At 40.9% G+C, this 288358-nt stretch overlaps 1 protein-coding gene across 1 annotated transcript; it reads left to right on the top strand.

The window, feature by feature from the left end:
* Positions 1-114929: 114929 nt before the first annotated feature.
* On the top strand, positions 114930-280464 carry TACR1 (tachykinin receptor 1). Its single transcript, XM_069583727.1, has 5 exons — positions 114930-115357; positions 212236-212430; positions 267397-267547; positions 277956-278152; positions 279909-280464. Exons 1-5 carry the CDS (start codon positions 114969-114971, stop codon positions 280198-280200), a joined length of 1224 nt encoding a protein of 407 aa, XP_069439828.1. The 5' UTR covers positions 114930-114968; the 3' UTR covers positions 280201-280464.
* Positions 280465-288358: the final 7894 nt, after the last annotated feature.

The following is a 288358-nucleotide window of genomic DNA, read 5'->3' as shown; positions in this document are numbered from 1 at the left end:
CAAATAAGAAAGCAAGTTGCTTTCCATGAACTTTTCCAAGCTCAGAAAGGCCACAGGCCAGAGAGGGATGAGGCAGAAAGCAACCTCATTTGGGAGAGCTGTAATAGACGTGAAGATGCCCTGTCATGACAAGCAGGCTTCACTGCAGAGCCAGGTAGCAAGTAAGCACCTACCATGCCGCCGCCGCTGCTGCTGCTGCTGCTGCTAAGTCGCTTCAGTCGTGTCCAACTCTGTGCGACCCCATAGACGGCAGCCCACCAGGCTCCCCCGTCCCTGGGATTCTCCAGTCAAGAACACTGGAGTGGGTTGCCATTTCCTTCTCCAATGCATGAAAGTGAAAAGTGAAAGTGAAAAGTGAAAGTGAAGTCGCTCAGTTGTGTCCAACTCAGCAATCCCATTTACTGCAGCCTACCAGGCTCCTCCGCCCATGGGATTTTCCAGGCAAGAGTACTGGAGTGGGGTGCCATCACCTTATCTGAGTCGTGTCCATAGGTTATGCCATTTTCCTACAGTAACCCTATGAGGTTTGTTCTTTCACCACCCTACATATCAAAGAACAAAGTGAAACTCAGAGAGATGTAATGAGACTCCAAGGACACAGGTTTACCATGAGGCTATGAATGAGGCAGACTCTCATCTAATTAACTATTGGTGCAGGACCTGTTGGGCAGTGGTGAAGCCCTCACAGGAGTACAGGAAGGTGGTGAGATAGGTGGTGTTTCTACTCTAGAAGGCTGGTATCAGGGACTCTATTAGCTTCTTCACCTTGCCTTCATTGAGGATCATCACCGTGTAAGTCTCATCCAGAGACCAAGCTGTCTCCTCTTCGTACCAGGTAGACGGTGAGGGACAGTAGTTAGTAGCTTCACCGTGAGCCGCCAGGAGAATCAAGATCTGGAGCTGAGGCCAGAAACTCCTAGCACCTCAAGAACTTGTACAAGGGAAAGACATGAGTATGTACTTTGAAAAAGGTTCTAGTTTTAAAGGCACAATTTGATTTGGAGGGAGTGATAAGCACTTGGTACCTTCACTGCATTCTGTTATCTGAGAAACAATAACACCCCCCGTTTTAAGAGCATTATGCAGCGAATCATCAAGAAATGTCCCACTATCGATATGAGAAAACAAAAGAAGGGAACTTCAAATGACTGTTCAAATCACATAGGTCAGAAATGAAAACTGTCCAAAGCATGGGTGGCGTGACATTCTCTCCAAGATACACAGAGCTTGGTTTGCTCCTGATGTGAGGCAGGAGGCTCTGGGGAATCCATATTCCTTAGAGTGACCCAGGGAGTTGTCAGGTTTGAATCTAAGTTTCAGGCCCACCCTGATTGTCTCTGGCTCCTGCGAGTTAAGACCCCTTTGCATCCATTCTTACCTAAGACCAGCACTGGATGCTGATGATGGCCTGATTCACCTGTCAATTGTCAGGAGACGGAGTGGTTGAACCTGTCAACCAGCTCATTTAAGATGTCATGGATGGAGTTCCACAAAGACAGAGCCTGATATCCTGACTAGTAAGCATCAGGGCCCTTTCCAGCCTGTGATTCTATGTTACGTCAGGTCTAGCAAACTAATGCAGACTATTAAGATGAGTCTAAGATAGTCCTCGCAGCACCAATAAAATGGCAACAAAATTGAATCATTGAGTTCTGCATGTCTGGCCTTGTATTTAGATCCTTAATAAGGAAAGCATAGGCAGACACTCTCTAACTTAAATCCCAGCAAGATCTTTTTTGATCCATCTCCTAGAGTAACAAAAATAAAAACAAAAATAAACAAACAGGGGCTAATTAAATCTGAAAGCTTTTGGAAAGCAAAGGAAACCATAAACAAGAGTAAAAGACAACCTCAGAATGGGAGAAAATATTTGCAAGCAAAGCAACTGGCAAGGGGTCAATCTCCAAAATATACAAACAGCTCATGCAGCTCAATATCAAAAACCTAACAACCAAATTAAAAAATGGGTGGAAAACCTAAATTGATATTTCTCCAAAGGAGATACACAAATGGCCAAAAAGCACATGAAAAGCTCTTCGATATCATTAATTATTGTTCTTATTCAGTGGCTGAGTCATGTCTGACTCTCTGGGACCCCATGGACAGCAGCATGCCAGGCTTCCCAGTCCTTCACTTCCACATTGCCCAGAGTTTGCTCAAACTCAAGTCCATTGTGTTGATGATGTCATCCAACCATCTCATCCTCTATTCAGTTCAGCCGCCCAGTCATGTCTGACTCTTTGCAACCCCATGAACTGCAGCATGCCAGGCTTCCCTGTCAATCACCAACTCCGGGAGCTTGCTCAAACTTACGTCCATTAAGTCGGTGATGCCATCCAACCATCTGATCCTCTGTCGTCTTCTCCTCCTGCCTTCAATCTTTCCCAGCATCAGGGTCTTTCCCAATGAGTCCATTCTTCACATCAGGTGGCCAAAGTATTGGAGTTTCAGCTTCAGCATCAGTCCTTCCAATGAATATTCAGGGGTGACTTCCTTTAGGATTGACTGGATGTATCTCCTTGCAGTCCAAGGGACTCTCAAGAGTCTTCTCCAACACCACAGTTCAAAAGCATCAGTTCTTCAGTGCTCAGCTTTCTTTATGGTCCAACTCTCACATCCATACATGACTACTGGAAAAACCATAGCTTTGACTAGACTGACCTTTGTCAGCTATTAGAGAAATGTAAAACAAAACTCAAAAACTTGAAAAAAAATCGAAACAGTACATCCTCTATTAGAGAAATGTAAATCAAAACTACAATGAGGTATTAACTCACCCCAGCCAGAATGACCATCATCAAAAAATCTACAAATGTTAAATGAGGGGGCTGGTATGAAGAAAAGGGAACCCCCTTACACTGTGGTCGGAATGTAAATTGATACAGCCACTATGGAGAACAGTATGAAGTTTCCTTAAAAAACTAAAAATAGAACTACCATATGACCCATTAATTCCACTTATGGGCATATACTCAGAGAAAAACCATAATTCCACAAGATATATGTACCCCAATATTTACTGCAGCACTAGTTACAAGAGCTAGGATAGAAGTAAGCTAAATGTCCCCTTGACAGGGGAATGAATAAAGAAGATGAGACATATTTAGCCTTTTAACATTATTGGATGTTTCAGCAGCATTAAATTCAGTGATTTAATTTTCAAAAATTTTTTGGTGTATAGTTAACTGCTTTACAAGGTTGTACTATTTTCTGCTGTATAGCAAAAGTGAATCACCTGTATGTATACATATATATCCTCTGTTTTAAATGGCTGAATTGCTATAGCAATTGACTGACTTCCTTTATGGGGTAATTTGAAGACAAGTCAAAACACAGCTCTTGAACGCTTGGGCCTGCAATGACTTGATGTGTCTGTAACATAACAAGTTTCCGAGAAAGTTATAAAATAGCTTAACCCCATGCCCTTGTATGTCCCTACTAAGAGATGATTTGCAAGGCTTGGAACACGTCTGCCAGGCAGTGGAGCAGATGGCTGCTAGAATACGTAGGGTGTATACCTAAAAAAATCAAAGCAGTAGCAATATGCAAGGGTATATATGGCCTCATGGAAAGTAAAAACAATAGTAAATAATTCCTTACTATCTCAACAAATATGTGAAAAGTGTCTTTCTACACTACCATATAGCTGGTGCAAAGGAGATCCAGATTCTTTGAGAGTGGTCCTGGGGGACACTCATATGGAAAAGTCTTAAAAAGGCCTCAAGGAACTCCCCAGATTTGAATCTGGTTTTTAGGCTTAATACCCCAGTTATCTTTGGGTCCTGAGTATGGAGAGACCTCTATCCCTTTCTTACCTTAGACCAGCACTGGATGTTGTTGGTGTCTTTGCTCCCTGTCGGTACCTGCCCCTTGCATGAGAATTTGGAGTAGTTGAAACCATTTGACCAGCTTCTCAAAGATCTCTGGGGTGGAGCTCTGCAGAGACAGGGCCTGGGACATTGTCACAGGGCATTGTCACAGGGAGACACCCTCGTGAGAAATTCTGTTCCCCCATTAGAGGACAGTAGGGGCATTTTCAAAGTCATCTTGCCTGTGGCCAGCGAGGGGAACCAGGTGAATCCTCTGAGGCTCAGGATTAAGATATGCGTTAACTGAGCTTGGTCCCCAGCACTCATCGTCTCACCCTGCCAGCTATGGCCTGGGGTATCAACGTGATAGATCGACTAGGCTTCCAACAACTAACAACCTGCTTTGGCCAGGAAGGACAGTCCCTTCATCCTCTGCTACTACTACCCCAACACATGCACACAATGAAGAAAAAGGGGATTGGTGTCGTCAGGGTGATTACATGTGTGGCCTGGCCTTCACTGGGCTTCCTTGGCTTGTTTGGGTGCCTCCTGCCAAATGGCCAGAGTTGTAGGTGATGAGGGCTGAGCCAAAGTCTATAGCAACAGAAAAGTCTCTCATTCTGGACTTTTCAGCCCAGTCTCTGAATGTTTGGATACAACAGAACATCTTGTTCTTTTCAGTGCTTCCAGTGAAGTGAGTTGATTAGGCAGGGAATGTGGGTGCCTGGACCCTATGACTGAGGAAGTAAGGTTTCTTTTTCAAGATTCCACTTCTTACGGTCCCTCTTTCAATCCAATCTAGTTATTTCTGAAGCAGGGGGACACACACACTCTTTCTGCACCAGTTCCTCCTGTGAAGCTTAGTGGGCACCAGTGGCATAGCATGCTGCCTGCCTCTTGGCGGCCAGTGCTAGAAATACAAGCCCAGACAGGAACACCACCAGGCAAGCTGGCACCTTTGCTTGAGTGTCCTTAAGTCGGTGGCTCTCCTTATAAGGGCAAAGGAGTAGAATCTACAGGCTCCAAGTACAATCGACTTTAGGAGCTTCCTTTTCCCACTTTTCTGTCCATCTGTGAGGTGTCCTCTTTCTTCATAAAGCACCACCTTACCCAAAACAATTATATCCTCATATATTCAAATGAAGACCCTGGGGGTCCAACAAGGAGGAGTCTTTTCCCTGGATCCCAGACTTTGATCTACAGAGTTGTAGTATACTCTTCTCTATCCCTAAACTGGAACTGTCAGCTCTAAAAACCTCCTGGTAGTAGGAAGCATTTTTCCAAAGACTTCAGAGAACAGTGGGTCACAGATTGGTGATTGGTATTGCCAGGGGGATCACATTTGTGCCCTGGCCTGCACTGGGCTGCCCTGGGTTATGTTTGGGTGCCTCCTGCCAAATGGTCAAATGTGTAGGTGATGAGGGTTGAGCACAGCAAGAGAAATTCCGTTAAGAGCCAAGGTCAAGAGACAATCCATGAGCATGTGAAACCCCTGGGTTCACCCACTTTAAGCACCCCTATTTACACAGAAAGATACCAAGGCCTTCTCTCCCGTAACCACTGTCTACTAGGGGAGTATGGGCTTATAGCTTCAGGTGCTAATACGGGTGAACTGCAGAACACAAGTCCTATCCTATTGAGCCTGGACCAAGAATGTCCTGGACAACACAGATCCCCAGGAACCTTAAGAATTCCTCTTCCTATCTCTGGGACTGTGAGCATGTAGCTAGAAAAACAGATGCCACTGCCCCATTCCAAAGCTACCCCCAACCTTTCTTCTTTCCCTGTTGTGACTATTCCCCAGCGTCTGCCTTTATTTAACCACACACCCAGTTTGCATGCTTCTGTGCACCTGTGGGTACACAGAGGTGTACACGGGATGGATGGATGTGTGGATGCACAGAGGACACTGAGCACAAATGGAGATGACATGGGTCGCATTCTCTCTAGGACTTTTGAGCTTTCATTTGTTCATGTTGTGGGCTGAGCGCTGGCCTACACAAAACTGTAATACTTGCTAATCTGAACACTTACCACCTCCTAGAGTCTGGGTCAGTTCAGTTCAGTTCAGTTCAGTCGCTCAGTCCTGTCCACCTCTTTGCGACCCCATTAACCGCAGCACGCCAGGCCTCTCTGTCCATCACCAACTCCTGGAGTTTACCCAAACTCAAGTCCATTGAGTTGGTGATGCCATCCAACCATCTGATCCTCTGTCATCCCCTTCTTCTCCTGCCTTCAACCTTTCCTAGCGTCAGGGTCTTTTCCAGTGAGTCAGTTTTTCACATCACGTGGCCAAAGTATTGGAGTTTCAGCTTCAACATCAGTCCTTCCAATGAACATTCAGGACTGATCTCCTTTAGGATGGACTGGTTGGATCTCCTTGCAGTCCAAGGGACTCTCAAGAGTCTTCTCCAACACCACAGTTCAAAAGCATCAATTCTTTGGCGGTCAGCTTTCTCTATAGTCCAACTCTCACATCTATACATGACCACTGGAAAAACCATAGCCTGGACTAGATGGATCTTTGTTGGCAAAGTAATGTCTCTGCTTTTCAATATGCTATCTAGGTTGGTCATAACTGTTTTGCCAAGGAGCAAGCGTCTTTTAATTTCATGGCTACAGTCACCACCTGCAGTGATTTTGGAGCCCAAGAAAATAAAGTCAGCCACTGTTTCCACTGTTTCTCCATCTATTTGCCATGAAGTGATGGGACTGGATGGCGTGATCTTCGTTTTCTGAATGTTGAGCTTTAAGATAACTTTTTCACTCTCCTCTTTCACTTTCATCAAGAGGCTTTTTATTTCTTCACTTTCTGCCATAAGGGTGGTGTCATCTGCATATCTGAGGTTATTGATATTTCTCCCGCCAATCTTGATTTCAGCTTATGCTTCATCTAGCCCAGCATTTCTCATGATGTACTCTGCACAGAAGTTAAATAAGCAGGGTGACAATATACAGCCTTGACGTACTCCTTTTCCTATTTAGAAACTGTCTGTTGTTCCATGTCCAGTTCTAACTGTTGCTTCTTGACCTGCATACAAATTTTTCAAGAGGCAGGTCAGGAGGTCTGGAATTCCCATCTCTTTCAGAATTTTCCACAGTTTGTTATGATCCACACAGTCAAAGGCTTTGGCATAGTCAATAAAGCAGAAATAGATGTTTTTTCTGGAACTCTCTTGCTTTTTCGATTATCCAGAAGATGTTGGCAATTTGATCTCTGGTTCCTCTGCCTTTTCTAAAACCAGCTTGAACATCTGGAAGTTCATGGTTCACATACTGATGAAGCCTGGCTTAGAGAATTTTGAGCATTACTTTACTAGCATGTGAGATGAGTGCAACTGTGTGGTAGTTTGAGCATTCTTTGGTATTGTCTTTCTTTGGGATTGGAATGAAAACTGACCTGTTCCAGTCCTGTGGCCACTGCTGAGTTTTCCAAATTTGTTGGCATATTGAGTGCAGCACTTTCACAGCATCATCTTTCAGGATTTGAAATAGCTCAACTGAAATTCCATCACCTCCACTGGCTTTGTTCATCGTGATGCTTCCTAAGGCCCACTTGACTTCACATTCCAGGATGTCTGGCTCTAGATGAGTGATCACACCATTTTGATTATCTGGGTTGTGAAGATCTTTTTTGTACAGTTCTGTGTATTCTTGCCACCTCTTCTTAATATCTTCTGCTTCTGTTAGGTCCATACCATTTCTGTCCTTTATTGTGCCCATCTTTGCATGAAATGTTCCCTTGGTATCTCTGATTTTCTTGAAGAGATCTCTAGTCTTTCCCATTCTATTATTTTCCTCCATTTCTTTGCACTGATCACTAAGGAAGGCTTTCTTATCTCTCCTTGCTATTCTTTGGAACTCTGCATTCAGATGGGTTTATCTTTCCTTTTCTCCTTTGCTGTTCACTCCTCTTCTTTTCACAGCTATTTGTAAGGCCTCCTCAGACAGCCATTTTGCTTTTTGCATTTCTTTTTCTTGAGGATGATCTTGCTCCCTGTCTCCTGTACAATGTCACGAACCTCCGTCCATAGTTAATCAGGCACTCTGTCTATCAGATCTTGTCCCTTAAATCTATTTCTCACTTCCATTTGATTTAGGTCATACCTGAATGGTCTAGTGGTTTTTCCCACTTTCTTCAGTTTAAGTAGGAAGTTGTCAATAAGGAGTTCATGATCTGAGCCACAGTCAGCTCCTGGTCTTGTTTTTGCTGACTGTATAGAGCTTCTCCATCTTTGTCTCCAGACAATATAATCAATCTGATTTCGGTGTTGACTATATGGTGATGTCCATGTGTAGAGTCTTCTCTTGTGTTGTTGGAAGAGGGCGTTTGGTATGACCAGTGCGTTCTCTTGGCAAAACTCTATTAGCCTTTGCCCTGCTTCAGTCTGTACTCCAAGGCCAAATTTGCCTGTTACTCAGGTGTTTCTTGACTTCCCACTTTGCATTCCAGTCCCCTATAGTGAAAAAGACATCTTTTTTGGATGTTAGTTCTAGAAGGCCTTGTAGGACCTCACTCACTGGAGCAGCGAGCGGCAGCTCTGCCGCTGGGTCAGTACTTGCCTCTTTTTGGACCTCGGTTTTCAAATTGTACAGTGAAAGGTTAGATATACAGTTGCATAAACATGTTCTCAGGGACTTCCCTGATAGCCCAGCTGGTAAAGAATCCACCTGCTTTTCAGGGGACCCTGGTTCAATTCCTGGATTGGGAAGATCTGCTAGAGAAGGGATAGGCTACCCACTCTAATATTCTTGGGCTTTCCTTGTGGCTCAACTGGTAAAGAATCCACTTGCAATGTGGGAGACCTGGGTTTGATCCTTGGGTTGGGAAGATCCCCTGGAGAAGAGAAAGGCTACCCATGCCAGTATGGCCTAGAGAAGTCCTTGGACTGTATGGTCCATGGGGTTGCAAAGAGCTGGACAAGACGGAGCAACTTTCACTCACAAGCAAGTGACAGCCGGGAGACATTGTTAGGCTTCATATATGCTGGATGGAATGTCACACTGGAGTGCCACTCAAGTGCTCATAAGCACTAAATGCTCCTTAACACTGGGGCACATGGGGCAAAAATCCTCCAATCAACCAGTCCCTATGCCCATGTAAAGGCCAGAAGAAAGCCCTGTCATGTGAGAGCCATTTTCCAAGCATGCATGGGCAACATGCAAAGGTTCTGCTCATGAGGCAATTTCAGAGGTCCTGCCCCCCACCCCCACATTACCCTTTGCACTCCTTCCATACTCAATCTAACAAAACAAGAATGTCAGGCAAAAGCATCAGGTGTCAGAATTGCACAACCTGCATCCACATTTGCCTCTGTGATGTTGGGTAGGGGGATATGTCCCAAAGAAGGGACCTCTCTTCTCCAAGGTCAAACAGTTATCCTATGGAAAACTTGTATTAATACTTTTCTTAGAATTAGAGTTGGCTACATAGTCTAGAAATATATATATTAATGCCACAATTAGGAAAGAGATGTTTCTTTTCGTATAAAAACAAACAAACAAAAAACCCTAGAGGCAGGCAGTCCAAATTAATCCTGGAATTTCCATCAGGTCAGTTCACAGATCATCTGTCTTTCTGCTCCAGAATCTTAATATGTACTTTCCATCATTAAGGCCGTTCATGGTCCAGGATGGCCGCTGGATTTCCTGCCTGGACAAGGCACTGCATCTGAATCTCAGACTCAGCTCCCTTCAGTTCAGTCGCTCAGTCGTGTCCGACTCTTTGCGACCCCGTGGACTGCAGCACGCCAGGCCTCTCTGTCCATCACCAACTCCCGGAGTTTACCCAAACTCATGTCCATTGAGTCGGTGATGCCATGCAGCCATCTCATCCTCTGTCATCCCCTTCTCCTCCTGCCCTTAATCCCTCCCAGCATCAGGGTCTTTTCCAATGAGTCAGCTCTTCGCCTCAGGTGGCCAAAGTACTGGAGTTTCAGCTTTAGCATCAGTCCTTCCAATGAACACTCAGGACAGATCTCTTTTAGGATGGACTGGTTGGATCTCCTCACAGTCCAAGGGACTCTCAAGAGTCTTCTCCAACACCACATCAATTCTTTGGTGCTCAGCTTTCTTCACAGTCCAACTCTCACATCCATACATGACCACAGGAAAAACCATAGCCTTGACTAGACTGACCTTTGTTGGCAAAGTAATGTCTCTGCTTTTTAATATGCTGTTTAGGTTGGTCATAACTTTCCCTTCCAAAGAGTAAGCGTCTTTTAATTTCATGGCTGCAATCACCATTTGCAGTGATTTTGGAGCCCCCAGAAATAAAGTCAGCCACTGTTTCCCCATCTATTTGCCATGAAGTGATGATCTCAGACTAGAGATAAGACTGCAAAGAGGGCAAAGCAGGCCCAGCTGTATTAGTTCCTATTGAGCAGCCTCCCCAAAGGCTGATATTTTCATCTGGGCACACATCATGGCCTGAAATTTGTCTGGTAATCCTGAATTGTAAGGGAGGCCAAGAATTTTATCTTTATTGAATTGATGTCTGAAAGAAAACTAAGTCTATTCTCTCAAGGATATGCTATGCTATGCTTAGTCACTCAGTTGTGTCCCACTCTATGTGACCCCATGGACTGTAGCCCACCAGGCTCCTCTGTCCAGGGGGATTCTCCAGGCAAGAATACTGGAGTGGGTTGCCATGCCCTCCTCCAGGGGATCTTCCCCACCCAGGGATCGAACCCAAGTACCCTTCATTGCAGGCAAATTCTTTACCATCTGAGCCACCAGGGACACGCAAGAATACTGGAGTGGGTAGCCTATCCCTTCTCCAGCAGATCTTCCCAACCCAGGAATTGAACCAGGGTCTCCTGCATTGCAGGCAGATTCCTTACCAGCTGAGCAACCAGGGAAGTCCCCTCTCAAGGATAAAGGAGAATAAAAACAGTGGAAACTGCGAGTATTCTCTTACCTACAGGCTGAAGAGGAGGTGATGATAAAATTGTCAGACAAACTGGATACTTTTTTCTCCTATCACAACCTCTCTTTTCTAGTTTTTAAATCCATTCACAGAAAACAAAGTTATCACCATAGGGAGTGGTATAGTCTGATGGCCACTGGTTGGGGTATTCTTTTTCTTCCTGAGTTCTCTCAGGGCTCACCAGCTCACTTTCCTTGGCGGCTGCAGTTACTGATGACTGTGACATCCTTGCATACTAATATGGCAATAAATATTCCATTTCTCAGATATATAGGAGTTTTGAAGTAAAGAACAGGTAGTTGGGAATATAACAAGATTCTAGTAATTAAAGAAAACCAGATTGAAATATCAAAGGCAAGAGAAGGGTACAACAGAGGCTGAGATAGTTGGATGGCATCACCAACTCAATGGACATGGGTTTGAGCAAGCTCTGGGAGATGGTGATGGACAGGGAAGCCTGGCGTGCTGCACTCCATGGGGTCGCAAAGGGTCAGACAGACTGAGTGACTGAACTGAAAGAAAACCAGATCTAGCAAGCTGTTACCAAGTCCAAGCTCACTCTCCTTGCTGCATGACAGGACAATTAACCATGAGATGAGGTGTTGAGGTGTTGCAAAGCTGGCTGACAAAGAATATGGTAGACAAATGTCTCAAAATAACCATTTTATTGGGGTCTGGTTGCCAGGTTCTTTTATAAAACCGAGAGTGAGGGAAATGAGGAAGTAAAGCGAAAGTTGTTCAGACATGTCTGACTTTTTGTGACCCCATGGACTGCACAGTCCATGGAATTCTTCAAGCCAGAATACTAGAGTGGGTAGCCTTTCCCTTATACAGCGGATCTTCCAAACCCAGGTCTCCCCCATTGCAGGTGGATTCTTAACCAGCGGAGACACCAGGGAAGCCCAAGAATACTGGAGTGAATAGCTTATCCCTTCTCCAGCAGATCTTCCCAACCCAGAATGGAACCGATAGCTCCTGCATTGCAGGAGGATTCTTTACCAGCTGCGCTACCAGGAATCCCAAGTAAAGCAACAAGGTCATTAATCCTGAAAATTTCTCCTGGAGTGGCCAGCCTTGGGGAGGGATGTGTTAATTTCTTCCTTCCTGTAGCCATCTATGGGTAGACAGGGTCTTTAACAAGGCATTTCGGTTTAACATTGAAGCAGAGGGAGAAGGTTCCCTGAGGCAGGCCATTATGTATGGACAGTATCTCTTTAGTGAACAAAAGCAACAGGAAGTAAAGTCAAGGAGAAAGATCCAACAGGGCCTCGTAACTGGCTCTTCCCTATAACAAAGTTAAGGAACTTGGCACTTTTCTGTGTATGGGAAGATGCCAGAGATTGGGAACACTGGAATCATCCTTTTGATATGTACCTCACCTATCTGGGGCCAGTATCCCATGCTTTCACATCCTGAGTTTCCTCAGGGCTCACCACAGGAGCGGCTCCGGTCTGGTGGCTGCGAGATGGCAGGCATTATTTTCCTTCGCGCGTTCCCTCCAGGCTCCCCAGCTCCCTGTTGGCAGTGGCTGCGACCACACCAGTGACTCTAGCATCCTTTGTTTACTGATACGAGGAGCGATGTTCGGTTTATCACTATGGGCCTCTCAACATGTTGCCAGTGGGATGGAGGTCTCTGACCCATGACAGAGCCCAGCTCCAACCTCTTTCTCCTTTCTCCCTTGTCACTTACAGGGTCTCTTCTTCCTTAATCACCCTCTCATGGTGCCCAGTGGCACAGTCTATTTCCAGCACACCTAAGTGCTGTATCTTAGGGTCTTTCATTTCCAAACTAAACTTAATAGAAGGGATTGAGGACTGGCCGAGGATGCTGGAATTCCTACTTTTCTTCTGGGTTCTGCCCACATATTGTCCCCTAAACCAGTACCTCTTTCTGGGTCTCAGCTTTCCAATTATACAAACAGAGCTTATTTGGATGCAAAATTGCTTAAACGTGTGAATGAGTGTGAATGTGTTAGGCTCCATCAACACTGGGTGGGCTGCTGGTGTGAGAGAGCTCGGGCAGTTTCCTGGCGTGGCCCCGTGTCTGGGCATGAGCAGGAGCGGCTGGGATCCCTGTCACCAGTGCCATTAGCATCACGGCATCTGGCCCATCACTTAACTGCAGATAGATGGGGGAACGGTGGAAACAGTGACAGACGTTATTTTTCTGGGCTCCAAAATCACTGCAGATGGTGATTGCAGCCACGAAATAAAAAGACGCTTACTCCTTGGCAGGAAAGTTATGGCCAACCTAGACAGCATATTAAAAAGCAGAGACATTACTTTGCCAACAAAGGTCCATCTAGTCAAGGCTATGGTTTTTCCAGTGGTCATGTGTGGATGTGAGAGTTGGACTATAAAGAAAGCTGAGCGGCGAAGAATTGATGTGGTGTTGGAGAAGACTCTTGAGAGTCCTTTGGACTGTAAAGAGATCCAACCAGTCCATCCTAAAGGAGATCAGTCCTGGGTGTTCATTGGAAGGACTGATGTTGAAGCTGAAACTCCAATACTTTGGCCACGTGATGCGAAGAACTGACTCATTTGAAAAGACCTTGATGCTGGGAAAGATTGAAGGCATCACCGACGCAATGGACATGAGCTTGAATAGGCTCCGGGAGTTGGTGATGGACAGGGAGGCCTTGCGTGCTGCGATTCATGGGGTCGCAAAGAGTCTGACACGACTGAGCGACCGAACTGAACTGAACTGAACTGAACTGAACTGAACTGGGGACATTGACACTGAGTGATTTATAATCTGAGTACCCCGCTCTGCCTTTAGTGGCCAGCAGGTGGCGCATGAACCCATCCTTTCGTCTGTGTGCAGCTCAGGCGCAACCTGCCCACATACTTAGTAGCCATTCTACTCTAAGGCCAAGAGACATTTTTTCCCCCTCAGGACCCGCTGAGGGGACAAGTGGCTTTGGGACAAGTGCCAGCATATGACAACATCTTCAGGAAAAGAGTGCTCCCCATCTGTGCCCTGACATCTGAGGAGGGGCCCTGACAACTTCTCTCCAGGCTGGTTTTTTGTTTTTTGTTTTTCCCTTAAATAACACAGAATCATCCTTTTATGGAAGTTCCTACATGGGTTACTTTATTTTCTTGGGTAATATTTTAATGGAGCTTACTTTTCAGCAGGCCTGGGTCTTTAAAGGGCTTAGTGGGAGATAATGCATGTTGTGGGATTTGTCACAGACTCAGAGTTGTTTTGTGGGAGAAAACTTTGCACAGATTTAGAGAGACAGAAAGACGTGTATAAGGAAAATACAAGTTATAGGGACCTTCTAGTCCAGTGAATTGAATGATCTGGGGACACAGGGATGTGCCTGGCAAGATCTCAGTATCCCTGGGTGAAAGGAAAGAAGTTTACAATTATGAACATGCTTTCCTTATTTTTTCCTCATATGACTTCTGGAAGGTTATAAAAATGTCTATTTCTTTAGTGGCATAGAAGAGTATTTGCCTCCCTTTATCGTCACGGGGTATAAGTGAAAGAGGAGAGTGAAAAGTTGGCTTAAAGCTCAACATTCAGAAAATGAAGATCATGGCATCTGGTCCCATCACTTCATGGGAGATAGATGGGGAAACAGTGGAAACAGTGTCAGACTTTATCTTTTTGGGCTCCAAAATCACTGCAGATGGTGATTGCAGCCAGGAAATTAAAAGATGCTTACTCCTTGGAAGGAAAGTTATGACCAACATAGATAGCATATTAAAAAACGAGATATTACTTGGCCAAAAAAAGGTCTGTCTAGTCAAGGCTATGGGTTTTCCAGTGGTCGTGTATGGATGTGAGAGTTGGACTGTGAAGAAAGCTGAGCTCCGAAGAACTGATGCTTCTGAACTGTGGTGTTGGAGAAGACTCTTGAGAGTCCCTTGAGCTACAAGGAGATCCAACCAGTCCATCCTAAAGGAGATCAGTCCTGGATGTTCATTGGAAGGACTGATGCTAAAGCTGAAACTCCAATACTTCAGCCACCTCATGCAAACAGTTGACTCATTGGAAAAGACCCTGATGTTGGGAGGGACTGAGGGCAGGAGGAGAAGAGGACGACAGAGGTTGAGATGGCTGGATGGCATCACTGACTCGATGGACATGAGTTTGAGTGAACTCCGGGAGCTGGTGATGGACAGGGAGGCCTGGCGTGCTGTGATTCATGGGGTCGAAAAGAGCTGGACACGACTGAGCGACTGAACTGACTGATCGTCATGGGGCACTGAACACATGTTCATTGGTGCATAGATCACAAGTAAAATACTTTTTATGAGCAAACAATATAGAAAGACTGTAAAAGTAGTTGAAAAAATAATGAAAAAGTAAAGAGGCAGTGTATTAAGACACATTATTTTTTATTTTTAAGACACATTATTTAAGTTTCATATCTTAAGTATGTGAAAACCAGAATTTACTATAATTTTACTTTCCCGGCTTTAAAAGAATACCAGTTATCTATAATACATTTAAAATATACTTCTTATCTTGGTTTCAAATTAAAATATTGCCATGCTTGATATTTCTTCATAACACAGTGGCAATCTTAAATATTTATAATTATTAGCCCATCGAAACATCTTCTGTATGATTTCAGAGTGACTAGTATTATTAAAAATAATAATATTCAGGTCACTACCAACTTTTTTATGGGAATGTTATAAATATATTGTGAATCACCTTTAGAAGATCGAAACCCTATTGTTATTTTTAAAATACTAGCCATTGCATACTACTTAAGGTCATTTAAGCTGAATGTATTAAAATCTAAAACTACATATTTAAGAACCAAAACAATTGCTGCATTTTGTAAATTAGGTACATTCATTGCAAATAAACTTTCTCCTAACAAATTCAAAATATGAAGGCATTTATCTTAATTTTGTATGAAAGTGTGTTAATCACTCTGTTGTGTCCGACTTTTTGTGACCACATGGACTATAGCCTGACAGGCTCCTCTGTCCATGGAATTTTCCAGGCAAGAATACTGGAGTGAGTAGCCATGTCCTTCTTTAGGGGATCATCCTGACCAAGGGATTGAACCCAGGTCTCCTGCATTGCTGGCAGATTCTTTGTATGTCTCTATTCAAAAGGTAAAACAGATACCTATGATTTCCTTTCTCTTGCCTGGAAAATCCCATGGACGGAGGAGCCTGGTGGGCTACAGTCCATGGGGTTGCTAAGAGTCGGACACGACTGAGTGACTTCACTTTCCCTTTTCACTTTCATGCATTGGAGAAGGCAATGGCAACCTACTCCAGTGTCCTTGCGTGGAGAATCCCAGAGCCGGGGGAGCCTGGTGGGCTGCTGTCTCTGGGGTTGCACGGAGTCGGACATGACTGAAGTGACTTAGCAGCAGCAGCATGATTTCCTTTTTTAAAAATCAAAGTCCTTTCCCCATACAAATTGATATTTTTCTTTGTTGATTTTTAATTGCCCATTTCTTTACGTTTCCTTTTAGCTCATTTTCTATTAATGTACCAGAAAGTATATTCCTATATCTTGTTAAAGATTTTTGTTCCTATAAATGTATTTCAAAGGTACTTCTTCCCATTGTAAGCCAGAGGAGAGAGCTTCTAATAAACATGCATTTCATATATAGTTGGGGCTTCCCCAATGGCTGACTGATGTGACTTAGCAGCAGCAGCAGCAATGGCTCAAATGATAAATAATCTGCCTGCAATGCAGAAGACACAGGAGACATGGGTTTGAAACCTGTCCCGATGTCATAAAGTCACAGAGTGTAGGCTGTACCTAAGCTCATGGCTCTTGTGAGGGGAGGAATTCCCTCACTGAACCAGGAAGATCTGGGCAGCTAACAGAAACCACTCAAGACTTGTGTTGAGGAAAGAGAGCTTATTGAAAAGAAACAAAGAAGACTTCTGACATAGACATCAGAAGGGGATGAAAGAGAATACTCCACTCATTGGTTGCTAGCAATAGGCCAAAAAAAATATCTCAAGGTTGTAAAAGTGTTACCAGATCCCTTTCCCACGGCATACATCCTGAGTATGCATCAGTGCAAGATAAGCCAAAAGGAACAGATCTCTGTTAAGAAGGAAAAACATGCCCTCAAGCAAGACATATTGTTGTCATATAATAATTAGCACAGGACTTAAGGAAAACTAGAGATCAAATTGGCAACATCCGTTGGATCATGGAAAAAGCAAGAGAGTTCCAGAAAAACATCTACTTCTGCTTTATTGACTATGCGAAAGCCTTTGACTGTGTGGATCACAAGAAACTGTGGAAAATTCTGAAAGAGATGGGAATTCCAGACCACCTGACCTGCCTCTTGAGAAATCTGTATGCAGGTCAGGAAGGAGCAGTTAGAACTGGACATGGAACAACAGACTGGTTCCAAATAGGAAAAGGAGTATGTCAAGGCTGTATATTGTCACCCTGCTTATTTAACATATGCCGAGTACATCATGAGAAATGCTGGACTGGAAGAAACACAAGCTGGAATCAAGATTGCCGGGAGAAATATCAATAACCTCAAATATGCAGATGACACCACCCTTATGGCAGAAAGTGAAGAGGAGCTAAAAAGCCTCTTGATGAAAGTGAAAGAGGAGAGTGAAAAAGTTGGCTTAAAGCTCAACATTCAGAAAACGAATATCATGGCATCCGGTCCCATCACTTCATGGGAAATAGATGGGGAAATAGTGGAAACAGTGTCAGACTTTATTTGGGCTCCAAAATCACTGCAGATGGTGACTGCAGCCATGAAATTAAAAGACGCTTACTCCTTGGAAGAAAAGTTATGACCAACCTAGATAGCATATTAAAAAGCAGAGACATTACTTTGCCAACAAAGGTCCATTTAGTCAAGGCTATGGTATTTCCAGTAGTCATGAATGGATGTGAGAGTTGGACTGTGAAGAAGGCTGAGCTTTGAAGAATTGATGCTTTTGAACTATGGTGTTGGAGAAGACTCTTGAGAGTCCCTTGGATTGCAAGGAGATCCAGCCAGTCCATTCTGAAGGAGATCAGCCCTGGGATTTCTTTGGAAGGAATGATGCTAAAGCTGAAACTCCAGTACTTTGGGCACCTCATGCGAAGAGTTGACTCATTGGAAAAAACTCTGATGCTGGGAGGGACTGGGGGCAGGAGGAGAAGGGGACGACCCAGGATGAGATGGCTAGATGGCATCACTGACTCGATGGACGTGAGTCTGAGTGAACTCCGGGAGTTGGTGATGGACAGGGAGGCCTGGCGTGCTGCGATTCATGGGATCGCAAAGAGTCGGACACGACTGGGCGACTGAACTGAACTGAACTAAGGAAAAACATGTTCTCAGGCAAGATATATTGTTCCTATATAATCATTAACACAGAGCCTAAGGAAAACATATCCTTGAGTAAGATGTATTGATTGGTGCTTACGGGGCCTACTCCACTCAGGCAAAGACTGTATACCTCTTCCTTAAGGGGGTCTTGGACTACTTATCAACATGCCTAAAGTTAATTATATCAGGTTCAATCCCTGGGTCACAAAGATTTACCCTGGAGGAGAAAATGGCAACCCAGTCCAGTATTCTTGCCTGGAAAATCCCATGGACAGAGGAGCCTGGTGGTCTATAGTCCGTAGGGTTGCAAAGCTTGGAATGGGACTGAGCATGCATGCACTCCTCACATATAGTCAGGAATTTTTCATGGAGAGTTTCCTTAACAATTTCCACTTGGTTCACAACACCATCCCATCATGAAGCCTGCATGAATATTTGTAATCTATTTCTAACATGATGCTTTTGATTTTACCATGGTACAATACTAACAGGATTTTATTTTAAATATTAATATAATAATATAGTATTTGATTTTATGTATTATATACTTGCATATGGTTTTAATGTATGGATACACATATTAATATTTGCTGAATGTCATTGATTTGCATGGGACAGCAGCTGATTGCATTTCATCTTGATGATCATTGGGTATTCTTATAAGCATTTTAAATACTTTTTAGAATGGACATGAAAATATTTAATTTACTTGTTGAATTCACAAAACATGTTTATAATATGTACAATATTTTAAACGCTATTGTATATTAACTTATTGGGGCAGAAATTTTGTCTCTTCGGAATATGACCTGAATAAGTCACACATTTGTTATTTTCATATATAGTTGAGGAATAATGGCTTCTACTTCTTTGTACAACTGCCACTGTTACTTATGTACAGTAGTTGTGATGATAATTATTTTTATGTCAACATTATCTTTTTCCAATTTACAACATTTTGTTTTTTTTTCTTTCATTTTAATACAATCAATAAATCTTTCTTCTGTGTTAACTGAGGTGTTCTTAAAATTAATATATCTTGCCAGGTGACATATTTCTTTAACATGGGCTATTTCTCTTGTACAATCAAAGCAAGAAAAAATATTTGCTTTTTATACTTTCAGCAGTATTTGGGATCTAACTTGATTTCTTAGGAGCACTATATACTTTTTGAATTATATAAATCATATAGGAAGATATCATTTTTTTCTTAACTTACATTGCTAACTATATGGAAGTTGCCATAACATGCAATTTTGACTAAGTTAAGGGGGGGTTCATGTTTGGGAACGCATGTAAGAATTAAAGATTTTAAAATTTAAAAAATAAAAAACTAAAAAAAAAAAAAAAGAAAAAAGAAACATACCAGGGTTTGAAAGTTGAGTAATTCCATGTGATCATCTACAAGGCCACTTATTTCTGACAAAAATACAGCAGCATCTGAAATCACTTGCAGGATGAAATCTGAATCCTACCCTATATCTATGGTAACAAAGTTTTTAGAGAGAGAATCTAAGACACAGCTATAACAGTAAACCAACAACAACCAGGAAAACTCCTAAAAAACACAATTTATGACAAATAATTATACACTGTGCATTAATAATTTAAAATGAAATATGTAATACAGATGCTGCTGGAAGTTATGTGTTAGCCTGCATTATTTACTTCACTGTATTATAAATACAATTTTTAAAAAATAAAGCATTAGAGCTAGGTGAAAGGGGATATTATAGTGATAATAATAAATAGTAAGGGATAGAAATAGTACTTGTTAGGGGGCAGAGCCAAGATGTGGGAGCATGAGGATATGGGATCTGCATATTCCCAGAACTAGGGCACCTACCAGACGCTGGTGGGGGACCTCGACATGCACATGGATGGGCGGAATCCCTGAGCAAACTTGTAGGACACGCAGGGGAGCAAAGAAGGGGGAGAAGTGGACGTAGGATGAGACAGGCACCTCTGAGAGATGGCTGGGGGATGCGAGGGGTTCCTACACCTGGAGAGGCCCATGTACCTCAAGAGTATCAACAGGAATGGGGAGAGACACTCTGGGACTTGGGGGATTGGAGGGGGACATGGCTAGCTTTTCCCTCTGCCCACTCAGGCACCATGGAGCCTGCTAGGGTCCTGAGGCTGGTCTTCTGCCCTCCGAGGCCCTTTCTGGCTCCCTGGGTCCTTGGGGCGTGAGGAGGGGCAGGCGGGAGAGCAAAGGCAGATGGAGAGGGAACTTAAGGGGTCAGAGGATCATGAAAAATGCAGCTAGCACACCCCCGCCTCCGCCCTTGTGCGCCCTGGTGAGCCTCCTGAGGTCCTGGGCCTCATTCTCCATGTTCTGTGGCCGAGGGCCCCCTCCAGCTGTGTTGAGCCCAGGGCCTGGCCCCCGGCCCCCTCAGGGCCTTTTCTGGCCATGTGCTCAGTTGTGCTCAGTCACTCAGTTACGGCTGCCTTTTTGTGAGCCCATAGGCTGTAGCTCACCAGGCTGCTCTGTCCACGGAAGTTTCCAGGTAAGAACACTGGATTGGATTGCCGTTACCTACTCCAGGGGCTCTTCCCCACCCAGGGATCACACCTGCATCTCTTGCATCTCCTGCATTGACAGGCCATTTCTTTACCACTGTGCCACCTAGGAAGCCCCTTTGGGTCAGAACAAAGGCCCACCCCACTCAAACCCTGCCCTGACTGAATCCCACACCCCCACCCGAGCTCCACTCCCACCCCCCACAGACAGGGACTTTTCAGGCTGTGGATTTGCTCATTTGCTGTTGTGGTTCTGTTTTACCTTCCAGTGGTTGTTCCATTTATATTTTCAATTTTCTAATGTCTATGTTAGTTTTCCGAATTTATGTTTTTTAATTCTTTGTTATTGTTCCGCTCCTTTTTTTTTTTTTAACAGCACCACGTGATTTGTGGGATCTTGGTTCATGGCCTGGATGTTGGGCATGAACTTCCATGGTGGGAGTGCTCAGTCCAAACCACTGCACAGAGAACCTCAGACCACAGGGAATATTAATCAGAGTGAGGTCTCCCACAGGTCCGCATTTCAGCACCAAGACTTGGCTCCACCCAACAGCCTGTAAACTCCAGTGCTGGAAGCCCAGGAAAACAACCAGTAAGACAGGAACACAGTCCCACTTATCAAAAAAAAAAAAACAAAAAACAACAACAACAAAAAAGAGAGAGAGAGAGAGAGAAGGAAAAATTATGCTATAGACAAAAGAGAAAGGTAAAAATCCACAAGACCAGATAAATGAAGAGGAAATAGGCAACCTGTTTCCTGAAAAAGAATTTAGAGTAATGATAGTAAAGATGATTCAAAATCTCAGGGTTGGGAGGGGAGCAGCAATAGTTGAAGACATGTAAGAGGTACAAACTGCTAGGGTAAAATAAATAAGTTACTAAGTTATAATGTACAGAACAGGAAATATAGTCAATATTTTGTAATAACTGTATGAAGAATATTATTGATTCACTATGTTTATATGTGAAACTTGTACAATATTATAAGCCAATTACATTTTAATTTAAAGAAAAAAGAAAAGAAAGAAAGATCAGGGAATAGAACCTAAATCTTATGATTCTGCTTAAAGAGAAACATTTTCTGAGTGACAAAGACAGTATCAATCCAAGTTTACTAGAAGGCTTTCTTAAGAGGCCTATGATGTTAAATCATACATAACTTGCCCTTTGAAACTCTAAGAAGAAAAGCAAAATTATGGCCATTTAAGTATTTCAAGTTTTTCTAACTCATAAATTGATTTTAGATGAAATTCATTCCACCTGTAGCTATTTGCTTATGCAGTAGAAACTCAGTACACAGTACACACATCCTCATGGCTGCATGAGAATTTGAATGGGGATGTGGGCTCATTTAACCCTCTGTAATAATTAAAGAAGTGTTTGGTTGTTTTGGGTACTTTGTATGTTTTGTCAACTATTGGTCATATTACAGTTTCATTTGATTTTTGGTCTTGAACTTCTTAATTACAATATTATCACAAAAAATGATGATTTACAGCTTTGCATAAGACCTTGATTTTGTTTTGTTTAAGTAAATATTTTCAGAATACTTCTCTATCATGCATTAGAAAAGTAGGTCTGTTCCTTTTAAGATAAAGAGTGTTGTGCCAGACTGATAGGGAAGGAAAGAAGAGACAGCTGGAAGCCATCTAAATTGTTAGAAAAGAGGTTAATTTTATGTAAATGTAAGTAATTAATCAGCAATCACCTCAAAAATAAATACCCTGATGTGAAGAGCTTTCTTCTGAGAGGGGAAAATTGCTCTCCTCTATTTAAAGTAGACTGTTGGACAGCATTCCATCCCCCTCCTACCCTGTTCTGATACAAAAAGAAAAGAGAAGCTGCAGGATTGGAGTTGAAGTTTGGCTAAAGCTACAGCTAAAGAGAAAGTGAAGAGCTGTTCAGAGAGCTTAGAGCTGCGGACCAACATCAGGGAAACATGTCACAACGAATTATAGAACATCCAAAACTATTAAAAGAAGGATTTAGTATATCTGTCTTTCCCTTTGCCTGTTCAGTTCAGTCGCTCAGTCGTGTCCGACTCTTTGCGATCCTGTGAATCGCAGCACGCCAGGCCTCCCTGTCCATCACCAACCCCCGGAGTTCACTCAGACTCACGTCCATCGAGTCAGTGATGCCATCCAGCCATCTCATCCTCCGTCGTCCCCTTCTCCTCCTGCCCCCAGTCCCTCCCAGCATCAGAGTCTTTTCCAGTGAGTCAACTCTTCTAATGAGGTGGCCAAAGTACTGGAGCTTCAGCTTTAGCGTCATTCCTTCCAAAGAAATCCCAGGGTTGAACTCCTTCAGAATGGACTGGTTGGATCTCCTTGCAGTCCAAGGGACTCTCAAGAGTCTTCTCCAACACCACAGTTCAAAAGCATCAATTCTTCGGCGCTCAGCCTTCTTCACAGTCCAACTCTCACATCCATTCATGACTACTGGAAAAACCATAGCCTTGACTAGACGGACCTTTGTTGGCAAAGTAATGTCTCTGCTTTTTAATATGCTGTCTAGGTTGGTCATAACTTTTCTTCCAAGGAGTAAGCGTCTTTTAATTTCATGGCTGCAGTCACCATCTGCAGTGATTTGGGAGCCCCCAAAAATAAAGTCTGACAATGTTTCTATTGTTTCCCCATCTATTTCCCATGAAGTGATGGGACCGGATGCCATGATATTCGTTTTCTGAATGTTGAGCTTTAAGCCAACTTTTTCACTCTCCTCTTTCACTTTCATCAAGAGGCTTTGTAGCTCCTCTTCACTTTCTGCCATAAAGGTGGTGTCATCTGCATATTTGAGGTTATTGATATTTCTTCCAGCAATCTTGATTCCAGCTTGTGTTTCTTCCAGTCCAGCGTTTCTCATGAGGTACTCGGCATATAAGTTAAATAAGCAGGGTGACAATATACAGCCTTGACATACTCCTTCTCCTATTTGGAACCAGTCTGTTGTTCCATGTCCAGTTCTAACTGCTGCATACAGATTTCTCAAGAGACAGGTCAGGTGGTCTGGTATTCCCATCTCTTTCAGAATTTTCCACAGCTTATTGTGATCCACACAGTCAAAGGCTTTGACATAGTCAATAAGGCAGAAATAGATGTTTTTCTGGAACTCTCTTGCTTTTTCCATGATCCATCGGATATTGGCAATTTGATCTCTAGTTCCTCTGCCTTCTCTAAAACCAGCTTGAACATCAGGAAGTTCACGATTCACGTATTGCTGAAGCCTAGCTTGGAGAATTTTGAGCATTACTTTACTAGCATGTGAGATGAGTGCAATTGTGTAGTAGTTTTAGCATTCTTTGGCATTGCCTTTCTTTGGGACTGGAATGAAAACTGACCTTTTCCAGTCCTGTGGCCACTGCTGAGTTTTCCAAATTTGTTGGCATATTTTGTGCAGCATTTTCACAGCATCATCTTTCAGGATTTGAAACAGCTCAACTGGAATTCCATCACCTCCACTAGCTTTATTCATAGTGATGCTTTCTAAGGCCCACTTGACTTCACATTCCAGGATGTCTGGCTCTAGATTAGTGATCACATCATCATGATTATGCCTGATCCAGTATTTATTTCCTTTTCATCCAAGACAGACTCTCCAACCTGTTGAGCATGAACTCTGCTGATGGTGGAGGGCAGCTGCTCCATATTTATGCTGCTAATGGGATGTGACTATGTCCTGGGAGTGGAATCTGCATACATCTCATCTTCCCATCCTCAGGAATTGAGTCACAAATGGGTTGATTTGAGCCGTCTCTGGTGGCTTTACTCTGAGAGATAAGCCTTTATTTACTGGGATTGCTGGCTGGTAGGCCACCTACACTTAGAGCTGCCATAGGTGTATTTCCTAGCATGGGAAGAGGTCCTTACAAAGAATAAAGCCAGTGTATAAGAAAGAAGATTTAAAAGATGAAATGAACATGATAGAATCCTGATAACAATTTTTGTGACCCTGACATATTGCAGATGAGCTGTCCAATGCCCAGACCCTACCCCTAACCTCCTTCTATTTTCTCAAACCAATCTGAGTTTCTATTACTTGTAACAACAACTGTTACAGACAGAGTTTTCCAAAGATTACATGGGCATCTGAAGTTGACTTGTCTATTGGTTGCTTTTTTTGTGCTTAATTAAAATTTTATGTAAATGTATGTGCCCATCAGAGAAGGCAATGGCAACCCACTCCAGTACTCTTGCCTGGAAAATCCCAAGGACAGAGGAGCCTGGTGGGCTGCAGTCTATGAGGTCGCTAAGAGTCAGACACGACTGAGCGACTTCACTTTCACTTTTCACTTTCATGCATTGGAGAAGGAAATGGCAACCCACTCCAGTGTTCTTGCCTGGAGAATCCCAGGGATGGGGGAGCCTGGTAGGCTGCCGTCTATGCGGTCGTACAGAGTCGGACACGACTGAAGCGACTTAGCAGCAGCAGCAGGATGTGCCCATACCTATGAGAGTCTTAGAGGATAATAAAGATATAAAGGTTAATTTTTTGTATTCACAGTTTTTCTCAACTCTCTTATGGTCTCTGGCTGGGTCTGAAAATTAAACTGTCAGAAACAGAGTAACAGGAAAAAAGAATGCAGATTTGTTTAATATGTTTTGCATGACATAGGAGCCTTCATAAGGAAATGAAAACCTGAAGAAACAGTTAAACCTGAGAATTAATACCAGTTTGGTGAAGCTGAAACTCCAGTACCTTGGCCACCTGATGCGAAGAGCTGACTCATTTGAAAAGACCCTGATGCTGGGAAAGATTGAGGGCTAGAGAAGGGGATGACAGAGGATGAGATGGTTGGATGACATCACTGCCTCAATGGACATGAGTTTGGGTGGACTCTGGGAGTTGGTGATGGACAGGGAAGCCTGGCATGCTGCGGTTCATGAGGTCACAAAGAGTCAGACATGACTGAGCGACTGAACTGAACTGAACAGAACAGTCTATGAAGGCCAAAGAATAAGTAATTGTAGTAAACAGAAAGAAACTTAGCAAAGCCTATTTGTTCAGATTCCTGTAGGTATCTATTTGTCTTCAGATATGAGGATGCTCCTTTCTTCCCCATATAGGGAGAACACCTCTCACATGAGAATTTTATGACCCATTTCAGGAATGTGTGTGTAGGGAAGGGCAGAGTAATCTTCTTGCTTCTCTTGTTTTCTCAGACTCATTTAGCTTAAAATATTCAGTATGCCAAAGTACCACATTTTGGAGTAGCATGTCTTAACATGTTACACAATTGGACAAAATAAATCAGCGTAATCAGAACATCAAAAAGAAAAAGCATTTTAAAAAGAGTTTAAGAGACCTCTGGGACAATACCAAGCAGGCAAAAATTTTCAACATAGGGGGTCCCAGAAAAAGAAGAGGGAAAAAGCAACAGAGAATCTATTAGAAGAAAAAGTAGCTAAAAACTTCAATAACCTGGGGAATGAAGCAAACATACTGGTCCAGGAAGCATCAGTTCAGTTCAGTCACTCAGTCGTGTCTGATTCTTTGCGGCCCCATGAATCATAGCACGCAAGGCTTCCTTGTCCATCACCAGGTCCTGGAGTTCACTCAAACTCACTAGCTTTATTCATAGTGATGCTTTCTAAGGCCCACTTGACTTCACATTCCAGGATGTCTGGCTCTAGATTAGTGATCACTAACTCACGTCCATTGAGTTGGTGATGCCATCCAGCCATCTCATCCTCTGTCATCCCCTTTACCTCCTGAGTCTTTTCCAATGAGTCAATTCTTCACATGAGGTGGCCAAAGTACTGGAGTTTCAGCTTTAGCATCATTCCTTCCAAAGAACACCCAGGACTGATCTCCTTTAGAATGGACTGGTTGGATCTCCTTGCAGTCCAAGGGACTCTCAAGAGTCTTCTCCAACACCACAGTTCAAAAGCATCAATACTTAGGCACTCAGCTTTCTTTATAGTCCAACTCTCACATCCATACATGACCACAGGAAAAACCATAGCCTTGACTAGATGGACCTTTGTTGGCAAAGTAATGCCTGCTTTTCAATATGCTATCTAGGTTGGTCATAACTTCCCTTCTAAGGAGTAAGCGTCTTTTAATTTCATGGCTGCAATCACCATCTGCAGTGATTTGGGAGCCCCCCAAAATAAAGTCTGACACTGTTTCCACTGTTTCCTCATCTATTTCCCATGAAGAGATGGGACCAGATGCCATGATCTTCGTTTTCTGAATGTTGAGCTTTAAGCCAACTTTTTCACTCTCCTCTTTCACTTTCATCAAGAGGCTCTTTAGCTCCTCTTCACTTTCTGCCATAAGGGTGGTGTCATCTGCATATCTGAGGTTGTTGATATTTCTCCTGGCAATCTTGATTCCAGCTTGTGCTTCTTCCAGCCCAGCGTTTCTCATGATGTACTCTGCATAGAAGTTAAATAAGCAGGGTGACAATATACAGCCTTGATGTACTCCTTTTCCTATTTGGAACCAGTCTGTTGTTCCATGTTCAGTTCTAACTGTTACTTCCTGACCTGCATATAGGTTTCTCAAGAGGCAGGTCAGGTGGTCTGGCATTCCCATCTCTTTCAGAATCTTCCACCGTTTATTGTGACCCACACAGTCAAAGGCTTTGGCGTAGTCAATAAAGCAGAAATAGATGTTTTTCTGGAACTCTGTTGCTTTTTTGATGATCCAGTGGCTGTTGGCAATTTGATCTCTGGTTCCTCTGCCTTTTCTAAAACCAGCTTGAACATCAGGAAGTTCATGGTTCACATATTGCTGAAGCCTGGCTTGGAGAATTTTGAGCATTACTTTACTAGCATGTGAGATGAGTGCAATAGTGTGATAGTTTGAACATTCTTTGGCATTGCCTTTCTTTGGGATTGGAATGAAAACTGACCTTTTCCAGTCCTGTGGCCACTGCTGAGTTTTCCAAATTTGTTGGCATATTGAGTGCAGCACTTTCACAGCATCATCTTTCAGGATTTGAAATAGCTCCACTGGAATTCCATCACCTCCACTAGCTTTGTTCATAGTGATGCTTTCTAAGGCCCACTTGACTTCACCTTCCAGGATATCTGGCTCCAGGTGAGTGATCACACCATAGTGATTGTCTTGATCATGAAGATCTTTTTTAATACAGTTCTTCTGTGTATTCTTGCCACCTCTTCTTAATATCTTCTGCCTCTATTAGGTCCATCCCATTCCCGTCCTTTATTGAGCCCATCTTTGCATGAAATGTTCCCTTGGTATCTCTAATTTTCTTGAAGAGATCTCTAGTCTTTCCCATTCTGTTCTTTTCCTCCATTTCTTTGCATTGATTGCTGAGGAATGCTTTCTTATTTCTCCTTGCAGTTCTTTGGAACTCTGCATTCAGATGCTTATATCTTTCCCTTGCTCCTTTTCTCTTCGCTTCTCTTCTTTTCACAGCTATTTGTAAGGCCTTCCCAGACAGCCATCTTGCTTTTTTGCATTTCATTTCCATGGGTATGGTCTTGATCCCTGTCTCCTTTACAGTGTCACGAACCTCCATCCATAGTTCATCAGGCACTCTATCTATCAGATCTAGGCCCTTAAATCTATTTCTCATTTCCACTGTATAATCATAAGGGATTTGATTTAGGTCATACCTGAATGGTCTAGTGGTTTTCCCTACTTTCTTCAATTTAAGTCTGAATTTGGCAATAAGAAGTTCATGATCTGAGCCACAATCAGCTCCCGGTCTTGTTTTTGCTACACAGTTAAGCTTCTCCATCTTTAGCTGCAAAGAATATAATCAATCTGATTTTGGTGTTGACCATCTGGTGATGTCCATGTGTAGAGTCTTCTCTTGTGTTGTTGGAAGAGGGTGTTTGCTATGACCAGTGCATTCTCTTGGCAAAACTCTTTTAGCCTTTGCCCTGCTTCATTCCGCATTCCAAGGCCAAATTTCCCTGTTATTCCAGGTGTCTCTTGACTTCTTACTTTTGCATTCCAGTCCCCTATAATGAAAAAGACATCTTTTTTGGGTGTTAGTTCTAAAAGGTCTTGTAGGTCTTCACAGAACCATTCAACTTCAGCTTCTTCAACGTTACTGGTTGGGGCATAGGCTTGGATTGCCATGATATTGAATGGTTTGCCTTGGAAATGAACAGAGACCATTCTGTCATTTTTGAGATTACATCCAAGTAGTGCATAATATTAATAGGAGACTTTAAAATCCCATTTACATCAATGGACAGACAGTACCTCCAGAGAAAATCAATAAGAAAACACTGACCTTAAATGACATCTTAGAACAGATGATATAAATAGAAAATGGGTTGGCCAAAAAGTTTGTTCAGATTTTCCCATAATATTTTATAGAAAAACCCAGAGGAATTTTTTGGCCACCCAATATAAGCAGGACATTTTATCCAAAAGCAGAAGAGTGCACTATGCTTTTCAAGTGCAAATAGGACATTCTCTAGTATGAACCACATGCTCAACTACAAAATGACTCTATTAAATTAATATTTATAAATATACATTTATTTCTAAAAAATAAATAAAGCATCTGCCTGGAATGTGGGAGACCCAGTTCGATCCCTGGGTTGGGAAGATCCCCTGGAGAAGGAAATGACAACCCACTCCAGTACTCTTGCCTGGAGAATCCCATGGAGGGAGGAGCCTGGTAGGCTACTAGTCCATGGGGTTGCAAAGAGTCGGACACGACTGAGTGATTTCACTCACTATATTTATTTCTAAAATATATAGTTGTGTTTCAGAAGATTTAAATCATATCAGGTATGTTTTCTGACCACAGAAATATAGGACTAGAGATAAGAAATAAACTGCAAAAAGCACAAACACACAGAGGCTAACCTATGTATAAGCCAGCAATGAGTCACTGATGAAACTGAGGAGGAAATCAAAAACTGCCCAGAAAGATAATACACCAAACAGGGAATATAACAATATTTTGTAATAACTTTAAATTTAGTATAATCTGTAATAATATTAAACCTCTATTTGTACATCTGAAACTAATATAACATTGTAAATCAACTATACTTCAGTGAAAAAAAAACCTGAGACAAATGAAGATGAAAACACAATAATCAAAAATTTATGTCTATGCATATGCATGCTCAGTTGTGTCTGACTGTTTGTGACCCCACGGACTGTAGCCCACCAGGCTCTTCTGTCCATGAAATTTTCCAGGCAACAATGCTTGAGTGGGTTACCATTTTCTTCTCCAGTGACTCTTCCTGACCCAGGGATTGACCCTGCATCTCTAGCCTACATTGGCAGGTGAATTCGTTACCACTGTGCCACCTTGAGAAGCCCAGGGTTGTAACAAAAGCAATTCCAAGAGGGAAAATTATACTGATAATAGCCTACCTCAGGAAACAAGGAAAATATAAAGTAAGCTACCTAAACTTATATCTAAAGGAAGTAGAAAAAGAACAAACAAGACGTAGAATTAGTACAAGGGAAAAAATAATAAAGGTTGGAGGCAGAAATAAATAAAGACTAAAAAAAATTAGAAAAGTTCAATGAAATTAAGAGCTGATTCTTTAGAAAGATAAACAAAATGGAAAACCCTTTAGCCAAACTCATCACAAAAAAAAAGAATGGGTAAATTAAATAAAATCATAAATGAAGAGAAAATTGGAACTGATAGAAGAGAAATAAAAGGATCATAAGCAATTATGGACAATATACACCAATAAAATGAACATCATAGAAAAAATAGATCAACTCATAAAAACGTACAAACTCCCAAAAGGAAATCAAAAAGTAATACAAAATATGAACCAAACAATTACCAATAATGAAATTGAATCAATAATAAGAATCCCAACAAACAAAAGTGTAGGAACAGAAAGCTTCGCAGGTGAATTCTACCAAATATTTAAAGAAGAGTTAATATTTAGCTTAATCAAACTACTCAGAAAACTGAAGAGTAAGGAACATTTCTGAGCTCATTTTGCGAGATTAACATCACCCTGATACCAAAAACAAAATCATCACACTAAAAAGTAAATAGGCTAATGTCACTGATGAAACATAGATACAAAAATTATCAATAAAATATTAGTAACTGAATTTAACAATACATTTAGAGGATTATAAATCATAACCAAGTAGGATCTATCCCAGGGATACAAGAATGGTTCAATATCCACAAATTCATGTTCATGTGCTATACCACATAAACAAATAAAGAATAAAAATCATATAATAATCTCAATGGGCTTCCCGGGTAGCTCAGTGGTAAAGAATCTGCCTGCCAGTACAGGAGACATGGCTTTGGTCCCTGGGTCAGGACGATCCCCTGGAGAAGGAAATGGTAACCCATTCCAGTATTCCTGCGTGGGAAATCCCATGGACAGAGGAGCCTGGTGGGCTGAAGACTATGGGGACACAAATGAGTCTGACATGATTTTGCAACTAAACAACAACAAAATCATTTCAACAGATGCAGAAAAAGCTTTTGACAAAATTCAACATCCATTTATGATAAAAACTCTCAAGAAAGTGGGTCTAGAGAGAACATACTTCAACATAATAAAGACTGTGTAAGACAATCCCATAGCTAATTTCTCACTCAATGGTGAAAAGCTGAAGTGTTTCCCCTGAGATTAGGAATAAGACAGAGAATAACACTCTCACTTCTATTTAACATAGTATTGGAAGTCTTTGGGGGCTTCCCTGGAGGCTCAGACAGCAAAGAATCTGTCTGCAATGCAGGAGACAAGGCTTTGATTCCTAGGTTGGGAAGATCCCCTGGAGAAGGAAATGGCAACTCACTCTAGTATTCTTCTCTGGGAAATCCCATGGACGGAGGAGCTTGGTGGGCTTCAGTCCATGGAGTCACAAACAGTTGGACATGCCTGGTGACTAACACTTTCAGTTTTAATTTTTTTGGAAGTCTTTGCCACAACAATCAGACAAGAAAAAGAAATAAAAGTATCCAAATTGGAAGGGGAAAAATAAAACTGTTACTGTCTACAAACAACATAATAGTATATACAGAAACCTCACAAATTTCACAAAAATACTATTCAAACTCATAACTGATGTTAGTGAAGTTGAAGGATGAAAGATTAATATGTAGAAATCTGTTGCATTTCTATATGCTTTCTATACACTAATAATGAGCTATTAGAAAGAGAATTTAATAAAACAATCCCATTTACAATCAAATCAAAAATAGTAAAATACCCAATAATAAAACTAATTAACTAAGAATAAAACTAAGGAAATAGCTGTACTCAGAATTCTGTAAGATGCTGATAAAAGAAGCTGAAGAAGACAGAACAAATGGAAAGATACATATGCTCATGGATTGAAATAAATAATATTAAAATGACTACACCACCCAAGGCAATCTATTGCTTTAAGACAATCCCTATCAAAATACCAGTGGACTTTGTCAAAGAACAAAAATAAATAGTTATAAAATTTGCATGAAAAACAAGACCCTGAAGAGCAAAACAATCTTGGAAAAGAAGAAAAAGCTGAAGATATCATGATCTCTGACTTCAAACTACTCTACAAAATAGTAATCAAAAGAGTGTGGTATTGGCACAAAAATAAGTGTACAGATCAATAGAACAGAATAGAAAGCTCAAATATAACTCACAGTTACATGATGAGGCAAGTATACGGCAAGGGGAAAATCTTCAGTAAATGATTGTAGGGAAATCATTTGCTGAAACTGGACAGGAACATGCAAAAGAATCAAACTGGGCTGCTTTCTTACACCATATACCAAAGTGAAATCAAAATGCTTTAAAGAACCAACGTAAAATCCGAAATCATAAAACTCTTAGAAGGATGCCTAGGCGGTATGCTGTTTGAAACAAGTGTTAGCAATAATTTGTTGGCTATGTCTCGGCAGGCAAGGGAAGCAAAAGTAATAATAAACAATAGTCACTACATCAAACTAAAATGCTCTTGCACAGCACAGGAAACTGCCAATAAAATGAAAAGGAAGCCTACTGAATGAGAGAAAATATTTTCAAATGATACATCTGATAAGGGATTAAGCTCCAAAATATATAGAGAAATCATACAACACAACATCATAAAACACTGAACAACCGAATTAAAAAATGGGCAGAGGATCAAAATAGACATTTTTCTAAAGAAGACATACAGATGGCCACCAGTCACGTGATAAGATGCTCACCCTCACTGATTATCAGGCAGATACAAACCAGAACCACAGTAAGATATCACCTTACACATGTCTGAACGGCTATTATCAAAAACACAACAAATAACAAATGTTGGAGAAGATGTGGAGAAAAGGCAACCCTTGTGCATTGTTGGTGGGATTGTAAACTGGTGTAGCCACTCCGGAAAAGAGTATGAAGTTTTCCAAAAAATTAAAAATAGAACTTATATATGATTCAAATACTCCTTGTTATTGTTTAGTTGCTAAGTCATGTCCAACTCTTTTGTGACCCCGTAGACTGTAGCCCACCAGACTCCTATGTCCATGGGATTTCCCAGGCAAGAATACCAGATTGGGTTGCCATTTCCTTCTCCAGGGGATCTTCCCAACCCAGGGATCAAACCTGTGTCTCCTGCATGAGCAGGCAGATTCTTGACCATTGAATCACCAGGGAAGCCAAACAATTCCACTTCAGGGCATTTTTCCAAAGAAACAAAAACACTAATACCAAAGGATGTATGCACCTCTATGTCATTGCATTCGCAATAACCAAGATATGGCAGGAACCTAACTGCCTGTTAACAGATGAATGGACAAAGAACATGTGAGATTATACATGGATAGATATATAAACAAGAATACTACTCATCCATAAAAAATGAATGAAATCTTGTCATTTGGAACATGGATGGACCTATAGGGTATTAGGCTAAGTGAAGTAAGTCAGACAGAGAAAGACAAACACCATATACTTTCACTTATATGTGGGATGCAGAAAATAATTCAAATGAGCAAACACGGAAAAAAAAGAGTTACAGACACAGGGAACAAACGGTTGTTGTTAGAGTGATGGGCAGTAGGGGGATGAATGAATTAGGTGAGCTGGATTAAGAGGTGTAGACTCCCACTTCCAAAACAAGTGAGTCGTGAAGATAAAATACACAGCATTTGGAATATAGCCAACAAGATTTTTGTATGGTGACATCATTTTAACTTAACCGGTTAAACTTTACAGGTTTAGACTTAACATGGTGATCATTTAGTAATGTATAGGAATATCAAATCAGTATGCTGTATACCAGAAACTAACATAGTGTCATAGGTCAATTACACTTCAAGAAACAAAGTCACAGAAATGGAGATCAGACTACAGGTGGGTTGTACCGGGGTGAAGGTCGTCAAAAGGTACAAACTACCAGTTACAAGGAAAATAAGTACTGGGAATGTAATAGATAATAAGAGTAATATAGTTAACATAGTCTTATGTTACATTAAAAGCTAAGAGAGTAAATTATGAGTTATCACATGAACAAAATATTAAAAATTTTTTCTTTCATTTTGTGCTGATAAAGATGATAGTTCACTAAACTGATTGTGATAATCATTTCATGATAAGTCAAATCATATGCTATACATCTTAAATTTACACAGTGCTTTATGTCATTTGTATCTCTAAAATTGGTAGAATATTAAAAAAAAGACAAAAAGACTTGGAGTTAAAAATATAGCAAAAACATGTAATTTTGTAAAGTTAACAATTTCCCCCCAAATTTACTTATTCCTATATTTTTCTGTTGAAATTCTGAAGGGAGACTTTAGAAATTTCACATGCTTAGATTTTTCTGAAGGAAGAAAAAGCCAACACTATCTAATGACATTTTGAAAAGAAAACTAATAAAATAATTTGTCTTACAAAATAATAAAAGTTCTTTTGAAAATAATTATTATTATGGATTTACAAATATTTTTAATCTACAAGTAATCTATTCATACTATAGGAAAGATCATTTTTATACAAAGAAAAGGAAATTTTATAGTTTTATATTTATACTAATATAATTGCTTTAAGAGACAAGTGTTTTAGCAATTTTTAAAAAGGCCTTTACATTTTTCACATCTTATATTTGATAACAACAACATGGGCATTGTTATAAGATTTTCACATTCAGAAGTGCTTTGAAGGGCTTAGATTAAAACATGCTTATTTTTACATATATGTTTACATATATATTTTTCAAGAATCAAAGTACAAACAGAAACCACAGCAATGATTTTGTTCTTTTTTTCCTGCTGACTAAAGTACTCAGTTTCCTCCAGCAATTTAAAGAAATATTGGCAATTCTTTCATGGCTAGTAAGAACTTGAAGGAGGAGATAGATTTATGAGATGGATGCAAATTGTCACTCTTTCAATATGTCCTTAAAGTTCATTTTGCCTGCTGATAACAGTTGCACTTTCCAGAGAGTCCACTTAGAAAACTTTAAAAACTGTTTCTGCAAAAGGATGCTATCCTATTGATGCCCCTTTGGAGATAATGCAACAAATCACTTCTTTTTACAGGGAATGATTTACCAAACAAGACAATAAAGTATATTCAGAAGGAACTGAACTCAGCATGCCCAGTCATTACTGCTTGGCTCTGCAATTTCAAGTCTATAATTAGATATACTGTTAGGTTTTTCCAGGCTTTAATAACTTCCATTCTGTTTATGACAAAGGCGAGAGAGCCACCTCCTAGGGGAATTGCTGGCAGGGCAGGGCAGGGCTGGGGGGTGGTGAGGAGAAAGGCGAGCTGATGAGGGATTGTTTTACTGGAGATGCAGTTTCCTCATTTTCAGGTTGTTCAGTATTCCAGTAGGTCAGAAAAAGCGTAGCTGCATTGTCTGTGGATGTGTGTGGTGGATAGCATAGGTGGAGAATGTGGGACAGCTTAGGGAATCATTAAGCTGAAGCACTAGACAAAGAATGGGGTGGAAGTTTTATCTAGATGCTTCTCCTTGGGGCTATGCACTTCACTGTTGTACTTTGATTCTCATGAGGTGGTTAATGAATAGCTGGGCACAAATATGTTTAGTTATGGCTATTAATAACTTGACGAACATTTATTGAGTACCTAGTACATGTGACGGAGAAGGCGATGGCACCCCACTCCAGTACTCTTGCCTGGAAAATCCCATGGACGGAGGAGCCTGGTGGGCTGCAGTCCATGGGGTCGCAGAGTCGGACACAACTGAGTGACTTCACTTTCACTTTTCACTTTCACGCATTGGAGAAGGAAATGGCAACCCACTCCAGTGTTCTTGCCTGGAGAATCCCAGGGGAAGCCGGGTGGGCTGCCGTCTATGGGGTCGCACAGAGTTGGACACAACTAAGCAACTTAGCAGCAGCAGCAGTACATGTGAAGTTTTGTGCCAGAAGTTTGAGGGACAAAACAACTCTTCATAATCTACTTGGAAAAAAAAAAATGCTGTTGAAAACAAAATCAATAGTGGTGAAGCAGGCAATGAAATCTCCTCAGGGGAGCTGACCTCTCTAGCCTCAACCAAATCTTTGTCCAAGTGTTATTTTGATGCTTTGTACACTGAAATGACTTTTTTTTTTTTGTACAGTTGCTTTATTACCTAGACAGTGAGCTTCTTGAGAATGGATTGTTTTTGATGGATATTCCATTTCTTAGTGTCTTACATGATCCTGACATGAAGTGTGTACTCAGAAAATGCGAGTGATTGTGTCAGGTAATGAACATTGAGTAGAGCCTCCTCTATATTGGAGAAATGGTACCAATGGCTGTTGGTAGAGAAGGTCAGAGAAGGGAGTCTGTGAGGGTGGCTAAGGATGCACAAGGGAGTCTTTGTATCCACTCTAGATGAAAGGGCACTGACTAAAGGAGTGATATACGTGTAACACGCTTTCAATTGTGTGGGGTTGTTATGTTAAGTCACTTCAGTCATGTCTGACTCTTTGTGACCCTATGGACCTTAACCTGCCAGGCTCCTCTGTCCGTGGGGTTCTCCAGGCAAGAGTACTGGAGTGGGTTGCCATGCCCTCCTTCAGGAGATCTTCCCAACCCAGGGAATGAACCCATGTCTCTTAACTCTCCTGCTTTGGCAGACGGATTCTTTCAGTGCCACATGGGAAGATCCCCAAAAAAGTGAAGGTGTTGGGCTCACTGAAATCTTTCCTTTCACACGTATCTCAGCTATCTGGGGGCCAATATCCTGTGTTTTTTACATCATGAGTTCCTCAGTCCTCTCCTTAGGGAGTGGTTGCAGTTTGCAGGTATTGTTCTCCTTCCTGGGAGCCCTTAGGGCTCAGAAATTCACATTTGGAAGTCCAGAATCACTGATTACTGTGACATCTTTGTTTACTGATATGGCAGGAAAAACTCCATTTCTCAATACACGAGAGCCCTGTCATTTGGGAGGTTTGTACTTAACTCTTGCCTAAACCTAGAGATATGGGAAGCTATATCAGATAAAGCTTTCTGGCATTTCTTTTACATCTCCATTCCATCTTTACAACAACTAATATAAGTTAGAAAGGAAAAAAGAGCTTAATTAAATAAGGAAAACATCAGTTTGAGTAAGAAACCAGTAATAAATACTTAAATCCTAGTCTCACCACTGCCCATATCTCTCGTATCCTACATCTCCTCTGAGACAAAAAAGAGATTTGGGTTCAAGGCTTTTTCTTTCTCCTCTTGCTTCTCCCTTGATTCACCCGCAGCAGAACATGCTTCAGGAAGCAGGAAATAGACCATTACATTAACGAGTACAAGTACTTACTTAGAGATGGGAGGAACTCAGGTAAAACCTTGACATACAAATGAGAAGGCATATAGAGAATGGGGTCTAAGCTTTGGAATCTGGAATAGGGATAAAAGAAGATGAATAAAAGAATTGAGGGACTGAGAGAGAACTCCAGACTACAGTGAGAAAATTCATGGAGTTCCTGAGGTGGGCTAATAATTTGACACCCTTTCAAATGAATGTACCAACTTTAGCTCACCCTGATGTAACCCAGTCTATCTGAACTTAACAGCTCTTGTAACATATCAGCAAATTACACTTGTTTATATTTTCAATTTCATTATATACTCAAATAACTTCCTTTTTCTCCTCAGTTACAATTTCAAGAAAGCCAGTGACAGCTCTTGAAAACCCCACAGAATGGTTTCAGCAAATTCCTTCAAAATTCTGCCTTTGCACCTTGATGATCATTGAAAAAACTAAGCAGATAAGGTGTTTTTTGAATAAGGGGAACATTTTTGAATCACATCTTGAAATGCAAAGTCCATGTGATAGGAGGACACTCTCCAATCTCCTCAGTACTTGTTCTTCCAGCCCTTTCTGTTTGCTCTTCTTTGCTGACTACAGCCAGTTGATTACTTATATCTGTTTCTCTTTTTGAAAGGGAAAGGGAAAGTCTCTCAGTTGGTATCTGACTCTTTGAGACCCCAGGGACTATACAGTCCATGGAACTCTCCAGGCCAGAATACTGGAGTGGGTAGCCTTTCCCTTCTCCAGGGGATCTTCCCAACCCAAGGATCTAACCCAGGTCTCCCACATTGCAAGCAGATTCTTTACCAGCTGAGCCACCAGGGAAGCCCAAGAATACTGGAGTGGGTAGGCTATCCCTTCTCCAGAGGATCTTCCTGACCCAGGAATTGAACTGGGGTCTCCTGCATTGCAGGCGGATTCCCTACCAGCTGAGCCATCAGGGAAGCCTCTCTTTTTAATCAACCCATCACGTTTGGTGATTCTTTTCAGTTTTGGTTGTTCTTTAGTTTCCAGTTCATCCTGTTTTACAGAGTCTTACTTTATCGCCATATTCTGTTTTTCACTGGCTCACCATTTCCAGTGCTTGGTAGTGAACAGGCACAAGTGTCTGAGTAATCATGAGTTTTTCATGAGTAATCATGAAAAACTTTAGGCATGAGAAATCATGCCTAAACTTTCAGGAAGCATACCAAACCACTTGGTATGTACAGATAGTTATTCAGTTTTTAAAACTGAAGGTGAGATAAATTTACCACTAATATTTTGTGCCCCATTTTTAATTTAAAAATAAGAAATATATTGCAAGTCATTTGCATATTAGGCCTATTATGATTTTAGTTACTACAACTTATCACTTTAACATTGGTATGAATCACTTGGTTTCAGACTTGCAGTTCACCTGAATGCTGGCTTTGCTGGTCTCTAAGTTAGTGGTGCAGCCTTAGGTTGCCCCATGCAACTCAAATGTCTGTTCTGTAGAAATAGATAAGGACAACACAAAAAAGTGCTGGAAAGAAACACTTCTCCAAAACTTTCCCTGAAGGCTTGTGGAAAGAGATTCCAATCTAGGTTTCCCTACTTGGGAATTTGAATTAATTGACATCATTATTCAGATTTGCATCAGCAATTTTTAAAAAAGATATTACTTGCCAAAGTACTCCTTAAGTTGACCAACTGTTTTATAAAAAATGTCAGTTTTAATTTAATACTCCACCAGAAAATTAGTTTCATTAAACCACCTTTGGTTGACTATATTATAGAAATATTATAGAAATATTCACCCCTTTCAACATTTCTTATAGAAAGACTTCATGAAAATATTTGAAAAATTTTCCTCCCTTTCAAAATCAACATCTTCTAATCTTGACCCAAATGTGACTACATTGATTCCAAATAAAGCTTAAATGTCTTGAAAGACAATAAATGTAAACATTTATTCTTTAACACAGTGAGGAATTAGCAGCTGCTGATTCTGCATCTTTAAACTAAATTTAAGACATAAACTTTAAATTTATAGCTACCTTACAGCTACATCAGTGAGTGCTGAAAAGGGACCATTCACCTTTTACGCCCATACTGTCCCTATTTAGGCTGCCTAACCAATGGATTTTATAAAGAAAGAGGAGAAAGGAAAAAGAAAAGAGATTCAGCTCATCATTGAAAAGGTTTATGAGTAATGCTGGTCGACATCCTTACTTTCTGATCATGTGCTGAGCACGACAGAGCTGCACCATTGAAAATGGTAAACTGTCAATGGAGATGGGGTAGGGTGGGGCTGATGTGATTACGCTCTTGGTGTGTGCTTGTTTGGGGAACCTTTTGGTTCTTTCAGCAAAAATCCTGTTGCTGAGAAGGTGTTTACCAATGACACTGTAATGTGAATGAAGTTTGCAAAACTGGTGTTTTGGGGTCTTTGTCCAGCCCACCAGACTTGCTTGTTTGACCTTCACAGTCTTAAAAACCTGACCCCAGACTTACAGATCAGCTGATTTTATACAAAAAATCTCATTTCTTGAAAAATCAAAAGAAGATAAAATTTGATAAGATAGCAGTGGTCTGTATTTCCCTGAAATCTGAATTGCATAAAACTGAATAGCAGCTGTATACCCCAGTTTGTTCTAATCTCATCATTCATGGCTCTATCCTTGACACTGAGTTTCATTTTCTTTTTTTAAATATAAATTTATTTATTTTAATTGGAGGCTAATTACTTTATAATATTGTATTGATTTTGCCATACATCAACATGAATCCACCATGGGTGTACACGTGTTCCCCATCCTGAACCCCCTCCCACATCCCTCCCCGTACCATCCCTCTGGGTCATCCCAGTGCACCAGCCCCGAGGATCCTGTATCCTGCATCAAACCTGGACTGGTGATTCGTTTCATATATGATATTATACATGTTTCAATGGCATTCTCCCAAATCATCCCACAATCTCCCTCTCCCTCTCCCACAGAGTCCAAAAGACTGTTCTATACATCTGTGTCTCTTTTGCTGTCTCATTTTCTATTTAGCATCATGCTTACACTGCTGTTTTTCTTAGGATAGTGAAATAAAGCTTGAAGTGGGAAGATGAATAGCAGGCTAAGAATTTTTTTTCCACCAAGACAAACAACAAGCCATGTTTATTTGTGCAAGTGAAAAAAATATCCATATGTTTAGTAAGCTAACAAGAGTCTACATCATAAGAAGACAACTCAAGTTGCCAAGCCATCATATTACTTTATATTGCCTTCATGCCCTGTATAGGCATTGCAGTTGGAACCCTGAAGTTATTACATTCTTTACATCAGTGATTTTCAACAAAGGGTGTAGAGGAATATTAGAATCACAGAATGACTTTTTCAAGTACATATCCTTCCGCATGGGCATTTCTGGGGTGTCAGTCCCTTCTGGAGGACTTATCTCATTGCAAAAGCTGTCTAGGAAATTCTGATATGATTATCTGGTGGAGAACTCCACATCTGGTGTATTGAAAGGCATCATGATGCTTTTATCATAATTTCTCTTCCCTGTCCATCCAAAAATAAAATTCTCGACAGCCCTAGTGTTCAAGCCTCAGGTCCAATGTCCTTAACAGAGCTAAAATTATGTGTATACAAGTTGAGAAACTGCCAAGAAGATGCTTCTGACTGTGAAGTTCTTGCTTAAATGGTATTTGGGGGTTAAGATTGGTGTAAAAAGTACCTGACACCTTTGAAAATGCATTAGGACAGTTAGCTCAAAGTCAGGATATCTCTAGACGGGTGGTTCACAAATTTTCAAAACTGAGGAGCTAATTAAAATACCAATGTTCAGGCCTTATGTCATTGCTTCTGCTTGGTAATTTTGTGTGGTTGTTGAGAGACAACTGACAATATCAATATCAGCCCCAATATATATAAAGAGAGCTCTGACCCACAACCACTGTAGCAACCAGTCCAGCCAAGCCAAACCATGACTTTTTTTAATGTCTGCTTCCAACTTAACAGTAACCTGAGAATGCCAAATATGCTCTCCTAAATAACCTCAGAGGATGGCCCCAGTTCTAGTTAGTTGACCTCCAACTTCCCTGTGCCAACAACTTTCAAACAGCTTATAACAGAATCTTTCCCTTTTTTACTATAACCTTTTACATTGTCCAGCCTACATTTGTGTTTCTGCCAAATGCAAGTGATGCTGTCTAACTTCTTTACTACTGTAAACTCTGAACACATAACCTTTGTTTATTCTGAGAAATGGAATATGTCCTGCCGTGTTAATAAACAAATAATGCCAGAGTCATCAGCAATTGCAGCCACCATGGATGGTGAGCTGGTGAGCCCTGTGGAAACTTAGGAAGAAAAAAATATCTGCCATCTAGCAGCTATCAGACTGCAGTAATTCCCCATGGTGAGCCCTGAAGAAACTCAGGATGTAAAAACACAGAATACTGGCCCCAGGTAGGTGAGGTGCATATTAAGGAATTATTTCAGTGAGCCCAAACTCTTTCATCTTCCCATACATAGAAAAGCACTGTATTCCTTAACTTGAGATATCTGGTTTTCCTTTATTCACAATGATCTTTTGATGTCCAGATTACTGGTCTTTGTTGCAAAACTTCTATATAACCTTGTTCCCCAACTCATAACCTTGGAGCAATTCTCCCAGGGTTACTTGAGACGCTGTCCCCCAGGCTCCAAGTTCTAAAAATTCCCACTGAATAGAACATAACTGTGATGATTTTGAACTGTAGTGTTGGAGAAGACTCTTGAGAGTCCCTTGGACTGCAAGGAGATCCAACCAGTCCATCCTAAAGATCAGTCCTGAGTGTTCATTGGAAGGACTGATGTTGAAGCTGAAACTCCAATACTCTGGCCACCTGACACAAAGAGCTGACTCATTTGAATAGACCCTGATCCTGGGAAAGATTGAAGATTGAAGGCAGGAGGAGAAGGGAATGACAGAAGATGAGATGGTTGGATGCTATCACTGACTCAATGGAGATGAGTTTGAATAGACTCCGGGAGTTGGTGATGGACAGGGAGGCCTGGCATGCTCTGCTCCGTGGGGTCGCAAAGAGTTGGACATGACTGAGCGACTGAACTGAACTGGACTATCAACTACTAGACTGTGAATACTTTTTAAACCCACAGTTCTTTTTGTTGTCACAGGTTCCAGATAAGTAACATTTCAGAATCTCTTGTATGTATGTGTGTATGGAAAGGGGGCACTGATTCTCATGTACCCCAAACCCCACTCATAGTCTCAGTTGAAACAGAATCTCTAGGAAGAGGACGGGGAAGTAAAAAAATAAAAATAAAAATCTTTCTCCATCATAATAATCAAGGAAATTAGGGACACTGTAGACTATGCTGCTGTCCACAGGTCTGTGCCAAGTTGGTGGAATATAAAGCACCTAGAAAACTTATTCCAAACAGAAATTTCCAGGTTCCATTCTTGGAGATTCTAATGTTACAAGTCTAGGCTCCCTTAGTGATTCTGATGAATAGTGTGTTTTGGGAAGCAACACTCTACCTGTGTGATTCTCAAACAGCAACATGCACACAAATCTCCTCGAGATTTTGTAGAAAGACAGATTCTGATTCCATAGGTCGGAAGTAGGGCTGAGATTCTGCAGATCTAACAAGCTCCCATGTGGTGCTTCTGTTGCTGGCCTGCTAACTCTACACAGAGCAGTCAACGTTGGCTACACAACAGAGCCAAACAGCCTTGGGAGTGAGACTCAGGCACCAGGCAATCCCAATGTGCAGCTGACAGTAACACTGGTTCACCTGCACATTCCTCAGCCACATGACTGGAGCAGTGTTTTCACAGGAGTGTCAGCACAAGCAATCTGATTAGAGTTCTGTTGAAATCATCACTGACATATCACTCATGTTTCAGGATGGTTTTGCGGTCCTTGCAATTGCCTGTAGGCATGAAGGTGCCTGGAAGTCCACCAAATGCACTGAGGAAAGTTTATTTCATGGAATACCTGTTGAACTACCTTGTTTTGATTTTTGAGAGACTTCCTGCTAAGGGGGAGGTATAACAGTGATTTGAAATATCCCAGGTGGGATTTTGAGAGATTTCCATAAGTTAAATTTGTTTTCATCTCAGAGTTGGGTGTGATTGGGTGCTACCAACTTAGACACACACACACACAACACTGGTGATCAGATTTTTCATTTTCCTTTTCTACGGTTTCATGCTTATAAGGATGAGGAAGATGATAGTGTGACAGTGTTGTCGATGAGAAGGGGGAACATTTGCATGGGTTATAATTATAATTTATCGTTCACCAGATGGCTTCATCCTGTTGCCAGGCATTTGATGAGCTATTTCATGAACAGTGTTGCTGGGATGTATTAATGCCTGAGGGATTGCTCATTTAGTAGACAAATGTGAAGGTGCTTAACAGATCTTTGGATGCTTAGCTCGTTTTTGCTTAGAGAATAAATGAGCTCACGCATAATTAAATCTGAGAGCTACTCCAGAAGAAAAAGTACCTCATACCTAAGGATTGTGTGGGTTTCAAGCAAGCATGGATGACAAGAGAATTGAGCAAATTTGTGATAACAGTCTTGGAACCACTTTATCATGAGTTAAATGGACACAAGATTTTAAAAATCATCTATTCAAAATGCACCATAACAGGTCTCATGGCTGATAAATATTCTCACCTGTCTGTGCACTGTAATTATTCAGAGTTAAACAACCTCTGTATAATGAATGTCTGTTATTTTCAATCATATCTTGGTATATGGACAGAAGATATCTCTAAGAAATATTCAGGCATCTGAAAACTGGGTCTCATTAGAATCAACCAAGATGAGCAAAAGGCTGTGTTTAATTACTGTGATTTAGTACCCAATTCTCAGGCAGAGGCTGAGAATTTAGCAGGAACTTAGCAGGCAGAAAAATACCCAAGTGAAAAAAATCTTTATCATTGACAAACCAGTGCAGGTCTCCCTTCAAAGGATCAAGTTAGCTCTAAAATAATGATATCCAGGTATCCAGTGGTGTGCCTAGTGGCCGTGAGTTGTTGTCCAAGAGTCATGGATAGTTTTATATGTATATATATACACACACACACACGCATACGCATATATATAGCCAATATCTTAACAACATACCTTATTTTAACAAAATATCTTCATATATATATGATATACCATGTACCTTCATGTTAACAACAAATTTGATGTGAATTCAAAACTTTTCTGAGCAGAGAACTCTAAAAGATAAAATGGGTAACAAATAGGCTGACTTTCATATCGATGTTTAGCCAATTGTGATGTAGCAACTCCAAATCAAACAAAGGAAACAAATTTGACATTAGTATCTTACCTTATAATGTAGTAATAGGCTAATACTCTTTCTTTCATCATTGTATTTTAATCCCCAAGGAGAAAACTAGCAAAGGCACTAAATCTGAAGATAAATCTATACGACACAATCTGGAGAATTTCTAATGACTACCTTATCAATGGGGTTAGCTTGAGAAACACAATATTGAACTGCATATACCCAACTTTACTTTATCCCCACCATCCACCCCAATGACAAACACAGGGATCTCACCACTGACCACACACTAGGCATTTCTTCTAAGGGCCCAGGGTTCAGTCCCCTCCATTGCACCAACTACAGAGCAGAATGTCTATTTCCATTCAGACCCAACTTTGAGAAAAGGTCATGGGTAAAAGAACTGACTATTCCACTTGTTTCTGGAATATGTAGTCATCTCAGAAAAGCCTGGGAACTGTGAATATTGGCGTACTACATGTATAAAGATAAGAGCTACAGATTAGAGCTGACTCTCTTTCATCTTTAGAGAACTGTTATGAACCAAACTTGGGTCCACTTATCCATACGCAGTAAAGCCAATCTACCAATACTGGGTTGTGGTAAAGGAAAGTGCAGGGTTATTGTAAGGCGTGATACAAGTTCAGAACAGCTAGTACTCAAAACCTAGAACTCTCTGAGGGTTTCAGCAAAGCATTTTTTAATTAATTAATTTTAAAAAATTCAAGTATAGTTCTTTTACAATGATTTGTTAGTTTCTGGTGTATAGCAAAGTGTTGCAGTTAGAGGCACACACACACACACAGACTTTTTTCTTTTTCATAGTCATTACCATTATAGGATATTAGAAGATATTGAATAAAATTCCATATGCTATATAGTAACTCCTTGTTGTTTATTATACAGATAGTAGTATGTGTCTGTCAGAGAAGGCAATGGCACCCCACTCCAGTACTCTTGCCTGGAAAATCCATGGACAGAGGAGCCTGGTGGGCTGCAGTCCATGGGGTTGCTAAGAGTCGGGCACAACTGAGTGGCTTCACTTTCGCTTTTCACTTTCATGCATTGGAGAAGGAAATGGCAACCCACTCCCGTGTTCTTGCCTGGAGAATCCCAGGGATGGGGGAGCCTGGTGGGCTGCCATCTAAGGGGTCGCACAGAGTGGAACACGACTGAAGCGACTTAGCAGCAGCAGCAGCAGCAAGCTCCAGTAGGCCTCGGTCATGGTCAGCAAGGGCTCATGGTCAGCTCATGGTCAGCAAGTAAGCAGTCTTTCAATACTTGGGGGTTTTAGCGTCTGTAAAACCACTCAGGAAATGAGTTTCAGATACTGTTGTCTAGATACTTCAGAGAGGAGCTAAAACAGGATATGGGGAAGGGGTCTGTCCTAGGAAGGCTGCATAGGGTCCTTCTCAGTTACAACTTGAGAGAAGAAGGTTAATCTCAATCCAGTAGAACTCTTCAGGGACATTTCTGGCCAATCCCAAGAATTTGGGCCAGGAACTCCCTAAAACAATACCCTCTAAAATTCTGTGGGTTGCTGCTTCTTAAAGCATTAGCTAACTAATATATAATAGTAATATGATAAATTTACCAAATGGAGGCCCTAAGGAATATTCAGGTAAACAGAAGTATTTGAACCTGTGGAAAGAGTAAATATTTGCAATTAGTTGTTATAGGAAGCAGAATTAAAACTTAAAAGACATTTGTTTGAGTGTTAATTGACAAACCAGTAGCTTCCAGGGCTCAGAGGTTAAACACTGTGCTCAATCTCTTAACACTGATATCAAACAGGGCCATGTTATTTACCAAAGACATTTCAACCAATCAATGTAAGTCCTGACACACACACAAACAACAAACATGGTCTCACAAGCAAAATACCAGACAAGATGTAGTCCAGAGATTTAATTTCCACTCCCAGACTGAGGATTCAAAGTGGCTCCCAATAGCAGGCAGAATTTTCCCATCCTGCACAAACCTGAGAAGCTCACTCCAAAACAATACACAGAAAAACATACACCACAGATAAGATGTGGCTGCACAGATAGAACAATCTGAGAAAATATAGTTTAAAAATCCTATTTCCATTTCCAGACAAAGGTTTTCAAACAGACTGGCTCAGGGACAACTTGCAACTCTCATGCGGTACATTTTTTTAAATCAACAGGATGACCTCAGAGTTGGTTCCGAGGGAGCCTAGACTGGCTCAGTTCCTGCAAGAGAGTGAGCCCTGAGTGGCTAGCCCAGATGGAGTGGAGTCTTTCTATTCCTGTAACAAGATAGTTCTAACTCAAGATAGTAATTTAGGCTACCATACAAAGGATATCTTTCCTCACATTTAAGGATATATATTGGCCAAAGAGAATGACAATACAATTATGGGTTCATAATGAATAGGTTGGCCAGTCTGCCATAATTTTCCATAGGGTGCTGTCAGATGGAACTAAAGAAGCACTGCCCATATTCAATTGAAAAACACTCATGTGAAGGCTGAAAACAAACCAGAACCCTTGCCAGCAGATGCCTCCTTGCCAGATGGAAGGCTTACACCAGGAAAAACAATACCAACAAAGAGCAAAAGATAAGAACACAGGGGAGAGACAAGAGGTTGGAGTGTAAGTGGACATGAATGACATCTTTCTCCAAGGATGCAACAGGAATATATCTTCAAACACAGAAGATCTCACTGAGCACCAGCTGAGAGCTGGCAGGAGTTCTTGGCCACCAGAAAGGAATATACGGATACACACAAAACTTGGTAGAATGAAGGAAAGGAAAAAGAGGAGGAGAGTGGGTGAACTGAGCCTGCACCCATGGGAGCTGCAGCAAGGGAGAGATCCCCAGTGGGCAATCAGTTGGGACAGAGAGAAAGCATTTGAGGCTTTCAGAGGGTAAAGCAGCTGATCTGGGACAGTCTGAGTGGAGTGAGAACCACACAGCCAACCCATGCCATGGCCTTGCATCCCATGGACAGGGACACAAGTCCACCAGAATGTGTAGCTGGGAGCTGGAGTGTAGCGATTGGAGAGAAATCCCAGGGTGAGGACTGTTGTTGACTGCAGGGAGACAGCCCAAGGGACAAGAGGAAGGAGATAGCAGTGGGGAATGTCTTTGGAGGAAAGCCAGGCAGCCATGGAGGCAGGGTGCCACTGCTGAGTCACACACAGAGGGTGGAGCCAGCACGATAGCCTCTCTCTCCACATGCTTGCTGCTAGCAGCTGGCTTATAGGGAAAGACCCCAGAGAGGATGGCCCATTGATTGCCTGCTGTACCGAGCAACAGAGAAGGACCAGCCAGGGAGGCCCTTTGAATGTCAGCTGCCAGAAAGATTCTACCAGCACCATATCTTCTGTACGCATGGCCGCTGGCTTCCCTGTGTACTTGGCACCACCAGGGTCCCTGTGATCCAAGCAGCTGCACCACATCCACACTCAGTCCTCCCTGGGGCAGACACAAGTCCTCCAGGGCAGCCTCAAGAGCAAACTCCTATAGACGACCCACCGTGGAGGTGGGAATAAAACCACAATTGAGCTCCAGGGCTGGAGTGGCTATGGAAGAGAATCAAAAAGCTTTCCACCAGCTGTGCAAGCTAGAGATTAAATCCACATGATCAACTAGGTAGACTACCTACAAAAAGACAATGACTGTTCTCACAAAACAAAATGCCCTAGCTCTGGCAGCTGTGGACACTGGTGGCAAGAACGTGTGGAGGCCAGGCCAAATTAGAGTTTGAGCTGTCCCCACAGCAGGTCCAGAGACCAGTCTCCCCAGTATTGGAGGGCCTCCTATTGAGGTGGAGGTGGGTTATGAATCACAAAGGGGGAAAGATGCTGACATCTGAGACCTGAGAAAAATATTATTCTTCTTATATTTTGATTTGTTTTGTAGTTTATTCTGGACTTCCTTGCTCTTTCTTGCCCTCTGTTGCTGTGGTTGTTGGTTTTATTATTATATCTATTTAAGCTTTTGAGATTTTTTTCTTATTAATCACATTTCTTATTTCCTTTATATGCTTCTACCCCTGCATTGAGTTTTTGTAATTCTGTGGGGTTTTGGTGTTTTGGTTGTTTTCACTTGTTTTGTTTTCTTATTGTTCATTGCTGGTGTAGTTATTCTTTAATATGTAAAAATACTTTTTATATATCTCTATTTAAATCTGCTTTTCTTTTTTTTCTTTTTTTGCCATGTTTGTTTTGTTTTCTTGCTTTATTTCTGATTTGGCTTGCTGCTTTGGTCTTGTTTTCTGTCTTATATTTTAGTCAGTTTTATTTTTTATTGTTGATATTTTTGCTTTCCTTTGCTCACTGAATCGCTCTCCTGTACTTTGTTTTCCTTGGACTGTTTTGATTTTGTTTGTGTGTATGTATTCCTTTGTTTTTCTATTTGTCTGATTTTGCATTAACTGTTTGTCTAGGGTACATTTTTTTCTAACTTTTTTTTTACTGGTATATGTGTTCATTTTAATCCCCTTTATTGCCATAACATCACCAGATGGTCACTACTGAAATCAGACTGATTATATTTTTTGCAGCTGAAGATGGAGAAGCTCTATACAGTCAGCAAAAACATGACCAGCAGATGACTGTGGCTCACATCATGAGATCCTTAATGCAAAATTCAGACTTTAGTTGAAGAAAATAGGGAAAACCACTAGACCATTCAAGTATGACCTAAATCAAATTCCTTACAATTATACAGTAGAAGTGACAAATAAGTTCAAAGGGTTAGATCTGATATACAGAGTGTCTGAAGAACTATGGATGGAGATTCATAACATTGTACAGGAAAATTTATACAACAAACTGGAAAATTCTTAAAGAAATGAGAATATCAGACTACCTTACCTGCCTCCTGAGAAACCTGTATGCAGGTCAAAAAGCAACAGTAAGAACTGGACATAAACAATGGACTGGTTTTACGTTGGGAAAGGAGTACATCAAGGCTATGTATTGTCACCCTGCTTATTTAACTTATGTGCAGAGTACATCATGTGGAATGCCTGGCTGGATGAAGCACAAGCTGGAATCAAGATTGCTGGGAGAAATATCAATAACCTCAGATATGCAGATGACACCACCTTATGGCAGAAAGTGAAGAGGAACTAAAGAACCTCTTGATGAAGGTGAAAGAGGAGAGTGAAGAAGCTGGCTTAAAACTCAACATTCATAAAGTTAAGGTCATGGCATATGATCTCATCTTCTCAAGTGCACATAGAACATTCTCCAGGATAGATCACATCTTGCCTCAAAAACGAAGCCTTGATAAATTTAAGAAAATTGAAATCGTGTCAAGCATCTCTTTCCGACCACAACACTATGAGACTAAATATCAAGTACAGAAAAAGGCTGTAAGAACCACCAAAACCTGGAGATTATGGGGATGGAGGTGGGAGGGGGGTTCATGTTTGGGAACGCATGTAAGAATTAAAGATTTTAAAATTAAAAAAATAAATAAATTAAAAAAATACATTTCTAAATAGCCAACAGGTTAATGAAAAAATAAGAGGGGAAATTTTTAAAAAATCTAGAAACAAATGAAAACAAATACATGATGACTCAAAACCTATTGGATGTAGCAAAACAGTTCTAAGAAGGAAGATTATAGCAATCCAAGCCCACGTCAAGAAACAAGGAAATCATTGCATAGACAGCGTAACCTTACACCTAAAGCAACTGAAAAAAGAATAAAAAACCCCCAAAGTTAGCAGAAGGAAAGAAATCAAAGATGAGAGTAGAAATGAAAAAGAAATAAAGGAGATTATAGTGAAGTTCAATAAAAACTAAAAGCTGGTTCTTTGAGAAGATAAACAAAATCAACAAATCATTAGCCATACTCATCAAGGAAAAAAGGGAGAAGCCTCAAACCAACAAAATTAGAAAGAAAAAAGAGAGATTACAACAGACATCTCAGGAATATGAAGGATCATGAAGCTATTATGAGCAACTATATGTCAATAAAATGGACAACCTGGAGGGAAAGGACAGATTCTTAAAAAAATTCAACCTCCCAAGACTGAACCAGAGAGAAACAGAAATTATGAACAAGCCAATCACAGCACTGAAATTGAAACTGTGGTCAAAAATCTCTCAAAAAACAAAAACTCAGAGCAGATGGCTTCACAGGTGAATTCTATCAAACACATAGGGAAGCGCTAATGCCTATTCTTCTCATGCTCTTTCAAAAAATTACAGAGGAAAGAACACTTCAACACTCATTCTATGAGGCCACCATCACCCTGATACCAAAACCAGACAAAGACATCATGAAAAAGAAAATTACAGGTCAATGTCACTGATATTGGTATATTCATGCATATTTATGCAAACTAGAAAAATGGTACTGATGAACCTATTTTCAGGGCAGGAATAGAGACAGACATAGGGAAGAGATTTATGGTCATGGGGCATGGAGGGTGGGGGAGGAGAGGTTGGGACAAGCTGAGAGAGTAGTATTGAAATATATACATCATCATATGTAAAATAGATAGCTAGTGAGAAGTTGTTGCATAATGCAAGGTGCTCAACCTAGTATCCTGTGACCACCTAGACAGATGGGATGGGGTGGGAAAGGAGTTTCAAGAGGAAGGGGATATATGTATGCCTATGGCTGACCCATGTTGATGTAGGCAGAAACCAACACTTACTATCCTCCAATTGAAAAGAAATAAATTTAAAAAACAAAACAAAACAGGCAGCAAAAATTTCAGAGTAGCTGCTTCCAAGTTCCATTAAACCACTGAACTTCATCTAAGTGGTGCTTTACAGATCCAAGTTCCAAAATGAAGAAGCCCGAAGTGGGAAACAAACCTTCCTCGGATGGAACCAAAAGTTCTTCGATGGACAAGATTGAAGGAGCCTGGGAGTGTACTCCAGGGGACTTATCCAGAGTCTGGCAGAGGTGTCATGACTTCAGATACTATTTTTATTCTTCCCCCAAATAACTCCTTGGAGTAGAAAGTTCAGAATGGCTGGGGAAGGAGGAATAAGGAAGTGTCTTCAAGGCAAAAGTGGCCTTGGCAGCTGTCAGTATGGTCCTTTTTCGCTGCCCACTCCCACCTTGGAGTTCCGACTACCAGGACCAGGCATGCCCAGGGCTTGGCCTTTCCAGGCAAGGGTTCCAAGCAATCTGGCCTCTAACAAAATTCTTCTACACTCTACTCTCAAGAGATACTGGCTTGGAAGACACCTTGGAGTGTCTGATCTAGCCAGAGGAAACTCCTGGGGCCATCCCCAAGTCGGCCCCACATTGGGTGTCAATTTGAAGCCAACTCCAGCCTCTGTACTCTAACACTGAATTAAACCTTGGAGACAGAGTTTTGGCTGAAGTAGAAAAAAAAATAGCTTTATTTCTTTGCTAGGCAAAGAGGGCCACAGCAGGCTAATGCTCTCAAAACTGTGTGTCCCAACTTGGAGAGTGTAGTGAGAAGTTTTATAGTAATGGCTCAAAGAGGGTGTGACCAGCTTGTAGGCATTCTCCTGATAGGTTGGTGGTGAGGAAAGTAGAAATCAGCATCATCAGCATCCACCTGGTGTGGGGTCTGTATGCTTATGGACACCATGGCATCATCAATCATTAACTTCTCACACATGGAGGAGGTTTCTGTACCTGCAAAACAACTCTGAGATATTGTTGTGTGTATCCATTGATGAGGAACCAGGACCTTGCCCCAAGACTGCATTACTGTTTCTCTTGACTATTTGTTTCTCCCATGTCTGCATCCCCTCCCTTCCCTAATTAACAACTGCTTGAATCTGCCCTTTGGAACTCAGTGAAGGTCAAGCAGGCTGAATGAAAAGTATGGCTTATAATCAAGAAATGGATGACACAGGAAGGCTTTGTGCATAGGAACCCCACAGGACCTTGTTCATTATCAGCATCTGTGATTTAACACATTCTGCAAGGAGATCAAACCAGTTAATCCTAAAAGAAATTGACCCTGCACATTCACTGGAAGGACTGTTGCCAAAGCTCCAATTCTTTAGCCACCTGATGTGAAGAGATGACTTATTGGCAAAGACCCTGATACTGGGAGAGACTGAAGGCAAAAGGAGAAGGGGGGCGGGTAGAGGTTGAGATGGTTAGATAGTCATTGAGATGGTTAGGTAGTCACTGACTCAATAGACATGAATTTGAGCAAACTCTGGGAGATAGTGGAGGACAGAGGACCTGGTGTGCTACAGTCCATGGGGTCACAGAGTCAGATACAACTTCAGTTCAGTCGCTCAGTCATGTCCAACTGTTTGCGACCCCATGGACTGCAGCACGCCAAGCCTCCCTGTCCATTACCAACTCCCGGAGTTCACTCAGACTCACGTCCATTGAGTCAGTGATGCCATCCAGCCATCTCATCCTCGGTCGTTCCCTTCTCCTCCTGCCCCCAATCCCTCCCAGAATCAGAGTCTTTTCCAATGAGTCAACTCTGCATCAGGTGGCCAAAGTACTGGAGTTTGAGCTTTAGCATCATTCCTTCCAAAGAAATCCCAGGGCTGATCTCCTTCAGAATGGACTGGTTGGATCTCCTTGCAGTCCAAGGGACTCTCAAGAGTCTTCTCCAACACCACAGTTCAAAAGCATCAATTCTTCGGTGCTTAGCCTTCTTCACAGTCCAACTCTCACATCCATACATGACCACAGGAAAAACCATAGCCTTGATTAGATGGACCTTAGTCGGCAAAGTAATGTCTCTGCTTTTGAATATGCTATCTAGGTTGGTTATAACTTTTCTTCCAAGGAGTAAGTGTCTTTTAATTTCATGGCTGCAGTCACCATCTGCAGTGATTTTGGAGCCCAAAATAATAAAGTCTGACACTGTTTCCACTGTTTCTCCATCTATTTCCCATGGAGTGATGGGACCGGATGCCATCATCTTCGTTTTCTGAATGTTGAGCTTTAGATACAACGTAGTCAGATACAACTTAGAGACCAAACAACAACAAGGAACCAATAAAGCCTCTGCCTAGTGCCTGTGAGTCAACTGTCTAACCCAGGGGCTGACAGAGAGAAAACAACAGCCATCACAGAAATCAGATGCAGCTGTGGAAAACCAGGGAGAAATCAGGATTTGAATTCAGGCTTACTTTACTCACAAGCCATTTCTGCCACACACTCTCAAAACAACACAATAACACTTATCTGTCTTCTGGTTAAATTGATCTCCTAGGCAGAATTACAGTTCTTAGTTACTTCCCTTAATGGCTCCCTTTTCTAATTCTCGCGGGTCAGTTTGCTATGCCTATTTGAGCCTATACTCTGAAAGTCGCTTTTTCCTTGGCGCACATTCACTAATTAGGGCCAGTCACAATTGGCTGGTGATTGTCAGACAATTAGTAACCAATTATCATCAACTGCAGAAGCGCAGCTGGTGCAGAAGCCCGCCCAAGAGGAGCTACCCCATGTCCAACATCAGGGGCAGCGGTCGAGAGGAGCTACCCCACATCTAAGGTCAGGGGCAGTAGCTGAGAGGTGCTACCCTATGTCCAAGGTAAGGAGCAGTGGCTGTGCTTTGCTGGAGCAGCTGTGAAGAGATACGCCACGTCCAAAGTAAGAGAAACCCAAGTGAGATGCTAGGAGCTGAGAGAGGGCATCAGAGGACAGACAGACAGAAACCACAGCCACAGACAACTAGCCAATCTGATCACATGGACCACAGCCTTGCCTAACTCAATGAAACTAAGCCATGCTGTGTGGGGCCACCTAAGATGGATGGATCATGGTGGAGAGGTCTGACAGAATGTGGCCCACTGGAGAAGGGAATGGCAAACCACTTCAGTATTCTTGCCTTGAGAACCCCATGAACAGTATGAAAAGGCAAAAAGATAGGAAACTGAAAGACGAACTCCCCAGGTCGGTGTGTGCCCAATATGCTACTGGCGATCAGTGGAGAAATAACTCCAGAAAGAATGAAGGGATGGAGCCAAAGCAAAAACAACACCCAGCTGTGGATGGGACTGGTGACAGACGCAAGGTTTGATGTTGTAAAAAGCAATATTGCATAGGAACTGGAATGTTAGGTCCATGAATCAAGGCAAATTGGAAGTGGTCAAACAGGAGATGGCAAGAGTGAGCGTTGACATTCTAGGAATCAGCGAACTAAAATGGACTGGAATGGGTGAATTTAGCTCAGATGACCATTATATCTACTACTGCGGGCAGGAATCCCTCAGAAGAAATGGAGTAGCCATCATGGTCAACAAGAGTCTGAATGCAGTACTTGGATGCAATCTCAAAAACGACAGAATGATCTCTGTTCATCTCCAAGGCAAACCATTCAATATCACAGTTATCCAAGTCTATGCCCCGACCAGTAACACTGAAGAAGCTGAAGTCAAACAGTTCTATGAAGACCTACAAGACCTTCTAGAACTAACACCCAAAAAAGATGTCCTTTTCATTATAGGGGACTGGATTGCAAAGGTCAAGAAACACCTGGAGTAACAGGCAAATTTGGCTTTGGATTACAGAATGAAGCAGGGCAAAGGCTAATAGAGGTCTGACAAGAGAATGCGCTGGTCATAGCAAACACCCTCTTCCAACAACACAAGAGAAGACGCTACACATGGACATCACCAGATGGTCAACACTGAAATCAGATTGATTATATTCTTTGCAGCCAAAGATGGAGAAGTTCTATACAGTCAACAAAAACAAGACCAGGAGCTGACTGTGGCTCAGATCATGAACTCCTTATTGCCAAATTCAGATTTAAATGGAAGAAAGTGGGGGAAACCACTAGACCATTCAGGTATGACCTAAATCAAATCCCTATGACTACACAGTGGAAATGAGAAATAGATTTAAGGGACTAGATCTGACAGACAGCGTGCCTGATGAACTATGGATGGAGGTTTGTGACATTGTACAGGAGACAGGAATCAAGACCATCCTCAAGAAAAAGAAATGCAAAAAAGCAAAATGGCTGTCTGAGGAGGCCTTACAAATAGCTGTGAAAACAAGGGAAACAAAAAGCAAAGGAGAAAAGGCAAGATATACCCATTTGAATGCAGAGTTCCAAAGAATAGCAAGGAGAGAAAAGAAAGCCTTCCTCAGTGATCAATACAAAGAAATAGAGGAAAACAATAGAATGGGAAAGATGAGAGATCTCTTCAAGATAATTAGAGATACCAAGGGAACATTTCATGCAAAGATGGGCTCAATAAAGGACAGAAATGGTATGGACCTAACAGAAGCAGAAGATATTAAGAAGAGGTGGCAAGAATACACAGAAGAACTGTACAAAAAAGAACTTCATGACCCAGATAATCACGATGGTGTGATCACTCACCTAGAGCCAGACATCCTGGAATGTAAAGTCAAGTCAGCCTTAGAAAGCATCACTAAGAACAAAGCTAGTGGAGGTTATGGAATTCCAGTTGAGCTGTTTCAAATCCTGAATGACGATGCTGTGAAAGTGCTGCACTCAATATGCCAGCAAATTTGGAAAACTCAGCAGTGGCCACAGGACTGGAAAAGGTCAGTCTTCATTCCAATCCCAAAGAAAGGCAATGCCAAAGAATGCACAAACTACCGCACAATTGCACTCATCTCACACGCTAGTAAAGTAATGCTCAAAATTCTCCAAGCCAGGCTTCAGCAATACATGAACTGTGAACTTCCAGATGTTCAAGCTGTTTTTAGAAAAGACAGAGGAACCAGAGAGCAAATTGCCAACATCCTCTCGATAATCAAAAAAACAAGAGAGTTCCAGAAAAACATCTATTTCTGCTTTGTTTACTATGCCAAAGCCTTTGACTGTGTGGATCACAACAAACTGTGGAAAATTCTTCAAGAGATGGGAATACCAGACCACCTGGCCTGCCTATTGAGAAACCTGTATGCAGGTCAGGAAGCAACAGTTAGAACTGGACAAGGAACAACAGACTGGTTCCAAATAGGAAAAGGAGTACGTCAAGGCTGTATACTGTCATCCTGCTTATTTAACTTCTATGTAGAGTACATCATGAGAAATGCTGGGCTGCAGGAAGCACAAGCTGGAAACAAGATTGCTGGGAGAAATATCAATAACCTCAGATTTGCAGATGAGACCACCTTTATGGGAGAAAGTGAAGAAGAACTAAAGAGCCTCTTGATGAAAGTGAAAGAGGAGAGTGAAAAAGTTGGCTTAAAACTCAACATTCAGAAAATGAAGATCATGGCATCTGGTCCCATCACTTCATTGGAAATAGATGGGTGAACAGTGGAAACAGTAGCTGACTTTATTTTTCTGGGCTCCAAAATCATGCAGGTGGTGACTGCAGCCATGAAATTAAAAGACACTCCTTGAAAGGAAAGTTATGACCAACCTAGACAACATATTAAAAAGCAAAGACATTAGTTTGTTAACAAGGTTCCATCTAGTCAAGGCTATGGTTTTCCCAGTGGTCATGTATGGATGTGAGAGTTGGACTATAAAGAAAGCTGAGCACCAAAGAATTGATGCTTTTGAACTGTGGTATTGAAGAAGACTCTTGAGAGTCCCTTGGACCGCAAGGAGATCCAACTAGTCCATCCTAAAGGAGATCAGTCTTGGGTGTTCATTCAAAGGACTGATGCTGAAGCTTAAACTCCAATAGTTTGGCCACCTGATGTGAAGAGCTGACTCATTTGAAAAGACCCTGATGCTGGCAAAGATTGAAGGCAGGAGGAGAAGGGGGGAGGAAGATTGAAGGAGGAGAGGATGAGATGGTTGGATGGCATCACCGACTCATAGGACATGGGTTTGGTTGGACTCCGGGAGTTGGTGATGGAAAGGGAGGCCTGGCATGCTGCAGTTCATGGGGTCTCAAAGAGTCGGGCATGACTGAGCGACTGAACTGAACTGAACTGATCATCAACCTAATAGCAATTCATCAGATGAAGAATATTAAGGTAATATCAAGGAGAAAGAAATGTGCCTTTGCTTTCCAGTCTTTATCACAGAAGAAACTTCAAGGAAATTTCTTTTGTGACTTTGACAAGTCACCTCAAATAGATATGATTTCAAATGATTTTCTAAGAAAACCAAATCCACTTTCAAAGGGCAAAAGATTGGCATAACTCACATAGTCCAAGGAATGCAATGCAGATTCTGAAAGTAAATCAAAGTTAGCTTAAAAATAAACTCTGAGCAATGATGATATGGTTGGAATAAATACAAAGTCTTTCAAAGTAACCATGTTAAAATGCAATGTTCTTTGGAATACAAAGTTTCTGGCATGTTGTTAAAAATGTCCTTATTTTCTTATTCTTTCAGCACTTAAAAACTCTCCTTACCATTCCAATAAATATTCCTTTAAGCCTAAACTGAACAGAGTTGCCTTATGTTACTTAAAATTAAAAACCCTAATTGATACACAGTTTTGAAACTGAAAAGGTCAAGCGACAGACCTTAAAGTATGGCCTTAAGTGTAAAACTTGATTACTCAAAGCATGCCGTGTGACCCATGATGTTCTGTCTCAGATTCACCTAATGCGCTACAGAGAGAAAATGGTTAAACTCTTATATGTTGACTGGAATTCAGCAGTGCTTTTGTGATTCAGATCACATACCTCACATAGAGTTTCAGGGGACTTGGCAGAAAATGTTGCATTGTTAAGGGATATTGGCTACTTCTTGTGACTTCCAAAAAGGGTGCTATTCACAATTGGGTTAACAACAGGTATATCCCTGGGCTCGTCAATCAGAACAGATGCTGGGTGTGGGGCTGAGTCCCTGCAGAGCCGCACATCAGCCTTTAGCTGCTGATCATGATGTCTTCTAAGAGCTCCTGGGGAGGGGCCACGGAAGGATGGAGGGTAGTGAAAGTACTAGAAAGAGGATTAAAGCTATGACTCTTAGAATGCTTTACCAACAGTTTTGGTAAACCAACTGAATTTCACTTCTGGCCTTCAAGAAGATCCTGCAAGAAAAAACTCTTGTCTAAGTTGACATATTTGATAGGAGCAGAAAGAGACTAGAATGCAACTGAACTTTCTCTATGACCAGTAGTACAGGATCTCTGAAGACGAGAGTTAAACTGACAAAGAAAATCCAGCTTAGGCAAAAAGCCTATGATACTCAATTCCTAAAACATTTCCCAGGCTCCAAAATCATCAGGAAGGCGATTGTTAAAGAAGTTCCCTGAAGAGGAATCTTTCCTCTGTGTTTTTTAGTCACAGTCCTGAAAGTCAAACATATATGGGAAACTTCACCAGGATAAGAATCAGGGACCAGGCACAGGAAGAGGGGATATATTATGAACCAATATGGCACAGATCGTGCATTTTCAGTTTCCCCCTCCATAGATGGGGGCTCCTGTTGGGGTTATCCTGCTTTTCCTCCACTATTGGTTATTCAAGCTAGAGGTGATTAAATTTATCAGTTAGCCGTACAGTGGCAGACAGAAGCCATAACCAGACTATACCTATCCCCTAGAGGTCTTGGTTTTAGAGCAAAAGGAGGATCTGTATGTGATTTGGGGTGATCTCCCTTTCAGAGGAGAGCAGTGAATGTCTATGTGATTTCACGTGAGAAAGTTGTTACACTGTATTGTGAATTCTGTATTGTGAGTGTGGGAATAAAGTCCTGGGCAGCCATGAGATAGAATGTAACAGCCTACAGTAGCTGCCTTTATCTGCCTAACAAACTGTTCCTTCTGTTAAGAGCTTCTGCTTCCACGGTCACCAAAGCCTCCAGCGAGACAATGCCTGGCTAACCAAAGGCCTCATGGTCCAGTGAAATGATCCCTTCTGGTGAGGTCACTTGACCCAAGTAGACAAGGGGAGAAATTGGAAATAAAAACAACAATAAACAAATGGGACCTAATTAAACTTAAAAGTTTTTGCACAAAGAAGGAAACTATAAACAAGCTGAAAAGACAGCCCTCAGAATGGGAGAAAATAATAGCGAATGAAACAACTGACAAAGAATTAATCTCCAAAATATAGAAGCAGCTCATGCAACTCAATATCGGAAAAACAAACAACCCCAAAGTGGGCAAAAGACTTGAACAAATGTTTCTCCAAGGAAGACATCCAGATGGCTAATAAACACATGAAAAGATGCTCAACATCACTCATTATTAGAGAATACAAATCAAAACCACACTGAGGTATCATCTCATACTGGTCAGAATGGCCATCATCAAAAAGTCTATAAACAATAAATGCTGGAGAGGGTGTGGAGGAAAAGGAGCCCTCTTACACTGTTGGTGGGAGTGCAAACTGATACAACCACTATGGAGAACAGTGTGGAGATTCCTTACACAAACTAGGAAGAAAACTACCATACAACCAGCAATCCCACTGCTGGGCATACACCCCGAGGAAACCAGAACTGAAAGAGACGCATGTACCTCAATGTTCATTGCAGCGCTATCTACAATAGCTAGAACATGGAAGCAACCTAGATGTCCATTGGCAGATGAATGAATAAGGAAGTTGTGGTACATATACATGATGGAATACTACTCAGCTATAAAAAGGAACATGTTTGAGTCAGTTCTAGTGAGGTAGATGGACCTAGAGCTTATACAAGTTAAGTAAGTCAGAAAGTGAAAGACAAATCCTGTATATTAACCCATATATATGGAATCTAGAAAGATGGTACCAATGATCCTATGTACAGGGCAGAAAGGAGACCCAGACATAAAGAACAGACTTTTGGGCCCAGTGGGAGAAGGAGAGGGTAGAATGATTTGACAGAATAGTATTGAAACATGTTCATTACCATGTGTAAAATAGATAACCAGTGGGAGTTCGATGAACGGATGATAACCTAGAGGGATAGGGTGGGGAGGGAGGTGTGAGGGGGATTCAGGATGGAGGGGACACATGTATACCTATGGCCGATTCATATCGATGTATGGCAAAAACCATTACAATATTGTAATTATCCTCCAATTAAAATGATAAATTAAAAAAATAAAGCTTATTAGAACAGAATTAATATACAGTGTGTCTTACCTTGTTGGTCTTCTGATTAATGGTCTTTTGCCCTCAGAGCTGGGCACTCATCTCCAATAAATATCCATTTGGTCCAACTTGGTGTGTGTAATCTTCTGAATCAGGACATTGTCTTCAAGGATATCTGCTGTCTCGAAATCCACTTGCTGTAAACTTGGAGGCAAGTTACTTCCACTCAACAGCATCAAGAAAACACTTTGATTTTATTGAAACTTAATTCTCTATGATTTCGTATTTGCTCATAGCTTCTCATATTGGTTTCTTGACACTGCTTAACTTGAATGTTCGCATGTGAAGTGGACCCCAATAGATAGCGTATAAGTTCTGAGAACCATTGGGGAGAATATACCCACTGATGGATGCAAATTCTAACCTGGTTGCCTCTGCTCGTCCCCTCTTCCTGCTTTATAAAAGTGTCCTCTCCCTCATGGGAGATGAGAATTGCCAACTAAAAGTTGGCCTTTGCTATTTGCCTCTACAAAGATTAGGTCACTAGTCACAACAGTTGCTGATTTCAGCGTACCCTGAAAGTTTAGGGTGGAGAACAGGAATGAGGCACTCTGTGCTCTGGGAAAAACTGGCAGAACAGACCTTCAGACAGTTACATATTTTCAGGAGAATATCTTATAAACCCAAATTCTTGCATTTTCTCATGTATAGAAAAGTACTAAAATCATTAAAGGAGACTTCTGCTCCTCAAGACTAGCAGTAACCTTTACGAGAGGGCAGAGACTTTCTGTGAAACTCTGCTTGATTGCATGTATCACTCTTCACTAAAATCATATATCAGGTTCGCCAAAAAGTTCCTTTGGTCTGTTAAGCAAAAATAAAATACACGTTTTTCATCAAGAACTTTATAGGACAATGTATTTATTGCTTGGGCTTCCCTGGTAACTCAGCAGTAAAGAATCCGCCTGCAGTGCAGGAGCTACAGGAGACACGAGTTTGATCCTTGGGTCAGGAAGATCCCCTGAAGGAGGGGTTGGCAACCCACTCCAGTATTCTTGCCTGGAGAGTTCCATGGATAGAGGAGACTGGTGGGCTACAGTCCATGGGGTTGCAAAGAGTCAGACATGATTGAAGCGACTTGGCATGCATGCAGGCATTCATAGTTTTGTTCCACTACCTTTGCCATATTTCAGGCAAAAAACTTTTAATCTTTTTGAGCAAAGAACTATTTCAGGTACCTTTTACAGTCTTCCAGGGAATTGAAATTTCTTGCATTAAGAGAATTTTGTAAAGACCAAAATAAGTAGATATCTGAAGGTGCAGTGTCTGGTGATTTCAGTAGATAAATCAGAGCTTCCCACCCAAGCTGTAACAGCTTTTGCCTGGTCATCAAAGAAACATGCAGTCTTGTGTTGTCCTGATAGGAGATTATGCATTTTCTGTTGACTAATTCCAGATGCTTTTCATGGAGTGCTGCCTTCAGTTGGTTGAACTGGGAGCAGTACATGTTTGAGTTAATTGTTTAGTTTTGCAGAAGGAGCTATTCATAATAGAGGATTCCCTTCCAATCCCACCATATACACAACAACACCTTCTTTGGCTAAAGACACGACTTTGGTGTGATTAGTGGCAGTTTATTTTGCTTGCCCCATGCTCTCTTCCATTCTACATTATTGTACAATATCCCGGCAACCTTGATTCCAGCTTGTGCTTCTTCCAGCCCAGCGTTTCTCATGATGTACTCTGCATAGAAGTTAAATAAGCAGGGTGACAGTATACATCCTTGACATACTCCTTTTCCTATTTGGAACCAGTCTGTTGTTCCATGTCCAGTTCTAACTGTTGCTTCCTGACCTGATTTCTCAAGAGGCAGGTCAAGTGGTCTGGTATTCCCATCTCTTTAAGAATTTTCCAGAGTTTGTTGTGGTCCACACAGTCTAAGGCATTGGCATTGTCAATAAAGAAGAAGTAGATATTTTTCTGGAACTCTCTTGCTTTTTTGATGATCCAGAGGATGTTGGCAATTTGATCTCTGGTTCCTCTGCCTTTTCTAAAACCAGCTTGAACATCAGGAAGTTCATGGTTCATGTGCTGTTGAAGCCTGGCTTGGAGAATTTTGAGCATTACTTTACTAGCATGTGAGACGAGTGCAATTGTTCGGTAGTTTGAGCATTCTTCGGCATTGCCTTTCTTTGGGATTGGAATGAAAACTGACTTTTTCCAGTCCTGTGGCCACTGCTGAGTTTTCCAAATTTGCTGGCATATTGAGTGCAGCACTTTCACAGTATCAACTTTTAGGATGTGAAATAGCTCAGTTGGAAACAAAGCTACCTCCACTAGCTTTGTTCATAGTGATGCTTCCTAAGGCCCACTTGACTTCACATTCCAGCATGTCTGGCTCTAGGTGAGTGATCACACCATCTTGATTATCTGGGTCATGAAGTTCTTTTTCGTATAGTTCTTCTGTGTATTCTTGCCACCTCTTCTTAATATCTTCTGCTTCTGTTAAGTACATACCATTTCTGGGCTGGATGAAGCACAAACTGGAATCAAGATTGCTGGGAGAAATATCATAATCTCAGATATGAAGATGGCACCACCCTTACAAGTCTCTGTGTGGACGTAGTTTTAATTTCTCTTGGGTGATAACCCAGGCTGGGATCTCTCGGCCATATGGTCAGTGGTCGAGAAACAACAGTTAGAACAGAACATGGAACAACAGACTGGTTCCAAATTGGGAAAGGAGCACATCAAGGCTGTATATTGTCACCTGGCTTATTTAACTTATATGCAGAGTACATCATGAGAAACACTGGGCTGAATGAAGCACAAGCTGAAATCAAGATTGCTGGGGGAAACATCAATAACCTCAGATATGCAGATGACACCACCCTATAGTAAAAAACGAAAAAGAACTAAAGAGCCTCTTGATGAAAGTGAAAGAGGAGAGTGAAAAAGTCAGCTTAAATCTCAACATTCAGAAAACTAAGATCATGGCATCCAATCCCATCACTTCATGGCAAATAGATGGGGAAACGATGGAAACAGTGACAGACTTTATTTTGGGGACTCCAAAATCATTGCAGATAGTGAGTGCAGCGATGATATTAAAAGATGCTTGCTCCTTAGAGGAAAAGCTATGAGCAACCCAGACAGCATATTAAAAAGCAGAGACATTACTTTGCCAATAAAGGTCCATCTATTCAAAGTTATGGGTTTTATAGTAGTCATGTATGGATGTGAGAGTTGGACTATAAAGAAAGCTGAGTGCTGAAGAATTGATACTTTTGAGCCATGGTCTTGGAGAAGACTCTTGAGAGTCCCTTGGACTGCAAGGAGATACAACCAGTCCATCCTAAAGGAAATCAGTCCTAAACATTCATTGGAAGGACTGATGCTGAAGCTGAAGCTCCAATACTCTGGCCACCTGATTCGAAGAACTAACTCATTTGAAAAGACCCTGATGCTGGGAAAGATTGAAGGGAGGAGGAGAAGGAGATGACAGAGGGTGAGATGGTTGGATGGCATCACCGACTCAATGGACATGAGCTTGAGTGAACAATGGGAGTTGGTGATGGACAGGGAGGCCTGGCATACTGCAGTCCATGGGGTTGCAAAGAGTTGAACACAACTGAGTGACTGAACTGAACTGAACTGTACAGTATCCACTTTTCACTGCCCATCACAGTTTGTTTTAAAACAGGACATCCTTGTTACTCAGGATGTTTTTGTTACATTTAAGTAGAGAATTGCAAGCAGGAATACACTCAAGAGGTTTTTTTTTTTTGCTTATGTGGAACCCAAACATCAAAGTGATTAAGGAAATCAAGCTGGTACAAGTAATTTTCAACCTTTGATTTGAATATTTTGAGTATGTAGGCTATCTCCCTCACGTATAACATTGATTGTTCTCAATTAATGTCTTGACTTGATCACTATCAACTTCAAGTGGTCTACCTACCCATGGAGCATCATCCAGTGAGAAATCCCCAGCACAAAACTTTACAAACCACTTTTGACACATTCAGTCAGTCACAGCACCATCTCCATGCACTGACAAACCTTTTTTTCTTGTTGGTTTCAATTGTGATTTTAACTTTTTGCAAATAATAAAGTATAATATGCCTAAAATTTTGCTTTTTTCCTTCCAATTTCAAAATTAAAATGGCTATAAAAATTCATCAATTTTGATAAGTTTTTTATTGCATGTTGATAAGGCAGCTGTCACAATACAATCTAACAAAATTAATTCAAATGAAGCTAAACACAAATAAGTGCTTGTTCAGTCATTCAGTCTTATCTAACTCTTTGGGACCCCAGGGACTGTAGCACGCCTGGCTTCCCTGTCCTTCACAGTCTCCCACAGCTTGGTCAAACTCTTGTGCATTGAATTGGTGATACCATCCAACAATCTTGTCCTCTGTTGACCCCTTCTCCTCCTGCTTTCAATCTTTCCCAGCCTTAGGGTCTTTTCCAATGAGTCAGCTCTTCGCAGCAGGTGGGCAAAGTATTTGAGCTTCATCTTCAGCATCTATCCCTTCAATGAATATTCAGGATTGATTTCCTTTAGGATTGACTGGTTTGATTTTCTTGAAGTCCAAGAGACTCTCAAGAGTCTTCCAACACCACAGTTCAAAAGCATCAGTTCTTTGGTGCTCAGCCTTCTTTATGGTCCAACACTCACATCCATATATGACTACTAGAAAAAAATCATAGCTTTGACTATACAGAGCTTTGTAGGCAAGGTAATGTCTTTGCTTTTTAATTTGACAAATCTAGGTTTGTCATAGCTTTTCTTCCAAGGAGCAAGTGTCTTCAATTTCATGGTTGCAATCACTATCTGCAGTGATTGTGGAGCCCAAGAAAATAAAATCTGCAACTGTTTCCACTGAAGTGAAGTGAAACTCACTCAGTCATGTCCAACTCTTTATGACCCCATGGACTGTAGCCTGCCAGGCTCCTCTGTCTATGGAATTCTCTAGTCAAGAATACTGGAGTGGGTTGTCATTCCCTTCTCCAACTGTTTCCGTTGTTTCCCCCCTATTTTCTAGGAAGTGATGGGACTGGATGCCATGATCTTAGTTTTTTGAATGCTGAGTTTTAAGCCAGCATTTTTACTCTCCTCTTTCACCTTCATCAAGAGGTTCTTTAGCTTCTCTTTGCTTTCTGCCATAAGGGTGGTGTCACTTGCATATCTGAGGTTATTGATATTTTCCCCAGCAATCGTGATTCCAGCTAGTGTTTCATCCAGACTGGCATTTCACATGACACACTCTGTATATAAATTAAATAAGCAGGGTGACAATATACAGCCTTGACATACTACTTGCCCAATTTTGAACCAGTTGGCTGTTTCATGTCTGGTTCTAACTGTTGCTTCTTGTCCCGCATACAGGTTTCTAAGGAGGCAGGTAAGGTGGTCTGATATTCACATCTCTTTAAGAATTTTCCACAGCTTGTTGTGATCCACACAGTCAAAGGCTTTAACATAGTCAATGAAGCAGAAGTAGATGTTTTTCTGGAATTCTCTTGCTTTTTCTATGATCCAGTGGATGTTGGCAATTTGTTCCTCTGCCTTTTCTAAATTCAGCTTGTACATCTGGAAGTTCTCAGTTCATATACTGTTGAGGCCTAGCCACAAGGATTTTGAGCATGACTTGGCTAGCATGTGAAATGAGTGCAACTGTATGGTAGTTTGAACATTCTTTGCAATTGCCCTTCTCTGGGATTGGAATGAAAGCTGACTTTTTCCAGATCTGTGGTCACTGCTGAGTTTTCCAAATTTGCTGGCATACTGAGCACAGCACTTTAACAGCATTATCTTCTAGGTTTTGAAATAACTCAGCTGGAATTCCATCACCTCCACTAACTTTGTAGTGATGCTTCCTAAGGCCCACTTGACTTCACACTCCAAGATGTCTGGCTGTAGATGACTGATCACACCATTTTGACTATCCAGATCATTAAGGTCTTTTTTATCTATAGGAATGGGTGAATTTAATTCAGATGACCATTATATCTACTACTGTGGGAAAGAATCCCTTAGAAGAAATGGAGTAGCCCATTTCATCAAGAGAGTCCAACAAAAGAGTCAACAAAAGAGTCCAAAATGCAGTTCTTGGGTGCCATCTCAAAAATAGACTGAATGATTTTGGTCATTTCCAAGGCAAACCATTCCATATCAACATAATCCAATTCTATACCCCAATCACTAATGCTGAAGAAGCTAAAGTTGAATGGTTCTGTGGAGACCTACAAGGCCTTCTAGAACTAATACCAAAAAAAGATGTCCTGTTCCTCATAGGGGACTGAAATACAAAAGTCAGAAATCAAGAGATACCTGGAGTAACAGGCAAGTTTGGCTTTGGAGTACAAAATGAAGCAGGGAAAAAGCTAACAGTGTTTTGCCAAGAAGATGCACTGGTCATAGCAAACATCCCCTGCCAACAGCGCAAGAGACAACTCTACACACGGACTTCACCAGATGGTTAATACCGAAATCAGATTAGTTATATTCTTTGTTGCTGAAGATGGAGATCTCGCTCTATACAGTCGGCAAAAATAGGGCCAGGAGCTGACTGTGGCTCTCATCATGAACTCCTCATTGCAAAATTCAGCCTTCAGTTGAAGAAAGTAGAGGAAACCACTAGGACTTTCAGGTATGACTTAAATCAAATCCCTTATGATTACTCATTGGACGTGACATATAGATTCAAGGGATTAGTTCTGATAGACAGAGTGCCTGAGGGACTATGAATGGAGGTTTATAACAGTGTATAGGGGTCCCGCCACTGAGCCTCCGCGCCAGAGGCGAGCGCTGCGCTCCGGGCGCCGCAATCCCGAGGACCCGGCCTCTCCGACATTTCCAGCCCCGGGGAATCCGCGGCATCGGCAGCGGGAGCGGTCGCAGCCGCCTCGGCTTCTCTCTCGAGTCCTTCGCCTTGCTTCGCTAAGAGCCTGTCCTGGCCACGGGGACACCTCTTTCGTCCTGCCTCCGAAGCTCGCGGGAACCGACGGACGGCCGCGGCGACCGAGGGCCGGACTGCGGGCAGCAGCAAGGTGAATGGTGCTCCTGAGCACCTTCTGCGAGTACCACTCACACCTGTTCCGGGGACACTTTGTCCAAAGGATCAGCAAGCATCCAGTTCAATTTCAGATTCATGGGGTTGCTGCAGGCCAGATACTGCTTGTCTCACGAAGACAAGAACAGTTGAGCATCACACACCAAAAGGCACATCGGGTTAAAAAACCAGAGTTGTAAAGTTTGGATCTTTTCCTGCTTTAGAAGCAAGAAAAATGGAAAATTGATCATCAAAGACCCAAAGATGGCGGAGGAATAGGACGGGAAGACCACTTTCTCCCTCACAAATTCCTCAAAAGAACATTTCAACGCCGAGCAAACTCCACAAAACAACTTCTGTAGGCTGGCAGAGGACATCAGGCAACCAGAAAAGCAGACCATTGTCTTCAAAAACAGATTTTCAATCTTTGCTCTTATGTTTTTGTTGTCAATTTTGTACATTTAAAAACCCAAACTTCACTACCCAAGTTTACCTGAGAGCGAGATTACTGGCTTGACCACTCTCTCCTCCTCTGGACTCTCCTTTTTCTCCACCAGGTGGCCTCTGTCTCTTTTCTCCCCCATCTCTTCTCTATCTAACTCTGTGAATCTCTGTGTGTTCCAGACGGTGGAGAACACCTAAGGAACTGGTTACTAGCAGGATTTGTCTCTCTCCTTCTCATTCCTCTCTCTTATCCTCCTGGTCACCTCTGTCTACTTCCTCCCTCTCCTCTTCCCCGTATAACTCCGTACATACCTCTGAGCGGTCCAGACTATAGAGCGCACATAAGGAAGTGACTACTGGCTAGTTTGCCCTCTCCTCTTTTGATCTCACCGCATCTCATTCCAGTTACCTCTAACTACCCCCTCCATCTTCTCTTCTCCTTGTAACTCAGTGAACCTCTCTGAGTGTCCCTCAATGTGGAGAAACTTTTCATCTTTAACCTAGATGTTTTATCATCGGTGCTGTATAGATGGAGAAGTCTAGAGGCTACTGTAAAAATAAAACTGAAAACCAGAAGCAGGAGGCTTAAATCCAAAGCCTGAAAACACTAGAGAACTCTTGAATTCAGGGAACATTAAGCAATAGGAGCTGATCAAATGCCTTCATACCTACACCGAAACCAAGCTCCACCCAAGGGCCAACAAGTTCCAAAACAAGACATACCACTCAAATTCTCCAGCAACACAGGAACACTCCCTTGAGCGTCAATATACAGGCAGCTCAAAATTATTCCAAAACCTTTGATGTCTCATAACCCATTACTGGTCACTCCACTGCACTCCAGAGAGAAGAAACCCAGCTCCACCCACCAAAACTCCAACACAAGCCTCCCTAACCAGGAAACCTTGACAAGCCACTGATAGAACCCCACCCACAGTGAGGAAGCTCCATAATAAAGAGAACTCCACAAATTACCAGAATATAAAAAGGCCACCCCAAATGCAGCAATATAACCAAGATGAAGAGACAGAGGAATACTCAGCAGGTAAAGGAACAGGAGAGTTGCCCACCAAACCAAACAAAAGAGGAAGAAGTAGGGAATCTACCTGAGAAGGAATTCCGAATATTGATAGTGAAAATGATCCAAAATCTTGAAATCAAAATGGAATCACAGATAAATAGCCTAGAGACAAGGATTGAGAAGATGCAAGAAAGGTTTAACAAGGACCTAGAAGAAATAAAAAAGAGTCAAAATATAATGAATAATGCAATAAATGAGATCAGAAACACTCTGGAGGCAACAAATAGTAGAATAACGGAGGCAGAAGATAGGATTAGTGAAATAGAAGATAGAATGGTAGAAATAAATGAATCAGAGAGGAAACAAGAAAAACGAATTAAAAGAAATGAGGACAATCTCAGAGACCTCCAGGACGATATGAAACGCTCCAACGTTCGAATTATAGGAGTCCCAGAAGAAGAAGACAGAAAGAAAGATCATGAGAAAATCCTTGAGGAGATAATAGTTGAAAACTTCCCTAAAATGGGGAAGGAAATAATCACCCAAGTCCAAGAAACACAGAGAGTTCCAAATAGGATAAACCCAAGGTGAAACACCCCAAGACACATATTAATCAAATTAACAAAGATCAAACACAAAGAACAAATAGTAAAAGCAGCAAGGGAAAAACAACAAATAACACACAAGGGGATTCCCATAAGGATAACAGCTGATCTTTCAACAGAAACTCTTCAGGCCAGGAGGGAATGGCAAGACATACTTAAAGTGATGAAAGACAATAACCTACAGCCCAGATTACTGTACCCAGCAAGGATCTCATTCAAATACGAAGGAGAAATCAAAAGCTTTACAGACAAGCAAAAGCTGAGACAATTCAGCACCACCAAACCAGCTCTCCAACAAATTCTAAAGGATATTCTCTAGACAGGAAACACGAAAAGGGTGTATAAACCCGAACCCAAAACAATAAAGTAAATGGTAACGGGATCATACTTATCAATAATTACCTTAAATGTAAATGGGTTGAACGCCCCAACCAAAAGGCAAAGACTGGCTGAATGGATAGAAAAACAAGACCCCTCTATATGCTGCTTACAAGAGACCCACCTCAAAACAAGGGACACATACAGACTGAAAGTGAAGGGCTGGAAAAAGATATACCACGCAAATAGAGACCAAAAGAAAGCAAGAGTGGCAATACTCATATCCGATAAAATAGACTTTAAAACAAAGACTGTGAAAAGAGACAAAGAAGGCCACTACATAATGATCAAAGGATCAATCCAAGAAGAAGATATAACAATTATAAATATATATGCACCCAATATAGGAGCACCGCAATATGTAAGACAAATGCTAACAAGTATGAAAGGGGAAATCAACAATAACACAATAATAGTGGGAGACTTTAATACCCCACTCACACCTATGGACAGATCAACTAAACAGAAAATTAACAAAGAAACGCAAACTTTAAATGATACCTTAGATCAGTTAGACCTAATTGATATCTATAGGACATTTCACCCCAAAACAATGAATTTCACCTTTTTTTCAAGTGCTCATGGAACCTTCTCCAGGATAGATCACATCCTGGGCCATAAATCTAAACTTGATAAATTCAAAAAAATCGAAATCATTCCAAGCATCTTTTCTGACCATAATGCATTAAGATTAGATCTCAATTACAGGAGAAAAACTATTAAAAATTCTAACATATGGAGGTTGAACAACACACTTCTGAATAACCAACAAATCACAGAAGAAATCAAAAAAGAAATCACAATATGTATAGAAACTAATGAAAATGAAAACACAACAACCCAAAACCTGTGGGACACTATAAAAGCAGGGCTGAGAGGAAAGTTCATAGCAATACAGGCATACCTCAAGAAACAAGAAAAAAGTCAAATAAATAACCTAACTCTGCAACTAAAGCAACTAGAAAAGGAAGAATTGGAGAACCCCAGAGTTAGTAGAAGGAAAGAAATCTTAAAAATTAGGGCAGAAATAAATGCAAAAGAAACAAAAGAGACCATAGCAAAAATCAACAAAGCCAAAAGCTGGTTCTTTGAAAGGATAAATAAAATTGACAAACCATTAGCCAGACTCATCAAGAAGCAAAGAGAGAAAAATCAAATCAATAAAATTAGAAATGAAAATGGAGAGATCACAACAGACAACACAGAAATACAAAGGATCATAAGAGAATACTATCAGCAGTTGTATGCCAATAAAATGGACAATGTGGAAGAAATGGACAAATTCTTAGAAAAGTACAATTTTCCAAAACTGAACCAGGAAGAAATAGAAAATCTTAACAGACCCATCACAAGCACGGAAATGGAAACTGTAATCAGAAATCTTCCAGCAAACAAAAGCCCAGGTCCAGACGGCTTCACAGCTGAATTCTACCAAAAATTTCAAGAAGAGCTAACACCTATCCTACTCAAACTCTTCCAGAAAATTGCAGAGGAAGGTAAACTTCCAAACTCATTCTATGAGGCCACCATCACCCTAATACCAGAACATGACAAAGATGTCACAAAAAAAGAAAACTACAGGCCAATATCACTGATGAACATAGATGCAAAAATCCTCAACAAAATTCTAGCAATCAGAATCCAACAACACATTAAAAAGATCATACACCATGACCAAGTGGGCTTTATCCCAGGGATGCAAGGATTCTTCAATATCCGCAAATCAATCAATGTAATTCACCACATTAACAAATTGAAAAATAAAAACCATATGATTATCTCAATAGATGCAGAGAAGGCCTTTGACAAAATTCAACATCCATTTATGATAAAAACTCTCCAGAAAGCAGGAATAGAAGGAACATACCTCAACATAACAAAAGCTATATATGACAAACCCACAGCAAACATTATCCTCAATGGTGAAAAATTGAAAGCATTTCCCCTAAAGTCAGGAACAAGACAAGGGTGTCCACTTTCACCGCTACTATTTAACATAGTTCTGGAAGTTTTGGCCACAGCAATCAGAGCAGAAAAAGAAATAAAAGGAATCCAAATTGGAAAAGAAGAAGTAAAACGTTCACTGTTTGCAGATGACATGATCCTCTACATGGAAAACCCTAAAGACTCCACCAGAAAATTACTAAAGCTCATCAATGAATATAGTAAAGTAGCAGGATATAAAATCAGCACACAGAAATCCCTTGCATTCCTATACACTAATGATGAGAAAGTAGAAAAAGAAATTAAGGAAACAATTCCATTCACCATTGCAACGAAAAGAATAAAATACTTAGGAATATATCTACCTAAAGAAACTAAAGACCTATATATAGAAAACTATAAAACACTGATGAAAGAAATCAAAGAGGACACTAATAGATGGAGAAATATACCATGTTCATGGATCGGAAGAATCAATATAGTGAAAATGAGTATACTACCCAAAGCAATTTACAAATTCAATGCAATCCCTATCAAGCTACCAGCCATATTTTTCACAGAACTAGAACAAATAATTTCAAGATTTGTATGGAAATACAAAAAACCTCGAATTGCCAAAACAATCTTGAGAAAGAAGAATGGAACTGGAGGAATCAACTTGCCTGACTTCAGCCTCTACTACAAAGCCACAGTCATCAAAACAGTATGGTACTGGCACAAAGACAGACATATAGATCAATGGAACAAGATAGAAAGCCCAGAGATAAATCCACATACATATGGACACCTTATCTTTGACAAAGGAGGCAAGAATATACAACGGAGTAAAGACAATCTCTTTAACAAGTGGTGCTGGGAAAACTGGTCAACCGCTTATAAAAGAATGAAACTAGATCACTTTCTAACACCGCACACAAAAATAAACTCAAAATGGATTAAAGATCTAAATGTAAGACCAGAAACTATAAAACTCCTAGAGGAGAATGTAGGCAAAACACTCTCCGACATAAATCACTGCAGGATCCTCTATGATCCACCTCCCAGAACTCTGGAAATAAAAGCAAAAATAAACAAATGGGATCTAATTAAAATTAAAAGCTTCTGCACAACAAAGGAAAATATAAGCAAGGTGAAAAGACAGCCTTCTGAATGGGAGAAAATAATAGCAAATGAAGCAACTGACAAACAACTAATCTCAAAAATATACAAGCAACTTATGCAGCTCAATTCCAGAAAAATAAACGACCCAATCAAAAAATGGGCCAAAGAACTAAATAGACATTTCTCCAAAGAAGACATACAAATGGCTAACAAACACATGAAAAGATGCTCAACATCACTCATTATTAGAGAAACGCAAATCAAAACCACAATGAGGTACCACTTCACACCAGTCAGAATGGCTGCGATCCAAAAATCTGCAAGCAATAAATGCTGGAGAGGGTGTGGAGAAAAGGGAACCCTCCTACACTGTTGGTGGGAATGCAAACTAGTACAGCCACTATGGAGAACAGTGTGGAGATTCCTTAAAAAATTGCAAATAGAACTACCTTATGACCCAGCAATCCCACTTCTGGGCATACACACCGAGGAAACCAGAATTGAAAGAGACACATGTACCCCAATGTTCATCGCAGCACTGTTTATAATAGCCAGGACATGGAAACAACCTAGATGTCCATCAGCAGATGAATGGATAAGAAAGCTGTGATACATATACACAATGGAGTATTACTCAGCTGTTAAAAAGAATTCATTTGAATCAGTTCTGATGAGATGGATGAAACTGGAGCCGATTATACAGAGTGAAGTAAGCCAGAAAGAAAAACACCAATACAGTATACTAACACATATATATGGAATTTAGAAAGATGGCAATGATGACCCTGTATGCAAGACAGGAAAAAAGACACAGATGTGTATAACGACTTTTGGACTCAGAGGGAGAGGGTGGGATGATTTGGGAGAATGGCATTGTAACATGTATACTATCATGTAAGAATTGAATCGCCAGTCTATGTCTGACGCAGGATACAGCATGCTTGGGGCTGGTGCATGGGGATGACCCACAGAGATGATATGGGGAGGGAGGTGGGAGGGGGGTTCTTGTCTGGGAACGCATGTAAGAATTAAAGATTTTAAAATTAAAAAAATAAAAAACTAAAAAAAAAAAAACAGTGTATAGGATTTTAAGGATTGCTTAGGATTAAAAAAAATGAAGTTGTCATTAACTCTTTCTCCCACGCATATATCCAAGCTATTGGTAAATTCAGTTGGTGCTTTATTCAAAATATATGCAGCATAAGACCATTTCTCCTTACCTCTATGTGGTGGCTCAAGCCACTGTCATTTGTTAGATTATGCAGTAATAATCTGCATAATCTGCATAATAATCTGCATAATGGTCTCCTTGCTTTCACTCCTCTGCACTGGTCTCCTTGCTTTCACCCTTGCCTTCCTCTCAGCCTTTCACATAACTTCTTGAGGAATTAATCTAAAAACAAAGTCTATGTTGCTCCTCTGCTCCAAACCTTCCAGTGTCTTCTCATTTCACAGAGTAAAACCCAAGGTCCTTGACAGGCCCCCAAAGACCAGCTTCTGGTCATGTCTACAGATTCATTCCCATTCCTTCCCACTCTCACTAGTTTCCTTCCCATTCCTCAGACAGTTGCCCAGGCTCTTGTCTTAGGCTTTTGCACTTGCTTTTCCACCTGTTGCGAAGTTCTTCCAGCAGGTCTCGAATGGCTGACTTTTTCATTGCTTTATATAATGACATTTTTCATCTTCTCAGGAAGAACTTTCCTAACTCCCTGTGTGAAATAACATCCTCTCCCTGTCATCTTACTGTCTTTTTCATCTCTGCCTTATTTTTCTGCATTGCATGCTTCACTGCCTAAAATGTGAGGTTTTCGTTTACTTGGTTATTGTCTCTCCTATGCTGGAGTGAAAGCTTCACTAGAGCAGAAATTTGGTTGTGTCACTGCCATATTTTTAGCCCCTGGCTCATAGGAGGTGCCCAGCAAATGTCTGCTCAATGAATGAGTAATCCTGCATTAAAGAGGACAGGTTTCTGGCCTACTGAAATACCTGGTGCAGCTCTTGGTGATATCTCACTGAAAGGGACAATAGTGTGCAATCTTTATCCCTGTAACTTGCCTTGATGGTTGCGAAATGAAGCCAAAGTATTTGCAGAGTCTAACAAATTATTCAAGTCATTGAGTCCAGAATTCAAATGCATATTTTGTTTTCCTATAACTGAACTTAATTTAGCCATTAAGACTACATTTCCACTAATGGTTGAAAACTTAATCTTATCAATTCAAGGTAGCTCAGATAGTCTGGCTTTATGGCAATTCAAGATTTTATACCTCCTTTCATTTTTGTCCTTCTCTTTAGGACAAGATGGGGTTGGGAAGGCCAAGCTATCTTCCTGTCTTTACGAAGGGAACTTCTGCTCTGTTAGCCATCCTCTCTCCTTGTTGGCCCTGGTAAGCTTCTCTTGTCATATCCATACTCCTGCCTTGACCTCGGGCCAAAAACACCATATATGTTTCTCCTTCCTCATTCCAAGCACAGACCTCTTTGGGACACTGCCTCTCAGAACTTCCTGCAATACCTTTGCATGGCTCAGGAAGTCTAGGCTGAAAGTTATGGATGTATTCTGGTTTTGTGTCGCCTATAGGTAGCTCAGATGGTAAAGTGTCTGCCTACAATGAGGGAGACTCGGGTTCGATCCCTGAGTTGGGAAGATCCCCTGGAGAAGGAAATGGCAACCCACTCCAGGACTCTTGCTTGGAAAATCCCATGGACTGAGGAGCCTGGTAGGCTACAGTCCATGGGGTCGCAAAGAGTCAGACACGGCTGAGCGACTTCACTTCACTTCATACTTTATATAATTTGGGGATGGGGGCTTTTTTAAGAAAAAAAGCATATGAAATTAAGAAAAATGTGAATTTTTACTTAGAATGAGAAAAGAAATCACAACAACTTTCACATTTTGAAAAATTGAGATGCCACAAACATTGTAAAATCTAGAAAAATACTTTTACTTAATTTACTCTTTCAGCTTAGTAGTACTTTTGTCCCATTTTTTGGCATGTTCTTCCATTACCTAAGTGAAAACAATTTTAGATTATTTTTTAATAAGTAGAATAGAAAGATAATTCAGTGTTTCCTTTAGAATGGTTGATAAAACATGTGGCTTCACATGCAAACATGTTTTCTTGAAAGTATTAACACAAGCTGTGCCTTACTAAGAAATTCTGGTAAATTCTATTTTCTGTCTTTCTCACTTTAAAAAAGAAAGTTGAGTATGTTTCCAAGAGGAGGATATGTCTATGTTAATAAGACGGCAATGAGAATCAGACTCTTGGTTTACAGTCTTACACACTGCTGTTTAGAAGAATTTCCCACAGATTAGCTTCCGGTGCCATAGATTTCAGATATGGTTTCCTCTCCACTACTCGCATTTCCCAGTAGTTCTGGGCACTCTAAGGTATATTCATATTATAAAATGTTCTTTGACTCTTTGTCTTTCCTTCGTGATGGCAGAGTGGATGGCAGAGTTTAAGATAATGAGTCTTCCTGGAAGCTATTTATATACTAGGATGACTATGTCCAAACCCTTCCCTGGATACTGCCACTCCACCATTCAAGAGCAAGGCAGGATGAGGTTTGAGTCTCCCAGGCTATGCTCTAACAAACAAATCCCAAGGATATGTCTTCTGCTCTCATATTGGCCCTAAAATAAATCTTAAGTTCCCATCACATATACAGCACCTGAAATTTGAGGTGAAGGCCTGAGTCTATTCTTGGATATCCCAGCAGCGTCAAAATTCTCATTAACTTGCCTCTAATTTTCCCTTACTGATGACTGGAACTCTTACCTTATTCAAAGAAGAAAAAAACATAGTACTACATCTTTTCTTTTTCTGACTCTGTATGTTGTATAAATGCCACATCTTTTCCAAGTTCAGTTCTTGTTCCTTCTATACTAGACCACTTTTTTAAGAATTCAAAATAAAACCTGTTCTCTCTCAAAAACCTAGTTCTTATAATCAATAGTACTTTGACTTTCAAGACTATTCTCTTAACCAAAGATTTGAACGTCTGTTTGAGAACCTAAAAGTTAAGAAAATGACTTTTCATTGTCATGTGTTTGCTTCCTCAGAATGCTCTTCAGAGAAAAAAGAAAGAAAGAAAACGAAAAAGCTACTTCTGAAGCCTAAAGTTATGGGACAGGAAAAAGCAATCTATCAATATCTCAACATATGTTTCTGTTCTAGAGAGTACTGATTTAGAACTCTAGGTACTAGAAAGACTAACTAGAATAATTGTGATAAATTATTATCAATGGGGGAGCTATCAGTAAGTAAACTATCAGATATCATCAGTAAGGATCTCGTTAGACCCAAATAGAAAGGGATTTAAGTGCATACAAGTTTTTGGAATGGTTTAAAAAATTAGAGATACCAAGGGAACATTTCATGCAAAGATGGGCTTGATAAATGACAGAAATGGTATGGACCTAACTGAAGCAGAAGATATTAAGAAGAGGTGGCAAGAATACACAGAAGAACTGTACAAAACAGATCTTCACGACCCAGATAATCATGATGGTGTGATCACTCACCTAGAGCCAGACATCCTGGCATTTGAAGTCAAGTCAGCCTTAGAAAGCATCACTACAAACAAAGCTAGTGGAGGTGATGGAATTCCAGTTGAGCTATTTCAAATCCTGAAAGGTGATGCTGTGAAAGTGCTGCACTCAATATGCCAATAAATTTGGAAAACTCAGCAGTGGCCACAGGACTGGAAAAGGTTAGTTTTCATTCCAATCCCAAAGAAAGGCAATGCCGAAGAATGCTCAAACTACCACACAATTGCACTCATCTCACACAGTAGTAAAGTAATGCTCAAAATTCTCCAAGCCAGGCTTCAGCAATATGTGAACCGTGAACTTCCTGATGTTCAAGCTGATTTTAGAAAAGGCAGAGGAACCAGAGATCAAATTGCCAACATCTTCTGGATCATCGAAAAAGCAAGAGAGTTCCAGAGAAACATCTATTTCTGCTTTATTGACTATGCCAAAGCCTTTGACTGTGTGGATCACAAGAAACTGTGGAAAATTCTTCAAGAGATGGGAATACCAGACCACCTGATCTGCCTCTTGAGAAATCTGTATGCAGGTCAGGAAGCAACAGTTAGAACTGGACATGGAACAACAGACTGGTTCCAAATAGGAAAAGGAGTGCATCAAGGCTGTATATTGTCACCCTGCTTATTTAACTTATATGCAGAGTACATCATGAGAAATGCTGGGCTGAAAGAAGCACGAACTGGAATCAAGATTGCTGGGAGAAATATCAATAACCTCAGATATGCAGATGACACCACCCTTATGGCAGAAAGTGAAGAGGAACTCAAAAGCCTCTTGATGAAAGTGAAAGAGGAGAGTGAAAAAGTTGGCTTAAAGCTCAACATTCAGAAAACAAAGATCATGGCATCTGGTCCCATCACTTCATGGGAAATAGATGAGGAAACAGTGGAAACAGTGTCAGACTTTATTTTTTGGGGCTCCAAAGTCACTGCAGATGGTGATTGCAGCCATGAAATTAAAAGATGCTTACTCCTTGGAAGAAAAGTTATGACCAACCTAGATAGTATATTCAAAAGCAGAGACATTACTTTGCCAACAAAGGTCCATTTAGTCAAGGCTATGGTTTTCCCAGTGGTCATGTATGGATGTGAGAGTTGGACTGTGAAGAAAGCTGAGCACCGAAGAATTGATGCTTTTGAACTGTGGTGTTGGAGAAGACTCTTGAGAGTCCCTTGGACTGCAAGGAGATCCAACCAGTCCATTCTGAAGGAGATCAGCCCTGGGATTTCTTTGGAAGGAATGATGCTAAAGCTGAAACTCCAGTACTTTGGCTACCTCATGCAAAAAGTTGACTCATTGGAAAAGACTCTGATGCTAGGAGGGATTGGAGGCAGGAGGAGAAGGGGATGACCGAGGATGAGATGGCTGAATGGCATCACTGACTCGATGGACCTGAGTCTGAGTGAACTTCGGGAGATGATGATGGACAGGGAGGCCTGGTGTGCTGCGATTCATGGGGTCGCAAAGAGTTGGAGACATCTGAGCGACTGAACTGAACTGAACTGAGAAAAGCAAGTTCTAGGATAGGTCTATAGCAATGACTTTTGGAACAAGACTGACTAAAAGATCTATACTTGTGCCATAATTAGAAATTTGGTAAGTCAGGAAGCCATCGTACCCTTTGCTAGCTCCAGAATCACACACCATTCCATCTCTAACTGAGGATCAAACAACTGCCACCAGAGGAATTGGTTCCTGGGCACTTAACATGCCAATTAGACCAACATTAGTAACCTGGATATCTCATGTGCAGCTGTCCTATTTTTCCCTCAGAACTTGATTCTAAACTCAGGTCCCACATGAATGTATAATGTCATTTTAGTGCAGAGAAGTCTGGAACATGTGATTTTCAGCTTCTCAGCTTCTGTAGCAGAAAAGAGGAAAGCACATTAGTAGGAGGCTGGAAGAGATGTCAGTGTCCCAACCTGTCATCTATCTGTCAGAGCTGTGTATATTATCCTACCTGTGGGAGCTACATCTTTGCCTCATCCCTTCCATTTGGCATATAACCCTTTCCACCTTGGCCCTTCACTAAGGTAAGCCTATGTCTTTTTTCAGCTGATGGAATTTCTATAGAGAGCCCTATGATTGTTCATCCTCATGAGATAGCCTTGAATGCAGATGTGTTCTTCCACTTCCAGCCAATTTGTCTTAGTTTTGGGGGTGTAACTTAGTTACAATCACATTTTGATGCTGGAAATAATCTAGCTTTACTTTCCAAATAACAAGCTTCTAAAAAACTTCATTTTGCTACCAAAAATGCTGTCACAGAAGGGTCCTAACATCCATGATTGCAATTCTGATTTCTTGAGGACAAAATAGGAGAGGTTCATCCTATTGGTTACTTACACTGTGAGAATCTTTCCTCAATAAACATGTATCTTGGCTATAAAATATTGTGTGGGGTCATGATCATATTAAATTCTGTAAATTAAATTTCAATTGTTTATTGTAATAAATGATGTCAGATCAAGGTTAAATGAGTTTGTAGAAACAATCATCATTCAATCATAGAGGAACTGAAAGCATTTTATTTGTGACTGAGCATAAATAACATGTCTAGATTTCATTATTTAATAAAAATTGCTATAAATTAGCTTTTCTCCTAATTTAGTCTCGTTCAGGCATACTATTTAACTCCTGTTAGCTGGGAGGGATTGGGGGCAGGAGGAGAAGGGGATGACAAAGGATGAGACGGCTGGATGGCATCACGGACTTGATGGACATGAGTCTGAGTGAACTCCGGGAGTCGGTGATGGACAGGGAGGCCTGGCGTGCTGCGATTCATGGGGTTGCAAAGAGTCAGACACGACTGAGCGACTGAACTGAACTGAACTGAACTGAATTCATTCCTACAGTCAGTACAAAAAAGTAAGAAATATGTTCATCTTAATCTCATACTAATTTTAGCAAAAGTCCCTTATTCGCGTCTAGGCAGTATTTTACTTCCTTCCGCTATGACAGTAAATTAAACTCAGTATGTTGGTAGGATATGTGGGAGGAGAAATGGACACAGGTTACAGCAATGCATGTGATTACCTGGGATTTGCCAGCAACGTCCTTCGGCGCCCTCTGGGACATGACCGTGTTTCCATCACCCTCTACCAGCTGGCGCTCAATATGAGGGCCATACCCACATGAAGGACTTTCACGTCCTCCTCCTGACTACAGCACGCAGGGAACCTTCGTGACTGTGCCTGGAAGCTGCACACTGCTGCCTCCTGCACTTCTCCGTTGTCCAGATCAATCTGCCGTTCTGCCCGGGGCCTTCTGACTCTAGAGAATGTGCTAGAGCGGTGTGCTTCTCAAGAGCTTTATCAGTGTCCCTTGGAAGGAGGGAATCCCACATCCGTGTGGCTCAGGACTCTGGCCCACTTTTTTCCTTCTGGCTGGAGTGTGGCTGCTGCTGTATTTCCTATGGTGTTGCTCTCCCTGTCTGTGAACACGGACATGGAGCCGAGATGTTATTGGGTAAGGAAAGGCTGAAAGGATTTGTCTCTGTACCAGTGAGGTCGAAAATAGACAGACTCCAGGTTGGACCTTTACAATCAGGCAGCCTCCACTTTGCATGTTCTGAGGTAAGGCATAGGTGGGCTCCAGCGGAGGAATTTACAACCAGTCTGCTCTGAGAAATGGAAGTGACCACAGAAACAGGATAAATCGCCAGTCTTTGGCTCTTGTAAACACCTCAAGGGTACAATCGTGGCAAGGACACAGGGAGGCAAAAGCCCTGTCTGAGTTAAGGCAAGAGAGACTCAGACACATGCGCAGAGAGGCTCCTCGGAGTCAAAAGTCAAGGGATAACTCCAGGCCATATGGAGTCTTGCTCCTCTCAGAAGCCTTAACTTCAAGATCCATCTTGGCTGAGGGCTGCATGCCCACCCCCAGCAAGGGTGCCAGGGGGGTCAGGTGTGGAAAAAGAAACCAGACAGTTGGCCTGAAGGAAGACAGACATCTGGAAGAACTGACCTATGTAAATGACTCACCGGCCTCTTTTCTGCGCTCCTCCTCACTAGAGGGGGCGGCCACACCCTTTCTCTCTGGCTGTGCATCTCTGCCTTGCCGCTCCCTCAGCTAAACAAACTGTCTCTCTCTGTGTTGCTGCGCTATGTCTCTAATAATAAACTTAGTACCTGCACTTACAGTCTCGGGCTCTGGGATAAATGCATTTTTCACTGGGGGCGAAGGTCCAGGGAAAACAGCTTCTAGCCTCTAGCCTTTGCTGGTCTGGAGGCTAGGATTCTGGTTTTCATCCAGGCTACCCAGGTTCAATTCCTGGGCCGGGAATTAAGATCTTGCTTTATGCCACCACTCCCTGCTGCCTCACCAAGGTCAGAGCCAGGCCATATACAAATTTGCAGCAAGGGGCAGGTAATCTGAATATTAAAAGATTACTGTTAGTTAGGGAAACATCTCATCCTCTGTTATACCCTTTTCCTCTCACCCTCAGTCTTTCCCAGCATCAGGATCTTTTCCAGTGAGTCATTTCTTTGCATCAGGTGATCAAAGGATTGAAGCTTCAGCTTCAGCATTAGTTCTTCCAAAGAATATTCAGGGTTGATTTCCTTGAGGATTGACTGGTTTGATCTGCTCACAGGCCAGGGGATGCTCAAGAGTCTTCTCTAACAGCGCAGTTGGATTTCTTGCATTAAGAGACTTAGCGTTCTTCTATGTGTGGGAAGAGGCAAATGTCTGGGCTTACTGAAATCATTTCTTTCATAGGCATCTTGGCTATCTGAAGCCAAATCCTGCATTTTGATTCTTCACACCCTAATTCCTTTTTTACTGTAAGGGGTGGCAGGTATGGCAGATGACTTCCTCTTGTGCATCTCACACCTCCCCAGCTCCTCAGTGCTTACCACGGAGGAAATGGTTGCTGGCTGCCAAATAGCTGGTGTTTGTTTTTTTTTTTACCTGGGCTCATAAATTTACATTTGAAAGGCTAGACTCCCAGATGGCAGTGACATGGCTTGTTTACTAAGATAGGAGAAAGTATTTCATTTCACAGAAATATTTCATATCACACCACCTACTCCTGAATACACACATATACACACACTCACACAGCTCCATAAGCTATGAGAATAGATAATTTTGAAATCTCATATACCAGAGCAGAGTTACTGGGTGACAGTGGGGGCTGCTACCTCTGCACAGACAAACCTGCTATTTTTTTTTATTGAGGTATAATATTATATAAGTTACAAGTATACAATATAGTGATTCACAATTTTTAAAGGTTATACTCCATTTATAGTTATTATAAAATATTGGCTATATTTCCTGTGTTATAAAGATATATTTATTCTTATAGCTTGTTTTATACATAATAGTTTGTACCTCATAATCTCCTACTGCTACATTGCTCCTCCTCCATCACCTCTTCCCTTTGGTAACCCAGCTGCTTGTTCTCTATATCTGTATGACTGTGTGTGTGTGGGGGTTTTTTTCTTAATTTTTGGTGTGTTGAATATTTTAGATTCCACACGAGTGGTATCACATAATATTTGAAACGTTATTTTTCAAAAGTCCATCTGCTGCTTTTAGTCAACATATGCTAGTATTTGCGTATGACCTCACCATTACTCTCTTACTAACTTACTTTTGTGTGGCTTTAATTTAAAGCACTGTTTTCATTTTACATGGAAAATAAACAAAAAACACAAAAAAGAAATATCTCTAAATTCTGACATCTATCCCTTGAGCCCAAGATGTCACAGTTCTTTCACAGATTATTGCTTCTGCCTAGAAGAGTACTTTGCTGTTCACTCACTAAGACTTGTCCAACTCTTTGAGACGCCATGGACTGCAGCATTTCAGGTTTCCCTGTCCTTCACTATCTCTTGGAGTTTGCTTAAACTCATGTCTATTGAGTCAGTGATGCCATCTCATCATCTCATCCTCTGTTATACCCTTCTCCTCTTGCCTTCAATCTTTCCCAGGATCAGGGTCTTTTCCAGTGAGTCACCTCTTTGCATCAGGTGGCCAAAGGATTGAAGTTTCAGCTTCAGGATCAATTCTTCCAAGAATATTCAAAGTTGATTTCCATGAGGATTGACTGGTTTGATCTGCTCAGGCCAAGTTTCTCTCAAGAGTCTGCTCCAGCACCACAATTTGAAAACATCCATTTTTCAGCACTCAGCCTTCTTTATGGTTCAGTTCTTGCATCCCTACATGACTAATGAGAAAACCATAGATTTGACAGTCCAGACCTTTGTCAACAAAGTGATGTCTCTGCTTTTTAATATGCTGTCTAGGTTTGTCATAGCTTCCCTTACAAGGAGAAAGTGTCTTTTAATTTTGCAGCTGCAGTCACAATCCACAGTGATTCTGGAGCCCAAGAAAGTCAAATCTGCCCCTGGTTCCACATCTTCCCCATCTATTTGCCATGAAGTGATGGAACCAGATGTGACAATCTTTGCTTTTTGAATGTTGAGCTTTAAGTCAGCCTTTCACTCTCCTCTTTCACCTTCATTAAGAGGCTCTTTATTTCCTCTTCATTTTCTGCCATTAGAGTGGTATCATCTGTATATAGGAGATTATTGATATTTCTCCCACACAATTGCACTCATCTCACATGCTAGTAAAGTAATGCTCAAAATTCTCCAAGCCAGGCTTCAGCAATACGTGAACCGTGAACTTCCAGATGTTCAAGCTGATTTTAGAAGGCAGAGGAACCAGAGATCAAATTGCCAACATCCGCTGGATCATGGAAAGAGCAAGAGAGTTCCAGAAAAACATCTATTTCTGCTTTATTGACTATGCCAAAGCCTTTGACTGTGTGGGTCACAAGAAACTGTGGAAAATTCTTCAAGAGATGGGAATACCAGACCACCTGACCTACCTCTTGAGAAATTTGTATGCAGGTCAGGAAGCAACCGTTAGAACTGGACATGGAACAACAGACTGGTTCCAAATAGGAAAAGGAGTGCATCAAGGCTGTATATTGTCACCCTGCTTATTTAACTTCTATGCAGAGTACATCATGAGAAACGCTAGACTGGAAGAAATACAAGCTGGAATCAAGATTGCTGGGAGAAATATCAATAACCTCAGATATGCAGATGACACCACCCTTATGGCAGAAAGTGAAGAGGAACTCAAAAGCCTCTTGATGAAAGTGAAAGAGGAGAGTGAAAAAGTTGGCTTAAAGCTCAACATTCAGAAAACAAAGATCATGGCATCCGGTCCCATCACTCCATGGGAAATAGATGGGGAAACAGTGGAAACAGTGTCAGACTTTATTTATTTATTTATTTTTGGCTCCAAAATCACTGCAGTTGGCAACTGCAACCATGAAATTAAAAGATGCTTACTCCTTGGAAGAAAAGTTATGACCAACCTAGATAGCATGTTAAAAAGCAGAGACATTACTTTGCCGACTAAGGTCCATCTAGTCAAGGCTATGGTTTTTTCAGTGGTCATGTATAGACGTGAAAGTTGGACTGTGAATAAGGCTGAACGCTGAAGAATTGATGCTTTTGAACTGTGGTGTTGGAGAAGACTCTTGAGAGTCCCTGGGACTGCAAGGAGATCCAACCAGTCCATTCTGAAAGAGATCAGCCCTGGGATTTCTTTGGAAGGAATGATGCTAAAGCGGAAACTCCAGTACTTTGACCACCTCATGTGAAGAGTTGACTCACTGGAAAAGACTTTGATGCTGGGAGGGATTGGGGGCAGGAGGAGAAGGGGATGACCCAGGATGAGATGGCTGGATGGCATCACTGACTCGATGGAAGTGACTCTGAGTGAACTCCGGGAGTTGGTGATGAACAGGGAGGCCTGGTGTGCTGCAATTCATGGGGTCGCAAAGGGTCAGACATGACTGAGTGACTGAACTGAACTGAACTGATATTTCTCCCAGCAATCTTGATTCCAGGTTGTGATTCATCCAACCTGGCATTTCACATGATGTACTCTGCGTATATATTAAATAAACATGGTGACAATATACAGCCTCAATACTCCTTTCCCACTTTGGAACCAGTCCATTTCTCCATGTTTAGTTCTAACTGTCACTCCTTAACATGCATACATGTTTCTCAGGAGACAGGTGGGATAGTCTGGTATTCCCATCTCTCTAAGAATTTTCCACAGTTTGTTGTGATCCACAGAGTCAAAGGCTTTAACCTAGTCAATGAAGTAGAAATAGATGTTTTTCTGGAATTCTCTTGCTTTTTTTCTGTGATTCAGCGGACTTTGGCAGTTTGATTTCTGGTTCCTCTGCCTCTTCTAAGTCCAGCTTGTACATCTGGAAGTTCTTGGTTCACATACTGCTAAAGCCTAGCTAGAAGGATTTTGAGCATTACCTTGCTAGCATGTGAAATGAGTGCAACTGTGTGGTAGTTGAACATTCTTTGGAATTGCTTTTCTTTGCTTTGAAGTGAAAACTGACCTTTTTGAGTCCTGTGGCTATTGTTGAGTTCCAAATGTGCTGGCATATTGAGTGCAGTACTTTATCAGCATCATCTTTTAGGATTTGAAATACCTCAGCTGGAATTCCATCACCCCCACTAACTTTGTTTGTAGTAATGCTTCCTAAGGCCCACTTGACTTAACAATCCAGGATGTGTAGCTGTAGGTGAATGATCACACCATTGTGGATATCCGGGTCATTAGTACCTTTTTTGTACAAATCTTCTGTGTATTCTTGCCGCCACTTCTTAATATCTTCTGCTTCTGTTAGGTCCATACCATTTCTGTCCTTTATTGAGCCCATCTTTGCATGAAATGTTCCCTTGGTATCTCCACTTTTCTTGAAGGGATTTCTAGTCTTTCCTATTCGCTTATGTTCCTCCATTTCTTTGCACTGTTCATTGAAGAAGGCCTTCTTATCTCTCCTTTTTATTCTCTGGAACTCTGCATTCAGATGCATATCTTTCCTTTTCTCCTTTGCCTTTCATTTCTTTTCTCAGCTATTTGTAAGGCCTCTTCAGAAAACCACTTTGCCTTCTTGCATTTCTTTTTCTTTGGGGTGGTTTTGGTCACTGCCTCCTGTACAATGTCATGAACCTCTGTCCCTAGTTCTTCAGGCACTCTGTCTACCAGATGTAATGCCTGGAATCTGTTTGTTACCTCCACTGTGTAATCATAGGGATTTCATTTAGGTCATACCTGAATGGTCTAGTGGTTTTCCTTGCTTTCTTCAATGTAAGCCTCAGTTTTGCAACAAACAGCTGATGATCTGAGTCACAATCAGCTTCAGGTTTTCTTTTTGCTGACTGTATAGAGCTTCTCCATCTTTGACTGCAAAGAATGCAATCAATCTGAATTCAGTATTGGCCATCTGGTGATGTCCATGTGTAGAGTCTTCTCTTGTGCTGTTGGAAAAGGGTGTTTGCTATGACCAGTGCGTTCTCTAGGCAAAACTCTGTTAGCCTTTGCCCTGCTTCATATTGTACTCCAAGCCCAAACTTGCCTGTTATTCCAGGTATCCCTTGACTTCCTACTTTTGCATCACAATCCCCTATGATGAAAAGGGCATCTTTTGTTTGTGTTAGTTCTTAAAGGTCTTCATAGAATTGTTCAACTTTAGCTTCTTTGGCATTATTGGTTGGATTATAGACTTGGATTACTGTGATGCTCAATGGTTCCCTTAGAAACAAACTGAGATCATTCTGTCGTTTTTGAGATTGCACCCAAGTACAGCATTTTGGACTTTTTAGTTGACTATGAGGGCTACTCCATTTCTTCTAAGGGATTCTTGCCCATTCTGGTAGATATAATAGTCATCTGTATTAAATTCTCCCATTGCCATCCATTTTAGTTCACTGATACCTGAAAGAATGTAGAGGCTGCGTGAAAGCAGAAATAATGCTCATTGTGGATGTGTCTATTGGTGAAAGTAAAGTCAGATAAGCAGAGTAATATGTCTTTTCAAAAATTATCAAATAGTCCAGTGTGAAATGAAACATTTCTTACCATCTTGGTAAACAAGGACATTATAGTCATCAGAGATTCTAGCCTTTCAAGTGTAAGTTTCTGAGGCTAGGAAGTGATACCAGCTATCAGGTAGCCATCATCTGCCTTCCCAGTAAGTGCGAGGAGCGGGGGGGTGGGGGGAGGGATGCAGGAAAGCCCAGGAGGCAGCCATCTGCCACAACTGCCATGCTTGCGGTGAATAAGGGATTAAGGACATGAACAATCAAAAAGCAGGAGTTGGCCCCAAATAGATGACATCCCTATGAAAGAAATGATTCCAGTAAGCCCAGACACTTGTATCCTCCCATATATAGAAGTGTGTTAAATCCCTTAAGGCAAGATATCTAGTTTTCCTTAATTAACAATAATCTTTTAATATTCATATTCAGTTCAGTTCAGTCACTCAGTCATGTGTGACTCTTTGCGACCCCATGAATCGCAGCACGCCAGGCCTCCCTGTCCACCACAAACTCCCGGAGTTATTCAGACTCAAGTCCATCGAGTCAGTGATGCCATTCAGCCATCTCATCTTCTGTTGTCCCTTTCTCCTCCTGCCCCCAGTCCCTCCCAGCATCAGAGTCTTTTCCAATGAGTCAACTCTTCGCATGAGGTGCCCGAAGTACTGGAGTTTCAGCTTTAGCATCATTCCTTCCAAAGAAATCCCAGGGCTGATCTCCTTCAGAATGGACCGGTTGGATCTCCTTGCAGTCCCAGGGACTCTCAAGAGTCTTCTCCAACACCATAGTTCAAAAGCATCAATTCTTCGGCGCTCAGCCTTCTTCACAGTCCAACTCTCACATCCATACATGACCACTGGAAAAACCATAGCCTTGACTAGATGGACCTTAGTCGGCAAAGTAACGTCTCTGCTTTTAAATAAGCTGTCTAGGTTCGTTATAACTTTTCTTCCAAGGAGTAAGCGTCTTTTCATTTCATGGCTGCAGTCGCCATCTGCAGCGATTTTGGAGCCCAAGTTTCCACCTGCCCCTTACTGCAAAAGTTCTAGGTAGCCTGACTCCTCCCCCAGCCGTTTTTGGAAACAGTTCTCTCGAGGCCCTCTGAGATACTGTCTACTAGGCTTGAAGTCCTCATGATTTCTGCTGAATAGTCTAACCCTCAACTTTTAGGCTGTGTGTATTTTTTTTAAGTTACCCTGACACACAGAGAGGTATAACAAATGGCCAAGTACCTACCATCTATCTGCCTTAAGATGTAAAATATTATCAACTCATTTGAAGACTCCTGTATACTTCCTGATGAAATTTTCCTCTCCCCCACAGCTATTCTGATTTTAGTGACACATATTTCTTAACTTTTCCTATGCATTTTGGTCTATTTATTTCTAATAATTCAGTTAAACTGAATATTCCTTGGCGCTCCTTTGCACCAGTATCTGGTTTCAGCGTGGACCTGCATAACATCAGGAAAAAGGGGGAGATATGGTCTTGACTTACAACTGAAAACCTGATGTCTAGGGTGTCTCACCAGATCCTCACATCTGTCCACTTTCTAACAGGAGTACGTTGATACCTATATATCCTACCAAACCCTTGACAGTTGTCACTGTGCCCTCTGCTGGCCATGAACTTCTCTAGGACTCAGGGCTCCCTTTCAAACCTCTCTGAAAATCAAAATCTCTTTTGAGGATGCTCCAGATGCTCTGGCAGGCAGCCTCTCTGATTCAACCAAAGTTTCACAAACTGTGATTTGTATTTCCATCTGAAAAACATTGGCTTTGATTTTAAAAAAATATGCCAAAGAAACTGAGCTATTTAACTTCCATTTTTGCATGTGTATATACTTCTGTACGTACAGATTAGTCCACAGTATAAATTCCTAGATATAAAATAGCAGGATTAAAGAAGATACATATTTCAAAAAATTTTGTACATATTACCAAATTACCTTCTGTAAAAATTGTGCCTATACACACATCAATGTTTAAGGGCATCCACAGATTGATTATTGTTTTAGGTTATGCCCTTTGCTACATATCAATTATGGAATCAAGATCATCAGGAGAAATGTCAATAACCTCAGATATGCAGATGACACCACCCTTATGGCAGAAAGTGAAGAAGAACTAAAGAGCCTCTTGATGAAAGTGAAAGAGGAAAGTGAAAAAGTTGGCTTAAAGCTCAACATTCAGAAAACTAAGATCATAGCATCCAGTTCCATCACTTCATGGGAAATAGATGGGGAAACAGTGGAAACAGTGGTTGACTTTATTTTTTGGGCTCCAAAATCACTGCAGATGGTGACTGCAGCCATGAAATTAAAAGACGCTTACTCCTTGGAAGAAAAGCTGTGATGAACCTAGACAGGTTATTAAAAAGCAGAGACATTACTTTGCCAACAAAAGTCCATCTAGTCAAAGCTATGGTTTTTCCAGTGGTCATGTATGGATGTGAGAGTTGGACTATAAAGAAAGTTGAGTGCCAAAGAACTGATGCTTTTGAACTGTGGTATTGGAGAAGGCTCTTGAGAGTTCCTTGGACTGCAAAGAGATCCAACCAGTCAATTCTAAAGAAAATCAGTCCTGAATATTCATTGGAAGGACTGATGCTGAAGCTGGAACTCCAATATTTTGGTCACCTGATATGAAGTACTGACTCATTTGAAAAGACCCTGATGCTGGGAAAGATTGAAGGCGGGAGGAGAAGGGGATGACAGAGGATGAGATGGTCGGATGGCATCACCAACTCAATGGACATGAATTTGAGCAAGCTCCAGGAGTTGATGATGGACAGGGAAGCCTGGTGTGCTGCAGTCCATGGAGTTCCAAACAGTTGGACACAACTGAGCTACTGAACTGAACTGAACAGACATCTCAATTAACTTAAATTTATTGGCTGCATTATTAAAATTCTCTAACATTGGTTTACCAGATTGATTGGTGGCATATCAAACTATCTGGCTACTTTCTTTCATCTTATGTTTATCTTACTAATAATGTACACTATTTGCACAGAATTTTTTTCATAACTTCATGTGACCTATTGTTGTTGTTTAGTCACTGAATTGTGTCCAAATCTTCGTGACCCCATAGACTGCAGCATTCCAGGCTTCCTGTCCCTCACCATTGCCCCAAGTTTGCCCAAGTTCATGTCCATGGTTTCAGTGATGCCATCCAGTCATCTCATCCTCTGACACCCTCTTCTCCTTCTGCCCTCAATCTTTCCCAGCATCAGGGACTTTTCAAATGAGCTAACTGCATCAGATGACCAAAATGCTGGAGTTTCAGCTTCAGCATCAGTCCTTCCAAAAAGTATTCAGGGTTGATTTCCTTTAAGATTGACTGGCTTGATCTTACTGTCCAAGGGACTTTCGGGAGTCTTCTCCAGCACCACCATTTGAAGGCATCAATTATTCAGTGCTCTGCCTTCTTTACAGTCCAGCTCTCACAACCATACATGACCACTGGGAAGACCATAGCCTTGACTATACAGACCTTTTTCAGCAGAGTAATGTCTCTGCTTTCCAACACACTGTCTAGGCTTGTCACAGCTTTCCTGCCAAGAAGCAAACATCTTCTGACTTCGTGGCTGCAGTCACCATCCATAGTGATTTTAGAGCCCAAGAAGAGGAAATCTGTCACTACTTCCACCTATTTCCTTTCTACTTGCCACGAAGTAATGAGGCCAGATGTCATGATCTTAGTTTTTTCTTTTTTAATATTCAGTTTTAAGCTGGCTCTTTCACTGTCCTCCTTCACCCTCATCAAGAGGCTCTTTAGTTCCTCTTTACTTTCTGCCCAGCGGTATCATCTGCATATCTGAGGTTTTGATATTTCTCCCACTTATCTTGATTCCAGCTTGTAACTCATCCAGCCTGGCATGTCTCATGATGTGCTCAGCATATAGGTTAAGCAAACAGGGTGAGAGCAGACAGCCCTGTCATTCTCCTTTCTCAATCTTGAACAAATCAGTTGTTCCATACAGGGTTCTAACTGTTGCTTCTTGATCGGCATTCAGGTTTCTCAGGAGACAGGTAAGATGGCCTAATATTCCCATCTCTTTGGGAGCTTTCCGCAGTTTATGATGATCCACACAATCAAAGGCTTTGGTGTAGTCGATGAACTAGAAGTAGATATTTTTCTGCAATTCCCTTGCTTTCTCTATTATCCGACAAATATTGGCAATTTGACCTCTGGTTCCTCTCACTTTTTCTAAACCCAGCTTGGACATCTGGAAGTTCTTGGTTTGCATATTGCTGAAAACTAGCATGCAAGATTTTAAGCATATCCTTACTAGCATGAGAGGTGAGTGCAGTTGTCCGGTGGCTAGCACGTGCTGTAGTAGTACCCGTCTTGGAAATTGGATGAGGATTCTCTTTAGCAGTCCTGTGGCTGCCGCTGGGTCTTCCAGATTTGCTGACGTATTGAATGCAACACCCTGATGCCCTATACATATCATCAATTATTAAACGATCTTATGTATTCCATTTCATGTGTCTGAGCTTGAATTTGTGTGTGTGTGTGTGTGTGTATTGTAAATGTTGTTGAAGAAATGAATGACAGTGCCTAGCCAAGTTCTGAGTGTGAAGTACATTAGAAACAAACCCTACCTATTAACTTTCCAGGTGGCTCAGTGATAAAGAATCCACCAGTCAATGAAGAAGATTTGATCCCTGAAGCAGGTTTGATCCCTGAGTCAGGAAGATCCCCTAGAGAAAGAAATGGCAGCCCACTCATGTTCTTGTCTGGGAAATCCCAGGGACAGAAGGAGATTGGTGGGCTATACAAAGAGTTTAGTGGGCTACTACAAAATCACAAAGAGTCAGACATAACTTAATGACTAAACAAAAACATTTCAAGAGTGCTTTCTGTTATGAGAGGGGGCTGTCTCCCTTCATAATAGACTCTTTGAAAAGCTCCCTCATTTTGAATGTGATTTCCTAATCTTCATATTTTGGAGCCCTATACCAAGGTCAAACCTTGTACTGAGGTCACAGGTGTGGAATCTTGAACTGAGGTCACAGGTGTGGAACCCTGTACCTACATTACAGGACAAAAATCTCTGGAACTGACTGAGCCCAATAGCAACTGTTGGCATGAGCCTCCAGATTTAAACTGGCCAGTTAGTTCCCTAGTCCAGTCTTAGGTAAAATACCTACCCTCTAGCATTCTAATCAGTTACCTAATGCCACCCTTCCAGTAGGAATTTTCTCTCTTGAGCTAATAAAAATTGGTTACTAGCCCACAAATCCTGTATGTAGGTAAAGAAGCAACAGTTAGAAAAGGACATGGACTAACAAACTGATCCCAAGAGTCTGCCTGTGGTGTGGGAGACCAGGGTTCGATCCATTGGTCGGGAAGTTCCCCTGGAGAAGGAAATGGCAACCCACTCCACTATTCTTGCCTGGGAAATCCCATGGGTGGAGGAGCCTGGTAGGCTGCAGTCCATGGGGTTGCAAAGAGTCAGACACGACTGAGTGACTTCACTTTTTTTTTTCCAGTTGGGAAAGGAATACATCAAGGCAAGGCTGTATATTGTCATCCTGCTAATTTAACTTAGTACATCATGCAGAGTACATCATGAGAAATGCTGGGCTGGATGAAGCACAATCTGGAATCAAGATTGCTGGGAGAAATATCAATAACCTCAGATATGCAGATGACAGCACCTTTATGGCAGAAAGTGAAGAACTAAAGAGCCTCTTAATGAAAGTGAAAGAGGAGAGTGAAAAAGCTGGCTTAAAGCTCAACATTCAAAAAAACGTCATAAAGGTGATGGCATCTGGTCTCATCACTTCATGGCAAATGGATGGGGAAACAGTGACAGACTATTTTCTTGGGCTCCAGAATCACTGTAGATGGTGCTACAGCCATGAAATTAAAAGACGCTTGCTCCTTGGAAGAAAAGCTGTGACAAACCTAAACAGCATGTTGAAAAGTACAGACATTACTTTGCCAACAAAGTTCCGTCGAGTCAAAGCTATGGTTTTTCCAGTAGTCATGTATGGATATGAGAGTTGAACTATAAAGAAAGCTGAGTGCTGAAGAACTGATGCTTTTGAACTGTGGTGTTGGAGAAGACTCTTGAGAGTCCCTTGAACTTCAAGGAGACCAAACCAGTTAATCCTAAAGGAAATCAATCCTGAATATTCATCGGAAGGACTGTTGCTGAAGCTGAAGCTCCAGTACTTTGGCCACCTTCTGTAAATAGCTGACTCATTGGAAAAGACCCTGATGCTGGGAAAGATTGAAGGCAGGAGGAGAAGGGGGTGACAAACGATGAGATGGTTGCATGGCATCACCAACTCAATGGACATGGGTTTGAGCAAGCTCCAGGAGATGCTGAAGGACAGGGAAGCCTGGCGTGTCACAGTCCATGCAGCCTCAAAGAGTTAGACATGACTGAGTGAATGAGCCACAACAGCTCACAAAAGATATCAGCTCTCCCTTGAGCCAGCCCGCTGTTCTAACAGCATCTCCCACTCTAGCAAGCTTTATTCTCCTCTCATTCTGCCTCATGTCTGGAAATTATTTTCTAACCCATGTACAGAACATGACACATATGAGTGGTTCCTCCTCCCTTGTATTCTTCTTTCATATTCTTTAGGCTCTTTTATCTAATCAAAAGGTGAGATAAGGCTAACTACCTTCCCACTTTGCCAGCCTGAAGTTTGAGACTTTGGTGGCTGCTTAGAAAGCAAGAATGAAGACCCTGGGCATGGGTGTTATAACTTTCTGTGCAAGAATCACCCAGAAAGCCTGTTTAAGTTCAGACCTGTGGGCCTCCCCACTAAGGAAGCTAATTTTTTATGTTGAGAGTTGGATCCTGAAATCTGTATTCTAGAGCACAGTCAGGAGTTTTTGATATAAGCAGTCTTCAGATGACACTTTGAGCAGCCCTCTCTGTAGGACCCAATTTCTCCCATTATTTGGGGATTTCAGGAGTGTCAAAGCTTGGTAGTTCAGTGTGGGTTGATTTTTTCTTCACTAGTATCTCAGATGACTTACATTTGTTAATTTACAAGGGTAATCTTAATCTGCAAAAGAAAATTAATCTCTGAAAGCTAATTAAAGGTGTTATATTAGATAGCATATTGAAAAGCAGAGACATTATTTTGCCAATTAAGGTCCATCTAGTCAAGGCTATGGTTTTTCCAGTAGTCATGTATGGATGGAAGAGTTGGACTGTGAAGAAGGCTGAGTGCCGAAGAATTGATGCTTTTGAACTGTGGTGTTGGAGAAGACTCTTGAGAGTCCCTTGGACTGCAAGGAGATCCAACCATTCTAAAGGAGATCCTCATTCTAAAGGAGATCAGCCCTGGGTGTTCTTTGGAAGGACTGATGCTAAAGCTGAAACTGCAGTACTTTGGCCACCTCATGCGAAGAGTTGACTCATTGGAAAAGACTCTGATGCTGGGAGGGATTGGGGGCAGGAGGAGAAGGGGACGACCCAGGATGAGATGGCTGGATGGCATCATCGACTTGATGGACGTGTGTTTGACTGAACTCTGGGAGATGGTGTTGGACAGGGAGGCCTGGTGTGCTGCAGTTCATGGGGTTACAAAGAGTCGGATACGACTGAGCAACTGAACTGAACTGAACTGAATCCTGCCTCCAGACACCAACAGCTGTAGGGATCTATTCTTCTAATTAGTGAGCTCAGGCCGATTGCCTTTCCAGAGTGTCTGCATGGGTATTGGTTTTAAAAGCCAAAGAGGAACCTAGGGAATTTGACGTTGCAGAAGAAATTTCTAAAATACAAGATACTGATAACTAAGTCATAAGTTTGGGCTTTAATAATTGCTGTAAAGCCATGTGCCACCTTACAGAAGAATGACCATTTCAACATTCAAAGCTTGTTGGGAGAATGGGGAGGTAACAGACGGCAAAGAAATAAACCGGGCAGAGCTGCCCCAGTGCCTGTGTCTGGCACCTGGGTGGAGGATGGGGTCACCTGTAAATCTGGAGAAAGAAAAAGGGGGAGCAATCCAGAATTACAAAGCCGTTGAGGCCAAATGGTGAATCCTATAAAAGTTCTCTGATTCCTCCCAAACATCTTTTGTACCACATGGTGAACGCTTGATTAGAGTCACAAAGACAAGTGTTCTTACTTTTGCTGAGAACATGCATCGTACACAGACAGGAGTTTTGAAAGACAACACTGTTTCCCTGTTTCTGGAATTAACGGATCACACTGAAACACTGTGATTTCATGTAAAAATCCGGGTTTCTGGTTTTCCCTGGAAAATGGGAATATCTGACCACAGTGAACCCTAACTCTGTCTGGTAACCACAGTTGGAGCTAAGGAACCAGCTGTCTCTGACAGAAGCTTCTCCATCTGCCGCATCTTCATTCCTCAGGTACTGCTTTACCTACCAGCCCCTTGGTGCTTTTGGATTTACACAAAATATTTAAAAGCTGCCTTTCACATATGCTGACTTCTTCACAACTCATCCAGGGGGATATGATCTCCCAGTCTTACAGTGAAGTTCCTGTCTTCTAGTCACTGTCTCCGTGGAAAAGGCCAAGGGGACCAAAGGTGTTCCCAAGCCAGCCCTTGCCTGCCTAGCAGAGATGCCTATCAATCCCCTCCTCTTCTGCTCTAATAATGACCTCCAGCAAGTGTGACTTCCAGCAAGAGTGACCAACATATCCTGGTTTGTTGGAGCCATTCCTCATCTGAGCACTGAAAATCCCACCTTCTGGAACTGGTTAGTGCGGGCGCATTTTAATGTGGTTAGCAGAGTGTGTGTGCATGCATATGTGTGTGAGAGAGAGAGAAAGAGAGAGAGAAAAGGAGTTCATAACGCCTCATGAGGTTTAAGTCCAGAACTGTGTCTGCCTCCCTGTAGGAAACAAAGGCTTTGCAGACCACAGAGTCTGTTCCTGCTGTGGCTGAGCAGACCACATCGCCCACTCCCACCACCTTCAGTTCAGTTCAGAGGCATCTCGTAGCTCAGAACACCACGAGGATCAAGGGTCTGTGTGGGAAACAGTTGCACTGGGAAAACTGTTTCTCATGCCTGGAGAAGTAGGAGAGGGATAACATCCACAAACAGGTATAATCATAGTACTAGTGTTGTTATGTAAGAAGTGCTGACACAAGATCAAATAAAGTGACTATATGTGCAGCGCATAGGACATTGCCTAGAATATAGTAATTACGTTAAATGCCAGGGAGCCTCCTCTTCTTCTCCCTGCCTCCTGTTATTGTTTATTGTTATTTTGTGGTGAGAAGATTTATAGTTTAATGATTTCTGATCTGTTGTTGCCTCCCTGCATTTCTAAATTTAACCATTTTTGTATAATTCAATCCAATTAAATATGTATGTATATATATATACACACACACATATATAAAGTGAAGGACAGGGAAGCCTGGCATGCTGCAGTCCATGGGTCACAAAGAGTCAGGCTTGACTTAGTGGCTGAACAACAGCAACAGATCATCCACGGTGGGCAGAACACTGTATGGAAGGGACTACTAACAAATACATAGGTAAACAATGTTTTTCCTGCCTTCCGAGAGCTAACAATCTAATTTGAAAGAAGTATAATGCACACCAGTTTGTCTTGTGAAAGAATGGCTGAAGAAGGGAGCCAATGACTAACCGTAACTAATCAACACTTGAAGCAGGGGAGGAGGCGCTTGCATCCTGGTGGTTTCAGGGCATCAGTATTTATGGGAGCCTGAAGGCAAGTGCCCTCCCTTTCTCAGCCTATTCCAGTGTCCTCTCTCATTATCTAAGTGGCTTCAGGCCTTAGGGGTAGCTGTTGTTCAGTCACTCAGTCGTGTCTGACTCTGTGCGACCCCATGGACTGCAGCACACCAGGCTTCCCTGTCCTTCACCATCTCCCAAAGCTAGTTCAAACTCATATCCATTGACTTGGCAATGCCATCCAACCATCTCATCCTCTGTCATCCCCTTCTCCTCCTGCCTTCAATTTTTCACAGCATCAGGGTCTTTTCTAATGAGTTGGCTCTTGACATCAGGTGGTCAAAGTATTGGAGCATCAACTTCAGCATTAGTCCTTCCAGTGAATATTTACAGCTGATTTCCCTTAGGATTGACTGGTTGGATCTTCTAGCAGTGCAAGGGACTCTCAAGAGTCTTCGCTAACATCACAGTTCAAAAGCATCAACTCTTCAGTGCTCAGCCTTCCTCACAGTCCAACTCTTTTTTTTTTTAATTTTTTTAAACTTTATTTTACTTTACAATACTGTATTGGTTTTGCCATACATTGACATGAATCCACCACGGGTGTACATGCGTTCCCAAACATGAACACCCCTCCCACCTTCCTCCCATAACATCTCTCTGGGTCATCACCGTGCACCAGCCCCAAGCATGCTGTATCCTGCGTCGGACAGTCCAACTCTTAAACCCATACATTACTACTGGAAAAACCATAGCTTTGACTAGACAGGCCTTTGCCGGCAAAGTAATGTCTCTGCTTTTTAATATGCTGTCTAGGCTGGTCATAGCTTTTCTTCCAAGGAGCAAGTGTCTTTGATCATGATTGCAGTCACCATCTGCAGTGATTTTGGAGCCCCCCCCCCCTCAAAAAGTATCTCACTGCTTCCATTTTTTCCCCATCCATTTGCCATGAAGTGAAGGAGGAAAAGAAAGATATAAGCATTTGAATGCAGAGTTCCAAAGAATAGCAAGGAGAGATAGAAAAGCCTTCTTCAGCGATCAATGCAAAGAAATAGAGAAAACAACAGAAGGGGAAAGACTAGAGATCTCTTCAAGAAAATTAGAGATACCAAGGGAACATTTCATGCAAAGATGGACTCGATAAAGGACAGAAATGGTATGGACCTAACAGAAGCAGAAGATATTAAGGAGAGGTGACAAGAATACACAGAAGAACTGTACTAAAAATATCTTCACGACCAAGATAATCACGATGGTGATTAGACATCCTGGAATGTGAAGTCAAGTGGGCCTTAGAAAGCATCACTATGAATAAAGCTAGTGGAGGTGATGGAATTCCAGTTGAGCTATTTCAAACCCTAAAAGATGATGCTGTGAAAGTGCTGCACTCAATATGCCAGCAAATTTGGAAAACTCAGCAGTGGCCACAGGACTGGAAAAGGTCAGTTTTCATTCCAATCCCAAAGAAAGGCAATGCCAAAGAATGCTCAAACTACTGCACAATTGCACTCATCTCACACGCTAGTAAAATAATGCTCAAAATTCTCCAAGCCGGCTTCAGCAATACGTGAACTGTGAACTTCCAGATGTTTAAGTTGGTTTTAGAAAAGGTAGAGGAGCCAGAGATCAAATTGCCAATATTCTCTGGATCATCGAAAAAGCAAGAGAGTTCCAGAAAAACATCTATTTCTGCTTTATTGACTATGCCAAAGCCTTGACTGTGTGGATTACAATAAACTGTGGAAAATTCTGAAAGACATGAGAATACCAGACCACCTAACCTCTTGAGAAACCTATATGGAGGTCAGGAAGCAACAGTTAGAACTGGACATGAACAACAGACTGGTTCCAAATAGGAAAAGGAGTATGTCAAGGCTGTATATTGTCACCCTGCTTATTTATCTTATATGCAGAGTACATCATGAGAAAGGCTGTGCTGGAAGAAGCACAAGCTGGAATCAAGATTGCCGGGAGAAATATCAATACCTCAAATATGCAGATGACACCACCCTTACGGCAGAAAGTGAAGAGGAACTAAAAAGCCTCTTGATGAAAGTGAAAGAGGAGAGTGAAAAAGTTGGCTTAAAGCTCAACATTCAGAAAATGAAGATCATGGCATCTGGTCCCATCACTTCATGGAAAACAGATGAGGAAACAGTAGAAACAGTGTCAGACTGTATTTTGGTGGGCTCGAAAATCACTGCAGATGGTGACTGCAACCATGAAATTAAAAGATGCCTACTCCTTGGAAGGAAAGTTATGACCAACCTAGATAGCATATTGAAAAACAGAGACACTACTTTGCCAACAAAGGTCTGTCTAGTCAAGGCTATGGTTTTTCCAGTGGTAATGTATGGATGTGAGAGTTGGACTGTGGAGCAAGCTGAGAACTGAAGAACTGATGCTTTTGAACTGTGGTGTTGGAGAAGAGTCTTGAGAGTCCCTTGGACTGCAAGGAGATCCAACCAGTCCATTCTAAAGGAGATCAGTCCTGGGTGTTCTTTGGAAGGAACGACGCTAAAGCTGAATCTCCTATACTTTGGCCACCTCATGCGAAGAGTTGACTCATTGGAAAAGACTCTGATGCTGGGAGGGACTGGGGGCAGGAGGAGAAGGGAACGACCGAGGATGAGATGGCTGGATGGCATCACCGACTCAATGGACCTGAGTTTGGGTAAACTCCGGGAGTTGGTGATGGACAGGGAGGGCTGGCATGCTGCAATTCATGGGGTTGCAAGGAGTCGGACACAACTGAGCGACTGAACTGAACTGAACTGAACTGATGAGACCACATGCCATGATCTCAGTTTTTTGAATGTTGAATTTTAAGCCAGCTTTTTCACTCTCCTTTTTACCTTCATCAAGAGGTTCTTTAGTTCCTCTTCACTTTCTGCCATAGGGGTGTTGTCATCTGCATATCTGAGGTTATTGATATTTCTCCCAACAATCTTGATTCCATCTTGTGCTTTATCCAGTCCAGCATTTCGCATGATGCAGTCTGCATATGCATTAAATAAGCAAGGCGACAGTATACAGCCTTGATGTACTCCTTTCCCAATTTGGAACCAGTCCATTGTTTGATGTCCAGTTCCAACTGTTGCTTCTTGACCTGCATACATGTTTTACAGGAGGCATGTAAAGTGGTCTGGTATTCCCATCTCTTGGAGAATTTCCCACAGTTTGTGTGATCCACACAGTCAAAGGCTTTAGTGTAGTTAATGAAGCAGAAGTAGATGTTTTTCTGGAACTCTTTTGCTTTTTTGATGATCCAGAAAATGTTGGCAATTAGATCTCTGGCTCCTCTGCCTTTTCTAAATCCAGCTTGAACATCTGGTAGTTCTCAGTTCACGTACTGTTGAAGCCTAACTTGGAGAATTTTGAGCATTATTTTACTAGCTTGTGAAATGAGTGCAATTGTGCAGTAGTTTGAGCATTCTTTGGCATTGCCTTTCTTTGGGATTGAAATGAAAACTGACCTTTTCCAGTCCTGTGGCCACTGCTGAGTTTTCCAAATTTGCTGGCATATTGAGTGTAGCACTTTCACAGCATCATCTTTTAGGGTTTGAAATAGCTCAACTGGAATTCCATCACTTCCACCAGATTTGTTCATCATGATGCTTCCTAAGACCCATTTGACTTCTCACTCCAAGATGTTTGTCTCTACGTGAGTGATTACACCTTCGTGGTTATCTGGGTCATTATGATCTTTTTAATATAGTTCTGTGTATTCTTGCCACCTCTTCTGCTTCTGTTAGGTCCTTACTGTTTCTGTTCTTTACTGTGCTCACCTTTGCATGAAATAATCCCTTGATAACTCTAATTTTCTTGAGGAGATCTCTAGTCTTTCCCATCCTTTGTTTTCCTCCATTTATTTGCATTGTTTACTTAGGACAGCTTTCTTATCTCTCCTTGCTATTCTTTGGAATAAAGTAAATCCTGGGGCTCTGTTGGGGGTGTAACTAAGATAACAGTAGAACTGGGCAGAGCTTCCTCTGGCAGACTAGACTTTGTTGGGAGATCAGCATGAAAACTTGGAGGAAGAACTGAAACAGGAATCTGAGTACTCAGATCTGAAAATAGGGGCAGTATCTGCCTTAGGTTGGTGTGCCAGGGAGTCTCCCTGATGCTCAAAAGGTCTAGAGGAAATAGAAAGAATAAGGTAGCTTTTCCTGCCCTGAAGCAGGAAATGGAAGCCGTGGGCTGGGAGAATGGAAGACAGGGAGGCTCCCTGGTGGTATCACAGCAGAATTTTGATAGCTCAGTTGTGAGGGGAGGGAGGGGCTAACCCTAACCATCATCCCACAGCTTCTTTGATGACCTGGGTACCCAGTAAATGTCCAGTGTTTAAATGCTTCAACCTGAGCCCTGGTAACACAAGAAACAAAACAGCAATCTATGCAAGGGAATCTAGCAGCCGAAAAAACCCAAAGCTAGACAATCAGAAAACAGGCTCAGGTAAGACAGCTGCTGAGGAAGTTACATAAACACTTGAATAAAACACTATAATAACAGTAAGTATCCATCAGGAGATTCAAGAAATTAAGCAAAAACATTTTGGCTAAGATATTCTGCATCTGTATTAAAAGACACAAGGGAAAGAAAATCAAGTACAAGAAATACATCTAAACACAAAGCAGATAAATAAAAAAGATGGAAACCGTGAGAAAAATGTAAGGAAACTTTCAGAATTCCTTTCAAACTTAAAAAGAAAACAAACCAAAACAAAACCAAATCTGCAATCCACACAGGGCTGTAATGGAAATAAAAATTCACAAAACAATACTTACCCTTCCTTATCCTATGTGTTATGCATTCTGACATTTTCTATTTTGTTATTTCATTTTTTTAAATACTAGTTACCACCAAGAGGTGAGGCATTGGTTTTAAAACATTTGTGGAATGAATACAGGAGACATAGCATCCCAAAAATAAGAGTCCCAAAGGAGAAAAAAAGAACTAACAGAGAAGAAGTAATAGTCTCCAAAAACATTAGAAGAAAACTTTCTTACTATGAAAAAAGGACTCTTTTAGTTTCATACTGGATTTTAAATAACAGACTCATTTAGTCCCAAAACTTGCTTAAATAGAAGACTGACACAAAATACTTGGTAAAAATACAGATCACTGAGCCCAAAGCCAGACCTACCAATTAGATTTTTCAGGGGGAAAATTATAATATGTACTTTAACAAGAAATTCAAGATATTCTTATCATCTGAGAAATTTGGATAACACTTAGGTCTATTTTAAGTTCTCCAAACTCTAATGTACATATGAATTGACTACAGTCTTATTGAAACGTCTACCTAGATTTTTGGTTCTGTATCTGTCCAAGAAGTTACATTTTCAGGCAACTTCTGGGTGCTGTCAGTGCTTCTGTTTCAGGTATGATGACTAATATTTCTGGCCACAGTTAAAGATAAGCTGCCTCATGTTTCATTTTTTGATATATAACACTGATACCAAACTGATATCATGATAAAAAAAAAAGAAAAGAGGGGGGAAAGCTATACATCAGTCTCACTTAGCAAATAGATGTAAAAATGTTAAATAAAACACCAGCAAGTTGATCGCAGCAGCATATCAAAGTGTCACACGAGTGTATGCTCCTCGGTGTTTGTCTCGTCACATCAAAGATTTGGAGTGACGGACGTTAAAGCCCTCGGCGTGTCACAGCTCTCAGGTCGTGGACAGACCGTATTATAGCTCTCAGGTCTTGAACAGACAGTGTTATAACTCTTAGACAAATCAGCGTTACACCTCAGTGTTACAGCTCTATTTTATTTAGAAGATAGCAGGAAACTCCGTCTTCAAGGTGTGAGGGCAAGTCGATCCAAAGCCGCGAAGAGAAGAGCGCCCCAGTGCCCGGGAGACAGACAGAGAGAGCTGGCTTTGGCTCCTCTTTCTGTGTTTTTTTCCTCCCCCGGGCCTGTCCCATGTACATTGGGCCAGCCAGGAGTGTTGTTTGTTTTACCTGAGGTCCTCACTCTGGTTCTCCTTTTCCCTATTCTGACTACCTAACAAAAAGAATGATACCCTGGCAAAGCAAAATTTCCAAGCTGAGTTTGGAAAACTCAGCAGTGGCCACAGGACTGGAAAAGGTCAGTTTTCATTCCGATCCCAAAGAAGGGCAATGCCAAAGAATGTTCAAACTACCACACAATTATAGTCATCTCACACTAGCAAAGTAATGCTCAAATTTCTCCAAGCCAGGCTTCAACAGTACTGAACCGTGAACTTCCAGATGTTCAAGCCGGATTTAGAAAAGGCAAAGGAGCCAGAGATCAAATTGCCAACATCCACTGAATCATAGAAAAAGCAAGAGAATTCCAGAAAAACATCTACTTATGCTTTATTGACCACACCAAAGCCTTTGACTGTGTAATACCAGACCACCTTATCAGCCTCCTGAGCAAACTGTATGCAAGTCAAGAAGCAACTGTTAGAACTGGACATGGAACAACAGACAGGTTCCAAACAGGAAAAGGAATACATCAAGGTTGTATATTTTCACCCTGCTTATTTAACTTATATGCAGAGTACATCATGTGAAATGATGGGTTGGATGAAGCACATGCTGGAATCAAGATTGCTGGGAGAAATATCAATAACCTCAGATATGCAGATGACACCACCCTTATGGCAGAAAGTGAAGAGGAACTAAAGAACCTCTTGATGAAGGTGAAAGAGGAGAGTGAAAAAGCTGGCTTAAAATTCAGCATTCAAAAACTAAGATGATGGCATCTGGTCCCATCACTCAATGGCAAATAGATGGAGATACAATGGAAGCAGTAAGATACTTTATTTTTGGGGCTCCAGAAGCACCGTAGATGGTGATTGCAGCCATGAAATTAAAAGACGCTTGCCCCTTGGAAGAAAATACCTAAACAACATATTAAAAAAAAGAGACATTACTTTAATGACAAAGGTCCGTCTAGTAAAAGCTGTGGTTTTCCCAGTAGTCACGTATGGATGTGAGAGCTGGACCATAAAGAAAGCTGAGCACTGAAGAATTGATGCTTTTGAACTGTGGTGTTGGGGAAGACTCTTGAGAATCCCTTGGACTGCAAGACCAAAGCAGCCAATCCTAAAGGAAATCAACCCTGAATATTCACTGGAAAGACTAATGCTGAAGCTGAAGCTCCAATACTTTGGCCACCTGATGTGAAGAAATAATTCACTGGAAAAGACCCTGATGCTGGGAAAGATTGAAGGGAGGATAAGGGGACAACAGAGGATGAGATGGTTGGATGGCATCACCGACTCAATGGACATGAGTTTGAGCAAGCTCTGGGAGTTGGTGATAGACAGGGAAGCCTGGTGTGCTGCAGTCCATGGGGTCGCAAAGAGTCAGACATGACTGAGCGACTGATCTGAACTGAACTGAAGCAGAATTCATGTCAGAAAGGTTAGGGTAGGTCAGTGTTTGGAAATCTATCCAGTTAATCCACTGCACCAAGTTAGTGGAAAAAAAAAATTACACATTCGTTTCAACAAATCCTGAAAAGAGCATTAAAAAAAAGAAATTACAAGACATTCCAATGCAAATTTCAAGGCAAAGTAAAGTAGAATGAAGCTATTTAAACATAAAAGACTATTTAGCCAATCTAACAATAAATATCTTAAATGTTAAAATATCGAAGACATCCTAATTATCTTCAAAAACTGTATGAAAATACCTATTATCACTGTTTTGCATTCAACTTTGTCTTGGAAGCAAAGGAAATTCAATAAGACAAGAAAAAGTTAACAATGTGATTGATTGAAAATTAAAGAAATTTAAGTGGAAAACACTGGAATGAATGAGAAATTTAGAAAGATGCCTAAGGTATATACACAGACACATACAAACAAGTACATATATGCAGAAATCAATAGCTTTTCTTTAATCTAGGGTAAAAAAGGAAAATACTTTATTTACATGAGAAAAAAGCACATGGAAATACACTTAATCAAAAGACTGGATCTATTTTAACCAAAATTATAAAACCTTTTTGAAAGGAATAAAGCAAGACTAGAAGAAATAGAAAGGCATCTCATGTTCTTCAAAGAAAAAATTTAGAATAAAAAATGTCAATGTTGTCAAAATTAAGTAAATTCAAAGCAGTTCCAGTTAGACTACCAATGCAGTTTATTTTGTTTGGAATCTTTTAAATTGGATTAAAAATACTAACATTTAAATATGATACCCCCAGATAGATAAGAAAAGCATGAAGTAAGCACTTATGTGAACTTGCCTTGTTTTATTTCTGTATTAGTCAGGTTAAGCTACTATATCAGGATGAGTAACAGATTAATCCCAAACCCTGGTGGGGTTTACTGGTAACTATTTTTTTATTGGAGTATAATTGCTTTACAATGTTGGGTTAGTTGTGCTGGTTCATATATACAGTGGAATATTAGCCATAAAAGGGAACAAAATTGGGCCACTTGTAGTGATATGGATGAACCTAGAGTCTGTCATACACAGTGAAGTAAGTCAGAAAGAGAAAAACAAATATTGTGTATTAATGCACATATATATGGAATCTAGAAAAATGGTACTGATGAACCTAGTTTCAGGACAGGAATAGAGACACAGATGTAGAGAATGGACTTGCAAACCCTGATGGATTCTCAGGTGGCACAGAGTTAAAGAATCCACCTGCCAATGCAGGAGACACAGGAGACGCGGGCTCGATCCTTGGGTCAGGAAAATCCCCTGGAGAAGGGAATGGTTACCAACTCCAATGTTCTTGCCTAGAGAATCCCACGGACAGGGGAGCCTGGCAGGCTACAGTCCATGGGGTTCCATAGAGTCAGATGCAACTGAGCACGAATACACGGTGTATTAACACAAGAATTCACTTCTTGTTTATGCTACATGTCCAGGATGATTTGGCAGGGGCCTGTGTTACACAGCAGCCCTGGAGCTCCGGTGATCAGGACTTGCACTCGTGTAGTTGCATCATTTGAGACTTAGCAGGTGACATCCTATGAAGAAGCCTCTCTCTCTTACTCTCTTTTTCTTTTACTGTCCCTTAGCCCTCACACACTTCTGTTTCAACCTGAAAGTGACACATATCATTTCCACTAACAATCTATTGGCTGAATTAGTTATAAAATAAAGTGATAAAGTGAAAGTTGCTCAGTTATGTATGACTCTTTGTGACCCCATGGACTATACAGTCCATGGAATTCTGCAGGCCAGAATACTGGAGTGGGTTGCCATTCACTTCTCCAGGGGATCTTCCCCACCCAGGGATCGACCCCAGGTCACACATTGCAGGTGGATTCCTTACCCACTGAGCCACCAGGGAAGCCTGAGTTAGTCATAAGGCTCTGCCTAATTGCAAGGGGGCTAGGAAAAGTAAATTATATGTATATGAAGTATATGTATAATGTTGCTCTAGGAATACATAAATAGATCAGTGGGAAAGACTGGAGAATATAAATATTAAATCACATATATTCAAAAATGTATTCTGTGACAAGGATAATTATTTAATTCACCAGGAAAATGGGGCTGTGGAAACGAGCATGCAATATGAAAAAAGTATTTTACATAATATAAAATAAGAAACTCCAGGTGAATTAAAGACCTAAATGTCACCAGAAAAAATATTTGAAATATTCATGACATAAAAAGTGTTCATACATATAACATACAAAGAGCACTGAGAAAAAAAAATGACCAGAAAAAGCAATCCAACACAGAAAGGAACAAAGGAATATGAATAGACAGTTTAGAGAAGGGAAAATCCACACAGTCAAAAAATATTAAAGAAGTCCAAATTCTCTAGTAGTCAGAAAAGTCAGTTCAGTTCAGTTCAGTTGCTCAGTCATGTCCGACTCTTTGTGACCCCATGAATCGCAGCACGCCAGGCCTCCCTGTCCATCACCAATTCCCGGAGTTCACTCAGAATCACGTCCATCGAGTCAGTGATGCCATCCAGCCATCTCATCCTCGGTCGTCCCCTTCTCCTCCTGCCCCCAATCCCTCCCAGCATCAGAGTCTTTTCCAATGAGTCAACTCTTCGCATGAGGTGGCCAAAGTACTGGAGTTTCAGCTTTAGCATCATTCCTTCCAAAGAAAGTAGACACCATTTATTAACAAAGTTATCATACTTTGCATATTTTAGACTGACAAAACCCTTAATATATATTACTGTAGGTGATGTGGGAAAACAGTGATTTAGTCATTAGTGATACTAATAGTATTATACCCTTTTAGAATGCAATCTGGCAACATAAAATAGAAACACACAACACATATGCATATGTGCATATAAATATAAATACAATCCATTACCCAACAATTCTACTTGGAATTTATTCCATTGCAATAACATATTGAACTGCAAAGACATAAAAATGTTTATTGTAGCCTTGTCTTCAGTAGCAAAAACTGGAAGCAAAGTAAATTTTCATATAATTATAACTCTGAAGCAGCCAAACAATGTTTTGAGTGAGAAAAATAAGATTCAGACAATAGTGAAAATCCTATATTTGTATATTATGGATATTGTGGTTTGCAGGCCTGCCTATATAGTATTCAGAGAAAGCAATGGCACCCCACTCCAGTACTCTTGCCTTGAAAATCCCATGGACGGAGGAGCCTGGTAGGCTGCAATCCATGAGGTCGCTAAGAGTCGGACACGACTGAGCGACTTCACTTTCACTTTTCACTTTCATCCATTGGAGAAGGAAATGGCAACCCACTCCAGTGTTCTTGCCTGGAGAATCCCAGGGATGGCGGAGCCTGGTGAGGTGCCTTCTATGGGGTTGCACAGAGTCGGACATGACTGAAGCGACTTAACAGCAGCAGCAGTTATATAGTATTAAAGGGCCTGGACAAATAAGAAAGAATGTATACTAGGCTGTAAACAGAATTTTCTTTGAACCTGATGGGTCTGTATTGTATGTCAATGAGGAAGTTGAATAGAAAAGAAAAAAATATCAACTCTTGGAGAATAAAAACATATATAGGATCTTATTGATACACTTTTGCAAAGTTACTCCCTGAATAATGGTAAACACTGAAATGAGAGAATTCAACAAAATCAGAGTTAATTAGCAGATTCCCCCAAATTATCTGATTTTAGCCTAGTATAAATCCATATAATACATTTCTGAACATTAAAGCCCTTCCTGGAGATATTTTGCTTGCTGAAGGAAAGATATACCTGAAAGGAAATATCTGAAATAGGAATTTTTCAGGAATTCTGAAGTAGTCTGCAAAGGAATCTGAAAGGAAGTACCTGAAAAAAAATTCAGATATATCTGAAAGGAAAGATATACCCATTTGAATGCAGAGTTCCTCCAAAGAATAGCAAGGAGAGATAAGAAAGCCTTCCTCAGCCATCAATGCAAAGAAATAGAGGAAAAAAATAGAATGGGAAAGACTAGAGATCTCCTCAAGAAAATTAGAGATACCAAAGGAATATTTCATGCAAAGATGGGCACAATAAAGGACAGAAAATGGTATGGACCTAACAGAAGCAGAAGATATTAAGAAGAGGTGGCAAGAATACACAGAAGAACTGTACAAAAAAGATCTTCACAACCCAGATAATCAAAATGGTGTGATCACTCACCTAGAGCCAGACATCCTGGAATGTGAAGTCAAGTGGGCCTTAGGAAGCATCGCTATGAACAAAGCTGGTGGAGGTGATGGAATTCCAGTTGAGCTCTTTCAAATCCTAAAAGATGATGCTGTGAAAGTGCTGCACTCAATATGCCAGCAAATTTGGAAAACTCAGCAGTGGCCACAGGACTGGAAAATGTCAGTTTTCATTTCAATCCCCCCAAAGAGCAATGCCAAAGAATGCTCAAACTGCCACACAATTACACTCATCTCACACACTAGCAAAGTAAAGCTCAAAATTGTCCAAGCTAGGTTTCAGTAGAAGGTAAACCGTGAACTCCCAGATGTTCAGGCTGGATTTAGAAAAGGCAGAGGAACCAGAGATCAAATTGCCAACATCTGCTGGATCACCAAAAAAGCAAGAGTTCCAGAAAAACATCTGCTTCTGTTTTATTGACTATGCTAAAGCCTTTGACTGTGTGGATCACAAGAAACTGTGGAAAATTCTGAAAGACATGGGAGTACCAGACCACCTTATCTGCCTCCTGAAAACCTGTATGCAGGTCAAGAAGCCACAATTAGAACCAGACATGGAGCAACAGACTGGTTCCAAGTAGGGAAAGGAGTACATCAAGGCTGTATACTGTCACCCTGCTTATTCAACTTAAATGCAGAGTACATTATATGAAACGCCAAGCTGGATGAAGCACAAGCTGGAATCAAGATTTTGGGGAGAAATATCAATAACCTCAGATATGCAGATGACACAACCCTTATGGCAGAAAGCGAAGAGGAGCTAAAGAGCCTCTTAATGAAAGTGAAAGAGGAGAGTGAGAAAGTTGGCTTAAAAGTCAACATTAAAAAAACTAAGATCATGGCATCTGGTCCCATCACTTCGTGGCAGATAGTTGGGGAAAAAATGGAAGCAGTGAGACAGTTTTTTGGGGGGGCTCCAAAATCACTGCATGTGGTGACTGCAGTCATCAAATTAGAAGACCATTGCTCCTTGGAAGAGAAGCTATGACCAAGCTAGACAGAATATTCAAAAGCAAAGGCATTACTTTGCCAACAAAGGTCCATCTAGTCAAAGCTATGGGTTTTCCAGTAGTCATGTATGGATGTAAAAGTTGGACTATAAAGAAAGCTGAGCGGCAAAGAATTGATGCTTTTGAACTATGGTGTCGGAGAAGAATTTTGAGGGTCCCTTGGACTGCAAGGAGACCAAACCAGTCCATCCTAAAGAAAATCAACCCTGAATATTCATTGGAAGGACTGATGCTGAAGCTGTAACTCCAATACTTTGGCAACAAGATGAAAAGAACTGACTCATTTGAAAAGACCCTGATCCTGGGAAAGATAGAAGGCAGGAGGAGAAGGGGACGACAGGCGATGAGATGGTTGGACTGCATCACCAACTCAGTGGATGTGAGTTTGAGCAAACTGAGGGAGATAGTGAAGGACAGGGAAGCCTGACCATGGGGTCACAAAGAGTATCCTACTGAACTAAACAGGAAGGAGAGATGCAACCAGGCAGGACTAGTGCATAAAGGCTGGTCCCAGGAGAGTGCTGCCTTACTCACAGCCGAGCTTCCGCACCCATGCCAGACCACATCCTGCAGTTCCAAGTCCCTGCAGTGAAGGTGGGAGGTCGGGCAGAGAGGTAGATGGACCCTAAAAAGGCTTGCAAGATTCAAGTGCCTGCAGAATCTCACCTCCCAAGTAGTCTGACTGAAATACTCTCAGAAGTTCAGTCCATCTCAGTTTCTGCGAAGTGAGTGGCACCTACTGGGAAGCCTTTTCATCCTGTTTTAGTTTTAGTTTAGTTTTTTTTTTTTTTTGCCTTTTCATAATGAACTCCCCAGGTCGGTAGGTGCCCAATATGCTACTGGAGATCAGTACAGAAATAACTCCAGAAAGAATGAAGGGATGGAGCCAAAGCAAAAACAACACCCAGCTGTGGATGGGACTGGTGACAGAAGCAAGGTCCGATGCTGTAAAGAGCAATATTGCATAGGAACCTGGAGTGTTAGGTCCATGAATCAAGGCAAATTGGAAGTGGTCAAACAGCGGATGGCAAGAGTGAATGTCAACATTTTAGGAATCAGCGAACTAAGATAGACTAGAATGGGTGAATTTAACTCAGATGACCATTATATCTAGTACTGTGGGCAGGAATCCCTTGGAAGAAATGGAGTAGCCATCATGGTCAACAAAAGAGTCCAAAATGCAGTACTTGGATGCAATCTCAAAAACGACAAAATGATCTCTGTTCATTTCCAAGGCAAACCATTCAATATTACAGTAATCCAAGTCTATGCCCCAACCAATAATGCTGAAGAAGGTGAGGTTGAATGGTTCTATGAAGACCTACAAGACCTTTTAGAACTAACACCCAAAAAAGATGTCCTTTTCATTATAGGGGACTGGAATGCAAAAGTAGGAAGTCAAGAAACACCTGGAGTAACAGGCAAATTTGGCCTTGGAATACGGAATGAAGCAGTGTAAAGACTAATAGAGTTTTGCCTAGAGAATGCACTGGTCATAGCAAACACCCTCTTCCAACAACACAACAGAAGACTCTACACATGGACATCACCAGATGGTCGACACTGAAATCAGATTGATTATATTCTTTGCAGCCAAAGATGGAGAAGCTCTATACAGTCAGCAAAAACAAGACCGGGAGCTGACTGTGGCTCAGATCATGAACTCCTTGTTGCCAAATTTAGATTTAAAAGGAAGAAAGTGGGGGAAACCACTAGACCATTCAGGTATGACCTAAATCAAATCCCTTATGACTATACAATGGAAGTGAGAAATAGATTTAAGGGACTAGATCTGACAGACATAGTGCCTGATGAACTATGGATGAAGGTTTGTGACATTGTACAGGAGACAGGGATCAGGATCATCCCCATGGAAAAGAAATGCAAAAAAAGCAAAATGGCTGGCTGGGGAGGTCTTACAAATAGCTGTAAAAAGAAGAGAAGTGAAAAGCAAAGGAGAAAAGGAAAGATATAAACATCTGAATGCACAGTTCCAAAGAATAGCAAGGAGAGATAAGAAAGCCTTCCTCAGCCATCAATGCAAAGAAATAGAGGGAAAAAATAGAATAGGAAAGACTAAAGATCTCTTCAAGAAAATTAGAGATACCAAGGGAACATTTCATGCAAATATGCACATAATAAAGGACAGAAACAGTATGGACCTAACAGAAGCAGAAGATATTAAAAAGAGGTGGCAAGAATACACAGGAGAACTGTACAAAAAAGATCTTCATGATCCAGATAATCACAAAGGTGTGATCACTCACCTAGAGCCAGACATCCTGGAATGCGAAGTCAAATGGGCCTTAGGAAGTATCACTATGAAAAAGGCTAGTGGAGGTGATGGAATTCCAGTTGAGCTCTTTCAGATCCTAAAAGATGATGCTGTGAAAGTGCTGCACTCAATATGCCAGCAAATTTGGAAAACTCAGCAGTGGCCACAGGACTGGAAAAGGTCCGTTTTCATTCCAATCCCAAAGAAAGGCAATGCCAAAGAATGCTCAAACTACCACACAATTGCACTCATCTCACACGCTAGTAAAGTAAGTCTCAAAATTCTCCAAGCCAGGCTTCAGCAATATGTGAACCGTGAACTTCCTGATGTTCAAGCTGATTTTAGAAAAGGCAGAGGAACCAGAGATCAAATTGCCAACATCCGCTGGATCATCGAAAAAGCAAGAGAGTTCCAGAAAAACATCTATTTCTGCTTTATCGACTATGCCAAACTCTTTGACTGTGTGGATCACAATAAACTGTGGAAAATTCTTCAAGAGATGGGAATACCAGACCACCTGACCTGCCTCTTGAGAAATCTGTATGCAGGTCAGGAAGCAACAGTTAGAACTATACATGGAACAACAGACTGGTTCCAAATAGGAAAAGGAGTACATCAAGGCTGCATATTGTCACCCTGCTTATTTAACTTCTATGCAGAGTACATCATGAGAAACGCTGGGCTGGATGAAGCACAAGCTGGAAACAGATTGCTGGGAGAAATATCAATCACCTTAGATATGCAGATGACACCACCCTTGTGGCAGAAAGTGAAGAAGAACTAAGGAGCCTCTTGATGAAAGTGAAAGAAGAGAGTGAAAAAGTTGGCTTAAAGCTCAACATTCAGAAAACTAAGATCATGGCACCTGGTCCCATCACTTCATGGCAAATAGATGGGGAAACTGGCTGACTTAATTTTTCTGGGCTCCAAAATCACTGCAGATGGTGATTGCAGTCATGAAATTAAAAGACACGTACTCCTTGGAAGTACAGTTATGACCAACATAGACAGCATACTGAAAAGTAGAGACATTACTTTGCCAACAAAGGTCAAGCCAGGAGTCATGTATGGATATGAGAGTTGGACTATAAAGAAAGCTGAGCGCCAATGAATTGATACTTTTGAACTGTGGTTTCCGAGAAGACTCTTGAGAGTTGCCTGGACTGCAAGGAGATCAAACCAGTCCATCCTAAAGGAAATCAGTCCTGGGTGTTCATTGGAGGGGCTGATGTTGAAGCTGAAACCCCAATATTTTGGCCACCTGATGCGAAGTGCTGACTCATTTGAAAAGACCCTGGTGCTGGGAAAGATTGACGGCAGGAGGAGAAGGGGATGACAGGGGATGAGATTGTTGGATGGCATCACCACCTCAGCGGACACAAGTTTGGGTGAACTCCGGGAGTTGGTGATAGACAGGGAGGCCTGGCATGCTGCGGTTCATGGGGTTGCAAAGAGTCGGACATGACTGAGCGACTGAACTGAACTGAACTACTGGGGAGCCCTTCCTACTGCCTCTCTGGACCCTGTTCCAGCTTGGCCATTTGGCATGGCCTTGGAGTGGGAGACAAGGTCTTAAAGCCTGCCAGGGCTGGGTATGGAGTGGGGAGCTAAGACTGGCAGACCTCTCCTCCAGTGCTTATGCAAACTTGGCAGCGGGTTGGGGAGAGGAAGACGAATCCGCGACGCTACCGGGGGATGGGCTCTGGCCCAGAGTCCCAGGAGGCTCAGAGGCAGAGGCTGCAGGTTGCCGGACCGCGAACGCGAGACAGGGGTTCCTGGCAGAGAGCCCAGAGCTGCGCGTCTGGGAGACACACTGGTTAGCAGAGAGCTCAGCCCAGTGCGCACTGCCTGCGAAGGAGCCTCATCTGGAGAGCTTAGCTGGGGCTTTTCACGGAGCAAGGGGCCAAGCTCCCAGGGGAGCTGAGGAAGATGTTCTCCAAAGCTTAGAACCCATCACTGCTTCTCAGGGATTCGGTCTACTAGTGAAATGAACTAAGTATTGGGGGAGTGTTTCGGGCTGGAGCGAGGTGGGGAGCGCAGCGTCGGCACGTTACCCCCACACATCGCCAACTCCAACCGCCAGAGGCAGGGGCCTCTGCAGAGTTACGGCAGCATTCCCGCCCTCTTTGGATGTTGGGTGTCCATCCCTGCAGCTCCTTCCCAAATCCTTCTTTTCCCCTTTGGTTCATCTGCTTGCAGCTGCGGACCCCATCTGGCGCAGTTACTCCAAGGCGACCTAGCTAGCGCCCCCTCCAGGATTGTGTTGGGGGCACGCACGGTTTGCAGACTCCCACAGCAGGTAGCAGCAAAAGGCTTGGTGGCTGCGATGGTGCAGTGAGCCGGCTGTCAACAGATAGTGCAGCTGCGGCCCTGTGAAAGAGGGCTGGCGAGTACGCAGCCCAGGTACTGCCCCTTCTCGGTGACGTCGCTACAGCCTGTTATAAAGACCTCGGGCGCAGCCTGCCAAGGTTCTGCTAACTCCCAAGCTGAGCAGGACTTGAGCCAAGAGGCGCCTGCAAAGCTGCAGGCGGCGGCGGCGGCAGCGGCAGCGGCGGTAATGAAAGCAGAGGAAAAAATCTTCAGCTGGACCCAGGGCCCCAGAATCCCGGCCATAGACTCTGACTTTTACAGGTCGTGCTGTGACTAATACCTCGCCCCCAAGTCCTCACGCAGCATAGGGCTTTGCCTTTCTCGCTGCAGGCAGGAAGAACAGCACTTGCAAGGAGCAGCAGGTGCAGTAAGGTGGGGGGGTGTCTCCTGCTTTCTGGAACCGTGACCCGTGGAATTTCTTTCTCTGTTCCTGCTCAACGCAGGAGAAACGCTGCTTGCAGATTACAGAACTCAAGTGCTTCCTGAAGCTTAAAAGTGGAGGAATTCAAAGCCAAGGATATACAGCACATCTAGAAGATTTTATTTGAGTGTCAAGTCTTCTTGTAAAGAAGGGGTTCTGTCCAGAAAGAGCCTACGAGCCCTCCTGTCTGTGTTAAACAGGGCTTTTTTACCTCAGGTGCTGGCTCAGGACCCTGCTGCAAAAGGGTCTGTGTGTGTATAGAGAGGAGGGCTTAATCGCTTAGCAGAAGAATGGATAACGTCCTCCCAGTGGACTCAGACCTCTTCCCAAACATCTCCACCAACATCTCGGAGCCTAACCAATTTGTGCAGCCGGCCTGGCAAATTGTCCTTTGGGCAGCTGCCTACACAGTCATCGTGGTGACCTCTGTGGTGGGCAACGTGGTGGTTATGTGGATCATCTTGGCCCACAAGAGAATGAGGACAGTTACTAACTACTTCCTGGTGAACCTGGCCTTCGCAGAGGCCTCCATGGCTGCATTCAATACAGTGGTGAACTTCACCTACGCGGTCCGCAATGAGTGGTACTATGGCCTCTTCTACTGCAAATTCCACAACTTCTTCCCCATTGCTGCTGTCTTTGCCAGTATTTACTCCATGACGGCTGTGGCCTTCGATAGGTGAGCTTGACCTTTGTGGAAAAAGGGAAAAGTATCTTTAAAGGAAGATAGCATTGCTATGGAGCTTCAGGGTGGAATAGAGCATGGTTCAAGGTGGAGACTGACCACTTGTACCCCTGGATTTGGACTGACAGCTAGCCGAGTCGGTTGTTGATGGGGGGTTTTAATCTAATCTGATGCTTTTCTTTTCTATCTCTCTTTCCTTTTCTACTCCTTTCCATTTTTGTGTCTCCTTTCCATTACGTGTACATATGTGTGTACAATCACTCAGTCGTGTCCAGCTCTTTGCTACCCCATGGACTGTAGCCCGCCAGGCCCCTCTGTCCATGGGATTTTCCAGGCAAGAATACTGGACTGGGTTGCCATTCTCTTCTCCAGGGGATCTTTCCCACATAGGGAGTGAACCTGCATCTCCTGCATTGGCAGGTGGATTCTTTACCACTGAGCCACCTAGAAACACCCCCCCTTTTTTTCTTCATTTAACTCTTTTTTTCCCCTTCTCCACTCATCTCCCTGACATTTTTCCTTTCAACTCCTGCTTTGCTTCTTTCCATATATTCCTTCTCTCTTCTGCCTTTACAGCCTAAAGGGGATACCTAGGGTGTAGCCAAGGGTCTGGTGCCTGACTAGGGTACTGTGAATCCCTGCAGCGCTGCTCTTCTGCTGTTCAGCCTTTGGATGCTTTCCAGTTTTGAGTACATGTAGGCAAAATTCCTCATTTTCATTTTTTCCTGAAGATTCAGGGGCTTTCTGCTCCCATCTCACCCCTCTAATATTATTTGGATGTTAAGAGCATTCCATTAGAATCATAAAATGCAGAATCCTAATTAAGCTCTGTCTATCCTGCTAGGAGTTCTCATTCAGGAATGAGAGGCAGCTATGTTGTTCTTAAGGAACTCCACATATAGGGATCCAGGAGTTTTTCAAAATTTCTCTTGCCATGTAAGGTCAATGTTTTTAGTCTGTCTGTATCCATAGAGAAACATGCTTGGCAAAGGCAATCTAAGGCAATTGAGAGCTCTTTCCTGCATCCGACAGGCTGGGGTTCCAGAAACTGATTAATAGTGAAAATGTTGGCATTTTCAAGTGGGTCCCAAGGTGGCACGATGGAAACTAATTATTAGAGCATAGCTCTGTTTGTATTGACTTTTTGTGAGTGCCCTAGGTCTCTAATGTGTATTTCTATAGGTTTACAAGTGTTAAATGTTTATCTAGGATGTGGAGGTATGTTTGAAACACCTGCCACTGTGATTTTGAAATGGGTCCTTCTGATGGCCTTGCTGAGATAAATAAATATGAGAAAACCAAAGAAGAAGCTAAGAGAAAAGATTCAAAATTTTTTTCCCAAAATTATTGAACTCTTTTGCATAAAATTTGTAATTGGTTTGGGCAGATTCTATAGCCAAATCTCTTTTTAAATCAGAGAAAACTATGTTTCTTTTGCAGTGATATCCAAATGCTGATTTTTAAGTTCCCTTTATGCAACTCTTTTGTGCTTATAACATGTAATGTGTAAAATAAGTTTGGTGAGTCAATTTATACGTTAAATATAGAAGAGAAACCAATTACTCAAAGTGGTACTGAAATAAATTTTTGTTGAGAATTTCTCTCTTTTGCTACTCTGGTTTTTAGGTATTTGTTTTGCTGGATGTCAGGTACACCTGTAAGTCTTTCTGCAGTGACTTGCTCCTTTAACTTCTCAGCCCCCTTAAACTTAGAAAACTCACAGCATGATGTATAACTGATTTTATGTGCAGTGAAGCCTGATGCCATTTCAGCTTTACACATGCTATCTTGATTATCCCTAACTTAGAGGGAACGTTGATATTTTTACTTCACTGGGTTCTTGTGAGCTCAAGGGAGACCCGACAGTCAGTGTGAGCCCAAGCATTCAGTAGCTGATGGAGCCCCAGCAAACAGCTCTCCTGCTTGGCTTATACAGGAATGACATGTTCCATAGCACTTCTCTTTCTCTTTGCGCTTAGAAGGTGAGCGGTAGGACTCAGGGTCAAAGTCTTCACAGTGGGTTGTGAAAGGAGCCAGGTTTTGGCCGCCTCGACTCTGACATCTCAGGCTCCACTGTTAGTCTCTATGCGAACCACACACAGGACCCTGACTCTCTGTGACACCCTCGGTAAGATCAGAAGATCTCTGGCGTCAGAGCTGAGGGAAATGACAACAAGAAATGCCACTTGTGCCTGGTGTGCGGGTTATCGACGGCAGGCTCAGGGTTAGGGTTCAAGTAGAGTTAGGGATGCTGCCTCAAGGCTGTGTCTCTAGGTTCTCCAACGCTCCTGCTGTTTTTCCTTGCTCAGCCTCTTGAGCAGAGTGAATTAATCCCCTTAGGCCCTCCAATGAATCTAGCTCCCCTACAGGCATGGTCATCCATTCTTTCCCTAGAATGTTTTAGAAAGGAAGAGGCCTCCATATGAATGATCTCTTGTTTAACTCCACTATGGCAATGCAGACTTGGAAGAAATGTTAAATTACCTTTTTGTATGCTCCTTGAATTTTTAACAGATAACCTTTGAGTTATCTTAAAAAATAAAAGCAACATGGTTTTCCTGATTGTAAAATTAAACCTCGTTCTTGAAGAACATAGACACAAAAATACAAATCACCCACGACTCCACCATGCAAAAGCAACACCTGTTAACATTTGAATTTCTCTTTTTATGACTATTTCACTACATTATTGAAGTAAGATTCTAGGTAATTTGGTAAGTTATTTTTTTCCATTGATATTAATGGAAACATTAATAATATTTTCTCATGTTATTAACACTCTTCAGTAACATAATGGTAGTGGCTTCCTCTTAATATTCCATTATATGAATATGCTATTATTACTTTAACCACCTCCCTACTGTTGAGAATCTACTAATTCTGTATGATAATTTTATTTTGTTTTCTTGGTTGTTTCCTTAGGGTAGATTCCCAGAAATAAAATTACTGGGCCAAATGAAATGAAATTTTAAAGAATGCTTTTTCCTAATTTTAAAGGATTCTAAACCCTGGGCAGAGCAAGAAGCGTGTCTTTTCTGTTTTGTTTACTTTATCTCCTCAAAATGAAGAAGAGTGCTTGGTACTTAACAGTCACTATATGCTTATTGATTAAATGAATGAACAAATAAAATAATACATGCTCCTATAAAAACATTTGGAAGAATATTATCAATGGCATGCTCAGGGTTTATAACTATGTTCGAGGTAGAGTTAGGAATAAGGCCTCAAGGCTGTATTTCCAAGACCTGCATTTTAAAAAGTGTAAAAAATCTACCATTCCAATACAGAAAACTAGATAAAGGTCTGGAACGCTAGCTTATACTTACTTTTTCGGTGTTACTTATGCCACATAGAGTCACTCCTATTCAATATACATTTTGGATCGTAATAAAAACAGTTTCAACGGTTGTTTTTTTGGTGTGTGTTTTGTTTTGTTTCATTTTCCAAATCATGAAATAGTTTCCAAAATAAGATTTGTAAAGGATGCATTATATTGCAAAGCTATAATCATTCATTTAATCATTCCTCTATTTTTAGATGTGTATTGTTTCCATTTTTAATGATTACAGGTAACTGTGAAATTAATATCCTTGACAGAAATCTGAGAGCATCCGTTGTTCTTTTCATAGAATAAACTCCTTAAAATGGAAGAGCTGGGTCAAACTGTCTTGGTAAACTTTGCCAAATTTCCTTCTAGAAACAAAGTGTAGGCAAAGAAAAAGACTTCAGCTGCAGATTGTAGAACTGATTTGAATCTTTCCTGTAAACTTTCCATAGAGTGAAGGGGAGAGGGACAGAGAAAGATAATGGGAGTCCCTTCAGAAGGAATACCCATTTACTGAAGGCAATGGCTGCCTAGAATTTTTTAAGGTTGCAGAGACAAATATACGAAATAACATTAGGTTTACTAATTAAACTCCAAAAAATACCAAGGATTTTTCTTTTTAAAACTCTGTAATTTCTCCCACTCAAAACAAAATTTTAAAATTCCTTCGTATTTTAAAAACTAAAAGGTGTCTGTGTGATGTTTCATGAAATCAGAAGTTGGAACACACTGAGAGGGGCACCTTCACTCTTCAGGAGCCAGTAATGATGACTGGTTCCAGTTTTGGGGAGCAGCATCCAAGAAGGGCGGGGGGTGGGGGGGACCAATCCTTAAGCTCCACAAGAAGGGCAACAGAAGCGAATGGGAACCTGACTTGCAACCTAGCTCACAGGAGCCAGAGGCTCAGAAAAGTGCTGGTCTGATAACACTGTTTCTTTACCTGGCAGGGGCTGTTATAATTTCAGAGAATGAAAGGTAAATGTTGCTTACTTCTCAGACTGGGTCTAAATAGATATATTGTATTTGAGTGAAAGAAAACATCCAAAAGATGATGGTCTCTGGACAATAGGAAATTTGTTCAGGACCAAGAAATAGTTCCTCATATAGGGGTAATGACTGAAGGTAAAAGAGGGAATGAACTCTGAGAGATTAAAAGAAGAACCAAGACATGCATAAACAAAACTCTGGTTACTGATTCCCTGGTATCCATCCCACTCTGTCCCAGTCATACTCAGCTACAAGTCTAAAGAGCCTGCTTCCCAAGTCTGTGCTAGACCTGCAGTCTGTCCTTGAACCTCACCTTGTTGACCGACTTGGATCCCATTGTATATCTCAGGGCAGTCCTTCTCCATCACACCCAGAGGCAAGTCTTAGATCCCAAGATCCTTTCCTCTAATTTAGACAGATCTTACAGTCCATGACTAAGCACCCAGGTGTCGCTGAGAATGCTCATTCACTAGAAGTTCATCCATGGTAACTGACCCTTTCTTTTCAAATCATGAATCTTAAATAAGGGTTGATACAGACCTTCTTGAGTTTTTTGCATCTTGGATGAATCATTTTGGCTGCAGGACCTTTCCTGGAGAGGTCTACTGCCCACCTACTCTGGAGTTGCCCCAACTGCCCTTGCCGCATCCTCTCTCAACTCATAGGAGCCCCCAGGGTCCCGAATGGTCAAAGCCCTTGTTTTGGTGGGGGTGGGGGGTTGAAACATATATGGGTTCAACTGGGGGAAAATAAGGAGTAATTTTCAATGTAAAATCACATCATAGGACCACAAGCCTTGACTACTATTACTGTTGTTCAATTAGAAAATAGTAGAATAAAGATTGTAAGGGAGAAATACTCACTGTTAAACTGGGCAGAGATCTCAAGGGATGGTGCCACCAGGTACGTGGTTCCTGAATCAGGGCCTCATGCTTTCCTTCAAAGGGCTTATGATACATAATGATTTAAAGGTAACTATAACATAAGGTGTTATATGATAGGTTTCATAAGTATTGTACAAATTCTATAGGAGTGAAGAGGCAAGAGGTAAACTAGCAGTGATGATCAAGGAAGGCTTCAAAAGGTGATAACTGATTTGGGCCTTAAAGATTGGATAAGATTTTTAAAGAAGATGTTAAAGAAAGGAAATATTCTAGGTAAAGCAAACTATACAACAGCAATATGGAAGTAAAAAGTTGCAAAGTATTTGGGGAGAATGACAGGCTGACTCAATTTGAGTGAATTCACAAGTGAATCAAGAAATGGATGGAAGAGTTGGTCAGAAGAAAATGAGTATAGTTTTTGTTGGATTTTATGTGAAAATATAATTATTAGTTTGAAATGTCCAACAAGCAATTTGAGAGGTGGGGCTAGAGAATAAGAACCTAGGGAAACAAAATCTATATTTAGGAATTTTCTAAACAGATGGCTTACTGGAAATTTGAAAGTAGAGAATATCTCTTTTACCTATATATATGTTTCCAGAAGAGAAGACAAAGATTCATGGAAATATTTTACCAGGTATTAGAAGGGAAAAAATAAGAAACAGAGAGTTAGTGGAATAATCAGAATATGTGGAATGACAAAAATTAAGAGAGATGAGTTATGATGGGTTATATTAATTACAGCGTCATTAGAATCCAAGGATGATGACATTAGTTTTGGCAATTAGAGAACATGGGTGAGCTGTTAGAGACAGTGTAAGCACAGTATGAAGTGTGTGTGTGTGTGGGGGGGGGGTTGGTGGATAAACTTAGATGCAGTGAGGGAAATGGCCTCTTGTTCATCCATTTGTCCATTCAGCAAAGCTTTATTGAGCACTTACTATGTACCAGATGCTAATGCACTAAAATACTGCCTTTGCCCATCTGCTCTCAATCTTCAACTATCAACAAAGTTAGAACACCATTATAATCCGGTGCAATTAGTACCATGCAGAGGGAGTTCGGAGACAAAGGAATGGTCTACCCTTGGGAATGTGGGAAAGGCTTAGAGTAAAATAAAGAAAAGGAAGAGGAGGGGAAGAGGAAATAAACAGCAAAGTACAGAGAAAACAGTGTGAAGTTTGGGTTTTTTAAAATAAACTTCAAGAGCATTGGATTAGGGGTTATCATAATGATTTATTCATGTTTGTCACCTGGGAACTAGAAAGAGGATTTTACATTAATACAATTTATAATGATACCTTATGGTGCATGTTCTCCAATATACGGTCTCATCTAAGCCTCGATACCAATGGGGATTTTGTTTCCACTTTGGATAGATTATTAAAAACAATTTCTTTAGCATCATCCTCATGCTTGCCACTGCCTAGTAACTTGGAGACCCATGCAATTTGCATTCATGTGCCTTAGACATCAGCCTGCATGCTCCTGCTCAAGGTGGCTTTTGAATTCTGTATAGTCTAAGGAAAGTGATATAAGGGTCCTACTGTTTCAGAGAGGATGTTAGAGCCCTTTTAACAAATTTTCACTCAAATAATAATTCAACCCCACAAACTTCTAGACAACATCATTGTAAGAAGATCAAATTCTGCTTAAATATTTTACTCAAGTTGTCTCATTTGTTAAATTCATTCCATTTTGAAGCATTATAAAATCATTCCTTTTGTTGAAGGAATAATCAGCCTGATTTGGGGCTGCCCTTACTAATATAATGCCTCTTCCCTGTGGCCGTCTCTCTGACAGATCCATCCTGAAGCTTCTCTATTTTGGTTAACTGTCCCTAGTTCCTTCATCTTTCCATCCTCAGTCTCTACTTGCTATTCCCATTTGCTCAAGTCAAAGTCGCTCAGTCGTGTCCGACTCCTTGTGACCCCATGGACTATACAGTCCGTGGAATTCTCCAGGCCAGAATACTGGAGTGGGGAGCCTTTCCCTTCTCCAGGGGATCTTCCCAACCCAAGGATCAAACCCAGGTCTCCCGCATTGCAGGCGGATTCTTTACCGGTTGAAGCACCAGGGAAGCCCAGTGGTCCTTTTAACTGAGAGTTTAAATAATGCCCAGAACTGAGCATCACCCTATTACCATTACCTGGTCCAGATCCACCTGCTATAGGGCTGGTGTACTACCTCTTGACTTTGTCTTCTTAGACTTGGTTCAGGTGCTACCCCCACTAAGAAGCTGACCTTAATCTGCAGGTCTAGTGAGGTGTCCCTCCTGTGTATTACTGTCATTCATGCAGGATATTCATATATCGTTTATGCAACTCTCTGTAACTGGTTGATCTTTCCCACACCCTCTCACCCACTAAACTGCAAGCACCATGAAAACAGGAATGCTTTGTCTGGTTTTCTGTTACCTGGCACAGAATAGGAAGTTATTAAAGTGTGTATATAGTAGTTGATATGACTGTACTTCTCTTCTACACACACCAATCAAAATCTGAAAACCAGACATCAGACAGACTTCAAAGCACACCTATGATCCTATGCCTTGAAGCAAAAGAAAAATCAGACCAAATTTCTGTCTACTGTGATGTTTTGCTACAAAATAGAAAACTTTTTGTTTCAAACCCCTGTTCAAGAATAACTACAAGTTCTAATTTACCTGTCTCTTCCAGACTTCACTTGACTGGTCCCCACTGGATTCCCAACCCACACCCTGTCCCCAACAGGTATTATACCCCCAGAAGAATACCTTTGGTTGAGAGAGGTGTTTATCCTTTCTACCTTGGTGTTTATCCTTTCTCCTTTAGCTCCAATCTATCAAGGCATACTGAAAACTTTGAGTATTTCAAGGACCCTTTTGTGGTCCAACTACTGTCATCCCACTGGCTTTTTCTTCAACACCCTTGCTAGCAAGAGGGTGGTTGTTTACTTGTTTCTGCTTTACTTGTCTTTCCTGAGGCAGGAGCAAAATCTGTCCTCCATCCAGCCCTCCAAGTGCTATATCTACAGTATTTGTTGAACGCCTAGACTGTACCATATTAAAATGCCATCAGAGACACAGGAACATTTCAGCAGAGTGGCCTGAGAAAGTCATAGACCTTGAGGAGAGACTGGGAAACTGACTTACTTTAGAAACTGATTTTCCACCTTTAGAAGCTGGGTTTCCAACTTTCGGAAGGAGAACTATGAAGCTCTGTGGATAAGGAAACCCAGGGATGAAAAGATGCTTTAATAACAGCCATGTGACATAAACCTCAGTGTGAGTGTTAATGTGTGAACCGCCCGTTTAATATTTGGGACTCTCCGTGGAGTGCATTTCATGTCTTTCCTATATGAATGTCTTTCAATAACCTTACATCTGACTTTTGATAATGGAGTTCAGTGTAGGAAAGGTTCCAACAGTGGTTCTACACTTACTAGCTATGTGAATATGGGCAAGATACTTAACCTTTCTGGGCCTCAATTTTCCCACCTCATAAAAAGGACATTAATAAAAGTATTAAAGTGGAGTATTGTTGCAAGGAGAGAGGGAAAAGGAAAGGAAAGGAATGGAACTGCATGAAAAGTTCCTAAGCTGCAATCTCTAGTAATCCACGACACACCATTATTCTGTCACAGCATCCTCTTGGATGCTTTCTGCATCAGGTATAACAGCAGCAAGATGAAACATTTATATCCTTCCCCTCTCCCCCCATAAATATAAACTATAAATTACTTCTAATTGAGTCAGCAAACCTGTTTCCAAATGCCATCCAGCATCCTTCCCATCTGTGGAGATGCACATACTCTTTACCAGAAGCCAAGTATTTGGATATTATATACAGCTGACTCTTGGACGACAGGAGTTTGAATTGCATGAGTCCATTTATACCCCAATTTTTTCAATAGTAAATAATATAGTTCTACACCGTCAGGGGTTGGTTGAATCCACAAATATGGAGGAATAGAGGGCAGGCTATAAATAATACTGTGGATTTTCAAGGGTTGGTGCCTCTAATCCCTGCGTTGTTCAAGAGTCAACTGTGTTACAGCTGAGAAAAAACAAATCATTTTCTTTTACACCATCTCCAAAATTACATGTCACATCCCAGATCCTACATGTCCCAAAGACACCACCTTCACATTAAGCTTCATTTGTGTATTATATGTTTGAGGGAGAACTCGGTCATAGCAAAAAACGTTAACATGCTGCCTGTGTTTCACTGATATTCAATTTGTTAAAGTTGTGTTTCTTTTGCCTTTGAACACTTCTCAGTCTTGGAAGTTTTCTTATAAATCTAGTTTGCATGTGTTAAATATCAGCTTTCTCTTGTCCTGTGACCAATGCTCCATTTGGTGGTGTTTTTCTGTTGCTAAGGCATGTTTGACTCTCGGCGACTGCATGAACTGCAGCAAGTCAGGCTTCCCAGTCTTTCTCCTGGAGTTTGCTCAAACCCATGTCCATTGAATCAGTGACACCATCCAACCATCTCATTCTCTGTCATCCCTTCTCCTTTTGTCCCCAGTCTTTCTCAGCATTAGGGTCTTTTCCAATGAGTCAGTTCTTCACATCAGGTGGCCAAAGTATTGGAGCTTCAGCTCCAATGACTATTCTTCCAATGAATATTCAGGGCTAATTTCCTTTAGGATAGACTGGTTTAATCTCCTTGCTGTACAAGGGAGTCTCGTCTTCTCTAGTATCACAGATGGAAAGCATCAATTCTTCAGCACTCAGCCTTCCTTCTGGTCCACCTTTCATATCTGTACATGACAACTGGTAAAACCATAGTTTTGACTATATGGAACGTTTTTTGACAAAGTAATATCTCTGCTTTTTAATATGCTGTCTAAGTTTGCCATAGTTTTTCTTCCAAGGAGCCAGCGTCTTTTAATTTTGTGGCTGCAGTCACCATCCACATTGATTTTGGAGGCCAAGAATGTGAAATCTGACACTGTTTCCACTTTTTCCCAATCTATTTGCTATGAAGTGGTAGGACCAGATGCCATGGTCTTCATTTTTAACTAAGTTTTAAGCCAGCTTTTCACTCTCTTCTTTCACCTTCATCAAGAGGCTCCTTAGTTCCTCTTCACTTTCTGCCATTAAAGCAGTAGCATCTGCATATATGAGGTTGTTGATATTTCTACAGGCAATCTTAATTCCAGCTGGTGAGTCCCCCAGACTAGCATTTCATATGATGTACTCTGCATATAAGTTAAATAAGCAGGGTGACAATATACAGCCTTGATGTACTCCTTTCCCAATTTGAAACCAGTCTGTTGTTGCACATCCGGTTCTAATTGTTGCTTCTTGTCCTGCATACAGGTTCCTTAGGAGGAAGGTAATGTGGTCTGCCTCCACATTATGAATATTCCTGCCTCCTCCTTTACGAATATTCCATAGTTTGTTGTGATTCACACAGTCAAAGGCTTTAGTGTAGTCAATGAGGCAGAAGTAGATGTTTTTTGGAATTCCCTTGCTTTTTCTATGATCTAGCACATGTTGGCAATTTGATCTCTGCTTTCTGCATCTGGAAGTTCTCAGTTCACATACTGCTGAACCCTAGCTTGAAGGATTTTGAGCATAATCTTGCTAGTATGTGAAATGAGTGCAAGTGTATGGTAATTTGAACATCCCTTGGCATTGCCCTTCTTTGGAGCTGGAATGAAAACTGACCTTCCCCAGTCCTGTGGCCACTGCTGAGTTTTCCACATTTGCTGGCATATTGAGTGCAACACTTTAACAGCATTGTTTCTTAGGATTTGAAATAGTTCAGCTGGAATTTCATCACTTTCACTAACTTATTCATAGTAATGCTTCTTAAAGCCCACTTGACTTCACACTCCAGGATGTCTGGCTCTAAGTGAATGACCACACCATCATGGTTACCTGGGCCATTAAGAGCTTTTTCGCACAGATGTTCTGTGTATTCTTGCCATCCCTTCTTAACCTCTTCTGTTTCTGCTAGGTCCTTGCTGTTTTTGTCCTTTTTTGTGTCTATCTTTATATGAAATATTTCCTTGCTGTCTCCAGTTTTCTTAAAGAGATCTCTAGCCTTTCCCATTCTACTGTTTTCCTCTATTTCCCGGCTTTATTCACTTAAGAAAGCTTTCTTATCTCTCCTTGCTATTCTCTGGAATTCTGCTTCAATTGGGTATATCATTAAGCAGAAATTATTATATGTTTAAAGTACACAGAAATATAAACAGAAAAACTAGATACCCTATGGTTTCATGTTAAAAAATTAAAATGTTATGAATCAGGTATTGCAAGATAAACTTACAAGTTTATAAACAATAGTTGCAATAGTTAAATTCACTTGCTCAGATAATTAAGGCTTTACTATTTGTGGTAAGACTTTTCAGATTTGTATCTGTCCTTGATAGATTCTAAGGAAGCTGAGAATTAGATTTGGGGTGACGCAACCTTCCCAGTAGTTTGAGTTTTGAAAGACTTTGTCCTCCTTTTATTTCCTACAGTTTCAGGTTTTACCTGATTGAGCTGGTCTGGCTCAGTCTCAGGTTATTTGCTGTATTTGCATTTCTGATTTACAGAGATTTGCAAGACAAAGACGAAGACAGTTGTTTTATTTCCCCCTCAGAACTGGTCTGCCACCTAAATGATATTAAAAGAATGATTTGCCCAACAATATTAAAAAAAATTTTTTTTATATCTGTGAGAAAAATTTCAACTAAACTGCAAATCAAGGGTTCTATTTGCTACAAAGTTAGGGTTCAATTTATCATGCCTTCAAAAGTTAGCACAAGACATTCAACAAAGACCTTCTTAAGCCCAGAGCTAAAATCACTAATATTATCTTTATTAGCCCCCGAGTACGAGCTTTCAATTTTAATTTCATATTATGAGGGTTCAGGTAACACTGTTGGTTTCTTTTGGTATGTTTAATTAATATTGTTAAGGGGTAGATTCATATGCCCTGTCTTATAATATTAGGCAGGGGAAGCATTCCCCAATGAGATTCATAATATTTATCCTACATTATAATTAGGCACAAGAGATGTAACCATCTTATATGAATCCATTTAAATATACCAGTTTATATAAATTTTCATTTTATTTGTGCCAATTATTATACCTTCAACTTTTGTTTCCATTAGAATCCCATCAGCAAGTTTTTTTCCAGTCTTAAAAGATGTATGTGTTTATATATATACATATACATGTGGCATATTTTGTTGTTCACTTGCTAAGTCATGTCTGACTCTTTTGCCATCCCATGGCCTGTAGCCTGCCAGGTTCCTCTGTCGATGGAATTCTCCAGGCAAGAATACTGAAGTGAGTAGCCATTCCCTTCTCCAGGGAATCTTCTCTACCCAGGGACTGAACGTGCATCTCCTGCATCGGCAGGCAGATTCTGCACCACTGAGCCACCAGGGGAGCCGTGGAACATGAATTTCTACGTATATATATCATGTTGGGGACTAATGGGAGGTTTCCTTTGGGTTCATTCAACTGTAGTGTTGTTGCCACCAAAACCTTGGCTTTCTCTGCCTCTAAAGTTGAATAAAAAATAGAGAGACAGAATTTGGAAGAAACAGAAGGATGACTTAAATCTTTAACCAGTAGGGAAGAGATCACAGAAGGCTAGTGCCTCAGGAACTGTGCCTTGCCTCCTCTGAGAGCTGAGAGACGGTTTATAGCCTGGGCCTCATGGTCTTAGAGTAAATGATAGGCTCAATGTAATGAAAGTCTTGCATTCTTCTTGTTTTGTTTCAGAAGTCATAGCTGGGATCAGGGAACCCAGTAACTGGGTTTGTCTTCCTCTGGTATACTGTACTATGGCTTTCTTTCTGAAATGAGGAAAAGAAAGAAAACTACAAGGGAAAGCTGCCGTAAAGGTAAGCACCAGGTACAGGATGTAATTAGCATAGAGTTAAAGGGTAATAGGTGCAGGATATAACTCATGCAGAGTTAAGGAGGTGATAGGTGCTGGTAGTAATTTATATAGTAGCAGGTTGGTTTTGAGAAAAGCAAACTTAGTTGCAGACTACAGATTGCTGCTGCTGCTGCTGCTAAGTCACTTCAGTCATGTCCGACTCTGTGCGACCCCATGGACGGCAGCCCAGCAGGCTCTGCTATCCCTGGGAGTCTCCAGGCAAGAACCCTGGAGTGGGTTGCCATTTCCTTCTCCAATGCATGAAAGTGAAAAGTGAAAGTGAAGTCGCTCAGTTGTGTCTGACTCTTCACGACCCCATGGACTGCAGCCCACCAGGCTCCTCTGTCCATGGGATTTTCCAGGCAAGAGTTCTGGAGTGGGGTGCCATAGTTAAAGTAAAAACAAAAAGTGATCAGGCCTGCTTACTGTTCTCTGTATCTTCTTTGTTCTCAGGAAAGGGAAAGAAACAAAAGAAAAGCTCATTCCTCTTTTTTTCTATTTCACTGCAACAAATTCCCTCTGTTAGTTTCCCTCTGTTATTTCCCCTCCATATCAATGCAGGAGGGGAAATAGGTATCATTCTTGCTTGGCTGAGGACAGAACCTTAGTTTTGCTCATTTGATGATCACCAGCTCTCGGGCCCAGGGACTCATCTATCTCTTGCTTCAAATTTCCCTATTTGAATCCCAAGAAATCTTTATTGGGAGGACGAGGGACAATAGTCTATCTTCTGCAGCTTCTTCAGGCTGGCACATGATTCATAGACCCTACCCAGGTGGGGTCATGGAATTCTTGCCCTGTTCATTAAGGGCTGCAGGGTGGGTTTTGTAGCTATTCCTGCAGGATCTGTTCTGAGGAGTGGCTGTAGTGTCTGCATCATTGTTACCTTGAATTGAATCTGTTGTAGTCTGAAGGAGACAAAACTTAACAAGTGGTTTAAAAAAAGACAGAGGCCAACGAAAAAAGACAGAGGCCAACGATCAGTAAAAGAATTATTGCAACTGGTTAGGGGCCAGAGAAAGAGTAATAACCAAGTTACATTTGATAACAATTTTGATTATTGGCACAATAGAGTCAGTATTTGGGTTATCCTGTACAAACAAGTGGAGACATTTGGGATCAGTAGTTGGAGGAGGGACAAACAGATATTAATAGACAAAATAGATCTTATTTCTTTTTAGGAAAATAGGCCTGATTCCTAATCTAGACCTAACACTTTAAGGAGATGTAGCCAGTTGTGTAGGTTTATCTAAGTAGGTTTTAACCTTTAATGTGGCTATTGGTCACTACATATGTGTTTTTTTCTTTTTGCTAACATATGATCTAAAGCAACTTCATCATCTAAACATATAAGATTTACATGGGAAAACCTTTCAAAGGTAAGACTGTAGTCACCAGCTGCTAGCAGACATTGCTTTGAAAATGCCTGATGGCATTCCAAGTCTGACACGGCTCGGAAAACTCAGGTTCTTAACAATACAAGGGCTTGTCTGAAATTACACCATAGTGTCACCTATTTATTTCCTTAGATGTCTGAACAACACTCTATTTTGACTTTTAATAGTAATTTTCCCCTTAATAGCCAAAGCAGCCATCACTGTCGTTGATATTAGTATTTCTACAGGTATGAGAAGATGTAAGAACCAGAGCCCATAAAATCTTCTCTTAAAAGTATCTTTCTGAAGGCCTGTTCTACCAGTTTTTCCAGAGCATAGACGGCCTCATTCCTGATCTCCACCTGGAAATCCTTTCAAGGGGTATTCATGGTTGGTAGATGTAGTGACCATCATTTAATCTTTGTAGAGGTAGATGGTGAATGCCAGTTTCCAGTTGGAAGAGCCTCTTCTGGGTCATATATATGACCATAGTTTGCGGAGCATTTCATGACAATTTTGTCCCATGGTGCTAGGAATGCTCATTCCCAAATCTGGTGACTTCATTGACAGGGCACTCAACGCTCTGTTACTGGTTTAGTCCATAAAACAGTATTCAAAATTCTCTGGGCTGCTTGTCTTTATTAGTTTCAGGAAAATATTCATTTTTGTTGCTTCTTCCTATATCTAGAGTTACATTGTTACAATCATTGATCTCGTATAGAACTACATATCCAATCAACTGCTTCAAGTCACCTAGTTATCATTATTATCCTGCTTACACACTGGGTACTGTAAGAGACAATAATTTTATAAAATAGGCAGGATATAAATAATGTAGCTAGTAACATTGGCAAAGTCATAGTGTAGCAGGGAGACAAAAACATAAACAACTTGAAAACAAAGAACAAGTTTTAACAATGATTAGAATGACTAATCCAGTTGCAGTAAACCATCGAGGCCATAGGAGAGCCAGTTGGAGAAGCCAAATTCTGGCAGGGACAGGTAGAGAGAAAAAGATAAATTTTTCATCTTTGTTTACAAAGGCATACTTTATCAATTTGTTGTAAGTCATAGCATAAGAGAAAAGGTTTTTGTGAAAAAACGAAAATTCAAGCTAGTATATTTTCCAAAGTCACAAAGTTATAAATCATATTCATCAGTTCATTCAGTTACATGTTGATCCTGTTGATCTAGATGAAGTAATCAAGTTTTCTATCAGAATTTTGTCAGTGGTATTTGTGTCAATTCAGTGGTATTTTCTAGAGACTATCAAAAACTTATATTTGCTTAGAAAGTTCTTTTTATGAGTCTTCTTGAAAATCTTCATTTTTGTAACAGTATCAGTATAAAATAATTGTCTATAAAGGACAAAACTTAAAATAGCATGGCTAGAGATTTGATGAGCAGGAAATTTGGATATTTCCATAACATGCAGCAAAGAGTGAAAAAACTGGCTTAAAACTCAATATAAACAAACAAACAAACAAACAAAAAAACAACTAAGATCATGGCATCCAGTCCCATCACTTCATGGCAAATAGAAAGGGAAAAAAGTGGAAATAGTGACAGATTTATTTTCTTGGGTTCCCAAATCACTGCAGATGGTGACTGCAGCCATGAAATTAAAAAATGTTTGCTGTTTGGGAGGAAAGCTATCACAAATCTAGACAATGCATTAAAAAGCAAAGACTTCACTTTGCTGACAAATGTCTGTATAGTCAAGGCTATGGTTTTTCCAGTAGTCATGTATGGATGTGAGAGTTGGACCATAAAGAAGGCTAAGCACTGAGGAATTGGTGCTTTCAAATTGTGATGCTGGAGAAAACTCCTGAGAGTCCCTTAAGCTTCAAGGAGATCAAACCAGTCACTGTTAAAGGAAATCAACCCTGAATATTCATTGGAAGCACTGATGTTGAAGCTAAAGCTTCAGTACTTTGGCCACCTGATGGGAAGAGCCAACTCACTGGAAAAGATCCTGATGTTGGGAAAGACTGAAGGCAAAAGCAGAAGGGAGTGGCAGAGGATGAGATGAATAGATAGCATCACTGACTCAATGGACATGAATTCGAGCAAACTGGGAGATAGCGGAGGACAAAGGAGTCCAGTGTGCTTCAGTTCAGAAGGTGGCAAAGAGTTGTACATGACTTAGCAACTAAATAACAGCAACAAATCACATTTTATGTTAACAACTAGAATTAGGACTGATAACATATTATATATAAATTCTGAAATATCTATATTAATGACGTTTATCCATACACTATAGCCTAAAGGTCACCTCCAATCATTTGGCAATGTTTATGAATTTAAAATACCAAATAAACTTAAACATTCCTCTCCGAGATGTCTCAGAGATGTTTCCTTGAAGCATCCCAGAGTTAGCTGGAGGTTAAAATAGCTTTAGTTAGATTTTGATACTTCTGCTGCTGCTGCTGCTAAGTCACTTCAGTCGTGTCCGACTCTTCGCGACCCCATGGACTGCAGCCCACCAGGCTCCTCCGTCCATGGGATTTTTCAGGCACGAGTACTGGAGTAGGGGTGCCATCGTCTTCTCCGGATTTTGATACTTGGGATTATCAAAAAGGTTTTAAAACAAAACAGGGTCATAGGTCACTAACAATACTTTTTTAACCAAAGCCACAAAATGTTTAAAAGAAAACAAATGCGAATCGAGGGCACAGAAATTCACACAATATCTTATCAAAGAGGAGCACTTCTAACACAGAGAAATCAAATTCCAGTCTTGCATTAGCTTACTTAACAAAATCCATTAACTTAGTTAACTCCAATCTAAATTTAGTAATCCTGACCATGTATGAAACTTTTTCCTCCTCCTCATTTTCTGTATCCAGCCTCTCATTTGCCATCCAAATAAAGTCAACCAGATCATTCTTTTTTCTCACTAAAATATCCATTCATTCCTCATGCCTTCTTTACTGAAAATATACTTTCAGTAAACATTTTCAGTCTCTTACTGTACACTGCAATGTCTGTTATTCCACTAGCTTTTATTATATGTTTAAATTAGATTCTTCAACTCTTAAGACCCTAATTTTTAATCAAAGCTAAGAAGTAAGCAATTATGAACTCTCTTTTACATTTGCATTCTATAGATTGGTAAGCACAGATATCAGCGATAATTTCTTAAAACACTTGCTTTCTGATAGAGAAGAACAACTCAGGCTAACACCAAATATTTTCATTTATATTCCTAAATAGCTTAATTTCTCTGTTTAGTAACTGATATTTCAGTATCTTCTAGCTAGTTAATAAACTTCCATCGCTTAAATTAACATAACTCTAGAACCTAAGGTTACAAAGTACCTGGAAAGATCATCTTAAGCAGACGTTTCTAAAATACAGTTATTTAATGGTTTACCCCAAATCTCTTATCTCATTTACATTTGAAGTTTTATCAAAGCAAGTTACTTTTCTTGCAACAGATATAATAAGGTCTTATTTATTAAATCTAGGTACAGTAAAGTAGTATACCTAATTTTGATGACTTTAAAGATGACTATATCAATTAGATTCACAAACTTAAACATTAATATCAGGTATCAAGTTAATTTTTAGTATTTCTGAGTTATGTGAACCTGAAATTTCTTTAGGCAGGTTTCTTTACATTTAATTTGTGAGCATTTACTTTTTAATTGAAAAGATCCTTTTATAAATTCAGTTTTGATATTACTTTTCAAGGGTAGAGTTATTGCATATGTATAATGTGTACACAGACACAAACAGGCAAAACTAGAGATCTCATGACTTCACTTAAAAAAAAAAGAGTTATGAATTAGGTATTGTAAACTTGAAGAGATTCCTAGTCTTCCCCATTCTATCGTTTTCCTCTATTTCTTGCATTGTTCACTTAGGAAGTCTTTCTCATCTTTCCTTGCTATTCTTTGGAACTCTGCATTCAGATGGGTGTATCTTTCCCTTTTTCTTCTCTTCTTTTCTTAGCTCAGTGGGTAAAGAATCCGCCTGCAATTGCAGAAGACCCCGGTTCAATTTCTGGGTCAGAAAGATCCCCTGGAGAAGGGTCAGGCTATCCACTCCAATACTCTTGGGTTTCCCTTGTGACTCAGCTGGTAAAGAATCCACCTGCAATGTAGGAGACCTGGGTTCGATCCCTGGGTTGGGAAGATCCCCTGGAGAAGGGAAAGGCTCTACCCACTCCAGTATTCTGACCTGGAGAATTCCATGGACTGTCTAGTCCACGCGGTCACAAAGAGTCAGACACGACTAAGCGACTGTCACTTTTTATTTTCTCTTCTTTTCTCAGCTATTTGTAAGCCCTCCTCAGACAACCATTTTGCCTTTTTGCATTTCTTTTTCTTGGGGATGGTTTTAATCACCATCTCCTGTACAATATTATGAACATCTGTCCACAGTTCTTCAGGTACTTTATCAGATCTAATCCCTTGAATCTGTCATGTCTACTGTATAATTGTAAGGGATTTTACAATTATACAGTAGAAGTTTACACAGTTGGAATACATTAAAGTCGCTTGCTCAGATGACTAAGGCTTACTATCTGTAAGGATTGGCTCAGGGAGCATCCCAGAAGTTTGAATTTTAAACTGGTACTTTCTTTCTTTGCTTTTAGGTCTTATCTATTTGAGCTAATTAGGCTTAATCTCAGGTCCTTGTGGCCTGTTATCACTCTGGTTTGTAGAGATTCACAAGAGAAAGTCAGTTGCTTTTAGTTCCCCAAGAACAGCTCTGTCACCCAAAAGATACTAAAAGATTTTATCAGTGACAAGATTTCTAATTAAACTGAAATTAATTTTGTAAGTTCTATGTTCTGCAATTTTAGAGTTTAATTTGTCATGCCTTCAAAGGTTTGTATAAGGCATTCAGCAAAGACCTTCTTTGTTTACAAATTAAGCCTAGAGCACAATCACTATTTTATTTTTATTAGTCTTTGCATGTTAGTTCCTAGTATTTACTTACTTCGTATGGTTCAGGTAACTATTGATTTCCTTTAGCATGTTTGGTTAATATTTTCTGAGACACAGATTTATATGCCTTGTTTTATTCATATGATACTATTGCAGGACCTCCTGTCATAAAACAACTCATGTAAATGGTTACCATGGCGCCTGGCCAGGGTGGGCAGTCAGTGTGCTTCCCCTAACAACTCCTCCCAAGAGACTTCATACTCAAGATACTTCTTGGGAATTGGGGCAGAGGTCTCTTTCTTCTGTAACTTCTTCCTGCTGTGCATGGGCGTAGTCCTGCCTAACAGAGTAGAAGTCTCTCTTTACTTGATCTAAGTTGAGGTATTCTGTATCTGAAACCAGCCTCCACCCTTGTAGCAACAGCAATTTAGCCTGAAACTGTTGGACCCTAACAGGGGTCAAACAGGAGACCTAACAGGATGGTCATCACTGGTTCCCAGAAAAGGAAGGCAAAATTTGGGGTGAGGGCTGCAAGGTGTGTGAGTTTCTAATGATTGGTTGGTGGTGAGGCAACAGGGTGCTGCTCCAAGGATCTTGTGCTTGGCCTGAAGTTACCATCCTCTAGCTGGGTGGGGGTCCTAGTCCCACTGCTGCTTCTGCTAAGTAGCTTCAGTTGTGTCCGACTCTGTGTGACCCATAGATGGCAGCCCACCAGGCTCCCCCGTCCCTGGGATTCTCCAGGCAAGAACACTGGAGTGGGTTGCCATTTCCTTCTCCAATGAATGAAAGTGAAAAGTGAAAGTGAAGTCACTCGGTCGTGTCTGACTCTTAGCGACCCCATGGACTGTAGCTTACCAGGCTCCTCCGTCCATGGGGTTTTCCAGGCAAGAGTACTGGAGTGGGGTGCCATAGTCCTGCAGGAGAACTCAAAGATTTTGTTATGTGTATTTCTTGAGAAGAAACCAAGACCCAGCCCCAAGGCTGAACCATCACTTGACTCTTCTTTTGTATGTTTCTGTATTCCTTCCCTTTCCGGATTAGCAAGTGTTTTAATTTTCCCTTTGGAACTCAGGGAAGGTCAAGGAGGCTGAATGAAGCTTATATCCTACAGACAAGAAACAGAAAGGATCTGTACTTCAAAGCCCCACAGAGTCCTGCTTAGTTTTAATTCAGGGAACTAGGCAACTATGGCTCCAGTAACTTTCTTTCGAAATGGGACATAGTGCTGCCTCAATTTGGAGAACAGACAGTGAATCGAAAGTATTTCTGACTCGCATACAGGGTCAGAAATACTTTCGATTCAGTGTCTGTTCTCTGGGAACACGTGTACACCTGTGGCGGATTCATGTTGATGTGTGGCAAAACCAATACAATATTGTAAAGTAGAAAATAATAATAATAACTTTTTTTAAAAAAGAAAGTATTTCTGAGTTCCAAGTCCTAGATCTGAATCTTGTATGATCAAACTCTGAGTCTCTTGGTCTACCATTTTGGTGTTAAGAGACCCAATGAGATGTAGATAGAGGAGTGACAACTGGAATTTTAATAGACAAACTATATCTCATTTCTTTTCAGAAGAATAAGCCTGAAATCCAATCTGGACCTGGCATTTCAGGTCCAGGCAGTTGGTAGCTGGGTAACCAGTTGCCTAGTTTTATAAAAAGTAAGGTTGTAGTTACTAGCTGCCAGCACAGACATTGTTTTGAGAATGTCTGGTAGCATCCAAGTTGGTATCACTCAGAAAGCTACAAGAACTAGTCTGAAATTGCATCTATAGTGTCACCTAGTTATTTTCTTGGATGTCTGAACCATAGCTACTCTATTTTGACTTTTAATTGTAATATTCTTCTTAATAGCCAAAGCAAATGTCACAGTTAACAATGTTAGTGTTTTTCTAGGTATGAAAAGATGCAAGAATTGGGACTTCTATAATTATTTCCCTCAAAATACCTATCTGAAGGCCTGTCCTGTCAGCTTTTCCTCGAGCACAGAGTGCCTCATTCTTGATTTCTGTCCTGAGCTCCTTGCAGGTGTGCTGAAGGTCAGCAGCTTCAGCGGTCATGAATTTATCTCGGTAGAGGTCAGTGGCAAGTGCCAATTTCCAGTCAGCAGAGCCCTTCTTGGTCATAAACTTGACCATGAATTTTTTTGAGGGGGAGGAAGGGTGGCATTTCACGACTATTTCATCCCATGGAGCTGGGAATGCTCATTCTCAGGTCTGGCAAAGATTTTGCTGATAGGCCACTCAATGTGCTGTTACCGGATTAAGCATTAAAACAGTATCCAAAATTCTTTGGACCACCTGTCTCACTAGCCTCTTAGTCCAGGAAAGCATTTCCTCTTCTTCCCATATCTAGAGTTACACTGTTACCATCATCCATCTCATATGGAGCTATGTATTATTTTGTTGGAGACACAGTCACACACTTGGCAGTGTCAGAAACAGCAATCTGTGAAACAGATGAACTACAAATAACATAGGCTAGCAGTATTAGTAGAGTCTTAAGTAACAGTTAAGCCAAAAACTTCATTAGGTGCAGTCCAGTAATATCCCAAGCCATCTGACTTAGTCTATTCTGTACCAATCCTTATATTCCAGGGCAATTATATATTGGCACTGTCTATAAGGCACATAGCCCAGTTTCCTAGTGTTGTTAGACTGATTATCTTTAGTATGATTTAATTGTTCCCAACATAGAGGAGGCTTTAAACTTAAATTACCATAGCTTGGTGTTGTCTACATAAATCCATCCCATAGTTGTGGCAGTTTTCCTTTTAATAGATGAGAGGTTACAGTTTTTGTTTTTGTTTTAATTTTTATTTTTACTTTATTTTACTTTACAATACTGTATTGGTTTTGCCATACATTGACATGAATCCACCACGGGTGTACATGTGTTCCCAAACATGAACCCCCCTCCCACCTCCCTCCCCATAACATCTCTCTGGGTCATCACCGTGCACCAGCCCCAAGCATGCTGTATCCTGAGTTGGGCATAGACTGGTGATTCGATTCTTACATGATAGTATACATGTTACAATGTCATTCTCCCAAATCATCCCACCCTCTCCCTCTCCCTCTGAGTCCAAAAGTCTGTTATACACATCTGCGTCTTTTTTGCTGTCTTGCATATAGGGTCGTCATTGCCATCTTTCTAAATTCCATATATATGTGTTAGTATACTGTATTGGTGTTTTTCTTTCTGGCTTACTTCACTCTGTATAATCGGCTCCAGTTTCATCCATCTCATCAGAACTGATTCAAATGTATTCTTTTTAACGGCTGAGTAATACTCCATTGTGTATATGTACCACAGCTTTCTTATCCATTCATCTGCTGATGGACATCTAGGTTGTTTCCATGTCCTGGCTATTATAAACAAGTGCTGCGATGAACATTGGGGTACATGTGTCTCTTTCAATTCTGGTTTCCTCGGTGTGTATGCCCAGAAGTGGGATTGCTGGGTCATAAGGTAGTTCTATTTGCAATTTTTTAAGGAATCTCCACACTGTTCTCCATAGTGGCTGTACTAGTTTGTATTCCCACCAACAGTGTAGGAGGGCTCCCTTTTCTCCACACCCTCTCCAGCATTTATTGCTTGCAGATTTTTGGATCGCAGCCATTCTGACTGGTGTGAAGTGGTACCTCATTGTGGTTTTGATTTGCATTTCTCTAATAATGAGCGATGTTAGGCATATTTTCATGTGTTTGTTAGCCATCCGTATGTCTTCTTTGGAGAAATGTCTATTTAGTTCTTTGGCCCATTTTTTGATTGGGTCGTTTATTTTTCTGGAATTGAGCTACATAAGTTGCTTGTATATTTTTGAGATTAGTTGTTTGTCAGTTGCTTCATTTACTATTATTTTCTCCCATTCAGAAGGCTGTCTTTTCACCTTGCTTATATTTTCCTTTGTTGTGCAGAAGCTTTTAATTTTAATTAGATCCCATTTGTTTATTTTTGCTTTTATTTCCAGTATTCTGGGAGGTGGATCATAGAGGATCCTGCTGTGATTTATGTCTGAGAGTGTTTTGCCTATATTCTCCTCTAGGAGTTTTATAGTTTCTGGTCTTACATTTAGATCTTTAATCCATTTTGAGTTTATTTTTGTGTGCGGTGTTAGAAAGTGATCTAGTTTCATTCTTTTACAAGTGGTTGACCAGTTTTCCCAGCACCACTTGTTAAAGAGATTGTCTTTACTCCATTATATATTCTTGCCTCCTTTGTCAAAGATAAGGTGTCCATATGTGTGTGGATTTATCTCTGGGCTTTCTATTTTGTTCCCTTGATCTATATTTCTGTCTTTGTGCCAGTACCATACTGTCTTGATGACTGTGGCTTTGTAGTAGAGCCTGAAGTCAGGCAGTTGATTCCTCCAGTTCTATTCTTCTTTCTCAAGATTGCTTTGGCAATTCGAGGTTTTTTGTATTTCCATACAAATCTTGAAATTATTTGTTCTAGTTCTGTGAAAAATATGGCTGGTAGCTTCATAGGGATTGCATTGAATTTGTAAATTGCTTTGGGTAGTATACTCATTTTCACTATATTGATTCTTCCGATCCATGAACATGGTATATTTCTCCATCTATTAGTGTCCTCTTTGATTTCTTTCATCAGTGTTTTATAGTTTTCTATATATAGGTCTTTAGTTTATTTAGGTAGATATATTCCTAAGTATTTTATTCTTTTCGTTGCAATGGTGAATGGAATTGTTTCCAAGGTTACAGTTTTTGATTGAGACTTAGCTTGTCACTGAGTTTGAATGACCCTAAGAGAAAACCAATGCCCAGGGTCAGAGCAGGTATTATGAATTTGCCAGGTGAGAGGACTATCAATAGTAACCTGAACATGACTATAATTTTCATTTTAAAGTAAATTTCCTTAGGGCCAATCAATTAGAGCCTTTGAGCAGAGAAATTCACGAAGATAATACAGAACTAGACACAGGTAATTGGCCACAAACCCAACAATTGGTTTGATTTCTAAAACTAGCATAGGAACGTGCCTATGATAAAAAAAACATTTTATTCATGTGCAATGATCCAAGAAGTCAAGAAAACATTATAAATAATCATAAGAGTCATGTCAAGGATCTTAGGCAAGCTGTCTACTTCTGGTATCATCTTCTTGTCCTAGTATAGTGCAGTTTCCTCCACTAGAGCATTGTTTTAAGGTGAATTCAGGTCAGCAGTCCTCTCTATAGTCCTGTGTAGGGGCCGTTCAGTTCAGTTCAGTCACTCAGTCGCATCTGACTCTTTGTGATCCCATGAATTGCAGCATACCAGGCCTCCCTGTCCATCGCCAACTCCCAGAGTTTACTCAAACTCATGTCCATTGAGTCGGTGATTCTATCTCATCCTCTGTCGTTCCTTTCTCCTCCTGCCTTCAATCTTTCCCAGCATCAGAGTCTTTGCAAATAAGTCAGTTCTTCACATCAGGTGGCCAAAGTATTGGAGTTTCAGCTTCAGCATCAGTCCTTCCAATGAACACTCAAGACTGATCTCCTTTAGGAATGACTGGTTGGATCTCCTTGCTGTCCAAGGGACTCTCAAAAGTCTTCTCCAACACCACAATTTAAAAGCATCAATTCTTTGGCACTCAGCTTTCTTTATAGTCCAACTCTCACATCCATATATGACTACCGGAAAAACCATAGCTTTAACCAGATGGACCTTTGTTGGAAAAGTAACATCTCTGTTTTTTAATATGCTATCTAGGTTGGTCATAACTTTTCTTCCAAGGAGCAAGCATCTTTTAATTTCATGGCTGCAGTATGTGGGAATTAATCTAAGAGTCATTTTCCCTTCAATTTCACAGTGCATGAGCTAGTTAAGAGTACCTGATAAAAAGGTCTATCTATCCAGGTTGTAGACAAGGCTTTAAATTATGTCTTTTCCTAGTCCTGGTTGCAGGTTGTGAAGCATCTGATCTTCATTCAAAGACAGAGTACTGAGATAAGCTTCAGAAGCAAACTTAGGGTATTCTTTAAGAATTCAATTAAATTTTACATTAATATCACATAATAGCAAAGAACTACCCAGAACAGGAGTCTTAGTAGACAGACCTACAACAACAAACTGGAATTTAATATTCATTGAAACATCTTTTTCTCCCTAAAATCACCCTCATTTTTAAATCAAATATAACCAAATTAAGACTAGTTTGCAAAATGGCTCTGGTCTCAGTAAATTTGGCTTGATAATTTATATAACCATAACTGATCATAGACTTTTTTGCTTTGCTGAAACTTTTAAAAAGTCTCAGATTGAACTTTTAAAATAAAACCTTTCAGGGCTAGGAAAGTCACACCAAAGGCTTATCACAGATTTCATCTAACAGATCTATGAATTCCTCCCTTCTCAAGTTCTCAAAAATTCATTGAGATTTCTGTACCTGTTAATGAGATAACCTTCCTAACTTATCTGGTAAAGTTACTGGAAACCTAAGAGCTTCCAATCTCTGGAGAGGTCAGGTAGAGAGGAAAAATAAATGTTTCAATTTGCTTATAAAGTATAATTTTACCAAAGTACTATCTTAATTAGTTTGAGGGGAAAGTTTTCTTTACTCATGGGAAACACAGATTCAAACCCATAATTTTTCAGATAGAAACCACAAAAGTTATAAGTATATTTGCCAGTTCATTCAGTCCTTTTGCTAACCTTTGTGAAATCATCAGGTTTCCCATTAGAATACCAGGACATATCAGAATTTTAGGAACTCCATATAATTTCTAAGATATCTATACAAGTAATGTTTACCATACAATATAACCTGAGAGGATTACTCATTTGATAATATTCCTATGCAATTTAACCAACCAAGTAAACTCAGTTAGTTTAATATGTCTTTGGGATGTTTCAGGGGCCCTTGGAAGCATCCCAAAGGTAGCCAGAGGTCAAAAGAACTTCAGTAGAATTTGATTTAGGAAGTTTTGTCAAAAAATCTAAGGGTTTAGAACACCCTGTCAGATTCAGCCTGTGCTGGTTCGTGTATCACTTAACCTGCTGACATGTCACAATGGGTGTATATACTGAGGCTCAAGGTCTAATGAAAGTTGACTCCACCATCTTGCATCTAGTTGGCTCTAACCAGTTTTCCTATGGCTGTGTCATTCCTAACAAAATCCATTTACCCAACTAATTGTAATCCAATTTTAGAAAATACTGATCATGCATAACTCACTCATTTTAGTACTTTTTCATTTCTCATGCCTTCATTTCCTGAAAACACTTCCCTTACATTGTTTTTTCCACAGTGAGTTCCCTTTCTTGTTGACAAATTTGTAACAGAATACAGTCTTATTTGAACCCTTATAAACCTAGGTACAACGGAAGTATTACACTTTCTGATGATTTTAAAGACACGTGTATAATATTTCCTAGTTCACAGGAACCTGAAATTCATTTGGCTTAATTTGGAATTGTTTGAGTTGTAAGCACTTATTTTTCTTTAGGCCAGTTAAATAGAGTTCATTTACAAATTAATCTCAACAATATTATGTAGAGATAAAGGCATATACTGAGACACACACATATCCCATACAGCTACAAGAGATTTAGCTTCATCTTCTTAATTATGAATCAGATATTACAATGTAAAATTTACTATTTTATAACAATTGGAATAAATACATTTTTAAAAGGCTTCTACCTATTTTTCCCTTAGTGTCAGGAGTTACAGATGGTCTAGGTAAGTGTTCCTGAGAGCCTTGTTCTCAAGGCAAGGGGAGAGAAAATTAAGTTCTACTTGGTTTTCCAACCTCAGGGTCAGAATTCTAAAAAGCTGTTTGATCAAGCTTGCTTTTACTAATTGCATATGCAGGAAAAAAACACAGTTTTGGAATCAGTTTTGAAGACTTTTGCTTCAACTTACCTTCTCTGAGGTATAAACAAATGGTGGCAGGCCTAAACAAAATGGCAGCCACGTAAAGCAAAGTGGCCATCAGAAATCATAACAGAGAACACAGAGTACAAAGCACACACAGAGACCCAGCAGTCCTAATCACGCTCTCTCTCCAATGCTAGATTATGGCCTCTCAGGAAACCTCCTATAGAGACACAGGACTTCAGATCCAAGTACTAACAGAGGAAATGAAAATATCTCAGGTCTTCAGATTTCAAAGGGAGGAAAGGAAGCCAGGTTGAAAGAAAAGGGGCAGGAGGTGAGAGAGTGGGGTAAAGGGGGTGGCCTTACAGACGTCTCCTGCCAACCACAGATATCCAGGCGTTACAGGATGTTACCCTGGGCCTCCATGGAACAGAAGACTGGAACTCGGTCCCACCAGAAACCAGACCAGAACAGAGTCAGAATTCAAACCAGGAACTAGACCAGAACAGAGCTGGAATCCGAGATCTGCCAAGCAGAAATGATCAGCCTCCTATCCTCAGCTCAGGCTGAGGCCCTTCAACCAGATTCTTGCATCCAGGACTGGGCTGGGGTGGGGGTGGGGGCAGCTAGAAAAATGGGTAAGAGGAAAGAGAGAGGCCAGGGGAGAGAGTTCAGTAAAGTCTCTTGTTTCTTTAGCCAGTTGGGGCACTCTGGTCAATCATCCGCAATGGGAAGGATTTCAAGGAAAAAAGAGGCCCTGTGGCAGCTATTGGGTCTGGTCCATCAGCAGGTTAGCTGGCCCCTGAGTACCCCGAGTGGTCAGGATGTCAATTGCAGTGAAGAAGAGCCCCCACCAGAGTCGCCATTTGTTGCAAGAAGGGGAACCCCTTCCAGGACCAGAGAGTAACCTCTCGTCTAGCACTCGGAAATGAATTGTCCAAGGAGACATGAGCTGACAAGGCAAGAGATTTTATTGGAAGGGGCATCCAGGCATAGAACAGTAGGGTAAGAGAACCCAGGAGAACTGCTCTGCAATGTGGCTCGCAGGTTTTATGGTGATGGGATTAGTTTCCAGGTGGTCTTTGGCTTGTCACCCTGACTGAGAGTCATTCCTGGTGGTGCACACATTGCTCAGCCAAGGGGGATGCCAGCAAGGATTCTGGGAGGAGGTCAGACACGTGGTATCTCCTTTTGACCTTTCCTGAACTCTTCTGGTTGGTGGTGGCTTATTAGTTCCGAGTTCTTTACCAGGACCTCCTGTCACAAAGTAACTCATGCAAATGGTTATTACGGTGCCTGGCCAGGGTGGGCTGTTTCAGGGTGTGTTTCCCTTAATAATACCAAGCAGGGGAAGAATACCCCTGAGAAACATGTTTATCCCATAATATAGTGAAACAAAAGAGATGTAACTATCTTTAAGTTCAGTTCAGCTCAGTTCAGTTGCTCAGTTGTGTCCTGCTCTTTGTGACCCCATGGATTGCAGCACGCCAGGCCTCCTTGTCCATCACCAACTCCCAGAGTTTACCCAAACTCCCGTCCATTGAGTCAATGATGCCATCCAACCATCTTATCCTCTGTCCTCCCCTTCTCCTCCTGCCTTCAATCTTTCCCAGTATCGGGGTCTTTTCCAATGAGCCAGTTCTTCGAATCAGGTGGCCAAAGTATTGGAGTTTCAGCTTCAACATCAGTCCTTCCAATGAACACTCAGGACTGATCTCCTTTAGGAAGGACTGGTTGGATCTCCCTGCAGTCCAAGGGCCTCTCAAAAGTCTTCTCCAACACCACAGTTCAAAAGCATCAATTCTTCAGTGCTCAGCTTTCTTTATAGAAAGCTTTATAGAACTATCTTTTAAAACCCACTTAAATATACCAATTTTATATACTTCCATCTCAAATTTGTCAACTTTTTATCTTCAACGTTAGTTTTCATTAGGATTTAATCAACAAGCTTTGGTCTTACAGGAGGAGTTTTAGAAGCCTTTTTTAAATTTTATTTTTTGTTCCCTGTCCATATTATCTATTTGTATATAGAAGGCTCTGGGATTGAGAGCGGTCTTGAGCTGAGGAAATCAGGCCCTTTGGTCCAACTGTTGCCCGAAATAATTGCTGATCAAATACTTCAGTGTAAATTTTTTTAGCTCCTCAAATATAAATTTAAAACTGGGGTAAATAGAACAGACTTATTTGGCTTTTAATGCTGGGGAATAGTAGGGGGTCCCTTTCTTCCCATTTAACCTTAGATTGTATTGTTGTTCAGTTGCTCAGTTGTGTCCAACTCTTCGAGACCCCATGGACTGCAGTGTGCCAGGCTTCCCTGTCCTTCACTATCTCCCAGAGTATGCTCAAACTGAAGTCTTTGAGTCAACGATGTCATCCAACCATCTCTTCCTCGGTCATCCGCTTCTCCTCCTAACCTCAATCTTTCCCAGCATCATGGTCTTTTCCAATGAGTCGGCTGTTCCCATCAGGTGGCCAAAGGATTGGAACTTTAATGTCAGCATCAGTCCTTCCAATGAATATTCAGGCTTGATTTCCTTTAGGGTTGACTGGTTTGGTCTCCTTGCAGTCCAAGGGTCTCTCAAGAGTCTTCTCCAACACCACAGTTTGAAAGCATCCATCAGTTCTTTGGTGCTCACCCTTACTTATGGTCCAACTCTCACATCCATACGTGACTACTGGAAAAACCATAGCTCTGACTATATGGACCTTTGTCAGCAGAGTGATGTCTCTGTTTTTTAATATACTATCTAGGTTTGTCATAGCTTTCCTTCCAAGGAGCAAGCGTCTTTTAATTTCATGGCTGCAGTCACCATCTCCAGTGATTTTGGAGCCCAAGGAAATAAAGTCTGTCACTGTTTCCATTGTTTCCCCATCTATTTGCCATGAAGTGATGGGACTAGTTGCCATGATCTTCATTTTTCAAAAGTTGAGCTTTTTCACTCTCCCCTTTCACCTTCATCAAGAGGCTCTTTAGTTCCTCTTTGCTTTCTGTCATTAGTGTGGTGTCATCTGCATATCTGAGGTTATTGATATTTCTCCCAGCAATCTTGATTCCAGCATGTGATTCAACCAGTCCAGTGTTTCTCATGATGTACTCTGCATATAAATTAAATAAGCAGGGTGACAATATACACCCTTGATGTACTCCTTTCCCAATTTTGAACCAGTTAATTGGTTGTGTTTGTGTGTGTGCTTAGTTGCTCAGTTGTGTCTGACCCGTTGTGAGCCCACGGACAGTAGCCTGCCAGGCTCCTCTGTTCATGGGATTTCCCAGGCAAAAATACTGGAGTGGGAAGCCAAGTCCTTCTCCAGGGAATCTTCCCAACCCAGGGATTGAACCTGGTCTCTTGCATTACAGATGGATTCTTTACTGTCTGAGCCACCAGGGAAGCCCTCGTTGGTAGCGTGTGTGTGTGTTAGTTACTCAGTTGTGTCTGACTCTTTGCGATCCCATAGACTGTAGCCTGCAAGGCTCCTCTGTCCATGGAATTCTCCAGGCAAGAATACTGCAGTGGGTTGGGTTGCCATTTCCTTCTCCAGGGGATCTTCCCATCCCAAGGATCGAACCCTGGTCTCCTGCATTGGAGGCAAATACTTTACCATCTGAGCTGTCAGGAAAGCCCTGGTAGCTCAGACAGTAGTGTAGCATACCACATACTGGTAGTGTAGTAATATCAAATCTTACTTTAATCACATAAATGTCCATTTTATTTATCCCATTCTAAATAATTATATATCTAAAGATTTCTTTATCCATTTGAAATAATTGCTTTATCAGCTGAGCCACAAGGGAAGCCCAAGAATACTGGAGTGGGTAGCTTATCTCTTCTCCAGCGGATATTCCCAACCCACAAACTGAACCAGGGTCTCCTGCATTGCAGGCGGATTCTTTACCAACTGAGCTATCAGGGAAGCACTCAAAGATTACTTTATCCATTTGAAATAATTCCTTTAAATTTTTTACCTTGCTGGAAATAGTAGCTAAACTTCCCAAGTTTTTTAAAAAGTTAACATTAATTATTCTAATGCTCTTATTAGCATCTGTAAAACTCTGTGAGGGGAAGAAAGACCACAAATGAAGCTTCCTAAAGTAGTATTCTTACTTGTTTTAAACAACAGACTTTCTTGGGCTAATGATTAGATTTTTTTCCCACCTTTAATTTGATTTTTTTTTTTTCTGTTACAGGTGCCAATGAAACAGTTGTTTATGATGAGTCCTCTAGATTCACTAAATTGTTAGTTTCTCAAATTTTAAAACTATCCATCATTTTGAAATCAATTATATGTATATGTATATCTATACTTATATGTATATACATATATATATACACATATATATTTTAGATAGATAGATCCCTGGAGAAGGCATGAAAACCCACTCCAGTATTCTTGCCTGGAGAATCTGATGGACAGAGGAGCCTGGTGGATTACAGTCAGACAGGACTGAAGTAACTTGGCACGTAGATAGATAGACAGATAGTGATTAGAACCACTAAGAGGCCTCCCCATAAGAGACTGGTGAATGATATAACCTAAATCTGGAGAGTTTACTCTCAAAATATCACGGCAAAGGTCATGTTTTCAAAACACATACACATTCTTCACACATAGAATGTCCTGCTGCTGCTGCTGCTACTAAGTCACTTCAGTCGTGTCCGACTCTATGCGACCCCATAGATGGCAGCCCACCAGGCTCCCCAGTCCCTGGGATTCTCCAGGCAAGAACACTGGAGTGGGTTGCCATTTCCTTCATCAATGCATGAAAGTGAAAAGTGAAAGTGAAGTCACTGAGTCGTGTCTGACTCTTAGCGACCCCATGGACTGCAGCCTACCAGGCTCCTCCGTCCATGGGATTTTCCAGGCAAGAGTACTGGAGTGGGTATTCATTGCCTTCTCCATAGAATGTCCTAGGATCAAGTAAAACAGTTACATCTCAAAGACACAGGAAGAGAAGTGCAAGTCCCCACTCCAGAAAGCCTTTGTTTAAAGTCAGAATTCTGAACAGATATTATTATTATAAAGACAGCTTTTCAACCTTCAGTTCAGTTCAGTTCAGTCACTCAGTCTTGTCTGACTCTTTGCGACCCCATGGACTGCAGCACGCCGGGCCTCCCTATCCATCATCAACTCCCAAAGTTTACTCAAACTCATGTCCATTCAGTTGATGATGCCATCCAACCATCTCATCCTCTGTCCTCCCTTTCTCCTCCCACCTTCAATCTTTCCCAGCATCAGGGTCTTTGCAAATGAGTCAGTTCTTTGAATCAGGTGGCCAAAGTATTGGAGTTTCAGCTTCAACATCAGTCCTTCCAATGAACACTCAGGACTGATCTCCTTTAGGAAGGACTGGTTGGATCTCCTTGCAGTCCAAGGGAATCTCAAGAGTCTTCTCCAACACCACAGTTCAAAAGCATCAATTCTTCAGCACTCAGCTTTCTTTATAGTCCAACTCTCACATCCATTCAGGACTACTGGAAAAACCATAGCCTTAACTAGCTGGACCTTTATTGGCAAAGTAATGTCTCTGCTTTTTAATATGCTGTCTAGGTTGGTCATAACTTTCCTTCCAAGGAGTAAGTGTCTTTTAATAAGGTTTTTAACATTAATTTAACTTAATTGCGTACACAATAAAAGAGCCCCCTCAGTTTTTAGGATGTGATTTCCTTCAGTTAAGTAAATAGGTTGATCAGTCAGAATTTTCCTAGGGGACTCTGAGATGGAACCTTAGAGGGAGCACTTCCCATTCTAGCTTGAGCATTTAGTGCCAGATATCTGTGCACTCAAACCAAAGTGAAAAAAACTAAACCAAATAGCACCACTGGAAAGTCACTAAAAACAAAGCAAATGGCAAAGAGATGCCCAGAAATCAGAAGTAAAGGGGCAGAATGTGCCTCAAAAGGATGGCAAGAGATACCCAGAAATGAAAAAGCTAAATGACAAGAATGCCCCAAAGGTCACTCCCAAGTCCCACTAAACCTGTGACATTTATCCAAAGAGGTGCTTTGCAAAAGGGATTTCCCAAAGTGGAATGCAGCAGTTTCCTAAACAGGAGACGTCAAGAGGTCTCCAAGTGCACCTTGGGAACTTGCCAAAACGGTGGCCAGTGTGTCACAATGTAGCCAATGCCTTCTCAAAAGAGTTAATGCGTGTTTGGAGTGGAGGTACAGGTCAGAACGGACAGGGGAAGAGAAGGCATACTCAAGGCAAGAGAAACCTTGGCAGATTCTTGGACAGCCTTCCCTCATCTTCCACCACAGCCTGCAAGTTCTGCAGCCAGGTTGGCAGGTGGAGCACAGCCCTACTGCAGGTAGTCCCTGGTGATCTGACCTCAGGAAAATCAGCCTGTTAATCAGCCTAGGTTATACTAGCACCTGCAAGATTTATTGAGGTGAAGTGGAGAGCAAAAATAAGGCTTCCTAAATCATATTTTGTTTGTTTTAAACTGAGAGTTTTTAGGTTAGCTGTTATATAGGTGTATACATGTGTGTGTTTGTATATATATATATATATATATTGCATACATATTTATCCACCTTCTAGGGCTTCCCAGGTGGCTCGTGGTAAAGAATCTGCCTGCCAATGCAGGAGACACAGGAGATGTAGGTTTGATCCCTGGGTCAGGAATATCCCCTAGAGAAGGAAATGGAAATCCACTCCAATATTCTTGCCTGGGAAACCCCATGGACAGAGGAGCCTGATGGGCTACAATCCATGATGTCAAAAAGAGTTGGACACTACTTTGTGACTAAACAACAACAATCCATCTTCTAGGTTTTTTTCATAGGTTCTAATAAAAGTTGTTTATAATAAAAACTGTCTAAAAATTTACCAACTTAGATGTTTCTCCAATTTGAAAGGTTCATCCTTCAGCATTCATCCTTCAGTTAAGATGAGATAAAGCTTAACAGTGATTTAAATTAGTATGATTCAAAGAGAGTCCTCATGACAGAAGGCAAAAATAGAGCCTTCCCAATATTTAGAAGTTTATTCCTAAAAACAGTCTAAGAAAGTGAAGGGCCTTCATTGCACAGGTGAACACAATGAAGGTTAAGATGACAAAGGCTCCCAAGAGCTGGCTCGACCAGACAAAAAGATTGTTGGGAATTCCACTCTATTTGATTGGCTGCCAAATGTACACCATTTATGTACCTTCTGGATGGCAGAAACTGAGCTCTGAAAACAAAGGGGGAAAAAGCCTATGAAGTTCAAGTAGAACATTTACACTTAAAAGACAGGGGGAGAAAACACCAGTTCCCCCTAGAAGGACTTCTTTTCCTTTAAGGTCAGAATTCCCAGTTAATCAAGCAGTGTTTTTAGCATGCATTGTGCAAAGTCACTTTAATCTTGTCCAGCTCTTTGTGACCCTGTGGACTGTAGACCACCAGGCTCCTCTGTCCATGGAATTCTCCAGGCCAGGATACTGGAGTGGGTGGACTTTCCCTTCTTCAGGGGATCTTCCCAAGCCAGGGATCGAACCCAGGTCTCCTGCATTACAGGCAGATTCTTTACCATCTGAGCCACAAGGGAAGCCCAAGAACACTGGAGTGGGTAGCCTATCCCTTCTCCAAGGGATCTTCCCAACCCAGGAATCGAACCGGGGTCTCCTGCATTGCAGGTGGATTCTTTACCCACTGAGCTATAAGGGAGGTCACAGACCTCAATAGGTCACTAAACAAACCATAATTCTCAACTTTTAGGTTGTGAATATTTTTCAGTCAATAGTTTTGGAATCAATGGCAAAAACCATAGCAGACTTCTCTCCTTCACCTGAACTCTATGAGGAACCAAGCCCTTGGTACTAGCACAGGCCTCTTGTGTCTGTCTGCTTCCTTGGAGAGTCTAGATGAATTTGTGTAAGTCTTTCCTGGGTCTTCGATCTTCTCCTATTGCCAGATGATTCTGATTCAGTGGTGTTTAGCTCCTTTCTCTGAAGGAGTAAGTTTTCCTTTGAACAGTTTCAAGAAGAGGTATTGGGGTTATTCTCATTGGAAAGACATTGAGAGATTTTATTATGTATATACAGAATTTAGATTTGCAAATACTTGCTTAAACAGGAATTAAAGGAAATCTTGTCCTAAAAATAGCCAAATTGGGTTTATCTTGACATATCAAAATTATTATTTTTTTTGCTTGAACAGCTATAAAGCAAAAGGGCTTCCCAGGTGGCACTAGTGGTAAAAAACAAACAAACAAACAAAAACCCACCTGCCAATGCAGGAGATGCCTGAGACAGGGGTTTGATTCCTGGGTCAGGCTGATCCCCTGGAGGAGGGCATACTCTAGTATGTTTATATGGTCCATGGGGTCGACTGAGCGACTTTCACTTTCATTGAGGTCTGTAGTCCAGTATACATCCTCTCAGATAACTCTGCGGAACTGTTCCAAAGAGAAAAGGGAGGAGTCGGGATATACAGGAGTTTATACTTAAAAAGAAACACACATAGCTGAACATCAAAAGATTAATGATGATCACAAAAAGTAGACATCTCAAGTAAACTATTTTAGTGCTTTTCTATATATGGGAAGATGCAAAAGTCTGGCTGCAATGAAATTATTTCTTTGATATGCATTTCAACTATCTAGGGCCAGTTTCTTGTTTTCCTCTATTCTGAATTTCCCACAAAATGCAACATTGGGGGTGGTTACAGGGGTTGATGCCTTGATGGTGGGGCAACATTTATTGTTTACTGAAATGACAGAAAACATTGTTTTTATCCGTACTACTGTTGACTTTAAAAATAGTCACAATCTAGAAATTAAGATTTATGTTTTATTTGGTGGGAATTTTTAGAACTTCAAGCCCAGGAAACAAAATTTCAAGTGACCCTGAGAGAACTGTTCTGAGGAGGCAAGGGAAGGAGTCAGGTTATATAGAAGCTTGCGACAAGGTGCAGTTAGTCTGAACATCAAAAGATTATTAAGAATTAAGGAAAATCAGATACCTCAAGTTAAGGAATTTAGTGTTTTTTTCTATGTATGGGAAGATGTAAGAGTCTAGGCTTAGGGAAACTTTTTTTTTTTTTTTCATGTGCATCTCAGCTATCTGGGGCCAGCATCCTGCAATTTGATTATTCATATACTTAGTTCCTTGCCCACCATAGAGAGTGGCAGCTGGGAGAAGACTGGGGCAGCAGCTTGGTGGCTGAAAGATAGCAGGCATTGTTCTTCCTGGGCTCAGAAATTCACATTTGGAGGGCCAGAATCCCTGATGACTGTGACAACTTGGTTTATTGTCATGGAAGTAAATATGCCATTTCACAATCCCTCTCCATGGTAAGAAATTCAAACAATATTTTGGAGACATTTCAAGACCATGTTTTTTTTGGTCCCCTGGTGCTGGGAGTCTCATCCCAGATCAGGCAAAAATTTTTGTTGATATGTCGCTCCAGGTGTTAATTTCTGGATTAGGCCCATTGATAGATAATAAAAGATTCCCTGGATCCTCTATGTTCTAACCTATTATGATCCAGGAGGTATTTTCTTTGTTGCTTCTTCTCATACCTAGAATCACACTATTGGAATTATTAGCTGTATACAGAACTATATATCTGATCAATTTCTTTAAGTTGCCTAGTCACCATTTCATTTATTGGAGGCCTGGTTACACATTGTTTAACAGCCAACAAACTTATTAAATAGATATAAGTAATGGAGTTAGTAACATTACATGAACAAGTTATATTGTAGCAGAGAGACAAAGGCATAAACAACTTGGAAACAAAGACCAAATTAAAACAACCGTTATTATAGCTAGTTGTAATCCAGTTGCAGTAAACCATCAAGTCGGTAGAAGAGCCAGCTGGAGAAGCCAAATTTTGGCAGGATCAGGTAGAGAGAAAAGACAAATGTTTCATCTTTGTTTATAAAGGCATAATTTATCAACTTGTTGGAGGTCACAGCATAAGAGAAAAAATTGTTAACTAGGAAACAGTTTCAAGTTTCTAGTATGTTTTCTAAAGTCAAAATTATAAATCATACTTATCAGTTCATTCAGTCCCATATAATTGATTCCAGTTGATCCACATGAAGTAATCAGGTTTTTCATTACAGCTTGTCATTTGTTGCCCAGTTCAGTGGCCTCTGGGCTTCCCTTGGGGCTCAGCTGGTAAAGTATCGGCCTGCAATGTTGGAGACCTGGCTTCTATCTCTGGGTTGGGAAGATCCCCTGGAGAAGGGAACAGCTGCCCACTCCAGTATTCTGACCTGGAGAATTCCATGGACTATAGTCCATGGGGTCGCAGAGAGTCAGACACAACTGAGCGACTTTCACTTTCACTAGCTCAGTGGCTTTTGCTAAAAGGCTATCAGAAACTTATATCTATTTAAAAGTACTTTTCTGGCTTACTTCTCTGTGTATAATAGGCTCCAGTTTCATCCATCTCATCAGAACTGATTCAAATGTATTCTTTTCAATGGCTGAGTAATACTCCATTGTGTATATGTACCACAGCTTTCTTATCCATTCATCTGCTGATGGACATGGGACAACCCAAAGGGATGGTACGGGGAGGGAAGAGGGAGGGGGGTTCAGGATGGGGAACACATGTATACCTGTGGCGGATTCATGTTGATGTATGACAAAACCAATACAATATTGTAAAGTAATTAACCTCCAATTAAAATAAATAAATTTATATTTAGAAAGCAAAACTATACACATTTACTAAAAAAAATTAAATAAAAGTACTTTTTATGAGTCTTCTTGAAAACTTTCATTTTTTTAAAGGCAAAGTAAAATTATGATAATCTACAGAGGACAAAATTTAAAATAGCATGGTTAAAGATTTGAGTACAATGCAATTAGAAAACTTGGATATTTCTGCAACATGTAACATTTTAGTATAATCACTAGAATTATGACTGATAACACCATAAAATTAAATCAGGACATATTGGATGTTAGGCATTCCATATGAAACTTGGGGATATCAATATTAATGACATCAACCCATATATTACAACCTAAAGTCTACCTCTAATCATTTGCCAAAATTCCTGAATTAAAAATATCAACAAAATTTAGTTTAACATTCCTCTCTGAGATGTCTCAGGGGTGTTTCTTCTTAGCATCTGTCCCAGAGTCAGCTGGAGGCTAAAAGAGCTTAGATTTTGATATTTTAAAAGTTTGTTAGAAGTATCAAAAAAGGTTTGAAAACACAACAGAATCATAGGTCACCGAAACAATACTTGTTCAACCAAAGTCACAAAACAATTAAAAGTAAACAAATATAGATCAATCACTTAAGGCCACAGAAATGCACAATTTATTATCAAAAAGAAGTTTTGTTATCAAAAACTTCTAACAGAAAGAGAAATTAAATTTCAGTCTTGCAGTAGCTTATTTAATACAATCCATTTAATTAACTTCAATCTAAATTTAGTTAATCCTGACTATATATGACATTTCTCACTCTTCAGGGTTCCTTTTCTGCAATCTCTCATTACTTTCCATATCCAGCCCATCTCTCATTTTCTATCCAAATAAGATTAACCAGTTCATTATTTCTTTTTCCTCAGTAAAATGTAATTCCGTTTATCATACCTTCTTCTGGTCAAGATGACTTTTAGGTTTATGTGAACTGGAAAAATATTCAATATTAAGTTGATATATGATATTAATGTTTGTTTGTTGATCTAATGTGTTAGGTCCATGAATCAAGATAAATTGGATGTGTTCAAACAGAAGATGGCAAGAGTGAACATTGACATTTTAGGAATCAGTGAATTAAAATGGATGGGAATGGAGGAATTTAATTCAGATGATCATTATATATTATATCTACTACTCTGGGCAAAAATTCATTAGAAAAAATGAAGTAACCCTCATAGTTTTGCATTTCAGAAAAGAGTCCAAAATACAATACTTGGGTACAATCTCAAAAAGGACAGGATGATCTCAGTTTGTTTCCAAGGGAAACCATTCAATATCACAGTAATCCAAGTCCATGCCCCAATCACTAATTCTGAAGATGACGTTAAGTGGTTCTATGAAGACCTACAAGACCTTCTAGAACTAACACCAAAAAAAGATGTCCTTTTCATCACAGGGCACTGGAACACAAAAGTAGGAAGTCAAGAGATACCTGGAGTAGCAGGCAAGTTTGGCCTTAGAGTACGAAATGAAGCAGGACAAAGGCTAACAGAGTTTTTCCAAGACAACGCACTGGTCATAGCAAACACCCTCTTCCAACAACACAAGAGACTACTCTACACTTGGACATCCTCAGATGGTCAATATTGAAATCAGATTAATTATATTCTTTGCAGACAAAGATGGAGAAACTCTACACAGTCAGCAAAAACAAGACCTGGAACTGACTGTGGGTCAAATAATGAGCTCCTTACTGCTAGGTCATATGGTAGTTTTAGCTGTAGTCTTTTAAGGACTGTCCTTACTGCCCTCCAGAGTGGCTATATCGATTTGCATTACCATCAGAAGTGCGAGTCAGTTTCCTTTTCTCCACATCCCTTCCATTATCTATTGTTTGCTTAGGTTTTTCCTGTATGCATTATTTTGGGTGTTTCTCTGGGCTTCCTGAACATAGGTGGAGGCTTCTTTTCCCATGTTAAGGAACTTTTCAACTGCAGTCTTCAAATATTTTCTCACACCCTTCCTTTTTCTCTTCTTCTTCTGGGACTCCTATAATTTGAATGTTGGTACATTTGATATTGTCCAAGAGGTCCCTGAAACTGTCCTCACTTTTTTTCATTCTTTTTTCTTTTTTTTGCTCCTCAGCAGTTATTTCTATCTTCCAGTTCACTTATCTGTTCTTCTGCCTTAGTTATTCTGCTATTGATTTCTTCTAGAGTATTTTTAATTTCAGTAATTGTGCTGTTCATCACTGTTTGTTTATTCTTCATTTCTCCTAGGTCTTTGTTAAATGTTTCTTGTATTTTCTCTATCTGTTTTTCATGTCTTGAAATTTCTTTGTTATCATTACTTTAAATTCTTTTTCAGATATGTTGCCTATTTCCTCTTCATTTATTTGGTCTTGTAGGTTTTTACATTGCTCCTTTGTCTGTAACATATTTGCTATCATTTCTGTCTTCTTTTTTTGATTTTTGGTTTTTGTTTTTGCCGAGTGGGACTGTGTCCTGTCTTACTAGTTGTTTGGCCTTGGGGTTCTAGCAGTGGAGTTTCCAGGCAGTTTGGTAGAGGTGGGTCTTAGTAATGAGCATGGTCTTTTGCTATTATTAGTAGATCCAGTACTGCTGGCCACTGACCTCAATTAGTTAGTGCATGCTACACTGGGTGCCGCTACCACGTTTCTGTAAAATGCTGTAATTTTTCTTAAAGATATGGCTAGACTGGGTCATGAAAACGTGACTTGGGGATGACTCTGATCTTTATAAATCTGATTTTGCAAACTTTTAATTTCATGGCTATATTCCAAATCTGTAGGTATGATAAATGTCTTGCCACCATTTTCCTTTCTCAGGCCTGTAAGTTTTCTCAAAACTTTGATTAATGGAAACTCTTTGTTTCTTGGCATATACTCAAGGAATATTAATAGTTTCCAGCTTTAATAAAACTTATTTGTTGAAATTGGAGGAGAAAAAACCCCATAATTTATTAGATTTAAAAGATAACACAAAAATTAATAATTATTTAGATTAAACTGAGTTCTATATTTACTTCTATACTTTCATAACACAACTTCCCCATCTGAATTCTTTACTTTGATTTGTGTCTTAGCTGGTCCAACTACTTAATACTTTCAATGATGTAACTTAGGAAGGCATATTGTTGGGATCTGCTTTCTGAAACCTTACAGGTCTGCTGCTGCTGCTGCTGCTGCTAAGTCGCTTCAGTCATGTCCGACTCTGTGTGACCCCATAGACGGCAGCCCACCAGGCTCCCCCGTCCCTGGGATTCTCCAGGCAAGAACACTTCAGTGGGTTGCCATTTCCTTCTCCAATGCATGGAAGTGAAAAGTGAAAGAATTAGTTAATAGCCAAACTGGACTAGAAATCATGTCTCCTATTCCTTGGCCTTTCCTACCAAATTAGCTGCTTTACTTATCCCTCGGGGTGGGGGGGGGAAGTACCAATAGAAGTCTTTCTATCAGCTCTTTTAAAACCTGTGTGAGAAACTATGTCTAAAGCACTTAATACAACACCCTTACAGGTGCTATCTCTCTTCTACAAATGTAGTAACAGATGCTCAGAGACTGACAACTTGCTGCAAGCCACAAAGCTGGTCACAGGCAGAGCCTGGTCTTGGACATGGGGCCATCTGAATTCAGAGCAGAGGCTCAAATCTCACTGAAGAGCCAGCAAGCATCTCCAGAGCACCGGTTCCTTTTTTTAGTTCTGCCATCCTCTAGCATGTTAATTTAACGAATACTCAGCTTTCAGGGCTCAGCTGCCAAATTAGATTCAGTTGCAAACAGTCAGCTGTCTCCCCATGCCACAGCACATACTCAGCAGGCATCTCAACAAAAATCAATTGGTGAAAAGACATGACAAGTACCCAAAGCTGACAAAAACAACTTTTACCCCTGCTGATAAAAACTAACAGATTCTAAGGTTAGAACTTTATTTGAAGCTTGGGATAGAGACCCACCCTAAGAACATTTCCATGTATCTATTTAAATATGTATTTTATCTTGGATAATAGCTGTGTTGATGCTGCCCCTTATAGTAATCCCTTTTATTAAGTCAGACCCTAAAAATACACAATTTGCCTGCTCTACCCAGGAAAAAGGCAGAGAATAAAGGGAAGTTAGGAAACCTTGGAAATCTTTCCTTGTCCACTATCTCTAATCAACATTATGCTGATTAGGTAATTAACTGGAATAATGGTTTCCCCCACAAATGCCTAGGTCTTCACCCACTTGAAGATCTCTGAGACATTAACCTGAAGTGAATTAGATCCCAAAACAGTGAGGAGTATTGAAGAACCAACTTGGGTCATAGAACCTCTTATTCTCTCTGTCCTCAACTATCTCTGTGATCTTAGATAAATTCGCATAGCTAGGCCTCCATTTTCTCATACATAAAATAAAGTTTAGGCCTAACATATGTCTGTGTGTCTGTCCAAGTTCTCTGAGAAACCAGTTTTGAACTACAGCTTATTTCCATGGGAACTTGGACTCAGAAAGCTCCTATTTCCCTGTCTCCAGGTAGAAACACCATAAATTGCTCCACTGTTGTTCATTCTCTCTCAATAGTAAGACAACTTTCATTCAGGCTCCTTCCCACATCTTCCTGATAATGGCCAGTAACCAGAACTGAAAGAACAGAATGAAATATTTAAATTATTCACTTCTTAAATTACTCATCTCTTCCTGAATAACACACGGTTGTATATTTTTCTGTCTCTTTTTGTTTCGGAAGAACAGTTCCCCTAGGAGCGCAGGCAGCGCATCCCTGTGCCTAGCCTCTGCCTTGGGGTTCCAACTGACGTCGTTTGCCATGATCCTGGCACAGGGCTGTTTGGGAGCTGCCTGGTTTACTTCTCTTCCCTTTTATGGTACATCATACGTGAACATGTGGGGAACCAGGTGAATGTAACCTTCTTCCTCAGCTCTTACCCATACCTTCTCCAAGCCCACTAAGTCAAACACTTGTCTTTGCAGGTCCTTATGCTGTCTGACTCCTCTCTGTTGGGAGTGTAAAGGAGAGAAATGTGGGTACCTATGGAGAAGGAAATGGCACCCCACTCCAGTACTCTTGCCTGGAGAATCCCATGGACGGAGGAGCCTGGTGGGCTACAGTCCACGGGGTCGCAAAGAGTCGGACATGACTGAGCAACATCACTTTCACAGTCAAGTAGCCAGGTGGCATTCACTGCCATAAATGGACGAGGAAACTACAGTGGGCAGGTGGTACAAAGGAAAATGGAAGGAAAGATGATTTGTCCAGACTTGGTGGAGTCAGGGTCTAGTCTTCCTCCAAGTCTCAGCTACCAGTCTTTCCAAGTTAGCATCCTTCTTCATTCATTTTCCTCCTCAATACTTTCCCAAGCCCCACCCCACCACTAGTGCAAAGCTGAACAAAATCTGGGGAGAAAATCCCCTCCAGCTTCTGTTCCAGTCACCAGTGATCCCAGGAGTGGCTGATAGGCATTGGAGAGATGAGTTCTTCGGAGAGATGGATGGAGCACTCAGTGCCCACTCCCATTCCCACAACAAGGAAAGAAAGGCATCAGCATCACCCTGTGGACATGCAAAGGTTTTCTCATTTCCATAATCAAATGTGTAGAAATGCAATGTATCCTTGCATTGTGTTATCTCTTTACTCCATTTAGGAGAAAACTAAATTTGAATGAACATAACAAAATGCTATATAAAAATACAAATTGAAGCAAGGGTTGGCAATATTTCTGACAAAGGTCAGTGTATTAGTTTCCTAGATTTTACCACAAGCTGAGTGGCTTAAAACAACAGATACTAGTTTCTCATAGTTTGAAAGAAACTGAAAAAAGAAGAGAAGTGAAAAGTAAAGGAGAAAAGGAAGATATAGCCCATCTGAAGGCAGAGTTCCAAAGAGTAGCAAGGAGAAATTTTAAAAAAGTCTTTTTAAATGAAAATGCAAAGATATAGAGGAAAACAATAGAATGAGAAAGACTAGAGATCTCTTCAAGAAATTTAGAGATATCAAGAGACTATTTCATGCAAAGATGGGCACAATAAAGGACAGAAATGGTATGGACCTAACAGAAGCAGAAGATATTAAGAAGACGTGGCAAGAATACATAGAAGAACTATACAAAAAAGATCTTCATGACCCAGATAACCATGATGATGTGATCACTCGCCCAGAGCCAGACATCCTGGAGTGTAAAGTCAACTGGGCCTTAGAAAATATCACTACGAACAAAGCTAGAGGAAGCTAAGTTCAAATGATGCTAAGGTAGCTTGAAACTTATTAGGCTATCACAGGAGGGAAGGCAATTAGAAACATCTTAGCACTGAAGAGAATTAAGACATTTTAGGAGCTGAAATCTCAAGAATGAGGAGAACATCCTTAAAGGCCAAGGGCAGAATGCACAAGAACATTGGTCTGTTCCTGACTGTTTAGACATTTGCTTTCATTAGTTTTTAAACAGCAGACAAGGTGTAAAGCATCTTTCCAAAATTAACAAGTCAATTATATTTAGTAGCCCTTTCCTTTGATATAGAGAGGTAGGGTCCAGGAGGATTGTGCTTGGTATGAATTTCTGTGAGAAAGAATGGGGAGAACGTAGATTTCTGGGGAAGAGGGGTGCTTCTTTAGGCTACTGTGCCTGAGGTGGGAGTGGGCTGGACACGGCTTCTGAAGCCCGCAGCACAGAGTGGGCCAGAAGAGGCGGTGGGGTCGTAGCAGGAGCTGAGCAGGGCTTTGGGGACAGTTTCAGGGCATTCTCTGACAGCAAGGATGAAGGGTGGATGGACAAGGAGAGACCGATGCAGAGAACATAGGAAAACCAGAGAACACAGGACAACTAGGAGTGCTGGGGAGGAGGAAATTTTCTTCAACTCCTCTAGTTTCTCCTGGTTTGTCTAAGAGTTAAATTGATACGAGACAGATTAACAAGAGAAAATCAAAGAAAGGTTTAATAACAGGTATACATGGAAGAGATCCAGGAGAACTGAGTAACTCCCCAAAATGGCCACAACTCTTACCTTAAATACCATCTTCAGCTAAAGATAAAAGAGGATATTGGGGGTAGGGGTTTGGGACTTCAAAGGGGAGGAAGACCATTCATATGGAGATATAAAAGACAATGCATGATAAATAAAAATGTTTGCTGGGCCAGGCAGAGATAATGGGACACAGGGAAGAATTTTAACAAATGGACTTTGCTAGGTTCCTCCCTGTCTACACACCTAGTTCGTTCTGTTAATGTAATTATCTATTGGCTCTTTTCCTAGAACAGGTCCTCTGTCTACATTTTTTAGGCAGTTAGGAGGAAGGTCAAAATTTCTTACTGATTCTTTTGAGATGTGAATGTTTTCAGCTTGAAATAATCTGCATGTCAGAGACATTTGGGGTGGCAAGTTTTGCTTCCCTATGGTTCAGGCAGGAAACCTTAAGGGCCTGACTCACATGTGATGAAAGGGAGAAGATGGGAAACCCTTTTCAAAGAGGGAGCATGGCTGGGTGGCTAACAGGCTGGCATTTTCACTCAGCTATTCTGGCTTTGGTCCTGAATCCCCAGTGGTTTTTGCTCAACTGATTATCTCCATGGGGCCAAACTTCCAATTAGAAATCTCCCAGAGCAGCTGGCTTCAGCAGTGCAGCCCCTCCCTCATGACATGCTCCGTCTGGAGAGTCTAACTACTCCCCAGTGGGCTCCTCAGAAGTGGTGTTGTTTGGGGGTTTTCAGGAAAAATACATTCATAGTTCAGCAGCAATAGTGTGATCCTGACTGTTGGAATCCTAAGGAAAGCCAGGAGCCTGGGATGAAGGCAGTATTAGGCTCAGCATTCCTATGGGCCAAGCACTGTTTTGGGCATTACAAGGGGCACCCAAGAGAAACAGCCTTCTACACAGTCAGCTCCCAACCTCCACACTTCAATTAACCTCCATCTTTCAGTTAAACAGCAAGCTTAGCCTTTATTGAAATCATCCAGCCAGGCTAGCCCTTTACCAAGGCTCATGATGTCCTTCTATAGCAAGGACCACCCTGGTTGTTTTCTCTGCACAGCACCCTGACTAAAGCTGAATAGTACTGTACACAGTCAGAAGCTTCAGTAGAAAGCTTAATGAGCCTGGATAGAGTATTTACATGATACTGATGACTTATAATCAGCATGAGTAGGATAAAGAATGTACATGGAGTCACATAGAAGATGAAACTGTCTCCATTTTGCTCCCTGGGTTTTCCTGCCTGGATCTTCTGCCCTCATAAGTTAAAAGGATTAGCAGCCCCGTGAAAGGAAATGAAGGATGCATTAGGTGAATTTTGAGGATCTTGCTCTTGCTTCTTCCCCAGTTGTATACACCTACTCTAAGAATTAAGAGAATTGTAATAGTCTTTGTTCTGATTCTAAAATAAATCCTAGGTTTACAGATATAGAGGAGATCTCAGAGCACATCCAGCCAACACTCATATTTGATAAATAGGGTCAGTGATTCTCAGAAGGGAGTAACCTGTCCTTGGGTGAGTAACCTCATTTCAACGTCAGGACTGTCTTCCTTTTGGGCAATCTTTCATAATGTCCCACTGAGGTATAGGTGATGTTAGAAGATTCCTGTCAACTTCTGCTTTCATGCCACATGACAGTGTCTCCTTAGATTCAAAGTGACTGTGACATTTGCATCATTCCCAGTCTGAATCCTACTGAACTTCTGCTTAAAACAACTGTTTCAAGAGGTTTTGGCCTCCTCTCTCTTTTTTGAGGATGGCAGACTGTGTGTTATGTAGTCTGCTCTCCTAGGGAGGATGTCACTGTCCTCTTAGAAATGGATTATACCAATGAGAAAGAGTTCAGTGATGAGGAGAGCTGCCATCTAAAGTCGTGTTTAGTGGTATTTATCAATTATACTCTATTTTCAGAATCAGAATGAGTCAGACTTCTGACACTTCCACTCTTGGACTTTTGGCTGAACTGAGAGTCTGGATGGCCATTTCCAGGGTTTCCATTGTCCTCTGGGAGATATCAAGGGAAGATTTCATGCAAGGATGGGCATGCTAAAGAACAGAAATGGTAAGGACCTAACAGAAGCAGAAGAGATTAAGAAGAGATGGCAAGAATGCACAGAAGAACTATACGAAAAATGTCTTAATGACACAGATACCCATAATGGTATGGTCACTCACCTAGAGCTGGACACTCTGGAGCATGAAGTCAAGTGGGCCTTAGGAAGCATTACTACAATCAGAGCTAGTGGAAGTGACAGAATTCCAGCTGAACTATTTAAAATCCTAAAATACAATATCATTAAAGTGCTACACTTAATATGCCAGCAAATTTGGAAAACTCAGCAGTAGGTTAGTTTTCATTCCAATCACAAAGAAGGGCAATGCCAAAAAATATTCAAACTACTATACAATTTTGCTCATTTCACATACTAGCAAGATTATGCTAAAAATCCTTCAAGTAAGGCTTTAGCAGAATGTGAACTGAGAACTTCCAGATGTACAAGCTGGGTTTATAAAAGGCAGAGGAACCAGAGATCAAATTGCCAACATTTGTTGGATCATGGAGAAAGCAAGAGAATTTCAGAAAAACATCTACTTCAGCTTCATTGACTATAATAAAGCCTTTGACTGTGGGATCACAACAAACTGGAAAATTCTTCAAGAGATGGGGATACCAGACCGCCTTACCTATCTCCTGAGAAACCTGCATGCAGGTCAAGAAGCAACCAGACATGGAACAACTGATTGGTTCTAAATTGTGAAAGGAGTAAGACAAGGATGTATATTGTCACCTGCTTATTTAACTTATATGCAGAGTACCTTGTGCAAAATGCTGGGCTGGATGAATCACAAGCTGGAATCAAAATTGCTGGGAGAGAGATCAGCAACTTCAGACATGCAGATGCCTAATGGCAGAAAACAAAGAGGAACTTAAGAGCCTTTTGGTGCCGGTGAAAGAGGATAGTGTAAAAGTTGGCCTGAGACATGGCATTCAAAAAACTAAGATCACAGCATCTGGTCCCATCACTCCACCCATAGGAAGGGGAAATAGAAGGGGAAAAGAAGCAGAAGAGATTAGGAGATGGCAAGAATACACAGAAGAAATATACAGAAAAGGTCTTAATGACCCAGCCATAACCATGATGGTTCAGTTCAGCTCAGTAGCTTGGTTTTGTCTGACTCTTTGCAACCCTATGGACTGTAGCACACCAGGCTTCCCTGTCCATCACCAACTCCCGGAACTTACTCAATCTCATATCCATTGAGTTGGCGATGCCATCCAACAATCTCATCCTTTGTCATCCCCTTCTCCTCCTGCCTTCAATCTTCCCTAGCATCAAGGTCTTTTCCAATGAGTCAGTTCTTTACATCAAGTGGCCAAAGTATTGGAGTTTCAGCTCCAGTGTCAGTCCTTCCAATGAATATCCAGGACAGATTTCCTTTAGGATTGTCTGGTTTAATCTCCTTGCATTCCAAGGGACTCTCAAGAATCACTCAAATAAAGAGGGAAAAGTGGAAGCAGTGACAGGTTTTTTTTTCTTAGGCTCCAAAGTCATTGTGGATGGTGACTGCAGCCATGAAATTAAAAGACGCTTGCTCCTTGGAAGGAAAGCTAAGACAAACCTAGACAGTGTATCAAAAAGCAGACACATTTTGCCGACAAGAGTCTGTATAGTCAAAGCTATAGTTTTTCCAGTAGTCATGTGAGAGTTAGACCATAAAGAAGGCTGAGCACTGAATAATTAATTCTTTTAAATTGTGATGTTGGAGAAGACTCTTAAGAGTTCTTTGGACAGCAAGGAGATCCAACCAGTCCAGCCTAAAGGAAATCAGTCCTGAATATTCATTGGAAGGACAGATGCTGAAGCTGAAACTCCAATACCTTGGCCACCTGATGCTGGAAACTGACTCATTTGAAAAGACCCTGATGCTGGGAAAGATTGAAGGTGGGAAGAGAAGGGAATGGCAGAGGATGAGATGGTTGGATGGCATCACTCACTGACTCAATGGACATGAGTTTGAGTAAGCTCCAGGAGTTAGTGATGGACATGGAAGCCTGGTGTGCTGCAGTCCATGGGGTCACAAAGAGTTGGACACGACTGAGCGACTGAACTGAGCTGAGCTGAACTGGGAGAGTGTCAGACAGAGGAGCCTAATGTGCTGCAGTCCATGGGACTGCAGAGTTGGACAGGACTTAGCAACTGAATCACAACCACAACAACAAATAGTCAACATACATTTATTTAATTTCTTACCCCACTGTATTGAAATTCAGTGCTACCATGGTTCTTTCTTTTCTTTTTTTTTTTCTGACTAGACTTCAAGCTCTTTAAAAGCAACTCAGTTGTCATTCATCTCTGTGAACCTTATTCCTACAAAGTGTCTGGTATTTAATAGATGATTAATGAATACATTTTGTAGGAATGGATGAAAGAATGATGGATGTGGGACTAAGCCCATTATGTTATTACTACTTGACACTTGTCATTGAAATTAAGGGTTTGGAGAAATGTCAGTGTTATGAATATTTGAAATCACTATAGAGAGGAAGGACAATTGAAATGTCATCTAGTTTGGGCCATGTGCCAAACAACCTAGGAGGTGTTTGGTGGGGATGCTTTCCAACTAAGTTCTGGGAAGGAACACAGTATTTATATAAGTGCAGGCATCTGTTTACACAAAGAGAAAGTGCTCCACCACTTCACTTGACTGGAACTGGAATTCTGGTCTCCATTTGATGACTGAAACAATGCAGGGCATTGTAAAACATTTCAGATCAGTTGGTTTCCCTGGCAGCTTAGTTTGCGTCAGTGCAGAAGCACAGAGCAGATCATGTGTCTCTGTTAACAAGCCTGCAGAACCTGCCTTGGGTGGAAAAACTGTAACTACAGAGGAAGTGATGGGAAATATTTTTCAGAGCCATCAGGTAACACATTTCACGTTAAAACATTGCCTGGAAGTTGGCCAGAACTAAAAATAACATCATCTGTTGTATAATGGTTTACAGTTTTAAAAATATTTCACAATCATTATCACACTTATTTTTTTTTCCTGATAACTGCTATAAACTAAACTGCTATAAACTGCTACAAACTCCACTTTATAGAAGAGGAAATTGGGACTTATTAGCATTTGTTGACTTTATACAATAAATGGTAGATTCCATGTATACTAGGGACTTCCCTATAGATCAAACGGTAAAGAATCTGCCTGCAATGCAGGAGACCCAGGCTTGATCCCTGGGTTGGGAAGACTCCCTGGAGGTGGACATAGCAACCCACTCCAGTATTCTTGCCTGGAGAAACCCATGGACAGAGAAGTCAGGGGGGCTACAGTTCATGGGGTCGCAAAGAGTCGGACACAACTGAGCGACTAACACTTCACTTCACTTCCATGTATACCGTCTTCTCCATGGTTATTAGCATCACAAAAAATTCAGGTATCCTTATCTCAACTTTTGTTGTTGTTGTTATTAGTCTCCAAGTTGTGCCTGACTGTTTTGCAACCTGCCAGGCTCCCCTGTCCATGGGATTTTCCAGGCAAGAATACTGCAGTGGGTTGCCATTTTTTTCTCCAGGGGATCTTCCTGACTTAGGGAGTGAACCCACATCTCCCACTTGACAGGAGGATTATTTGTCACTGAGCCACCAGGGAAGTCCTTATCTCAAATTTGTTGTTTTTTCTATGATTTGGTCTTTGGCCCTTTTCTCTTTGCACCCCACGCTTTCCTAGATGACCTCACTGTGTTCATGGTTATAACCATTAACAGTGGTAACTCCCAAATTTCTATTGCCAGATCGCTTATCTTAATTCAAGTTATATAACCAATGTGATTTCTGCATCTCCCCACCTAGATGTGCAAATCCTGCACACTAGCTTGTTCTAACATAACAGTATTTGATATGACTGTTGAGCAGGGTATAATGTTTCTTCACTTATTCAACTTTTTATTATTTCTTTCAGTAAAGGAATATTAAGCAGTTTTCTTCATATAGATTTTACATAACTCAATTTTCTTTGAAGCATTATATACTTTCATGACCATTGTGATATGACTTTACTTCCATATGTTTATAAATGGCTATGCTAAAATGTAAATGTGTAATTTTCACACATTTGTTTTGAAACCATCTTCTGAAATGTCAAATTAGTTTTATCTGTTTTCCAGTTGATTCTTTTTGGTTTTGTAGATACACTATTATCTGAAAATAATGATACTTTTCTCTTGCTTTACACTACTTAAGTCTCTTATTCCTCATCTCAATTGCATTGGAATGGCACCCCACTCCAGTACTCTTGCCTGGAAAATCCCATGGACGGAGGAGCCTGGTAGGCTGCAGTCCATGGGGTCGCTAGAGTTGGACACAACTGAGTGACCTCACTTTCCCTTTTCACTTTCATGCATTGGAGAAGGAAATGGCAACCCACTCCAGTGTTCTTGCCTGGAGAATCCCAGGGGCGGGGGAGCCTGGTGGGCTGCCGTCTATGGGATCGCACAGAGTCGGACACAACTGAAGTGACTTAGCAGCAGCAGCAGCAGCCTAGAACAATATTACTACCAGCAACAGTCATCATTAGGTGACTTCAGTTTCTCATCATAAAACTTGATAGCTTTTCACCACTAAATAAAATCTAGATAGATATTTTATTAATAGAATATCAATCTGTTTCCATTTTACATTAGTAAATGATGTTAATTTTTCTTATGTGCCTTTGATTATCCAAATAAAAAATATTTTTCTCCTTTGATCTAGTCATATGATAGATGAAATTAATAGAATTTCTGATATTGAATTTTCTTTTTAGTAGGTTTTTTCTAGAAAAGTCCCCATTTAATTTAAAAACAAAATTTTATTTAGTTCAGGGACTACATTCTAAATTTACTAATTATTGCTTCCCCTTCTAGAATTCCTACTATACTAACCATCTAGAATTCCTGTTATACTAAGTTTTATTTCCTAAACCCACTTCTCATATCTCTTACATTTTTATGTATTATATTTGTTTTATCTTTTACTTCTGGGTTTTGGGAAAATTTCTCAAGCTGAACTTTTGAATCACTGATGTGATTTTCTATAATGTCTAATCTGTTACTCACTACTATCACTGGCAAATAAAACTTGAAATTTAAAACTTGAATTCAGAAATATAAATGTACATTAAAAATTTAAATTAGTTTAAAATTTTAAATGTTTAAAAACAATATTTCCTGACCTCTGGTCACTGCTTTTAGATGGAGTGGGTGCTTAAATCCAAGTTTATTGAGAATATGAATCAATTTTGTTTTGTTTCTTATCATAACTAACTTTTTGGAGTAAACTTCCTTCTGAGAACATTTTTGGTCAGATGTATTTTCTTCATTCAGACTTTCGAGTCATTGCATATATCTGGTTTTTCTGTGTTTGCCCAGCTTTCCTGAGGAAGTCCTTTTATATCTGTGAGTTACAATGGTTTCTGTCAGAAGTCATGGGGATACTTATTCCAATCTTAAGTTTAGAAAAAGAGAAAAGGAGAAGTCTGCAGCTTTAGTTTTGTAGGACTACAGTTGACTGTGAAGATTGGGAAAAGGTTACACCTAGAAACATCTGCACAAAAGAGAACCTCTTGTGATAAATAATTTCTTCCAGGCTATAGTGAAGTCTATGGTTATCTCAGAGCCCCACAGACTGTGCCCATAATTTTAATTATCATACCTCTTAAGACTGAGAGAATTCTATCAGCTCCCACTGTAGTTTCTGAACATTTATGAAAACCATGCCTTTTGTCCCAGTCATGACCCCATAGAGTCCTGGACCTGCTACTCAAAGTTAGGAACATTTGTGCCAAGTCAGAATTCCCCTAAACTGTTGAAACTAAGAAAGTAATTACAAACAAAGGAAGTTTCATGGCCGGGAGCTTTACTGATAAGCAGATGTCTGAAACTAAAAAAGATCTAAGACCTACAGAAGTCAAAAATATTTACTGTTTAGCCTTTTTGCCCACACCTGGGTTAGCAGAAGAAGACTGAATTTAGAGAAACAGATTCAAGTTTTCACTCCAGTATGAAGTGTGAGGTATTGGCTTACCAGGTGGTGCTAGTGGTAAAGAACCTGCCTGCCAATGCAAGAGACCCAGGTTCCATCCCTGGGTTGGGAAGATTCCCTGCAGGAGGACATAGCAACCCACTCCAGTATTCTTGCCTGGAGAATCCCATGGACAGAGGCACCTGAGGGGCTACGTTACATAAGGTCACACAGAGTCAGACATGACTAAAGCGACTTAGCACGCATGCATGTGCACTGAAGAGGGCAGAAATCTAACTGAGCCAAAGTCTCCTTATCTGTCAAGTGATAATACTACCAGCCTCAAAGGGCTGAGTTGCATTAAGCAATATAAAATGTATAAAGTCTCTCAGCATTTTGAAAAAACTCTGGTTCTTCTTATACTTCTTTTAATGGACAAATGTCAGGAAAGATAATCTGATGCTGGGAGGAATTGGGGGCAGGAGGAAAAGGGGATGATGGAGGATGAGATGGCTGGATGGCATCACCGACTCGATGGACGTGAGTCTGAGTGAACTCCAGGAGTTGGTGATGGACAGGGAGGCCTGGAGTGCTGCGATTCATGGGGTCGCAAAGAGTCAGACACGGCCTGAGTGACTGAAATGAACTGAACTGAACTGACTGAACTGAAGGAAAGATAAAAATCATAATTTTGAATTAGAAGTAATCTGCTTCATTCTTGCAACTCTTCAAAAATATCAATTTCTGAAACTCTTCCCAGAAATTCTGATTATGGTAGGTCTGAGTAGAGAGGATGGTGTTTATCTTTTGTTTACAGTTCCTTGGATCATTGTTGACCAGGTGGGGAAGCCAGTCAGCAAATACAAAGTTACTGCAGTCTCCAAGAAACCAAGTCCCTGGGTCTGAGGTGGTTAGAGGTGTGGAGAATGTGGATGTCCCTTCTGTTTGTCCCTCCCATTACAGTGAAAAGACATGGTGAATGGACTTCTTAATGCCTGCAGAGGCTTCATTCAGACCCCCAGGGTCTGTACCTTCTGTAGTTCTTCTTAAAGCCCTAAACTGCAGAACCCTGAGCCCATAGGATTTGGAAGACTGCAGTTTTATAATAGAGCATAATGCTTACCTCGTGTGTACCTGTCCTAGGAGGGCATGTAGACTAGAGGCAGAGGGTCTAAGACGAGCTCAAAGCTGTCATTCACCGAGCAGAGTCCAGTGAGCCCGAATAGACTGTTCAGGGTACAACCCTGGCCACCTCACCCCTTGACTGCAGAAAATGCAATGATTTCCCATTCCCACCTGGATAGATACCTCTCCATCCTGCTCACTGCTCTGGAGTTAGGCTATCTGAATGTTCAAATGTATGACTTTGGGTACATTACTTAATCTTTCTGTGACTGTTCTCTCATATGTGAAAGGTAGGTCATAATAGCATTTATCTCTTTGGGTCTTTACAAAGATTAAGTGAGTTCATATATGTAAAACCTTGAGAAAAACACCTGGTATGTGGGAGACCTGGGTTTGATCCCTGGGTTGGGAAGATCCCCTGGAGAAGGGAAAGGGTACCCACTCCAGTATTCTGGCCTGGAGAATTCCATGGACTTTAGTCCATGGGGCTGTAAAGAGTCAGATGTGACTGAGCGGCTTTCACGTGCATAGAGTAAGAACCCAGTGGTGTGAGCAGTAATCATTATCCTGCACCATTCTCCCTCTCACTCCCTATGTTCCAGTTTGTTCTCTACCAAAGGGGCTTTGAACATACAGTTCCCTCTTCCTCTCTGCGAGGAGTTGACTCATTGGAAAAGACTCTGATGCTGGGAGGGATTGGGGGCAGGAGGAGAAGGGGATGACAGAGCTTGAGATGGCTGGATGGCATCACGGACTCGATGGACATGAGTCTGAGTGAACTCCGGGAGATGGTGGTGGACAGGGAGGCCTGGCGGGCTGCGATTCATGGGGTCGCAAAGAGTCGGACACGATTGAGCAACTGAACTTAACTGAACTGAACTGAACTTCCTCTCTGGAATGACTCCACCTGTGTATCATTCCTCCAATACCAGATCCAACTCATTTTAAAGATTTTAGCTCAAATGCCGCTTCCTCAGAGACTTTCTCTGACCTCCCAGGCTGTGCAAGGCCTTTGCTACATGAACTTCTGACTTTTCTTCTTCATAGAACTTAACACAGCTCCAACTGGACATTTATTTGTAGGTTCAGTTGATTATCATCCATTTCTGCCATACAGCTAGAGCTCCCTGAGATCATGGGTGATAGCCCCTTCCATAGTACCTCTCTCTAATAAGCATTCAGTAATTATCTGAATAAAAGCATCCAGGCTGCCAACCAGTGACAGGTAAGGACCTCAAAAGTAGCCAGTGGGAAGAGGCAGATATCAGACCCTTTGACATTACTACAATCCTGCATGAGCTTGTTTGCCATAGTGCGTAGTCATGTAGTACAGGCCAAGGCTACATGGGATGTCTTCAGTGGATATCTTCAAGTACCCCCTGTCCCCCCTCAGTTTTGGGTCAGTGAAATGGATCAACTCTTCCTGGGTGAGAGATCATCCCAGGCCTGAAATCTATTTCTGCTTGAGTAGCAACCACCTTCCTTGGGAAGAAAGCAAAAGTTCAAGGCAGGTAGCTTCAGCTGCGGGTGAAAAGCAAAGTTTGCAGCGAACTTGTTCACTTACTGCTCTACCCAAAGTAGATCTTTCTCAGAGCATACACAGAACCTGGCATGTAGCTCAAATAAATAACTGCCAGTGCTAAAAGCTGTGACTGTGTCATTCCCAGTCCTGTTTATTTTTTATGGGATCTTTGAACTGGGGAAGACTCTGCATTTCTCTTACAAAGCTTGGGTTTTGAAATGGGACAGAACTAATGGGCTGGGCCTTATCTTTACTATTTAGCTTCTGTGTATCTGTGAACTCCAGTTTTCTCACATACTGTCAAAGGATAATGTAATTGTAAGTACATCCATCTTTCCCAGTACTGGTGTTTGGAGCCACTTTATTCCAAGCTATTAAGCTGTCTTAGATGTGTAAATGTCCTGCAGCACTGATGAAACCCGGCATTGTATGTTTAATACTCTACAAAAATCCCATTATGAACAGACACATGAAAGATCTAGTGGTATGGAGCAAGTGGATATGTACAGGAAAGACAAAGACCCCCTAACATATCAATCACTGGAAGATATTTTGAGCCAAAGTTCTCCATAAGCAACTGAATCTCTAAGGAATATTTTCCTTTTAAACCTAGAGGAGAAAGGGAATTAGAGGTAGCAATATGCATGGCCACTCTACCTACATAGCTAAGATTTTGTTTATAGAAACTATTTTGTAAATACTAATTTTAAATAATGTGTAGAGATGGACTAAAATAAGCAGTTCTTTCTACTGGAAAATTTGGCCTTGCTTTTAAGCTCTGTAAAGTCCTGGGGTGAGTTGTTTGACATCCTAAAGATGTCAGAGATGAAAATTCTGGGGACACCTGTTGTCACCTCAAAACACCAAGCTGGTCCATGGGAACTGGTATCTAGGTTAAGACTTGGGCTTACCATGTAAATATGGCAGGACAACAATCTTACCACTTTCCAAGGATGCGGTTGTACACCCACCACTTGTAATTAACTTAACTTGAGTCCAAGAGCAGTCAATGATTTTCAGCCCAGCAATGTTTCAAATTACAAACCTCTCATAGCAAAGCTGAGTTCCATCTCAGTTCTGTGTGCAGCTTCTCTGGCTCTTGCCTGAGTTCATTGCTCTCATAGGACTTTACAAAAACAACAAGAACAAATAAATGCCTAATTCCTCAGGTTGTAGAAATGTGCCATGTATTAACCAAATATGTTTCTGCTGCATAATGAGAGTCACCAAGTTTTCAACCTGCATTGACTGGGTCCTTAATATCGGCTCTCTCTTTCTCTAATAATCAGATATCTTATTTTAGGTTCTATTATTTACAATATCCAGGGGCTTCCTGGGTGGCTCAGTGGTAAAGAATCTTCCCGCCAATGCAGGAGCTGCAAGAGATGCAGATTCAGTTCTTGGATCAGGAAGATCCCCTAAAGGAGGTAATGGCAACCCATTCCAGTATAATTGCCAGGAAAATCCCATGGACAAAGGAAGCTGAGGAGCTACGTTCCACGGGGTCACAAAGATTCAGACATTACTGAGCAGCTGACCATGCACACGTGTATGTACAGTAGCCATTCATAAGTGCTAAAGTTTGTTGTCAGAATTCAAATCAGATGAGAGTAACTGAGACCTGACTGCTGTGTCTTAAACACAAAAAAGTTTAAAACAACCTCAGTAGGAGGCAGGTCAACATTCTAAGGATGCTGCTGCTGCTAAGTCGCCTCAGCTGGGTCCGACTCTATGCGACCCCATGGACTGCAGCCCACCAGGCTCCTCCGTCCATGGGATTTTCCAGGCAAGAGCACTGGAGTGGGGTGCCATCGCCTTCTCCCTAAGGACGCTAGAGATATACAAGTGCTAGACTTACCTAAAGCCATGGCCAGAGTAGGACAGGTATGGTGGTTTGATGAAACCATCAGACACCTGGGCTCCTTCTATCTTTTTGCTCCCTTACACGTGTCTTCCATTCTCAAGTCATCTCTTGGTCGAAAGTGAATGCTGAGATTTCAGACACTGCATCCACATTCTAAGCAGCAAAAGGGAAGAAGGAAGAAGGGAGAAAGGTGCCTCCACATGGAGTTATTATAGAAACTTCCACTTATGTCTCTTTAAAAGATGATGCTGTTAAAGTGATGCACTCAATATGCCAGCAAATTTGGAAAATTCAGCAGTGGCCACAGGACTGGAAAAGTTCAGTTTTCATTGTAATCCCAAAGAAGGGCAATGCCAAAGTATGTTCAAACTACTGCACAATTGCACTCATTTCACACACTAGCAAGGTAATGCTCAATATTCTTCAAGCTAGGCTTCAACAGTATGCGAATCGAGAACTTTCAAATGTACAAGTTGGATTTCGAAAAGGCAGAGGAATCAGAGATCAAATTGCCAACATCCAGTGGATCACATAAAAAGCAAGAGAATTCCAGAGAAAACATCTACTTCTGCTTCATTACGCTAAAGCCTTTGATCGCATAGATAACAACAACTGTGGGAAATTCTTAAAGAGATGGGAATACCAGACCACCTTACCTGCCTCTTGAGAAGCCTGGAATGCAGGTCAAGAAACAACAGTTAAAACCAGGCATGGAACCACAGACTGGTTCCAAACTGGGAAAGGGGTGCGTCAAGGCTGTATATTGTCACCCTGTTTATTTAACTTCTGTGCGGTGTGCTGCAGGCAGCACGGCAGGTAGGGATTGAAAGTGGTCGACACAGAGTTTGGGAAAAAGAAACTAGAGACAGAATTAAAGTTTTAAAGATGGGACCAGGGGGACTCACGACCTCTTGGATCAAGAGCCCTGGTCCTCGGAGCCACATCACTTTTATTCAGTGTCTTGGCAAGCAGGAAGCATCTGTTGTGCTATGATAAAGTCAGCCTCCTGTGTCCCCAGTCACATCTCCCATTTTACTCATTACTTCAAACTATCTTTGTTATTTTCTTGTACAAGGGCTATCACCTGCCTGGAGGTCACAGACCCACATATGCCTTGGGAAAATGTCTTAGTGTGTGCACAAGCAGCGTTCTGAACTTGCGCTGATCCAGTGTTCCAAGGTCCACACTTTCCTTAGCCTAGCAGGGTATGCCGACCCCAACTAATCAACCCGGTGTACTTTTATTTGGGTTATGCTGTATTGCTATATTTTGCTTTTATCCTTTTCCCATGGTGATTTTCTCATGGCTTAGCCAGAGCAACAGGCAGCTGACTATTAACCCCAGCATAACCCACTTTTTGTTTTGGTAGCAGAAGATATGTTGATCTCGCAACTTCTTTCTTTATTACTTTTCAGAGGGCTTTTTGTGTGCATCTGAGGACTAAAGAGAAGATTATAGTGAAACAGCAAAACATAGTTAGTATTTTAATGAGACCATCTCCGATACCTTTGATCCACTCGAGAGGACTCAATGAGTTCAGGCCCTCTGTTCTCCCTTGAAGTGTATCTGTACCTGGTAATAGTCTAAGAGAAGCATGCTGCTTGTCAATGATTCTTGTTTGTAGCTTTTCGACATCTAGAGTAAGGCTGTCAGCCATATGGGCCTGCAAGTGCCGTCTAACATTTTTCCAGGCATGTTCAGATTGGCTAAATTTCGGGGGGGTTACACAGAAAGTAGTAATGTTACAGTCACACTTTAAATGTATTTGTAATTTAAGATTTTGTACTTCTTTTCCTAAGAGTAACACTGCATTTTCTAAATCCACCAACCTGTTGTTAATCTCTTCCTCTATATGAGTTTGGACTCCCCAGTGATTTTTGTAAATGTCTGGAGACAGTTTTTTTACCTTGATGAGGCTGTTCAGAACTCCAATCCAATTTCTGGAGGGACGAGGCAGAGAGAAAAGAAAACTATTTTAATTTTACCCATAGGCATAAATCACGAAATTGTTTTAAGTCATCAGTGACTTGAGGAGAAGAGTTTTTTTAATATCTGAAAACAAAGATTAGAAGCCAGTAATATGTCAGACAAAAAGTCATGCAAATTGTATCCATATTTAGCAGTTTGTTCAATCTCATGTAACCAATTCCTTTGTTCTGTGGGCCTTGTGTGATGACAAAGGACGTCAGGGAAAGTGACGGTCTCCAAGAAGCTCAAGAAATTTTTGCCAGTGTCTGTGTCTGTACGATCTATTTAGCAAAGTAGGTGCCCTGGCCACTGGAGATTGCAAAAAATGCATTTTAACCATTTTTTCTATTGCGAGCTATTAACCCTGCAGCCAGAAAAGGCTTTATCCTATCAAATAGAAGTGAGGCTTGTCAGGAAGCCGGGAAAAGCAAAGTGGCCCTCTTGGACTTCCCATAGCCCTGACTGGTTTATAGCCATTGTTTATCCATTTTAAATTTTCTGAGGAGGGGTTAATTTTGTAGAAGCAGAATGAGCTTTGTCTATGTGTGCCCTAGTTTCCATAGATCATTGTGAAATAGCACTCATTTATTTTATCAAAGTAACAAAAGATTTTAAAAGCAAGTATGTATCACCTAAAGACAAATTTACATAGTCTGTTATTAAAAGCCATATTTCAAGAAAACTTTGTTTTTAACAAGAAGAGAAAACCAAATTCCAGATGGGTACCAGCTTATATTCACTGTGAAACAATAATTATTTACTTATTCAAAGTAACAATAAGACTTTAAAGGCAGTTTAATGTCTTAAGAAACTTGTACCATGCATAAAACTCTTTTTTCACTTGTCATAAACCCTTTTTTTTACATTTTTTGTAGTCATCACTTCATTTATCTATTTAGAGACTATTTCAGGATGGCACCAAATATATTTATAAACAGTCCAAAATCTCTTTAGTTTCTCTGTTAGTGTTCAGTAATTAATGTTGCAAAATCTTATTTTATTTGGAAATGATCTAGCTATTTAATCAACTTTGTCATTTAGTTTAATACAATTCTAGAAATTTGTTACCCCAACCCTCAGAGATTATTTTAGATAGACTTTCCTAAAATATAACTATTTTTAATAGAGCTTATCTAAAAGTTTTCATCTCATTTATATATATAAAAAGTCACTTTCTTTGTTGACAAATTTAGTTTACCTTAAACCTAGGCACAATAAAAGTACTACACAATGTTGATGACTTAAGACAGGTTTTAATTAGATTAGCAAACGAACATTAATGTTAGATATTTAATATTGAATATTTTTCAGTCCATGTGAACCTGAATTTAAATAGAGCTCATTTATAAATTAACCTCATATTATCCATAAGCAAAGACACACACTGAGACACAGATAAATTTAGACAGACAGAGATCTCATAGTTTTCCACTTGAAATTTAAAATGTCCCTTTGTCCCTTCTTTCTTTTCTTGCTTTGAATTCTACCAATTTGTTCATGGCTGGAGTCCCAGAAAGAGTGGGTTAGGTATCCCAAGGATATGATAAGAGTTAACTTCAGGTTTTTTCCCAGCCCTGTTTTTTGTTTCTCAGTCAGAATTGGAGCTCCAAAAAAGTATTTTAACAAGTCAGCTTTTTCTTAATTGCATGTGCAAGAGGAATCGGTTTTGCAATTTCAAAAAAGATTTTAACCAGTTTTCTCCGAAGTCTAAAGAATATCATAGCCATTCAATGTCAAAAACGTCATCTCTCTTTTTTTGTAGCCATAGTTTTATAACTAAATATTAAACCAGGGAATGCTCAAATTGGCTCTGATAATGGCAGGGCAGGGGAGGGGGGTAGTCTGACTGATAAGATGTTGTCCCGGCAGGGATTGTCTCTCTGGGGAGGTGACTTCTTTTAAAGTAAAGAAAACCTGTCCTTTAACCTCTGTTTTCTCCCAAGCTCTTATGTAGTATCACCTCACCTGTTCTATAGCCTGATCTTCCATAAGCACTTGCTCTTGAGTTCTCCCCCAATTTCCACTGTCTATTAATTGATCTAAAGAGATGGGGATCTGCCTGGCTTGGTCATGAGCCATCATAATCAAATGGGAACCCTCAGCTAGTCCCCATACTAGTCCCAAGGTAAAAGGAGAATTTACTCCATAATTCTGAACAGCTTGCTTAAGTTCCTTCAGTATTTCGAAGGGAATCTGTTTGTGCACAGCCTCATATACCCCATCAGGATTATTAGGATCTGTCCCAGGAGCTATCCATCCGTGTATTGTTGTCACTGGAAATGCCATAGTCATAGCTTCCAAGTCACCTTCCTGTCGAGTCTGACAAATGCCTTTCTGCAGGGGTGACAGAACTGCTGTCTGCTCTAAGGGAGGAAAAGCCTGAGCCTCTCCAGCGGTTAAGCCAGGAGAGGGAGGAAGAGGAGGCAAAGGAAATTAGTCTTCCCCAAACAAAAGCGCAGAAGGAACTGCAGCTTTAAGAGCCTCCGGAGTTTTTGTTTTACCCCTTGGGCTCTGCATATTCAGGTCTTCCCTCTAATGAGGTTTTACATTTACCTTTACTCCCTTTTGAGCTTTCAGGGGTCTGAAGAGTTTCCAAAATGGATTTTGTCAGTGTCCAAATTGACCAGATAGATACAGGCAAGGGCACTTCCTTGCAAAGAAGTTCTTTAATTCACTACCTACCTTCTCCCATGTTCCTAAACCTAAAGTACTGAGAGAAGGGAACCATGAGCAATATTTCTCAATGATTTGTAAAAGCTCCAATAGCCGACCCTCGCTCGTTTTCGTTCCCCCTGCTTTCAAAAGCTGCCTTGAGAGGAATATATGTGGCCAGTATTGTTCTGAGTTTTTGGAATTTCCCATGCTTAACCCCTTTTCATTGCCTGAGAGAGTATTACTTACCACAAAGGGGTATTTTTAGAGGCCTCACCCCACTCTTGGAGAAGGAAATGGCAACCCACTCCAGTGTTCTTGCCTGGAGAATCCCAGGGACGGGGAGCCTGGTGGGCTGCTGTCTATGGGGTTGTACAGAGTCGGACACGACTAAAGCAACTTAGCAGCAGCAGCAGCACCCCACTGTTCTCCAGGACTGTGCGTGGATATTTTAACTTTAGCTTTGCTCTTGGTGATCCTTCGCTTTCAAGCCCCATGATGGGCGCCACTTGCTGCAGCCAGCACAGTAGGTAGGGATCGAAAGTGGTCGACACACAGTTTGGGGAAACTAGAGACAGAATTAAAGTTTTAAAGATGGGACTGGGGGGACTAGACCTCTTGGATCAAGAGCCCTGTTCCTCGGAGCCACATCACTTTTAATCAGTGTCTTGGCAAGCAGGAAGCATCTGTTGTGCTATGATAAAGTCAGCCTCCTGTGTCCCCAGTCACGTCACCCATTTTACTGATTACTTTAAACTACCTTTATTATTTTCTTGTACAAGGGCTATCACCTGCCTGGAGGTCACAGACCCACATATGCCTTGGGAAAACGTCTTAGTGTGTGCACAAGCAGCGGTCTGAACTTGCGCTGATCCGGTGTTCCAAGGTCCACACTATGTTTTTCCTTAGCTTAGCAGGGTACACCGACCCCAACTAATCAACCTGGTGTACTTTTATTTGGGTTACGCTGTATTGCTATATTTTGCTTTTATTTTTTTTCCCATGGTGATTTTCTCATGGCTTAGCCAGAGCAACAGGTGGCTGAGCAGAGTGCATCATGAGAAATGCTGGGCTGGATGAATCATAAACTGGAATCAAGATTGCCAGGAGAAACATCAATAACCCCAGATATGCAGATGATACCACCCTAATGACAGAAAGCAAAGAGGAACTAAAGAGCCTCTTGATGAATGTGAAAGAGGAGAGTGAAAAAGTTGGCTTACAACTCAACATTCCAAAAACTAAGAGAATGGCATCCAATCCCATCACTCCATGGCAGATAGATGGGGAAATAGCAGAAACAGCGACAGACTTTATTTACTTGGGCTCCAAAATCACTGCAAACAGTGACTGCAGCCATGAAATTAAAAGACATTTACCCCTTGGAAGGAAAGCTATGTCAAACCTAGACAGTGACATCACTGTCACTGTCGTCATTAAAAAGCAGAGACATCACTTGCCAACAAAGATCCATATAGTCAAAGATTTGGTTTTTCCAGTAATCATGTATGGATTTGATAGTTGAACCATAAAGAAGACTAAGCACCAATGAATTGATGCTTTTGAACTGTGGTGCTGGAGAAGACTCTTAAGAGTCCCTTGGACAGCAAGGAGATGAAACCAGCCAATCCTAAAGGGAATCAGTCCTGAATAGTCATTGGGAGGACTGATGCTGAATCTGAAACTCCAATACTTTGGCCACCTGATGCGAAGAGCTGACTCATTGGAAAAGACCCTGATGCTGAGAAAGATTGCAAGCAGGAAGAGAAGGAAATAACAGAGGATGAGACGGTTCGATGGCATCACCGACTCAATAGACTTGAGTTTGAGCAAGCTCCAGGAGACAGTGAAGGACAGGAAAGCCTGGTGTACTGCAGTCCATGGGGTCACAAAGAGTCAGATGCAACTGAGCAACTGAACAGCAGCACAAAAGTCAGAACTTGGCTTACTCAAATTAGAGTTTTGTAACTGAAGAAGAAAGGGAGAATAGAGATATGAGTGAGTCATCAGCTGGCTGTTCTCCAGACAGTGATTAGCTATTAATTATATCCCAGAGGATGGTAAATTAGATATATGATATAACAGCCACCATTCTCAGAGAATCTGAGGGAAGCACTCTTTCCCAGAGGAGAAGTGGGTGGTGGATTACCCATTAGATATCTAGGAGTAATCAATTATAAATGGATAAAACTTGACAACAAAGACATGTTGATATTACTTGAAATTAAGCCGTTATTTATCCAGGTGTTTTAATAGGCTTCTTTATCCCCTTCCTGGACCCCATCCCATCTATCCTCCACACATGATCACCAAACCTCCCTTAAAGACAAAGCCTGAGAGATGTAGGGGTAATGGAAAGAGACTTGCTTGGATATGAAGAAGTAATTTTCTGCACATTACTTGATACTAGAAAATCATTTCTACATGGTGACCCCACCATGTTGAAGAAGTCATATAAATCTGTTGAATCAAACTGTCCTGCTTCGTTTAAGTGAGGTACAAGCTCGATGACAGGGCTTCAGTGAAATTTCAGGAGCCACTTGTACTGTAAACCATCCAGTTCTGTTTAAGATGTCAGATATGCAGATATGCAATAACCTCAGATATGCAGATGACACCACCCTTCTGGCAGAAAGTGAAGAGAAACTAAAGAGCCTCTTGATAAAAGTGAGAGTGAAAAAGCTGGCTTAAAACTCAAATTCACAAAACGAAGATCAAGGCCTCTGGCCCCATCACTTCATGGCAAATAGATGGGGAAACAATGGAAAGAGTGTCAGACTTTATTTTCTTTGGGCTCCAAAATCACTGCAGATGGTGATGGCAGCCATGAAATTAAAAGACACTTGCTCCTTGGAAGGAAAGCTATGACAAACCTAGAGAGCATATTAAAAAGCAGAGAGGTTACTTTGCTGACAAAGGTCTGTCTAGTTAAAGCTATGGTTTTTCCAGGAGTCTTGTATGGATGTGAGAATTGGACCCTAAAGAAAACTGAGCACCAAAGAATTGATGCTTTTGAACTGTGGTGTTGGAGAAGACCCTTGAGAGTCCCTTGGACTGCAAGGAGATCCAATCAGTCAATCCTAAAGGAAATCAACCCTGAGTATTCATTGGAAGGACTGATGCTGAAGCTGAAGCTCCAATCCTACTACTCATTGGAAAGACCCTGATGCTGGGAAAGACTGAAGGCAGGAGGAGAAGGGAATGACAAAGGATGAGATGGTTGGATGGCATCACTGACTCGATGGACTGAGTTTGAGCAAGCTCGGGGATTTGATGATGGACAGGGAAGCCTGGCATGCTGCAGTCCATGGGGTTGCAAAGAGTTAGACATGAATGAGAGACTGAACTAAACTTGTCTTTGTTAGTTGGCTAATCACCCAAGAGACTTGCAATCAGGCAGAATAAATAGTCAAAAAAAGAAAAGAAAGAAAAAGTTGGGAGGCAAAGCCTCAAATTTGGCTGGGTAGCCATGAAACAAAAAAAAGGCCATTGAGGATGTTCAAACAAATGTCTTTAATTTGTTCATGACATCTGCCTTAGAAATAGAAAAGGCCCTGAAAGGTCAAGAAATAGTGGGAGCAAGAATCCTCCCACCATTTCTCTCCACAAGGGCATTGTAAATCTGGGCATAAATTATAATCTCTGTTTATAATTATTACTATCAGTAAAGTCCCATTTTAATGAATTCTTTCTGCCTTCCAAATTTTTGGTCATAGAGGTTAGTACTAATGAGTCTATTGCTAGAAATCACTTCCCCAGTCTCCTAAATCTGGGCATAAGATGTAGATACCTGCATGTCTCTGTAGTGAACATCTATTGCCAAGGTTGGAACCAACTCTGCTCTGCACCATTGCTTCCCCAAACCCTGGGCAGGACATGTCCTGACCTGCCTCGTCGAGAGGGTGGGCTCATTGCTGTGTGGATCTGCCTTCTTCTCCCTTCATCTAAAAATGTTCATATGGCCACATATAGTGGAGAAGGGCATGAGAAAAGAGTTCTTGGGCATCAAGCTGTGTTGGTACCAAAGACTGGCTTTAGTTCTCTCCCATCTTCATGAGCTCTTCCCTTGAATGTTTTATAATAAACTTTGACAATTTTTCAATCGTATGTAAAGTCTTACACAAAAGCAGCTTCAAGACAGCCTTCTCCCATTCCCTAAGCCTGATTTTGTCCTCTAGCCCTTCCAATACACAAATTCTGGAGCCACCACTGACTTTAAGCACAACTTGACCTCAAATTGGGCCTTGATTATTAATGCTACCTCTCTGGGCCCCAGTGTCCTTATGTGTCTAGTGAAGGGACTGGACTACACAACCTGTAATTCTTCTCATCCTAACAGCCTGCCTAGTCACTGCGGTCCTGTGTGCCATCAGTATGCAAGGAACTCAACCTGATTCCAGGGTCAAGCTGCTTCTCAGTTCAGTTAAGTTGTTCCTTTCAGTCGCTCAGTTCAGTCATGTCCAACTCTTTGTAACCCCATGGACTGCAGCACACCAGGCTTCCCTGTCCATCACCAACTCCTGGAGCTTGCTCAAACTCATGTCCATCAAGTCAGTGATGCCATCCAACCATCTCATCCCCTGTCCCCTTCTCCTCCTGCCTTCAGTCTTTCCCAGCACCAGGGTCTTTTCTAATGAGTAGTACTTCACAACAAGTGGTCAAAGTATTGGAGCTTCAGCATCAATCCTTCCAGTGAATATTCAGGGCTGATTTCCTTTAGGATTGATTGGTTTGTTCTCTTTGCTGTCCAAAGGACTCTCATCAATTCTTCAGCATTTAGCCCTCTTTATGGTCCAACTCTCACATCCATACATGACTACTGGAAAAACCATAGCTTTGACTAGATGGATCCTTGTCGGTAAGGTCCGTCTCCTTCAAGGATAGTGAAATACCATTAACCTAACAATTTCTCCTTGAAGTCCAGGCTGAGGGGTCATTATAAATTAATGGTTAGGACATCCTTATCTGTTGAGATCTGCTCTGCTATCATCCACCCCAGATATCTGTGATATTTCTAAAGCTCTGGAGGTGACATGGCTCACCTTGACGAACTTCTTCCTGTCTTTCCTGGGCCTGAATATCTGTTTGGTAAGTATTCCCTAACAATGCGTAAATGACAATCAAAAATCCTAAATTTTTGTCTTATTTGGTTCTCACAATATTTACATGAGATGGAAAAATTAAACTGTTAGTTAGGAATTTGGCCATTTTTGCTTTATTGACTGTGCCAAAGCCTTTGACCATGTGGATCACAATAAACTGTAGAAAATTCTTCAAGAGATGGGAATACCAGAGCACCTGACCTGCCTCTTGAGAAACCTATATGCAGGTCAGGAAGCAACAGTTAGAACTGGATATGGAACAGCAGACTGGTTCCAAATAGGAAAAGGAGTACGTCAAGGCTGTATATTGTCACCCTGCTTATTTAACTTCTATGCAGAGTACATCATGAAAATCGCTGGGCTGGAAGAAGCACAAGCTGGAATCAAGATTGTCAGGAGAAATATCAATAACCTCAGATATGCAGATGACACCACCCTTATGGCAGAAAGTGAAGAGGAACTCAAAAGCCTCTTGATGAAAGTGAAAGAGGAGAGTGAAAAAGTTGGCCTAAAGCTCAACATTCAGAAAACGAAGATCATGGCATCTGGTCCCATCCTTTCACGGGAAATAGATAGGGAAACAGTGGAAACAGTGTCAGATTTTATTTTGGGGGGCTCCAAAATCACTGCAGATGGTGATTGCAGCCATGAAATTAAAAGACGCTTACTCTTGGAAGGACAGTTATGACCAACCTAGATAGCATATTCAAAAGCAGCGACATTACCAATAAAAGTCCGTCTAGTCCAGGCTATGGTTTTTCCTGTGGTCATGTATGGATGTGAGAGTTGGACTGTGAATAAAGCTGAGCGCTGAAGAATTGATGCTTTTAAACTGTGGTGTTGGAGAAGACTCTTGAGAGTCCCTTGGACTGCAAGGAGATCCAACCAGTCCATTCTGAAGGAGATCAACCCTGGGATTTCTTTGGGAGGAATGATGCTAAAGCTGAAGCTCCAGTACTTTGGCCACCTGATGCAAAGAGTTGACTCATTGGAAAAGACTCTGATGCTGGGAGGGATTGGGGGCAGGAGGAGAAGGGGACGACAGAGGATGAGATGGCTGGATGGCATCACTGACTCGACGGACATGTGTTTGAGTGAACTCCAGGAGTTGGTGATGGACAGGGAGGCCTGGCGTGCTGCGATTCATGGGGTTGCAAAGAGTCAGACACGACTGAGCAACTGAACTGAAGTGAACAGATTGGAGTAAGGAAATTTTGAGCGACAGTGGCTAAGAGGTCCCATAAAATGTGACAAAGATGAGGAAAGGAACAAACCTCATAGGAGCTAAGAGAAGCAGCCCAGCTCCACCTCCAGGGCCAAGACTCACAGCTAAACTAGTACTTGGACTTTACAGAACATCTGCAAAAACTGTTCACCAATAAGGAAACCAAGACTCAAGAAGAGATGACTTTCCAGAAGCTCTCACTAGTCAGTGGCAGAGAAAGCAAAGACTACAATTCAGTGCTTTCTGACTTGTTGTCAGAGAAGTAGTGCAACGTTGTTACACTACAGTGGTAAGTGCAAATTCCACATTGCTTCTGCTGCGGGTTGTTGAATGAAGAAGTGAGTGCCAAGTCTCTTGGAGCTTGGATCTATCTGTCAAAGGAGCAACCACTGCCCTTTTGGCCCAGGGCAGAAAGGATGGCCAGAGAGATAGCTGTACAGAGGACTGCAGAGGCGCGAGGAGGCTGAGCTGTGCCCTGTCCGATGACATGCCTGGGCCCTCTCCCAACGCCTGCCCTCCCTGCGCACTTTCTTCTTCCCTGGGGATGTGCTTTTCCTATCTTGGGCAGTCCCGCACACGCAGTCGATGTGTTTAGCCCTCTGACAATGCCTCCATTTGTTCCTGGTGTCCCAATAGCTCTCTCGTGAGCCTCTAACAAAGGAAGGAGATCTACAAAAAGGCAGTGAGGCAGGGTGCTGAATAAAGGAGGAGGACTGCCTACGCGGGGAAGGAGGGAAGTGAATCAGATTCCTCCTTCGTAGGGGAACCTGGTCTTGGTGTCCCCCTGAGAGGAGTACAATTTATTCCAGCAAACCCTATAGGAGGTCTGATGTGCAGCTGTCTACATTTTAGTGCCCTTTTAACAGTCTGTGACAGCATGTTTCCGCAAGTGTCATGCTTGAATGTCTCAGTAGAATCCACATGTGGGGACTGGGGGATGAATAATACTAATCCAGTTTTTTTTTAACTATGAAATATGATTAAAGTTGCAAATTGAGTACTTCCAAACTTGACAGCAGCAATTAAACTGATGCCACTGCTTCACTGTCCTTTTGCTATCTGAGCATCCTTTGGGTGCCTGGCCCTGGATTCAGCCAGTCACATACGATTTACATAGTTTAAATGTTTCATGCTCTAGGTACCCAGGGTTAAGCTAGACACTGAGCCTCTGCAAAGATATCATGCTGCCTGTGGTCATGAGCCTTCCAAAGATGCTAGGGAAAAAATGAACCTGCATCATGCGCCTACTGTGCACCAGGCTCTGTCCTTTTCTTTATCACATGTTACTTCAGTCAATCATCATTACCGGTAAATAGTATGTGGCATGAGAAACCACTCCAAGTGAGATTAGGTAGCAGGAAAAATGAAAAGTGAGAGAGGGGGAGAGGGAAAGAGGTATGTTCTGTGCTGTGAGCCCCATGGGAGGAGGAAAGTCATTACTCTGACAACATGGGCTCTAGTGCCCAGGAATGCAGACCGAGGAAGCCCTGGATCACCAGCAGAACGGGCCAGCCACAGGATGACCTACAAACACAAGCCTGGGTAGAGTTTACTTTCTGGAAAGCACGTTTTCCTCTCTTAAGCTCTTACTCTGTGTTTGACAGACCTGGTCCCAGCATCCTTCATACGTTTCCTTAGAGGGTAACATTCTCCCAGGGCACTTTCCCCAGCAGAGATTCAAAGACCATGTCCTTCTTCATCCAACTTTCTATCCTTGTTTTCCCATCAACATCTGGAAGAGGCCAACATCTGCATGTTTAATAGATGGAGTCATTAAATTAATTAGATGGTAGTCACTAAAGGACCATGTTTATCTGGCCAGGTGTCATGGGAACACAAAAGAAACAGACTTGTTTATTTCTGGTAAGCATTTAATAGCATGTTAGAAATTATTATAAACAAGCCATTACTTTTCAGGTCCCTAGAGCTTTGTATATTCTGAGGCTTCCTCCTAGAAAGCATAGCGTTCTCCAGAGATGTACATGACTCATCTTTCAAGGTCAATTCAAATACCATCTCCATTAAGATACGATTTTCATGCCCAGACTGAAATGGCCTTCTGTCTGTTCTATGCCTCCTCTGCATCGTAACTCTACGGCAGCACACACAACCATTGTGTCTTCAGTATCACGGAAGTGTGTGCCTCTCCCACAAGACTCCTTCAAAAATGAATATACTGAGCTCTGATCTGACACATAGAAGAGGTAAAATAATGCTTCTTGAATAAATGAGTAAAAAATAAATTAGGAAATGTATGCATATATAGGTTTGAGTGTGCAAAGAAAGAAAGATTTCACTCGTTGTTGAGAGTGAATGTGAGAGTCCTGGATAGAGCTATGATTAAAAGCAAAGCAAACACGGTGAAGAGAAGGAAGACAGAGCTTCTGAAGCCACACGGCCAAGTTCAAACCCAGCCCCATCACTTGATGGGTGAGTCACTTAAATTCTCTGAGCCTTGATTTCTTCATATGAAAAAAGGGAGTCATAACAGTAGACTCTCAAAGAGATAGTAAAAGATAAAATGAGTTAATAAACAGAAAACACATACAATGAATCATGTCAGTTCCCAAGCATGTTAGTGCGTTAGCTAGATATTTGTGTTAGGAAACGGAAGTAAGAAAAAGGCCTTTCTCTTTATGTTTTCCTCTATTATTTGAATTTTCGCTTCAAATATTTAGACAAGAAAAAGAAAACTAAGACAGCAGAACTTCTGTTTCCAGCAAAATGGCAGACTAGATATTCTGATTTATGTTCTTGGAATTAACCAAAAAATTCTGCAGGAGATACCACCATCATTAAAAAAACCCTCTCATTTTTAAAAGTTAATTTTTATTGGCATACAGAGGAGCCTGGCAGGCTAAAGTTTATGGGGTTGCAAAGAGTCAGACGCAATGTAGTGTCTAAACAGCTACATGGTTGTTTTACAATGCTATGTTGCATATGCTTTCTGGGTTGAAATGCTATGCTTTCTGGGTTGTTTCCTTTTTAAAAAAAATTAAAAAGTAAAACCTTCTTATATGCAATAATTATCTGCTAAGAAAGTGAGGACTACTCAGGTCAAATTTAAATGAAGACAAGATTTCTAAGTATTGGATAGAGCAGCAAAGCTACCTTTGGTCTCCAGGACATTTGACCTTGTTTGGTTTACAGGGTGTGGGGACAAGACAGGAAGCCTTGGACTTGCCCTAGGTGGATTGTCTAATAGGATACCTTATCTTAAAGTTGGGAAGCAAAGGGAAACACTCGTAAGTGTTTAAAAGAGCGAGAAATGTCTACCCTGTCAGGGACTTCAAGGAAATTTGCTCATCCCAACCTTGGTGCTCAGTCAGTAGTCCTTTATTGTGCCCATCCTTTCATGAAATGCTTCCTTGGTATCTCCACTTTTCTTGAAGAGATCACTAGTCTTTCCCATTCTATTGTTTTCCTCTGTTTCTTTGCATTATTTACTTAAGAAGGCCTTCTTATCTCTCCTTGCTATTCTCTGGAGCTCTGCATTCAGTTGGACATATCTTCCCTTTCTCCTTTGCTTTCCACTTCTCTTCTTTCCTCAGCTATTTGTAAAACTTCCTCAGACAACCACTTTCAGTTCAGTTCAGTTCAGTTGCTAAGTCGTGTCCGACTCTTTGCAACCCCATGAATCGCAGCACGCCAGGCCTCCCTGTCCATCACCAACTCCCAGAGTTCACTCAGACTCATGTCCATCGAGTCCGTGATGCCATCCAGCCATCTCATCCTGGGTCGTCCCCTTCTCCTCCTGGCCCCAATCCCTCCCAGCATCAGAGTCTTTTCCAATGAGGCAACCCTTCATATGAGGTGGCCAAAGTACTGGAGCTTCAGCTTTACCATCATTCCTTCCAAAGAAATCCCAGGGCTGATCTCCTTCAGAATGGACTGGTTGGATCTCCTTGCAGTCCAAGGGACTCTCAAGAGTCTTCTCCAACACCACAGTTCAAACACATCAGTTCTTCGGTGCTCAGCCTTCTTCACAGTCCAACTCTCACACCCATACATGACCACTGAAAAAACCATAGCCTTGACTAGACGGACCTTAGTTGGCAAAGTAATGTCTCTGCTTTTGAATATGCTATCTAGGTTGCTCATAACTTTTCTTCCAAGGAGTAAGCGTCTTTTAATTCCATGGCTGTAATCACCATCTGCAGTGATTTTGGAGCCCAAAAATATAAAGTCTGACACTGTTTCCACTGTTTACCCATCCATTTCCCATGAAGTGATGGGACCAGATGCCATGATCTTCGTTTTCTGAATGTTGAGCTTTAAGCCAACATTTTCACTCTCCTCTTTCACTTTCATCAAGAGGCTTTTTAGCTCCTCTTCACTTTCTCCCATAAGGGTGGTGTCATCTGCATATCTGAGGTTATTGATATTTCTCCTGGCAATCTTGATTCCAGCTTGTGTTTCTTCCAGTCCAGCGCTTCTCATGAAGTACTCTGCATAGAAGTTAAATAAGCAGGGTGACAATATACAGCCTTGCATTTCTTTTTCTCTGATTAATTGATCATATAATTGTGAAATCAATTAGGGCTCTCTATTCTGGTCTGTCCATTAATGTTTACTTTTATGTCAGTGCCATACAGTTTTGTTTACTGTATCTTTCTAGTATAGATTGAAATCAGAGAGTATTATACTTTCAACTTTGTTCTTCTTCCTCAAGATTGTTTGGGTTACTTGGGATCTGTTGTGTTTCCACAGAAATTTGAAAATTACTTGCTCTAGTTCTATGAAAAATGCCATTTGTGTTTTGAAAGAAATTGCATTGAATCTGTAGATTTCCTTGGATAATACAATCCTTTTAACAATATTATCTTTTCCAATTTGTGAACATGGTATATTTTTCCATCTGTGTCCCCTTCAATTTACTCCAGCAGAGTTTTGTAGTTTTGGGAGCAGAAACCTCCCTCGGTTAGGTTTATCCTTAGCTATTTTATTCTTTTTGATGTTATTTTAAGTAAGATTGCTTTCTTAATTTCTCTTTCTGATAGTTCATTGTTATAGAAACACAACAGATACCTGTATTAATTTGGGGCTTTCTCCTCTACTGACTTTATTTAATAATTTAAATATTTATTGGTGGTGCCTTTAGGATTTTCTATATAGTGTCATGCCATCAGCAAACAGTGACAACTTCATTTGTTCCTTTCCAATTTTTATTTCTTTGATTTGTTTTTCTTGTTTGATTGCTATGTCTAGGACTTACAAGGCTACTTTGAATAAAGGGCAAAGTTGGACATCCTTGCCTTATTCATGATCTCAGAGGAAATGCTTCCAGCATTTTACCATGAAGTATGATGTTAGTGGTGGGCTTGTCATATATGGCCTTTAATATACTGAGGTATATTCCCTTATACACAGTTGTTGGAGTTTTTTTTAATCATAAATGGATGTTTAATTTTGCAAAAGATCTTTCTGCATCTATGGAAATGATCTGATAATTTTTATTCTTCTTTTGTTAATACAGGTGTCACATTGACTGATTTGTTGATCTTGAATCATTTTGCATTCCTGTGATAAATTCCACTAGATCATAGTGAATGATCTTATTAATGTATTGTCCTATTAGGTTTGCTAATTTTTTGTTGGGGATTTTTTATCTATGTTCATCAGTAATATTGACCCTAAATATTATTTTCTGTGATATTTTTGGTATCATGATGATGTTAGCCTCCTATATGAATTTGGAATTGTTTCTTCCTCTTCAGAATTTTGGAATAATTTGAAAAGGATAGGTATTAACTCTTCTTTAAAGGTCTTGTAAAGTTCATATGTGAAGCCACCTGGATAGGCACTTTGGTTAGCTGGGAGTTTTAAAATTTTCAAAGAACCAGATCTTAGTTTCATTGATCTTTTCTATTGTTTTTCAATCTCTGTTTCATTTATTTCTGCTTTAATATTTTTTTATTTCTTCTCTCTTACCAACTTTAGATTTTATTTTCTTTTTCTAGTTCCTTTAAGTGTAAATTTTAACTCAAAAATTTTCCTGTTTCCTGACTTAGCCTTCTATATACTTCCCTTTTATAAATGATTTTGCTGTATCTCATGGATTTTGGATCTCCATATTTCCACTTTAAGTTTCTCTCCAGATATTTTTTATTTCCTCTTGGATTTCTTCATGGACCCATTGGTTATTTTCTAGCATATTATTTAGCCTCCATGTGTTTGTGTTTTTACAGTACTGTTTTCTTGTAGTTGGTTTCTACTCTCATACCACTGTGGTCAGAAGAGATCAGTTCAGTTCAGTTCAGTCGCTCATTCGTGTCCAACTCTTCGTGACCCCATGAATCGCAGCACGCCAGGCCTCCCTGTCCATCACGAACTCCTGGAGTTCACTCAAACACATGTCCATCGAGTCAGTGATGCCATCCAGCCATCTCATCCTCTGTCATCCCCTTCTCCTCCTGCCCCCAATCCCTCCCAGCATCAGAGTCTTTTCCAATGAGATCAGAAGAGATGCATGATATGATTTCAATATTTTAAAATTTATTGAGACTTGATTTGTGGCTCAGTGTGTGATTGATTTTTAGAGAATGTTCCATGTGTACTTGAAAAGAATTTGTATTCTGCTTTTGGATGGAATGTTATATGTATATATATTTATTAGAGTCATCTGATCTAATGTATTGTTTCTCTAATGTGTTATTGTCAGTGTTTTCTTGTTGATTTCTGTCTCAAAGATCTGTCCATTAATATAAGCAGGGTTTTAAAATTCCTTGATATTATTGTATTAGTATCAAAAATTTGAACCATGTATTCAGTGCTTTGATGTTCTCCACTACACAAATTTCTTTTTTCTGGAGTTTTAACTTGTTCCATCATTTGGAACATATTTCTTTGTTGTCTTCCCTTGCCTAAGACTCTATGTTTATTTGTATATATTTGTAAGGTCAGTTACTTTTCCCAAACTTAGAGAAATGAACTTTTATAGCAGATTCCAGTGTGTCCCCGCAACATACTCCCATCTGGGTGCCAGAACTATAATATCTTGGTATGTCCTATATGTGGGCTGAATGGGCCTATCTGTTGTGATGGAATCAACCACTATGAATGCACTGTTGGCAGGGCTGTTTTCCAGCCAATCCTGTCTAATGATTAAGCTACCAGTCACTGTTGAGTGACTCAGAATGGCTGGTCTCAGGATGGCTGACTACCTGAGCCATCAGGACTATGCCAGTCCTGATGCTGGCCCACTATTGAATAGGACTAAGGCCTTGGCTCTCCTGGGGCTGGTGCAGGCCTGCTGGGTGGTTCTGAATCCCTGAATGGCTGTGTGTCTCAGGAGGTCATGGGGCTGTTTCTAGTACACAAATGGGTGGTATAGGGCCTAGGAATGGCTGGTTATGTGGCCCAAGGTGTCCCTGGGCTGATCCCATCTTACTGGTGGGTACTGTTGGATCCTGGTATAGTTGACTGCATAGGTCTCAGGGCTGATCTTGGACTACTGGTACATGGGGCCTTGTCCCAGGGTTAACAGGCTAGAAGGAAGATGCCAAACGGTGGTAGACAGCACCAGTGTTCTTGTGGTAGAGTGAGCTCTCAAATATAGCTGCTTTGGAGACTTGCCAGCAAGAAGGTGGAGTAGAAGGATGTCAGCTCACCCCTTCTTACAAAAACACCAAAATCACAACTACTGCTAAACAACCATCATCAACAGAAAGAATGCTGGAACCTACCAAAAAGATGTCTTATATCTAAAGACAAAGAAAAAGTCACAATGGGATGGTAAGAGGGATACAACTATGATAAGAGCAAATCCCACACTTGCCAGGTAGGTGACCTATAAACTGAAAAGTAATTATACCACAGAAGTTATCTCAGAGAGTGAAAGTCCTGAGCCCCACATCAGGCTTCTCAGCCTAGGGATCTGGCAATGGGAGGAAGAGCTACAAGAGAACCTGGCTTTTAAGGTCAGTGGGGCTGGATCGCAAGAATTCTACAAAACTGAGGGAAAGAGAAACTCTATTCTTGGAGGGTGCACACAAGGTCTAGTGTGCACCAGGACCAGGAGAAAAAGAGTGATCTCATAAGAGACTGGGCCAGACCTACATGCTAGTACTGGATGGTCTCCTGCAGAGGCAAGAGGTGGCTATGGCTCCCTGCAGGGACAACAATAGTGGCAGCAGCAGCTGTGGTGAGTAATCATTGCCATGAACCCTCCTAGAGACCTCCATTTCTCACCAAGACCTACCCCCACCCAATAGTCTGTAGGCACCAGTGCTGGGACACCTCAGGCCAAACAACTAACAGGGCAGGAACACAGCCCAACTCATCAAGAGTCAGGCCACATAAAGTCTCCCCAAGCATGGCTCTGCCACCAGAGGGATAAGATCCAGCTCCACACACCAGCAGGCAGGAACCAGTCCCTCCCACTAGTAAGCCAGTACAAGGCTCTTTGACAGCTTTATCCACCAGAGGGCAGATGCCAGAAGCAAGAAAAACTACAACTCTGTAGGCTGTGTTAAGGAAATAACAATCAGAAAGATAGACAAGATGATATGGTAGAGGAATACATCTCAGGTGAACAATGATATAAAACCATAGAACAACAACTAAGTGAAATGGAAATAGGCAATCTACTCAAAAAAGAATTCAGAGCAATGATAGTAAAGGTGATCCAAGATCTCAGGAAAAGATGGAGGCACAGTTGGAGGCAATACAAGAAATGTTAATAAAAACCTGGAAGAACTAAAGAACAAAAGAGCAGAAGTGAAAAATACAGTAATCAAAATGAAAAACACACTAGAAAATATCAATGGCAGAGTAACTGAGGAAAAAGAGCAAATTACTGACCTGAAAAATAGAATGGTGGATGTCAATACCATGGGAAAAAGTTTGAAAAAAGATGAAAGGAAAACAATCTAAGAGACTTATGCTGTGCTGTGCTGTGCTTGGTTGTTCAGTTATGTTTGACTGTTTGTGACCCCATGGACTGCAGCCCACAAGGCTCCTCTGTCCAGGAGGATTCTCCAGGCAACAATGCTGGAGTGGCTTCCATGCCCTCCTCCAGGGACTTACGGGACAACATTAAATACACCAACATTCACATTATAGGGCTCCCAGAAGGAGAAAAGAGAGAGAAAGGACCTGAGAAGATATTTGAAGATAATAGCTGATAGTTTCCCTAACATGGGAAATGAAACAGTCATCAAAATCCAGGATGCACAGAGAGGCCCAGGCAAAATGCCCAAGGAGGAACACTCTGAGACATATAGTAATCAAACTGACAAAAATTAAAGACAAAGAAAAAAATTTAAAAGCAACAAGGGAAAATCAACAAATAAGATATAAGGGAATCCCATAAGGTTATCCCCTGCTTTATCAGGAGAAACTCTGCAGATCAGAAAGGAGGGACATAATATATTTAAACTGGTCATTGGGGAAAAAACTACAACAGAATACTCTACCCAGGAAAGCTCTTGTTTAGATTAGACAGATAAATCAAAACATTTACAGACAAGCAAAAGCTAAGAGAATTCAGCACCACCAAATGAAATTTGCAACAAATGCTAAACTTCTTCAAGCAAAATAAAAGACAACTACTAAAAACAACAAAATTATTAATAGAAAATTCAATGGTAAAAGCAAAAAAAGTAAATGTAGGAAACCATCTGCACACAAATAGGATATCAAAACCACCAATTATGACAAGACAAGTGTACAAATGCAGGATATTCAGAATGCATCCAAAAGTAAGAGGCCAGCAACTGAAAATGATCTTGTTTATATAGAGACTGTTAAATCAAATCCTCTATGGAATTGCAAGCTGAGAATCTACAACAGACAGAAGAAAGAAAAATGAGTCAAAACACATCATTAAAGTTAGTCATCAAATCACAAGAGAAGGAAACAAAAGAGGAAATGAAAAAGATCTAAACAAATTAAAAAGAAATAAGAAAATGGCAATAGAAGCATTGTTGTTGTTATTGTTCAGTCAGTAAGTCGTGGCCACCTCTTTGTAGTCCTGTGACTGCAGCATGCCAGGCTCTTCTGTCCTGCACTATCTTCTAGAATTTGTTCAAATTCATGTATATTGAGTCTGTGGTGCTATCTAACTAGCTCAACCTCCTCTATCCCCTTCTCCTTTTGACTTCAGTTTTTCCCAGCATCTGGGAAAAATTGTGAGTTCCTCTTTGCATCAAGGGGCCAGATTCAGCTTCAGCATCAGTTCTTCCAAATGAACATTTAGAGTTGATTTCCTTTAGGACTGACTGGTCTGATCTCCTTACAGTCCAAGGAACTCTCAAGAGTCTTCTCCAACATCACAGTTCAAAAGCATCAATTCTTCAGTGCTCAGCTTTGTGTATGATCCTAGTCTCACATCCATATATGACTACCGGAAAAATCATAGCTTTGACTATATAAATCTTTGTCAGCAGAGCGATGTCTCTACTTTTAAACACACTGCCTAGGTTTGTCATAGCTTTCCTTTCAAGGAGCAAGTTCTTTATTTTCATGGCTGCAGTCAACATCCACAGTTATTTTGAAGCCCCAGAAAGTAAAATCTATCACTGCTTCCACTTTTTCCTCTTTTATTTGCCATGAAGTGATGGGACTGGATACCATGGTCTTAGTTTTTATAATGCTGGGTTGACCAAGCTAGCTTTTTCACTCTCCTATTTCACCCTCATCAAGAGGCTCTTTAGTTCCTCTTCTCTTTCTGGCATTAGAGTGATATCATCTGCATATCTGAGGTTGTTGATTTCTCCTGGCAATCTTGATTCCAGCTTATGATTCATCCAGCCTGGCATTTCACATGATGTACTCTGCATATAAGTTTAAAAAGCAGGGTGACAATATACAGCCTTGACATACTCCTTTCCCAATTTTGAACCAGTTCATTGTTTCATGTCAGGTTCTAAATGTTTCTTAACCTGCATAAAGATTTCTCAAGAGACAGGTAAAGTGGTCTGGTACTCCCACTTCTTGAAGAATTTTCCAGTTTATTGTGATCCACACAGTCTAAGGCTTTATCAAAGTCAATAAAGCAGTTTTTCTTGAATTCCCTTGCTTTCTCCATAATCCAACAAATGTTGGCAATTTGATCTCTGATTCCTCTGCCTTTCCTCAACTCAGCTTGTACATCTGGAAGTTCTCGGTTCAAGTATCGCTGGAGCCTACCTTGAAGGATTTTGAGTATCATTTTGCTAGCATGTGAAAAGCGTGCAATTGTATGGTAGTTTGAATATTTTCTGGCGATAAGAGCATTATTGTTCAGTTGCTCAGTCGTGTCCAACTCTTTCCAACACCATGGACTGCAGCATGCCAGGCTTCCCTGTCCTTCATCATCTCCCAAAACTTGCTCAAACTTATGTCTGTTGAGTCAGTGATGCCATCCAACTGTTTCACCTTCTGTTGTCCCCTTTGCTTCCTGCCTTCAATCCTTCCAAGCACCATGGTCTTTTCCAGTGAGTTGGCTCTTCACATCAGGTGGCCAAAGTATTGGAGCTTCAGCTTCAGCATCAGTCCTTCCAATGAATATTCATGATTGATTTCCTTTAGGATTGACTGGTTTGATCTCCTTGCAGTCCAAGGGGCTCTCAAGAGTCTCCTCCAACGCCACCGTTCAAAAGCATCAATTCTTTGGCTCTCAGCCTTCTTCACAGTCCAACTCTCACATTGGTACATGACTACTGCAAAAACTATAGCTTTGACTATATGGACCTTTTTCGGCAAAGTCATGTCTCTGTTTTTTAATATGCTTTCTAGATTTCCCGTAGCTTTTCTTCCAAGAAGCAAGGATCTTTTAATTTCATGGGTGTAGTCACCATCTGCAGTGATTTTTGGAGCCCAAGAAAATAAAGTCTGACACTGTATCCATTTTTTTTCCGTCTATTTGCCATGAAGTGATGGGACAATATGCCATGATCTTCGTTTTCTGAATGTTGAGCTTTAGGCCAACTTTTTCACTCTCCTCTTTCACACTCATCAAGAGGCTTTTTAGCTCCTCTTCACTTTCTGCCATAAGGGTGGTGTCATTTGCATATCTGAGGTTATTGATATTTCTCCCGGCAATCTTGATTCCAGCTTGTGCTTCTTCCAGCCCAGCATTTCCCATGATGTACTCTGCATAGAAGTTAAATAAGCAGGGTGACAATATACAGCCTTGACATTCTCCTTTTCCTATTTGGAACCAGTCTGTTGTTCCATGTCCAGTTCTAACTGTTGCTTCCTGACCTGCATATAGGTTTCTCAAGAAGCAGGTCAGGTGGTCTGGTATTCCCATCTCTTTCAGAATTTTCCACAGTTTATTGTGATCCACACAGTCAAAGGCTTTGGCATAGTCAATAAAGCAGATGTTTCTCTGGAACTCTCTTGCTTTTTTGATGATCCAGTGGATGTTGGCAATTTGATCTCTGGTTCCTTTGCCTTTTCTAAAACCAGCTTGAACAACTGGCAGTTCACAGTTCATGTATTGCTGAAGCCTGGCTTGGAGAATTTTGAGACTTACTTTACTGGTGTGTGAGATGAGTGCAATTGTGTGGTAGTTTGAGCATTCTTTGGCATTGCTTTTCTTTGGGATTGGAATGAAAACTGCCCTTTTCCAGTCCTGTGGCCACTGCTGAGTTTTCAAAATTTGCTGGCATATTGAGTGCAGCACTTTCACAGCATCATCTTTCAGGATTTGAAATAGCTCAACTGGAATTCCATCACCTCCACTAGCTTTGTTCGTAGTGATGCTTCCTAAGGCCCACTTGACTTCACATTCCAGGATGTCTGGCTCTAGGTGAGTGATCATACCATCGTGGTTATTTAGGTCATGAAGCTCTTTTTTGTACAGTTCTGTGTATTCTTGCCACCTCTTCTTAATATCTTCTGCTTCTGTTAGGTCCATACCATTTCTGTCCTTTATTGTGCCCATCTTTGCATGAAATGTTCCCTTGGTATCTCGAATTTTCTTGAAGAGATCTCTAGTCTTTCCCATTCTGTTGTTTTCCTCTATTTCTTTGCATCGATGGCTGAGGAAGGCTTTCTTATCTCTTCTTGCTATTCTTTGGAACTCTGCATTCAGATGCTTATATCTTTCCTTTTCTCCTTTGCTTTTCACTTCTCTTCTTTCTACAGCTATTTGTAAGGCCTCCCCAGAAAGCCATTTTGCTTTTTTGCATTTCTTTTCCATGGGGATGGTCTTGATCTCTGTCTCCTGTACAATGTCATAAACTTCAGTCCATAGTTCATCAGGGACTCTATCTATCGGATCTAGTCCCTTAAATCTATTTCTCACTAAAGACTGTAACAAGCAACAAAGAAGTATACTACATAATGATCATGGGATCCATCTAAGAAGAAGACATAACAATTGTAAATATTAATATATATGCACCCACAATAGAAGCAGCTCAATATATAAAGCAATTACAAACAGTTGTAAATGGAGAGATTGACATTAATATGATAACAGAGTGGAAATTTAACACCCAGCTTTCATCCATGGACAAGTCAGAAAATCAATAAGGAAACACAGACCTTAAATGATACATTAGATTAGACAGACTTTTCCAGGTGGCACTAGTGGTGAAGAACCTGCTTGCCAATGCCTAAGACATAAGAGCTACAGGTTTGATCCCTGGGTTGGGAAGATCCCCTGGAGTGGCAACCCACTCCAGTATTCTTGCCTGGAGAATCCCATGGATAGAGGAATCTAGCAGGCTACATCCAGAGGATCACAAAGAGTTGGATATGACAGAAGCAACTCAGCAAGCAAGCCGTAGTCATGGAGTCTTTGATCCTAAAGCTGAAGAATATACATTTTTCTCAGTGGCACATGGAATATTCTCCAGGATTGACCACATGCTGAGCCACAAAATGCGTCTTGGTAAATTTAAGAAGATTGAAATCATATTGAGCATTTTTTCCAACCACAACTCTGTGAGATTATAAATCAACTACAAGAAAAATGCAAACAAACAAACAAACAAAAAACCAACACAAACACGTGGTGGCCAAACAGTATGCTATGAAACAATGGATCACTAAGGAAATAAAAAAATATCTAGGGACAAAAGAAGATGAAAGGACAATAATCCAAAACCTATGGAACATGGCAAAAGCAGTTCTAGGAAGGAAGCTTAGAAAACTCACAAATAAACAACCTAACCTTACACCTGAAGCAACTAGAGGAAGAACAAACAAAATCCAAATTTAGTAGGTGGAAAGCCATTATAAAGATAAGAAACAAATAGAAATGAAGAAAACGAAAGAAAAGATCAATTTAAACTTTTGGTCAAAAGATCAAAAGCTGATGTTTTGAAAAAAAATAAAACTGACAAATCTTTTTTTAGCTAAACTTATCAAGAAAAATCAATAAAATTAGAAATGAAAAAGGAGGAAGTTACAATGGACACCACTCTATGCCAATAAAATGCATGATCTGGAAGAAATGGACAAACTCTTAGAAAGATATAATCTCCCAAGAATGAAGCAGGAAGAAATAGAAAATACGAACAGGTCAATCACAAGTACTAAAATTGAAACTGTGATGCAAAAACTCCCAAGAAACAAAAGTACAGGACCAAATGGCTTCACAGGCAAATTCTATCAAGCATTAGAGATGAGTTAACATATATTCTTCTGAAACTGTTCCAAAAAACTGCAAAGGAAGAAATATTTGCAAACTCATTCTATGAGGCCACCATTACTCTGATACCAAAATCAAAGATAACACACAGAAAAAATTACAGTCCAATATCACTGATGAACATAAATGCAGGAAATCCTCAACAAAATAGTAGCAATCCAAATCCAACAATACATTAAAAGAATCATACACCATAGGAGATTTATCTCAGGAATACAAGGATTTTTCAACATCTGTAAATCAATCAGTGTGATATACTACATCAAAAATTGAAGAATTTAAGCCATATGATCATCCTAATAGTTGCAAAAATCTTTTGACAAAACTCAATACCCCCTTATGATTAAAAAACAAAAACGAAAAACACACTTCAGAAAGAGGTCGCGGAGGGGACATACCTCAACACAATAAAGGCCATGCATGTCAAACCTACAGCCAACATCATAATGGTGAAAAGGTGAAAGCATTTCCTCTAAGATAAGAAATGAGACAAAGATGTCCACTCTTGACAGTTTTATTCAGCATAGTTTTGGAAGTCCTAGCCATGGCAATCAGAGAAGAAAGGAAATAAAAGGAATGCAAATGGGAAAGGAAGATGTTAAGTGGTCACAGTTTGTAGATGCCATGATACTATACATAGAAAATCCTAAAGATGCTACCAGAAAACTAGTAGAGCTCATCAATGATTTTTGTAAAGTTGCAGGATACAAATTTAATACACAGAAATTTGTTGTATATCTATACATTAACAACAAAAGATCAGAAGGAGGAGTATACCTATCTAAGAAGACCAAAGACCTGTATTCTGAAAACTATTAGATGCTGATGAAAGAAATCAGAGGTTACACAAACAGATGGAAAGATATACCATGTTCTTTGATTGGAAGAATCAATATTGTCAAAATGATTATACCACCCATAGTCATGTCCCACCCAAAGAGGGTGGGCCGAATTGAGAGAGTAACACTGACATATAATAAACATTACCATGTGTGAAATAGATAGCTAGCTGAAGTTGCTGTATAATGCAGGGAGCTCAGCCTGGTGCTCAGTAACGACCTAGAGGGGTGGAATAAGAGGCTCAAGAAGGCAGGGATATATGTATATTAATGGCTGGTTCATGTTGTTGTACAGCAAAAACCAACACAACATTGTAAAGCAATTATCCTCCAGTTAAAATTTTTAAAAAATCTGCTGACACCAGCTATCCTGGGCCCCTTTAAAGCTTTCATTATAGATAGTAGGATTGCTTAAAAGCCCTCATTACAAACAGCCTGGTAAATTAAAATATTAGTGTCCTTACTGACATCAGGTGGTGTGTGGTTTTAACTTGTCTGGTTGCTTTTTATTTGCTTTTTATTTTATTTTTATTTGCTTGTTTGGTTTGCTTTTAATATGGAATAAACATCATTGTTCATTTTTCTTTTTAAATGGCTGCCTTGACAGTCTATGTTTCCAACAGGAATCCCAGTTCCCTTCTGCCTCTCTGAAAGACTCTTCAAGATCAGAAGTTGGATCTGATCCAGGTTCCTTTCAAATTACTGCTTCCGTATTTGGTCTGGGAGAGTGTGAAATTTTGCATGCACCCTTTAAGGCCAGGCAGAGTCTGTTTCCTCAAGCCCTCTAGCTCTCCCATATGCAAACTGGGTAGCCTTCAAAGCCCAGTATTTGGGGACTCACCTTCCTGGTAAAGGACCACAATCCACATAGGGTTTGGGAGCTCTGTGTGGGGCTTGGACTCCTTACTCTTTGGGAAGAACCTCTACAATTGTGATTATCCTCCTGTTTGTTGGTTACTTCTCCAGTGTTGTGGGTCTTGACTATATCATGTCTTGCCCACCCACCACGTGTCTCCTCCTTCTTTTTCAAAAAAGTTAATTAATTTTAATTGGAGGCTAATTACTTTACAATATTGTAGTGTTTTTTTGCCATACATTGACATGAATCAGCCATGGGTGAATACGTATTCCTCATCCTGAACACACCCTACCTCCCTCCCCATCCCATCCCTCAGGGTTGTCCCAGGGCATTGGCTTTGAGTGCCCTGTTTCATGCATCAAACTTGGACTGGTGATCTATTTCACATATAGTAATATACATGTTATGTATTACATGTAATATGTTATTCTCTCAAATCATCCCACCCTTGCCTTCTCTCACAGTGTCCAAAAGTCTGTTCTTTATATCTGCGTCTCTTTTGATGTCTCTCATATAGAGTCATTGTTCCCATCTTTCTAAATTCCATATATATGTGTTAATATACTGTATTCGTGTTTTTCTTTCTGACTTACTTCACTCTGTATAAAAGGTTCCAGTTTCATTCACCTCATTAGAATTGATTCAAATGTGTTCTTTTTAATAGCTGAGTAACATTCCATTGTGTATATATACCACAGCTTTCTTATCCATTCATCTGCCAATAGACATCTAGGTCGCTTCCATGTCCTAGCTATTGTAAACAGTGCTGTGATGAACATTGGGGTACATGTGTCTCTTTCAATTCTGGTTTCCTCGGTGTGTATGCCCAGCAGTGGGATTGCTGGGTCTTATGGCAGTTCTATTTTCAGTTTTTTTTAAGGAGTCTCCACACTGTTCTCCACAGTGGCTGTACTAGTTTGCATTTCCACCAACAGTTCCCTTTTCTCTGCACCCTCTCCAGCATTTATTGTTTGTAGACTTTTTGATAGGAGCCATTCTGACTGGCATGAGATGGTACCTCATTGTGGTTTTGATTTGTATTTCTCTGCTAATGAGTGATGTTGAGCATCTTTTCATGTGTTTGTTAGCCATCTGTATGTCTTCTTTGGAGAAATGTCTGTTTAGTTCCTTGGCCCATTTTTTTATTGGGTCATTTATTTTTCTAGTATTGAGCTGCATGAGCTACTTGTATATTTTTGAGATTAATTCTTTGTCAGTTGCTTCGTTTGCTATCATTTTCTCCCATTCTGAAGGCTGTCTTTTCACCTTGCTATAGTTTCCTTCATTGTGCAAAAGCTTCTAAGTTTAATTAGGTCCCATTTGTTTATTTTTGCTTTTATTTCCATTACTCTGGGAGGTGGGTCATAGAGGATCCTTCTGTGATTTATGTGAGAGAGTGTTTTGCCTGTTTTCCTCTAGGAGTTTTATAGTTTCTGGTCTTACGTTTAGATCTTTAGTCCATTTTGAGTTTATTTTTGTGTATGGTGTTAGAAAGTGTTCTAGTTTCATTCTTTTACAGGTGGTTGATCAGTTTTCCCAGCACCACTTGTTAAAGAGATTGTCTTTTCTCCGTTGTATATTCTTGCCTCCTTTGTCGAAGATAAGGTGTCCATAGGTGTGTGGATTTATCTCTGGGCTTTCTATTTTGTCCCATTGATCTATATTCCTGTCTTTGTGCCAGTACCATACCATCTTGATGGTTGTAGCTTTGTAGTAGAGCCTGAAGTCAGGCAGTTGATTCTTCCAGTTTCATTTTTCTTTCTCAAGATTGCTTTGGCTATTCAAGGCTTTTTGTATTTCCATACAAATTGTGAAATTATTTGTTCTAGTTCGCTGAAAAATACTGTTGGTAGCATGATAGGGATTGCACTGAATCTACAGATTGCTTTGGGTAGTATACTCATTTTCACTATATTGATTCTTCCAATCCATGAACATGGTATATGTCTCCATCTGTTTATGTAATCTTTGATTTCTTTCATCAGTATTTTATAGTTTTCTATACATAGGTCTTTTATTTCCTTAGGTAGATTTATTCCTAAGTATTTTATTTTTTTTGTCATAATGGTGACTGCAATTGTTTCCTTACTCTCTCTGTTTTCTCATTGTTAGTGTATAGGAATGCAAGGGACTTCTGTGTATTAATTTTATATCCTGCAACTTTACTATATTCATTGATTAGCTGTAGTAATTTTCTGGTGGTGTCTTTAGGGTTTTCTTTGTAGAGGATCATGTCATCTGCAAACAGTGAGAGTTTTACTTCTTCCTTTCCAATCTGGATTCCTTTTATTTCTTTTTCTTCTCTGATCGCTGTGGTTAAAACTTCCAAAACTATGTTGAATAGTAGTGGTGACAGTGGGCACCCTTGTCTTGTTCCTGACTTTAGTGGAAATGCTTTCAACTTTTCACCATTGAGGATAATGTTTGATGTGGGTTTATCATATTTTATTATGTTGAAGTATGTTCCTTCTTTGCTTACTTTCTGGAGGGTTTTTATCATCAATGGATGTTGAATTTTGTCAAAGGTTTTCTCTGCATCTATTGAGATAATCACATGGTTTTTATCTTTCAATTTGTTAATGTGGTGTATCACATTGATTGATTTGCAAATATTGAGTCCTTGCATCCCTGGGATAAAGCCCACTTGGTTATGATATATGATCTTTTTAATATGCTGTTGGATTCTGTTTGCTAGAATTTCGTTAAGGATTTTTGCATCTATGTTCATCAGTGATATTGGACCATAGTTTTCTTTTCTTGTGGCATCTTTGTCTGGTTTTGGTATTAGGGTGATGGTGGCCTCATAGAATGAGTTTGGCAGTTTACCTTCCTTTGCAATTTTCTGGAAGAGTCTGAGTAGGATAGGTGATAGCTCTAGGTGTAAAGTTAGGTTATTTATTTGATTTTTCTCTTGTTTCTTGAGGTAAGCTTGTATTGCTATGAACCTTCCCCTTAGCTCTGCTTTTACTGAATCCCATAGGTTTTGGGTTGTTGTGTTTTCATTTGTTTCTATGCATATTTTGATTTCTTTTTTTATTCTTCTGTGATTTGTTGGTTATTCAGAAGCGTGTTGTTTAGCCTCCACATGTTTGTATTTTTAATAGTATTTTTTCCTCTAGTGGAAATCTAATCTTACCACATTGTGATCAGAAAAGATGCTTGAAATGATTTCAATGTTTTTGAATTTACCAGGGCTAGATTTATGGCCCAGGATGTGATCTATCTTGAAGAATATTCCGTGTGCACTTGAGAAAAAAGTGAAATTCATTGTTTTGGGGTGAAGTGTCCTACAGATATCAATTAGGTCTAACTGGTCCATTGTATCATTTAAAGTTTGTGTTTCCTTGCCAAGTTTCTGTTTGGTTAATCTATCCATAGGTGTGAGTGGAGTATTAAAGTCTCCCACTATTACTGTGTTACTGTTAATTTCCCCTTTCATATTTGTTAGCATTTGCCTTACATATTGTGGTGCTCCTATGTTGGGTGCATATATATTTATAATTGTTATATCTTCTTGGATTGATCCTTTGATTGTTATGTAGTGGCCTTCTTTGTCTCTTTTCATGGCCTTTATTTCAAAGTTTATTTGATCTGATATGAGTATTGCTACTCCTGCTTTCTTTTGGTCTCCATTTGCGTGAAATATCTTTTTCCAGCCCTTCACTTTCAGTCAGTATGTGTCCCTTGGTTTGAGGTGGGTCTCTTGTAGACAGCATGTATAGGGGTCTTGTTTTTGTATGCATTCAGCCAGTCTTTGTCATTTGGTTTTGGGCATTCAACCCATTTACTTTAAAGGTAATTATTAATAAGTATCCTGTTGCCATTTACTTTGTTGTTTTAGGTTCAAGTTTGTAAACCTTTTCTGTGTTTCCTGTCTAGAGAAGATCCTTTAGCATTTGTTGAAGAGCTAGTTTGGTGGTGCTGAATTCTCTCAGCTTTTGCTTGTCTGTAAAGCTTTTGATTTCCTTTCATATTTGAATGAGATCCTTGCTGGGTACAGTAATCTGGGCTGTAGGTTTTTCTCTTTCATTACTTTAAGTATGTCCTGACATTCCCTTCTGGACTGAAGAGTTTCTAATGAAAGATCAGCTGTTATCCTTATGGAGGTCCCCTTGTGTGTTATTTGTTGCTTTTCCCTTGCTGCTTTTAATATTTTCTCTTTGTGTTTGATCTTTGTTATTTTGATTAATATGTGTCTTGAGTGTTTCACCTTGGGTTTATCCTATTTGGGACTCTCTGGGTTTCTTGGACTTGGGTGGCTATTTCCTTCCCCATTTTTGGGAAATTTTCAAATATTATCTCCTCAAGTATTTTCTCATGTCCTTTCTTTTTGTCTTCTTCTTCTGGGACGTCTATGATTCAAGTGTTGGGTGTTTGACATTGTCCCAGAGGTCTCTGAGGTTGTTCTTGTTTCTTTTCATTCTTTTTTCTTTTCTCCTCTCTGCTTCATTTATTTCCACCATTCTATCTTCCACCTTATTTATCCTATCTTCTGCCTCAGTTATTCTATTGTTGGTTCCCTCCAGAGTGCTTTTGATCTCAGTTATTTCATTATTCATTATTGATTGACTCTTTTTTATTTCTTCTAGGTCCTTGTTAAACATTTCTTGTATCTTCTCAATCTTTGTCTCTAGTCTATTTATCTGTAACTCCATTTTAAGATGTTGGATCATCTTTACTATCATTATTCTGAATTCTTCTTTAGGAATCTCCTATCTCCTCTTTGGTTTGGTTTGGTGGGCATTTATCATGTTCCTTTACCTGTTGAATATTTCTCTGCCTTATTATTTTGTTTAGATTGCTGTGTTTGGAGTGGTCTTTCTGTAGGCTGGAAGTTTGTGGTTCCTCTTTATTGTGGAGCTTGCTCCCTTTGGGTGGGGTTGGATTAGTGGCTTGTCAAGGTTTCCTGGCTAGGGGAGTTTTCGTTTGTGTTCTGGTGGGTGGAGCTGGATCTCTTCTCTCTGGAGTGCAATGAAGTGTCCAGTAGTGAGTTTTTGGGTGTCTGTGGGTTTGGCATGGCTTTGGGCAGCCTGTATTTTAATTCTTGAGGCTGTGTTCTTTTGTTGCTAGAGAATTAGTGTGGTATGTCTTGCTCTGGAACTTGTTGGCTCTTGGGTGGAGCTTGGTTTCAGTGTAGGTATGGAGACTTTTGGATGAGCTCTTATCTATTAATGCTCTCTGGAATCAAGAGTTTTCTGGTGTTCTCAACTTTTGGATTTAAGCCTCCTGCTTATGGCTTTCAGTCTTATTCTTACATTAGCCTCAAAACTTCTCCATCCATACAGCACAGATGATAAAACATCTAAGTTAATGGTGAAAAACTTATTCACAATGAGGGACACCCAGAGAGGTTCACAGAGTTACATGGAGAAGAGAAGAAAGAGGAAGGAGATAGAGGTGACCAGGAGGAGAAGAGGGGGAATCAAAAGGGGAGAGAGCAAGCAAGCCAGTAATCACTTCCCTATGTGCTCTCCACAGTCTGGACCCCTCAGAGATGTTCATGGAGTTACACAGAGAAGAGAAGAGGAAGGAAGGAGATAGAGGTGACCAGGAGGAGACGAGGGTCTCTCCTGCTTCTTTATGTATTTAGTTATGAGAAATCATGCCATTATCACAGACAAATAGTTCTAATTTTTGTGTGCCCATGGGAAGAGTTGAGCTCAGGGTCTTCCTACTCTGTCATCTTACAGCTATAGCTAAGTCACTTCAGTCGTGTCTGACTCTGTGAGACCCCAGAGACGGCAGCCCAAAAGGCTCCCCCATCCCTGGGATTCTCCAGGCAAGAACACTGGAGTGGGCTGCCATTTCCTTCTCCAATGCATGAAAGTGAAAAGTGAAAGTGAAGTCGCTCAGTCGTGTCCGACTCTTCACAACCCCATGGACTGCAGCCCACCAGGCTCCTCTGCCTGGGATTTTCCAGGCAAGGGTACAGGAAAGGGTATCGGAAAAGGTGGGCTGCCATTGCCTTCTCCGCTCTTTCATCTTAGCTGCTCCTCAAAACACTCAAGGTATTATATTTGGTTTAGACCTTTGCTGCATTTACCCATAATTCATTTCAGGCCTTAGTCATGTGTGTTTTTATGGTAGCCCTGGTTGAAAACTTTATATATATCTGAATCATCTTTGAACTACATTGGTCCTTCTTTGATCACACCTGAACAGGAGAGCTTGGACAAGAGTCAGCCACATCCCCTCCTTCAATTCACTCTAAACTGTCACAGGCTCTTGACTCCATCTTGTCTTTGAAATCTTCCCAGGCTTCCCAGGTAGCTCAGTGGTAAAGAATCTACCTGCCAATGCAAGAAATGCCAGAGACTTGGGTTCAATTCGTGAGTGGGGAAGATTCCCTGGAGAAGGAACTGGCAATCCACTCCAGTATTCTTGCCTGGAAAATCCCATGGACAGAGGAGCCTGACGTGCTACAGTCCACTGGGGTCTCAAGAGCTGGACATGATTAAGCATGCATGCTGCACACCTCTTGAAATTTTATGATCTTGTTCACTGCAATCTTGTCATTTGCTACTTTTTGAAATGAGTTCACTAACAATGTTACAAATCTACCTGGGCTTTGAGGCAAAAAATTCAGGCTATTTGTAGTTATGCACAGCACAGCAGTGAGAATGTGAGGGCCTCTGCCACTACCACAGTGCTTTAGTAGGTGTGTGAACTCTGGTCATCTCTATTGGCTGCTAAAAGACCTCTTCATTTATAGGTTGTGAGCTTGGTCTTAGCTAGATAGACAAAGTTTCTGGTCAAGTGATCTGGCTAAATGAGGTCCCTGAATTTTGTAATTAAAGAAATGTCCCAGAAAAAAAAAAAAACCCAAACTGACAAAATATTAGCGGCCTTGGGTAGAAAACTGTGTGTTCCTTACAGTGGAATGGTGCCCCTTATAACGGAATGGAGGGGACTAGGAGAAAAGATGAAGTGACCTCTTGTCCGGAGGAAGAGCCAAGAGGAGATACCATGTAGAAAGACTGAGTTTTGTACAGTTTCCAACAAAGTGGTCAATGCCAAAGTTATTTGACAAATACTAAGAATTTAAGAGTTAAATGTTAAGAGCTAGGAGATTCTGAAAGACCTGGATCCAGTGAGGTCACTCCTGCAAGGATGATCTCAAATGTCTGTACGACAGAAACACATTATTCTCACGTACGTTCATACTGTGAGAAACAAAGGTATAATATGCATATGCTTTTCCTGCTGCATGTATTATTATTCAACAACCTTTATGGAGTCCCTGCTATGTGTCAAGAAATTTGCACATTCATTTATTCAATTAAGTGTTCATTGAGTGTTTACTATATTCTAGGCACTGAGAAAGCCAAAGATATTAACATGCAACTACCTTCCTCAGAAAATCTGTCGAGGATAAAGAGAGAAGAGGTAGCCATGCTCTCAACTGTCACTCCTCCTGTTCATTTGAACCCAGGGAGATGCAGTCCGTTTAAAAACAAAACAAAACAAAACAAAAACTTGTACCATCACAGGAGAAGTGAGTGGGAATAAGGAGGGCAAGGACCAGAACTGGAGGGGATAGTGTAGAAGAAGGTCTTGGTAAGACAGATCTCCTAGCAAAGGAAAACATTCTCTTTGCCAAATAACTAAGGGCTAGCATAGGAGAAAGTTATGATGATACTGCAGCTTGTCAGAAGAATCCTTTCTCATAATAAGGTTGTTTCACTCTGTGATTTTTTAAGATATGCAAACTTGTATTTTGCCAGATTTAAGGGGCTAGATGGAGAGTTCTTTTTATAAGCAAAATCATGCAAAAGGAAGATAGAACCTCAAGTTTTCATCTGAGAGGCCACATACAATTCAAATCAGAGCCGATGGCCCTCATGGGACTGAAACAGCCTGAAGTGGAGAACATACCCCACCTCCCACACAGCCTCTGGACAGTCTCTGACAGCCTGCTGATTAATGCATAAAATGGAAAGACATTTCATTGACTGCCTTGTAGTCTCATGAGCACATTGCAGTCAATAAATATTTATTGAATGTAATTTCCTGGGGCTTGCAGCACTTACTCTGTGATAACTTGCAACTGAATAAGCAAGAATTATTCAGGGTGGTTACAAATAAATATATAAGTATATGTTAATGGATTCCAAACTACAAATGGAGTGCTAGAAAGAAAATGTGCACCCATCTACAGACAAGTCATCCAAGTGGTACTAGACTTGAGGTAATTAAGAAAGAAGTGTGTCACGTAAGCCCCAGAAGTGAGAACTGAAAGAGAAAGAAGAAAGGGAAAAATAAAGGAGAGGAGAGAGATTTATAAATAGCTCTATTTCATACAAATGAAAAAATATATGTTTGACTTTAAAAGTTAATCATTTTTTTCCTCTGGCTTTCTATGTACAATACTTTCATCTGTCACTGAAATAATTCCTACACTTAAGAAATGGCAGAGTTAACTGAAATAGGCTTCCAAATTGCAGTTTTTGCAATAAAAATAAAAAATGGCTTTCTGCCATCTATTTGGAGCTACAGCACCCACACGCTGATGCAATCCCCATTAAGCCCCAGTCACATTACATTCGAGTGGTATATCACCTGGTTGGGCATGAGGATGAGTATTAGATTACATTTACTTATGTTTTATCATTTGTTCTGAGTTAGAAAAGGCAGAGGAACCAGAAATCAAATTGCCAACATCCTCTAGATCATCGAAAAAGCAAGAAAGTTTCAGAAAAACATCTATTTCTGCTTTATTGACTATGCCAAAGCCTTTGATTCTGTGGATCACAATAAACTGTGGACAATTCTGAAAGAGATGGGAATACCAGACCACCTAACCTGCCTCTTGAGAAATCTATATGCAGGTCAGGAAGCAACAGTTAGAACTGGACATGGAACAACAGACTGGTTCCAAATAGGAAAAGGAGTACATCAAGGCTGTATATTGTCACCCTGCTTATTTAACTTCTGTGCATAGTACATCATGAAAAACACTGGGCTGGAAGAAGCACAAGCTGGAATCAAGATTGCCGGGAGAAATATCAACAACCTCAGCTATGCAGATGACACCACCCTTATGGCAGAAAGTGAAGAGGAGCTAAAAAGCCTCTTGATGAACATGAAAAAGGAGAATGAAAAAGTTGGCTTAAAGCTCAATATTAAAAAACAAAGATCATGGCATCTGGTCCCATCACTTCATGGCAAATAGATGGGGAAACAGTGGAAACAGTGTCAGGCTTTATTTTTGGGGGCTCCAAAATCACTGCAGATGGTGATTACAGCCATGAAATTAGAAGACGCTTACTCCTTGGAAGGACAGTTATGACCAACCTAGATAGCATATTCAAAAGAAGAGACATTACTTTGCCAACAAAGGTCCGTCTAGTCAAGGCTATGGTTTTTCCAGTGGGCATGTATGGATGTGAGAGTTGGACTGTAAAGAAAGCTGAGCACTGAAGAATTGATGCTTTTGCACTGTGGTGTTGGAGAAGACTCTTAAGAGTCCCTTGGACTGCAAGGAGATCCAACCAGACCATTCTAAAGGAGATCAGTCTTGGGTGTTCATTGGATGGACTCATGCTGAAGCTGAAACTCTAGTACTTTGGCCACCTCATGTGAAGAGTTGATTCATTGGAAAAGACTCTGATGCTGGGAGGGATTGGGGGCAGGAGGAGAAAGGGACGACAGAGGATGAGATGGCTGGATGGCATCACCGATTCGATGGACCTGAGTTTGGGTAAACTCCAGGAGTTGGTGATGGACACGGAGGCCTGGCATGCTGCAATTCATGGGGTTGCAAACAGTCGGACCCGACTGAGCGACTGAACTGAACTGAACTGAAAAGTAAATTAAAGCTTTGAATTTGAGATAACAACCAAAAGGGACAGTGTAATTACTATGTTCTCCCTTGTGCATTCTCCCTAAGCTCCTGTGAAGTCTGAGAATGCACAGCCACAGTGAACGCAGGAGTCTGGGAGATGCTGGAGCTGAGACAGGCATCTTCATGGCTGCAGGTCCAGCTTTGGAGAGGAAAGATCTTTCCTCTGGAAAATGCTTCAGTAAACAATTCTGCAACAGTAATGCAAACACTCAAAAAGATACTAGCCATGACCATTCAGGTTCAGCCACTGGCCAAATTCAAAAGAAGACAACAATAATTGCACAAATCCACCTCTGTTGGCTCTGATTCTAGGGTTGCCACAACCATTCCATGACCTAAGAAGAAACCAATACTTTATTGCTGTCAGGCAGCAAAAAAAGAGGCAGAACCAGGAGAGAATTCAAGACTTCTCAAGATTCTTTTTAGAATACCACTGCAAGTATGGAAGGTCATCAGGTCTGCAGTACACTGAACCTCCTGTGGAAGTAGCCAGACAATGTTTGATTCACTGCATCTTTGAGAGTTGTTTTTGCCCTTTTGATGCTCTGTAGTTGGCAGCTGAGTGACAGACTTTATAGCTACCAGCTCAACCAAGGAAACATCCCCAGAGATTTATAGATTATTACTCACCTCCACCACAATATCTTTTGCAAGTCTCTTTCTGATTCAACCCTCTCCTGACTTCAAGACTACCTCCCCTTAGTGTCTTTTTGTTAAGGAATAATTTTATTTTCCAAATAGGTGATAAAGTTTTCAGGGTCATGCTGACACTGTGTTTAGCAAAGGAGGGGCACAATGACTGTAATATTTAAACAAGAACAGAGACATGGGTATGAAATATATGGTGTGGGGAGTCAATAATTCTGTAATATATTTGTATGTGATGCGTTGTAACTAGATTTCTTAAGGTTATCATTTTAAACTGCACACAAATATCCAATCACAGTGTTGTATACCAAGAATGAACATAGTGTTGTAGGCCAATTATACTTCAAAAACAAACAAAAACAAACTCATAGAAAAAAATGATCAGATTTATGGTTATCAGAGATGGGGATTTGGGGGAAGGTGGAATTGGATCAGCCTAGAGATTCTAGATTCCAAACACTGTAAAAGAGAATTACATGGAGCCAGCTGGCAGCTATTCTATTTGTCTGCTCACTTCTGTCTCCATTGACTTTTCAGTCCCATGGAAGTCAGAAACACCTGCACGTCAGAGAATTAAATGCATGATTCTGAGATTTTCTTGGATACTTAAATCCCAAAGGCAGTATAAGTCATAATCCAAAGGGATGGATTCATGAACTTGCAAGAAAGGAAATTGTTTTTCAGTGTAGACATTAGTTATTGGCAGGTATTAAAGAGTGCAAAATAGTAACAAGGGGATGGGAAAGGATGTGAGGCATGGCTCCTGTTCCCCCTGTGAGGACTCTGTATCTAGGCCAGTGAGGTAGGAGTACTTGACAGTGGCTACACTGAGTCAGCACCCTCTCAAGAACAAGCTTCCTGACTTCCAGGCAGGAGTCTTTACAACATGGGGGAAGGGAGCATGGGCTATGTTCCACCCCAAACTGCTTGGTTCCTGCCCACCATACACCTCAGTAGCTCAGGGTAGTAGTGTTATGGCACTGGGCTAAACCTACTCTTTAAAAGGTATTTGACTTTTTAAATGCAATAGGCACAATTGATATGATTATAACTGATATGAAATGCTGAATGGAATATTTGTTATTTCTAAACTCTCTGCTGAATTTGAAAAGCAACACACAAATCTGGACGTGGGCACTCATTCAGAAGACACCATTCAGTGCTCAATACCAAGCAAGAGATGGAGAAATGGCTCCAGGCCTGAAGTCATCCTTCATTTTCCTTCACTCTTCCTGCAAAAGGTTTCATCCACCCTGGCCTTTAATATGCAAAAGTGTGACTGTCTCAGAAGGTGAAGAGTCTCTTTCCTTTCATGAAGCATACTTTTTTTTAACCACACTGAATTGGTGAAGTTTTCTCCAGGAACTATTGCTTTTTGTTGGCTTTAGGTCACTGCTTTCTCATTCATACACATTCACTTGCCTTCAAATTGTATGGACCTGCACAGGATTGCTAGCCTTTTAAATCATCATACCAGGACTTTAAAAACTACTATTTCTATCACGATTATTCCTTAATCTAAAAAAGATATAGAGTTTATGTTGAATAAATTCACAAATTGTTCTTATTTTTCTGATTTTGCTGTAAGCCACCAACCTATACTGGGGCATCATGTGCCTAGCAAAAGAGTTACAAGGGTGAAAATGTCTCTCCTTGGATATTGCCAGATGGGTTCTAAAATATTAAAACACCTGGCTGATTTTTCTTACAGGTTTTTGCATTCATGTCATAAAAATCACAAAGCTTAAGGTTAGAATAGTCATAAAAATCACCAGGACTCAAAGGGTTTCTAAGGAATTTTTCACTGGGCAGGAACAATGCATAATCCCTAATGCAGATTTTGGTGCCCAAACTGGAGTTTTGTCCTTGCTTCTCCATTCCAGGTACATGGCCATCATCCACCCCCTCCAGCCCAGGTTGTCGGCCACAGCCACCAAGGTGGTCATCTGTGTCATCTGGATCCTGGCTCTCCTCCTGGCCTTCCCCCAGGGCTACTATTCGACCACGGAGACCATGCCCAACAGAGTGGTGTGCATGATCGAATGGCCAGAGCATCCCGACAAGATTTATGAGAAAGTGTGAGTAGAGATGGCTCCCAGTGTCTGCTTTGCCTCTCTTGTTCCTTCTTTCTTTCCATGTTCTTTTGTTGATCAGGATTTCATTTGTATCTGGAAGTATTTCTCACAACCACTCTGATTTCAGGTTGGTATGTCCATAGTTATGAGGGAACTATTATGTCCCAAATACTATGCTGGGCTTTGAATGAAAAGTTTTACAATATAAGACCTGGGTCATCTGGGTGCACTTCCATATTCCTCCTGCCAGTGAACCAAATGAATGCTAAAAAAAAACAGTTACTTTGCCCTGCCAATGTCTGCATTTCTTTGCCTTGAAATCTCTTCTCCACCTATAGAATGCCACTTTGCCCTCTTGCACAGCCTGCCAGAGAGTGAGGGAATTAATACCAACCCTTACTCCCAGCCATTCTCAAAAAATGACTGATAGGAGTTGGCATATGAACATGCCAGCTCCCTCACCCTTCAGATGGGATGTCTCTGTGGGGTGTGTGTTTACTGTGTTCAGGGTTTCCTCTTACAATTAAGCTCCAAGTCACCCTGGTGATAGCTGGCTCAGTGACACAGCCTTTGATATCCACTCCCTACTGTTATTTCTCCTTCCAAATAAGTCATTTGCACTTGAATATTTATCTCAAGATCTGTCTCTGGGGAAAACTAAACCAAAACACCTACCTTCCAGGATTTTTCAGCTGGAAAAATACCCATGCATGTGAAATGCGTGGAAGGCAAAGCTAGCACATTGAGACCATATGAGTTACAGGTCCCCAACAGGCAGAACTACTTCTCTTTGAGGGACTTGACTGGTCACATTTAGGGTTTTTTGAAGCTATTCTGGCATATTTTTCCAAGAGTTCTTTTCTTAGAGGCAACATTAAAATGGTCTTTTCTTTGTTTTCTTCCAAGTGAGCAGCAATATGACATTTATATTACACCAGTTTTCTGGACTCAAAGCACATTGATAATGTGATTCCTTCTGAAAGATCTCTATAATTTTCCAATCTTGGGTTTATTAAGGGAATTGTAAAAGACCACTGGTTAGGATCCAGGAAATCTGAGTTTAATTACAAGATTGCCAGTTACTATGTGACCCTGGGCAAGATCACAGTCTCCCCTGGTTGTTAAATGGATCATAATAAGACACTACTTCCAGTAAACAATCATTTTGAACAGCAAACAAGATAATATATTCTCACTTTGTAAGCTATTCAGTGCCATATGAAAGATATTTTTATTGAAACAAATTCATTAGATCGTATAATCGTTATAGACCTTTGAACTTCTTAAATGGTAAAATGAAACACTGTACCTGTTGGCCCCCTATGCTGAGGGTCCAAAAGCCTGTTGCACACAGAGTTACGCTGCTGCACCTGTTCCATGGAACCCTGAACTGTGGCTTACCAGAAAGCAATATGGAAAGCTCAGACTTTGCCTTCCAGACACAGACAGTGGGATTTAAGTGATCAAGCAGTGGGAGGATTAACACTCAGCCTAGGAGATAGTGAACATTTTTCTTCCAAATGAAACTGCAAGCCTGAGCAGAGTCACAGCAGGAGAAAGAGCATAGCTTCACAAGCTGTTCAGGACCCCACGAACATGTTCAAGCCAGAAGGTTCCCTCAAAGGTGGGGTGGCCCTCTGAAGTAAAGCTCTTTATATAAACTGCTTCAGAAACTGCCATCAACTTCATGAACTGGAGTTCAGTTCTTAGCTCTTGTGATCTTTTCAAAGTCTGATCACCTTTCTTCAGCTTTTTGTTTCAAATAAGCACAGTTCTTCTGTCTTCTAACAAATTCAAATTTTAACTTGGAAATAAAGGTTTTTTTCCTCATAGATGTTTATGATCTCATCCACGAAACAGTAGTGTTTAGTGTATCACCTTTAAACACTTCGCTGTTTTATGCTTACTAATGAATAGAAAGTCCCTCTGAGACTCAATGTTTTAGGCCGTCTTTTCAAGTTACCTTTCAAGAATTTAGGGTAACTGCTATCGGACTTATGGTTAGGTTTGCTGCCATTGTTTATTTTATAATTTTAACCTAAAATATGAGGCTAGATTAAGAGAATCTTAATCTAATTATATCTTATCTAATTATATCTTAAACTTAATTTTATCTATTCAAGATGAATAAAATGTTTACAGATACAGTAACAAGTTGAAAGAGTCCATATTTGCCAGGCACATATCGTCTTACAAACATAACTGTAAGCTTTACGCCAACCTATGTTGTTTTTGTCAGTATCTGCCATAATGCATTATGATATATTTTTAGGCAACTTAAATTTTACCAGTTCTAAACTAAGCACATAGTTATATTCTTTTCTCTTCTATTAAAACTAATGATTGCAATTTCCACAATACATGATAATTCCAAATTTGAAACCTGAAGGAAACTTTGCTTTGAGACAAAGTAATAATTAGGGTAAGAGCATAGGCTCCAGTTAAATGAGGGATCAACTTCCAGCTATATCACTCTCAAATTGAGTCATAATGGCCAAGTTATTCAAGCTTCTAAGACTAATAGTATAGTTCATATAGAGGTGTTGAGAGAAGTAATTAAGATACGTGCTTAGCTGGTGCCACACACATTGCAAAGAATCTAGTGAATGTTATCTACTGCAGTCAGCATCACTCATTGATCTGAGTACATGTCATTGGCAGATGGTGGGCAGAACGGCAGCAGACAGTGTGGTGGGCAAATGTTTAGGCCCATCTTGTCTGATGCATAACTTCTGCCACATAATTATACTAAAAGATTTTGTGAAAATCTTAGTTTGCTACATTTGCCTTCTGGCAGCATAGTTAACCTCTAACCCTGATCATTTATCATTTAGACTCTTATTAATACATGGATTAAAGTAAACACTTTTAAAGAAAGATAACCCAATAAAAGAATGGGCAAAAGTGTTGAACATGTGCCTCACAAAAAGAGATATCTAAATGACCAATTAATTTATGAGGAGGCACAAAACTTCATTTGTCACCAGTGAAATGCAAATTAAAACCATAATGAAACTTTCCTGCCTACTCATTAGACTCACAAATGAGAAGTCTGACTAAGCTAAGCATTTAGAACTTTTGGTGAAGAACCTATTGTAGACTGCTAGAAGCGTATGGCAACCCACTCCAGTATTCTTGCCTAGAGAATCCTGTGGACCGAGGAGCCTGGCAGGCTGCTGTCCATAGGGTTGCGTGGAGTCGGACATGACAGAGGCGACTTAGCGTGCATGCATGCATTGGAGAAGGAAATGGCAACCCACTCCAGTATTCTTGCCTGTTGAATCCCAGAAATGGAGGAGCCTGATGGGCTGCCAGCTATGCGGTCGCACAGAGTCGGATGCAACTGAAGCGACTTAGCAGCAGCAGCATACATTGATAAAGCCACATTGGAAAACATTTTGTGGTATTTAGAAAAGAAGAAACTATTAATTCCATAAATAGGTAGCAATACTACAACTTCAAGCAAAGAAGTAGTCACCATGAAAGTGAAGACTGTGATTACCTCTCAAGGGAAGGAAAGAAATGTGATCAAGAAGGGACACATGGAAGTGCTTCTGAGGAAATGGCACATTTCTTCAGTTCAGTGATAGGTAGTAGCATGAGCGTTTGTTTTAAAATTTCTCATAATAGCAGGAAGTTTGGTTTATGCACTTTTTCTGGAAGTATGTTTCATTTTTAAAAATATTTATTTATTTGGCAGCATAAATCTTTAGTTGCAGCATGCAAACTCTTAGTTGCAGCAGGTGAGATCTAGTTCCCTGACCAGGGATTGAACCTGAGCCCCCTGCACTGGGATCACAGGAGGCTTAGCCATTGGAACACAATGGAAGTCTTATGGAATGTATGTTTCATTTTTATTTAACTTAAAATTGAATGCTATTCAAAGGCAGTCGCTTTACACTCTCAAGAAACTGCTTCCATGGGGATAATCCACAAATTTCCTCCATAAGAAATTTCTTCTAAGGTGTGGGACTTTGATGGGAGTGACAATCAGAGGTAGTCATCTCTGGATAAGCCAAAGTGTCAATGGGCCTACTTCATTCTGACGTTTACTTGTATTTTGCCTTGCTGACTCCTATGTTGCAGAGATTTGGAATTTTTCCAATTGGTCTAAGGGTTTTAAGACAAATTATTGAGCTTGGAGGGATGTGACAATGTTAATAAGGGAACAAGCCCATAGACTCTCCATAGTACTCATCCCCCGCTGCTATTATTCGTAAGTACGTACATCTGGATTACAAAATGTTACACATAACCTTGGTGAATCTTCCTTGGAAATCATTTAAAACTTTACGAGTAAATTACAGAGTATGGTGAAAATTCTAACAATTTCTTTAATTACCTGTATTCCCATCATTTATAAAGGCTCAAACATTTTGATGAATTTCCATCCAGGGCATTATTGTTCTTAGTTTCTTTTGAAGTGTCTTGTGTACATACAGGATAGATTGTTGCCATTTTTGTAACACAAATTAAGCTTATTATGTATATTGTTCTGTACCCTGTTTTTTATTTAACTTAATATATCTTAGAGATCTTTCCATAAGAATTCATAAAGAGCTTCTAAATGGCCAATATCCATTGGATCATAGGAAAAGCAAGAGAGTTTCAGAAAAACAACTACTTCTGCTTCATTGACTATGGTAAAGCCTTTGACTGTGTGGATCACAACATACTGTGGAAAATTCTTGAAGAGATGGGAATATCAGACCACCTTACCTGCTTCCTGAGAAACCTGTATGCAGGTCAAGAAGCAATAGTTACAACAGGACAGGAACTGGCTCCAAATTGGGAAAGGGGTATGTCAAGGCTGTATATTTTCATCCTGCTTATTTACCTTATATACAAAATACATCATGTGAAATGCTGGGCTGGATTCCACAAGCTGGAATCAAGATTGCTGGGAAAATATCAATAACCTCAGACATGCAGATGACACCTCTCAAATGGCAGAAAGAGAAAAGTGAAAGTGAAAATGAAGTCACTTAGTTATGTCGACTCTTTGCAACCCCGTGGACTGTAGCCTATCAAGCTCTTCCATCCATGGGATTTTCCAGGCAAGAATACTGGAATGGGTTGCCATTTCCTGAAACTAAAAATCCTCTCAATGAAGGTAAAAGAGGAGAGTGAAAAAGCCGGTTTAAAACTCAACATTCACAAAACGAAGATCATGACATCCGGTCCCATCACTTCCTGGCAAATAGATGGGGAAACAATGGAAATAGTGATACATTTTATTTTCTTGGGCTCCAAAATCACTGCAGGCAGTGCCTACAGCCATGAAATTAAAAGATGCTTGCTTCTTGGAAGAAAAACTATGGGAAACCTAGACAGTGTATTAAAAACCAGAGACATTTTTTTTTTTTTTTTTGCTGACAGAGGTCCATATTGTCAAAGCTATGGTTTTTCCAGTAGTCATATATCAATATGAGAGTTGGACCATAAAGTTGGCTGAGCACCAAAGAATTGATGTTTTTGAATTGTGGTGTTGGATAAGACTCTTGAGAGCCCCCTGGACAGCAGGGAGACCAAAAAAGTCAATCCTAAAGCAAATCAATCCTGAATATTCACTGGAAAGACTGGTGCTGAAGCTGAAGCTCCAATACTTTGGCCACCTGATGCGGAGAACTGACTCATTTGAAAAGACCCTGGTGCTGGGAAAAGTTAAAGGCAGGAGGAGAAGGGGATGACAGAGGATGAGATGGTTGGATGGAATGACTGACTTGATGGACATGAGTTTGAGCAACTCTGGGAGATGGTGAAGGACAGGGAGGCCTGGCATGCTGCGGTTCATGGGGTCACAAAGAGTCAGACATGACTGAGCGACTGGATTGAACTGAAAGTTAAAAATGCATGTTTCTTATTAGGAGTGGGGTTGAATTTTTTCATAATTTGAGTCATTTGTTTATTTATCTTATAATCTGCTTAATTCATTTACCATATCATAAAAAATTTCCTATTATTTTCATGTGTCATTAAACATGTTTCTACAATTTGATGTGAATATATGTGTGTGTGCATATGTAAATAATAGTTTTGTTAGCTAAACTGCTATGAAAATTGATTACTCCAGTGGCTTCTCGTAGCTGACTAGTAAGATAAAACAGCAAACTTCATAAGTATGCTGCTTCTAGCTATGTCCTTAGATCCCTGCAGGGACAGGTTTAATGTCCTCTGCCATCACTGTTTATATCTACAGTCTGCAACTACAGAATGTTATTCAAACATTCTAACATTCATGAAAGTGAAGTCTTAGGCTTATTATTAATGCAATATTGTCATAGTTTACAATTGATTCCTGCCATAATTTTAGCAAGCTGGTAGCTATGGCCCCTCTAGTGAAACTATGATACTACGTAGGAACTTCTATAATGATGGAGTGATTGACTGGTGAGGAAGAAAAATTTCATGGGTAACCAAAAGTGATTCTTCTTGCTGGAGAGAAAAAAGCACAGTAAAAAGAAAAGAAAGTATAAAGATGAGATATTTGGCTTTGCAGCGTGCAAATTCAGTAATTTTCAAAGTTATTTGGACCCAAGCACGCTCTTGAGGATGCTATACAGGCTGTCAAGTTGCCGTGGTCCTGTAGGGTTATAGGCAGTACCCCTGAGGACAAGGAAGATGATTGAGGACTCTTCATCAGAGGGTCACCAACACGGCCAAGAAATACAGATGAAAAATGAGAAATATACCCCCACAGAATGAGATTTAGATAGCCTGGGGAATTTCAGCTTCCCTGAATCATTTATAATATTGGTTATATGTCATTTTCTGTTAATTAAATTTCTTAACACATAACTTTGTGGTAAAGCTTTAGGATGAAGTAAGATGTGGCTATTCTGGATTCCAAATATCATTAGTTCTGGAAAGGGAAGCTGTGTCAGAAAACAGCATCACTCAATGACTCTAATTCCCTGAAGATTTTGTGGAAATGTTTATGAATGTGGATATATTAACTCTAATATAATTCTCTATTAGAACCGATGATAACAGAAGACTGTCTTCATTTATAGTATTTGGTCTTTTGTATGACATGACTCATCAACTTACCTGACATTTTTATTTTTATACGTATTCTTTACTTTCACTAACAATATTGAAAATTAAAAATCAACTAATTGATAGAGAATAAAAAGGAAAGAAAGATTACTGGAAAAAGTACCTGAGATGTTACTCCCTGACTTTTCACATTCTTCATTATTTCACAAATGTGAAATACTGTGAAAAAAAATTGTAGCTTCTTTGCCAAGTCCTCGGCCAAAAGGGTGTCAGCATATTTGTGGTTCCAGGATTGTTTATTCTAGCTGCTATGATTAATCTCCTCCCTGACACCCACTACATTTATACAGCCCAGCATTCCTGGTGTTGTCACCAATGTTGATGGAAAGCAGTTAATTCAATAATGAATAGTGCATTGACGTTTTAGGGGGAAAGAGTTGCATGAAAACAAGCCTTTAACTCTGACTCCCAGAAAAAAAACAGCTACAGAAGGAGGAGAAAGAGAAGTCTACATTAATGTAGAAACTAGAAAGGTTGTCATAAAACTGCCATAAATTTCGCTACTGGTTGAGAGTGCACAGATAGAGACAAAGAGGACGCAGCAGCCACCATGGGGCAAAACATATGGCAATCCCTGATTAGGAGGAGAAAGTATACCTGAAAAAGATAGGGCCACCAAATTTAGGATTCTTTTGTGCTGTCATGATAAGTTTCCAGAGGCTGCTGAACTTGCTGGGAAAGAGAAACCAAAACCAGGTCTAAATGCATATTTGAGTGTAAGATAAAATACACTATTTTCTGCAAACCTGTAAATAATCACACTGACGCAGCTTGAGAGAAGAGGAATGAAAATACTGCTATGAAGTTACATTTATAAAAGACAATGGAATCAAAATCTGTGCAGTTTCTTTTAAATACCTCATAAGCTCTTCATGAGTTCAGAACCATATGGACAACTTGCTAATTTCTATGATCTAAATGTAAAATGTAAGACCCAAAAATAAACATTCAGCTTAATTTCATTACAAACTACAGATATAAGATTCACACCAAAAATTCAAAATTATGTTAAACTAGCAATGTTTTATTTTTTGAGCGTGACTTTTCCAGCAAATAAGGTGAGTAAGTTATCAGGAAATTGTTATTTTATTTTATCAAATTAATTGGTCAAAGGGAAGTATTATATATTTGCCTCAATAAATGACAAAAATAAATTTGTTAAAATATAATATTTATTAAATAAAAATAGCTTATCTCAGCAATAATCCTTAAGAAAATTAAAGTGAATAACACATCTTCTTTACAACAAAAACAAAACTCAGAAAATTAGGAAATAGATATTCTGTGAAGAAAATTTAAAAATCATCTGATTTTAGACTTTTGTTCTTATTCAGTCCCTCAGTCATGTCCAACTCTTTGAGACCCCATGGACTGCAGCATGCCAGGCTTCCCTGTCCTTCACTGTCTGGGGGAGTTTGCTCAAACTCATGTTGATTGAGTCAATGATGCCATCCAACCATCTCATCCTTTGTCGTCCCCTTCTCCTCCTGTCCTCAGTCTTTCGCAGCATCAGGGTCTTTTCCATTAAGTCGACTCTTCACATCAGGTGCCCAAAGTATTGGAGCTTCGGCTTCAGCATCAGTCCTTCCAATGAATATTCAGGACTGATTTTGTTTAGGATGGACTGGTTGGATCTCCTTGCAGTCCAAGGGACTCTCAAGAGTCTTGTCCAACACCAAGGTTCAAAAGCATCAGTTCTTCGGTGCTCAGCCTTCATTATGGTCCAATTCTCACATCTATACATGACTACTGGAAAAACCATAGCTTTGACTACACGGATTTTAATCAGCAAAATAATGTCTCTGCTTCTTAATATGGTGTCTAGGTTTGTCATAGCTTTTCTTCTAAGAGCAAACATCTTTTAATTTCATGGCTGCAGTCACCATCTGCAGTGATTTTGGAGCACCCCAAAATAAAATCTTTCACTGTTTCCATTGTTTCCCCATCTATCTGCCATAAAGTGATAGGACCAGATGCCTTCATATTTTGAATGCTGAATTTTAAGCCAGCTTTTTCACTCTCCTCTTTCACCGTCATCAAGAGGTTCTTTAGTTCCTCTTTGCTTTCTGCTGTTAAGGTGGTGTCATATGTGTATCTAAGGTTATTGATTTTTCTCCCAGCAACCTTACTTCCAGCTTCTGCTTCATCCAGCCTGGCATTTCAAATGACGTACTCTGCATATAAGTTAAATACACAGGGTGACAATATACAGCCTTGAAGTACTCCTTTCCCAATTTGGAACCAGTCCCTTGTTCCATGTCTGGTTCTAACTGTTGCTTCTTGACCTATATACAGGTTTCAAGGAGGCAAGTAAGGTGGTCTGGTTGGTGATATTGGTTACTTCCATATATCCTTACAACAATCCTAAGAGGTAAAGAATACTTCTATTATTTCTGCCTAGAAGTATGAAACAATGAAATACTTATTCAGACTCACAGGTTAGTGAATAGAAGAGCCAAAATTGAAGGTCTGGTCTTTTGTCTTCTAGAGTTAAAAGTTTTCCTCCCTAAACCAAGAAATGACTCTAGACAGCCCATCATCTTTCTGAGCCAGCTAATAATGCCATGGTATGGTGGGCAATACAATAATTTCTAAAGTTCTGAGTTAGAAATATTGTAAAGTGTAGTTGTAACTGGCCCAATGGATGAGTAATTTTGCAAATACTGAAAGTCCAAGCGAATAGCTATTCCTGCCTATATCAATGATGAGCGCTCAAAGGAGACGATGACGGTGTGTGTGTATATGAGTGTGTTTCTATGCATGTGCTCTGTGTGCCCTTGGGGAATTTAGCTGTTTTCTCAAGATAGAGTTACTGAGTACTGCATTTTTCTTCCTCATTTCAACAAAAAGACATTCAGCGTTTTAGCTATTTGAAGTATGCATTATGCTCCTATAAATATTTATGCTATTCAGTTCAGTTCAGTTCAGTCACTCAGTCGTGTCCGACTCTTTGCGACCCCATGAATCGCAGCACGCCAGGCCTCCCTGTCCATCACTAACTCCCGGAGTTCACTCAGGTTCACGTCCATCAAGTCAGTGATGCCATCCAGCCATCTCATCCTGGGTCGTCCCCTTCTCCTCCTGCCCCCAGTCCCTCCCAGCATCAAAGTCTTTTCCAATGAGTCAACTCTTTGCATGAGGTGGCCACCAAAGTACTGGAGTTTCAGCTTTACCATCATTCCTTCCAAAAAAACATCCCAGGGCTGATCTCCTTCAGAATGGACTGGCTGGATCTCCTTGCAGTCCAAGGGACTCTCAAGAGTCTTCTCCAACACCACAGTTCAAAAGCATCAAATCTTTGGCGCTCAGACTTCTTCACAGTCCAACTCTCATATCCATACATGACCACTGGAAAACCATAGCCTTGACTGGACGGACCTTAGTCGGCAAAGTAATGTCTCTGCTTTTGAACATGCTATCTAGGTTGATCATAGCTTTTCTTCCAAAGAGTAAGCATCTTTTAATTTCATGGCTGCAGTCACCATCTGCAGTGATTTTGGAGCCCAAAAAAATAAAGTCAGACACTGTTTCCACTGTTTCCCCATCTATTTCCTGTGAAGTGATGGGACCAGATGCCATGATCTTCGTTTTCTGAATGTTGAGCTTTAAGCCAACTTTTTCACTCTCCTCTTTTACTTTCATCAAGAGGCTTTTTAGTTCCTCTTCACTTTCTGCCATAAGGGTGGTGTCATCTGCATATCTGAGGTTATTGATATTTCTCCCGGCAATCCTGATTCCAGCTTGTGTTTCTTCTAGTCCAGTGTTTCTCATGATGTACTCTGCATATAAGTTAAATAAGCAGGGTAACAATATACAGCCTTAACGTACTCTTTTTTGGAACCAGTCTGTTGTTCCATGTCCAGTTCTAACTGTACTATTGCTTCCTGACCTGCATAAAGCTCTAATCCCATTTTGATTTCTAAATTCAGTAAGGATTATCTTTGTCTCAATCCTGAAACATGAGTAATAGGTTGAAGAGTAACTACTTTCTCTAATGCTGTGATCTGTGGACAGATCAGCTTAACTACTTCAAAACCAGCTTCTGTCACAAACATAGAAAACAAACTAATGATTACCAAAGGGGAGAAGGAAGGGGGAAAGGATAAATTAGAAGTATGGGCTTAACAGATATGAATTACTATAGGTACCAACTACTATATTATATATAATAGACAAGCAACAAGGATCTATTGTATAGTGCAGGGACTATGGCCATTATCTATGGTAATAATTTATAATGGAGTATAAAATATTCTAAAGCTACTGAATCATTATGCTCTACCCCTGAAGCTAGTATAATATCATAAATCAACACTACTTTAATAAGTAGGTTGATAAATAAATAGATAATGACACCAACTTCTAACAACCTGCCCTGAACTTTGTGTTGCAATAACCTGCCCGAGGTGACACAATGGCTTAGGAAATGTAAAAGTTTTCATATTCTTTGGATATACACCCAGAAGTGGATTGCTACTTTTATTTCATTTGAGGAAGTTCCATTCTGTTTTCCATAGTGGCTGCACCAATATGCATTCCCACCAATAGTGCACAAGGCTTTTTCTCCACATCCTCTCCAACACTTGCTATTTCTTGCCTTTTTGATACCAGTTATTCTAATGGGCATTAGGTGCTATCTCACTGTGGTTTTGATTTGCATTTCCCTGATGATTATTGATGTTGAGCATCTTTTCATATGCCTGTTGGCCAGCTGTATGTCTTCTTTGAAAAAAAAAATGTCTATTTAGGTCCTCTGACCATTTTTTAATCACATTTTTTACATTGAATTGTATGTGTTCCTTATATATTTTTGATATTAACCCCTTGATGGGTATATGATTTGCAAATATTTTATCTTGTTTGGTAAGGCAGAATTTTCATGCTTTAATACATTTGTCAGAGAGTTCGTGGGCATAAGACTCAACGTTTATGTTCACTTTACATGAACATTAGAATTATTTTGCCTTATTTTCCCCATAATAATCCTGAGAATCTTCAGAATTTGTTATTAAATAGATTAAAAATATGGTAGGTAGTGTAAGAACTACAAAAAAAGAAAAAAGAACTCTCACTAAGAAGCTATAGGAGACAAGTCATGGTGCTAAACGTTTTGCACACAGTATGAGTATCAGGAAAGGAACAAATGAAGCCAAAGAATATTTACGGTTTGAAAAGCATGTAGAGTTACTATTTGCTTTTTTGATGTTCAAAGAGGACCCTCATTTCCCCTGAATACATCCCGACTAGGGCCCTGGTTGCATCTCTGTGCTCCCTCCATGATTTGGGAAGTGGCATAGACAGTGTAATTGGAACATATTGGAGCAGAACGTAGAAAAGCAAACCAAGATGTCTTTGGACATTTTGCCTAGAAAAAGAGTCTTCATAGAGAGGAAAATGATAAAGTGGAGGCAAAGGGAAACTAAGAGAAATGGAAACTGTATTAGTTTGAATGACATTAAGTTTTTGTCAAGCTCTTATATGAGTCAGGCACTATGCTAAGCACTTTAAACGAGTAATCTCTGTTCTTTCCTTCTTGGTGGTGGTCAGAGGCCTTCCTTGGGTGATCTAAGGAGCCCTTCTCACTCCCAGTTGGGAACATTTCCCTGCTCTAATGATAGTAGTTGCACCAACAGAGCAGTGGTTCACTTGCTATCAGGAGGCCCAGGTTAAAATTCAGACTTTCCAGAAGGGGCAATGCAGTAGATGTGGATGAGCTTTCCAATCTGAGTTGGTTGATGTGCATTTGATTATTGGAGGAAAGAGAGATGAACATAGAGCTGAGACCAAAAAAAAAAAAAAAAAGGCACATAAAACCAAGAAAGAAAAGAGGATGGACTGTTAATGGATTATGCTCCTGGGAGCTTTTCCTGAACTCTCCATATTGTCTCCTGTGTGTGTGCTCAGTGGCTTCAGCTATGTCTGGCTCTTTGCAACCCCATGTAGCCCACCAGGCTCCTCTGTCCATGGGGATTCTCCAGGCAAGAGTACTGGAGTGGGTTGACATACCCCCCTCCAGGGGCTCTTCTCAACCCAGCGATGGAACTCAGGTCTCCCACGTTGCAGGTGGATTCTTTGCCAGTTGAGCTACCCGGGAAGCCCTGTCTCCTATATAAGTACTCCGTAATTCATTCATCCATTCTCTTAATTGTTATTACTTAGGTGGTTTCCAGTATTTTTTTACTCTGAAATTATTGTGAACGATTCCTGAGGCCCAAGTATAGATGAGTTTCTCTAGGGCATCTTAAAGTGAAACTAACTTCAGTTTGCACATGTTCAACTTTATAAGAGAATATTTATATGATAATTATTTTTCAAAGTAGGTGTACCAACCTACGTACCCACCAGCAGTACATAAAATTCCTAGTGTTCCATGTCCTTGTCAACACTTGGTATTATCAGACTTCTTTATTTTTTGCCTTCTCTATTTTTTACATTTAGTAAACATAAAATGCTATCTTGTTGTGATCTTAATTTGCATCTCCATGAGGAAGAAGACAACTGTTTCAAGAGGAGGGAGTGATTAGCTGTGTAGAATGCTGCTTCCAGCTTTAGTAGTTTAATGGGTCACCTCTCTCAAAGATGCTTACATTTTAATACGGGACAATGTTTTGACTCAAAGGAATGGATTTGAAATCATGTACAATCAGCCCTATTATAGCCCGTGAAAGAGGGGACAGCTGGGAAGAGGAACAGACTCACAGCAACCCTAAATCTAGGGTGAACAACCATACTCATTTGTCTAGAACTGAGGGGTTTCCCTGAATGTAGGACTTTTCATTTTAAAATCAGGAAAATTCCAGGCAAGCAAAGCCAAGTTGGTCATCCACTTGCAGTACACATATAGATGCTCTCCAGCCTTATTAGTACTAAAGCATTTTATTCCATGCAGAAAGACTAATCCTGCACACACACTCCAAATCAGCCTGGCCACTGTATGACAGACAGCAGCATAGAGATACAATTTGAAGCTACCATCTTGCCTGAAAATATTTTTTGTTATTAATGAATAAAGCGAATGAAATAATGTTATTTCTAATTTTAAAACAGAAATATGTGGGGGAACTTTAAAGAGAAATCTGGGTCACATTGCATTTGTGTCAGTGGTTCCTCAATAGCTATTTTTACAAAAATTCTTATTTCCCCATACTGGGTGGAAACATTTCAGAATGATACAGGTTCCAGGGCCAGTCTACCTGGGAAAATCAGCCACATTCTACAAAGTCATGTTACTTTTTATAAAGTTACATTCTATAGAGTTGCGTTACATTCTATAGAATCATGAAGTTTGTGTTTGGTCTCCCCAACAAGGCAGAGTATTCCTAAGAGCTCCTGATGGACTGTCAACAGGACTTCAGAGTTAAGAAGCATGGAAGGGTGGCTCAGATGGTAAAGTGTCTGCCTGCAATGTGGGAGACCCAGTTTCGATCCCTGGGTCAGGAAGATCCCCTGGAGAAGGAAATGGCAACCCACTCTAGTACTCTTACCTGGAAAATCCCATGGACAGAAGAGCCTGGTAGGTTACAGTCCATGGGGTCTCAAAAAGTCAGACATGACTGAGCTACTTCACTTTTACACAGGACTGGGGAAACAGACTCTGGGAGGGCACAAACAGAACATTGTGCACACCAGCACTCAGGAGAAAGGAGAAGTGACCCCACAAGAACCTCACCCAGACTTGCCCAGGAGTGTCCAAATGTCTCTGGTGGAGGCGTGGGTCAGTGGCGGCCTGTTGCAGGGTGGGGGGTACTTAGTGTAGCAGTGCCTGCATGGGACCTTTTGAAGGAGGTCACCATTATCTTCTTTACCTCCACTGTAGTTTGGCCTCAGGGAGGGAACACAGCCCTGCCCTTCAAAGAAAACTGGATTAAAGATTAAAGATTTACTGATCATGGCCCATGAGAACCAGACCCAGTTACCCCCTCAGTCAGTGTCTCCCATCAGGAAGCTTCCATAAGCCTCATATCTTTCTCCATCAGAGGGCAGACAGATTGAAAACCATAGTCACAGAAAACTAACCAATCTGATCACACGGACCACAGCCTTGTCTAACTCAATGAAACTATGAGCCATGCCATGTAGGGCCACCCAAGACAGACAGGTCATGGTGGACAGATCTGACAAAACGTGGTCCACTGGAGAAGGGAATGGCAAGCCACTTCAGTATTCTTGCCTTGAGAACCCCATGAACAGTATGAACAGGCAAAAAGAGAGGATACTGAAAGGTGAACTCCTCAGATGGTAGGTGCCCAGTATGCTACTGGAGATCAGTGGAGAAATAACTTCAGAAAGAATGAAGAGATGGAGCCAAAGCAAAAACAGCACCCAGTTGTGGATGCGACTGGTGATGGAAGTAAAGTCTGATGCTTTAGCTTTAGTCAATATAGCACAGGAACCTGGAACGTTAAGTCCATGAATCAAGGCAAATTGGAAGTGGTCAAAGAGGAGATGGCAAGAAATGAACATTGACATTTTAGGAATCGGCAAACTAAAATAGACTGGAAAGGGTGAATTTAACTCAGATGACCATTATATCTATTACTGTAGGCAGGAATCCCTTAGAAGAAATGGAATCGCCATCATAGTCAACAAAAGAGTCCGAAATGCAGTACTTGAATGCAATCTCAAAAATGACAGAATGATCTCTGTTCATTTCCAAGGCAAACCATTCAATATCACAGTAATCCAAGTCTATGCTCCAACCAGTAACGCTGAAGAAGCTGAAGTTGAATGGCTCTATGAAGACCTACAACACCTTCTAGAGCTAACATCCGAAAAAAAAAGGGGTGCTTTTCATCATAGGGGACTAGAATGCAAAAGCAGGGAGTCAGAAATACCTGCAGTAATGGGCAAATTTGGCCTTGGAGTACAGAATGAAGCAGGGCAAAGGCTAATAGAGTTTTGCCAAGAGAATGCACTGGTCAGAGAAAACACCCTCTTCCAACAACACAAGAGAAGACTCTACACATGGGCATCACCAGATGGTCAACACCGAAATCAGATTGATTATATTCTTTGCAGCCAAAGATGGAGAAGCTCTATATAGTCAGCAAAAACAAGACTGGGAGCTGACTGTGGCTCAGATCATGAACTCCTTATTGCCAAATTCAGATTTAAATTTAAGGAAGTGGGAAAAACCACTAGACCATTCAGATATGATCTCAATCAAATCCCTTACAATTATACAGTGGAAGTGACAGATAGATTCAGGGGATTAGATCTGATAGACAGAGTGCCTGAAGAATGATGGATGGAGGTTCATGACATTGTACAGGAGGAAGGGATCAAGACCATCCCCAAGAAAAAGAAATCCAAAAAGGCAAAATGGTTGTCTGAGGAGGCCTTACAAACAGCTATGAAAAGAAGAGAAGCGAAAGGCAAAGGAGAAAAAGAAAGATATACCCATTGAATGCAGAGTTCCAAAGAATAGCAAGGAGAGACAAGAAAGCCCTCCTCAGCAATCAATGCAAAGAAATAGAGGAAAACAATAGAATGGGAAAGACTAGACATCTCTTCAAGAAAATTAGAGATACCAAGGGAACATTTCATGCAAAGATGGGCACAATAAAGGACAGAAATGGTATGGACCTAACAGAAGCAGAAGATATTAGGAAACAGTGGCAAGAATACACAGAAGAACTATACAAAACAGATCCTCTCAATGCAGACAATCACGATGGTGTGATCACTCACCTAGGGCCAGACATCCTGGAATGTGAAGTCAAGCAGGCCTTAGAAAGCCTTAGGAAGCATCACTAGGAACAAAGCTAGTGGAGGTGATGGAATTACAGTTGAGCTGTTTCAAATCCTAAAAGATGATGCTGTGAAAGTATTGCACTCAACATGCCAGCAAATTTGGAAAACTCAGCAGTGACCACAGGACTGGAAAATGTCAGTTTTCATTCCAAATCCAAAGAAAGGCAATTCCAAAGAATGCTCAGACTACCACACAACTGCAGTCATTTCACACTCTCGCCAAGTAATGTTCAAAATTCTCCAAGCCAGACTTCAACAGTACATGAACCGTGAACTTCCAGATGTTTAAGGTGGATTTAGAAAAGGCAGAGGAACCAGAGATCAATTGCCGTCATCTGGTGGATCATCAAAAAAGCAAGAGAGTTTCAGAAAATCATCTACTTCTGCTTTATTGACTATGCCAAAGCCTTTGAATGTGTGGATCACAACAAACTGTGGCAAATTCTTCAAGAGATGGGAATACCAGACCTCCTGCCTCTTGAAAAATTTGTATGCAGGTCAAGAAGCAACAGTTAGAACTGGACATGGAACAACAGACTGGTTCCAAATCGGGAAAGGAGTGCGTCAAGGCTGTATATTGTCACCCTGCTTATTTAACTTAACCGCAGAGTACATCATGAGAAATGCTGGACTGGATGAAGCACAGCTGGAATAAGACTGCTGGGAGGAATATCAATAACCTCAGATATGCAGATGACACCACCCTTATGGCAGAAAACTAAGATCATAGCATCTGGTCCCATGACTTCATGGCAAATAGTTGGGGAAACAATGGAAACAGTGGCTGACTTTATTTTGGGGGGCTCCTAAATCACTGCAGATGGTGATGGCAGCCATGAAATTAAAAGACGCTTGCTCTTTGGAAGGAAAGTTATTGCCAACTTAGCTTATTAAAAGCAGGGAAGAGTTGAGACTTAACAGGGTTCTTGCTAGAGGCTAGAGCTTCAGGGAACAAAAATGACAAAAGAATCTCATTGTCAGTTTTTCTCCTTAGCAACAACATTTTATGACAGCACCTGGCAACACCTGTGTTGGTAGTTTCTTATCTTGCAAATAAGTTGGGTGCTCCTCGTGAGCTGGACTGGCACTCAGCAGAAGCACACAGGCAATAGGGGCATGGATTGTTAAAATATTTTAACACTTTCTTTCATTTAGAAGATAGTATGACACCTGGGCTTCCCAGGTGGCCCTAGTGGTAAAGAACCTGCGTGCTGATGCAGGAGACTGAGGAGATGCAGGCTCGATTCTTGGGTTGGAAAGATCCCCTGGAGGAGGAAATGGCAACCCACTCCAGTATTCTTGCCTAGAGAATCCCACGGACAGAGAAGCCTGGTGGGCTACAGTCCACAGGGTCGCAAATAGTTTACTGAAGAGACTTAGCATGCATGCATGCATAAACAGTAGGTGTTTTTTTCTTTAAAAAAAAAAACTACTTAATAATATAAACTCTAAAATGGGTGGTTTATCTCAGACACTATACATGTCATATAATTTCAAGAACTGATTTGGGTTTGGATAGAACACAAAAAAAGGTGAAGTTGTCCTTTATCTCAGGGTGAGTGAAAATGCCTTCGGTTCAAAGCCCTTGAGTAGGAAAGGGCCTCAAAGCTGAGCTGAGAAGAGCCTATTCTATAAATGCCTCACCCTGCCCAGCAGAAATTGTCCTCTAGGAGGGTTTGGGGACTCTTGCTTTATTTGGAAATAGATCTTTTGGAAAGAGGTGGTCATTCACATGTAAGGCTGTGAAAAAATTCTGTTAAAGGAACATGTCAGAGGATTTCTTTCTCTGTCCCATTTCCTCCATTGACTGGTCTCCAGATAGAGGAGCCTTGTGTCACCCTGGTCTACTCACAGATTGCTCCCTCCTCCCAGACCAGCCTCAGTGGGTGCTCACCTAACTCCAGACAGGGAAAGACCCATAGCACACTGTCACCTGTGCGCAAACACCATGCCTGTATCCTTTATATCCTCTAGTTTCTTTATTTGTTCTGCCTTAGTCACACTTAGTAACTGGACTCAAAACAGTTGCTACCTTACCAGCCAACACCAACATCATACGTGGCTCCCTTGTCACACACCCTTCCACAGAGTAAAAATGCAGATTCCAAGTCCTGGTGATCAGTACCAGCCAGTCATCACCCTTCTCCTCAATTCACCCTTCTTCCTCTTACAAATAAAGTTACCCTCTGAGACTTCCACAGGGGGCTTCCACAGTAAAGAGTAAAGAGGATGCTGAAGCTGTCTTTACATCAGGAGTTGGTCTGTAAAAGTGACACCATGCAGTTTGAGAACACCTTAAGGCCTCCCAAATGTTCTAGTGGTAAAGAATCTGCCTGCCAATGCAGGAGACACAAGAGATGCCAGTTTGATCCCTAGGTTGGGAAGTTCCCCTGAAGTAGGAAACGGTAACTCACTCCAATATCCTTGCCTGGAAAATTCTATAGACAAAGGACCCTGGCAGGCTACAGTCCATGCAGTCCAAAGAGTCAGACACAACTGAGGAAATGAGAACATACACAAAACCTTAATCAGGGTGATCACAAGGGCGGGACTGGACTGTGATTGTGAGTAAATGGAAATGAAATCACTCTGATTGTAGCTTGTCTGGAGTGTGACTGCAGGCAAAGAAAGGGAATGATTGCCCAGATTCCCAGGTGTTTCAAAAAGCCAGGTCTGTGTACCTGTGAGTAGTGAGGTTTATTTTCATACGTTGTTGTCATGCAGTCGCTAAGTCACGTCTGACTCTTTGGGACGGCACAAACTGTACACACCAGGCTCCTCTGTCCTCCACTATCTCCCAGTTTGCTCAAATTCATGTCCATTGAGTCAGTGATGCTATCTAATCGTCTCATCCTCTGCCACCCCCTTCTTTTGTCTTGAATCTCTCCCAGCATCAGGGTCTTTTCCAATGAGTCAGCTCTTTCCATCAGGTGGCCAAAGTATTGGAGCTTCAGCTTCAGCATCAGTCCTTCCAATGCATATTCAAGGCTGATTTCCTTTAGGATTGACTAGTTTGATCTCTTTGCAATCCAAGGGACTCTCAAGGGTCTTCTTCATCACAACAGCTCGAAAGCATTAATTCTTTGGCACTCAGCCTTCTTTATGATCCAACTCTCACATGCATATATGACGACTGGAAAAACATAGCTTTGACTATACGGGTCTTTGTCAGCAAAATGATGTTTCTGCTTTTTTTTTAAATTTATTTATTTTAATTGGAGAATAATTACTTTCAACATTGTGATGGGTTTTGCCATATATCAACATGAATCAGCGTGTCTCTGCTTTTAAATACTCTGCCAAGGTTTGTCATAATGTTCATTCCAAACAGCAAGGGTCTTTTAATTTCATGGCTGCAATCACAGTCCACTGATTTTGCAGCTCAAGAGAATAAAATCTGGCACTGCTTCCACCTTTTCCCCTTCTATTTGCCATGAAGTGATGGGAACAGATGCCATTATCTTAATTGTTTTAATGTTGAGCTTCAAGCCAACTTTTCACTCTCCTCTTTCATCTTTACCAAGAGTCTCTTTAGTTCCTCTTCACATTCTGCCCTTAGAATGTGAAGAGGACCTTCACATGTAGATTCCAAGCCCTGGTGGAATCAGTTCTTTGGCCATCAGCCTTCTTCATGAAGGTTGAAAAGTGAAAGTGAATTCGCTCAGTCATGTCAGACTCTGCGAGCCCGTGGACTGTAGCCCACCAAGCTCCTCTGTCCATGGGATTCTCCAGGCAAGAATACTGGAGTGGGTTGCCATTTCCTTCTCCAGGGGATCTTCCCAACCCAGGGATCGAACCCAGGTCTCCCGCATTGCAGGCAGATGCTTTAACCTCTGAGCCACCAGGGTTGTTGATATTTCTCCAGGCAATCTTGATTCCAGCTTGTGATTCATCCATCCTGGCATTTCACATGAGGTAATCAGCATAAAGGGCTTCCCTGGTGGCTCAGTGTTAAAGAATCCCCCTGCCAGTGCAGGAGATGCAGGTTTGATCTCTGGGTCAGGAAAATTCCCTAGAGTAGGAAATGGCAAGCAACTCCTGTATTAGAAAGTATTCTAACCAGTAAAATTCTGTTGACAGAGGATCTTGGCAGGCTGCAGTCCATGGGGTCACAAAGAGTGGGACATGACTGAGTACACAGACACACACTCTGCATATAAGTTAAACAAGGGTGACAATTTATAGCCTTATTGTACGCCTTTCCCAATTTGGAACCAGTCATTATTCCACGTATGGTTCTAAATGGTGCTTCTAGACCCACATACAGGTTTCTCAAGAGACAGGTAAGATGGTCTGGTGTTCCCATCTCTTTAAGAATTTTCCACAGTTTGTTGTGATCCACACAAAGGCTTTAGCATAGTCAATGAAGTAGAAGTAGATGTTTTTCTGGAATTCTCTTGTTTTTTCTATGATCCAATCAGCTTAGTCAGTTCAGTCACTCAGTCATGTCTGACTCTTTGCGACCCCATGAATTGCAGAACACCAGGCCTCCCTGTCCATCACCAACTCCTGGAGTTTACACCAACTCATGTCTATCGAGTCGGTGATGCCATCCAGCCATCTCATCCTCTATCGTCTCCTTCTCCTCTACCCCCAATCCCTCCCAGCATCAGAGTCTTTTCCAATGAGTCAACTCTTCACACGAGGTGGCTGAAGTATTGGAGTTTCAGCTTCAGCATCAGTCCCTCCAATGAGCACCCAGGACCTATCTCCTTTAGGATAGACTGGTTAGACCTCCTTGCAGTCCAAGGGACTCTCAAGAGTCTTCTCCAACACCACAGTTCAAAAGCATCAATTCTTTAGCACTCAGCTTTCCTCACAGTCCAACTCTTACATCCATACATAACCACTGGAAAAACCATAGCCTGGACTAGACAGCCCTTTGTTGGCAAAGTAATATCTCTGCTTTTCAACATGCTATTTAGGTTAGTCATAACTTTCCTTCCAAGGAGTAAACATCTTATAATTTCATGGCTACAGTCACCATCTGCAGTGATTTTGGAGCCCAAAAAAATAAAGTTTGACACTGTTTCCACCATTTCCCCATCTATTTCCCATGAAGTGATGGGACCAGATGCCATGATCTTCGTTTTGTAAATGTTGAGTTTTAAGCCAACTTTTTCACTCTCCTCTTTCACTTTCATCAAGAGGCTTTTTAGTTCCTCTTCACTTTCTGCCATCAGGGTGGTGTCATCTGCATATCTGAGGTTATTGATATTTCTCCCAACAATCTTGATTCCAGCTTGTGCTTCTTCCAGCACAGCATTTCTCATGATGTACTCTGCATATAAGTTAAATAAGCAGGGTGACAATATACAGCCTTGATGCACTCCTTTTCCTATTTGGAACCAGTCTGTTGTTCCATGTCCAGTTCTAACTGTTGCTTTCTGACCTGCATATAGGTTTCTCAAGAGGCAGATCAGGTGGTCTGGTATTCCCATCTCTTTCAGAACTTTCCATAGTTTATTGTGATCCACACAGTCAAAGGCTTTGGTATAGTTAATAAAGCAGAAATAGATGTTTTCTGGAACTCTCTTGCTTTTTCCATGATCCAGTGGATGTTAGCAATTTGATCTCTGGTTCCTCTGCCTTTTCTAAAACCAGCTTGAACATCAGGAAGTTCACGGTTCACATATTGCTGAGGCCTGGCTTGGAGAATTTTGAACATTACTTTACTAGCATGTGAGATGAGTGCAATTGTGCGGTAGTTTGAGCATTCTTTGGCATTGCCTTTCTTAGGAATCGGAATGAAAACTGCCCTTTTCCAGTCCTGTGGCCACTGCTGAGTTTTCCAAATTTGCTGGCATATTGAGTGCAGCACTTTCACAGCATCATCTTTCAGGATTTGAAATAGCTCAACTGGAATGCCATCACCTCCACTAGCTTTGTTCATAGTGATGCTTTCTAAGGCCCACTTGACTTCACATTCCAGGATGTCTGGCTCTAGGTGAGTGATTACACCATCGTGATTATCTTGGTCGTGAAGCTCTTTTTTCTACAGTTCTGTGTATTCTTGCCACCTCTTCTTAATATCTTCTGCTTCTGTTAGGTCCATGCCATTTCTGTCCTTTATCGAGCCCATCTTTGCATGAAACGTTCCCTTGGTATCTCTAATTTTCTTGAAGAGATCTCTAGTCTTTCCCATTCTGTTGTTTTCCTCTATTTCTTTGCATTGATCACTGAAGAAGGCTTTCTTATCATTCCTTCCTATTCTTTGGAACTCTGCATTCAGATGCTTATATCTTTCTTTTTTCTTTGCTTTTCACTTCTCTTCTTTTCACAGCTGTTTGTAAGGTCTCCCCAGACAGCCATTTTGTGTTTTTTGCATTTCTTTTCCATGGGGATGGTCTTGATCCCTGCCCCCTGTACAATGTCATGAACCTCCATCCATAATCCATCTGGCACTCTGTCTATCAGATCTAGTCCCTTAACTCTATTTCCACTGTATAATCATAAGGGACTTGATTTAGGTCATACCTGAATGGTCTAGTGGTTTTCCCTACTTTCTTCAATTTAAGTCTGAATTTGGCAATAAGGAGTTCATGATCTGAGCCACAGTCAGCTCCCAGTCTTGTTTTTGTTGGCTGTGTAGAGCTTCTCCATCTTTGGCTGTAAAGAATATAATCAATCTGATTTCAGTATTGACCATCTGTTGATGTCCATGTGTAGAATCTTCTCTTGTGTTGTTGGAAGAGGGTGTTTGCTATGACCAGTGTGTTCTCTTGGCAAAATTCTATTAACCTTTGCCCTGCTTCATTCCATACTCCAAGGCCAAATTTGCCTGCTACCCCAGGTGTTTCTTGGCTTCCTACTTTTGCATTCCAGTCCCCTATAATGAAAAGGACATCTTTTTTGGATGTTAGTTCTAAAAGGTCTTGTAGGTCTTCATAGAACCGTTCAACTTCAGCTTCTTCAGCATTACTGGTTGGGACATAGTCTTGGATTACCATGATACTGAATAGTTTGCCTTGGAAACGAACAGAGATCATTCTGTCATTTTTGAGATTGCATCCAAGTACTGCATTTTGGACTCTTTTGTTGACCATAATGGCTACTCCATTTCTTCCAAGGGATTCCTGCCCACAGTAGTAGATATAATGGTCATCTGAGTTAAATTCACCCATTCCAGTCCATTTTAGTTCGCTGATTCCTAGAATGTCAACTTTCACTCTTACCATTCCTGTTTGACTACTTCCAATTTGCCTTGATTCATGGACCTGACATTCCAGGTTCCTATGCAATATTGCTCTTTACAGCATCTGACCTTGATTCTATCACCAGTCACATCCACAACTGGGTATTGTTTTTGCTTTGGCTCCATCCCTTCATTCTTTCTGGAGTTATTTCTTCACTGATCTCCAGTAGCATATTGGGCACCTCTACCTACCCAGGGAGTTCCCCTTTCAATATCCTATCATTTTGACTTTTCATACTGTTCATGGGGTTATCAAGGCAAGAATACTGAAGTGGTTTGCCATTCCCTTCTCCAGTGGACAACATTCTGTCATACTTCTCCATCATAACCCATCTGTCCTGGGTGGCCCCACACGGCATGGCTTATGATCCAATGGACATTGACAATTTGATTTCTGGTTCCTCTGCTTCTTTGAAACCCAGCTTGTACATATGGAAGTTCTCAATTCATGTATTGCTGAAGCCTAGCTTTCAGGATTTTGAGTATTACCTTAATAGCATGTGGGACTTCCCTGGTGGCTCAGATGGTAAAGCGTCTGCTTACAATGCAGGAGACCCATGTTTGATCCATGGGTCGGGAAGATCCCCTAGAGAAGGAAAAGGCAACCCACTCCAGTACTCTTGCCTGTAAAATCCCATGGACAGAGGATCCTGGTAGGCTACAGTCTATCGGGTTGCAAAGAGTCAGACACGACTGAGTGACTTCCCTTTCACTTTCACTTTAATAGCATTGAAATGAGCACAATTGTATGGTAGTCTGAACATTCTTTGGCATTGCCCTTCTTTGGAATTAGAATGAAAACTGACCTTTTCCAGTCTCGTGGCCATTGCTGAGTTTTCCAAATTTGCTGACATATTAATGAGCACAGCACTTTCACAGCATCATCTTTCAGGACTTCAAATAGCTCAGGAAAACTTCATCACCTCCACGAGTTTTGCTAGTAGTAATGCTTCCCAAGGCCTACTAGACTTCACATTCCAGGATGTCCAGCTCTAGGTGAGTGACCAAAGCCTTGTGGTTATCTGGGTCATTGAGACTGTTTTTGTATAGTTTTTCTCTATGTTCTTGCCACCCCTTCTTAGTCTCTTCTGCTTCTGCTTCTGTTTAGTCTCTTCTGTCTCTTCTCTTCCTTATTGTTTCTATCCTTTATCATGCCTGCCTTTGCGTTAAATGTTCCCTTGATATCTCCAATTTTCTTGAAGTCATCTTTAGTCTTTCCCATTCTATTGTTTTCCTCTATTTCTTTTCATTGTTCATTTAAGAAGGCCTTCTTATCTGTCCTTGCTATTCTCTGGAACTCTTCATTTAAACATTTGCTTTTTATGCTTAAGTTATGCTCCTCTTCTTTTCTGTTAGTAAAATATTCTTTGCCGAATGTACCATATATGGTAAGTGAAGTGACTCAGTCTTGTCCGACTCTGCGACCCCATGGACTGTAGCCTACCAGGCTCCTCTGTCCATGGGATTTTCCAGGCAAGAGTACTGGAGTGGGTTGCCATTTCCTTCTCCAGATCACAGAGATGTTAGGTGACTTAATTTCAAAGTCTGAAAGCTACTATGTGAAAGAGGCAAAAGTTAAACCCAAATCAGTATATAAATCTTTATGACTTATTTCTTACAACTCTATTTGCTTTCCAAAGGAGTTATACTGACTTAAAATGATACCAGAACCAAAGATAGTCCTCCTTCATTTTTTTGGTGAGAGAAATGGGTAGTTTTAATACCCAACAGGGACTACTATGCCAGGAACCAAATTCCTATATTAAACCAACACCCATTTTCATATACCCAATCTAACAGTCTATACCAAACTCTCCTTACCAGTTAGACTTTGTGTAGTCAGTGGAAGAGCAGAAATATTTTATTCAACCTCTACAATATTTTCAACTATTTGGACTATACAAGTTGCCCTCTACATTTCAAAATCTATGAATAATCATCTTTCTACAAAATTTCCCAGATTTATGTTGGTTTACTTGGAAGTACTAAATCTTTGAATTTTACTATACAATGAAGATTCCAAAACAAGTAGTGTTCGATTTGCTGAAAGCACTGTAACAAAGGATTAAAGACTAAAATTAAAAAAAACAACTTTAAATTCTATGTACTATGTAGTTACGTTAATATTAGAATATGAGAAAATGGTAAAAGCTATCACTTTAAGAGAACTTACCCCAAAAGTACTGTGCCAAATACTTTATAAACGCTTCATTTTGTATAAACGCTTCATTTTGTATCTTCCAAAGTGTTAACTCTATTTTACAAGCAAAGTGACAATGGTAAGAAAGCTCAAGTAACTTGACCAAAGTAATACAGATAGAAAGTGGTAGCTGCTGCTGCAGTTTATACAGTTCCAAAGCTTTTACCTCTTATTGGCACAGTTTACTGCCCCCTAATTCCTATCTGGTAAACATATCTTTGTCCACAATTTTAAAACCACTATTGAAACACATACAAAATTATTTAAACCTATTATTAACTATATCCATTAATTTGTCATAGCTTCTAAAGTTAAATAATTAAAAAGTGCCTAAAGAATTATCATTAGAAAAATTCAAGTAAGGCAACAGATTTTCATGACGTCCTGAGAGGTCAAGAAGAGATAATTCACACAACAAAATCTCTATCACTGCTTGGGAGTTACTGTTCTTAAATTGATGTAAAGATAGTAAGACCAGGACACCATGTTAAGTATTTAAGACAATGTCAGTACTGTAAACCCACCAGCCTAAAGGCTGAACCAAAGAACCCATTTTCAAAATCATGTTACCTTCAATATTTACTAAGTGAATTCTGAATATTATTATTATAGTCTGCTCTTTAAAGTCTTATTATCAAATAACAGAAAAGATGTAACCATAACTTGGACAATTTAAACTTCTGAAAGGCTATTACTTCCCCAGTTCCAATGTTTCAAAGTTCTTCATAAAAGAATAGTATCTGAAAACTAAGATGAGTAACATCCCCCAAACAGGAAATCTTCAGTCTATCAGAGTCTGAACCTAAACACATAACTTTTTAATGTACAAGATGCAGTTAAAAATAACATGTTAGTTTTTCCTGTTGTTTATCAAACACATTCATTAGACTGATTAAAAGGGCAATACAAGAATCATTGTCTACGACATGCCAAATAATAGATGAAGTCTTACCTCCATTGCTAAAATTGCCGTCTGTTGGTCATAGTGATTCAGAAGACTGGGCGTGAAGGCAGTGTTTTAAGGCAAATCCTGGCACATCCTCAAGGTAATAGGCTCAAAGAAAACAAACTGTGCCCACCTATACGGCCCACAAACATAATCAAGGGCCACAGACAGAAGACAATCCAACTCATAGCCATGCTTTCTCGATGGAATGGGATTCAGATGCTCAGGCCTACTCAATATGTATTTTAGATCTTTGTACACCTGCAGGTCTCAGCTTGAAAGTACTTCTTCTATCTTACTGCTAAGTTCTTCAAACAGAATTACTCTTTGCCCCGTCAGAGGTTTGTTAGCTTGGTCTCACAAAAGGCATTTGTTTTTGGTTTCTCAATATGGGAAAAAGACATCATCTTGCCTCTTCTTTTCATTTTATTACATCGGGTACCATGAGGCCAACGTGTCAAGTTGATCAACCACATTCCCAAACAACAGATTCCATCTTAGGAGAAGAGCTATTTCTTCCTTTGACTGAAATATCTCACACCTTGTGGCCGGGCTCCCGGGGGGCTGCAGTGCCGGCTGGGGGCGGCCGCAGGTCCCTCAGGTAAATGGAGCCAGCGAGGACCAACGGTGGGCGCCTCGGGCTACAGATGGCTAACAAACACATGAAAAGATGCTCAACATCACTTATTATTAGAGAAATGCAAATCAAAACCACCATAAGATATCACCTTACACCAGTCAGAATGGCCATCATCAAAAAGTCTACAAACAATAAATGCTGGAGAGGGTGTGGAGAAAAGGGAATGCTCTGCACTGTTGGTGGGAATGTAAATTGATACAGCCACTATGGAAGACGGTGTGGAGATTCCTTTTAATAAAACTAGGAATAAAGCCACCATATGACCCAGCAATCCCACTCCCAGGCATATATCCTGAGGAAACCAAAACTGAAAAAGACACATGTTCATTGTTCATTGCAGCACTATTTACAATAGCTAGAACATGAAGCAACCTAGACGTCCATCGCCAGATGAACGGATAAAGAAGTTGTGGTGCATATACACAATGGAGTATTACTCAACCATAAAAAGGAATGCATTTGAGTCAGTTCTAATGAGGTGGATGAACCTAGAGCCTATCATACAGAGTGAAGCAAGTCAGAAAGGAAAGATAAATATCATATTCTAACGCATATATATGGAATCTAGAAAAATGGTGCTGAAGAATTTACTTACAGGGCAGCAGTGGAGAAATAGAGATGGAGAACAAACTTGTTGATGTGGGGAAACAGGAAGAGAGGGTGAGATGTATGGAAAGAGTAACATGGAAACTTACATTACCACATGTAAAATAGATAGCCAATGGGAATTTGCTGTATGCTAAGGAAACTCAAGCAGGGGCTCTGTATCAACCCAGAGGGGTGGGAAGGGGATGGAGATGGGAGGCAAGTTCAAAAGGGAGTGGATATATGTATACCTATGGCTGATTCATGTTGAGGTTTTATAGAAAACAACAAAATTCTGTAAAACAATTATCCTTCAATGAAAAATTAATTAATTAAAAAATACACATATACTTTGCCAAATGTAGTGACAATGACAATTAGCAGTAGCTTAGTTTAGTTTAGTTTAATTTAGCTTAGGTTAATTTTCAACATCCTTACTTGACACAGTAAGACACTGAAAAAAAAAAACCCTATATCGGTTCTCAAATTTTATTTAAAAATTTTCCATGAAATAGGGAAGTCATATAGATCTTGAGATTTTAGGCAAAGGAGCCCTAAAATTAGCCTCACTGTGCTAAGCTACCTTTAGGACACTAATTGTGTGCTACACACTAGTGAAGGGCAAGTATCCCCTCAGTGGAAGGGGGTGCATCGGCCTTTTCAGTGCTAAGAGTCTGATGTCAGGGAGGCCCTGGATTGAGCCAGCCAATCTTCCTGGTGCTGAATCTGTTTAATGATCTATTGCTTTTTGATCCTCCAGTACTCTTGCCTGGAAAATCCCATGGACAGAGGAGCCTGGTGGGCTGCAGTCCATGGGGTTGAGAAGAGTCAGACACGACTGAGCGACTTCACTTTCACTTTTCACTTTCATGCATTGGAGAAGGAAATGGCAACCCACTCCAGTGTTCTTGCCTGGAGAATCTCAGGGACGGGGGAGCCTGGTGGGCTGCCATCTATGGGGTCGCACAGAGTTGAACATGACTGAAGTGACAGCAGCAGCAGCAGCAGCCTTTTGATTAGATCAGCCCCAATACCCAGTTCATTTAGTGGTCATATTTCCCCCGAAAATGGTTTATGAATCAGATTCCTGAGAGGGTGGTTGGTATGTGCATACCTGTGAAGCTATGTGTGCCGACAAAAGGAGGGTTCTGGAGCTCAGAGACTGAGGCCAGCCCCTACACTGGCCTTTTCCAAATTTATTAAGGAAAATGCCCTTGGGAGTTTTTTTGGTGCCTGGCCAGTCAGCCTGAGACACATTTGTGTACCACAGAAACACACTTTCTTCCAAAATGCAGCAAAGTGCACTAGAGAGTCTGTCTCTAAGGAGGAATTTGGGTAACTGCCCTAAACTAGATGCCACTGAGGATAAACTATTTAAAACTGGTGAATTTGGGTTCCCTCTAAGTATTGTCTTTTCACATGTAGGAGTCACCTGCCTCAGCATCACTGAGGGACTTACTAAAATTCATGTTCCGAGGCTTTCCCTCAGAATTTCTAGGGTAGGGCAAAGAAATGAGCATTTTTAAAGCTGACTCACAGTGATTTTTTTTTCTTTTTTTACACATTCTGAGACTATCTGCCATGAAGATGGAAGAGACGGGGTTAAATATGATGGGAATATCTCCTGTCTTTCTGCTTCTAACCCAGGAAATCGCCTCCTTATCTTTAGAAACATTTTTGTTGCTATCGTCAGGGTGGCACCAAAACAATTTTTCAGCAAACAAAACAGGTTTTCACCAGCGAATTGTACTCAGAGAGAGTCTGAAATAAACAGGGGTTACCTTAATTTGGGCTGCTATAACAAATTACCATAGGCTAGGTGGCTTAAAAACATTTCTTTCTCACAGTTTTGAAGGCTGAAGGCTCCAAGATCAAGGTGCTAGCCCATTCTGTTCCTGTGAGAACTTTCCTCCTGGTTTGAGGAGGGACACCTTCTTGCTGTATCCTTCATGGCAGAGAGAGATCATTTCTGTCTTGTTTTCAGAGCACTATTCTCATCATGAAGGCTCCACCCTCATGACCCAGTTACCTCCCAAAGACTCCTGTCTTCTAAAGCCAGCCCACTGAGGGTTAGAGTTTCAACAGTCTTTTGGGGGAACACAAACATTCAGCTCATAACGGAGGTCTTTCTTGGGAGTCCTAGTGAAGAGCAAAGGGGTCTTGAGGTCGAACCCTTGCTTGTCGCCTTCCCACTCCTGATTTTCTTGTCCTAGGGAGAGGGGAAAGCAAGGAGTGACCTGTGCTACCCATGGTTTCCCCAGATAGACACTGGTACCCTCAGGGCTCTACTTTTCAGACAAATTCAGCACAAAACAAGCACAGCTGAGTGGACCAGGAGGGGTTAGATAAATAGTGTCACAATGACGAAGGATATGTGATTTGATAGAAATGAGGATGCTAAAGAATCTTAACCTTTCAAGGTTTCACTTATCCCTCCAACCTGGGGCTTCTTGGCACACTATTTCTATAGTATGAAAGTACAACGATAGAGTGGAAAAATAAACACTTGAATTAAAACCCTAGCTCAAACCACGTTAGTCAAGGAATATATTTGAACCTCAAATTAAATTGAAAAATTGGGGTGATAAAGCCCAATCTTAACAGAATTGTTTAAACGGAGTAACACATGGTAATTTTTTGGATTGCAGTTGGTACTAAATCAAGGTAGCTCAATCCAATGTATTCACCCAGCCCTTGTTCCCAAGGTTTCCTGTGGTTTCCATGGCCATCCCCAGCCTCAACTCTCCCACCTTATATTTTCTCCTGATATTTTCTCCCCTCTGAAGTCCAGCTCTGGAAGGAATTCTAGGAAACCAGGCTAATTGTGGTCAAATTAATTTATGTTGCTTGTTTTAGCACTTATCTTACTGATGTCATCACCTGCTTTCCTGTGGCCAGTCTTCTCAGATCTCTAATTCTGCCCCACCTCCATCCTTGACTCAGTAGATGGCTCATGTCAACCACACTGAGAAAACAGAAACTGAACCTTCCTTGTCTTCTCTCTCCCACTCTGCAACTGAGCCCTGTTTCTGCTCCTTCTGAACTCTTCCTAGCTAACCTCCTCGTCATGTTGCCATGGACTCCAATCATTCACCCACAGATCCATGCATGCTCACTCCAAACTAAGAACTGGCCTTCTGGCTGCCTCCCCACCTTCTCCTTTTCATCACAAACATCTATACTATGCTTGTTACAGTTATTTTTTTCATTGACTTATTTCTTTGTTCTTGCTTTCTGGCTTTGTCCCCAACATGATACTGAAATTGCTCATTACTGACCTCATCATTGTCAAATCCAGAACTCTTCCAATGTTGTAAGAGCATAATAGAAAGTAAAGTAAAGGAAGACAGAAAATACCATTTCCCGAGCAGCCACTATTTTCTAAGCACTAATCTGGGGACTAGTTAGTTGGTAAGATTAGGGGTTTAAAGTTTTAAATGTTGTGGTAAGAAGTCCATGCTTAATCTGGTAGGCAATTGGAAGCCTAAACAGGGAGATCATTTGTATCAGAGATCACAGCTAAGTAGCAGAAAACTTAATCCATGGCTGATAATATAAGGAGAAGAAAGATATCCATGGTCCCTGCTTTCATGGAGCTTATGGATAACTTGGAAGACAAAGCTAAGGTGCCTAAAATGAAGAACCGTACGAGTCATCAAGTAATCAAAAACTAAGAAGATGTTCAAACCAGTCAATCATAAAGGAAATCAGTCTTGAACATTCATTGAAAGGACTGATGCTGAAGCTGAAGCTCCAATACTTTGGCCATCTGATGCGAAGAACTAATTCATTTGAAAAGACCCTGATGCTGGGAAAGATCGAAGGCAGGAGGGAAAGGGGATGACAGAGGATGAGATGGTTGGATGGCATTATCGACTCAGTGGACACGAGTTTGAGCAAGCCTGGGGAGATGGTGATGGACAGGGAAGTCTGGGGTGCTGAAGCCCATGGAGTGGCAAAGAGTTGGACGTGACTCAATGACTGAACGAAACTAAGTAGCTCTTAAGTGGTGTAGGAGATTAAAGGGACAGGAGGGATTACGAGGACTAGACTGGTCTAGAGAAGCTCCTAGTATCAGGAGATGGACTTTGAAGAAGGGTAGGTGTTGGATTGGTGCCAGAAGAAGGGAGAGAATCACAACAGCATGATAATACAGTGAAGGCACAGTATTAGTCTTACTTCTGTAATCGTAGCTCAGCCCCTTCTCTAGGCAGTACAGTGATGCAGAGTAGGCAAAGTTTAAGAGGCCAGGTAATAAATATTTTAGGCTTTGTAGTCCTTACGGTCTCTGTCACAGCTATTCCCCTCAGCAGAAGGGGGAAGCAGCTACTAACTACATTCTCTTTGGCCAATTTAAGGAGGTATGATAATCTTGAACACTCCCTCATTAAAAGTGTCTGTCCTGTCACATATGACTCACAACAGGCTGTAAACTGAGTATTGTAGTCTCCTTGATAATTTCTTGTGAACACACAAATTGTATTCTCAATTTGTTAATGAAAACTATAGACTAGCAGCCTGTGTGGGTCATGTCATAATGGTCTATTCTCTATGCTGAGAAATTCTGGTTGAGGTACAAAAAGTAAAGCATTTGTCTTTCCCATATATTTCAGCCAACTGAGAGTCTTTGGGTTCAGGGTTCAAGATAGGAAAAAGCTGTGGAAATACAAAAATGAATCCAGATGTAAGCTGGAAAACAAGGTTTGACCACATTCTAAGTCACCGATGTAGGCACAATTAAATTCTGTGTCTGATGTTTTAAGCTATGCTGCCTTTCAGTGAATTACCTGTATTATAAAATGCTGTGAAAATTTTTGTACTTAACATATGAGCTGACTCTTGAAAACTGTGTTTTCCCTGCTGTAAGAGAAAAGTATCCATTTTTCTTCAGAGCTTATTTAAACAGAAATGATAGAAATGTAAAGGGCTGAAATAAGAACAGATCTGTTTTCCATTCCCATTTCAACCCTTCGAGTGACTTGAACAAAGCAATTACCTTCCCTGTACTTTAATTTTTCAATTTAAAGTAGGGTTAGCAATATCTGCCCCTTACCTCAAGTCCACTAGGAGAAATGAGATGAAGTCAAATCCACTTTTCAGAAACACCTTTACAATGAAACTACTGCACATAGAAAATGTGAAGTTTCTACACCTTCTGCAAGCCAATGACTGTTTACATTGTTCCAGACTTGATAAACTAAAGTTCATTAGACTTTATCACAAGAAAAGAAAAATGGCCACTACCAGACCATTCGTTAGTGGTTACTATGCCAAGACTTTCTTTGTAGAGAGGAAATACTATCAGGGCATAGTCAGGAAAGGGGGCACTCAGCATGAAGGCCATGAGTCTGGGCACTTCATCCAAACTTGAGGACATGGTGGTTATTAGTCACCGAATATTGTGACTAGGATTACTTTGGTTATTTTAAATGCTTTTCAGATGCCAGAGACTAGAGTACAAAAACACCCACATTTATAAGCAACTTACTTTATAAAGAAATGTTTACTAATACCAGTAAGCATCAATCAAAGTAATTTTAAACAGTGCCCCACCAAAATAGCAGTATTTTAAATGCTCAACAGAATGGTGACGTACAGGCTTCATTTCTGCTGCATGTAGAGTCCCGCTTGACTCAGTGTTCATCACAAGCTCCAGCAGCCACGACAGAAACTCATCCCAGATCTGTCCCTGATTGTTTATACAGCAAGGAATATTCCACTGCAGTGATAGTCAGTTAAGCCAACCTCGAGGTGACCAAAACATGTAGAATTAAGAACTATCTAGAGAGGCTGAAGGTGAGTAAGTTATACAAACAAAACATTTATTAGTGTCCACTGATACTCAGAAAAAGCAAATCATAGATAAAATGCAATCTTGTTCTTGATGGGATTATAATTATCTGAGGAAGTTTGCAAAGCCCATGCCACGGTGGTAAAGACTGGACCAAGGTAAACACCAGAAGATGACATCATGACATGGTAAGGAACTGGGAGATGGCATGTGCAGTGTACAATTAATTCAAACACATAAAAATGCATGTTGTTTTATTAATGAGTTATTGAAATACCACTTGCCTAAATGAAATACTGAATGCTCCAGGTCCCAGCTGCAGTTTGGGGCCACCTGGTGGCAATATCTATTCAGACGTCAATTATCTGTGGCCTGTGGCTGAGGCCTTAAAAATAGCTGAGAAAAGAAGAGAAGCCAAAGGCAAAGGAGAAAAAGAAAGATATACCCATTGAATGCAGAGTTCCAGAGAATAGCAAGGAGAGATAAGAAAGCCTTCCTCAGTGATCAATGCAAAGAGATAGAGGAAAACAATAGAATGGGAAAGACTAGAGGTCTGTTCAAGAAAATTAGAGATACCAGGGGAATATTTCATGCAAAGATGGACACAATAAAGGACAGAAATGATATGGACCTAACAGAAGCAGAAGATATTAAGAAGAGGTGGCAAGAATACACAGAAGAACTATACAAAAAAGATCTTCATGACCCAGGTAACCATGATGGCACGATGACTCACCTAGAGCCACACATCCTGGAATGCGAAGTCAAGTGGGCCTCAGGAAGCCTTCGGAAGCATCACTAGGAACAAAGCTAGTGGAGGTGATGGAATTACAGTTGAGCTATTTCAAATCCTAAAAGATGATGCTGTGAAAGTATTGTACTCAATATGTCAACAAATTTGGAAAACTTAGCAGTGGCCACAGGACTGGAAAAGGTCAGTTTTCATTCCAATCCCAAAGAAAGGCAATTCCAAAGAATGCATAGACTACCACACAACTGCGCTCATCTCACACACTAGCAAAGTAATGTTCAAAATTCTCCAAGCCAGACTTCAACAGTACATGAACCGTGAACTTCCAGATGTTTAAGGTGGATTTAGAAAAGGCAGAGGAACCAGAGATCAAACTGCCACCGTCTGTTGGATCATTGAAAAAGCAAAAGAGTTCCAGAAAAACATCTATTTCTGCTTTATTGACTATGCCAAAGGCTTTGACTGTGTGGATCACAACAAACTGTGAAAAATTCTTCAAGAGATGGGGATACCAGACCACCTGACCCGCCTCTTGAGAAATCTGTATGCAGGTCAAGAAGCAACAGTTAGAACTGGACATGGAACAACAGACTGGTTCCAAATCAGGAAAGGAGTACATCCAGGCTGTGTATTGTCACCCTGCTTATTTAACTTATATGCACAGTACATCATGCAAAATGCCAGGTTGGATGAAGCACAGGCTGGAATTAAGATTGCTGGGAGAAATATCAATAACCTCAGATATTCAGATCACACCACACTTAGGGCAGAAAGCAGAGAAGAACTGAAGAGTATCTGGATAAAAGTGAAAGAGGAGAGTGAAAAAGTCTTAAAGTCTTACATTCAGAAAACTAAGATCATAGCATCTGGTCCCATCACTTTGTGGCAAATAGTTGGGGAAACAATGGAAACAGTGACAAACTTTATTTTGGGGGCTCCAAAATCACTGCAAATGGTGACGGCAGCCATTAAATTAAAAGACACTTGCTCCTTGGAAGAAAAGTTATGACCAACCTAGATAGCATATTAAAAAGCAGAGACATTACTTTGCCAACAAAGATCCATCTAGTCAAAGCTATGGTTTTTCCAGTAGTCATGTATGGATGTGAGAGTTGGACTATAAAGAAAGCTGAGCAGCAAAGAATTGATGCTTTTGAACTGTGGTGCTGGAGAAGACTTTTGAGAGTCCCTTGGACTGCAAGGAGATCCAACCAGTCAATCCTAAAGGAAATCAGTCCTGAATATTCATTAGAAGGACTGATGCTGAAGCTGAAACTCCAATACTTTGGCCACCTGATGGGAAGAACTGACTCATTGGAAAAGACCCTGGTGCTGGGAAAGATTGAAGGCAGGAGGAGAAGGGGACGACAGAGGATGAGATGGTTGGATGGCATCACTGACGTTTGAGTAAGCTCCAGGAGTTGGTAATGGATAGGGAAGCCTGGTATGCTGCAGTCCATGGGGTCACAAAGAGTCAGACATGACTGAGCAACTGAACTGAACTGAACTGTGGCTGACTGGGATTTCCAGAACTACCATAGAAATTCAAGGAATATCTATCTATGTGATCTGATGTTACTGAGTTAGAGTTCACTCTATTCGCCACATGACAGGACAATAATCTGAGAGATGAGGTGTTGAGGTGGAATATGAATATGAATTTATTTGGAAACCCAGCAGATTGAGAAGATGGCAGACTAATATCTCAAAATAACCGTCTCATTGGGGTCTGAATGCCAGATTCTTTTATAGAGCAGAGAGGGAAAGGTAGTGAGGAAAGAAGTCTTGTAAATATCTCCTGGAATGTCCAGCCTCAGGGAGGGAATGTGTTGATTCCTTCTTTCCTACAGCCATTCATGGGTGGACAGGGTCCTGAACTTTGGTTTAATATTCAGGGAGAGGGGCAGGGTTCCCAGAGACAGGCCATTATGTATGATTATAATAACAAAAGCAATGAAAAGCAAAGGTTAAACTCAATGAAATGGATCCAATATGGAGTCAAAATTGACTCTTCTCTGTAACAATGTCATCTGCCAGATTGGGAATTGGACCAGGGAGGATAGTACAGATTCAGGAAATCTGTCTCTGTCTCCCTGCTTCCTGAGGCAGAGACTTCATCTCCACCACATCTTCTACCCCAAACAAGGTAGTGGGAACTTTGTGGCGAACACCATCTCTGGCCAGCCCTCTTGGCTTCACTCTGGAAACCAATTCTCTTCATTTGTTTCCTCAAAGTCCCACTGACATGGAGTTGTTGGGTGAGGCATATTTTACTGAAGATTTGGGGAGTGGTTAGAGAAATCAGAGATTTATAGCATAGGACAGGATTGTACTCTCTTGAATTTACTCCCAGATACCAGTGTTCCTACAATACATAGAGCAATCCTTGCCAAAGTAAATTTCTTGCTAGCTGTGTCCTTTTGCAAGGCCCTGCTGCCAACCAAGGGGTCTCAATCTCTCTCTCTCTCTCTGTCATTTCCCTCTCCTTGTTACCTGTATTCTTGACATTCTTCTACCACACAGACACCAATTTGCAGTTTTCATCCCATCTCAACTTGGCCTATCTTTTCTTATCACAAAACATGTTGATATCCCCAGCCAAACCAACCACCATCTAATTTGTTCTCCTCTCTCGGATATACGAAGCATATAGAAGATTTGTAACTTATGGTTTCTTTTTATTTAACATATCCACTAAATAAAGGGCTTCTCTGGTGTCTCACACAGTCAAGAATCTGCCTGCCATGCAGGAGGCCTGGGTACAATACCTGGGTCAGGAAGATCCCCTGGAGAAGGGGATGGCACCCATCCCACTGTACTTGCCTGGAGAATTTCAAGGACAGAGAAGCCTTGCAGGGTTCAGTCCATAGAATTGCACATAGTCAGACACAGCTGAGTGACTAACACACACACGCACACACACACACACGCACACACACACACACCCACACACACTAAGTAAATTTTTCAGGTGGGATTATTAGCCACCTGCCTCCACCCAAATCCCTGCCCTGACCCTAAGAAGACAGGAAAGAGGAGGGGTTGAGTAAATGAGTTTCTTTCTGCTGGAGTCTAGTGCTTAAGGATTTATCAGAGCATTTCCAAAGCTGGAACCATTCCTGGCAGCACATCTTTTCTCTTTGCCTGAAAGAGCTGACCAAAAAAAGAACCTGAAACAAGGACATAAGAGAGTGAGCAGATCAATAGCATCCGCTAAACTTTACCATGATAATCAGTGTTGAGACGGGCCAGGGAACTCAACCATCTGATATCTTCTGGAAAGCTGCAGGCCTGGCTAGAGATAACTGAAACCATCCCCTGATGCTCTTTTAAGAAATGTGCTTCATATAGACATCCTTTATTTTCTTGAACTAAGTAAAATAATAAGAGATTTGCACTGCCATGACATTAAAAAAATAATACGTACTACAAAGCCACAGGAGATAACAATTAAGACCATACTCATGGAAAAGAAATGCAAAAAAGCAAAATGGCTGTCTGGGGAAGCCTTACAAAATAGCTGTGAAAATAAGAGAGGTGAAAAGCAAAGGAAAAAGGAAAGCTATAAGCATCTGAATGCAGAGTTCCAGAGAATAGCAAGAAGAGATAAGAAAGTGTTCTTCAGCCATCAGTGCAAAGGAATAGAGGAAAAGAACGGAATGGGAAAGACTAGAGATCTCTTCAAGAAAATTAGAGATACCAAGGGAACATTTCATGCAAAGATGGGCTCAAGAAAGGACAGAAATGGCATGGACCTAACAGAAGCAGAAGATATTAAGAAGAGGTGGCAAGAATACACAGAAGAACTCTACAAAAAAGACCTTCATGACTCAGATAATCACGATGGTGTGATCACTCATCTAGAGCCAGACATCCTGGAATGTGAAGTCAAGTGGGCCTTAAAAAGCATCACTACGAACAAAGCTAGTGGAGGTGATGGAATTCCAGTTGAGCTATTTCCAATCCTAAAAGATGATGCTGTGAAAGTGGTGCACTCAATATGCCAACAAATTTGGAAAACTCAGCAGTGGCCACAGGACTGGAAAAGGGCAGTTTTCATTCCAATTCCAAAGAAAGGCAATGCCAAAGAATGCTCAAACTACCACACAATTGCACTCATCTCACATGCTAGTAAAGTAATGCTCAAAATTCTCCAAGCCAGGCTTCAGCAATACATGAACTGTAAACTTCCAGATGTTCAAGCTGGTTTTAGAAAAGGCAGAAGAACCAGAGATCAAATTGCCAACATCTGCTGGATCATGGAAAAAGCAAGAGAGTTCCGGAAAAACATCGATTTCTGCTTTGTTGACTATACCAAAGCCTTTGACTGTGTGGATCACAATAAACTGTGGAAAATTCTGAGAGAGATGAGAATATCAGAGCACCTGACCTGCCTCTTGAGAAATCTGTATGCAGGGCAGGAAGCAAGAGTAAGAACTGGACATGGAACAATAGACTGGTTCCAAATAGGAAAAGGAGTACGTCAAGGCTGTATATTGTCATCCTGCTTATTTAACTTCTATGCAGGGTACATCATGAGAAACGCTGGACTGGAAGAAACAGAAGCTGGAATCAAGATTGCTGGGAGAAATATCAATAACCTCAGATATGCAGATGACACCACCCTGATGGCAGAAAGTGAAGAGGAACTAAAAAGCCTCTTGATGAAAGTGAAAGAGGAGAGAGAAAAAGTTGGCTTAAAGCTCAACATTCAGAAAACAAAGATCATGGCATCCGGTCCCATCACTTCACGGGAAATAGATGGGGAAACAGCGGAAACAGTGTCTGACTTTATTTTTTTGGTCTCCAAAATCAATGCAGATGGTGATTGCAGCCATGAAATTAAAAGATGCTTACTCCTTGGAAGAAAAGTTAAGACCAACCTAGATAGCATATTGAAAAGCAGAGACATTACTTTGCCGACTAAGGTCCATCTAGTCAAGGCTATGGTTTTTCCAGTGGTCATGAATGGATGTGAGAGTTGGACTGTGAAGAAGGCTGAGCACCGAAGAATTGATGCTTTTGAACTGTGGTGTTGGAGAATACCCTTAAGAGTCCCTTGGACTGCAAGGAGTTCCAACCAGTCCATTCTAAAGGAGATCAGCCCTGGGATTTCTATGGAAGGAACGATGCTAAAGCTGAAACTCCAGTACTTTGGCCACCTCATGTGAAGAGTTGCCTCATTGGAAAAGACTCTGATGCTGGGAGGGATTGGGGGCAGGAGGAGAACGGGACGACAGAGGATGAGATGGCTGGATGGCATCACTGACTCGATGGACGTGAGTCTGTGTGAATTCCAGGAGTTGGTGATGGACAGGGAGGCCTGGTGTGCTACGATTCACGGGGTCGCAAAGAGTCAGACATGACTGAGCGACTGAACTGAACTGAACAAAGCCACAAAAATTGAGATTGTGTGGAGCTGATACCATAAAGGAGGGATAGGTCCAGGAAGCAGCAAAAGCCCAGAAACAGAGCTATATGAGTGTACAGACATATGTGCAATTTTAAAGCATCAGGGAGAGGATGGAATATCCAATAGTGGTGCTTGGGAAACTTTAAACAATTGTTGGAGAAAGAAATTTGGAGCCTTTTCTCATAATATCAAAGTAAATCCTTGATAGCCTAATCAGTTAAATGCAAATAAATAAATAAACCAGGAGAAAGCATAAGTGAGCGTTTTCATGATTTTTATATGAAAGAGACATTTTAAGCATAATATGATAGAATCCATAGAGCATTCTTAGAAAATAGTAAAGATAATATGAACACCTCAATGTAAACTTGAGTAAATTAAGCAGGCGATCAATTCACAAAAGAAATGACAATGACTAAATAGAAAAATTTTAATATTTCAATTTACAGTGAATCAAGGGTATTAAAGTAAGCAAAGTAAGGAAATCACGTATAAACTATTATGTTGTCAAAGACAAAAAGACTTACTAACACCCAGTACAGGCATGAAGAGGAAAAAGAAATCTCATAAATTGTTGCTGGTTGTATAAATTGACATATATTTTCTGAAGAGTATAAATATACATCAAATCCTTAAAAACACTGTAACTTAATCCTGACAATTTTCTTGGGAAATAAGAAATGGAGCAAAGACATTTACCTGAAGGTGTTATAGTATCAGGTATATATCAAGACATTATAAATGACTCCGACGTTCAAGCTAGAATACTGGTTAAATGACCATGTACCTTCATGAAAATCGCTTCATGAATCATAGCTTTCTCATGGCAAAGGGGCTTGTGTAACTCAGTGAAGCCATGAGCCATGGCTTGCAGGGCAAGCCAAGATGGACAGGGTATAGTGGGGAGGTCTGACCACATGTGGTCTACTAGAGGAGAGAATGGCAGCGGACTCGCCTTGAGAACCTCAGGAACAGTTTGAAAAGAAGATAGGACACCAGAAGACACGCCCCCCGGGTCAGAAGTTGTGCAACATGCTACTAGGAAAGAGTGGAGAAATAGCTTTGGCCAAAGCAGAAACGATGCACAGTTGCTGACTTGTCTGGTGGTGAAAGCAAAGTTCAGTGCTGTAAAGAACAATATTGGAATTAGAATATTAGGTCCATGAATCAAGGTAAATTGGATGTGGTCAAGCAGGAGATGGAAGGAGAAGACATCATCAACAATTCGAAATCAGTGAACTAAAATGGATAGGAATGGGTGTATCTGCTACTGAGGGCAAGAATCCCTTAGAAGGGATAGCCCTCATAGTCAACAAGAGTCTGAAATGCAGTACTTGGGTACAATCACAAAAACAACAGAATGATCTTGGTTCATTTCCAAGGCAAACCATTCAATATCATACTAATCCAAGTCTATGCCCCAGGCACTAATGCTGAGGAAGCTAAAGTTGACCAGTCCCATTAAGACCAATGAGACCTTTCAGAACTAAAGCAAAAAAAGTCCTTTTCATTGTAGGAGATTGGAATGCAAGCATAGGAAGGCAAGAGATCAAGAGATACATGGAATAACAAGCAAGTTTGGCCTTGGAGTACAAAATGAAGCAGGGCAAAGGCTAACAAAGTTTTGCAAAGAGAGCACACTGGGCATAGCAAACACCCTCTACCAACAACACAAGAGATGTCGCTACTACACATGGATATCACCAGATGGTCAGTACTGAAATCAGATTAATTATACTCTTTACAGCTGCATTTGGAGAAGCTCTATACAGTCAACAAAAATAAGACCTGGAGCAGACTGTGGCTCCGATCATGAGCTCCTTATTGCAAAACTCAGGCTTAAATTGAAGAACATCACTAGGCCATTCAGGTATAACCTAAATCAAATCCTTTATGATTATACAGTGGAGAAGGCAATGGCACCCTACTCCAGTACTCTTGCCTGGAAAATCCCATGGATGGAGGAGCCTGGTGGGCTGTAGTCCATGGGGTTGTTAAGAGTTGGACACGACTGAGTGACGACTTCCCTTTCACTTTTCACTTTCTTGCTTTGGAGAAGGAAATGGCAACCCACTCCAGTGTTCTTGCCTGGAGAATCCCAGGGACAGGGGAGCCTGGTGGGCTTCTGTCTATGGGGTCGCACAGAGTCGGACATGACTGAAGTGACTTAGCAGCAGTAGCAGTGTGATTCATAACTTTTAGAGTCATAGAATTTGTTGAAAATTTGAGGAAGCCAGTGGACTTGACCTGGTGAAAATGGGTGCTCCAAATATTCATACAGTATCAAGGACCCCAGACCCTTAAGGTGGAGAAGGAAATGGCAACCCACTCCAGTGTTCTTGCCTGGAGAATCCCAGGGACAGCGGAGCCTGGTGGGCTGCCATCTATGGGGTTCGCACAGAGTCGGACACGGCTGAAGCGACTTAGCAGCAGCAGCAGCAGCATGATTATACAGTGGAAGTTATGAATAGATTGAAGGGATTAGACCTGAGAGATAGAGTGCCTGAAAAAGTATGGACACAAGTTTGTAACATTGTACAGGAGGCAGTGACTGAAACCAACCCAAAGAAAAAGAAACAAAAGAAGGCAAAGTGATTGAGGATAATTTACAAATAGCTAAGAAGAGAAGCAAAAGCCAAGGGAGAAAGGGAAAGATACCCCAAACTGAATGCACAGTTTCGAAGAATAGCAAGAAGAGATAGAAACCTATCTTAAACGAACAATGCAAAGAAATGGAGGAAAACAATAGAATGGAAAAGACTAGAGATCTCTTCAAATTGGAGGAATCAAGAGAACATTTCATGCAAGGATGGGCACACTAGGGACAGAAATGATAAGGACCTAATAGAAGCAGAAGAGATTGAGAATAGGTGGTAAAAATACACAAAATATACGCAAAATATACAAAAAGAGTCTTAATGACCAGAAAACCAAGATGATATAGTCACTCACCTAAAACCAGACATCCTGAAGTGTGAAGTCAAGTGGGCCTTAGGAAGCATTACTATGAACAAAGTTAGTGGAGATGATGGAATTCCAACTGAGCTATTTAAAATCATAAAAGATGATGCTGTTAAAGTGCTGCACTAAATATGTTAGCAAACATATATGTTTGCTAACAAAACATAATATGTTTCCAAACTAAATATGTTTGGAAAACTCATCAGTGGCCACAAGCCTGGAAAAAGTCAGTTTTCATTCCAATCCCAAAGAAAGGCAACGCCAAAGAATGTTCAAACTACTGTACACTTTTGCTTATTTCACATGCTTATAAAGTTATGTTCAAAATCCTTCAAACTGGGTTTCAGTTGTATGTGAACCTAGAAATTTCAGATGTACAAGCTGGGTTTAGAAAAGGCTGAGGAACCAGAGATCAAATTGCCAACATCTGTTAGATCATAGACAAAGCAAGGGAATATCAGGAAAACGTCTATTTCTGCTTCATTGACTGTGCTAAAGATTTTGACTCTGTGGACTACAACAAACTCAACAGTCAAAAAACTAAGATCATGGCATCCAGTTCCATGACTTCATGGCAAATAGATGGGGAAACAACGGAAACAATGAAAGACTTTATTTTCTTGGGCCCCAAAATCATTACAGATGATGACTGCAGCACGAAATTAAAAGACTCTTGCTCCTTGGAAGGAAAACTATGACCAACCAAGACAGTGTATTAAAAAGTAGAGATATCACTTTGCTGACAAAAGTCTGTCTAGTCAGAGCTATGGTTTTTCCAGTAGTCATGTATGGATATGAGACTTGGACAATAAAGAAGGCTGAGCCAGTGAGTTGCTGCTTTGAGTTGTGGTGCTGGAGAAGACTCTTGAGAGTTCCATGGACCCGAGGAAATCAAGCCAGTCAATTCTAAGGAAAATCAACCCTGAATATTCCTTGGAAGGACTGATGCTGAAGCTGAAGCTCCAATACTTTAGCCATCCATAGGAAGAGTTGACTCATTGGAAAAGACCTTGATGCTGGGAAAGATTGAGGGCAGGAAGAGAAGGGGGAGACAGAGGATAAGATGGTTAGATGGCATCACTGACTCAATGGACATGAGTTTGAAAAAACTCTGAGAGATAGTGAAAGACAAGGGAGCCTGTCTGGCTGCAATCAGTGGAGTCACAAAGAGTCAGACATTGCTTAGCAACTGAATAACTAGGCTCTGCCTCTAAGAACTGTGTCATGGTTCTTAGATAGGGGAGGGAGATCAAGACTGCATAGCAGAGCTTACTTCCCCCACAAACAGATCAAAAATAACATCTTCATATGGAGCAATCCTCACTTAAAACTAACTGGAAAGTGGCTGGAAAGTGGCAGAAGAAGTCATGTATAACCAAAGCTCTAAAGAAGATTGACAAAGAACTGAGTAGGAAGGGAAGAAAATTAACCAGGTCAGTCCCCATGGGAGGAGAATCAGAGAAAAAGAGCAATTACACAGAGATCCTTCCTGGGAAGTGAGCAGTTTGAGTCACATACTAGCCACCCCAACCCTGGGTTCCAATGCCAGGAAGATGAGCCCCCTTGGCTGGTTGGAGGGCTGGTGGGCAGCTCCAGAAGGGTGGAAGAAAGCCAAGACTCTGCTCATGAGGTATGCATAATGATTTACTTGCCCCTGAAGTAGGGGAGAGGGGACAAATGGAAACTGCACCTATGCCTGACTGGTTTTCTGCAACTTCCCTGACTTGCCACCCAGCTTGAACTGAGTGAACATTCCAACACCACTTGCCTGGCATCACAGCTCCACACTGGAGCAAGGACTGGTACAACCAGCCAAAAAGCTGGGCTGTGAGATCTGAAATAGCTCAAACCCCAAGTGGTGTCTCAGCAGGGAAAGGGCGGCCATTATTTGCAATTGTACAGGCGACACACCAGAGGCAGTCTGGATCTCTGACAGTAGCTAAACGGCCACAACTCAGCCCCAAACCTTGCTAACTACCCGCAAGAGCCCTTCTTGCTCCGGCACAGCTGGGTGCAGGAGCTGGGAAGGAGAAGAGCACACACTTAAAGGAAACAGAGCCAGTTCAGACCCAAAGTTCAGGACTTCTGCTCCAGTGACTTGAGGTCTGGCCCAGCACTGAGGGGCATCAACATCCATTAAGCATAGGGGAAGCCCTGCCTCACACTTGACTCTGGCCCTAGTCTCCCAAGCTCCAGCTCCACTTCCTTTTAAGGTGATAGCTGCCCGCACACCCTGAGGAAGATGTGACTTGCGTTCACATCAAAGTCAGCTCTCTGACCAAAGCCACAGATGCTCCTTACCTTGGACCAGTGGTTCTTAATCTTAAACCAGCCTCAGAATCGTATAGAGGGCTTATGCAAATATGGAGGGCTGGGCCCCACCCAGTTTCCAACTTAGTGAGACTGAGAATCTGCATTTATAACAAGTTCCAAGGTGATAACTGCTATTGGTTCTGTTTCAGACTTTGGAAACCACTGTCTTAGATAAGTCTTTCTCAAGCTCAGAATCACATGAAAATAACTGGGGGAGATTTTAAAATAATCAGTGTCCAGAGATACTCATGTAATTCATTTTGAGTATGGAAGCACAAAACCACAGTTTAGCAAGCAATTCTGGAATATGACTAGCATTGAGAACTGCCTTTTCAGATGCAAGGCCCACAAGCCTGTTGGAACCACATTACTGTTTGTAATAGTTTCATTTATTTATTTTTGGCTGTGCTGGGTCTTCCCTGTTGCACAGCAGGCTTTTCTCTAGTTGTGAGTGGGGCCTACTCCCTAGTTGCAGCACTCAGGCTTCTCATGTGGTGGCTTCTCTTGTTAGGAATCACAGGCTCTAGGGCGTGCAGGCTTTAATAGTCGTGGCACATGAGCTTAGAGGTTGTGGCTCCTGGGCTCTAGAGCACGGGCTCAATAGTTGCGGCATACATGCTTAGTTGTTCTGCAGCATGTGGGTGGGATCTTTCTCGATCGGTGATCAAACCCATGTCTCCTGCATCGGCAGGCAGATTCCTCACCACTGAGCCACCAGGGTAGTCCCTGGAACCACGTCGTTGTTTGAGATTTAATGACATCACTAAAGTGTATATTAACCATATTTTCTAGTTTCTGTATCTGATACTTTGATATCTTGGGTCTTGATGCTCTAAGAGGGACTGCCTATCCAGGGCTAGATAACTCCTAGGGATAACTCCTACTAGTGTGCTTTCATATGCAAACTAAACAACCCAAAGCCCCTACCCATCACCTATCTGCTTTTTCAGGGCTCTTATACTGCAAGACACTTATCCTCTGCCCTAATCACCCCAGGGCCATGTCTGATATCTATGGGCAGTCCCTACACTGGGGCCCACTGAAGCAATTCAAACGAGACCATCCTAAGCCTGTCTATCTTGCCTCACTGATTCTTTCCCTCAAAAAACATAGTAGAAGACTTTCCTACATTTTCTCCATGCTCTTTGCCTATGACCGTCTGTGAGACGGCATGCCCCTTTCTCTCGGGAAGTATGACTAATAAGCTATCTTTTCAATGGAAAACTTATCTTGATCTGTTAGTGACAGCATTTCTTAGGCAGGTGGATAAGGAGTCCATGGACCCAGCCATGTAGTCATCCATGTCCTGGAATTTATGGCCATTTGGAATTTATGACCATTCACCCACATCAGAAATGGGACCTAGGGAGCTGGTTAATTGATAACGTCAGAGCCATAGGAACAGGTTCCTTGGCGTTGTCAGGAGACCGGCCTTTGCTACAAGATCTAAGAGAAATAAACTGACCTAATCCTATGCCAAAGCTATTTTTAGTAACAGGTCAAAAGGTACCTATAATGAGATATCTTAAAAGCTGTATATGGATCTTCCTAACCCTTCTGGTATCTGTGCCAGGAGCTGTCCCTATTACTTTCTGATTAATAAAGTTGTTACACTGCTGCAAAGACGTGAGCAACTGCGTTCCTTTGGTCCTGGAGTGAATACTTTCCTTTGAAGACTATGAACTCATAGCTGACACCAAACGTCACAGAACATAGGCCTCACTACACCTGAATTAAAAAAAGTAAAATCTATATTTTAAAACAACGTGCTCTTTGGAAAATCACAGATCAGACCATTAGGAAAACGCTAAGCTGAATCAGTCAACCTAGTTTATCAGTCTCTTTTTTAAGAAGGAAAAGTTATTTTGTTATTCATTTGTGAGCAATAAAAAGTATAGATTTAATTTCAACTAAAAAGAATTATAGACAGGTTCATAATCAAACATGGATGATTAATAACTTAATTATTATTAAATTATTCTTAATAATAAGATTCAGCAATTTCACTTCTAGATATATACTCAGAATTCAATGCAGGGCTTCAAACAAATACTTGTACACTAAAAAGTAGAAAGTTCATAGCAGCGTTATTCACAATAGCCAAAAGGTGGAAACAACTCAGATGCCCCTCATTAGATGAATGGATATTTAAAATGTTATAAATATATATATATATGGAATATTATTTAGGCTTAAAAAAGAATGAAGTTCTGATACATGCTATAACATGGATGAACCTTGCAAACATAATGCTAAGTGAATAAGCCAGACACAAAAGGACAAATATTGCATGATTCCACTTATCTAAAATACTTAGAACAGACAAATTCAAAGAGAAAATCTATCTCAGATAAACCCCTTTCACATAGAAACTGCAAATGCTCAATCCAATATCCAAGTTTAAAATGAATGTAGGCCAAATAATTGAAATTTAATCATTAGAAAACATGGAAATAAACATTTCTTCTATCTTGACATCTTCTTGGAGAAGTTTTACCATACTCTTGCAGTTCATTGGAGATAAACTTACATTTTAATATTTTGCCAAACTCACTATTTTAGAGAATTGATCAATAGAATCTAGTATAAACTTATTTTTGTACAGCTTCATGGGGGATTTTTTGGCTCTCAAATCTGATACTCAGCTCTCAGAATTAATATCGGCCTTGGAAGAAGAGCTCAGGGATCAGGGATCAGGAATGCGCCAAAGTGAGCCAGAGAAAAAATCAAGAGTGACTACAATAGTCTGTGACAGAAGGGACTGCTTGGTTCCCACATGATGAAAGATATGAGATTTATGCATTGAATTTTTGTGGTTTTTATTTGGTCTTTTTAAAAGATTATAGCACAGTTGATTAATAATATTATATATTTTAGTGCAGCAGCTGCTGCTGCCGCTAAGTTGCTTCAGTCGTGTCCAACTCTGTGCGACCCCATAGAGGGCAGCCCACCAGGCTCCCCCATCCCTGGGATTCTCCAGGCAAGAACACTGGAGTGGGTTGCCATTTCCTTTTCCAATGCATGAAAGTGAAAAGGGAAAGTCGCTCAGTCGTGTCCGACTCTTAGCTACCCCATGGACTGCAGCCTACCAGGCTCCTCCGTCCATGGGATTTTCCAGGCAAGAGTATTGGAGTAAGTTGCCATTTCCTTCTCCATAGTGCAGCATAGTGATTCACAATTTTAGAAGTTATACTCCACTTATAGTTATTATATAATATTGGCTATATCCCCTATACTTTGCAATATATCCTTGTAGCTTATTGATTTTATATATAGTAATTTGTACCTCTTAATCCTATACTTCTATCTTGCCCCTCCACCCTTGCCTCTCACCACTGGTAAGCACTAGGTTGTTGCTATACCTATGAGTATTTTCTTTGTTGTTACATTTATTAATTTGTTTTATTTTTCAGATTCCATGTATAAGGGATAACATACAGTATTTTTCTTTCTGTCTGACTTATTTCACTAAGTACCCTCCAAGTCCATCCGCGTTGTTGCAAGTGGCAAAATTTAATTCTTTCTATGGCTGAGTAGTATTTCATATTTATATACCACATCTTCTTTATTCATTCATCTGTCGATGAATACTTAGGTTGTTTCCACAGCTTGGCTATGGCCAAGAATGCTGCCGTGAACATTGGGATGCATGTATTCTTTTGAATTAGTTTTTTTCTTTTGTTTTGGACATAGCAGGAGTAAAATTGCTAGGTCGTATATTAGTTCTACTTTTAGTTTTTTGAGGAGCCTCCTTTCTGTTTTCCATAGTGGCTTCACTGATTTACATTCCTACCAACAGTGTAGGAGCATTCCCTTTTCTCCCCATCCTCACCAACATTTGTTATCTGTAGTTTTTTGATGATTTTTGTTTAGTTACTCAGTCATGTCTTGTGACCCCATGGACTGCAGCACTCCAGGCTTCCCTGTCCTTCACCATCTCCTGGAATTTGCTCAAACTCATGTCCATTGAGTCAGTGATACCATCCGACCATCTCATCCTCTGTCATCCCCTTCTCCTCCTGCCTTCAATCTTTCCCAGCACCAGGGTCTTTTCCAATGAGTCAGCTCCTCACATCAGGTGGCCAAAGTATTGGAGCTTCAGCAACAGTCCCTCCATTGAATATTCAGGACTGATTTCCTTTAGGATTGACTGGTTTGATCTCCTTGCAGTTCAAGGGATTCTCAAGAGTCTTCTCCAACACCACAGTTCAAAAGCATCAGTTTTTCGGTGCTTAGCTTTCTTTATAGTCCAACTCTCACATCCATACATGACTACTGGGAAAACCATAGCTTTGACTAGATGGACCTTTTTTGGCAAAGTAATGTCTCTGCTTTTTAATATACTGTATAGGTTTGTCATAGCCTTTCTTCTAAGGAGCAAGTGTCTTTTAATTTCATGGTTGCAGTCACCATCTGCAGTGATTTCGGAGCCCAAGAAAATAAAGTCTGTCACTGTTTCCATTGTTTCCCCGTCTATTTGCCATGAAGTGATGGGAACAGATGCCATGATCTTAGTTTCTTAAATGTCGAGTTTTAAGCCACCACTTTCACTCTCCTCTTCCACCTTTATCAAAATGCTGTTTACTTCCTCTTTGATGATACCCATTCTGATAGTGGTGAGGTGATATCTCACTATGGTTTTGACATGTTTTTCTGATGATTAGTGATGTTAAGCATGTTTTCATGGGCCTGTTAGCTATCTATGTCTTCCTTGAAATATGTCTATTCAGGTCTTCTTCTGTCTATTTTTTAATTGGGTTATTTCTTGATATTGAGTTGTGTGAACTGCTTATATATTTTAAATATTGAACCATTATCAGTTATACCATTTATAAATATTTTCTCCCATTCAGCAGTTTGTATTTTCATTTTGTCCATGGTTCTGTCAGGGGACTGTCCCATCACAACAAAAATCTGAAGAGACGGACGTTAAAGCTCTTGGCGTGTCATAGCTCTTGGGCAGATCAGTGTCATGGCTCTTGGACAGATCAGTGTTATGGCTCTCAGACAGATCTGTACAGAGTGTTACAGCTCCATGTACAGCTCGGTTTTATTTGGAAAATACATCCTTGAGGCATGAGGGCATGCCAACCCAAAAGATGCAAAGAGAAGAGAGAGAGAGAGCACACGAGAGAGAGACCCCCAGCCTTTTGGCTTCTCTTTTTATATGTTTCCCCCTCCCCTGGGCCTGCCGTGTGTAAACTGGGCTAGCCAGAGTGCTGTTTGTTCTCCTTGAGGTCCTCACTCTGGTCCCCAGACCTTCCTTTGTTCTATTTTCGTGGGCTTTTCCCTTCCTTGTTTTTAGCCACTGCCATTCTGGACTCCTTTTTCCTATTCTAACTATCTAACAGTTCCTTTTGCAATACAAAAACTTTTAAGTTTAATTAGATCCTGTTTGTTTATTTAATTGTTTGTTTTTCTTCTTTTTTTTCCATTTGTTTATTTTTGTTTTAATTTCTTTTGTCTTGTTTTCCCATCAATTTGTCATGAAGTGATGGGACCAGATGCCATAATCTCAGTTTTTTGAATGTTGAGTTTTAAGCCAGCTTTTTCACTCTCCTCTTTCACCTTCATCAAGAGGCTCTTTAGTTCCTCTTTTGCTTTCTGCCATTAGGGTGGTGTCATCTGCATATCTGAGCTTGTTGATATTTCTCCTGGCAATCTTGATTCCAGCTTGTGATTCATTCAGCCTCTTAAATGTATATTGTAAAACCTGAGGTAAATAGGATAGACTTGTTTGGCTTTTAATGTTGGGAACCAGCAGGTGTCCCTTTTGGCCCATTTAGCTTTAGGTAGTGTAGTAATATCAAATCTTGTTTTAATCACATTTTATTGGTCCCATTTTAAGTAATCATCCAAATATTTCTTTATTCATTTGAGATAACACCTTAAAGAAATTCTAACTTGTTGGGAATTATAGTCAGACTTTCCTTACAGGTTTTTCATGCTTATATTATAATTATTTTAATACTCTTTTTAGACATTGTAAAACCCATTGAGAAGAAGCACAGACCACAAATGAAGCTTCTCAGGCCAGTTTTTTTAACTTGTTTTAAATAAACTATGGAAGTCCTTAGTTTAATTATTAGATACATAATTTCACCTTTAGTTTGAGTTTTGTTTACAGGCACCAGCGAGACCACTGGCTATGATGAGCATGCTTGAGATTTACCAGTTAGTTTTTCCAATTTTAAATGATCCATCACTTGGCCACCAAAAAAATATATCTCAATAGAAATTCAAACCATTAAGATGCAAAAGACCTCCCCATAAGAGAATGGCAGAGGATGTAACCTAAACCCAGAGAATTTTACTCTCAAGACCAAATTTTCAAAACCACAAACAAACAAATCAAACAAGCACAGAACAACCAGGGAAGATCGGGTAGACCATTTACATCTCAAAGACACAGAGAAATGCAAGTTTCCCTCTAGAAAGTCTTTGTTTAAAGTCTGAAAATATATTTTTTTTCACTAGCCAGCTTTTCACCTTAATGAAACTTAATTGCATAGGCAATGAAAAAGCCCCCTCAATTTCCATAGTGAGATTTTCTCCAATTTCCAATCAAGTAAACACATGTAAGTTTTGCATGGATATTGGTGATTTCTCATTCCTTTTTACTTTGAAACCTTTATTTTCCATTTGGAAGTTAGTTTGTTGAGATAAAATTGCATGTGATGGGCCAGTGTGTGCTTTTGGGGAGCTTAAGTTCTCTGGTTTTGCCCCAGAGTTGTTTAAGCCCTGTCTTATGTGTCTCGGGTTTCCCAGTCGAGTATTAGACTTTCATGGATGCTCAGATTGTGGGATAGCCAGTTCTTGTGTGTGTCCCCTGTTGAGCAGTTTGTTAATTACATGAGTGGGTTTTCCTGTAGGAACAAGCTGCAAGGCATGAGGTCTTGCTTCCACCACTCCTGCAAATTTCTCAGTTATCTGAGAAAGCCGTTGCCAGCCAGGAAGAGAGTCCATTTTGGAGCTCAGAAGCTCTCAGAAGATTTCCTTTTTATTTTGACAAACTCTATTAAGGTAGCCAAGTCAAGGAAAAACAACAAGCCAGTCTTCCCCTCTAATAACTCAGGCCCGCCTTACTCGTGTTTGAGCAGTCTTCTCAGTCTCTAAACTGAGGCTAACCACTCAGTATCCAAAATGAGTCTTCCCAAGGCTTTAAAACTGAGGATCCCCTGCTTGAGCAAAATCTTCCCAGTGCCTTAACACTGAGGATATCCTACTCAGCACCTAAATTGAGAAAACTCTTCCCAGTACTTTGAGGATGTCCCACCCAGTGTCTAAACTGAGAAACCCAGGTACCTCTTCTTGAAACCAAGTTTCAAAGATAACATTTTCCCCCTAGTAAAACTTAAGATCATCAACCAATACAGGAGATCTGAGATCCAGGAAGATTCACTCAAATCTGTCTGGATTTCAAGGAGGTGGTAGATGGGCACAAGAGACCTCTTCTGGTACCAAGGCTCCAGATTCTTGTAGAGTTCAGGTCGAGGATAGGAATTCGTTCTGGATCCCTTTGTTGGTCGCCAAAACTGTCCATTTAAAAAATAATCACAACCTAGAAGTTGCAAGTTATGTTTTATTTGATGGGAATTTTTAGGACTTCAGGTCCAGGAGACAGAATCTCAAGTAACCCTGAGAGAACTGCTCTCAGGAGGCAGGAGGAGGAGTCGAGTTATATAGAAATTTGCAACAAGGGGCAAGTAGTCTGAACATCAAAAGACTATTGTTCATTAAAGAAAACCAGATATCTCAAGTAATTTAGTGCTTTTTTATATATATGAGCAGATACAAGAGCCTGGGCTCACTGAAGTCATTTCTTTCATATGTATCTCAGCTATCTGGGGCCAGTTTCTAATGCTTTTCACACACACACACCCCAGCTTCTCAGTGCTTACCATGGGGAGTGGCTGAGGCTGTTGAATAGTAGATATTGTTCTTTCTGGGTGCCCTCTAGGCTCAGAAATTCACATTTGGAGGGATGGAATTGCTGATGACTGGGACATACTTGTTTGTATGTATGAGAAATACTCCATTTCTCACTACCTTTGTTTTGAGGGTTAATGAAAATATTGCCAGTAAAGTCCTTGGCATCATGTTCTTCACTAAATAAAATCTAACTTCCAGTTCTGCTATTAACACTATCATTAATGTAATTATTAACACAGTGACCTAGAGTAAACCTTCCCAAATATTAGCTGTTCTCATATTATTATATTCGAAATTCTGAGCTTTTGCATTACACGCATATCAGAGGGAAAGCCCTATAACTAGCCACACCTTCCAAGGACCCTCTGAGAAAAAATATTCTTTCTCAAAATTCAGATAACTTATTTAAATGCCCAACTTACAATGACCCTCACTTTAAACAGAATGCAACAAGTTGTGTCATTGTAGGAAACCTCAGAATCTGTGGGCTAACACTGCAAAGGTTTGTTTCTTGTTCATGTTCCAGTCAGACTCAAATCCTTTGGTAACTGTCTTTCAAGCAGTAACTCAGAGACCCAGACAGCTTCCATCAAGAGATATATATTTAAGAACTATGCTTGGAAGTAGCTTAAACTTTGTAGCTCTCACCTACTGATCCTAATTCTGGGATAAGTTTTGTCTATTCTCACCTAATTCTGGGATAAGTTTTGTCTCTCTCGGGGATAATTATACTTACATCTGTGAATCCATTTGTCATTTAGAATAGCTTGGCTGGCTCAGTGGTAAAGAATTCACTTGCCAATGCACGACACACGAGTTTGATCTTTGGGTCAGGAAGATCCAGTTGGAGAAGGTAATGGCAATTTACTCCAGTATTCTTGCCTGGGAAATCCCATGGACAGAGGAGCCTGGCTGGCTACAGTCCATGGAATTGCGAAAGATTAAGACATAAGTTAGCAACTAAACAAATCTTATTAACCATCACAGTTGTTCTCATCTGAATGTACTAGTTGTTCTATTGATGTATGTCCCTGCATCAAAACTAAACCTAAGTTTAAATCTGACAAGTACTATTGAGTGGTACAATTACTTTCTTTATTCTAGAAAATATACTCCTATTAATTCAGCCCAAGTTTGCATTTTCCTTTGGAGGGAACAATAAGCAATACTGAACTAAAATTGCCATAAATGTTCAACAAATTCAGTTCCCTTTCATTACGTTTATTCTTTTCATTCTGAACAGGAATCTCCATTATGGAAAAGTCCACAAGAAAAACATGTCAAAAAGATTTGCTTTCTCTACTTTATCCACTAATAGATCACCTTCTTATTCATGCAAGTAACTAGTCTGAGACAGGTTGCTGTCAAGGATGACAAGTAGCCAGCCCTATTACTTCTTGAACTGACTACTCTCACTCACTTTCTTGCAGGTACCACATCTGCGTGACTGTGCTGATCTACTTCCTCCCCCTGCTGGTGATAGGTTATGCTTACACTGTGGTGGGCATCACACTGTGGGCCAGTGAGATCCCTGGGGACTCCTCTGACCGCTACCACGAGCAAGTCTCAGCCAAGCGCAAGGTGAGCAAATGGCTAGCAGCACTTACCCCACCCTGGCACAGGTGACAACCTGGTAAGCAAGTGAGCCCCAGAGCCTCAGGAGTCCTGGAGGCAGTCCCTGGGCCCCAAGAACTGTAGAAAGGAGGGGAGGGAAGGGGAGGCGAGGAAGAAGTCTGCCTTCAACGTGCTGTAACCTAGGCCTGCCTGTACAGGCATAAGCCCCCTCATTCTCACCCTAAAACTAACAGAAAACTGTCAGTTCATTAAAACACAAGCACATAGATTTACCTACAGAAGCATGAAGAGTTATTCAGTTCTCTTTAGTTATTACAATTTGACAAAATTATACATTCATTTCATTCAAACATCAAAAAGCACTAAAAGAAACAAAACTATGGTGATGGAGAACAAACTGGGAATTTCTAGGATTAGTACTAGGGGAAGAATCTGCCTACAAAGGGATTGCATGAGTGAATTTCCTTGCGATAATGGAGCAGTTCTGTATCTTGATTACTGTGGATTTTTTACTTATCTCTGCATATGATAAAATTTCATAGAACTATACACCAAAAAAGTACATGTAAAAGCTGGCAAATTCCAAATACAGCCTGTAGTTAATAGTATTATACTATCATTGGTTTCTTGATTTTGATGGTGTGGCATAGCTGTGTAAGATGGTATCACTGGGAGAAGCTTTGTGATGGGTACCTGACAATTCTCTGTCCAATTTTTGCAACTTCTTAGGAGTCTTAAATTGTTTGAAAATTAAAAGTCAAAAAATATATTGAGTATTACCATGAAAAGGCTCACTCCTTTCTAGGTCCTCTGTCGACTGAGTTCCCAAATGTTTATGCACGTATGCACACACACACACAGACACACACACACACACACAGACACACACACACCATGGTAACCACCGTTATTTGTTATTAATCCTTTCAGATATTGTAATGTATTTATAAGCCAAATAAACATATATTCTTTTCTTTTTTACATAAATTGTAAATATGCACTTTTCTTCCCCTCATTCTTAAATTTAACAGTATCCACAAAATCTTCAAAACTCAATATAGAAACAGCTTTCTCATTCTTTTTTTCCCCTCTTTTGGTACCACTTTGCATAGTATTTCATTGTGCAGATGCTAGATAGCTTTTTTTTTAATTGAAATATAGTCAACTTACAATAGTATTTAGTTTCAGGTGTATTGCATAATGATTGGACATTTGCATCCATTATCACCGCAATAATTCCAGTAACCATCTGGCCCTACACAAAGCTATTAAAATACTATGGGCCATATTCCTTATGTAGCTTATTATATCCCCATGACTTACTTGAGGTCTGTACCCCTGGCTCCCCTTCACCCATTTCAACCCCCTGTCCATCCCCCTTCTTTCTGGCAACCACTCTTATTCACTACATCTGTGAACCTGCTTTTGTTTTGTTTGTTTCTTTGTTTTGCTTTTAGAGTTCACATATAAGTGAAGTCATATGGTATTTGATTTACTGTTGGAATAATACACTCTGGATATATCCATGTTGTCCCAAATGACAAGTTTTTATTTTTAACAATTGGGTAATATTCTATTGTATGTATATGCATTTTTATACCCATTCCTCTATCAGGGGACACTTAGGTTGCTTTCATATCTTCACCATTGTAATGTTGCTATAAACATCAGGGTGCATGAGTCTTTTCAAAGTGTCTGTTTCCTTTGGATAAATACCCAGGAGTGGAGTTGCGGGATCCTATGGTGTTCTATTTTCAATTCGTTGAGGAATCTTCATACTGTTTTCCAGCACGGCTGCACCAGCTTCCATTTCCACTAACAGTTTCTCCTCGCCAGCACTTAGTTGCTGTCTTTGTGATATAGTCTTACGGTACATGTGAGTGATATCTCATTGTGGTTTGGTTTACAGTTCCCTATTGGTTAGTGATGTTGGGAATCTTTACATGTGCCATTTGGCCACCTGTATATCTTCTTGGGAAAAAAAAAATCTATACAAGTCCCTGCTTATTTTTTAATGTAGTTGTATGGTTTTCTTGATGTTGACTTATATGAATTCTTGGCATATTTTGGATATTAATCTCCTAACAGATATATTGTTTGCAAATATCTTCTTCAACTCAGTAGGCTGCCTTTTTGCTTTGTTTGTGGTTTCCCTCACTGTGCAAAAGCTTTTCATTTTGATGTAGTCCCACTTGCTTATTTTTGCTTTTGTTTCCCTTGCCTGAGGAGACAAATAAAAAACCAGCTAAGCCCAGTGTCAAAAAGGGTGGTGCTTATGGTTTCTTCTAGAAGTTTTATGGTTTGGGGTCTTTCATTTTAGTTTTTTGTCCACTTTGAATTTATTTATTCCATCCACTTTGATTTTATGTCCAATCATTATGTGACAATGTGATCCAGTTTGATCATTTTGTATGTAGCAGTCAACTTTCCCAAGATATTTTGTTGAAGAGGCTTTCTTTTCCCCCTTGTAGATTCTTGCCTCTGTTGTCATAGATTAATTGACCATATGAGTGTGGGTTTATTTCTGGGATCTCTATTCTGCTCTATTGAGTTCTGTGTCTGCTTTGGGCCAGTACCATACTGTTTTGATTACTATAGATTTTAGCATAGCTTTTTGAAATTAGGAGCATAATGCCCTTAGCTTTGTTCTTCTTTCTCAAGATTGTTATGTCTATTTGGAGTCTTCTGTGTGGCCATACAAATTTTAGAATTACTGGTTCTAGTTCTGTGAGATTGTCTTTGCTATTTTGATAAATTACATTGAGTCTGTTTGTTGCCTTGAGTAGTATGGTCATTTTAACAATATTAATTCTTCAAATCTGTAAGCATGCTATATATTGGTCTATATTGATTTTTGTTTGTGTCTTCTTCAATGTATTTTATCAGTGTTTTATAGTTTTCCATGTATAATTCTTCCAGATCCTTGGTTCAGTTTATCCTTAAATATTTAAGTCTTTTTGATGCAATTGTAAATGGGATTCTTTTCTTAATTTCTCCTCTGATAGTTCATTAGCAGTATATAGAAATGCAACAAACTGGTGTGTGTTCTTTATCTACCTCTATTTAACTTTACACTTCTATTCTTTTGTTCTTTTCTTTCTTTTTCTCACCATATGGTTAGTTTGTCTTGTTTTCATTGTTTTATTCCCCAGCTGGCACCTTGTTTTAGTTTTGTTTTCCAGTTTGTGCTTTAGTTAGCTTTCTTCTTAACTGGTGGATATAATTTTTGGTTTCCTTTGTTCAACGGGTCTATCTATTGTATTTTTTTTATTGTTTTGGATTTGTTTATGGGTGTATATGTATGTGTGTATATTGTATTATTTTAGTTATTATTTACTTAATTTGTCATTGCTATTGGTCTGGGGTGCATCTTTTGTTTCTCATTTTTGTATATTCATTTTAATCCCATTTAATGTCATACCAAACCACCTCTGGAATCTCTGTTCCCTGGAGAATTTCCAAACCTGAGCCTTTGGAGTGGGAGCACTGACTCTAAGACACTAGACTACCAGAGAACTCCTAACCCTAGGGAGTATCAAATAGTGAGAAATACCACAAAAGCAACCACTTGTATACCAGCATCACCCAACTGCTTGTAGCACCTTGCGCAAGATGTCTCATCCAAACAACAAACAAACAAAAATACAAACCCAATCTTCAGCAGACAGAATTACCACCTCACTCAGCCCTGCCCATCAGAATGATAAAAAAAAAAAACCTCACCCCCTTCCAAAAGAATGCAAGCACAAGTCACACTCTACATGAAATTTACACAAACCCCTGGACCAACTTTACAAGGGTAGGAACCAAAGGAAGCAAGAATTCAGCCTCAAAGCCTGGGAAAAGGAGATCTCAAACACAATAAGTTAAAAAAAAAAAAAAAAAAACGAAAAGGCAGAGAAATACTGCACAAATGAAGGAACAACCTAGAAACACACAAGTCCAAATAAATGAAGAAGAAATAGGCAAACTACCAGAAAAGAATTCAGAATAATGATAGAAAAGATGATCCAAAACCTCAAAAATAGAATGTAGAGGATGCAAGAATCAATTGACAAAGATATAGAAGAAATAAAGAATAAACATACGGAGACAACACAATTACTGGAATTAAAAATACTCTAGAAGGAATCAGTAGCAGAATATCTGAGGCAGAAGAATGGATAAGTGAACTGGAAGATAGAATAAAGTGTAAAATCACTGCTGAAGAGCAGAATACAGGAAAAAGAATGAAAAGAACTAAGGATAGTCTCAGAGACCTCTGGGACAATATTAAATGCACCAACATTCGAAGAAAAAGGAGAGAAAAGAAAGAGTATGAGAAAAATTTTGAAGAGATTAGAGTTGAAATTTTCCCCAGCATGGGAAAGGAAATAGCCAATCAAGTCCAAGAAGCAGAGTCCCATACAGGATAAACCCAAAGAGAAACATGCCAAGACATATACTAATCAATCTAACAAAGATTAGAGACAAAGAATATTAAAAGCAGCAAGGGAAAAGCAACAAGTAACATACAAAGGAAACTCCATACATTTCACAGTTAATCTTTCAGAAGAAACTCTGAAGGCCAGAAGGGAATGTCATGATATATTTAAAATACTGAAAGTGAAAAATCTACAACCAAAATTACTCTAAGCAAAGATCTCATTCAAAATTGATGGAGAAATCAAAAGGTTTACAGACAAGCAAAAGTTAAGAGAATTTACTACCACCAAATCAGCTTTACAACAAATGTTAAAGGGACTTATACAGTCAGGAAATACAAGAGAAGAAAAAGATCTACAAAAACAAACCTCAAGCAATTAAGAAAATGGCAATTTGTTGTTCAGTTGCTGAGCCATGTCCAACTCTGTAATCCCATGGACTGCAGCATACCAGGCTTCCCTGTCCTTCATCATTTCCCAGAACTTGCTGAAAGTTGTGTCCATTGAGTCAGTGATGCCGTCCAACCATCTCACTCTCTGTTGTCCCCTTCTCCTTCTGCCTTCAATTCTTCCCAGCATCAGGGTCTTTTCCAATGAGTCGGCTCGTCACATCAGGCGGCCAAAGTATTGCAGTTTCAGCTTTAGCATCAGTCCTTCCAATGAATATTCAAGATTGATCTCCTTTAAGATTGATTGGTTTGATCTCCTTGCAGTCCAAGGGACTCTCAAGAGTCTTCTCCAACACCACAGTTAAAAGCATCTATTCTTCAGTGCTCAGCCTTCTTTATGGTCCAACTCTCACATCCATACATGACTACTGAAAAAGTCATAGCTTTGACTTTACAGACCTGATGGCAAAGTAACGTCTCTGCTTTTTAATATGCTGTCTAGGTTTGTCATAGATTTTCTTCCAAAGACCAAGTGTCTTTCAATTTCATGGTTGCAATCACCATCTGCAGTTACAAAAACAAACCCCAAACAATTAAGAAAATGGCAATAGGAACATATATATCAATAATTACTTTAAATGTCAATTGATTAACTGTTCCAGCCAAAAGACACAGACTGGATGAATGGATACAAAAAAGAGACCCATATATATGTTGTCTACAAGCAACCCACTTCAGACCTAAAGATACATGTAGCCTGAAAGTGAGAGGATGGAAAAATATATTCCTTGTAAATGGAAATCGAAAGAAAGCTGGAGTAGCAACCATCATATAAGACAAAATAGACATTAAAATAAAGAATATTACAAGAGATAAGAAAGAACACTACATAAAGATCTGAATATATTTAATGCACTCCCTATGAAACTACCAAGGGTATTTTTCACAGAACTAGAACAAATAATTAAGCAATCTATATGGAAACACCAAAGAGCCCAAATAGCCAAAGCAGTCTTGAGAAAGAATGGAGCTGGAGGAATCAACTTTCCTGACTTCAGATTATACTACAGAGCTACAGTCCTCAAGACACTATGGTACTGGCACAAAAATAGAAATATAGACCAAAGGAACAAGATAGAGAGCCCGGAGATAGATCCATGCACCTGTGGGTACCTTATTTTTGACAAAGGAGGCAAGAATATACAATGGGGCAAAGATAACCTCTTCAATAAGTGGTGCTGTGAAAACTGGATAGCTATATGTAAAAGAATGAAATTAGAACACTTCCTAACACCATACACAAAGATAAACTCAAAATGGATTAAAGACCTAAATGTAAGACCAGAAACTATAAAACTCTTAGAGGAAAACATAGGCAGAACACTCATAGGCAAAACATAGCAGAACACTCAATGACATAAATCAAAGCAAAATCCTTTATAACCCATTTCCTAGGGTAATGGAAATAAAAGTGAAAATAAACAAGTGGAACCTAATTAGGGTTAAAAGCTTTCGCACAGCAAAAGAAACTATAAACAAGGTGAAAAGGCAACCCTCAGAATGGGAGAAAATAATAGCAAATGAAACAGCTGACAATGGATTATTCTCCAAAATATACACGCAGCTCATACAAGTCAGTACCAGAAAAACAAACAACCCTATCAAAACAAGGGGAAAAGACCTAAACAGAAATTTCTCCAAAGAAGACATACAAATGGCTAAAAACACATGAAAAGATGCTCAACATCACACATTATTAGGGAACAGCATATCAAAACTACAATGAGATATCACCTCACTCCAGTCAGAATGGCCATCATCAAAAAGTCTACAAACAATAAATGCTGGAGAGGGTGTGGAAAGAAAGGAACCCTCTTGCACTGTAGACTGATACAGCCACTATAGAAAACAGTATGGAGATTCCTTTAAAAAACTAGAAATGAAACCTATGACTCAGCAATCCCACTCCTAGGCATATACCCTGAGGAAACCAAAACCAAAAAAGGTACATGAACCCCAATGCTCATTGCAGCACTATTTATAATAGCTAGAACATGGAAGCAACCTAGATGCCCATCAACAGATGAATGGATAAAGGAGTCATATTAAGTTGTACCACAACTTCTTTATATATATATACATATATATATGTATATATATATAATGGAATATTACTCAGCCATAAAAAAAACTCATTTAAGTCAGTTCTAATAGGTAGATGAAACTAGATCCTACTTATACACAGGGAAGTAAGTCAGAAAGAGAAAGATAAATATTGTACACTAACACATATATATGGAATCTAAAAGGATGGTAGTGATGAATTTATATGCAAGGCAGCAGTGGAGAGACAGACATAGAGAACAGACTTATGGACACAGTGTAGGGGTGCGTGGAAGGAGAGAGTGAGATGCATGGAGAGAGTAGCATGGAAATACATATGCTAACATACGTAAAATAAATAGCCAATGGGAATTTGCTGAATGACTCAGGGAACTCAAACAGGGCTGTGTAACAACCTAGAGGGATTGAATGGGGAGAGAGACGGGAGGGAGGTTCAAGAGAGAGGGGATATATGGATAACTATGGCTGATTCATGTTGATATTTGGCAGAAAGCAACAATTCTGTAAAGCAACTATCCTTCAATTAAAAAATAAATTTAAAAAATATCACACACACACAGGAAGACCTAAATGTTAGACTGGGCACTATATAAAACTCCTAGAGGAAAACACAGGCAGAACACTCTCTGATATAAATCACAGTAATATCTTTTTCAATCCATCTCCCAAAATAATGGAAATAAAAACAAAAATAAACAAATGGGACTAACTTAAATTCAAACGCTTTTGCACAGCAAAGGAAACAATAAGCAAAAAAAAAAAAAAAAGACAAACCACAAATTAGGAGAAAGTATTTGCCAGTGATGTGACCGACAAGGGATTAGTCTCCAAAATTTACAAACTCATAATGCTTAACAGCATCAAAACAAGCAACCCAATCAAAAAATAGACAGAAGAATAGACATTTCTCGATTTCTCCATTTCTCCAAACAAGACACATAGATGGCCAGGAGACATATGAAAAGATGTTCAACATTGCTAAGTATAAGAGAAATGTAAATCAAAACTACAATGACATATCACTTTACACCAGCAAGAATGGCTATCATCAAAAAAAATCCACAAACAATAAATGCTGGAGAGAGTGTGGAGAGAAAGGAACCCTCCTACACTGTTGTTTTGAATATAAATTGGTATAGCCACTATGGAGAACAGTATGGAATTCCTTCAGTTCAGTTCAGTTCGGTTTAGTTGCTCAGTCATGTCCGACTCTTTGTGACCCCGTGGACTACAGCACGCCAGGCCTCCCTGTCCATCACCAACTCCTGGAGTTTACCCAAACTCATGTCCATTGAGTCAGTGATGCCATCTAACCATCTCACTCTCTGTTGTCCCCTTCTCCTCTTGCCTTCAATCTCTCCCAACATCAGGATCTTTTCAAATGAGTCAGCTCTTCACATCAGGTGGCTAAAGTCTTGGAGTTTCAGTTTCAGCATCAGTCCTTCCAATGAATATTGAATTCCTTTAGGATTGATTGGTTTGATCTCCTAGCAGTCCAAGCGACTCTCAAGAGTCTTCTCGAACACCACAGCTCAAAAGCATCAATTCTTCAGCACTCAGCCTGCTTCACAGTCCAACTCTCACATCCATACATGACTACTGGAAAAACCATAGCCTTGACTAGATGGACCTTTGTTGGCAAAGTAATGTCTGTTTTTTAATATGCCGTCTAGGTTGGTCATAACTTTCCTGTCAAGGAGTAAGTGCCTTTTAATTTCATGGCTGCAGTCACCATCTGCAGTGATTTTGGAGCCCCCCCAAAAATAAAGTCTGACACTGTTTCCACTGTTTCCCCATCTATTTGCCATGAAGTGATGGGACCAGATGCTATGATCTTTTTTTGAATGTTGATTTCTTGGTGCTTATTTCTATGTATCAGGTGAGTTGATTACAAGTTCTGACCTTGGAGAAGTGGCTTTATGTTGGAGCTGTGCGGTGGGACCTAGCAGCACACTCCTGTCTGGTCAGCAGAGCTATATGCTCTAAGGGTGCCCCCTATGTGTGCTGTGTGTGCCCTTCTGTTGTGGTGGATCTGACTACTGTGAGCATGCTTGTAGGTGAGGCTCCCAGCCCAGTTCACTGCCAGACCTGCCTTGTGTGCTGACTGTTGGCCACTAGTGCACAGGGGTAGGTTCTAGGGCCTGTGGCTATGGGTCAATGAGGGCTCTGGGGCTGATACCAGCCCACTGGTGTGTGGATAAGCTCCCAGATCTAATAGGTTAAAAGGAGAACTCCAAAATGACATTTGCCAAAACCAATGTCCTCAAGGTAGAATGAACTCCATAAAATGGCTGCCACCAGTACTTTCATCCCTGGAGGTGGTCCCAGTTGCCTCCTGCCTCTCCAGGAGACTCTTCAGCAGGTAGGTCTGACTCGGGCTCTCTTAGGAACAGAATCTCTGTTTCCTACAATCTTCTCGCACTCCTGTGTATAAGCCCTGGTGGCTTTCAAAGACAGAGAGTCTTGGGTGTTGTCTTCCCAGTTCAGGACTCACTAGGAACCCAGCATGGAGCTCAGGCCTTTTGTTCCTCTGGGAAGGACTATGCAATTGTGATTACCCTTCCATTTGTGGTTTACCTTCCCAAGGATATGGATCTTTATTACATTGCATCTCTATTCCTCCCACCCATCTCATTGTGATTCCTTCTTTATATCTTTAGTTGTAGAAAATCTTTTCTGCTAGTCTTCAGCTTTTCCCATATATAGTTGCTTTGTAACTAGTTGTAATTCTGGTGTGCCCATGCGAGGAGATGAACTCACTGCCTTCCTATTCTACTATATTGGCCACACATCTTCTAGGTCATTCTTTCTCTCAAGATGTCTTAGGAATAAAAAGGAATGGGTTATATTCATAAAGCCATTTTATGAATATTCCCTTTAAACATCTGACATCCCTTGCTGCAGCTATCCAGATCCTACCCATTCTTTTCCCTCCCCCAGAGTCTTCAAGTCTAGCAGCCTACTCTGACTCATGGCCCTTTTCCTTCTGCTGCTTTCTCCCCATTCCTGGATCTTTTCCTCTTGAACAGCCTTTGCTCATTAATCTTTGCTCATTAATCTGGTCTCCCTTGGCTTCTCCAGCCATTGCCCAGAAGTATGATATGATATTCTCAAACATGAATGCACATGAGAATAATCAGAAAGGCTTCTCAAACACTGAATTCTGAGTCCCACATTCAAAGTTTCTGATTCAGTTAGATTGGAATGCAGTCTAAGAATTTGCATTTCTGACAACTTCTCAGGTGATATTTATGTTCCTGGTCCTGGGGCCACTCTCTGGGAATCACTGATATAACCAAAGTCCTTTGGTACCACATATAAATGGTCCTTCCTCCACCTTGAAAGGTGTTATTATATCAATAGTTACTTTATATCACATATCACACTGTGCACAGTAAGTGGGCAGGATAAGAGAGAAAATAACCTTTATAAAGGGAAGATGTGCTGCTAGTCTTTCCTGTCTCACTCTCTTGCCAGGTGGTTAAGATGATGATCGTTGTTGTATGCACCTTTGCCATCTGCTGGTTGCCCTTCCACATCTTCTTCCTCCTGCCTTACATCAACCCTGATCTCTACCTGGAGAAGTTTATTCAGCAGGTTTACCTGGCCATCATGTGGCTGGCCATGAGCTCTACCATGTACAACCCCATCATCTACTGCTGTCTCAATGACAGGTAAGACCCTCATCCCCCATAGTCTCTCGAGGGCAAGAACCTAATAATCGCTCTGTTGAATCCCTGCTGACTGAACCATGGGATAGTTTTCTATAGTCTGCACCACTCACTCCTCTCTCACAGCCGGCTCTGCTCAATTACGTCGGCTGCTTGGGGACTACAAAGACAAATGGTCTTGTCACCATGCAGGAACAGGAGCCATGAGTAGACCTTTTTTCATTTCCAAGAGGAGCCAGAAACACACACCCATATTTGAAATCTTCAGACTTTTAAACACTGGTTACTAAGTTAGTATTGGAGGGTCGGGCGCAGGGCAGATAAAAACTCTCTGTGATTAATACACATAAATCAGGCTGCCAGCTGGATCAAGTTCATGATTTTGTTCAGTCTGCTCTAAGGATCTCATGCACAGAGAGTTGTGCATGCAGAAAGAGGCAGAGAATCAGAGAGAGAAAGGGTCAGAGAATGAATGAGTCAGACAGTGAGAGACAACAAGAGAGAGAGAGATTGATGCCACGCGAATGTTATCCACCACATGGCATTTTTTTCCCTTCTCTGGTCTCTCATTTTCCTCTGCCCATCCCATCTGGGCAGGGACTTCCCTGGCAGTCCAGTGGTTAAGACCTCACTTTCCAATGCAGCGGGGGTGGGGTGGGTTCAATTCCAGGTCGGGGAGCTCATCTCCTACATACCCCGCAGCCGGAAAACCAAAACACAAAACAAAATCAATATTGTAACAAATTCAGTAGACTTTAAAAATTGTCCACATCAAAAAAAAATCTTAAAAAAATTTTTTTAGGTAGCTTTGTCCAGTTTCTTCCAGCACTTCTAGCAGGACAGGGTAAGCAAAAAGAAGTCAGAGCCTCAAAGGCCCCATTCTGCCTTTGTTTGGCCGCAGGGCCCAGGAGAGCCTCCCCTGAAGTGGAAGCCAACTTCAGACAAATAAGAAAAGAAAGAACCCTCAGGAATGGTGATTAGCAATAAGGAATCCACCACAGTGTGCAGAGTCTGCAAAAGGGAGCTGGGAAGCTGTGATGGCAGTTCAGTCATCTGGAGCACCCCCTCAGCCTCTGTGTGAAGAAGGGAGACAGGAGAAGGAGGGGGAGGGATAAAAGATTAGTCACATTTGTGGCCAACAGGCATCAGCCTACAAGGAGCCTTCCATGAATGAGACACTCAGGGGCTATGGCTTTGAAGACAGATATTCCCTGGGACTTTTCCAAATAGTCTTTGTTTAACTCACAGATGTCTCTTTCTTCTAAGAGCCTCACAACCTGCCTAAACATTTCTAGGTTAAATCTCTCAGCACATCTTTTAAGTAAAAGCTGATTCTCTCTGCTTAAAACACAGGGAAACTGAGGCACATTGAAGGGACACGACTGGTAGAAAGTCAGTGGGCTACTTTGGGGAAAGGACTGGGTCTTGACACTGTATTGTACATATAATGAACACTTGGTGAATGTTTTTACTGATGCTGAACTGAACCAGAGCCGGTAGAGGCAGCATATTTCAACTGCCACCCTCAGTACAGACTTGCATTTCACGTGAACTTGGGTTCTAATCCTGGAGTTGACCTTGATGACTGATCTTTGAATCTTTTGCCCTTAGCATCTCCAGTTATCAATTAATTTAAAAAAATAAGAAGACAGAGTCTCATTTGGGTATACCCTCATGTTAAACAGCTTCTGCAATGGTGGGAACACCCCTGAGAGCAGGCCATACTCAAGCGTTACTTGTCCATTCACTCTCCTTCCAGGTTCCGTCTGGGCTTCAAGCATGCCTTTCGGTGCTGCCCTTTCATCAGTACTGGCGACCATGAAGGGTTCGAAATGAAATCCACTAGGTACCTCCAGACCCAAGGCAGCATCTATAAAGTCAGCCGCCTGGAGACCACTGTCTCCACAGTGGTGGGGGCTCATGACGAAGACCTGGAGGAAGGCCCCAAGGCCGTGCCCTCATCCCTGGACCAGATCTCCAATGACCCCTCTCACAGCGACTCTAAGACCACGATGGAGAGCTTCAGCTTCTACTCCAACATGCTCTCCTAGACCACTGGGCTTTCAGCAGGCACGGCCAACTCTATCTTTGTCTTGCTTCATTTCATGCATGGATAAATCTTTGGTATAAAATCCATAAGAAACACCCTTGGGGCTTGTGAAAGGCTGAGAATAATTTGAGGAAAGCATTCCATTCTGGAGTTAAAAACCTACATTCTTCTATATCTTTGTCACACACATGCTGCGTGACCCAAAAAAATCATTGACTTCTCTGAGCCTGTACAATGAGAAGATTAAACTTGATTTTCTCTACAATCCATCCCAAGATTCTAGAATTAATTTCAATTGCATGTGCTCATTTCAGGGTGATTCCTGCAGTGCAGAAACAAATCAAACTGATTTGTTCTCAGTCTTGCTTGTTTTCCTTTAGCTGCTGGCTCACACTGCATCAGCCTCTGCTTGATAATGTAAATGAAAGGAGAAACCAGCTAAAATCTGAATGAAAGATTTAACCTTCTCTTCTAAGCACCAATGAAAATAAGGTATACTTCTGAAGCCCCTTTTGGCATCTCAGTAAATCAATGTGTCATGGGATTGAGAGTTTCAAATTCATCTGTATTATGTCCCCATTGACTATCCTGAGCCACCAATGCAAATGGAATATGTCCACTGATACTAATGTCCGTTATGAACCAAGACTCAGGAGAAGTGTGCGACACTTAATCTGATCTAGCATTAGGCATGTGCTCAGATGCTCAATGACTGAGGAGGCTGTGCCCTGCAACCACATTTGGGGGAAGAGGCCACCTTACATCTGCTCTTTAGACTCTGAATCTCCCTTTCCTGCCACTGGCTTTGCTGGCCTCCTGCCTAAAAGAGGTAGAATGATCAATAAACCCTAAAGAAGAAGAGTCGGTCAACAAAGAGTTGTGAACTAAGAGCACTTCATGTCCTAACAGAGTTTTGGGGTTACAGCAGGTGAGCATGCAATTTCTGTCTGTCTCCAGATCTGTGCTTTGTCCAGATGTGGCTGAAAGCAGAGACAACATGTAACTACATAAATGCCTTCCTCATGGTTTGAAGGATGCATTTACAAGTCCTGCGTCCATTGTGTTGAAGGAGAACAGTGGTGCACGTCAGGTTTACAGCCTTTACCAGCTGTGCTGGCCCTCACCCTGCTAGGGCATTGGCAGGCAGGGAAGAAGCTGTAAAGCAATAGTAGAAGCCAGAAGGACCTGACAGCCCACATTCGCCAAAGCAGAACAAGAAGGATTAAACGAAGGAAACCAGCTCAGTGTAAACACATGGATGGAATACTTAATTTAGAGGCAACAAAAGTCAGTGCCCAAAACATTTTAGTCATACTTCTAACAAAGAATCAGGCCATGTATGGATTATTCACATCAGAGGGATGTAAAGAACTGGCATGATTGTGAGAAGTACCCAAGAAGAAAATGTTAAGGAGTAGGGGGACTTTCTCTCCATGGAAGAGGTTAGAGTTGAATTTAACAAGGACTATTGAACACTTGGTCTGGACTTGGCCCTGACAGAGCAGAGGGCTGGGGACACACAGCTTCTTCTGTTCTTGAGAAAGCCTATCAGACAGGCCATTGCTAACTCACCAGTCTTAGTTGGTCTAGGCTTCCCAGCAGGCATGGAGGCAGTTGAGAAGCAGAGTCTCCACAGGATTCTAAAGACACACACTCAACATGCGTAATGGGGTCAAAGTCAAAGACCTTAAGATAGCCTTTTGCAATGGAAGTTCTTTGAGATAATTCCAAAGAGAGCATCAGCCAGGCTAGAGGAACCGAAGGGATGTGGTTGGACAGCATCATCACTGCACATGGTTGGAGCGGGCAGTATCAAATGTGGCAGAACGTTTCCTCTGAGAGAGAGCCATCAGGCCTTCCACTGACCCACCCTCCAACACCCATTTAACTGATAAAAGTGCTGCCTTCTCCCATGTGTGAGAAACACCATGATTTGTACTGTGCGTGGGTCTCATTCTTATAGAAATGCGTCACCCTGTGTTTATCTCCTAAGTGTTTTTCCTTGATATTCTATTCAGTAGTGATAAAATAGAAAGCATCATTGGGCCATCTTTGTTATGTTACTTCCAAAATGTGGGATCCGGTTGCTGTCAGTGAGCTATTTATACTGTGCCAATTTCTCCTTGTTCTTTCACAGACAGAAATTGATGTATATCATAGACACAGTAGGACCATAGCAACTGAGAGATGGGGAGGAAGACTAAATGGGAAGAACTAAAGGACAAGAGTTCTTATCTTCCTCACCTCCCACTAAAGCGCTAAGACGTAGTGGAATTTCCTTTTTCTCGGAAAGACCAGGTGGAACCCTGGGAAAAGGGGGCTTGGGAGCTAAACTTATTGACCTGGCTTTCAGGAAGAATCATGTAAACAAAGACAGGTAGTTCTTAAGGTTTCTATACTTTCCAACCTGGGATCCTGGAAGAATCTCCATACAGAAATAAAGTATGTTTTTGACTAATTCTTGCCTCTGTCTCATTTCTAGGAAAACTAAGCACCTTATAAGATACTGAATGGGGTGGTCCTATGAACCCTAACAAATTGCACAGACAAAAGAATGGAGCCCAATGCCCAGCAAACTCCTACCTTTGTGACAAAATGGGTTGGCAAGATGTGAGAACAATTTCTGGGTGGGAATCTGGGAAGGTAGTATGGGATTGTGTGAAGTGACCAGCAGAGTCGCCTATGAGTAGAACTGTGTCAGTTCAGGTCCTCCCAGAAGCAGACACCAGGACAGAGTTAGAAGTGCAAGAGACTCATTGAGGGAACACTCGGGAAAGATAAGGGGTGAGGAGGGCAGGTTGGGGAGGCCTTGAGACTCCGTGGAAATCTGATGCCTGTGAAAAAGGTGGGGGGAGATTGAGCAGGAGGAGCTTCCATATGAGGTACAGCCCAGGGAAAGTCTCAGCTGGCTCACCAGCTTGCATGCAAAGAGTGCCCCACACTAGCAGAAATGGCCAGGCCTCGTACACACAACAGACTTTCACTGACTGGGAGCTATCTGGAGAGAGAGTGGTCTGGGCTTGAACACTATGGTGGGTCCTGAAGGTACTGCAGCCAGAGGCAGGCAGCTGACTACACTCCCACGGCCAGCTCTCTCCTGAGGGGAAATCTGTGCCGTCACTCCCACAGCCACCACCAGAGCTTTGGTCCAGCCCCCTGTGTTTGAAAACATGTCAGGAAGCCCTTGGCAATATTAGAAACGTCAGTGGTTAATCTCTGTGAGCCCTGGAAACCTGGAAGAGAGCCCAGGAAGAAGGGGCCACGCTGTACTGCCTCATCCCTCAGGCATGCCCACTCAAATGAGTGATGAGCAGCTGGTGGAAGACATGCAATGAGACTGTAGGGCTTTAACACCATACACAAAAATAAACTCAAAATGGATTAAAGATCTAAATGTAAGATCAGAAACTATAAAACTCCTAGAGGAGAACATAGGCAAAACACTCTCAGACATAAATCACAGCAGGATCCTCTATGATCCACCTCCCAGAATTCTGGAAATAAAAGCAAAAATAAACAAATGGGATCTAATTAAAATTAAAAGCTTCTGCACAACAAAGGAAACTATAAGCAAGGTGAAAAGACAGCCTTCTGAATGGGAGAAAATAATAGCAAATGAAGCAACTGACAAACAACTAATCTCAAAAATATACAAGCAACTTATGCAGCTCAACTCCAGAAAAATAAACGACCCAATCAAAAAATGGGCCAAAGAACTAAATAGACATTTCTCCAAAGAAGACATACAGATGGCTAACAAACACATGAAAAGATGCTCAACATCACTCATTATTAGAGAAATGCAAATCAAAACCACAATGAGGTACCACTTCACACCAGTCAGAATGGCTGCGATCCAAAAATCTGCAAGCAATAAATGCTGGAGAGGGTGTGGAGAAAAGGGAACCCTCCTACACTGTTGGTGGGAATGCAAACTAGTACAGCCACTATGGAGAACAGTGTGGAGATTCCTTAAAAAATTGCAAATAGAACTGCCTTATGACCCAGCAATCCCACTGCTGGGCATACACACCGAGGAAACCAGAATTGAAAGAGACACATGTACCCCAATGTTCATCGCAGCACTGTTTATAATAGCCAGGACATGGAAACAACCTAGATGTCCATCAGCAGATGAATGGATAAGAAAGCTGTGATACATATACACAATGGAGTATTACTCAGCTGTTAAAAAGAATTCATTTGAATCAGTTCTGATGAGATGGATGAAACTGGAGCCGATTATACAGAGTGAAGTAAGCCAGAAAGAAAAACACCAATACAGTATACTAACACATATATATGGAATTTAGGAAGATGGCAATGACGACCCTGTATGCAAGACAGGGAAAGAGACACAGATGTGTATAACGGACTTTTGGACTCAGAGGGAGAGGGAGAGAGTGGGATGATTTGGGAGAATGACATTCTAACATGTATACTATCATGTGAATTGAATCGCCAGTCTATGTCTGATGCAGGATGCAGCATGCTTGGGGCTGGTGCATGGGGATGACCCAGAAAGATGTTATGGGGAGGGAGGTGGAAGGGGGGTTCATGTTTGGGAATGCATGTAAGAATTAAAGATTTTAAAATTTAAAAAATAAAAAACTAAAATTAAAAGAAAAAAAAATAAAAATAAAAATTAACATAAAAAAAATAAAATAAAATAAATAAAAAAAATAATAAAAGAGTGAATTTTGAGAAAGAATCTAGATAGCTATGCAACATGGTGAGTATCAGAAACAAATAAATAATAAGGATGTTTATGTTAAAACTAAGATGACTTAAATTGAGGTGCCTGGATAAGCTTCAAGGAATTCACAAATTCCCTTCAAGTTCCCCACAAATCATGTGTAAAACATTTTGTGTGTGTGTGTGTGTGTGTGTGTGTGTAATAAAGGGTGCAAAACCTGAATCATCTCAGAAGAAATCATTCTCCGTCTTCTCTCCAGAGAAAGAGAGAAAATAAACTGTTTACAAGAGAGGGGGCAAGAGCCCCGAGGCCTTCAGAACACAGTGAGAGGTAAATGAGCCCTGGGAGAACCAGAATGGCTGCAAGGAAACTTGAAACAACTTTGGAACAAAACCATAATTCACTTCAGGCACCCAGATGAGTTAAAGTTGTAGAAAATCTTTAAAGATGTTTGTGACAGTAAAAGCACCCAATTCGGGATTAAGGGCTGGGCTTACACTTCATTGAAGAGATGAATATTTGTTAGCTGAAGAAAATACTAACCTTAGTTATAGGTCAAGAAATAATATCAGCCGTGGAGTATGGACATTCTTGCAGAAATTCAAAGACATTTTAATTTAGTCCTGTGTAGGCATGTGGTCTCATATACCATGAAGGTGACTTAAGAGCCATTCTGGCTTTGGTAATTCTCCCTGCATAGCTGCATCAGATCCTTTTCATGAGTAAATGGATCTTCCCAGCTCTGAAACCCAACAAGGGGTTTCAGGCAAGTCCTCAAACAGAGGCAGGCAAGGTGGAGACATCAAGAATGTTCTTCTCCATCTTCAAAGGTGAAGGGAAGGGGCTTCCCTGCTGGCTCCACCGAAAAGAATCCACCTGCGAATGCAAGAGACATAGGTTTGATCCCTGGTCTGGGAAGATCCCACATGCTGCAACAAGAGAAGCCACCACAATGAGAAGCCTGCACACCTCAGCTAGAGAGCAGCCCAAGAAGCAGCCAAGACCCCGCACGGACAAAAATAAATTAAAAAGTGAAGGGAGACCCTGACCGCAGAAACTGCTTTCCTGAATCCCATAGGCAATGCTCTGAAATGCCCTCAGTTGTCTGTATCTAGTTAGGAAAACAGGGAGGAAGAGGAATGAGGCCATGTACGTGCGTGCAAAGTTGCTTTGCGTGCTAAGTTGCTTCATTCATGTGCGACTCTTTGAGAGCCTATGGACTGTAGCCCACCAAGCTCTTCTGTCCATGGGATTCTCCAAGCAAGAATATTGGAGTGGGTTGTCATGTCCTCCTCCAGGAGATCTTCCCAACCCAGGGATCTAACCCATGTCTCATACGTCTCCTGCACTTGCAGATGGATTCTTTACCACTAGCACCACCTGGGATTCAACATAAAGTGATTGTGATCTTTGGTTCTTTCTCAAGCAGCGCAGAAAGGAAAAAAAGCTGCTAATTAGAAATGTGACCTACTGCATCAACAACAGCAATGACATGAGCCCCACTGTGGTTGCTGCCCTGAGCCTGCCATTCTCTGCCGGCATGTTAGCAGCATCTATTCCACTAGCTTCAGAGGTTTCCACACCGACAGATTCTAACCCAAGTCCTCTGCATTCTGTGCATGCGTGCTTTGTCTCTTTCCTCTTCTTTTTATGTCCAGTTTCCTTTTGTTCTCCATTCTTTATTCCAACATTATTTTTATCCCTAGAAACTCTCTCCTCCTAACACAATCTCTAAGTTTTAATCCCACTACTTTGGATGCTTTCTTAGTACACACTTTAATAAAGAGAATGGGGGCATAATAGTGAAACCCCAGCATCCCTAACAAATTTCCTTGTTCCCTCTTGCTCCCTCATGTACCTGCTCACTCACTCTTTTCTTTAATCCCCTTCCCAATCTCACCGCCCACTCACCCATTTTCCAAAACTAAGAGGGCTTTCAGAGCAGGGCTCCTGAGTTAGTGCTAAAAACTCAAAAGAAACAGCTGAAGCAAGAAATCCAGACACTAGATTGGGCTGAGAGAATAGCAAGCTCCAGAGGGACGCCAGGATCCGGTACTGTCATCTCCTAACCATGCCAATATATGAGTTTAAAGAACAACGTTAGCACATGAAGAGGCCATGGGACAGAGTGGAGGAAGTAAGGTAAGGCAGTGCTTGCTCGCTGCTCACAAAGCTCTTTCTGGATTTGGTCATACTCCTCTGCCCATTTCCTCATTGAAAAGGGACTCATTGACCCATGCCCATTGCCCTCTTTTTCTACCACCTGGAGAAGTACCTGTTTTGGCAGGAGTGTCCTGTGGGACAGTAACTATGCCTCAAAGATGGCAGCCACCTGGGCTGGTCCAGACAGTCAAAAAAACAGATTCTCTTATGGATGATTATGAACATGATTCTGTGTTGACCCCAAGAATTTGGGGACAAGCCAAACACTATCTCACAAAGAGAGGCAGAACTTTTCTGCTAATTTATACCTATAAGAATTTGACAGCTGATGGGGGGAGGATGAGAGGAAGGAATAGTCAGGAGTTTGGGATGGACACGTACACACTGTTACATTTAAAATGAATAGCCAATAAGGTCTATTGTTTAGAACATGGAATTTTGCTCAAATGTTATGTTGCAGCCTGGATGGGAGAGGCATTTAGGGGAGAATGGATACATGTGCACATATGGCTGAGTCCCTTTGCTGTTCACCTGAAACTATCACAACATTGTTAATCAACGATACCACTATACAAAATAAAAAGTTTTTTAAAAAAGGATTTGATAGCTGATGATTCAACTTCATCCACTGGAGATTTGTCATAGTATGTCAGGCACTCTGTGGGGGAGGAGAGGGTTGGAAATGTAAATTTCAATAGCACATGGTGTCCGCCCTCAATAAATTCACAGTCCAGAGGGGTAGACAGATGTTCATCATAGTCCAGGGGGAGGAAGGTAAAAACAGATGCTAGAAAGAATTCTTGATGTCTCACCACACAAAATGTTGTAAAAAAGGATAACAAAATCTTAAGTCCCATGCTTTCCTCAATGGCAATGCACATACAGTCACTCACAGAAATGTTTTCCCATCTCATTGATTTATTTCCACAAACTTCTAAGTTTTCTCATATCAGATGGACACACTTGCTTTAACCCTCTTTCAATTGTTGATTTTTCAATTGGGTTTACTGTTGACTTTAAATCCTCCCAAATCAAAAGACAGCCCCTTAACAGTCCCAGTAGAATCTGACCACAGCTGCCTCTACTTTCGCCCTCCTCCAGGTTCCACCTTTGGGCCACAGAAGTGGTCTTGGGTGCTCTCTGAAGGACTCTATTAAAATATACAGGTTATGGATTCAGATGAGAAAAGCATCCAACACTAAAGCCAAATGCCCTCTACCAGCGGGTGGGGACATCACTTTAAAGTATCCCAGGAGCCAGTGCGAAGAACATGAGTTTCCTAGGCCTAGGTGTTGCTTGG

Source organism: Ovis canadensis, chromosome 3 (genome assembly GCF_042477335.2).
Source record: "Ovis canadensis isolate MfBH-ARS-UI-01 breed Bighorn chromosome 3, ARS-UI_OviCan_v2, whole genome shotgun sequence".
Taxonomy (NCBI): Eukaryota; Metazoa; Chordata; class Mammalia; order Artiodactyla; family Bovidae; genus Ovis; species Ovis canadensis.
This window is presented reverse-complemented; position numbering and strand designations above follow the sequence as displayed.

Bases quoted from the DNA above. Each gene is read 5' to 3' on its own strand.
- TACR1 (XM_069583727.1), top strand. From the start codon at position 114,969: ATGGATAACGTCCTCCCAGTGGACTCAGACCTCTTCCCAAACATCTCC. The intron at 212,431-267,396 runs GTGAGTAGAGAT...ACTTTCTTGCAG, and splicing joins GACAAGATTTATGAGAAAGT to GTACCACATCTGCGTGACTG. The intron at 278,153-279,908 runs GTAAGACCCTCA...CTCTCCTTCCAG, and splicing joins TACTGCTGTCTCAATGACAG to GTTCCGTCTGGGCTTCAAGC.